This window comes from Rhinolophus ferrumequinum, chromosome 9 (assembly GCF_004115265.2).
Source record: "Rhinolophus ferrumequinum isolate MPI-CBG mRhiFer1 chromosome 9, mRhiFer1_v1.p, whole genome shotgun sequence".
Lineage (NCBI taxonomy): Eukaryota > Metazoa > Chordata > Mammalia > Chiroptera > Rhinolophidae > Rhinolophus > Rhinolophus ferrumequinum.
Window position 1 is genome coordinate 24834368 of NC_046292.1, and position 288358 is coordinate 25122725.

Sequence of the window (288358 nt, forward strand, 5' to 3'; positions counted from 1 at the left end):
GTGTTATCCATTGTCTTTGGCCTCCATTCCTGATGTCATCCATACCTTGTATAATTGCTCCCTTGTATGCAATATATCTTTTTCTCTGGCTGCTTTTAAAATGTAACCTTTATCTTTAATTTTCAGTAGTTTGACTAGGTGTGGATATATATGTATATCCTGCTTGGGATTTGCAGGATTGCAATATATTTCTTGGATCTGTACATTTTGTCTTTCACCTATTTTAGAAAACTCTCAACTATTATCTTCTCAAATACTTTTTGGTTGATTTTCTCTGTCTGGGACCCCAATTAACATATGCTAAGGCATATAATATTTTCTTGGTTCTTGAACATTCTATTCCATATTTCTCACACTTTTTTCCCTCTTTGTATTTTAATTTGGATAATTTATACTGACCTGTCTTCAAGCAGCTGATTCTTTCCTCTGCTGTGTTCAGTCTGCTGCTAAGCCCATTGAAAAACATAAGGATACTTATGTTTTTTTTCATTTCTAGCTTAAAAATTATTACTTCCATTTTGTTCTTTTTTATAGTTCCCACCTCTCTGCTGAAATTCCCCATCTGTTCATGCATTTTATCCACCTTTTCCACTAGAACTTTTACATATTTGTCATAGCTATTTTACAGTTTAATCATTTCATTTTTTTATTTTTTTAAGAGTTTAGTCATTTTAAATCTGAGCTATCACTTAATATCTTTAATAAGATGTCTAGAGCTATCATTGCTTCTAGCACTATTTCTACACTTGTGTCTCATAATTTATTTTTTTTAATTTTTGGGGGGGAATATTGGGGAACCGTGTGTTTTTCCAGGACCCATCAGCTCCAGGTCAAGTCATTTTTTTCAATCTAGTTGTGGAGGGTACAGCTCACTGGCCCATGTGAGAATCGAACCGGTGACCTTGGTGTTATGAGCACTGCGCTCTAACCACTGAGCCAACCAGCCGCCCCACTCATAATTTTTTTTTAATTATTTTTTTAATTTATTGGGGTGACAATTGTTAGTAAAATTACATAGATTTCAGGTGTACAATTCTGTATCACATCAAACCCACTCATAATTTTTAATTAAGTTTTTGTGTAAGGGAATTGTAGAAACCAACATAAATAGAAAAGGGCAATCTCCCTTTCGTCAGGTCACTAATGTGGGGGAAATTAGTTGGTCTTCCTTGTAGTTGAGCTGAGTCTGAGCTTTGTTGCTGCTCTAGTTAGATTCAGTTCATTACTGGTTTCAAAAGTTTTAAGGGCGTATCAGGATTTTCCCTTCAGCAGGACTCTGAACACCAACAATATTCCATTAAACTCTTTATGCTTTAAGCCAGTTCCCAAATTTCTGAACTGATCTCTTTCTACTTTACAGTTTGCCTGCTGGATTGGGAGTTACTGGAGATTTAGTCTCATGCCTGATTTCTTATGACTTGGGAGATCTTTCTCCAAGTCATAAGGTTGAAAGCATAATGGCTGTGGTATCCTCAGTTAAGGCCTGCAATGTCCCTGCTCACCTCTTTTTTTTTTTAATGGGTAAATCCCTAAATAGATTTAGAAAATACTTTTTTATATATCCCAAATAAGAAAAAAGGACATTGTAATTGAATTTCACTGGGAGCCCACAAACTGCCCAGGAAAATAACGGAAATGATCAGAATGACCCTTTTCGTTGGAACTGCAACCCAGACCAAGTGCTTAAGTACCCCGAGACTCTGTTGTAAGGTTGCAGACATCCACCCCACCACTGACCCCAATTATAGAGAAGCAATAACCACTTCAGGGTCCAGGACTATTCAGATGGTTGAAAAATCCTATTTTTAAACAGAAGGCTAAAAATTATTGAGGCTCCCACCAAGATATTGTCTGGATGTAAAATATAATAAGAAACAAATGGCATGGAAAGACTTTGATTGATTTCCAGATTTTGGTATCCAAAAATTTTTATCTAATGAGTTAAAGAAAGTAAAATACGATCTAGCCCTAAGAAGGGAGGCAGTATAGCATCTGGGCTCTGGAGTTAGAATGCCTAGATTCAATTCCGTTCATCTTAGCCTTGTATGTAACTCCTTTGTGCTTTAGTTTCTTTAGTGGTAAATTGGAGGTAATGGTAGTACCTACCTCGTATGGTTGCTGAGGATTATATAGTTAATATATAATTATTTATATTATAAGTTAATATAGAATGGTACTGGCTCATAACAAATGTTATAAAAATGTTTTCAATCATTACTAGCATCAACTTTGGCAGATTCAGAAATACCAGGATGTGTGGACAGTGATATAAATTAAAATTTGTGGCCCAAATCACCCTACCCACTCCATATGCTTTAAGCCATACTCTCAGCTAAAATTTCCAAATATTTTTCCCATATAACTTAGAGATTCCTTTTCATAATTTCATAAATTCCATTCATCCTTTCAGGACTTAATACAGTTATGTGTATATCATCCTATGTGGATATCACGAACATATAGGACTTGACAACAGGAGTCAACCTGAGTTGGCTCCTTGGCAAGCGAGGTGGCTGTAAGATGGATGGATGAACCAGGCAGAAACTCTTCTGGCCCACTTCTAGCCTCTGGGAAAAAGAAAACAAGAGATACTGTGGAAGACCAGAAGCACCATGTACTCGAAGTAATATGGCTTCTTAAGGGAAAATCTCACATCTCTCCTGAAATTATGGTCCCAGAACCTAGAAAATTGCTATTCATTTGATGGTCTCAAAATACTGTTGTTGAAAAGGAAACATGGGAATGTAAATGCATACGAGGTCTGACAATTAAGTTCGCGAAATTGTTGTGTTGCAGAATCCAAGACCTCAAAGAACCCAAGCGGCACTCAGAGAGTTAGGAGAGGCAGCTTTATTACGCCGGCAGGCTCAGCGGGATCCTTCCCAAAAGACTGAACCCCTCGCAAGGTTTTGAGCAGGTTTTTATGGGTTGGGGACTTCCTTGAATCGGGGAAGGGGTAGGTGTCCTCTGGAGATTGGCTCAAGGTGTGGCTTGGAGGGGGTTATGCGGAAGTGGGCTGGGGCTTAGGCTGGGGACTTCTCTCTCCCCGCTGGGGCCATTTTAGCTCAGTTCCACGTGGCAGGGAACCATTTTAAGGTCAGTTTCCCCATCAGTTGCAACAATGTTGCTAATCTTTTTTTGATACTGGAGGGATTATTCATTATGAATTTGTACCAACGGGACAGTTAACCAAGTTTATTATTTGGAAATGCTGAAAAGGCTGCATGAAAAAGTTAGACGACCTGAACTTTTCGCCAATTTATGGCTCTTGCATCATGACAAGGTACCAGCTCACATGGCACTGAGGGAGTTTTTAGCCAGAAAACAAATAACTGTATTGGAACACCCTCCGTACTCACCTGATCTGGTCCCAATGACTTCTTTCTTTACCTGAAGATAAAGGAAATATTGAAAGGAAGACATTTTGATGACATTCAGGACATCAAGGGTAACACAATGACAGCTCTGATGGCCATTCCAGAAAAAGAGTTCCAAAATTGCTTTGAAGGGTGGGCTAGGCACTGGCGTCAGTGCATAGCTTCCCAAGGGGAGTACTTCAAAGGTGACTGTAGTGATATTCAGCAATGAGGTAGGTAGCACTTTTTCTAGGATGAGTTGGTGAACTTAATTGTCTGACCTCATATGTTGATCTCTTCTCCTTCTTGGAGCCCCACAAAAATGAAAGGAAATGAATAAACCCAGAAGGATAAAGAGCGTAGGAGACATCAGAGCATGAAAAGATGGGAAGCTAAGTGAAAAAATTAGCAGGGCTGAGAAAGCTGCATACCAAGTGTCTGCAGAGGTAGTGCTAATGAGAAGCGAGCCATTTCCTGCCACAGAGTTCCAGCTAAGCTCAAGTTCTAGAGAACCCAGAAACCCAGGAAGAAAGACCCACGGAGGAGAACAGGTTGAAGACAAGAGGACTGGATGAAAGTCTCTATAAGGATCCATTAGCCTTCAAGTCCCCTCTACAATGCTGCATCTGTCAGATGATTACTCCTCCCTGGCAGGAGTCTGGAGGTTTAGTCTGTGGAGCAATAGAACCAGAGAGGCGCCTTACTAGCAAAAGAGATTCATTGGAAGTCTACCTACTGAACAAAAAGAAAACACACTTCTCTATCCACTCTCACCCCGTCCCCACTGTCTCCTTCTTGGTAGGTAGGTTATTCCCTCCCTAGGCATGAAAATGGGGAATTTTTCTCTGGAGAAACTGAACATCCTCAGAAAAATAACCTAAAGAGGTAGCTTCTGTTATGAAAGCCACCAAATGACAAACTCCACACGTAGATCCAGAATTCAAATCAACCTTTTAATACCTGACTCTTCAATGTAAATGGACAAAAAAAGGATTACTGGACATTTGATGAAAGCCTTCAAAATAAATAAAGGAGACTAAAACAAACAAAAAAAAGGGACTAATGTACTTGCCTCCCTTAGTTTCTGGGATTCCACACACTCTTATTTTTCTCCTACATTATTGCCCAGTCCTTCTCAATTTTCTTTGCTGGATCGTCCTCTTTCCTTGACCTTTAAATGTGACAGGGTCCAAGACCCTACCAACCCCAGAACCTCTTTTCTAATTCATCTATACTCACTCCTTTAGTGATCTCATCCAGCCTCATGACTTTAAATATTATCTATATGCTCTTGACTCCCAAATGTGTATCTCTAGATCAATCTTGCCCCAACTCCAGACTGTATATCTCTATGCCTACTCAACCTCTCCATTTCGTGAACCTAATAGGCACCCCAAAACCAATACGTTCAAAATGTACTACTGATCTTCCCTCCCCCAAGAATCTGTACCAGAGTCTTCCCCATCTTAATGAATGTCAATTTATGAGTAAATCAATATTAATAAATGTCTTTCCAGTTGCTCAAGCTGAAATACACATTGTGTATTACATTGGGTTTCCCCAAAAGCAGACTCTGAGATAAGGATTCAAGTACAAATAGTTTATTTTAGAGAAGCAGGGGCCACTAATAGGAGAGTGAGGAAGTGATATATGAAAGAGAAGACAGCTAATAAAGATGTGTTGTTCTTATAATGCTAAGCGAAATAAGTCAGATAGAAAAAGCAGAGAACCGTATGATTTCACAGATATGTGGTATATAAACCAAAAACAACAAAAGAACAAGACAAACAAATGAGAAACAAAAACTCATAGACACAGACAATAGTTTGGTGGTTACCAGAGGGTAAGGGGGGTGGGGGGTGGGAGATGAGAGTAAAGGGGATCAAATATATGGTGATGGAAGGAGAACTGACTCTGGGTGGTGAACACACACTGTGATTTATAGATGATGTAATACAGAATTGTACACCTGAAATGTATGTAACTTTACTAACAATTGTCACCCCAATAAACTTTAAAAAACAAAGATGTGTTGTTAAGCCAGCTACCACTGATTGACTGGAACTTATCTTGTGGGAAACCGTGTAATACATGTGTCAGAATTATCCCACCTGAGGGACAAGGGAGCTGGGATATTTATACACCAACTCCTGAAACTCACCATTTGAAGGCTTCCCCTATGTGGGGTTAATTTCCCAGCACTTCCAGTTTAAGGTAGGAATTATTAGAGTGGTTTTCCTTTTGAACATCTCAGAAAGACCTCAGGCACAGAGATGCGGCATCTGGGGTACAACAGCACTAAACCTTTGGAATTATCCTTACCGTCCCTTCTTTTTTTATACCCCTATTCAGTCCATCAGCAAATTCTGTCTTCAAAACATACCCGAGTCCGCAGCTACCACCGTAATCCAGGCCACCATCAACACTGAGCTGGATCATTGTATTAGCTTGCTTCCTGTCCTCCCTCTTTCCACCTTTACTCCCTGTATTAGTTTCCTAGGGCAATTCTAACAAAATTCCCCAAGCATTGTGGCTTAAAACAACAGAAATTTATTGTCTCATAGTTCTTGAGGCTAGAAGTCCAAAATCAAGGTGTTGGCAGGGCTATGCTCCCTCTGAAACCTGTAGGGAAATCCATCATTGCCTTTTCCTAGTTTCAGGTGGTTTGTGGTCCATCTTTGGTGTTCCTTGGCTTGTACGTGCATCACTTCAATCCTCCATCCTTACATGGTGTTTTCCCTGTGTCTCTTCACAGTCTTTCCTCTGTCCATGTCTGTATGTGTCCAAATTTCCCCTTTTCATAAGCACGTCAGTCGTATTGGATTAGGGCTCATCCGAATGACCTCATCTTAACTTGATTAAATCTGCAAATACCCTGTTCCCAAATAAAGTCACCATCTGAGGTATGGGGGGTTAGGATTTCAACATATTTTTTTGGGGGGGCACAATTCAATCCATAACACTCTCACCCCCCATAGTCTATTATCAGTCTTTTTTTTTTTTTTTTAAGATTTTATTGGGGAAGGGGAACAGGACTTTATTGGGGAACAGTGTGTACTTCCAGGACTTTTTTTTTTTTTCTCCTCAAGTCAAGTTGTTGTCCTTTCGGTCTTAGTTGTGGAGGGCACAGCTCAGCTCCAGGTCCAGTTGCCATTGTTAGTTGGTTGTTAGTTGCAAGGTGCACAGCCCACCATCCTTTGCAGGACTCGAGGAGTTGAACCGGTATCCTTGTGGTTGAGAGCCCACTGGCCCATGTGGGAATTGAACTGGCAGCCTTTGGAGTTAGGAGCACGGAGCTCCAACCACCTGAGCCACCGGGCCAGCCCCTATTATGAGTCTTTTAAAACTCAAAGTTATATTCAGCTCAGAACCCTTCAATGATTTTCTAACTTATTCAGAGTAAAAGCCTCCATTCCTAAAATGGTCTACAAAGCTCTAATCATCAGCATTCCCAACACTTCCTCTGTAATTTCATCTCTTACCACTCACCTTGTTCAGTTTCAGCCCACTGTCCTTACTGTTTCTTGCATCCTATGGTAAACTATCCTCCAACAGAAGACTAAGTGAAAATCTGAATACTGAATGGTGATATCCTCTGCCTCCTTCCCTCACTCAGTTCTTAGAATACTAGTAACCAAGTTTACATCTCCCCGTTTGGAGATTCGAAGATCTTCCCTAGGGAAACTGAACAGGTCAAGAGAAAATCCTACCAACTCAAACCCACAATGAGTTACCACCTCATACCTGTTAGAATGGCTATCATCAAAAAGACAAGAGAAAAAAAAAAAGAAAAAAAAGGGGGCTGGCCCAGTGGCTCAGGCAGTTAGAGCTCCATGCTCCTAACTCCGAAGGCTGCCGGTAGGCTCTCAACCACAGTAGGCTCTCAACCACAAGGTTGCCAGTTCAATTCCTCGACTCCCACAAGGGATGGTGGGCTGCGCCCCCTGCAACTAGCAACGGCAATTGGACCTGGAGCTGAGCTGCGCCCTCCACAACTAAGACTGAAAGGACAACTTGAAGCTGAACGGCACCCTCCATAACTAAGATTGAAAGGACGACAACTTCACTTGGAAAAAAGTCCTGGAAGTACACACTGTTCCCCAATAAAGTCCTGTTCCCCTTCCCAATAAAATCTTTAAAAAAAGAAAAAAAGACAAGAGATAGTAAGCAAGGATGTAGAGAAAAAGGAACGTTTGTACACTGCTGGTGGGAATCTAAATTGGTACAACCACTATGGAAAGCAGGATGGAATTTCCTCAAAAAATTAAAAACTGAACCAACATATGATCCAGCAATTCCCCTTCGGGGTATTTATCCAAAGAAAATGAAAACACTAATTTGAAAAGATATTTTTCCCAACAACATTTGTTATAGCCTTTATTTCCCCCTCTAATTTAAAATGCTCTCTTTTTCATGTACTAAATTCTGACAGACAAATAGAGAGACAGAGACAGAGAGAGAATCTGGTCTTGGACCCTCTATTTTTTTTTTTTAATGTTCATTTATTCTTGGGTTAATAATAATATTCTATTTGAATAAATATAGCTTCATAGCACATTTTGATATCTGATAGAGTAAGTCCTTCCTCCTACTTGGTCAGTATTCTTGGCTCTTCTCACATTCTTTTGGTCAACCTGCCAAATTTCATTTTAAAAAATAGGTTAATTTGAGTAGAAATGACGTCTTTAAAATAAATGGTCTCCCATATGTCTTTATGTATTTGGCTCTTCTTTTATATCTTAGAGTAAAATTTCACAATTTTATTCATATGGGATTTTCATGTTCCTTGCTAAGTTTATTTCTTGTTTTTTTAATAGATTTTGCAACAATTGTGAATTGATTCTTTCCCATGACATATTCTAATAAGTTATCACTGGTGTATAGGAAAGCTATTGATTTCTATATGGTAATTTTATATATAATAAATTTATTAACTGCCTTATTCTAATAATTTTTCAGTTGGTTCACTTAGATTTTCTAGGCAGTATCTTTCATCTCCAGATAATGCTTTGCATTGTGTCTTTTTTCCAATATTTATATATCATCTCTTTTTCTCGTCTCTCAGCAATAAATATTCCAATGTGATATTGGCTAGTAGAGATGATAACTGGTATGCTTTTCTTGTTCTTTATTTTTTAATGGGCTTTGCAGTTTGCCACTTGTAGTGTAACAAGTAATTTGTTGGATAGACTCTCAATTATCAGAAGCATGAATGTATTATCTAAACATTGTTTACATAGAGTTGCTTCATTCAGAAGACAGCAAGACATCATGGAAGAGATATTCTGCAGCTGTCCTCCTTTGGTCCTGAAGAAATGTCCTGACCAGGGACCAACATGTTAACAGTTTATATAAGGTGAATTTCATGGAGACTAAGGAGCTACCCAGATATTTTCTAAGTAACTCTTTATACCCCTGCTTGCATGGGTAGCACAGCTTATACATGTTACAGTAACGTGTTCAATGTAACAGGATACATCTGTATTGAATATAAAGTATTTAACTTAATAGAATACATCTGTATGTAACATTTACATACTTGTTTAGATCTGGTTGATTGCCTTTATGGGAATCATAGAATGGGTATCCCCTTATAGGGAACTTCCACTACAAGCACAATGTTTGCCTTTCGTTCCTAGAAGATGCTTTTTATCATATAATGGAAAGATGATGATGATGATGATAACAGAAGTTATTAGATGTTTAATATGTGCAAGTTATTGTTAAAAGTACTTTATATATAACTCGTTTAGTTATATGCATTCAATCATTTATAAAATTCTATTCCCAGCTTACTAACAATTGTGTTTGTATGTGTGTTAACAAGAGTGAATGTCGGATTTTACTGAATGCTTTCTCAGCATCTATTGAGATAATTGTATGATTTTTCTCCTTTATTCTGCTACTTGAGTTAATGATATGAATGTGTCTCCTACTGTTGAATTAGAACCTCAGGGAATCTTCTAATCCATCAGTGTCATCAATTTTCACTAATTATCTCACCCTCCTTATGTTCTCATTTTCTTCTTTCCCAGTCTAGATTCCATAGTATATCATCGTAATTACCATACTATAAATATTTTTAATTCTCTTGTCACTTTCTCTTCATTATACTCACAAAATTCCAAGTCCTCCCAAACCCAGTTAACTGAGTAACCCATGTCTGCACATGAACAGCTGGACATGGCTGGAGAGAATTAAAAAAACTGTGCTGTCTTAACTGAAATTTTTGATCACAGACCTTAAATGAGTACTCAGTACTACCCAGCAATCCTGTTATTCTCCCCCAGTAGTTTTGTTTTCCCATTGTCCAATATGACCTTTTATTCTCCCTTCAAACCTCCAACATACTCCTCCTCGCACTTCATTTTCATATGACCTCAATTTATAATTCATCAGAAAAACAGAGACATTCAGATTCATCTTCCACCCACCTAACCTGTTCTGATCTGCATCAGGACACATATTCTCTGCTTTTTCACCTAGGTCCGCACTCTATCCTACATCTTTTTGCCTCCTCAAGGATCAAATTCCTTCTCTCTGCTGCATCATCAATTTCTCCTTCTCTACTGGATCATTTCCATCACCAAACACACATCCCTTAGTATCTCTCATCTTAAAACACACACACACACACACACACACACACACACACACACAACCCTCCCTTAACACCACCGTATCTGTATTCAGTTACCATTCCACTTACTCCTACTCATAGCAAAACTTATGAAATGTTATCATCTGTGCTTTTTCCGCTTCTTAACCTTCCATCATCTCAGCATGCTCCAATCAGCCTTTTAACCTCTTCGTTGCACTGAAACTGCTCTTGTCAAAGCTATCATTGACCTCCAGTTTGCTAAATTCACTTTTCTGTCCTCATCTTATTTGACCTCTAGGAAGCTTTCAACATGGTTAGCCACTTCCTTCTTGAAATACTTTCTTTTCTTAGCTTCAGTAATTTACCACTCTCCTGGTTTTCTTCCATCCCATTAGCTGACACTTCTCAGTCTCCTTTTCTGGCTTCTTGTCAATCCAACTTCCAATTGTTGGAGTGACTCAGGACTCCACTCTTTATCTTTTTGTCTTCTTACTCCTTTGGTGCTCTCATCTACTTCCAGTGGTTTTGAACTCCTGATGGGTGACAAACACTGTCTCCTTGACCAAACTTTAGACAGGCTCATCTGAGCCCTCTTTGGACTAAGCTTCATCCTTGGGCCCTGTCATTGGCCTGTCCAGTAAGTTTCAGCAAGAATCCTACTAAGTCATTTCAGTAAGACTCTTCCTACCCTCGATATCTGATCAAGTCCCTGATCTCCCATCCTTGTTGTCTAAGGCCTTTATCAAGAATCTTGTTTTGTCAATTTTGCAAGAATCCCCCTACTCTTGATGTTTCTTTCTAGTAACTTTCCATTAATTGACACCCTCACTCTTCTCATTGGTTATAAATCCGCAGCTTTCTTTGCTATATTCAGAGTTTAGCTCAGGCTCTCTCCCCAGTTGCAATATTCTTGAATAAAATCTTTCCTGACATCTTTAACAAATGTTCAGTGAATAACACTCTTTAACTTGGCTTCCACGTTTATATGTCCAGCCCAGACAAATATATATAGGTATACACACACACACACACACACACACACACACAATGTTTCCCCAAAAATAAGACCTAGCTGGACCATCAGCTCTAATGCGTCTTTTGGAGCAAAAATTAATATAAGACCCAGTATTATATTATATAAGACCCGGTCTTATAGTAAAATAAGACCGGGTCTTATATTAATTTTTGCTCCAAAAAACACATTAGAGCTGATGGTCCAGCTAGGTCTTATTTTCAGGGAAACACAATATAGATAGATAGATAGATAGATAGATAGATAGATAGATAGATAGATAGATAGATAGATAGATACTATTGTCTCTTTGACAGCTGTTCTCAGATAGCTAATAGGCATTTCAAACTAAATAGATCCAAAATAGAACTTTTGATCTTCCCCTTTCACTTCAGTAGAATATCTTCCTCTACCAGACAGGCTGTCTAGAAGAGAAGGTAGGCACTGAAAAGTCTCCAAATCTTCTAGCTTTCGTTTTTCAGGCTTCTTTCTCTCCTTCTGAGCTTCTTAACCATAGCAACTGTGGTGGTTTTAAAGTATGGCAATAAATTCTTTGACGTCCCTTTCATCAAGAAGTAGGGTTTACATCCCCTCCCCTTGAATGTGGGTGGGTTTGTGACTGCTTTGAGAAGTAGAAAATGGTGGAAGTAATACTATATGACATCTGAGACTAGGTCATAAAAGCCCATGCAGTTTCCACTTTGCTGGCTGGAACACTTTCTGGGAGCTCTGTTCAGCTATGTATGAAGTTTGATTACCCTGAGGCCGCGATGCTGGAGAAGCCATGTGTAGCTGCTTCAGTTAACTGTCCCAGCCTACAAGTACAAAGGTCCTATGCTATGTGCTAAATATTAGGGATGCAGAAATAAATGAGGCAGAAGCACTGTCTTCAAGATTTCCCACTAGCTTCAACTTCAAGATAAGAATCGAATTGTCTTCTCCCCCCAACACACATGGCTTTGGTATCAAAGGAGACTTCTCTTACTCCTAGTATTCCTTTTCCTCCTCATGTTCCTCATTAGCCTCTTCCTCTATCTTTTGCATCTCTATTGGTTCTGCTTTCTCTTTATTGCCTTCCTTTTCCTCCTTCTCTTTACAAACTTTAAGTCTTATTTTTCACTCATTTATACTTGCAAGAGGGAGATTAAAAATTGGGCAAGAAAAGGAAAAGAAACTTATCTGTTGCTGTTATAGTTATCTATTGCTGGGTATCAAATCACCCCAAAAATTAGTGGCATAAAGAAACAACCATTTTATAACAAGTGTTAGTAAGAATGTAGAGAAAAGAGAACCCTGTGCACTGTTGGTGGGAATGTAAATTGGTACAGCCGCTATGGATCGCAGCATAGAGGTTCCTAAAAAGATTAAAAACAGAAATATCATATGATCCAGCAATTCCATTTCTGAGTAGTTAGCCAAAGAAAATGAAAACCCTAACTCAAAAAGTTATATGCATCCCCCATATTCATTGCATCATTACTTATAATAGTCAAGACATGGAAGCAACCTGTATGTCCATCAATGGATGAATGGATAAAGAAAATAAGATTTATATATTACATTTTATACACACACACACACACACACTCAACACACTCACACAATGGAATATTATTCAGCTCATAAAAGAAGAAAATCTTGCCATTAGTGAGAACATGGATGGATGGATTGACCTTGAGGACATTATGCTAAACAAAATAAGACAGACAGAGAAAGACAAATATCCTATGATCTCACTTATATGTGGAATTTAAACAAACAAAGTCATAGATACAAAGAACAGATTGGTATTTGCCGGAGGTGTGGGGTCAGGGTGGGGGTGAAATGAATGAATGAAGTCAAAAGTTACAAAGTTCCAGTTCTAAAATAAATAAATCCTGGGGATGTAATGTACAGCATGGTGACTATAGCTAATAGTACTATATTGTATATTTGAATGTTGGTAAGAGAGTAGATCTTAAAAGTTCTCATCACAAGAAAAAACATTTGTAACTATGTGATAATGGATGTTAACTAGACTTATTGCAGTGACCATTTCACAATATATCCAAATATTAAATCATTATGTTGTACACATGAAACTGATACAGTATATGTCAATTATACCTCAATTTAAAAAAGAAACAACTATTTTATTATGCTTATGGATTCTGTGGGTCAGGAATTCAGAAAAATAATAGTGGAAATGGTTTATCTCTGCTCTGGAGCCTCAGCTAGCAAAACTCAAGTAGATGGGGGGATTCAAATGGCTGGTGGCTGGAATCATCTGGAAGCTTTTTTACTCATGTGTCTGGCACTTCAGCAGGAATAGTAGGAATGCTTGTCTTAGCTGGGACAGTCAACTGGAGCACCAATGGACATGTGGCCTCTCCAACATGGTGGCCTCAGAGTAGTCAAACTCCTTACATGGCAGTTCCAGGCTCCCAAAGAGAGGGCTCCAGCAAGCGAGGTAAAAACTGCATGACCTTCTGTGACCTAGTGGTGGGAGTCACATGACATCAATTCTGCAGTTTTCTGTTGGTCACAAACCTACTCATATTCAAAGGGAGAGGACGTAGACCTCACCTCTTAATGGGTGAAATGTCAAAGAATTTTTGGCCCTGTTTTAAAACCACCAAAAGTTCTCAGCTCAGATGTCACTGTATCAGAGAGGCTATCCCTTTCCACTTTTTCTAAAATTGCCTCCCATAAGTAGTATATCTCATACTGTTTATTTATTCTACAACTCTCATCATAATTTGTAATTATCTTAATGTTTTGTTTTGCTTTATTTCTCTTTATTGTTAGTTTTACTTCAAGACTGTGACCTCCATGAGGACGGGAACTCTGCTTCTCTGGCTCACACCTGTATTCCCATTACCTAGCATAGGGTCTGGCATATGGTAGATACTCAATAAATAGTTGCTGAAAAAAATCAAATAACACAGGTCAATAAATATTTTCACATAACCTAATAGACTTTAAAAAACCACAAAAGTCATCTGACCTTACCTTTTCATCATCTCAAACATGCTTCAACACCTCCAGAGCCTGGAGCTCACTATTTCTCAGGAACCCTTTCTTCTTTGGATCACTCTGGGTATCAGAAAAGTCTTTTTAAAATTAGTTGTTTTCCCCAACCTGCAGATAACAGAGGCTTGTTCAGGGCTGGGGAAGAAGTCAAAGGGTTGGGCATTTTTCTGAGCCCTTTCTAAGTTCCGGACACTGTGTTAGGTGCTTTTCATTCATTATCTGCTTTGATTCTCTCAATAATTCTATGAAGCAATTAGTGCCATCTCCATTTTACCAATGAAGAAGCTGAGGTTCAGACAGGTGATATGACAACGTCACATGGCCTATAGAATTGAAATTTACAATATAGAATTGGAATTCGAGTCCAGGTTTATTTCATTCCCTAATTCACTTCCTTTATTTTGTCTTGAAGAAGAGAGAGAAAAATCAATTGTCTTGATTAAAAAGTGTAGTAGAAATAAAGGCTGAGAGTAAAAGCAGACATACTAATCGATTTGGTTGTCAAACGTTCATGCAATGCCTTCCTTGCTAACTATGCCATCTCACTAACAGAGATGGCAAAATCAGATACAGTTGCCAAGTCTCTCTATCCCTAACACCTAGACCATGAATATGTAGAAAGCTGCCTGCAAAATACAAAAGAGACCACTTGTATTCAACATTGTACTGGAGGTTCTAGCAAGGGCAATTAAGCAAGGATATAAAAGATAACGTATCCATATTGGGAAAGAAAATCTCTATTTACAGATAACAGAATCTTACATATAGAAAACACTAAAAAATCCACACACACACACACACACACACACACACACACACACAACTAAACTGCTAGAGGTAACAAATTCAGTAAGATTGTAGATACAAAATTAATATTAAAAATCAGTTTTATTGAACGATCCAAAAATGAAATTAAGAAAAACAATTCCGTTTACAATAGCACCAAGAAGAATAAAATACTTAAGAATAAATTTAACGAATGAAGTGTAAGATTTGTACTCTAAAAACTATGAAACATTGTTGAAAGAAATTAAAGAAGACCAAACTAGATAGAAAGATATCCTGTGTTCATGGATTAGAATACTTAATACTCGTATTGTTAAGATGGTGATACTCCCCAAATTGATCTACAGATTCAATGCAATCCCTATCATAATTCCAAAGGCCCTTTTTTGTGCAGAAATAGACAAACTGATCCTAAAATTCATATGCAAATGCAAGGGACCCAGAATAGCCAAAACAATCTTGAAAAAGAAGAACAAAGTTGGAGGACTTAACACTTCCTGATTTGAAAACTTACTACAAAGCTATAGTAATCAAGACAGTGTGATACTAGCATAAAAATAGACATAAGATTGACAGAATAGAATTGAAAGTTCAGAAATAAACCTTTATATTTACAGTCGACTGATTTTTGATAAGGGTGATAGACCATTTTTTTTGGGGGGTGGTGTTAAGAATAGTCTTCAACAAATAGTGCATGGACAACTGGATATCCATATGCAAAATAATGAATTTGAACCTCTACCTCACATCATATACAAAAGTTAACTCAAAACAGATCAAAAACCTAAATGTAAGAGCCAAAACTATAAAACTCTTAGAAGACAACATAGGAATAAATCTTTATGACCTTGGATTAGGTTTCATAAACATGTTAACAAAAAAGCACAAGTAATCGAAGAAAAATTGGATTCCTAAATTAGAATTTATTTGTGCTTCAAAAGACACCATAAAGAATGTGAAATAACATTCCACAATGTGGGTGAAAAAATTTTAAAATCATATATTTCATAAGGCTTTTAATATCTACAATGTGTAAAGGACTCCTACAACTCAATAATAAAAAAGATAAATTACCCAATTTTAAAAAGGGCAGAGGATTTGAATCAACATTTCTCCAAAGATATACAAATGGCCAATAGGCACATAAATAAATGCTCCATATCATTACTCCTTAAGGAAATACAAACCAAATTCATAATAAGATACCCATTATACACATGAGGATAGCTATAATGTTTTTTTTTTACTCTGAAAATAACAAGTGTTGGCAAACATGTGGAGAAATTAGAACCCTTATATATTGCTGATGGGAATATAAAATAATGCAGCCACTGTGGAAAACAGTTTCTCAAAAAGTTAAACAGAATTAACATATAACACTGAATATCTACTCCTAGGTATAAACCCAAAAGAATTGAAAACTGATGTCCACAAAAGAACTTGAACATGAATGTTCAAAGCAGCAGAATTACAGCCAAAACGTGGTAACAACCCAATGTCCATCATCTGACGAATGGATAAACAATATATGATGTATACATACAATAGAATATTATTCAGCCATAAAAAAGGAATGAAATACTGCTACCTGCTACAACATGGATGAACCTTGAAATCATTATGCTAAGTGAAAGAAACTAGAGACAAAAGGCCATATATTGTGTGATTCCATGTATCTGAGATGTTCAGAACAGGCAAGTCCAGATGCAGAAAGTAAATTAGTGGTTACCAGGGGCTGGGGGGAGGAAGGAATGGAGAATGACTACTAACAGGTACAGGGTTTCTATTTGGAGAGATGAAAAGGTTCTGGAATTAGATAGTAGTGATTATTGCACAACCTTATGAATACACTAAAAACCACTGAATTTTATATTTTAAAAGGGTGAATTTTATCGTATGTGAATTATTTCTCAATTAAAAAATGCAAAATGGCAAGGCTGCCAATGGAGTACGAGCAGACGGGCAGAAATTCCATCTGGATGCCAAGTGACTGAGTTCCTGTCCCCAATGAAAGTCCCGGTCCTCCTCAGCCAGAAGGGGCTCCACTTCAGTTCCCACCTAAGATTCTTGTTTCAATAATGGGTTCCCCAGCTAAACAAGAGTGGAAGCCCCTGGCCCAATTGATCAACTGTAAAGAAGCTCTTTCTCGACTTCTAAGTTCCAGACTTGTGGAAAGTTAGTATGAGGAGAAGCTGAGGAGTCAAACACCGGCAGAGACCAGCAGCCCAGACAAGCATTTTAGTGTCAAAAGCAGCGTGCGGGGCTGGAGCCCTGCCTTCTGGCAGTGTCCACTAGCAAGGCTCTCTCTGGCTCCCTCTGGTCTCAGGAGAGCATTGGCATGTTGGAAAAGTTCAGTTCCATTCATAAACCTTGATGGAGCATGTTCTGGCTCTCACCCCTAGAAAGAGGAGCCAAGTCACTGCCCCCAGGTGGCTCAGGAACAGGATGTGTAAACATGCTCAGTCACTGACAGCTCTGCTCCCTCTCTTGTACTGAGCTAAGATCTTGAGCTCACTGTCCCCCCAAGGGACAGCGTGGCAGCAGCAGGGGAGCAGCTTTTAGCTGTGGAAAAGGAGGGAAGAGAATTAGTCACTATTGGGCACTTCCTCTGTGCCAGAGACAAAGGAACTTGCATATATATGATTTAACTTCCTCCTCACAACATCCTTGAGCAGTATGTGAAGCGACTTGTCCCAGGTGCTTAGAACTAGTATGTTGTGGAACTGGGATTTGAACCCAGGACCACCTAATTTGAAAGTCTGTGCTCTGGAGAAGCTGGAAGTTCACCTAGCCTGGATTGTTTCACTTCCACTGGACCATTTCTAGCTCCCACTGTTTGTACAACTTGCTCATGCATTCACTTATTCATTCCATAAGTTTCCCTGATTGGCATTTGGTGTCAGATAATATGGTAGGCAGTAGAGACACAAACCTGACTACCTGAACAAGGCATAGCCCTGTCCTCAAGGGTTTATAATGTCATGGGAGCCAGGCCTGGACTGAGATATAAGACTAGGAGCTGAGTTAATTATACCACCAAGAGAGGCCCTGTGGTGGTTTGGCCAGATGGCAAGTGGTTTTAATATGACACTGAGAACTCAAGGTTTGGTGCAATCGGGGCAAATATATTGCCAATTCTCTACCCTCCCTCACCCTGTCCTGTAGATGTGTGAGGTGTGGAACAATGAGTAGCCACCATCAGAGAGAGCTGAGGGGGAAGTGGTATTCTGGGGCACAGCTTCTCAGCCACAGCCGGAAGTAGAGGGAGGGCTTGCTGAACAGACTGAGGTTCAGGGGAGTTTATTGACAATAGAACTTTAGTTTGGGAGGGCTCAGTCAGAAGGGTCTTCAGGAAGAGGACAGTGGTTCCTGAGTGGGAGTGAGTTTTCGAATGAGAATGTAGGTGATCAGAGTGGTCAAGAACAACAGGAGTGAGAGACGGAGGGACTGAGTCATTGCAGTCTGACGGAAACTATGGAGTAAATACATTTTCTACTCAGGTTTCCGAAGCTATTTTCAGTACAGGAAACAAGCTATGGTCTCTGCTTAGGGTACCAAATAGAATACGGGGAAACTTTGTTAGGAAGTGAGAGTGGAAAAGTCAACCTCAAACCAGGCTGGGAGCTACCAGCACTGTTTAAATTGTTGGAAGACTTAGCCTGGAGTGGAGAAGAAGGGAGGTGGATGCAAGGTTTAACTCAGAACTTGATCTCTGGTTGGTTTTTCTTATCCTCTTAGCTATAAACCGGTTTGCTCATTTAGTGAATACTTCCTCCCTTTCAAACTGTCAGGCCCCTAATATTGTTTCCAGTTAATACCTGGTTTAACAGAGAAGTGGCATGGTGCTATGGAAAGGAGTCGGAGGATGGTATCAGTAGACTAGAATCTAGTCACTCAATTAAAAGTCCCAATTCATAGCCAGGCAGGGATGGACTCAGCAGGATTAGAATGCAGGATTTAGAATGCCAATTTTTCCATGCATCACTGCCGTGTTATATAAGGCAGAGCCTGACTTCCTTAGCTTCCTCAAGCTTTGGTTTCCTCATCTGTACAGATACTTTCCTTAATGATATCTACCTTATAGGTGGCTATGAAGATTACATGACACGTGACATCTATTATACAGTGTCTGGCCATGGTGTGCCCCTCACATTATCATTACATACAAAGTCATGTCGCTCTATGGCTGCACGTTGTGGGTGCTCAAATCAGTATCTCACTACACAGCCCATTCATATGGGCTGAATTGTGTCCCCCTCAAAATCCGTATGTTGAAACCCTAACCCCCAGTAGCGTAGAATGTGACTATATTGGGAGGTAAGGTCTTTAAAGAGATACGTTAAAACAAAGTTTGGAAGGTAGGACCTAATCCATTATGACTGGTGCCATTCATTATAAGAAGAAGAAATGTGGACACAGACGTGTACAGAGGGAAACACATGTGAAAACACAGGGAGAAGGTGGTCATCTACAAAGAAAGAACTCAGAAGGAACCAATCCTTGATCTTGGATGTCTCCAGAACTGTGAGAAAATAAATTTTCCTTGTACTGGCAGCACTAGCAAATACAACACATACATATACATTGTACCTTTTTAACTGGTGGGCCGAGAGCTCCCTCATTCTGCTGACTAGCAACTGCGTCTTGGCCTGTACTCGTCTGTTCTCCAACTCAAAGTCCCAACTAAAAGCTCCAAGGATGCTAGGCTGACCATGATGCCAAGGACGCTGCCCCCTTAGCTCTTGGTTGCTAAAGTGAAGTCACCCGAGACAGCAAGACTTTTTTCTTTTGAAGTGACTGGTGACTTGCTGACCAGAGTTGCTTGTCATAGGACAAGCCAGAGAACGCATCATTCATTCATCATGGCCCGTTCCCAAGGTGCTTTCTGGCTGCATGTGGAGGGAAGGGCAACTGGGTATGCGGTGCTGGATGAAGAAATGAAGGAAAAGTGCTGTGGTGACTGTGATGTTCTCTGTCCCAGGACAGTGGAGAAAGAGGAGACTGACAGAATAGAAAGAAGTGGTCTGGGGTGGGAGGAAGGAGGACAGGTACCTGATGTGAATCTCAGGACACTTTCCACCGACAAGTGGAGACTGTGCCTGCATTTCAGCGGGGTCTGGAATCCCGATCTTTGGCGCTGCACTGTGTGTCAGGCTCTGGGAGGATTGCAATAGCCCCCCAAAAGCCGTATGTCCGGGATGGCCGCCCTGGGCAGACAGGGCACTGTGGGCGGGCGCGCGCACACCCGACACGTCCTCGGGGCACTGCCCCCTCCGGGCGCGCGCCCGACCAGCCCCACCCCTGCCCCTTGCCCCTCGCAGGGCTCGGTAGACCCGGCGCCCGGGGCCGCGCACGCCCCCTCCGCGATCCGGTACCCCGAGCCGCGCGCGCCCTGCGCCCCGTCCCCGCCCGCCGGGAGCGCGCGCTAGCTCCCGCTCCCGCTGGCAGCGGCGGCGGCGGGGATTGTTTTTGTTGTCGCTGAGGCCGGAAGAGCCGCGGGAGTCGGGTCCCTGTCCGCGGGCCGGGCGCCGCCGCCGCCCCCTGCCCAGCGCCCGCGTCTCCGCGGCGCTCCTCCCCGCCCAGCGCCAAGATTCCGGAGATCAAGCGTTACGCGGCGGCGGCGGCGGCGGCGGCGGCGGGGCCCGGAGCGGGAGGCGCCGGGGACCGGGGCGAGGCGGCCCCCGCCGCCGCCATGGAGGCGCTGGGACCCGGTGAGGAGCGCGCTCGGGCCGGGGTCGGAATCGGGCCCCGGGACGGGTGGGTGGGCAGGCGGGACCGTCGCTCCTCGTCGCCCCCATCGGCTCGCACATAACCCGGGTTCCGGCCGTCAGGCCCGGGGGAAGGAACCCGTGTCCCATTGCACAAGGCGGAGGGAGCTGACCCGGGGGCGGGGACCGCGCCCCAGCCTGGAGAGAAGAGCCAGATCTCAAGGTCTAAGAGAGGGAGGCCGAGGAAGGTGGCCGCGTCCTCAGGTAGAGGGGAGACCGGACCCAACCTCACAGAGGTGTTCTGTGCTCCAGGGTTGAGGCGAGGCCAGTTTGGGCCTCAGAAGGGACTATCTGTGCCAGGTGCGCTGTAGAGGCTTGGCCTGGACCAGACAGGGAACGTCCCCCACCTACTACCAGGGGTATTCTTGATTTGGGGCCTCAGCCCTAGTTTTTAAATTTATTTTTTATTTTTGCACTGGGAGACGGTCCAGGGCCCTCAGATAAGGAAGGAGAACTTCCCCCAAACACTTCTGATGAACCCCGAAGATCAAGGGGCAAAGTACCCACCTTTTCTGGAAGGCCCTGAAGTCTCGGGGAATATGGTCCTTTTCTTCTGTCAGTCTGTGTGACAGTCCTAGAGTTGTCTGGGCTAGCGCCGTAGTGACAGGCGAGTTAGCAGCCAGCCAGCCAGCCGTCGCTAGCACAGGCTTTAATGCCCTAAGTTCTCTTCTAATTGGGTTATGAGTGGTTCTCCAGGATCAAATGAAGGAGAAAGTGCTTTGGAAAGTGTAATTGCCCATCTTTGTGAATCACCTCTGGTTATCTCCCCAACTCTGCCCAAACCAGAGAAACCATTCCAGGTTGTAACAAGTGCCCTGCTGATTGGAGCCTGGTGCTCCCACCTCCAACCCCAACAGGTTTGTAATGCCTAGCTAAGTAGGGCAGGGTTTATGGGCTGTGGTAGAATTAACTTTACTATCAAATCTTATCTACGTAGGGAACCTCGTGGTAGAGCATTGCATTTTCTTTAGTGCATAGAAAATTCACTTTACCATTTGAGTTTGGAAACTTTGCAGGTTTGTTTACTTACAACTTGTTCACCTCACTGAGTGATTAAATCCCACCTTAATTTGCTGCTTAAACTATTTTTTTAAAGGCCCTCATAATCAAATTTCATATGCCTTTTAAAAATAAATTGGTTTTGTCACACTACTATGATTTGATAAACCTCAGTGTGAGTATTATGCTGGGTTACTTCAGCTATGGCCCCTGGCTAAAGGGATGATCAAGTCTTTAGGAATGTAACAGACTTCTATTCAAATCCAATCTAGCAATTTAATAGTTGTATAACCTTGGGCAAATTACTTAATTCCTTTGAACTTTCATTTCCTCATCTATAAAATGAAGGTAATAATCATTATGTGCTGCAAGATTGTTGTGAGAATGAAATGCGATGATGTATGTGTGTATGTGAGTTTTATTGTAGAGACTAATACATTATAGATACTCAACAAATGTTTCTTCCCTCCCTCCCCTGTTCATAACTCATAATTGAAGCAACTGTTGCATTTATGAGCTCGTATTGAAAGAGACTATATAACTGTGTGTACAAACTGAATTTCATGGAAAAGATCAACTTGGTAGCGTTAGAAATGTCCCAAGGACTCTTTTTGGTTTGATTTTAGCTTTTGCAGATTTGAGGACTTATCAGTTCACCCAGGACCGTGGAAAATTAATTTTCACCACATTTATAAGATGCTAATGCATAAAACAAAATGTCACATAGATGTTTTCTGTTGACTGCAATATTTTCTTGTCTGCTCTCTAACAAACTGCTTTTTTGGTGTCACAGTACCTTGGAAACCCAATTAATAACAAGAAGCTGCTTGCCAACCGTAGAATCAGAGCAAAGGGAGTTGGTAGTCTTGTGGGATATTTCACACAGGTTGTTTTAGAACCTAGAGAAGCTTTCCTGCTTCTTTGTTAAAGCGCACCGATCTAGTACTTTGTGCCCTCCTCACTTGAACAATCATTGAAACATTCTTAGTCTTGCTCTGCTCTCCCTTACCTCATTTTGATTTCTGACAATAATATATTGGAATTATATTTAATTAGAATACCATCTATTTTGGTTATGTTGGCAATAACTTATTTTTACCGTGCTTTACAGTTTGAAAAGTGCTTTCATAGCTCATCTGATCTTCTGTGAAGTAAGCAAGGCAGGTATTATCCCCATTTTACAGATGAGTAAAGGGGTGCAGAAAGCTTGAGTGATTTCATTAAGGTCTTGAGGCTGTATGGTAAAATGAGGATGAGTCTGGGTCCTCTGACTTATAGTCTAATGCCCTCCTTTTCATTTACGGCTAACTTCTTCCAATCTATGTTGAGTCATACTTTTCTGACTGGAAGGTATAAATTTCTGACTTTGTCACCAAGTTTTGGAGATTCCCCCAATATAAAGCCCAGGGATCTTTGAGCACTATAACATTTATGCAAATGCAATCATAGTAGCTAACTAACATCTATTGAGCACTTACTATCACGAGGCACTGTGTTAAGCCTTTTATATACATTATGTCATGGGATCCTCACAATAGCCTTAAGAAATAGATGCTATTATTACCATATACCCCCATTTTATAGATAAGAAAACTGAGGCACAGAGAGGCTAAGGAACTGGCCCTAGGTCATTCAGTTAGGAAATGGTAAACCAGGATTAAAACCCAGGCAGTATGGCTCCAGAGCTTAAGCCACTGTGCTTTATTTCTTTGTAAGAAGTTTACTAAACTCAAAGAAACCAGCTTTTGGGATGGAAAATTTTAGAACTTAGTTTTCTAAATAAATCTTCTAAACGTATTAAAAGAAAATCACTTTCTGACTTTTCTTTCTTGCCAAGGAAAAGAAACACGCTTTTTGCTTTTCTCTATTACTTACCCCTTTTCTTTCATTTCCTCTGCCTCTGTCCCTTTGGCATCAACTACTGTGTTTCCCCGAAAATAAGACCTAGCCGGACTATCAGCTCTAATGCGTCTTTTGGAGCAAAAATTAATTTAAGACCCGGTCTTATAGTAAAGTAAGACCGGGTCTTATATTACTGTAAGACCCGATCTTATTTTACTATTAATTTAAGAGCCGGTCTTATATTATAGTAAAATAAGACCGGGTCTTATATTAATTTTTGCTCCAAAGGATGCATTAGAGCTGATGGTCCAGCTAGGTCTTATTTTCGGGGAAACGATACTAGATACCATAAGATTGTGAAGTATATTGGGGGAGAAAAAGCACTAGACTGGGAGTTAGGAGACTCCTGGACTCTAGTCACAATTTAAAATCAAAGTCATATGTCCATGGGTAGGTCATTTGATCTGCATTTCTGTTTCCAAATTTCTATCATCAAGCTGGATTTCTTCCAACTTTATAATACAATGATTGCTTAAGTGTATGTTGGAATATGCAGGGCTGACTTATCTGTATAATTTGATTCAGTGTGCCTATCACCGCTGATATTATTTATTGTTTACCTCTTCCCTTGTTTGTAAATGTCTTACCATACCCAGAGTAGATCCTCTTGTACACCAGAAGTAGAACTCAATTCTAAGCAATAATATTTTTAGTACAAAGTATGTGCTTTTGCTTTAATGAAAAATAATTGTCAATTCTTGGGTTCTAGGACTGGGTTTCTGTTTAGTTTTTATTTGAAACTACTACAAGGATTTTTGATAGTGTTCAACATTTATTGAATTTCTACAATGTGCTAGTCATTGAATTAGGTCTTGAGTAGATAACAATAAACTGGAATGGAGGAGACAGAGTAATTTAACAAGTTGTTTTTACATACTTGTACTAAGAGGGTCTTGGGAACACAGATAATGCATCCTTCAGTTTGGGAGATTCTGAAAAGGCTTTCCAAAGAGGTCACACCTGACCTGAGTTTTGAAGGAGAGTAGAATTTAGGGGAAGAATGAACAATGAATTTAATACGTGAAAAGATTTTCAGTACTTTAAGAATTAGTATATGGTGATCTGTCAACACAAATTTCATTAAACTGTTTGCTTTGATTTTCCTAAGTGGTGCTGGACCAGAACAGCTTCTTGCTTCAAAGTTTTCTCTCCTTTGTGAATTGTCTGTTCTTGGCAAAATGCCATTGCTATAAAAGTACCTGTTGTAATTTTCCATTGTAATCACAGCCCACTTTACCTATTTGTAACAGAAAAGACGTTTATTTTTTAGGCCAGTGTCCACTTGACATTATCATCAAAAAAGTAAAGTTTTAAAGTTTTTAAAAATATTTCCCAGACGGTGTTTCCCCAAATCCTTATCTGCTGAATATTGATAGATGTATGAGTTGAGAGAGAGAGAGAGAGAGAAAGAGAGAGAGAGAGAGAGAGAGAGAGAGACAGAGAGACAGAGAGACAGAGAGACAGAGAGACATCTGGGGAAAAGAAAGTTGGGTAAATGTCCTGTGCATTGTAGAGTGTTTAGCTATATCCCCGACCAAAAATGTCTCCAGACATTTGCCAAATGTTTTTCAGGGGACAAAAATCTGGTTCCCAGGTTGAGAATCACTGGCCTAGATTGTAAGTCCTTGGAGGCAGAGTCTCTGTCTTTTCCCTGCATCCACAATATAGGTGAGAAATATGTAAATGAAAAAAATGTTTGTTGAATGAACAAACTAGACCTTATGATCAGGAAACATCAGATTGTCCAGATTCTAAAAATATCAGGTTATAAACAAGAAAGCTTAGCATTATTCCTATTGTTTCATTATCTAAATTATTATAGCAAGTCAATTGATAAATATAGCTGCTGTTTAATCTCCAGTCTGTACAAACTATTATAATGCAGGCTGACTTGTGGAAAATTAATGGATCATCTCCAGCCTGAACATGGTGATGGCCCCTAGAGTCTAGAGATGGTTTTATTTAAAAATGCATATAATTTTGTAAGCTTAGCTATAGATTTACTGACACTCATAAAAGGTTTTCTACACTAGCCTACATCTGAGAGTAGTGCATCATACGATCTAATTTTGATGTTCCCCGTATTGGAAATAATACCAACATGGTAAAATATCAGAAATCTAGAGCACCTTAAGTCAAAAGACCCCCCCCCAAACTCTTTATATCAGAGTATGTTTAGTGAATAATAAGATTTCAGTAACTGTAGCTATTGTCATCGTCATTATGAAGGGAATAGTTGTCTTTCATGACCACATAGCACATCTAACATCTTTCAATCTCTTCAGGACCTCCAACCAGCCTGTTTCAGCCGCCTCGTCGTCCTGGGCTTGGAACTGTTGGAAAACCAATTCGACTATTAGCCAATCATTTTCAAGTTCAGATTCCTAAAATAGATGTGTATCACTATGATGTGGATATTAAACCAGAAAAACGGCCTCGTAGAGTCAACAGGTAAGGATTAAAAAGAGTAGACTTCTATATATTTAAATGCATACAATTTACTCATTATGTATTATACTCCAAATTCTTTCAATGTAGGCTTTGTTTTTTTCTAAGATGATCAGTTTCTTGATAGCAGGTTTGCTGTCTCATACTTGGTTATCCTCCACAGATTCTAGCAGAGTGCTGGATACATCGTTGTTCAATCAGCAATTGAAGGAAGAAGAAAGGTCACTCTTTCATTGTCCAAGGGTAGCAGAAATTTATATTTTACATTAGTGTCTATGGGAACTAGAACTATCTGGAAATTCGAATTTTGTTATTAAGTGTTGGTATTGGACATGAGAAAAATATAAGTGTAAAGACAGAAGAATCATCTTGAAGTAATGAAAAAAAGTAAGCTGAGAGAGAAGCTGTGTTTAATTCTAGCATTATCCAAGAGGCGTCTAGAAAAGATGATTTAAGCATTGTGGTCTCTGTATGAAAGGAATTTACTAAGTGTGAAGACCACCCTGTAGCAGCTATTATTACAGTGTGTTGAGAACACCCACTTTCCTTTTCTCTGTTTCCACACTGTTATATTCAAGCAGCCTTTGATATTAAGATTCTTGCTCTTCTAATAAGATGCTCTTGCTACCACTGATGTGGGTAAGACATAGCACCTGACTTTTCATTGACTCTAGCATTCCAAAATCTCACAGGGCCTGCATATAGTGGGATCTGGTGAATATGCAAGAACACTTCAGTAAAGCTATGCATGCTTGATTGACAGAAAGGTTTTCATTCTAAAAAGAAGGAAACTACATTGGTAATCTTTATGGAGTGAGGATATTTTACAACATTCTCTTCTTTACACTGCTTGGGAGCACCTTGGAACAAAACAAGAAAGAATGCAGAATAATAAACTGCCAGCATTAATCAAAGGAATTGACTTATTCCTTTTTTTTTTTTTAACCTTTGTTTTTCACTTATTCCTTTTAGCTTTATTGATGCTCAGATTTCTGAATTTCTGCCCACTCTCTTTTCCAAAACCAGTATACTTGAATAAGGATGTGTATTTGATAACAAACTTATCATCGTTCAGTTGTGAACATGCCACACTTAGATACCTAAGAGAGGTTATTCTTATAAGACTACGTTTATCATAGGAGAGGAATTTGAGAGGATGTTTGAGAGGCTGTCATAAATTTTAGGCTCTTTTATTCTTCTTTTTGTTATCATCTGTTTACTTGTTGCTACCTTTCCGTAGTTAACTATTTTTTTAATTACTTGAATCAATTGTCTCTTTAACTCTTAACTTTTTCCAAGGACTTTTAGATGAATTTAGATGATTAACGTATCATGATAGTTTGCTTGCTGTTCACTGTTTCTTAAAGCTAACTTCCACTATCTCCATTACTGTTAAGGGAGGTTGTAGATACAATGGTGCGGCACTTCAAGATGCAAATATTTGGTGATCGGCAGCCTGGCTATGATGGCAAAAGAAACATGTACACAGCACATCCACTGCCAATTGGACGGGATAGGGTAAGTGTTAACAGCAAGAAATATTTATTGGAGCTAAGTCACTTAGTACTAATTACATAGGACAAAAATATTTCTTTTTCTAATAATAATTCAATTCTTAGTTGTTTCTCACAGTGATGATAGACTTGTTTTTCAGTCCATATTCTCTTTTCCCTTAGTTAATCAATAATTGAAGAGGAGATGAGCATTAGAATTTAGTTTATGTCATCTTTACATATATTCCTCATTTCTCACATTAAGTGCTACCTGAATCTGAACAATAAAGTTTTTATAAATTATAGAATATTGTATTAATATAACACCCACTTATGAAAATATTCTCACCACAATAACTTTTTTTTTATTATTTTTTTTAAATTTTTGTTGGGGAGTATTGGGGAACAGCGTGTTTTTCAAGGACCATCAGTCGTTGTCCTTCAACAGGGGGTGCAGCCCACCATCCCATGTGGGAATTGAACCGGCAACCTTGTTGTTGAGAGCTCGCACTCTAACCAACTAAGCCATCTGGCCGCCCCTCCAGAAGCTGAGCGGCAGCTCATTGTCTTCAATCTAGTTGTGGAGGGCGCAGCTCACTGGCCCATGTGGGAATCGAACTAGCAATTCGGTTGTTCAAAGTTCGCACTCTAACCACCTGAGCCATTGGCCACCCAGTAACTTTTTAAAACATTTATTTTTAAAATTACAAAAGCAATATGTAAATATATACTCATTATAAACTTATCGAGACAATCTAGAAATGCTGTGGCTTCCCGCCTCTCCACCTGTCTGCACCCCTCAATCCCATTTTCCTTTTCAGAGGAAACTACTCTAATAGTTTGGTATGTATCCTTTCAGGTATTTTTATGTGCGTTAGTTATTTGTGCATTTGTTATATACATTCTTATTTGTTTACACATTGTTCTACGATATATTTTTTTCATTTAACAATATGTCTGGGAGATCTTTCCCATTTCTGGACATTTAAATCTATCTTATTTTGTTTAATTCAAACTTTTTTATTGTGGTAAAGTATACATAACATAAAATTTACTATTTGAACCATTTTTAAGTGCACAGTTCAGTGGCATTAAGTATATTCACATTGTTGTGCAGTAGTGACCACTATCCATCTCTAAGACTTTTTCATCATCCCAAACTGAAACTTTGTACTCATTAAACAATAACTCCCTATTTCCTCCTCCCCACAGTCCTTAATAACCACTATTCTACTTTCTGTCTCTATGTATTTGACTATTCTAGGTACTTCATTTACAATAATTGTCATTTTGTGTCTGGCTTATTTCATTTAGCATAATGTTTTCAAGGTTCATCCATGTTATAACATCTACCTTATTTTTAAACTATTGCATAATACTTGATATTAAATTATTCCCCTATCAATGGACATGTAGGTTGTTTCTGATGTTTGGCAATTACAGAAAGTGTTAAATGTCTTTATGCATATACTATATTGAATATTCCTGGGATCTTTCTCTCAGCCTTTGTAAATATGTATGTATATCTATTTTTCCTTAGGTTGATATGGAAGTGACCCTTCCAGGTGAGGGTAAAGACCAAACCTTTAAGGTGTCTGTTCAGTGGGTGTCAGTTGTGAGCCTTCAGTTGCTTTTAGAAGCTTTAGCTGGGCACTTGAATGAAGTCCCAGATGACTCAGTACAAGCACTTGATGTTATCACAAGACACCTACCCTCCATGAGGTTAGTACCTTAGTTTGAATTCTTTGCCACAGATGTCAGACTTTTTTTGATAGTTTGTATTGGAGCCATTGAAAGGTTTCCACATAAGTCATAGTTCAAACTTGGTTTCAATTTGCAAAGTCGAGAGTGAAATGAAAGACTGTTCAAGTTGTTATTGTGAAACATGCAAATTCTTATTTCTTCAGGTACACTCCGGTGGGCCGTTCCTTTTTCTCACCTCCTGAAGGTTACTACCACCCTCTGGGAGGGGGCAGGGAGGTTTGGTTTGGCTTTCATCAGTCTGTGAGACCTGCTATGTGGAATATGATGCTCAATATTGATGGTAGGATGGAACTCTCTTTGGCTGGTTTTCTTGGTCCTTTCCCTTTCCCTGAAGCTAAGTATCCTTCTTCTCTGTTTGTTAGTATCTGCAACGGCTTTCTACCGGGCTCAGCCTATCATTGAGTTCATGTGTGAGGTTTTAGACATTCAGAACATCAATGAACAGACCAAACCTCTAACAGACTCCCAACGTGTCAAGTTTACCAAAGAAATCAGAGGTAGGTGTTAGCATTATTTAGTCTTGGAGAGGCAGTTCAGCATAGTGCAAGGAGCATGGTCTTGGATTCAGACTCACCTGGGCTTCCATCCCATCCCAGCCAGTTCTATCAGTGGGACCTGGGGCAAGTTACTTAACCACTGTGAGCCTTAGTTTATTCCTCACTAAGGTAAAGATAATAATCCATATCTTGGAAGGTTGTTGTGAGAATTAAATACAATAAGATGTGTAAAGCTTCTAGCACAGTACCTGGCACATATCAGGCGCTTAGTAAGTCTTACCCTTACTCACTTAAAAACTTCCGTTTTAACAAAATAAATAGTTTCTTTATTTTCCTTATGGAATTTATTTTCTTCTTTGCTTGTTATTTGCTATCTTCTCTCACTAGAATATAAGCTTCATTAGGGCTGTCTCCAGACCCAAGGATAAGTACCAGAAAATAATTGATGCTTACTAGATATTGAATGAAGTAATAAATTAAAGTGGTTGCAAATCTTAAGTCATCTGGGTTCTAATATTTTCTGCTTAGCTAAGGCTTTTTGCCTGTACATGATGAAATTGTTTCCATATCTTTGCAACTTTTGTCTTGTACAATGTCATGTCTTTCTGATTACATTCAAATCTGCTTTTGTCACTGTGATTTCTATCAATCCTGATGTTTTAACTTTTTTTTTTTAACTGCAGGTCTCAAAGTTGAGGTGACCCACTGTGGACAGATGAAACGAAAATATCGAGTTTGTAATGTGACTAGACGGCCAGCCAGTCATCAAACGTATGTTAACTATATCTAAAATGATACCATTATATTTCTGGTAACAGAGGAAGCTACTATAATCATTTGAAAAATTGGTATCTCATATTGTGATTTGCAAAATCACTGACATCTTCACATTTAAGCACCAAAGCTTTAAAGAAATGTTTAAAATTTTTTGATAGGTATTTGTAAAACATATTTCCTGCTTTTAATTCATTTCACCTCTTAAAGTATGCGAAACATAGATCAACTTTTATATAATGATGCAGAGTCATCATTTTAAGGACCATTTATCAATACTGTTGTAATTCTCAAAGCATGACCCAAAGGGTCTATTGACGCCTGAAAGTCATATAAGGCTGTCATGGGAAGATATATATTGCTTTGTGTTTTGTGTGGGTTTTTTTCCCTCCTTTTGTAGCTGTCACTTCTTCCGTCAGTGTGTATGGCAGCTTCCCGCAATACACTCGTTTCCCTTCCTCAATCTTATTTTTCTAATCATTTAACTTCTAATCCACTGTTAAACTACGCCTAATGAGAAAATATATATTAAAGTGCTTTTTAAATTAACATATATGTAAGTTTTATTCTTATAATCTAGATCATTAAATTCATGTCTGACATAAACATATTGTCTCTTCTAAGTAAACAGCATGAACTTAAACATATAAACTTTACATCATTTTGGTTACTCAGAAGCCTTTTAAAAGTTTTAAATTTTTTTGCTTATATTCTAATCTGACTTTGTCTTAGATCCGTGGTTCTCAATTTTTAAACTTTAGTGTACATCAAAACCATCTGGAGGGTTTTATTCTAGAGAGCTGAAGTTTTGGGGAGACCTCTGGATAAATGTGGTCTATTAATTCAGTCTGATTTGAATAAATTCTTCAGTATGAATTCATGTGTACATTACATAAATTTCTTGAGCATTATAAAGTGACATTCCATGTATTCTTCATATTATATCATTGACTTTCTTCTTCAGGGAAAAAAAAGTGTTACCAAAACCTTATGACATCACTGTTGAGAATTTTGGCATTTGTTTCAAGAGGAACTGTGTCTTTTTCATTATTGTATTACTTTATATACCCTATAAGAATACTTATAGACCTATATAATTTTTGCATGAAGATTAAAAGCACATACATTGTGCTCGCTGCATTGTTACTTTGTGGGTCTGTCACAGTTAAGAAAGCAAGATTAAAGTTAATAGTGCCAAATATTGGAGATCATTTGCCCACTGGAAGAGCCAAATAAAGAGTCTCTTAAATCATGCTCCCCAGTTTACACCAAATATCCTTGCATAGTCTCAGTTTCATGTAGTTGGTCTTGTTGCCTCTAAATCTGACCTCTAGTGAGTCTGTGTATATTTTGATTCTGTAGCTTCTTCTTGTTTTAAGTTCTTTTTAAACTTTAACTAAAAATTTTCTCATTCTATCTTAAAAAAAAACATGGAAAATTCCAACAGAATCACTGTTACGAATGAATACTCAAATGACTTAAATGAAAATGTTCACATAAAGATTGACCTTTGTTTTTTAAGTGACTGATCTTGGTAGAAAATGATGTAGACTTTTGTTTGTTTGCTTGTTTAAGAAAAAAAGAACTTGACATTTCTAAAAAGACATTGTCTCCTATAGTTTTCCTTTACAGCTGGAAAATGGTCAAGCTATGGAATGCACTGTAGCTCAGTATTTTAAGCAAAAGTATAGTCTGCAGCTGAAATACCCCCATCTTCCCTGTCTCCAAGTGGGGCAAGAACAGAAGCATACATACTTGCCACTTGAGGTAAGCTAAACTAAATTTTCTTTTGCCAGTCTGCCAATTCTTAAATGAGTTTTTTTTTAAAAAGAGTCATATTCTAAGCTAGTGGTAGAATTTAGTATTAATTTCTGAAACATTTTAGGCAGAGAACTATGTAACGGAATTTTTTCCTTCTTTCTTTTTCTTTTTCTTTTTTTTCTTTTTTGAAACGAAAGATGTAAGATACAGTTTGGGAAAGGTTTAAGATATAGAAACTCGTTGCACCAATTAATTTCTCTTTGCCTCTTGGTAGGTGTGTAATATAGTGGCAGGACAGCGATGTATCAAGAAGCTCACGGACAATCAGACTTCCACGATGATCAAAGCCACAGCAAGATCTGCTCCTGACAGACAGGAAGAAATCAGTAGACTGGTCAGTAAGGCACAGTCTTTAAGATAAAGCTAGCTTTAAAATGAAAAAAAAAAAAAAAAAAAAGCGTAGAAAACTCCTGATGGGACACAGTTACTCTTTGGTTTTTATATGCAGGCCTTCCTGTTCTTTAGGTGAAGAGTAACAGCATGGTGGGTGGACCTGACCCATACCTTAAAGAATTTGGTATTGTCGTCCACAATGAAATGACCGAGCTCACAGGCAGGGTACTTCCAGCACCGATGCTGCAATATGGAGGCCGGGTAAGCTTTATATGTTATTCAGCAAATTTCTTCCAACAACCAGTCCAAAAGGGAGTCATGGAGGGGTTTTCTACAACACCACCATGAATTCACCCATAGTTTTGATCATGATTGCTCTTTATCTGTTGGCTGATACCAAAGAGAGTCCTGTTTACCCCCTCATCAACCTTCAAATGGCCTTAGATTGTAATGTTTTTTCTCTTTTCTTTTGTTTCTTTTTTCTTTTTCTTTTTTTTTTTTTTAAAGAATAAAACGGTAGCCACACCCAACCAGGGTGTCTGGGACATGCGAGGAAAGCAGTTTTATGCTGGCATCGAAATTAAAGTTTGGGCAGTTGCTTGTTTTGCACCTCAGAAACAATGTAGGGAAGATTTACTAAAGTGAGTATCTTCATATTTTTCAGCTTAGTAATATCCCTTCCAGATATGAAAATACTGTGTTTTGTGAATGTGCTGTGTATTGGTACTAAATCCCTGACTCCTATTGTGATACCATCTGGTTCTAGGAACAAGACCTTGTATCATAGCAAATTGCCAATTTGGGAATTACGTTAAGACTCTGACTCAGCTTCTATTTAGAGCAGAAATTTGTGACTAACGAGGTTGAAGGAGTGCCGATTGGCAAATTCTTGGGTCTTTAGTGAAGCTTCTTTTGGTATTAATTGTATCTTTTCAGTGACGATAAAAACTAGTTCATATTTAATCATTATAATTTACTACTAGCAAGCATGTTTTTCAGCAGGATCACTGACTAAGGTCATTGGTTCATTATCTTACAGATGCATATATAAAGGAAGTTAGTGAGAAGGGTGGACAAATCAAGGCAGGAAAAGGGAACTGGGATGAAAGAAAGTAATCCTACAAAATTTGACAAACACAAAAGAAGCTATTCTGAAAGCTTTATCCATAGATTAAAGTAACTTCAATCTCAATTTCATAATGAATTTTGCTTTTTTGAAGTGATGATTTCTTTTGACATTGTGTGGAATCAAATCTGTTATCAGTTTGAGATCCTAAATGCACTGATTGTGTGACCACATATATCTGTGTTCTCAGTGGAACACAAGCCTATAAGCATACCCAGCTATTCTCATACCGGGCTTACCAAAGTACTCATTACCTGAAATTTTGACTTTGCTTTTCTTCAGTCCAGATTTACTTACTTGAATGTCTAAAAATATCTTTGGACAGAAATGCTGTTCTGGTCTCTGGGGCCCAGCTAAGACATAATTATTTAAAAATTCAAAATGATAATCTGATAGTTTAATAACACAGATTCTTCTGCATTATAATTGCAGCGATACATCTGCCAGTCTAGTTTTGGCAACCAGTTAAAAGATTTTTTTTTTAATTTGTTTGTATCTAATGTGGGCTAAGAATTTGCAGAACTGAAAGAAGTATCATAAAGGGAAATAAATGCTAAGAATATACTCTGAAATGAAACCACTGTGCCACTGGTTCTATTTTAACAGGAGTTTCACTGACCAGCTCCGTAAAATCTCTAAGGATGCAGGAATGCCCATCCAGGGTCAGCCATGTTTCTGCAAGTATGCACAAGGTGCAGACAGCGTGGAGCCCATGTTTAAACATCTGAAAATGACATATGTGGGCCTACAGCTAATAGTGGTTATCTTGCCCGGGAAGACACCAGTATATGGTACGGACCCCTTTAATGTTGAATGAGGGATGATATCACTAGTAGGTGTAACAGTCAGGATATATTAGATTATGCTGCAGTCACAACCCCAAACTGTCAGGGTCTCCAAGCAGCAACGGTTTGTTTTTCGCTCCTGCTATGTGTCCTCTGAGGGCAGACTGCAGCCTCTGTGCCATGTCACCATATCATTTTCATTCTGGGACCCAGTTTGGCAGAGCAGTTGCCTTTTGGAATGTTACTGGTCCCATGGAAGAGAGAACAGAGAGCTCTGGATGGTTCTTCACATCTACAACTTCTTGGCCACAGTCAGCTGTATGACCTACCCAACCTGGGTGGGAGAAGTGGGAATGGGGCCAGGGACATACAGTGCAATTCAAGCATAGTCCCCAAAAGAGGGAGAACTAGAACGTTAGTTGAAAGCAGTAGGGATATAAGAATGAGGAAGAGACAGGAGCCTACCACTTTCAGAAAAGGAGCTGTTTAGTCTGTATCTACTATAAGAACGATACAAAGTTGTTTTGGCTAGCATCCAAGGAATGGGTTTGGGAATACAGACCAGCTATTTAAACTTCATAAAGTATCTACAGCCCTCTCTATGTTTGCTTCTTTTGTTACCTTCTGTTTATTTTGAATGTTTAGAGAAAAAAAAGGGAAGAAAAAAACTTAAAATTCAAAGGGTTGCTGTGTGTACTGAGAGGGAGAAGCTGGGGAAGTTGATTCCTTTGCCAGGCCAGTCCTGTGTAAAAATGAACCTCAAGCAACTGAGTGGTGGCAGGCAGCAGGTGGAATAAAGAAAGCGAGCTAGCTTCAAGGCCTGCAGGAGGGAAGGAAAGGGGTGGGAGAGGGCCTATCCACACTGGAAAAACAAAATTGCCTTGGGGGTGTAGCAGGTAAAAGGACCGCTCATGAAAAACATCTAGCACAGTATACAGTATACAGCAGACACTCTGTAAATGTCAACGTGTGGATTATTTCCCTCTACTTTTGGTAATTAGGAGACTATTTACACATTTTTTAAACTTATTATTATTAACTTATTTTTTGTAGCGGAGGTGAAACGCGTTGGAGATACCCTCTTGGGTATGGCCACACAATGCGTCCAGGTAAAAAATGTAGTGAAGACCTCACCCCAAACCCTTTCCAACCTTTGCCTGAAGATAAATGCAAAGCTTGGAGGAATTAACAATGTGCTTGTACCTCATCAAAGGTAAGATTCTGAACTCTGCTTTTCCCACTTTTTTATTAAGATCTAACTTATGTAATTTACAGTACAGCACACAACCTTCAAATATGCATTTCAATTGTTTTTTTCTTATATATGTATACACTCATGTAACCAGCACTCAGTTTAAGCTACAGAATATTTCCAGCACCTCATCAGGCTACCTTGTAATCCCTCCCAATAGATAGCCCCCAAAGGTAACCACTGTTCTGATATCTATCACCATAGATAAGTTTTGCCTGTTTTTGAGCTTCATGTAAAGGGAACCATACAGTATGTGCTATTTTGTGTTTACCTTCTTTTGTTCAATATTACATTTCTGAGATTCATCCATGCTGTTGTAATTAAGTCATAGTTTATTCTTTTCCATTGTGTATTATTTCATTATATGAATATACCACAAACTTTTAATCTAGTCTACTATTGAAGGACATTCTGGTACATTCATTATATAATTCTTCCACATTTTTGTTGGAGTTAAGTAGTCTTTCTCTTGTGTGTATATATCCAGAAGTGGAATTGGTGAGTTACAGAGAATACATATATTTAGCATTGATAAATGCTGTCAAATAGTTTTGCAAAGTGGTTGTACCAATCTACATTGCCACTGAGAGTTCTAGCTGCTCCATATTCTCACCAACACTTGGTAGTATCAGTCCTTTTCATTTTAGCCATTTTGGAGGTAATAGTATCTCATTGTGGTTTTAAGTTGCATTCCCCTGATGACAATCATTTTGAGCACATTTTCATATGCTTGTTGGCTATTTGGACATATCCTTTTGTCATAGGCCTGTTCAGTCCTTTGCCCATTTCTTAGATTGGGTTGTCAGTCTTTTCATTAATTTGTAGTTTCCTTACCTATTGAGATATATCTGACTTGTTAACTCTAAAATGGTTTTACACCAATGTGATTTGAAAAGTTAAATATAGGTCTGTGTTATTAGTCATTGCTATACTTAAGAAGAAGGTGAAATTGAGTGCCTTACTACTGGATGATCATATCACAATTCTCATTTTTGGTCTTTTTAAAAAAATTTTTTACTAGTTTCAGGTGTACAAAACAAGATAATAGTTAGACATTTACACTTCTCACAAAGTGATAACCCCCCCTAATCTACTACCTTTCTGACATTGTATATAGCTATTATAATACCGTTGACTATATTCCCCATGCTGTACTTTACATCCCGTGTATGTAAAAAAAAAAAAATTATGTATATATATTTACTTATAATTATATATATTTACTTGTAATTAATATATATATATATACATTATATATATTATAATATATTTGTAATAAATATATTTACTTGTAATTAATTTGACATTCAATATTATTCTACTTCAGCTTCAGGTGTATAGCGCAGTGGTCAGGCATCTACACAGTCTATGAAGTGATCTCCCTGATAAATCCAATACCCATCTGGCACCCTACGTAGTCTTTACAATATGATTAATTATATTTCTCATTTCGTCTTGAATGAAATTTCTAGGTAATTAAATCTTTCCTGAAACATTGGTAGATGAGGTATACAGGCCATAGGAGAAGTTAAAACCTAAAATCTGAAACCATTTAATTTTACCCCAGACATTTGAGACATTATAGTCTAGTGGTTTAGAGTGCTCACTTTGGTGTCAGACTTCCTGGGTTTGATTCCAGCTTTACCACTTCCTAACTGGTAAATCTCATTTTTTAAATCTGAAAATTGAGATAATGACTGTACCACCCTCATAGAATTGTTGTGAGGACTAAATGAGTTAATACATATAAAGTACTTAGCATAGTGGCTGTTACACTGTATATGTAAGCCATTATTATGTTATGTGTATGTATGTTAGGTATATACGTTCACTGTTATACTGCTGTCTGCCAGGACCATGTTATATGATGATATTTATAGAGAAATACAACATAGCCTCTGCCCTCATGGGGATACCTATTCTTTCGTATCTATTGCATCTTTAGTACCTATTACGTGAGATTTTCAGATTTGAAATGCCTCCTAGATTATACTTTAAGAATCAATATTCAATCCCAAGTCCTACTTTTAAGAATTTCCCCGAGAGGGTTGCATATTTTTCTCTTTGATTCCTTAGAGAAATCAGGGCCAAATAAATTAATTTATTCTTTCAAAAAATATTTATTGAGGGCCAACTGTGAGCTAGGCAGTGTTCTAGGCACTAGGAATATAGTAGTGAATAAGACAGAACAAAACAAAATTCCTGTCCTTGTGGAGCTTACATTCTTTGTGTGTGTGTGTGTGTGTGTGTGTGTGTGTGTGTGTGTACACAATAAATAAATAAGTAAAATATGTGGTGTAAATGATACGTGGTATGGATAAAAATAAAATAGGGAAGGAGATAGATTTGATTCTCTTTTCCTAAGTCTCACATCTTAAAAAGAATTGGGGTTTTTAATCCCAGTTTCATGTACATTCTGTAATTCTGTATTTATTGCAGGAAATCCCAGGATCCCAAGAAAGCCTGCTCTGGGAAAGTTTTCCCTTTACACATAGAGATTTTGTTAAATTTGGATTGGGTCCTCTTTTTTATTCTTCCCTTCCTACTATTACAGAAGAATCATGTTGACTTCTGCAGTCAATTCAGATTCATTGATTGGGTGGCACAGATACTCAGTGGGTCTTAGAGTTCTCCCCTGGTGGGCACAAGTTGTTATTCTCTCTTTAAGATTATATCTGAGATTGTATCTGGGGAGCTTACTAAACCCAGACACTTTCACCTACGTATCTGAATGGCGATGTCTCCTTAAATCTGAGCAGGCCATCGGTGTTCCAGCAGCCTGTCATCTTCCTGGGAGCAGATGTCACACACCCCCCCGCAGGGGACGGAAAGAAGCCTTCCATTGCTGCTGTCGTTGGCAGCATGGACGGACACCCCAGCCGGTATTGTGCCACTGTTAGGGTGCAGACCTCCCGCCAGGAGATCTCCCAGGAGCTCCTCTATAGTCAGGAGGTAATCCAGGACCTTACTAACATGGTTCGAGAGCTGCTGATCCAGTTCTACAAATCCACACGCTTCAAGCCCACGCGCATCATCTATTACCGTGGAGGGGTATCCGAGGGACAAATGAAACAGGTACTCTCATTATCCTGTAGTTGCCCTTTGGGGCTTCTGGGTGTCGACAGAACCTGCTTCCATTTGCCACTCTGGGTAAATCGGGTCTGAGTGATACCAGGTGAGTTCTCAATTAAATGTCGTTCCATTTTTAACTCCTAGGTAGCTTGGCCAGAACTAATAGCAATTCGAAAGGCATGTATTAGCTTGGAAGAAGATTACAGGCCAGGAATAACCTACATTGTGGTACAGAAAAGACATCACACACGACTCTTCTGTGCAGATAAAACAGAAAGGGTAAGAAAACAGAGGATAAACTTCATTATCTGGTGCAAGTAAATGTGGTTTGGAGTGGGCATCCATACAATTTTGTTTTCTTAAAAACACAAGTACCTGATAATAATGTAATAAATGTACTAAGTAAAGTTGATGTTAGATGACCAATTCTGAATGATACAGATTTCAAGACTGAATATTTCTCTTCTTTCTAGAGTTTGTAGAGGGGAGGTCAGAAACATGCCAGGCCCACCAGAGTGTCACCGGCAGCCTTCATAGGGCAGGTTTATCTATTGGGACTGTATTGCCATTTGCTGCTTTTTGCTGCCAGTACCTGAGTCATGGTTCTAGGGTATAAAGAAGAATTTCTCTTCTAAATAATTTTATATCCATGCAGGGGATTCTTAGGTACAAACTTGGGACAGTTATGATGTCACACTTACTAATCGTGTTACTTAACTTCCCCCAGCCGTAATGTCCTCAACTATAAAATGTATTAAGAACAATACCTCACAGAATGGTTTAAGAATTAAATTAATAAATAAATGTTTATTTAATGTTTAATGTTAATTTGGGATAAAATCCCCAGCACTTGATAAAAGGCATTTTGTGTAATCTATTTATAATCTGATACTTATGTGTAAACTAGGTAAATACATGATACTGGATGATTTTGCTTCTATGATATTTTTGATGACATTACTTCATCTTTTCCAGGTCCTCCCTGATCCACCTTCAGGGAGACCAGTTCTCTCTGTTGCCTAATCATGTAATCTTGTGGGTGACTCCCATCATTTTCTAGTACGCCCGTCCTTCGTTTTAGTCTCTAATCCAAGGCTGAGCTGTTTCTTTTTGTTTTCTGAATCACTAGAGAACTAAGGTTTTCTCCTTAGGCTCCAGGCCCACCAATCAGATCAGATTCAAAGTACTGTCTTCTAAATTGCCCAAACCCTGACTCAGTAGTACTTCTTAGACTCTGCTAATACAAATTCTCCAAACTCTTGCCCGAGTTCTGGGTACAGAGCGTCTTGCCACCCCCTCCTTAACTGTACTGTCACCGTTCCATCCCTCTGTCAGCTTGCTGTCCATGTAGCCTTGGGACCTGGATTATCTTGCTGAAACCCCAGGTTATCTCATGGTTTTGTTCTTTACCATCCAGTGTCGCTCCTAACCTTTCAAGATTGGCAGTTTCAGTCCTTGGTCTGCTTTGCACCCGACGCTTACCAACATCTTCAATTCTCTGAACGTGCCTCTTGCCAAACTCCAACTCTGAACCAGTCCACTTGCCCATTTCCTTTGCTTCCACTCTTAGGCTGGTAGAGATTGCTGAGGAGAAAAGTCATTGGTTAATAATGAACCATACATTGGTACCTCGGTTTTCAAATGTGAACATTTCAGTTTACGAACGCCGTACATTTTATGAATCTATGGTATCATTAGATAGTAAAATTCGTGCTAATTTGCAGTTTTAGGGGTTGATTTTAAAGGTCCGGGGCGGATTAATCCATTTTTCATTACTTTCTATGGGGAAACCGTGCCTCAGTTTTCGAACGTTTCAGAACTTGAACGGTCTTCCAGAACGGATTACGTTAAAAAACTGAGGTACCACTGTATTTCAAATCCATGATAGCAAATCTCAACCAGAACTTTGAGGCTACAATTTTTTAAAACTTTATTTTATTCTCCATAGCATCTGTTCCAAACCTTTATACTCTTTTTAACTCCCCAACCCTATCCATGGTGCTTTCATTGCCAGTAATTTGCATTGCCAACAATAGAACAATCTTCTATTTCCCCCAGAAAACAAAATCTAGAAGACATGAATTTTCTTGCTTGGCTTCCCCTCCTTTACTTTCAAATTTAGTTAAATCTTATCTTCTGCCTCATATCTCAGAGGCTAATCTCTCCACTTATGCTTTCTCTGTTCCCCCACCTATGCTTTTGTTCCTAATCCTTTTCTGCCTCATTTCATTAATCATCCATGATTTTCTAAAATTTCAGCCTTTCCCATTCTGTTGCTTCCTTCGCTCACCCTCTAAAATTTCTCAACTCTGCCTTAGTCCCCCAAATAAACTTCCCTTCCTTCTGCTTCTAACTCAGCCTACCTGCCACCTTATGTTTCTTTCCTTTCATTACCAAACTTTTAGGAAGAAAATGACTGGACTTTCTTTCCATACCATCTCACTTCAATTCTCTGTAGCCTGACTGTGATTTCAATGACTCCCCTACAGTTGCTCCCTTAATGACTTGTTCATTTCAAATCCAGCGATATCTTGTCAGGTTCCCACACTGACCGACCTCTTTGCAGCTGCGAAGATAATGGCCTTTTTTGACCTTAGCAATGTGACAGGCCAGGTTCACTACCCACCTCTGTAATCAAGCTTTCTTTGACTCCTCTTCCTCCTCTGTCCATTAAACATGATGTTTCCTGGCATTTTATACATTGCCCTCTTCTTTCCTCAATTTCAATTCTCTTTAGTCACACCCACTTCCCTGGATTCACTTATTTGCTTATATATTCCTCAGTCTGTATTTCCAGCCCTAGACTTCCCTGTGTAGCTCCGGACTTGTACTTCCAATCACCTACCAGACACATTTACTTAGATGCTCTGTAGACATTGTATCAGTCAAGGTAGGCTAGGCTGTGCTGTGGTAACAAAAAACTCCAAAGTCTTAGCGCTCACAAAGATTTATTTCTTGTTCACATTGTAACTTTGCAGCAGCTGTGACCCTGCAGTCCTCCCTTTAGAACCTAGGCTGACAGAGAAGCATCTATCTGGAACATTGCCAGCCATTGTAGCAGAGGGGAAAAAAGATACAGACTAGCCAAATGCTGGCTCTTAAAGCTCCTGCCCAGAAGTAACACATTTCAGGCTACATTGTATCTGCCAAAGCAAGTTACAAGGCCACTTCTGAGTTAATGGGATAGGGAAGTACTATCCTCCTCCAGGGAGGGGCACAGGAATATTTGGCACCAGTGATACAATCTACCACAGGCATTTCAAGCAAAACACGTCTAAACCTTCTACTTATTGTTTTATCCTCATCCAAAACCTATCCCTCCCCCAATTTTCCTTTTTTTCTGTTACTTGGCATCAGTGTATATAAAGTCAGCCAAGCTAGAAACTTCAGAATTGTCTTTAAATTCTTCTCCTTTCCTGTCACCTTCACCCCCACCCCCAATAACCAGTTGGTCGCATTGTCCTCTGTTCTGCTCTGAAATCTCTCATCTTAGTTCTTCTTCTTTGTGTGCTCTCTCTGCCCTAGGCAGAAGTTTTCTGTATTGCAGGAGACTCCTAGCGGTCTCCCTGTCTTCATTCCTCCTTCACAAATGCATCCTCTGCTTGCTGTCAGACTAGGTTTTTAAGGTACAGATCTTACCCTGCCACTTCACTGCTCAGAAATCTTCATGTATTTCCACTGGCTATCAAATGCTTTCCTGTGTTGTCCCAATGTAGCCAAAACATAACATTGTAGTTTCATATTTCACCATACCCTCATGTACCTTCCATTTCCCATATACATTGCGCATTTTTATCCCTGGAATGACCATGTCCATCGCACCATTTTTTTTTCCATTTTTTTTTTTTTAAATAAGGTATAAATACAGTAAGATTCATCCTTTTTAGTGTACTGTTCTATAGATTTTGACAAATGCATATAGTTGTGTTACCACTACCTCAATAAAGATAAAGAATGATTCTATCACACACACAAATTTTCTCATGCCCTTTCATAATCAATCCTTTCCCCCACTTACAGTCTCTGCCAACCACTGACAGATATTCTGCCCCTATAGTTTTATTTTTTTTCAGAATGTCATATGCACGGATTCCCATAGATTTTGAGTCTGGCTTCTTTTACTTCACATAATGCATTTGGGATTCACCCAAGTTTTTGTGGGTATCAGTAGTTTGTTCCTTTTTATTGCTGAGTAGTATTTCATGATATGGATGAACCACAGTTTGTTTATCCATTCCTGTCTTGAGGGGATATTTGGAGAGTTTCCATTTTCATCCCATTCCCCCTTTTAGCTGCTACTTATCCTGTAACAATACATGGCTCAACTATTTCCTCCCACCAGCGTTTCCCAGTGCCTCTCATGATGCCTTTATCATATTGCATTGCAGTTCATTGTAGGGCAGGAATTCATGTTCATTAATTTTCTCTGTGCCTCTGTCCTCCCCAGCATCTGCTACAGAGCCTTGTACATGGGTGCACAACCAGTAATTGTTGAGTTAAACTTGCCTGGATCCTCTTTTCCCCAGGGCATCATCTCTTTAGGCTCTCATCTATAGATGCCAAGACATTTTTAAAAAAGAGATTCTATGGTCAAATAAGTGTGTGAAATGCTGTGTACTCCATCACTCTCTTAAAGATTATACCTTACTAAATAAAGGTTCTGAGAAGTCATCTAATGGAAAAGCCTTCTAAACTTTGGTTTAACTCAGTATTTCGCAAATTTGACCATAAAACACCAAAATACATCCTGCAGAACCAATATTCCTAAAGAACACACTTTGGGAAACAGTGCTAGAACTGTTATAACTCAGATACATTTCCTCTTGTCCAGCTAGGTACCCAAGTTCACCTATGAATTGGATGGAATGAGACTTTACTATACTCATAGATACTCTTATATGCACTGGTGTATGACCTTCAGCTGAAGGTAACAACAGGTAGAATGGAACCAAATAAACTCCCATCAAATTTGTGCCTATATTCTAAATAAACTTCCTCATATGAAACCCCTCCATACAGCAGAAGAGGATGAAAACTGACCAAATAGCAAGATTTAACTCCCTTCCTTGTAAATGCATTTCTGAAGTTCCCCTCTCTGCTTTCCCAGAAGTTTGATTTAGCATTTTGGCCATAGTAGAACTTTAGAATTTTGAAAGTGTAAGAGATCACACCTAATTTTATAGCTAATTAGATTGAGGCCCAAAGATATTATGTTATGCTTCGTTCAAGATACGTAATTGCAAGGCTAGACCTAGATCTGAAACTCTGGAGTCCTAATTCCCATTTCAGTGCATTCTTCCTGCTAATGCATGTGCTGGTGACTTCTTTTATTGATTCCCACAAAAAAAAAAAATGTTAGTTTTGTTAAACCTGGTGAACCAATTCAAAGATTTTTTCATCTTTTACTGAAAGTTGTGAATTAAAAAAAAAAAATTCCAGCGGCCAGTTGGGTCAGTTGGTTAGAGTGCGGTGTTCGTAACACCGAGGTCACCAGTTTGATCCCCACATGGGCCACTGTGAGCTGCGCTCTCCATAACTACATTCAAAACAATGACTTAGAGCTGATGGGTCCTGGAAAAACACTGTTCCCCAATAAAATTTAAAAAAAAATTCCAAGTAGGAATACAACTGATTTTTCTCAGTAAGCATATCCATCTTAAATGTCTTTTTCCCCCCTCTGTGAACATACCAATGTGTCATCTGTAAATAAATGACAATAATGCAGCCCAAAGACACAAGTAAAATAATTCCCCTAGAGGAGGGTTTCCAGGTGGGAATTCCCAACCGTTCTCAGGAATTTCTTTCACTTTCCCATTCCCGAATCCCGAGAAAAGTTGGTCGGGAAATCAGGAAAATCGGCTCCTTGAACCCAGTAATACCCACAATGGGAAATAAACGTATTACTCACAATGTATCTCTTAGACATTTTTCCTATTTCGTCACTAGGGTTTCCCAGCAGGAATTCCCACCCACTGTCAGGAAATTTTTTCGCTTTTCCACTCCCGAATCCCAAGAAAAGTTGGTCGGGAAATCGGGGAAATTGGTTCCTTGAACCCAGATGGTTGGTAGTATGCCGTCACTTTGTGGAAACGATTCCTTGTGGAGAACAGAAAACAGTTTATAACTCAGGATTCAGGAATGGGAAAGCAAAAAAACATTCCTGAGAACAGGCGGGAATTCCTACCTGGAAATCCTATCCTAGAGAAACCATGGAGTGTATTTGTTTGTGAAAATATTTAAAGATGTCATGGTTGGACTAAGGGAAAGACACAGAAAATTCAATCTTGAGTTAAATTGGTTTGTGAGAGCAGCCTGCTAACTTGTTACCGATTAACATATAAAAGAAAAAAATGGCCTGAGACCAGTTTGGCACTTTGATGACTAATTACAATTTTTTTTTTTTTTTTTTTTTTTTTTGTAGGTGGGTAAAAGTGGCAATGTACCAGCAGGCACTACAGTGGATAGCACCATCACACATCCATCTGAGTTTGACTTTTACCTTTGTAGTCATGCAGGAATTCAGGTAATTTGGAAGCTGGTCTAGATCTTTGACTCGATAGGGAGACATTTGCAAATTCAGCAACTAGCTTGAGTAGACTTGTTATTAAACACTGTGCATAACTTTGTCAATGCTTGTACCCTGGAACTGTTATCTTTTGGTCTAGATATCAGCTTGTAGGTGTGCTAGGCAGGAATACTCTGAGTGTAAGGAGTATGTTTCAGTTCTTCTCTCAGGAAGCCAACCCATGTCAGAAATATATTAATCATAAAACTCTCTCTCCAGGGAACCAGCCGCCCTTCCCATTACCAGGTCTTGTGGGATGATAACTGCTTCACTGCAGATGAGCTCCAGCTACTGACTTACCAGCTCTGTCACACCTATGTGAGGTGCACACGCTCAGTCTCTATTCCAGCCCCTGCATATTATGCCCGGCTTGTGGCATTCAGAGCACGGTATCATCTAGTGGATAAAGATCATGACAGGCAAGTTTCTCGGGCACAATAAAATCTCTTTACGTTAGCAGCATGTTAAAAAGTAAATGAGCTGCTTGCTATAGAAAACGTTTTGGAGGAGCTACTCTTCCTTTTAAGGTTTAAATGGCAAGCAGCAAATAAAAGTGCATGTGCCTTTGAAAGCTTATAATGGGACATTTGGTCCAAGGAGTGCTGAGGCCTGTTCCTACATGTAAGGTGTGTCTAAAGTCTGCCCAAGGAAAGGAGTCTCACTGGGAGTTGCCTGTGGTTTTCCCATAGAGCCCAAAGCATTTCAGTTCTGCTGGGGTCCTGAGTAGCCTCAGAAGGCAGCCAGCACAGTAGCCTGACTCCCGTCAGAGCAGCCACTGGCCTGCAGATTCCACTTCATGCAGGGAAAGTCCTGAGCACTTCACTTTGCTTTCAGCACAACCTGGAAGGATGCACTAGAGTGAACCTGGGTATGTGTGTGGGAGAGGAGGGGTACCAGACCATTCTCACCCCCAAAGAGGGACCTCAAGAGAATTAGACATTGTGACCTGTTACTGAGCTACTGTTAAATAGCTAAACAAGCTCTCTGCAGTAATTTTCTTTTCCAAATGACCATCTGTGAAGTGTAGCAATTTCTGGGCTCTTCCCCAAGTCTGAATTCAACGCTAAATAGTAGACATTCCACTGCAAGTCTATTTCTGTAAGGGTTCAAAATACGCTATTATGGAAAATGCCCAGCTGTGACTTGGTACCTTTCATTTTGTAGTATACGTTAATTCATTCAATGCCTTTATTAGGTATTGACTATATTCCCAGTATTGTGCTAAGTACTAAAAATGCTAAGAGGTGGAATACGTGTTTCGTGGGATTTTATGTTTCACTCTGGGAGATAATACAGGTAAACATAGAACTAACAATTAGCCCAAAGCAATATAGGTGAACGTGCAATGGGACATCAGAGGAAAGGCTTTTAGAGAAGATTTCATAGCTGGCTGGGTAGGATTTGGATCTACAAAGAAGAGGAAAGGATTTTCCAGTCAGAGGGAACAAAGGACACAAAGAAGAGAAAGAAAGTGACATGTTTAGACAATAGAAAGTTTTCTTTGGCTGGAGTACATGAACGGGAACCAGCAGGCATGAAGCTGGAAAATTGTGTTAGAGCAAGTTTGTCTTTGTAAAAGGTAAAAACTATTCCTGGGATAAAATAGACAGTACTTAACAGTTAACTGGGTGTGAGTGGGTGAGAGGAGTCAGAAGAGGGATGGTGATTTGCAGTTTACCAAGACCTTGATAGCCCATGGCACCCTTAAAAGGTATGTTCAGAAGTTGTTATTGTTATCCTCAATAACAAAAGACTCAAGTTCAGAGGAGTTGTTACTTGTTCAAGGTCATATAGCTGGTGAGGGAAAGACAAGAGGAAACTGGTGGCATAATAACGTTTGCTGAGTTTCTATTACAGTCCTGCACTGTGCTTCATTCATTCATTCATTCAACAAATGGTTGTTGGAGCTATACTATGTGCCAAGCACTAGAGATTCAGTGTGAGTAAGATAGACAAAGTTGCTGCTTTCTTGGAGTTTATGTCCCAGTGGGGAAATAAATAATTACCCAATTAATAATTCTAATTATGTTTCTTTCACATGAAAGAAAAGTAGAGGGTTCTGTGAAAGTATGTTCCAGGTATCTTTAACCTGAACTTTGGAGTCAGGGAAGATTTCTTTGGGGGAAATGGCATTTGACCGAAGCCTAAAGGAGAAGAAGTAGGCAGTAACCAGACATAACAACCAATGGCGGTCCTTACCAAGGCATCATTAAGGATGTGGGTTTTTACAAACATTCTTTAATTATTACAACAGCCCACTAAGTATGTTGTGTTGCATTTCTCAGTTAAGCACACTGATGTTTAGAGAGACATTACGAATTAGTCAAGGAACCACAGCTTGAACCTAAGATCTGGAATCCAGTACTATTCATGCTATTTGGAACATATGAAGTTTGAAGCAGTCTTCTGTTACACCCAGGTTTTGGTTTTGTTTGTTTGTTTGTTTTTTGTTTGTTTGTTTTTTTGCTTTATTCTCTTTGCAGTGCGGAAGGCAGTCATGTGTCAGGACAAAGCAACGGCCGAGATCCTCAGGCCTTGGCTAAAGCCGTGCAGATCCACCATGATACCCAGCACACGATGTATTTTGCCTGAGAGTCTCAGAAGAACTCAACCAATTTGGCACCCCATGCAGCCTCCAAATGTTTCAAATGCCTCCTGCCTCTAGAGAGAGCCAAGTTGACTTCAGGTGGTCTTCTACCAGCAGCTCGGAATAGTTGCACTGAATATATACTTCGCAGCACTGTCTGATGCATCAACAAAATTGAGCCATTTTTTTTTAAAGTAATAGATACTCATAGATTGTCTTTTCTGATGCACTGGACTGAATTTTTACCTCAACGTGCAAAGGCTGATCAGCCTGAACTTTCTAAAGGACTTTACAAGAAAGGTTTCTATGGAATATTTTGCTAGCTGTGGTGTTCACCGCATCCCTCTAGTTTATAAGAGAAGATTATTCCTTTTTTTCTGTATTCATCACGTGGGATGTATGCATAAGTGGGAGAGAAAAACCAAACAGTCTACTTCAGTTCAGCCTAACTATTTCATTGTGTGGGTCCATAGACTTTTTAATGGAGATTTCTGACTTCGCCACTGTAAATGCCTTTAATGAGCATTGATTTTGGAAAGTTTTACAGAGTTTTATTAGTTTTACTACTTTATCTTATTGATCTCTACGGACTTGTGCTAGTGCAAGTACAGGCTGCCAAGCAATTGCACTATATTTGGCTCCACATTCAAACAGGCAGTTCTCTTATTTGGTTGACTTTTGTGAATGTGTAACACAAGCAGATGTAATGCATTATCACAGTGACAGATAACACTGCCGTGGTAAAAGTACTCCTGTTTCCCCCTCTTTGAAAAAAAAAAAATTAACTGTTAGTATTTTTCAAAGTTTTCAAAAGTGCCCATTTTATGCTGCTGTGTGGTTTGTTAGACCTAAATGATTTTTAAACTTTTCTCATAGAAAGTTAACTTTGGCAATAAACATTTTTTAAGGTCCCCTCCTCTTCCTCCCCCTGACAATGTAGTTTTCTAGATGAGATTTCGGTATCATTTTATCAGCTATTTCTTATAGACCATAATCTGGCAATTTCTGAAACAGTCAGAAAAGACATATATTCCCATGCCTTTTTAGAGAATTATTTTTTATCTGTTTTATAATCACAGTTGGTGTCCTGTCACTTTGTTTTAAAATAAGCTAGAACCAGGATGCTCCCTTACTGGATTGGCTTTGCCAATCCTTAAGGTACATTGAGTGATGCTGCAACTTGCAAAAATGTACCAGCATTTAAAACTTTTTTTTCCCTGGGAATCAAGGTTACTTACACAATTACTTGCAGTGTGAATTTTGTGCTTCTCTTTCAACCTGAAATGTACCTGGTGAGGTTTCCTTCCTTTTATTAAACTAAAACTGCATAGAAAGATTGATTTTTCATAATAGATTCTGGATTCTATTCACAGGGAGACTGAGTTCCTTTCTTGCCCAAACAAAGGAAGTTGATCTAAAGCAAGCATCAGTTAAAATGTAGGGGGAAATGTATTTTGTATTTAGAGTAGATAAGACTTTGTGAATGGACAACAGTTACATAGAGTCTTGGTAGTTCCAGCCAGTGTTGCCCAGCCCAAATTTCACTGACTTACAATTTTCTATCCTGGAACCTCAGGAGTAAGAGCTGGAAAAGGGGATAAAAGGTGCAGAGCCACAGTCCACATGCATGAGGAAGGTGCTGGGTGAGGAGATGATCAGTGTGGTAAACCAATTACACCACCTCTGTCTGGAAACACTGTCTGGATCTGATGGGGAAGGGTGTTTGCTTGAACTCATTAGCCGGTCCAAATCTTTTAAACTAGCCTTCTCAAAATCCCAGCAATATAAAGCCCTGTTTTTCTTGTCTTTTAAACAAGCTTGTAAATACACTGAAGTTTACATTTCCATGTGCTGTTGATCAGCAGCAGCACCAGTCTTTGCTGAGACTGGTCTCGGAGAGTTTTATAATGTATATCAAGCCCCTTAGCTCATTAAAATGAGTGCAGATGTCCTTATTCTCTACATACAGTGGGACGAAAGCAAGCTCTGTAATTGAGGCACAACATAGTGAAGAGATGGCAGATGTTAATTTCTTAAAATTTTCCTTTTTTGCAAATACCTCACTTGGATACTACAAATCAGGACATGTTGGTGAGGGGCTGGCTGCTGCTTTTATTCACACTTGTTCAGGGAGAGCACAGAAAATACCCTTCAGCATGGCTACCCTGGACCCAAGAGGAGGAGAAACAAGATTTTATAGGAGGACTCACTGGAGTCCAGGATGTGAAGAACTCTTGGTGGCTGGCTGGCTGGCTGGCTGGCTGGCCAGCGGGCACCACAGCTGTACTTGAGTGCCTCGGGCTTGCTTGTTAATAATGCACAGAAGAAGGTCACTTCTCACCATCTCCTGGCATGAATGGAGCGGGGAGCAAGGCGGAGTGCCTGGAAGCCCTGATTCACTTGCCTGCAGTTGGGCTATATGCTCGACCTCGAACCGTACAATTTGTACATCCTCAGTCCTAGTACACTGGGGCAAATCAGTGTGGTGGTGGAGGAAAAGCCGGGAGGCCTATTTTTATAGGAAAACAGTACCTTTAAGGGTGCAACGCTGCCGTTTTGGACAAGAGGAAAGGAATACGGAAGAACTAGGATTATTGGAAAAAACTTGCCGAGGGGTGAATCTTCAAGAGGTAATCACTGCAGAATCAGAGTTGCAGCAATACTATTGCAAGCAAGTCTGAATGCCTAGTTTTAATTGGGCTTGACACTTTGAACCCATAACCCTCTGGACTGACTGAATCGTTATGCATGTGTCAATCAATGGGAGGTGTGCATTCTCTAGAAGTAGGTTTAGGATGCTTGGTTTTTTTAAATGCAGCCTGTTTAGGCAGTGTCATGTAGTGTGAAAGATTTCAATGTAGCAATGCTAAAGAGTAACAAATTGGGGACAAGAAGCGGGGGCATTAAGAGAGTGGTGAAGATCTGACTGTTGAACCAGTTATGTTTTGTTGTTAGCTATTGAACCCTGGGCGATTTGTAAAGAGAAGTAGCCGGCTTAACGCAGCCAGCAGTTAAGGCACAACATATTCATTCTTACTGTAAATTCTATTTGCTGCTTCCAGAGGTGGTGATTTACAAGCAGACATTCTATATGGTCTGTATTTTAGGATCTGGTGCCCAGCCTATATCAGAGCTTATCTACCTGGCTCAGCTACCTACCCTTCCTGTGGGAAAAGGGAATCACAAGGCTCACCCTCTCCACTCTGCCCCAGCGACCCTTAGTGGATGTGCTGTCAGATTTTCTTGCTCAATAGCAAGATGGTAACTCTGCTTTCATTTTAAGAAAGTGGAGGCTGAGGGCATTGTATCAATATGACTTCAACTCCAAGGATTTTTCCTTATAAAATTAAAGGGAAGATCTTGTTACTGATTAACCATTTTCTTATCCCTTGCTATTGACATATTCATACTCTTTCTATGTCTAGTGGATGAAAATGTTTGCATTTTTCATTTGACTGATGGTGTAATTTTTGTTTCTATATTGTTAAACCTGTAACGTTTTAAAATGCATTTGATTAAATTTGGACTGGATGTATGTCTCTAGCAATACGAGGTACTTTCTAAACTATTACGGGAGGGGTGGTATCCTCATGTTGAGATAAGATGATGGTTGTTTAAATTTTGCGATTTTTTTTTTTTTTTGGCCTGCAGGGATATTTTGTGTTCATGTGTCCAAAAAAGAATAAATTGGCATTCTTGTGCCAAAAGTTGTTTTTATTGTCAATTGTCTAATAAATATGGTGTCTACTGCAATAGCAACACTCTTGGTTGCTTTTTAAAAACAATTTCATCAATTTAAGAAATTTAAGAAAGAAGAACAGTGGGAAAATGCTGTGTTTTTACTTCCTATGTCTCCCCATTTTTAGAAATTGTTATTTGGGAATTTTAGAAGAGCTTCTCACATTTCACATATGAAAACTTTTACAAGATTCATCAGGGTTCTGGGTACAGCTTTTAATGGGAAGATCTATTTAAGTGATGTTTTGAGAAAAATCTGTGGTCTCCGAAGGGCAGTATGGCCACATACTTTATAAGACTGACTTCTCTAGAAGAGGTACTAACTAAATTCACCCATCCTAGGGCTATCCAATTTCATGTGTTTTAAAAAATTCTCACCAGCAAAGCCCTTTTGTTAACTTATGGCAAGATAATGCAGGGATTTGCAATATGGCCCTTATCCTCAGGGAATTTATAGTTCACCAGGGGAGCAAATCCTGTGTATAACTAGCTTTACTACAGATAATTATTTCCATCAGCACAGTATCCCCCTCTCCATATTTATCTGTTATCAAACATCATGAACCCAGTATAGGCCAAGCTCCGCCTAGGTGCTGGGAACATGGAAGGGTAAATGCTTCAAAGAGTTCATTCTAACATGGCACAGGGTGGGGAGGAAGAGGCAATGAGATTAATATTACCTAAGTGCCTCGTATATGCTAATCACTTTAGATTGACATTTTTTAAAAAATTGGGGGATATTGGGGAACAGTGTGTTTCTCCAGGGCCCATCAGCTCCAAGTCATTGTCCTTCAATCTAGTTGTGGAGGGCGCAGCTCAGCTCCAAGTCCAGTTGCTGTTTTCGATCTTAGTTGCAGGGGGCACAGCCCACCATCCCATGCGGGAATTGAACCAGCAACCCTGTTGTTAAGAGCTCATGCTCTAACAAACTGAGCCGTCTGGCTGCCCCTCTGGAAGCTCAGTGGCAGCTCGTTGTCTTCAATCTAGTTATGGAGGGTGCAGCTCACTGGTCCATGTGGGAATCGAACCAGCAACCCTGTTGTTCAGAGCTTGCACTCTAACCAACTGAGCCATCCGGGGGCCCCTATATTGACATCTTTAATCCCAGAAACAGTCCTTTGAGGGTGATAGTGGTATCCCCATTTTAAAGATGAGGAGTCCGCTTCAAAAAGGTTAAAGAACACTTAGTTACTGAGTGGCAAAACTAGAATTTGAATCCACACCTAACTTAATTATATCTGCATTGAACATGAAATTATAGGAACTTAGAAAGGGAAACAATGACTTTTGCCATGGGGAGTCAGGAAAGACTTAACAGTGATGGTGAATTTTAGGATAGATCATGGAGCATTAACAGGAGTTTACCAGGCGGAGAAGGGGATTCTAGGCACACTGTTCTCTTGCAGTAGATCATGGTAGCCATGATTTTCAGCTGCCCAAATGCTTTCTTTCCCGTACTCCTTCTTTGGGTGATAGAATTCCTTTCTTATGGGAACCCCATTATTTTATGTGTTTCAGTGAGTCCAGATAGCCTTCCCCCTACTTCATTCCCCATTATCTGTGTCCATCCTTGGATCAGTCTCTGGGGGATGTGGCACACCAGGCAGAATGGCTCACGTGCCTACTTCTAGGGGTGAGAGTGACAGCAAGTAGAGAAGTCAGACTGATCAGTACCATGACAAGGTGTGTGCCTCATTTTTTGTTCCATCTCTTGGCTCTGATTTCCTCTATATTGACTTTATTCTCCAGAAGCAGGTGGCCAATCTTTAAGGAGAAGAGGGACAAGCAGCAACTGTATTACAAATTGTTTGTACATCAGATGGAGAAACTAGCAACTGTATTACAAATTGTACATGTTGAACAAACATTTTTGGAGCTCCTATTTGTGTTTGGAAATATAAAGATGAAAGGCACAAGTTCTGGCTGTTGAAAGGTTCACTTGTAAACTTGGGGGCCACACATGTAACAAGGTGGTTTTGAGGGTTAAGTGTTATGAGAAATGTATACATGGACTACTTAGAGACATTCCTAACCCAGGCTCTGGAATCAAGGCAGGTTTCTTAGAGGAAGTGATGACTCAAAGAGCTGTCTCACCAAGAATAAATAAGAGTTTTATGAATGAACAAGGTAAAAGAAGGTACTCCGGGAATTCTCATTAGGCGGAAAGGCACAGAGGGGGAGAAAACAACCCAAAACATGATTTGTTTGGATGAATTACAAATAATATCAGTTCTCTTAGATGATAAGGGGTGAGGGAGGAAGTGGAGTTGATGAGGTTGGACTACAGAGGCAAGCACAAGACAGAACTTGAATGGTATTCTAAGGAATTCTGAGTTTATCCCGTAGTTGCAGGGGAATAGCAGAGTCCAATTTGTGTTAGTTATGCTGGCAGTCGTGCAATGGGTAGGTGGAAGCTGAAGTTCTGCTGAAGCGAAGTTAAGAGTTTTATTACAATAGCCCAAATGAAAGATGATGAGGCTTGAACTTGGGCAGGGATGGTACAGTTGGAGAGAAGGAGCAAACACAAGAGATATTCAGAGAGTAGAAAAGGTAGAACTTGGTGAAAGTGGATATAGAGAGTGAGGGAAATGAAATAGACTCATTAGGAGGACGCCCAGATTTCTGGCTTGGGTAGCCTGGGTAGGTGATAGTGCCACTGAAAGACTAAACACAGGAAAAGCAGATTTGTGATTTGTGAGGAGGAGGAATGTGGTAAGTTCAGTTTTGAACAAACTGGATTTGAGGGTGGTGCCTGTGGACTGGCAAAAGAGATTGGAAGCCATCACCATATAGGTGGTGATTAAAACCATATGTGTGCCCAGCCATTGTGAATAATATTGCTATGAACATGAATGTGCAAGTATCTCTTTGAAACCCTGTTTTCAATTCTGGCTATATACCCAGAAGTGGAATTGCTAGATCACATGGTAATCCTGTGTTTAACTTTTTGAGGAACCACTATACTGTTTTCCGTAACAGCTTTGCCATTTTACATTCCCATCAGTAGTGCACAAGGATTCCAATTTCTCAACATCCTTACTGAAGACACTTGTTATTTTCTGGTTTCTTGATAATAGCAATCCTCTCATTGTGGTTTTGACTTGTATTTTCCTAATGAGTAGTGATGTTGAGAATCTTTTGATGTATTTATTGTCCTTTTGTATATTTTCTTTGGAGAATGATCTAGTCTAGTCCTTTGCTCATATTTGAATTGGGTCCTTTAATTTTTGAGGACAATTTTTTTTTTTTTTAAGATTTTATTGGGGAAGGGGAACAGGACTTTATTGGGGAACAGTGTGTACTTCCAGGACTTTTTTCCAAGTCAAGTTGTTGTCCTTTCAGTCTTAGTTGTGGAGGGCGCAGCTCAGCTCCAGGTCTAGTTGCAGGGGGCACAGCCCACCATCCCTTGCGGGAGTCGAGGAATTGAACTGGCAATCTTGTGGTTTAGAGCCCACTGGCCCACGTGGGAATCGAACCGGCAGCCTTCGGAGTTAGGAGCATGGAGCTCCAACCGCCTGAGCCACCGGGCCGGCCCAGGACAATTTTGATAGGTAATATAGTTTGGTGAGTTTTATCTTTCAGCTGTGAAGATGTTATTCGCTTGTCTTTTAGCTTCCATTGTTCTGTTGGGAATTCAGCTATCAGCTCCTCTGAAGAAGAGATAGTTAATTTTATGTGTCAACTTGATTGGATAGATAGCTGGTAAAACATTATTTCTGGGTGTGTATTGAGGGTGTTTCTGGAAGAGATTAGCATTTGAATCTGAGTAGACTGAGTAAAGAGATCTGCCCTTACCAATGTGGGCAGGCATCATCCAATCCATTGAAGACCCAAATGGAGGGGGAAAAAAAAGATGAAGGAAGCGTAAATTTCCTCTTTCTTCTTGAGCCAAGACATCCTTTGGACCTCAGAGCTCCTGATTCTCAGGCCTTCAGACTCCAGGATTTACCGCCAGTGGCCTCCTGGTTCTCAGGTATTTGGATTCAGACTGGCTCTCTGGCTTACAGATGGCAGAATGTATGACTTTTTGGCTTCCATAACTGCATGAGCTCAATCCTATAATAAATTTCCTATTCTATCTCTTTCCCTTTCTATATATCCCATTGGTTCTGTTTCTGTGGAGAACCCTTTACAAATATGGAAGTTAACTGCCCTTTTTCCTTGGACTGCTTTTAGTATCTTCTCTTTATTTTTGATTTTCAACACTTTTACTATAAGTGGCATCTTTGTATTTATCCCACTTAGGACTTTTTCTGATTCATCTTTGTGAAACCAGCACCCAGTGTCTGGCATGTAGCAGCTGCTCTTTATTGTGTGTTAAACAAATGAAATCCATAATCTCCCAAAGATATTTAAAGAAGCAATGCCTAAATTCCCCTCCACCCTGAACTTTGCTCTCCCAGTGATCTTGTTCTGTATTCCGGTCTCTGTGATCTCTTTCCTTGACCCTGTTCCTGGCCCCTGGACTTGGTTAGAATTTGGACTTGGTTTCTCTCATGTTTAATCCTGCTTTCTCCAACTGCTTTCACTTGGCTGCCCTCAGAGTCTCAGTGTCCCATGTAACACTAATGCCCCATCCCCCGCTGTGTATGTGTGTGTGTGGGGGGCAAGTCAGATGTTAGAAATAATAGTTTTAAAATCCTTATCCAAAAAGATATGAAACACAATAGCAATTCATTTTACATATTACCTTTCAATGAACACACATTTTTATATAGTTGTAATCTTAATGTATATAGGACTTTGTGTTCTATTATTTCATTAACTATTATGTAATAAACAGTTATCCTTTTTCAAGACTGAAGTCATTTTGTGATCATAATTCATTTGGCAAGCATTTATAGAATATCTACTGCTTGTTTGGTATTGTGTTAGGCATTAAGGCTACAAACATAAATAAAGTATGGTTTTTCTTCATGCTTTTGAGACTCACATGTTTAGAGGAAAGAGCAGGAGAAAGAGAAAGACTATAGTGACAAAGGAGAGCAGCTAAGTGTTGCCACACGCACCACAGGAAGTGCAAGCAGGGACACATGGGAGAGAATGTCAGGAAGTTGTCACGAAAGCTGGAAGCCTTCAGCTGAGTTTTGAAATATGAGTAGGTTTCACCAGTCAGAAGGAAACGTTGATGTTTTAAGGAGTTAATAAATCATACCCTCTTCCCCACATCAGTTCAGAACTAACTGAAAAATAGACATTGATGTTAGACAGTTGAATGAAGAATAAGATGTCAGCTTTATTGCTGACAAGACTTAGATGAGTGGACTTGCTTAGAAGGCAATGGGAGTGTTTACATTCTTCTTTATTTAACGTGCTTTCCTTCCTAGTGACAGTATGCATGGGACAACCTTGGTTTTCCACACAGGGAGCCTACTTTTCTGAGTTTACTGATTAAGCACTTTTGAATGAAATTAAAAAATTAAAAAATCCCATTTAAATACCATCAACAATATAAAATGCTAGGGATAAATTTGAAAAAAAGATGTGCAAGATATGTACATTGAAAACTAGAAACTGGGGTGGTTGGTTTGCTCCATGGTTAGAGTGCTGTGCTCATAACAGCAAGGTCACCGGTTCGATTCCGACTTGGGCCAGTGAACTGTGCTCTTCACATCTAGATTGAAAACAGCTTAACATGGAGCTAATGGGTCCTGGAAAAACACACTGTTCCACAATATTCCCCCATTAAGCAACAACAACAAACGAGAAACCATTGCTGATAGAAATCAAAGAAGATCGACATAAATGTAGAGATGCACTATGATCATGGATCAGAAAACTCAACAGTGTTAAGGTGTTATTTGTATCCAGAGTGATCTATAGATCTAACACAATCCCAATCAAAACTCCATCAGGCTTTCTTTGGTAGAAATTTACAGCTGATTCTAAAATTTATATGGAAATGCAAAGGACATAGAATAGCCAAAAGCAACTTTGAAAAGAAAAACATAGTTGGAGAACTTACACTACCTATGTAGGATAAATTCTAAGATGGCCTCATGACACCACCTCCTGGTGTTCATGCCTTTGTATAAACCCCTCCCCTTGAGTGTGGACAGAATCTGTGACTTCTTTCTAACCAATGAAATATGGCAAAGGTGATTTTTATGATTACATTAAGTTGTATAAGAGTGTCTTGGTAGCTGACTCACTCTGAAGTCCTTCTCTCTGTCTCCCTTTGTCACTCTCCTCTTTGGTCATGTTGGGGATGCCCAGGTGGCAAAGAATTGTAAAGGGCCTCTAGGACCTAAGGGTTGCTTCTAGCTCTAGCTGCCAGCCAACAAAAAAACAGAAGCTATTCGTTATACAGCTGCAGTGAACTGAATGCTGCTAACAAACACAAGAGCTGGAAATTGGATTATTTCCTAGTCAAGCCTCCAGATGAGAACTCAGCCTTGGCCTATGCTTTGATTACAGCCTGTGAAATGCTATACAGAAGATCTAGCTAAGCAATGCCCAGACTCTTGACCCACACAGACTGTGAGGTAATAAATGTGTGTTGTTTTAAGCCTCCACATTTGTGGAATTTGTTACATAGCAATAAAAAACTACGACACTATGTGATCTTAAAGCTTATTATAAAGCCACAATAATCAAGACATTGTGGTATTGGCATAGACAGATAGATATATGGAACAGAATACAGAGTTCAGAAATAGACCCATATGTATATGGCGAATTGACTTTCAACACAAGTGCTAAGGCAACTTAATGAGGGGCAATCTTTTCAACAATTGAATTGCATTGTTCCAAAAAACACAAAAACCTTGACTTTTACTTCTCACCATATACAAAAAAAATAGCTCAAAATGCATCATAGACCTAAATGTAAAAACTGAAGCTATAAAAGTTTTGGAAGAAAATCTTAGTGACCTTGAGTTTGGCAAAGTTTTTTAAAACTTAACACAAACGTCATCTACTATAAAAGAAACAATATCAATAAATTGGATTTCATGAAAATTAAAAATTTTTGCTCTTCAGAAGACACTGCAATGAAAATGAAGAGGCAAGCCATAACCTGAAAGAAAATATTTGCAAAACATATCCGATAAAAGACTTGTATTGAGACTATATGAAGAATTCTTACAATTAAATAAGACAAGCCAATTTAAAAATGGTTAAAACATTTGAACAGCTACTTCACCTAAGAAAATATACAAATGGCAAAAAAGTACTTGAAAACATGCTGAACATAATTTGCCATTTGGAAAGTGTAAATTGAAACCACAATGAGATACCATCACACTCCCACTGGAAGACTAAAATTAAAAAGACAAGGATACCAAGTGTTCGGGAGGATGTGGAGCAACTGGAATTCTCATACACTTCTGGTGAGAATATAAAATTATGCAAGCACAGTTTGGCTGCTTCTTAAAAATTCTTTAAGTTCTTCTTTAAAAGTTATGCACCAACCATAAGACCCGGCCATTCCGCTGCTGAGTGTTTACCCAAGCAAATGTCTGAAAGACCTGAAGACAAATGCTCAGAGCAGTTTTATTTGTAATGGCCTCAAGCTGAAAACAACCCACGTGCCCATCCATCCACATTTGAGTGAATAAACAAATGGTCACACATCCACGTAATGGAATGCTATCCAACATGAAAAAGCAATGAACTATTGATATACACGACATGAGTGAATTTCAGAATAATTTTGGTGAGTGAAGGAAGCAGCCAAAAAAATAATTTATTCTGGTTATATAAAATTCTAAAAACTGGAGACATAGAGCAGATCAGTGGTTGCCGGGGGTCAGGCAAAGGGACAATAGGCAGGAGTACAAAGGGGCAGGAGGAAACTTTTGATGGTGATGGATATATTCATTATCTTGACGGTGGTGATGACTTCACGAGAGTATATTTAGGTCAAAACTCAGCAGATTGCACACGTTAAATATGTGCAGTTTACTGAATGTCAATTAAACCTCAATTGAATTGCAGGGTTGCGGGGTGCGGTGGGAAGCACGAATGCAAGCTTTCTGCGGGCCTGAGGATCTGAAATTAGGGTGGAGGGAGGAGCTAGGTCACACATGCGCGGTCTTCCCTCCACACTCACCAATCAGATCCCTGTTGAGCGGCCTAGAGTAGCTGCGGGTGGTAGGAAGACCTGAGAGGGCGCGGCGGTGAGAGGGAGGCCGAGGAAGCAGGCGAGTCCGGGCTGCGCGAGGCTCTCTTAGAATTCAGTGGCCATTTATCCTGAAGGTACAAGGGAGAGACTGGAGGATTCTACAGTCAGGCAAGTAATTTGATCCAGTGTTCAGTTTGAAACAGTATTTTGAAGCTGTGTGGAAAATGAGCTCGAGAGGATGGGGAACGACCCGTCGGGAGGCTTGGTAATTTTTTTTTTCTTATCTGTCTCCCCAGTCAGAACTCTGGAGGGAAAGGACTGTTTGGTACTTACCACTAAAGTGTCCCTTCCCTGCGAGCACTCTTGCCCCAAGGCTGCTTGGTCAGTACATTTTTGTTGAAGGGATCGAGTGATCTCAGGTCCCACAGTTTGTAAGACCAGGATTCAAATCTAGGGCATTTTGACTCCAAACCTTGAGGACTTTCGTTGAAAGCATAATGAAAATCTAAAAAAGTATTTGGTATTCATTTTCGGATTCATCGGTCTAACCGATGCGATGAGTTCGCCAGCCCTAAAGTGCCTGCCATACATAATGCAGGATTTCCAAGGGTGTAGGGAGGGATTTGTGTATTTTCAAAATTACACAAGGTTGGTTCAATAAATATTAAGCACCTGTTCTTTTTCAGGCACTGCGTTTGGTGCTGGGTGTATCTGTAAGGAGGGTGGACGTTGTCCCTGCCCTCACACAAAACAGACAAAAGAATAAATAACAGAAAAAACGTGCTACGGGCTCTGACAGGAAGCTCTAAAATCTCTTTTTTTCCCCCCTGAAAACTTGAAATTTTACCACGATGTGCTTTTCCATGAGTTTTTTGTTTTTCTCTCAGTGTACTGAGCACAGAATGGTCCCTTTCTGGGAACTCAAGTCCTTTAGTTCTGAAAAAGTTTTTTGTATTAGATCTTTGATAATTTCTTCTCCATTTTTTTCTCCTCTCTTCTGAATTGGGTCTTCTGTTGTTCAGATGTGGGACCTAATGAATGGCTCCTCTAATTTTCTTTGTTTTTCCTTCTATTTTTCATCTCTGTTTTTTTGTTCTACGTTTTGAGATAATTTTCTCAGTTGTATCTTTCATGTGTGCATTAAAAATTTTTGCTATTTTAATATTTTCCTTTAGTTTAAATTGTTCTAATCTCTCCTTTAATGAATGCAGTATCTTCTGTTATTTTTCTGAGAATATAAAATGCAATTATGTGGAGGAAGTTTTCTTGTGTTCCTTTTGCATGGTCTCTATTACCTTTGAGTTGTGTTTACTGTTTTGTTCTCTGACTTTCATGTTAGGGGATTTCCTCAAGTAATAATATTAGCTAACATTTATTGAGCACTTTGCAATGTTATGGGCAAAGTTCTAAACTCTTTCAAATACTAATTTATTTAATCCTCGTAACAACTAATGAAGTAGGTGCTTCTACCTTTAATTTATAAAAACTGACAGGAAGGAAATGAGAGCTTGAGTAGTTTAACAGAAGTCATACAATTCGCAAGTGGTGGAGCCCAGGCAGTCCAGGGCATGTGGTCTTAACCAATATCCTACACCACTTCATATAAGAGTGAAACCTGGTGAATTACCCACATACCTGTTTCCTCCACTAGCCCCACAAAAACAATAATAAATGGAATTTTTAAAAAAGTAAAAACCCATAAGAATATAGAGCAAAGGAGAAGAGAAAACAGGAACACATTTTTGGAAGTAAGAAATTTTGGGGGCTGGTGGTAATTGATTTTGTACATCCCAGAAAGCTAAATCCTAAAGTGATGTGAGAAAAAGCCAAAGGAAACCCATTTTTCCTGCAGTCTACTTTCTGTCTCTCCAGCTCTTTCTCACACACAAACACAGACACAGACACACACGGGTTAGGAATTGGAGGCACCAAGAACCTCTGGGGATGAAAGTGGGGCTGAAAACAGGAAGATAGGTTGAAAGAATGGTAAACATCTGTTAGACTCCCAGTTTCTCTCCAACTTCACAACGTCAGATGAGTGCACATCTCTGCTATGTCCAACCTGGTAGAAAATTGAAAGTTTATTTTCTGGACAGGATAAAACAGTCTTAGTCTGGGAGATGCTAAGTATGATTGAGGTAAGGAGTACTGCACAGAAAACAGGCAGTAAGTGAATGTTTACACACTAAGTTAAGGCATTATTGTAAGCACTTTATATGTATTTAAAAAGTTAATTCTCCCAACAGCCATATAGAGGTGGGTATTTCTGTTTTCTCTGATTTACAGATGAGAAAACTGAGGCACAGTGAGACTAAATTAGTTGCCTAAAATCACATAAATAGTTATGAAAGAATATTTATAGCATATGTATAGTATAAAGAATACTCTGTAACAAACATCTATCACCCACCATTCAGTTTACCAGAGAGAGAGAGAGAGAGAGAGAGAGAGAGAGAGAGAGAGAGAGAGAGAGAGAGAGAGAGAATATTACTTTTACCTTTTTACCTTTACCTTTTGAGGTATTCTGTGTGTTCCTTCAAAATCCAGTCCCATTCTTGCTCCTCTCAGATGTAATTCCCATCTTGAAACACAGGTTTACAGTTCCCCTACTTTTCTATATTGTTCAACACATATATTTGTATTCTTAAATCATATAATTTACTTTTGCATATTTTAAAATTTTTTGTAGTTAGAGGCATACTATCTACATTCTTCTGCAAAACTTGTTTTGTCACTCAGTATGTGTTTACAAATATCAGAATATAAATATATGTATATATATACATATATATCACAATTTATTCTATTATGGATGGAGTTAGTGTTGTTTTGAACATTTTGCTATTACAAATAGTGCTACTAAAGACATTCTTATGCATATCTCCTCTTGGCAAAAGCAGAAGTTTCTCTGGACCAAAATTGCTGGGATAGGATATGTACATTTTCAACTTTACAAAATTGTGTGTTGATTGTACCAATTTACACTTTCACCAAACAGTATCTAAGAGTTCTCATTATTCTACATTCTTAATTTTCACTCAATTTAGTGGGAGAAATTGATGTCTCATTGTGATCTTGCTTTGCATTTTCCTAATAAGTAGGGAGATTGAACTTTTTTTTATATGGTTTTTCATTCTTCATGTATCCTCTTCTGTGTAATAGCTGTTCATGATTTTTGCCTTTAAAAAAAAATATCTGTTTTTCTTAACTGATTTGTAGGTGTTCTTAATAAATATTGGATACTTGTAATTGGACGGTTATATGTATTGTAAATATTTGTTTTTGCCTTGTCCATTTTCTTTTGATGAACTTAAGTTCTTAATCTTAATCTAATTGAATTCGTGATCTTTTTTTTTTAATGCTTAGTATGTTTTTGGTTAGTATGTTATGCTTGAGAAATTCTTCCCCATCTCAAGTTGCTTATATTTTTTCCTACATGTTTTTTAAGACTTGCCTTTCACAGGAGTTGATTTTTGTGTATGGGGCGAGGTAGGACTTCAGTTTAATATTTTTTCCATATAGTTTATCAGTTGTCCCAGTTCCATTATTGATGAGTTTGTCCTTTGCCTAATGGTCTCCAATGCCACCTTTGTCATACTAGTATTGTTTCCATACATGCATGGGTCTGTTTCCAGAGTCTCTGTTCTGTTTTACTAGCCAATTTATCTAACCCTAAGCCCATACCTCACTGTCTTAATTACCATAGTTGTGTAATAAAACTCAGTATCTGGTAGGACAAATTCCTCCACCTTATTAGTTTTCTTTATAAGTATCTTTGTTATTCTTTGGGCCTCTGTTCATTTATATACATTTTTTTTCATTTACATACATTTTAAAATAAGCTTATCAAGTTATATACACACAAACCTAAGGGAACTTTTATTGTGATTGCACTTAATCCGTAGATGAATATGAGAATACAGTAATTAAACTTCTCTAGGAGCAGAGTTTTCTTTCCATTTATTTAGGTCTTTTAAAATGTTTTTCATAAAATTTTAGTAATTTTTTCTATGTAGGTCTTGCACAGCTTTTGTTCAGATTTATTCCTCGGTGCCTTCTTATTTCTGTTGTTATTGTAAATAATCCTTTTAATGCAATGGATTTTTAAGAACCAAATCTCATAATTATCAGTCTTGCTAAACTCTCTTATTTAATGTATAATAATTTGTCTATAGATTTTTTTGGGTTCGCTGGCTGGACCTCCAGTACAATGCTGAAAGAAGTAGGGCCTGTTTGTCTTGTTCCCGATTTTAAAGAGAATGCTGCTGATGTTCTACTATTAAGAACAAAGTTTGGGGGCTGGCCCAGTTGCTCAGGCGGTTGGAGCTTCGTGCTCCTAACTCCTAAGGCTGCCGGTTCAATTCCCACATGGGCCAGTGGGCTCTCAACCACAAAGTTGCAAGTTCGATTCCTTGAGCTCCCCAAGGGATGGTGGGCAGCACCCCCTGCAACTAAGATTGAACATGGCACCTTGAGCTGAGCTGTCGCTGAGCTCCCGGATGGCTCAGTTGGTTGGAGCGCGTCCTCTCAACCTCAAGGTTGCGGGTTCGACTCCCACAAGGGATGGTGGGCTGTGCCCCCTGCAACTAGTAGGGGCAACTGAACCTGGAGCTGAGCTGCGCCCTCCACAACTAAGACTGAAAGGACAACAACTTGAAGCTGAACGGCACCCTCTACAACTAAGATTGAAGGGACAACTGCTTGACTTGGAAAAAAGTCCTGGAGTTACACACTGTTCCCCAATGAAGTCCTGTTAAAAAAAAAAGAAGAAATTTTGTATTTTGTAATTGCTATATTTGGATGATGGATATATAATGGGTACATGGGAGTTCATTATGCCATTCACTCTAATTTTGTGTGTATTTGAACATTTTCACAATATAATATTAATTTAAACAGGGTTTGCTACTGGGTTTTGGTAGATACCTTTTAACAATTTAAGAAGATACCTTTCAACAATTTAAGAACAATTTCTTAGTTTGCTGAGAGGTGTGTTTTGTTTGTTTGTTTGTTTTTAAATCATGAATAGGTATTGAATTTTATTAAGTGATTTTTTTCCCCCTGCATCTACAAGCTGGTCATATTGCTTTTCTCCTTTAACCTTACATTTACAGATTTTTCTAATGTTAAACCATCTTGCATTCTCAGAACAAGTACAATTTGGTCATGAGATATATGTTTAATATTTTTAATGCATCACTAGATTTGGTTTCCTATTATTTTGTTTAGGATTTCTACATCCTTGTTCATGAGTGAGGTGAGTCTCTAATATTCCTTTCTTGTACAGTCCTTGTTGGTTTTGGTATCAAGATTATACCGACGTGGGGAATATTCCATCTTCTCTTCTCTGGAACAGTTTGTATAAAATTGAAATGATCTGTTATTCCTTGAATGTTTGGCAGAACTCACCTGTAAAACCATTTGGTATCTTTTCCTTTGTGGTAAGATTTTTTAACTACTGACTCAAATTCTTTCATCATTCTAGTGGCATTTAGCCAAAGGTTTGAAAATTCTATTTCTATTATTTTATATTCTATTTCTGTTCATTTAATAGCTTTTGTGAAGTTTTACTGTGTGTGCTTACCAAAATTTAAAGTAAATTAATACCTTTATCCTTGTCCTAAACAGTACAGTGACCTTTAGAACACTTAACTCTGATCACCCTACCTCCCACCTTACATGCTGATGACCAGTATTTTAGTTCTGACCTGTTAGATAGCTCCATCTTTCTTGACCACTGATATAGTCACCATCTCCAATTATTCTCTTATTCTGTCTTAAACAGCAACCTATTCTTTTCCTTCAAAGTACTTATGTTGAGGATGGCCAGTTACTCAGCTGGTTAGAGCGTGGAGCTAATAACACCAAGGTTGCTGTTTCAGCCCCTGAATGGGCCACTGTGAGCTGTGCCCTCCTTAAAAAAAAAGAGGAAGATTTCTTTCAAGGTACTTATATTGAAATATGTACAGAGGGTGCCAAAAAATGTATATACATTTTAAGAAAGGAAAAAACCGTATTGTAATAAACAATGAATGACACTAGCATTCATTTGATTAATGCCATCTTTTGAGCGAATGTCATACTATACATTGCTACTGTAATTCAATTTAACTTTGAAAAGTAGTATATAGATAACATCTCTTAAAATGTGTACATTTTTTTGGCTCCCCCAGTATGTATGTATAGATATAGATATAGATACAGATATAGATATAGATTTTTTTTTTTACTTGTTTATTGTCTGTGTCACTGTAATCTTCATGAGGGCAAGGAATATACATGTCTGCTTTGTTCACTAACTGGTAGGCATTTACTAAGTTTTTGTTGAATGAATGAATATATATTTGTATTTTGGAAAGATCACCCTGAATGCAATTAGAGAATGGATTTAGGAGGCTGTTGCACTTATCCAAGCAAGAGTTGTGGTGACCTGGACTTGAAATAATGGCAGTAAGGGTACAGAAACGGAGAGAGGATTGAAAGATATTGGGAGGTAGAATTCACAAGATTTTATTACCTTTATTATGTTCATTTCAATATGAGGTCATGAGTTAAGTAGTGTTTTTTAAGGGTTTTGTCTTAGCTCTAGTCTCTCTTCATGCAACACACCCTTTTTGAGAGTTCTCATCGATGCCCATGGCTTCAATTACTATCTGTATATTTTTAATTCTCAAATATGGATCATTAAATGAGATGTCTTTTCTGGGTTCCACACCATATATTCAACCATGTAAGAGACAACAATACTAGGATATATCTTGCAGGCTCCCCAAGCTCAATCTGTCAAAAAACACACTCATTATCTTTCTTGCCAAACCTTCTCCTTCTCTAGTGTTTTCAGTCTTGGGATGTGGCACCACCAACTTCCTACTTGCTCAATCCAGAAACCTATTAGCAGGTGGCTCTTGGAGCCCAACCTAATAAGGGAGAGGGCTATAAGTATCTGCCCTTTGAAGGGTGGGACTAATTTCCTATCCTCTTCATTTTCTATTTTTATTTACTTCTTTTAAAAGATTGAAGGAAAGTGAAGCCATGAGAATGATTGAGATGATGTAGAAAGAAAACAAGGACGTGTCCCAGGAGCAGAGGACCATGGGAATCGTCAGCTATTCAGCACCTGAAAGTGCTAAGTGCTGTGTTTGTCCTTTGCTATTTATTCATTAATTTAATCTTCCCACAACTCTATGACATTTTTACAGATGAGGAAATTACAATTCATAATGGTACTATGGCTTGTTCAAGGTTACACATTCACAAGTGGTAGAGCTGAGATTTGGCCCAGATTTGTCTGACTCCAAGTGTTTCAGTATGTAACTGGGTGGAAGTGAAACAGCAGAAACATCATTATGGCTGTTGACAAATATTGCTAAACTGCTTCCCAAAGGATCATACTGATACAAAATGCCAATGTACAGTTCCATCATAATATCTTGATCATTGAGTGTGTAATAGTTTTTAAATTAATGGGTATAGAATTATTATTTTGTATTGACTTTCTTAAGAATGAATAATAATTGTGTAGTCCTACTTGTGAAGACTTTTTTCCCCTTGGCCTATTGATATACTGAGGCATCTTTATTGTAAATATTTTCCCATTGAACCCCATTATGGATTAACGGAGGTGAAAGATGATAATAGGAGTTAATTCTGGGTTGAAAGTTGAGTTGTTAGTTTACATTCTCTAAGGAGTCAAGATAAGACCCCACAGGTTAACTACTATTTTTGGGGTCAATTTGGTATAGTAGGTTTACATCTACTTTTCTTTCAAAGAGAATGCCTTTCCTGGCTATATCTGACCCTAAACTTCAATATCCTAGAGTTCTGTTCCTAGACTTGGATGTTCCTAAGACTCTCCAACCCACTAAGGAGCCTGTTCAAAAGGCTCTCCTGTTCTGCAGGCCACGTTTAGGGTTTTGGGGTCTCCATGTGTGCTATAGAAGACCCAGGGAAATAGGCTTGATCTGGGTCAGTTGAGTTCTAGCCTGGGTGAAACTACACTGTGAATCTGCCTTGGGTGTCAGAACCAGGGACAGCTCCTCCTATCCCTCCCCCTGCTGCCCCTGCCCTGGTTTGGGCTGGGGAGAGAGTGGGCAGATTTGGACATGATGTACTGCTCTATCCTCTTCTCACTGTTGCTTGCTTTCTTCTTTATGCTAGAATATCACTACTGATAGTTCCTGGCATATGTGCTGTTTCTTACCTTCATGTTCTTTGCTGATGCTGTTTAGTATGCCTTTCTACCATCCTTTGCCTGGCTAATTCCTGCTCATCCTACCAGGCCTGTTTAAGAAGGTGTCTCTTCTAGGAAACCTACCCTGATTATCCCAGACTGGGTTACACATACGAATACCTCCTTTTAGTTCCCATGGCACCCATGCTTGCCTCTGTCATTATACTCAAAATTGCCCTGAAATGATCATCTGTACTGTCCAATAGCCACTAGCCACGTGTATTAAGCACTTGAAATGTGGCCAGTCTGAATTGAGATGTGCTATGAGTGTAAAATACACACTAGATTTCAAAGACTGTATTAAAAAAAAATGTAAAATAATAAATTTTTATATTGATGACATGTTGAAATGGTAATAGTTTGGTGTTAAGTAAAACATTATTAAAATTAATTTCATCTGTTTCCTTTTTACTTTTTATAATGTGGCTGCTAGAAAATCTAAAATTACATGTGTATCTCACATGATATTTCTATTGGGTAACACTGATTTATGTTTATCTCTTCTTAGGGGTAGAGACTGGCTCTGCCATCTTTGTTTTTGTATTTCTGGAAAAAAATACGTAGGGGTGGGTGGGAATATCTGATACTAGTCCTCAGAACTTGGAGCTGGAGTAGCAAGCGTCCAACAGACATTATATTATTTGGTTTTTCCATCTAGGAACTTGGCCTCTCTCTCTACTTAATTCAGCCTTTTTTGTATGTCATCTTATTGATTCTTACAGATTTTTCTCACACATCACAAACATCTTATGAAGTTTTTTTCTAAGTATTTTGAATTGGATATTTTATCTTTACAGTTTATAATTAGTTAATACTGGTACCATCAGAATGCTACAGATTATTGCTTATTTTCTTGAATCTTTCCACTTACTTAGTATTACTAATTTTAATAAGACTGTATACTTTCTTATTATATAATTGTATCAACTACAATAGAGATATTTTCTTACATACTTAAATTTACTTCTCTCTCTCTCTCTCTCTCTCTCTCTCTCTCTCTCTCTCTGGCTCTCTCTTCTGGCTAGAATGTCCAAACTGGTATTAAAATAATATTAGTAGTGAAGAGTGACCTCATTTATTACTGTTTTTAAAGGGAGAGTACTGCTTCTTCATTAGCTAAGAATAGATATTCTATCATCATGGTAAGTATGAGTGATTTTAATTATTTTAAGACTGGATATTAAAATGTATCAAATATTTTTATCTATGATAATTGTTTATTTTTGATTAATCACATATATTGTATATTATATTAAGATTTTTTAATTTTTGAACCATCCCTGAATTACCCTTGTGTTGATATGCTATTCTTTTAATAATAATGTCATATAGTGTTGTGGTTAAGAATGTTGATACTGAAGCCATCGAGCCTGGATTCAAGTTCTGCCTCTGCTAGTTGCAAGCTGTGTTATCTTGATCTTGGGCAAGTTACTTATCCTCTCTGTGTCTCTATCGCTTTTTTTTTTTTAATGTCTGATCTTATTTATTTGTTAGTCTTAGGAAATCTCATTTTTGACTGAATTGCAGGTTCTGCTAACTCTTTTGGGCCCCAGGTGATGTGGCACAGTCATATCTATGTCTTCATTTATTATTATTATCATAATTTTAATTAATCTGTTATAGAATTCTATATGCTAACATTTGACTTGTGATGTTTGCATCCACATTCCTGAGAATTCTTTTTATAATATCATCATCTGATAAGAGATGAGGATCTTTATCTGCTATTCTGAACAAATTAGGAAAATTCCCCTTTTCCCCATGTTCTAAAACCATTCAAATAACGTGGAACAGGATTAACTCTTTCAAGAATGTTTGGAAATATTAAACAGTGAAACTCCTGAGCCTGGTGTTCTTTGGTTATTTTTGATAACTTTCTCAGCGTCTTCCTTAATTGTTGCTCAACTCTTGCTTTTGAGTCCTTGCTTTGCATTTTTTAAAGTAAAAATATATATGTAATTTAAATTAAATCTCTGTGATGAGTTTTAAAATTTAGGAGTGATAAATATGTTCAATGTCTCAATTGTGGTGATGTTTCATAAGTTGATACATATGGTAGAATTAATTACATTGTACACTATATAAGTGCAGTTTATTGTGTCAATTATACTTCAATTTAAAAAAGTGATTTAAAAATGTCTACCAATTTCACAAGTCTTTACAAAGTACTAGCTGACATTTATTAATTCCATTGTTCATGATTTCTGATTTTTAAAATTATCTTCTGAAATACATTAAAAGATGTATTTTGTTATAGATAGAAAGAGGTGGTGCATGCAAGAGCTGTTGGTGATTCATTTCCTGATAGTAGGGTATACATTTTGTTTTATGTCTATTATACCACCTTGATTTTATTGTTCCCAGGCTGTTTTTTAAATATTAAGGAAAGGAAAATATAGATTGAGATGCAGATTTTTCTTCAGGCCATACTTGTTGTTTTGGGACCAGGAAACTCTGGGTATAGAGAAGGTATAAAAGTGGAAGGACCTGGGCTCTGGCCCACTCAGCAGATGCCCTAGGGTGTGAGTTAGCTATGGACTGAGATGCAAGAATGGAACTGGAAACAGAGGCAACCAATAGCTTTCTGGAAGAAAAGCTATCAACAGTTACTGGAAGAATTTCTCAGCATAAAACAGCAAAATGCTATCTGGATTTCCCTTATATTCTACCACTTTGCCTAGCCAAGAGTAAAATCCCTGATGATGGAGACACTGCAGAGAGACCCGGAGAGCCCAGGGCCCGGCTTGACTCTGCTAGCCACTTTGGACCTGGGTCAGAATAGTGACCAACGGCTTTCCACAAAGTTGAGTGTGAGGCTTGGTATTTAGAACAGGGGATTCAAACTCTCATGGAATGCTGAGCTTCCAGCTTAGTTATACCAAGGTAAAGGTCTTGGCTATTTCTGGGGATGTTTTGATGCCATCTATTTGATTCAAATCAATCCAGATTTACTGATCATTCTAGGCACAGCTTGTGCCAGCCACTAAAGGGTGACAGAAATGCATCTGATGTGGTCCCTGTTGTTAAAGAACTTAGACTATAGTGCAAGAAGCAGCCAATAATTACTGTGTTTCCCCGAAAATACGACCTAGCCGGACAATCAGCTCTAATGCGTCTTTTGGAGCAAAAATTAATGTAAGACCCTGTCTTATTTTACTAGAATATAAGAACGGGTATAATATAATATAATATAATATAATATAATATAATATAATATAAATATACCAGGTATAATATAATATAATACCGGTCTTATATTAATTGTTGCTCCAAAAGATGCATTAGAGCTGATTGTCTGGCTAGGTCTTATTTTCAGGGAAACATGGTACAGTATGATAGCAGCTGACACTTTGCCTGCATTCTTCTATGCACTGTTCTGAGGTCTTTATATGTATTAACAACAGCCCAATGAGGTGGAAGGAAATGAGGGAGAAGGAAACTGAGACACAGATAAGTTATTTTCCTAGTGTTACACAGCTTGTGAATGGTAGCACCTGGATTGAAACCCAAACAGTTTGGCTCAAGAGTCTTTGTTTTTAACTTTATCCTGTACAGCAGTGGTTCTCAAAGTGTGGTACCCAGATTGGCAGCTTCAGCCTCACCTGGAAACTTATTAGAAATGCACGTTCTTGGGTCCCACCCAAGACCTACTGAATCACAAGCTCTGGAACTGGGGCTCTGCAATCAGTGTTGTAACAGGTTCTCCAGGTTATTCTAATGCCTGCTGTTTGAGAACCTCTGTTAGAGAGAAGCAAGGCATACTATGATGAGTGTCAGAAATTAATCTCTCTATGGGTAGGGACTGGGTGTGTGAGATCTGTCTCTTAAGTTCCTTGCCCTCAGCGCAGCATCTAGTGTAAAGTAGGCATAAAAAAATACATATGGATGAATACATATGAATAAATATAAGGGAAAGTGATGTTTGAACTGGGTTTCTTACCAAGTATCAACTGCAGCAGACCGAATGGGAGGACTCTTCCCAGAACCTGTGAGACTAGCGAGGAAGTGGTGTGATACTTTTGGCAAGGTGTAATAAGGGTCTGTACTATCACAAGGAACCATCAGAATGGCAGGGGATCATGTAAGAGTAGTTTAGGAGGTAAACATGTCAGGACTTGGTGAAAAGCTGAATAGGGGGAAGAAGCAAGGGAGAGAAACTTCATTTCTGGGATGAAGGTGCCATTTGCAGAGACAAGAAGCATAGGACAAGCATGTTTGTGGGGTAAAGATAAAGAGTTTGGTTTTGGACTCTAAATTTGAAGTACTGGTAGGATATCCAGGTGGAGCTGTCCAGCAGACACTTGGAAATATGAGTCTGAGACTTGGCTGGAAATAGAGATTTGGAAGGATAGTTGAGCCGTAAGAATGGGTGAGACCTTCAAGGGGAAAGTGGAGAGTGGAATGAGAAGAGAGCTGGGTTTGAAACCATGGGGAACACTGTTATTTAGGGGGGCAAAAGCAAAAGGGGGCTCTTGATTAAGACCGAAAAGGAGGTAAGCAATAATAGGAAATCTCAGAAAATACTGAAGCCAAGTAGAGGGCTCAAAAAAGAAGGAGAGACACAGTGTCAGATGTTGCAGAGAAATAAGAATTGAAAATTATCCTTTGAATTTTGACACAAAAAGTCTTTTAAGTGAAGTGGCGAGGACACGCAGATTGAGTTCAGGCGTGAGCTGTAGATGAGAAAGTGGAGACCGGTGCTTGCCAGGTCCCACAGACAGAACTCTGTAGCTGCAGTCAAGTTGAAACTGTGACATCGTCCAGGGTAGTAAGCAGGTCTCTTTCATTATCTGTGGTCTCTGTGCCCAGCACTCGGCCTGGAAATGAGGATGGCATCAGTGAATTCAGTGACTAGGGACGGAAAAAGGCTTCAGGGAGGCAGTAGCTTTGCAGCCAAGGGGTGAAGGATGAAAGAAATGGGGAGGCGAGGTGGTAGGCAGAGCCGCGGGGTGATGGGTTGCACGGAGAATGTGAAGCGGGCCTTGGAATGAAGTAGGGTTCCTGTAATGTGCGCGTGGCTCTGTGCAAAGCGGGGAGGCTCTGTGTAGGCTGGGAGGGAGCTGTTTGGGTGAAAGACAGGGCCGGAGGCTGCTGCGGGGGGTGTCCCCCCGCCCTGCGCCACTTACGCCACTGCGCGGTTCCGCTGCGCCTCTACCCAAGCCCTCCGGCCGGGCTGCATGGCGACGGGTGACCGCCAGGGGCCGCTGCCTCGGTCCCGGGTGCCCCCGCCCCTCTCCATTGGCCTTTGTTGCCGTCGGAGCGCCCCGCTTGACTCGTTCCCGTCCGCCCCCTGGGCCTGGCGGTCGCGCCTGCGCACTGGCAGCTGGCCGGGCGCTCGCAGGGGGAGCTGCTGCAGGCTCCGCGGCGGCGGCGGCAACGGAGGCTGTGGGGGTGGCGGCGCGAGCGGCCGGGCTTCGGGGGGGAGCCGAGCCCGGCCCGGGAGCCCGAGCAGCTAGAGTGCAGGGTACCTAGGCCCCTCACGCTGGACTCCACAGTCTCCCGGCCGCCTGACCTCCGCACGGGTATATGGGATGGAAGCGGGACCCTCGGGAGCAGGTAAGGGCCCCCGGGAAGGGGGGACGGTGCGTGCTCCAAAGGACCAAGGGACTCCCGCGTGCAGAGCAGTAAATCCGAGTCAGGGAAGGTTTCTTGAGTGAGGAGAGGGGCTCTTGTGGGATGGGGGGCCCAGTTTGAAGGGGGCTGTGTGCAGTTCCGGGGGAAACCTGGTGAAGGGAGCCCTGAGATCGGGGCCGTTTATCAAAGGAGGCACTATGCACTCCTGGAGGTGGGAAGTAATCTGGGAGAAGGGCCTGAACGCACGTAAGGACTCCCGGAGGTCCCTGGAGGCCTAGGGAGAGGCCCGGCAGGTGGCACGGGGCGGGCTCCAGGTGTCCAGGAGAGGAGGGGGTCGACACAGATGGGCCCAGAACTGCCGCATGCCGGGGGCGGGGGCTCAGCCGGTCTGGGCTGGGTTAGTGTCTCTTGGGAGAAGGCGCCAGAGCTGGACTGTGAGCTCCGCCCCAGCCGGGCCTGACGCGGGGGCGAGGGTCAGGGGGCGGTGGGTGGGGATCCAGCCCTGGGATTCCACCCGGTGAGTCCGGGGAGCTGGAGCAGAGGCGCTGGAGCATGCGCGGAGGTGGCAGCTGGAAGGGGCAGCCCTATGTGGTGGGGGCGTGGCTGCCCGAATCTCCCCAACTCCCCACCCCGCGCGATTTGGCTTGGAAATAAGAGCGCGCCGATGGGGGTGCATTCTCTCTAAGGTTATGCTGGCAGAGCGCAAATGGAAATGGTCCCCTTCCTCATCTTGGGGCTTCTTAACCCTTGGCAAAACCCTCAGTCACAATTTGCCAAGAATGAGTTGAGGGAAACTGCCAAAGTGCCTTATTCTGCCACTGGGACAAGGAAAGACAAGGCAGTGTTCTTGGGGCGGGGCCTCCCTAAAGATAGGCCTTAGGAAAGGTATTGATTACTGAGGGACCAAGGCCAGGCAGGCCCTGGTTTACCTGGAAGAGGTTGTCTGCCTGGTCTAATAGCGAGTAGAGATGGGATCATTTAATCAAAGGATAATGACCTTTCCATTGAAATATCTCCTGAGGTGACAGCCTAATCTCATTCTATACCTTAACACTTTTATTGCTCCTATCTCCCACTGGATATCTTTTTCCTCTCTCTAATCCCCAGAAACTGTCAGGGCCATGTCATTTGACCTAAGATTGCCAAGCTAGCCCTTTGTCATCTATCAGTTGTTTGGGGGAGGAGGGGTTTATAACCTTCACCCTGGTGAGTTCAGGTGATGATAGCCTTACTTTCTCCTTGTTCATGGGCAATCAGGAGAAAAGGAGATAAAAACAGGAGAAACTGAGGCTGGACTGCCCCACGAAGACTGGAGTCTCCAGAATGGGCTGTGGGATGGTGGCACCACCTGTGTCCTGTCCTTTGATGGGAGGAGCATTCTGGACCTGGGACTCCTTTAGGTCGTATCTCACCAGCTCCTACCATTTGATCTGGGGGTGGGAGTAGGGTTTCCTTTGGGGACTTGAATTTCATTTCTGGTGGAAGAATCTTTGTCTTTTATACCAGATCTAATCCCCTCAAGGCACTAGCTCCTACCAACTCATTCAAGTCATCCATTCAGAGATCTGTAAGTACTTTCCTCCAAGAGAAAACAACCTTGGAAAGGCTGTATAGGTCTTAAGGTGGAGTGCAGGGAGCAACAGACTTCAGAAAACTACTTCCTCCTTCCCTCAGGCCCCTTTCTCCATTCCAGGAACTCTCCTGGTTTTCTAGGCTGGAGACTTTGCAACAACCTGTGGACTAGAGTAGGAGTAGGTCACAGGTCCAGATAGATTGCTGGGAGTTGACACCCATGCCAGACTGCTAATGATTTTATTCTGATGAATTCCTAATGGGCTCTGGAGTGATGAAAAAACTGTTTCTTCCAATAAATAAGCTTCTAGGGAAGGGACTAGAGCTTGGTATCTGGAGTTGGCTGTAGCCTCGTGGGGCAGGCTTTGCTTCATCAAATGATGTAACTGAAATTCATTTTGGAAGCTATCAATAGAGGTACCCACATAAGTGCGTCCTTCTTAGGCCCAGACTAGTCTCTTGGAAGTTGGAGGACACAATACACAAAACTAAGGTATTGTTGCTGGCTTCACTGGGCCTAAGTCCAAGTGTGCCTTCTGTGCTCAGGTGTGTTCCAAACACATACTAGACTGGTAGCTCCCTGAAGGTACAGGTAGTGTCTAATTTATCTGTGAAACCAGCACATGTGTAGGTCCTGACACAAAGTACATGTTTATTAACTGAACTGAGTCCAGTCCAGAGTGACATAAATGGTTAAGCACGTATGTGAATATTTAATAATTTGCGTATACTTATGTGTGGACAAATTCTTTTTGGAGAGATTGGCCTCTTAGTCTTTGCTTACTGACAGCTAACCTAGCCTTGAGTTTGTCTTTTGAATAGGCTGTCTGGCTCCTTGGGAGTTTTGTGGGCCTCAGAAACTGCAGGGAAAGAATCCCTGAGCCAGGCATTTCAGCTCTGTTACTTTTCCTTCTCAGGGCTGGTTGGGATGGGGGAGGGGGAGTGTCCTTTTCACGGCCCCTCCCTCCTTGCTTTTGTCTGTAAGGAAGGGCCCCGCCCCTTTCCCCCAAGGCCCAAGCTTTGTCCTCTGTGCTGGGGCCCTCATCTGCATCACAAAGTGGCCGTCTGTCCCTGTCTGGGTCTGAAGGGAAGTGTCTCCCTTTCTCAGACTAAAAGCTGGGGGCTGGGGCACTTTCTACAGCTGTAAGGCTTGCGGAGGGATGGAATTGGAGAGAGCTTCCCCCTTCCTCCTGCCTTCCCTAGTTTTGGGATGAGGAAGCATGGGGGCTCTCTTGTTTTCCCAAAGCCTCCTTGGAGTGGAGGATTCCTAAGGCTGTCTGGTCTGTAGTCCTGTTTCTGGGAAGAGAAGGCTTTGAGGCTACAGTGTCTGTCCCTTCCCCCATCAGTACAACCCAGCCCCCAGCACTAGGGGATGTCTTTCTCCCAAGGCTCCAAGCGATTATTCAGCCTAGGAGGCTAAGGAGGTGAATGGAATGTAAGAACTTGGGGAGGGGAAGGGTGTCTTTCACCAGCTATATCACCAGGGTGCATTTTTGTTCTGTGCTGGGTTTGTAATAGTTTCTGAGCAGTTTGCAGGTGTTCGTTTGTTTTTATTTTCTTTGTGGTTTGTGTATGGATCTGTTTGTTCATTCCTTTAATATTTGTATATTGAACACACCTCCTGTGTGCCAGACACTGAAGATTCAATAATGACCAAGGCAGATAGTTCCTGTTTTTGAAGAACACACAGTCTAGGGTGGTGAGGGGTATATGTATAAAGGTAAACTGTCTAGGTCTAAGTGAGTGTTTGGATGTGTATGACAGGAACGTATCACACTGTGTGTGCGTCTATGGCTTGTATGTAATTTCTGCCCAGCTCTTTTTGGGGTAGGTGGCCAGGTGACAGTAGTTAAGCCTTCGCTTCCCTGTATAGCTGAGTCCTGAAGGCCTTTTCCCCCCAGGCTGGGCCTGTATTTCCCAGTGTGCAGAGTGGGGCTGGGCTTGACAGGTGCAGGAGACAGCAGCTTAGCTCTGGGAAGCGTGCCCCTCCCGTGAATGGTTCTGACCTCTTCCTGACCCCCCAGTTGAGGATATGCCCCATCCCCCCAGCCTGGCAGACTGAAAGCAGAGCTCTGGTGATGGGAGAGGTTCGGGGCTGATTCATGTATCTCTCCTCCCACCTGAGCTGGTCCTCTACTGGCAAGGACAATGGTAGCTCTGGACAAAGGCTTCTCTTAGGCAGTTTCCCTTTTCCCTCCCTTTCCCTTCAAGCTGGAAAATAAAACTAGGGGCAGCAATCTGGATGGTGGCAAGAAAGGAGAACATAGTGGGAGCTGGCATTGCTCTAGCCCTTTCCCACGGGTCCCCTCTGTCTTGAAACTGATCCCTTTTGCTGCTGTCTGGGCCCTCTGTGTGGAAGGAGCTGTGTGCCTTGGAGAGAATCTTGTATTCTCCTTCCCAGAGTCAGTATCTCGCCCTTCACTAACATTCTAATGGCTGTCTCTTCTTCCCAAGTCCTCTAGTCTAGCCTCCTCTTGCTTCAGTCTCCTAGTGTATTCAGCCTGTCTTCATTCCCTAGTGTTTCCTTCTTTTGAACTTTTCCTTCATTGTCTCCCCCGTTTCAGCCTTGCTTCTTGCCCAAGCTCCCAGCTCTAACCTATCTTGCCCCAGCCCCTAACTCCAGCCTTTCCTCGTTCCCTGATTCCCAGTTCAACCATTTTCCTGCTGTGACCTCCAGTTTTGGTTTCTTCGCCAGCTCCCTGTTTCATTCAGCCTCTGTCCTTAGTTTCCAAACTTGATCCTTTTAGCCTTTTCTCATTTTCTCTCTCTCTAATCTCAGCCATTCAGTTACTTTAATCCTCCCTCCCCCGCCCCAGCTGGCCTTTGGATCCTCCTCGTGCCTACATTGCAGAGGAGCGTTAAGATGATGCTGTTTTGTGTTCAGGGTGGTGATGAATGAAGTGAGCATCTGGCTGGCAGAGAATGGGGCATTCTTGGTCTGCTAGATACCTGGTGGAGGTATGTGTCTTCATCTAGTAGAAGGAAGGCTTTTGTTACTGGAAACCAAAGTTAGCCCCTTTACTTAATACGTAATAGGAATTTATTACATAGTCACTCAATAAATTTAAATTTAAGATAGACAACAAGGATAATTTTTCTAATTGGAGAGAGGTTTTTCATTTTTGTTTTTTTTTTTTAAATGAGCCTGTATGAGCCAGTGGGAGCCCTCAGCTGGGTAGGGTAGTCAGGAAAGAGGCTTTCCTCGTGCTCTCCTGCTTCTGTTCTAGGAAGCCTTGTACCTTCTCTGACCTGATTGTGAGGAGATTGCCAGACTCTACCCTCACCAGCCTCTTTGTCTTGTAGCTGCGGGCGCATACCTGCCCCCTCTGCAGCAGGTGTTCCAGGCACCTCGAAGGCCTGGCATTGGCACAGTGGGGAAACCAATCAAGCTCCTGGCCAATTACTTTGAGGTGGACATCCCTAAGATTGACGTTTACCACTACGAGGTGGATATCAAGCCGGATAAATGTCCTCGCAGAGTCAACCGGTAAGTGATGCACGTCTAAGACACCAAGTCCAGGAGTCTTCACTGTTCTGAGTCTCAGAACCTTGAAAGAGGATCCAGAGAGGTAAAGGCAAAACTAATAGAGGGTGGTATTACCAAATTCAAGAAGGTTTTTTGAGGAGGAGATTCCAAATAAGGTAAATGCTGAAAAATATCATTGGATATTTTTGATATATTGGAGATAGCTGGTGCCTTTTGTCAAAACAGTTTTAGTAGAGTAGTTGGGCTAGTAATCTAATTATAGTGAGTTAAGGAATACGTGGAAGGTAATATGGTCTGGACAGTGAGAGCAGATAGCTCTATCTGGATAACTTAACAGTGAAACATGGGGAAAGAGGGAATATTAATATGTTGGCTAGAGAGGATTATAGGGGTCAAGTACAATGCCTAGCACATTTCAAGTATTTGTTGAAATGAATGAATGAAAAGTTTTTAAGAATGAGACATGGATATGTTTATAAACTCAGGAGAAGGAGCTAGTGAAGAAGAGGTTAAAGGTATGTGACAGAGGCGGGAGGAATGAGTGGGATGTCCTTGCTGAGACAGGAAGACTTTACAGGATACGAAGTTGGAGGGATTAGCCTTAGAGAGAAGCAGCAATATTTGTTCTTAAAATTTATTTTATTATTTGAAAACTATATGTGCCCAATGTAAAAAATTAAACATATTACAAAAAGAGTAGCAAAGAAAAATGTCTTCTGTTACCCTGATTTCTACTCCCCTAGTTCCTTTCCTTAGAGGCATATATTGTTACCATTGAGTATGATTGTTACCATTCTTGAGTATGATTGTTACCATTCTTGAGTATGATAGTTACCATTCTTGAGTATGATTGTTACCATTCTTGAGTACACTTCCAGATAGTTTTCTCTGCTTATGCAAGCATATGTGTATATAGAGCATTTTTTTCAATCCACAGAATATGGAATCCTAGATTCTTTGTTTTGTACTTTGTTTTTTCCCCACTGAACAATTTATTATATTTTGGAAAATCATACATATCAGTACATACATATCCACCTCATTCTTTTGCATAGCTCCATTGAATGTGATGTTATTATAATTTATTTAATGAATCTATTGAGGAACATTTAGGTTGAGGCTAAACTTTTGCTACAAAAATGAAACTTTTGAATGTTATTAAATATAGATACATTTTTGCAATCAAATATGAGTGTATCTGTGGGATAAACTCCTAGGAGTGGATTTGCTGGCACAATACATTTAAAAATTTTGAGATAGTGCCAGGTTTTTAAGGTAAGTTGTACCAGTTTATACTCCCACTAGCAAGGTATCAGAGTGCTTCTTCCCCATATCTGTACCAATTCAGTATATTGTATTTTTTGATATTTGGTATTTTGATACATAAAAAGTTATGTTTGAATTTACTTTTTTAAAAATTTCCCATGTTTTACTGTGGAATTTTAATTCATGTGAAAAATATCACACTTAAGCTGACTCAGGATGTGGTTTGGTTTTTTATTGAGGTAATATTGGTTAATAATAACATTATACAAATTTCAGGTATACAACATTATAATTCAGTGTCTATATACTCTATTGTGTGCTCACCACCAAAAGCCTAGTTTCCATCCATCATCATATATTTAACCCCCTTTACCCATTTCACCCCCCTTCTCTCTGGTAACCACCAGTCTGTTTTCTGTATCTGTAAGTTTTGTTTGGTTTTGTTTTTTAACTTTTTTTTTTACATTCCAAATATGAGTGAAATCATACGGTTTTTGTCCTTTTCCTTCTGATTTATTTCACTTAGCATAATACTATTGAGATCCCTTCATGCTGTTGCAGATGGCAGTATTTTATCTATTTTTAATGGCTGAATAGTATTCCATTGTATATACCAGTGGTGCCAAAAAACATGAACACTTTGGTCAGTGTTGCTCAAGCAGTAGTCCACTGTAATCAGAAGTGTCTGACGCTGATGGTAACCACTTTAAGCACCTCTTGTAATTGCAGAAGTCAAATGTGACTTGTATTCATCTTTTGTTATCAGTATATATATAGAGTTTTACCATTTTAATAGTTTTTTCCTTTCTTAAAATGTATATACCTTTTTTCGTCACCCTCTGTATGTGTGTACACACACACACACACACACACACACACACACACACACACAGCATCTTCTTTATCCATTCATCTGTCAGTGGACACTTAGGTTGTTTCCATATCTTGGCTATCGTGAAATAATGCTGCAATGAACATACGGGTACATATATCTTTTTGAATTAGTGTTTTCATATTCTTCAGATAAATACCCAGAAGAGGAATTGCTGCATCATATATGGAAGTTCCATTTTTTTTTTTTTTTTTTTGAGGAAACTCCATACTGTTTTCCATAATTGCTATACCAGTTTACAATCATACCAACAGTGTATGAAGATTCCCTTTTCTCTACGTCCTTGCCAGACTTATATTTCTTGTCTTTTTGATAATGGCCATTTTAACAGGTGTGAGGTGATATCTCATGATTTCGATTTGCATTTCCCTAATAATTAGTGGTGGTTAACACCATTTCATGTGCCTGTTGACCATCTGTATGTCTTCCTTTGAAAAATGTCTATTCAGATCCTCTGTCCATTTTTCAATTGGGTGGTTTTTTTGTTGTTGTTGTTTTGTTTTTTTGAGTTGTATGAGTATTTTATATATTTTGGACATTGACCCCTTATTGGGAATAATCATTTGCAAATATCTTCTCCCATTCAGTTGGTTGCCATTTTATTTTGTTGATGGCTGTGTAGAAGCTTATTAGTTTGATGTAGTCCTATTTGTTTATTTTTGTTTTGTTTCCTTTGCTTTGGAGTCAAATTCACAAAAACACCACTTAGACCAATGTCCAGAAGCTTAGTACTTATGTCTTATTCTATGTGTTTTATTGTTTCAGGTCTTCTATTCAAGTCTTTAATCTGTTTTGAGTTAATTTTTGTGTACAGTGTTAGTTTTCTAGTTTCATTCTTTTGCATATGGCTGTCCAGTTTTCCTAACACCACTTACTGAAGAGACTTTCCTTTCTCCATTGTATATTCTTGGCTCATTTGTTGTAAATTAGTTGTTCATATATTTGTGGGTTTATTTCTGGACTCTTCAATTCTGTTACATTGATCTGTTTGTTGTTGTTTTTGTATTTTGGTCTAATTTTAAATTGTGTTTCTCTAATGAGTGAAGTTGAACATATTTTTCAGATGTTTAAAAATCATATGGAAGGACATTTCAAGTGTGAAAGGAAAGAAAGAGGAAAAGGGACATGCATATATAAATATGGTTGTCTGGGAACTTGAGAGTGGCCTTACTTACAGTAGTCTACTCTCTTTTCCGAGTTATAGAATTGCTTTTTGATAGGAGATAGTAATGGGTTCTGGAGTTAGAAGGTAGTGGAGAAGGTTTGACATAGTCTACGAGGAAAGGAAGTGATCAGGGACATGAAAAAGATTATTGGGCAGCACTGAAATCTAATTGGGAAGGACAGAAAGTGAAATCCAGAAAGAGATGACGGTGGAGAGAAATGAAGGGGTGGAACTTAGGGCTTCAGAGAGATGGAAGAGATGAGGTTCTTCATCCACAGTTTATTCCTATTCCAGTTTAGATCTCTTCCCCATCTACATATTTGCTATCAGCTTGGGAATTAGAACAGCCTCAATTTTGTTCCTGATTCTGGAGAGACCCTAAGATGAAGCCCTTCTCTCTCTCTCCTCAGCCTCGCTCTCTGCTCAGAAGGCACTCACACCGACTCTTAAAAGTCCTTTAGAGCCTTGGTGATCTGAGGACCAGCATGTTAGAAATGTAGAATTTTAGGCTTTGCTCTAGACCTCCTGAGTCAGAATCTGAAGTTTAATAAGATCTCCAGGTGATTCATATGAATGTTGAAGTTTGAGAAGAATAGCCGTAGAGTAGCTAAGATTAGAGTAGTTGCTAGGAGAGAATGTAGTAGACAGGACATTGGCTGGACCTTGAATTACTTCCAAAAGCTTGAAGTGGTAGTGTCTCAGCTTCCACAGGCCGCTTCTATCCCCCACAGGGAAGTGGTGGAATACATGGTCCAGCATTTCAAGCCTCAGATCTTTGGCGATCGCAAGCCCGTGTATGATGGAAAGAAGAACATTTACACTGTCACAGCACTGCCCATTGGCAATGAACGGGTAAGGCTGGGAATCAGGCTCGACCTGTGTCAGGGGTCTAGGTGGGACAGAGCTCATGTAAGGTTGTTTGGAGACTGGCATTCCAGAGAGCCCTTTCATCTTTTGTGCTCAGAAAGTGTGTTTTAGGGTGGGGCGGGGTAGGTGCTGATGTTTATTTAGCCTGCTGTATGTCTGTACCTGTTCCAGACAGGTTGAGATTAGATATAAAATAGACCTAGACCTAAAGGACTTTCTGGTAAGTGTGGTTGAGAGGGACAGAAGCACTGAGCCGAGATGGCTGGGGATGAAGGGGCCACATTTACTCTGAAGTCTTCATTGCGAGCCCCGTCAGCTGAAGCAGATTCTTAGCAGATCCTTGGGGCAGGGTGCAGTTTGGGCAGGGCAGAGAATGTTGGACTGTGGGAAAGCATTGGCACTCCTTCCCCCCATCTCTCTACTGAAGGTTGACTTTGAGGTGACAATCCCTGGAGAAGGGAAGGATCGAATATTCAAGGTCTCCATCAAGTGGCTAGCCATTGTGAGCTGGCGCATGCTACATGAAGCTCTGGTCAGTGGCCAGATCCCTGTTCCCCTGGAGTCTGTGCAAGCCCTGGATGTGGCCATGAGGCACCTGGCATCCATGAGGTACTGGGTATAGTTAGTATCTGGGCTACTAGTGGTGTCAGAACTGCTATTGGGGGGAGGAAGGGAATGAGCACATATGAAAGTCCTACAGTATGCCTTTCAAACAAAATATTCTTTGATGCCCTACCATACACCAAGCAAGTGTGTATATACAGTTAAATGGTTTAAAGCATTGGCCCTGTCCCTTTTAGATATCTCTGGGCCTCACTGCATCTGTCCCTGCAGGGCAGAGAAAGGGTAGAGACTTGCACAAGGTCAGTCACACCACTAGGAAAGGATCAGAGCTGGAATTAAAGCCCTGGTGTCCTGCCTTCCAGGCCAGGGCTCCTCCGTGCCCAGGACGCCTCACAGGGTGGGGGCCTGTGCCCGAGGGACCAGTTCTCTGCCTGTCCCTGCCAGGTACACCCCCGTGGGCCGCTCCTTCTTCTCACCGCCTGAGGGCTACTACCACCCGCTGGGGGGTGGGCGCGAGGTCTGGTTCGGCTTTCACCAGTCTGTGCGCCCTGCCATGTGGAAGATGATGCTCAACATTGATGGTGAGTGGGGAGAGCGATGGAGCCAGGGGCACCCTGAGTCCAGTGACCACACTCCCAGCCTTCTCCCTCCCAGCTCTGCGACCATACTCCTAGTCTACTCCCTGTAGCCCTGGGACCCCCTCCCCATCCCAATACCCTATAAGGAAGAGGGTGTAAAGAGCAGTGCCTCCACTTATTCGGGAAGACAGAGCCTGAGCTGAGCTGTCCCTACCCTGTCTGTCCCCGCAGTCTCAGCCACGGCCTTCTACAAGGCGCAGCCGGTGATTGAGTTCATGTGTGAGGTGCTGGACATCAGGAACATAGACGAGCAGCCCAAGCCCCTCACGGACTCCCAACGTGTGCGCTTCACGAAGGAGATCAAGGGTGAGGACCCAACTAGGCAGGGAAGGGAAACAGCATTACTTTCTCTTTAGCCCTAAAAGGAAATCCCCCTGGGATATGTTCAGGGGAGAGGCCAAGCCTGGGAACCTGAGCCACCTATTCCAACCCTGACAAACAGTGTGTGTATCCCAGGCCTGAAGGTGGAGGTGACCCACTGTGGACAGATGAAGAGGAAATATCGCGTGTGTAATGTTACCCGCCGTCCTGCCAGCCATCAGACGTAAGTTGACAGGGTTGCTGAGCCATCCATTGGTGGAGAAGGGTTAATATTTTAACACACTCCCTTCACTCCCTGGCTTCCACCCCCCACCCACTTACCCTGAGAATAAGCCTTGGACTGGCCCGGTTTTCAAAGATAAGCCGTGGGAATTTGGCACCCCTCCCCCAATCTTCTCTGCTCCACTGATATTCTCCCTACTATTTTTACCTTCCTGGGCTCCACCTTTCCTTCATCGGCCTTTACTACAGATCAGGCGTCTTCCCCTGACTCCTGTCTCCGTTTTGTAAATGTTAGAATCTCTTTCGACTTATTCTTCCTCCTGAAAAAGAAAGCTGGGTTCCCGGGCTAGTCCTTGGGGAAGCTGTCAGTGATTTCATCCGCTTTCTTGACCTCATACTGTACTGGACTGTGAGTGTCTACTGTTGTCAGGCTTCATGCTCAACACCAGAGATACAGATGAGTCAGGTATGGTCCTGACGGTTGTGGAACTTGCCTCTCCAATCTTTGGCTTCTCTTTTGGAGCCCTGTATTGCCTGCTTTCCCAAGAGTAGCAGTACTCAAGAGGCTGGATAGGATGAAGCCAAGTCTGGGTCTTCCCATGGTTGTAGATCCAGAGAGATGGGATTGAATACTGGGCTCATATACCTCCTTCCCTTCCCCCAAACAGGTTTCCCTTGCAGCTGGAGAGTGGACAGACTGTGGAGTGCACAGTGGCACAGTATTTCAAGCAGAAATATAACCTTCAGCTCAAGTATCCCCACCTGCCATGCCTGCAAGTTGGCCAGGAACAAAAGCATACCTACCTGCCCCTAGAGGTAAGGCTGCCAAGTGATGGCTGGGCTGGGGAACAAGCATTGTACCTATTCACTGATCATCAGAGGTCTGTTCTTCCATTTGTAGCCTCTCATCTTCATTTTGAAGTTTGGAAAATTGACATTCGGAGAGGTATGAGGTCATTTTGTGAAATGTAGGCCTCATTCTTACCTGCTAAATTCTTTTCTATTTCCCATCCTGCTCATGTTCTTTCAGGACTGCCAGGCAAAGTCGAAAACTATATTTACTGCATTTAATAAGTAATTAGTTCGTTCAGAACGGAGATTTCAGGTACTCACATTCATGTCCTCTTAATTTCTCTGTTCTCTGGAGCTGGGGATCCTAAATGACCTAGAGATACAAGTGTACCTCATTTTAGAGAAAATGGAGATGAATGTTGACTCCTATTTCCCTAATGATCAATGTGTTCTTTGTGAAAAAAATTTAGCCCTAAGAGTTGTCATATTTTTATGCTTCAGTAGACCTTTGAAATTCAAGTCCTTTGAAATTAAAGAAAGAATAGTAATGCTTCTTAAGTTATAGAATGCAAATATAGGACCATTGGGCTGTGTTTGGTTTGGCATACACTATCCAAAGTGTCTAATGAGAAACTACTGCTGACTGCTTCATTGTCTAGTTTATTGCTACTCAAAGTGTGGTGGGTGGACCAGCACTATAGGCATTACCCAGGAGCTTGTTTGAAATGCAGAATCTCAGGTCCCACCCAGATCTGCTAAATCAGAATCTGTCTTTTAACAGAATCCAAAGAGGATTCATATGAATATTGAGGTTGGAGAATCACTAGCCTAGATTTTTGTCTTACTTTGTTTCAGCAGCAGGAGTCAGATAGCTGGGATCAAAGCTCAAGCCTTCGGTGAACTTCTGGGGTTTCAGAACTAACCAGAGGGAGTTAGGCTGAAGGGAGGAGAGATCCCCAAACCCAAGAACTGACTCAGTTAAGAGGTGCTGATGCACAGAAAGTGTGATGAAGACAATATTTTCTCCGAGGTGTAAACGGAAGTCTTTAGGGACGATCCCAACTAAGTAGATAGGCTTTAGGTCATATCTACTGCCAGCTGAGATTTGTTAGCAAGTTATTATAACATTACTTCTGTTTGCACAACAGTTTCCGAGGGGGAATAATTTATATAATGACTTATGTTTTGATTTTTACTGTCGTTTGTTTATTTAACAAATGTTTAGTGAGCTCCGACTATGTGTCATATATATATATATATATATGTATATATATATATATATATATATACTCTTTTAGGTGCCGGGAATGTAGAGATTAACACGACTAGTTCCCCGCTGTCATGGAGCTTACATTCTAGAAGGGGGAGATAGACAATAAATTGATAAATAAGATAGTTTCAGATGGTGGTAAGTGGTATAAGAATAATAAAACAGGTTAAGGGGATAGAAGTAAGGGTGGAGGGGGTTGGAGAGCCACTTTAATTACTGTGGTCAGGGCAGGCCTCTTTTAGGAGACATTTGAGCTGAGTCCCAATTTAAGAAATAGAACCAAGCTTGTAACAACCTGGAGGACGAGCCTTCCAGGCAGGAGGTAAATAACAAGTACAAAGGCTCTAATGCAGCAGGAAACTTGGGTCTTTTTGAGAGATAGACAGAGGCCACAGTGGCTGGTATGTAGTGGATGACGGGAAAAGTAATAGATGATTTTGGAGAGAGGTTCAGGGTCAAATCTTGTAGCCTGGTGGGATTTTTTTCGTTTTGTTTTGTTTTTAAGAATAGATTAATCAAGATATAATTCACATACCATAAAGTTCACTCTTAAAATGTCCAATTCACTGGTTTTTTTAGTATATTCACAGAATTGTGCAACTGTCATCACTATCTGATACTAAAACATTTTCATCACCCTCAGAAGAAAGCTCATATCCTTTAGAAGTCACTTACTATTCCTTCCACTGTACACACACACACACACACACACACACACACACACACAGCCCCTACTAATCACTAGTCTGTTTCTGTTTCTGTGGATTTGTCTGTTCTGGATATTTCATATAAATGGAATTATATGTGGCCTTTTTTGACTGGCCTACTTCACTGAGCATGATGTCTTCAAGGTTCATCTATGTTGCAGCCTATGTCAGAATTTCCTTCCTTTTTAAGGCCGAATAATATAGTTGTATGTATATACTACATTTTGTTTATCCGTTCCTTCATTGACAGATACTTGGATTGCTTGTACCTTTTAGCTATTGTGAATAATGCCGCTATGAATATGGGTGTACAAATATTTGTTCTGGTCCCTGCTTTCACTTCTTTTGAGTACATGCCCAGAAGTAGAATTGCTGGATCATATGGTAATTCTGTGTTTAATTTTTTGAGGAATCACCATACTGTTTTCCACAGTGGCCGTGCCATTTTACATTCCCACCAGCAGTGCACTGCACAATGGTTCCAATTTCTCCACATCCCTGCTTCAGCCCTTTTCTTAGTATTGATTCTGTAGCTGAAATCTGTAGAGAGTGCTACAGCTTTAAGGTACCTTTAAGAGAGCAACGTTACAGATTTTAATTCTGGATTTTCATTAGTGAACTGATCGATTTGTATGTTGTTTGGGATACAGAGTTGAAGGGCAGATAGATGACATTGTCCTGGTTTTCCCTACCATTGTTCCGCATGAACTCTGGAAATTAGGGACAGTTCCAGTACTTACATAGTGTTGGACCTATGAGAGCAAGTTCCATGTTTCATTTCTTCTAAATCCTCACAACCACCTCATGAGAGTTAGTGTTTTTTCCGCATGACTGAAAATAAGCCATCTCAGAGTGGTTAAGAGACGTACGCCTGCCCCAGGTAACATCACCTAGAAATGACAAAGCTGGGCTTCAAACTCAAGTCTTCTAAACCTACTGGCTCTCTCTACTCTGCCAAAAAGCTTCCTGTTCACGGCATCTCGAATATAGCAGATTGGGGATTGAAAGTCTTGTATATCTCTGGAAAGTCTATTCTGATCTCCATTGTGTTCTGTTGGGCCCCAAACAGAGGAACCAAGTGGCAGGATGTTTTTCATACCAACAGAGGAAACTGTCAGTCAACAAACAGTGATTTCTATAGTCCAGGGGCTCAGTAATCATTTGTAGACTGGGGCTCAAGAGTTAAGAGCCTTCCCTGGTTCTTTTGGTGGGTTGCAGGATGGTGAAATAGACTTCCTGTCACCATTGGAGAGCTGCCTACTACCTTAGGAATCCAGTTTGTATGTATTGAGCTTTTTAGTATTTAAAAGAGCTCTGCACTGGGTCCTGTGGTAAAAATAATTTAACCTGCAATTTATTGAGTATTTACTGTGTTCCAGAACTGTACTCGGCCCTTTAAATGCTTTATTTTATTTAGTTTCCAAACAATGCAATGAGATTATTACTGTTGTCTTCATTTAACACATGGGACCTGAGCCGAGCCCAGATCTGGCTCTGGATCACAAGCTCTTAATCCCAAAGTAGCTGTATTGCATTTTGTTTTGCACACGGGTATTTTCTAACTTAGCCTGTGGGCCCAAGAGGTTTTGCAGACCCCTTCCCAGGGCAGACAGCCAAGGTCTGTTCCCTTACTGTGGGGCTCTGAATATAGGGTAGACGGCATGCAAGCCAGAGTTCCCCACCGTTCTTGTTTCCTCAGGTCTGTAACATTGTGGCTGGGCAGCGCTGCATTAAGAAGCTGACGGACAACCAGACTTCCACCATGATAAAGGCCACAGCGCGGTCGGCCCCAGACCGACAGGAGGAGATCAGCCGCCTGGTCAGTGAGGCTGCAGAGAAACAAACGTATGCTCAGTTGCTCAGTCACTGGGGCCGCTGGTTGCAAGATGCTTTCCTGCCTTGGCAGGACCCTCAGGAGAACACAAGTCTAGATTTGTTTCCTGGGATTCCATAGGATTGCTCTTGCTTCTTGACCCTGTACCTACTTTGCTTTCTTTTTCTTTTTCCCCTTTTGTATTACTTCCCTACGTGATCCACTCCCACTTATGTCATCTTCCACTTTCCCTCCTGTTTTAGGGCTACTCTTGCCAGTCTCAGCTGCCCAGGGCATTCTACTTGGGACCCAGAAGGTGAGCAGTATTGCCAAGCTGCTGCTCTCCTGAGATCCCCTTCTTTTGTCTTGCAGATGAAGAATGCCAGCTATAACCTAGATCCCTACATCCAGGAATTTGGGATCAAAGTGAAAGATGACATGACGGAGGTGACGGGACGAGTGCTGCCGGCGCCCATCTTGCAATATGGCGGCCGGGTGAGCAGGGTCAGGGCCAGACAACATCTCTGGGGCCTTTTGGGGGGTGATTGGGTTGTATAGCCAGGGGCTTTTGCTCCCCTACCCACCTGACTCTACTGAGGCTCACCTGGGCGCCCCCTCTGCCTATCCCCAGAATCGGGCCATTGCCACACCCAATCAGGGTGTCTGGGACATGCGGGGGAAACAGTTCTACAATGGGATTGAGATCAAAGTCTGGGCCATCGCCTGCTTCGCACCCCAAAAACAGTGTCGAGAAGAGGTGCTCAAGTAAGGAGGGCTGGGTTTATGGGTGGAAGGGTGGGAAGGACCCTAGAGTTGCTTGCATTCTCCTACCCCCAAGGGGCCAAGATTTGACCTGTAGTGTGTTATTTCTGATTCTTGGTTCTGCCTTCTTGAACTGTCTAGCACAAACTTCTGCTTGTTCTTTTCTGCCAATCTGGGGTCAGGAGCCCTATTTGTTCAGAGATGATGATTTCAGGGCATGAATCCTCTCATGGAGGCCCGAGTTATTTTTTTGTTAAAATTATTAACATTGGTAATAAATAGTAGTCGTGGTGACTATAATGTTTATGCCAACATTGTACCTAATTTTATGTCTTATTTCATCTTCACAGTAAGTAGGTGGTGGTATTTCCATTTTCAGGAGACTGAGGCTCAAAGAGGTTAAGTAACTTGTACAAAGTTTGCGTATCAAGAAAGTGTCAGAGTTGGGGTCATATCGGACGGAGGCTTCAAAGCTTATATTCCTAACTGGAGACAGAAAAGAGCAGTTTATTCAGTTGGTCCTCTGAGCTGTTCTCTTCTGTGCACAGAATTTGTTCAGTCAGCTCCGAGGGACCTGAATTAGGTGAACATGAGTTTAAAGGCCTCTGTGGCTGAGGGGCTGGGAGCAGACAACAGTGAAAAAAGTGATACAGTCAAGTGGTTTATAGGAACAGGTTAGCGGAATAATCGTCTTGAAGGAGTGAATGAGTAAGTGGAAGTCACTGACTCTTCCCCACAGTACTTTTTTTTTTAAACAGCTTTATTGAGATATGTTTCAAATACCGCAAAATTCACCCATTTAAAGTGTACAGTTTGGTAGTTTCTGCAGTCTTTTGCTGTGGTGGTTTCTTTTCTCTGGATCTTGGGTGGGGTCAGTGCACTGCGAGGCTGCATGAGTGGCGCTGAGATGCACTCCCTGGTGGGGTCAGCTGGCCTTGGGGTGTTCATAAGAATTAGTTAACAGCAGGCCCTGTTGAAGGTGGGGACTTTGGCTGCCCTGTCCCACCTTCTCCCCTCACAGGTACCCAACTACTACCATCCCAATTGTAGTTTCTTTTAAATGGGTTCCTCTTGTCCCCTTTCTTTGGTTCTTGGTATTTTAGCCCCATTTAAGCCAGGCTTCTAGCCTTGGCCAAGCATTGGAGAGCCTGTCCTCAGCAATATTGGAAAGGCTCCCAGCTCTCTGCCTTTATGCCTTTGTGTTACCTTGTTGGTAGCTCTGTTCTCTATGTGCTTCTCTCTTGTTCCCATGTCCCATTTTTTTGAGAAACAATTCATTGTTTTGGATATTTTGCGGGTAGAGAAACTGCTGAACCTAGAATCTGAGTTGGAAGGAGTCAATCCATCAGACATCTCCTTCTTCCAGTGATTCCCAAATGTAGGGGGTAAGAATGTAACTTGTATGCCTGGGTCAGTAGTACCCAGTGGGATGTGTGGCTCTGGGATAAAAATAAAGATTTGGGAGTCTTCAGCCATAGCAGCAGATGAGATTGTCCTGGGAGAATGTGCACAGTGAACACAGGCTGAATATAAAACTCAGAAAAGCTGGAAAGGAAATAGAGTTTCTAAGTGTGTATGAGGGGATGGGATTCTGAACACAGGAAAAGGTATCCTATCCTAAGATAGAGGGGCCGGAGACAAAGGTGGCTGTGGAGGTGGAGGGAATGGATGCGGGAGTACTAGGGTCAACCCTCAGAATTTTTCTTTTGTTTAAAGAGGCCCCAATACTTCAGCTATGTCACTTAGGGTAGGCTCTTAAGATCTTCCCCGTCTTAGACTTCTCTCAACACTTTGTGGCCCCCAACGCTGGACACAGTATCCCAACTGAGCTGGTAGATAGAAGATTGGGAATACCAGTTTCCTTTAAGTAGAGACCCACTATCAATGGAATCTAGTAACACACCGGTTTTTTAGTAGCTACATTGCAGTTGTACGTAAGGCAGAGAAATGGAAAAAAATACTGTTTGTAGTCCATCAAAGAGCTGGGCTCTTATTTACAACTGCTCGGTTATATTTCCTTATTCTACAGATTTATTTTGAAAATAAATCTGTAGAATAATATGGCAAATATCCATGTGTCGATCATCCAGACTTTTGTCATATTGTATTTCTCTAAAGTAAATAAAATATAACAGATAAACTTGACATTTCCTTTATGTCTTCCCTCCTAACCCTATTCCTCCCTTCTGACACATGAATTATTATGTCCTTCCTATTCAATTATACATTTTATATACCTCTGCATAAAAATGACTTTAAATTTTATGTAACAGTGTTATACAGTATTTTGCTAGCTTGTGTTTTTAACTAAATATGTGAAAAAATAACTATTTTCCCACTACAAAGGTTTTTCAATGTATCATTGATATTTATATGCTATATAATAGCATCCTGTAAACAATTTGCTTTTTTCTCTTTGTACATTATTGTTTTTAATCTAAATGCAGGATTTTCACAAATTAAATTTCCTGTTGTTCATTTTAGTCTGTCATTATATTTATGTAGCTTAATTTTTTTAATCTGTTGCATGTGTGTACCCTCTCTCCCAACTTTGTCTTCCTTTCCCAGGGTGAAGCCCTAAAGCCAAAGGAAAGAAGCTTGTTTAATTATTTGCTCTTAAGCTTCAAAGAACCAGTAGGAAGGAGCTCATTTTTATTGAGCACGTCCTGTGTTCCAATCACTGTTGGAACCTTATTTATGGTCATTTGAGCAAGGAGGCCCTCCACTTGGTCTTCTGCCTATTGCTATGGACTTGTAACAGAATCCGTTGCTTGAGTGGGACATAGTGGGGACCCTGAGAATTCCCACAGGTCTCTTCTCTGGGCTCCCTCAGCTCTCTGCTTGTGCCAGTCAACACTTAGCAAGCTCTGTCTTGTCCTACTCGACTATACATGTTTTTTACACTAGCTGTGATCATGTCTCATCCACCTTAGACTCTCTCAGTGACTGTCATAGTGCTTAGGCACCTATGGTGGAGGCATTCAGTCAGAGGTATTAAAGTGGGACTTACTGCCTCCTGTCATGACCATACTTGTGCTGCAGGAACTTCACAGACCAGCTGCGGAAGATTTCCAAGGATGCAGGGATGCCCATCCAGGGCCAGCCTTGCTTCTGCAAGTACGCGCAGGGGGCAGACAGCGTGGAGCCCATGTTCCGGCATCTCAAGAACACCTACTCTGGGCTGCAGCTCATTATCGTCATCCTGCCAGGGAAGACGCCAGTGTATGGTACAGTTCTCTTGGGACAGTGGTCACGATGATGGGATTTTTCTCAGGGAGCTTCCTGGAGGCTCCTGGGGAGACTCAGTGTGGATTCTTAGCTCTAGCCAGAGCCGTCCCTTACTATCAGTGCCCCTCTTCTAGGAGAAATGTCAGCCTTAGGAGCCATCAAGTCATCCCAGGTCCTATTTACCTGCTCACACTCCCTTCCAGTAACATTTACTGTGGTCCTCTGTGCTGGTCTTCATGCCAGGCTACACTGGGCCAGGTACAGGGATGGGTTAGTCCAGATTCCTGTTCTTAGGAGAGTGTTGTCTATCAGGACACCCAAGGAGAGTATGTGGTGTTTCTTTTCTGTTAGTGTTCCATTGCCTGAGAATGATTTGGACCTTTTGGGAAGTTTTTATTTTCTCCCTCTCTTTTCCTCTTTTAAGAATGGGAATGACTGACTATATACATCTCTGGCTCAGTGCTTTTCACTTACTCTGTTTTCCCTCTCCACCTATTACGCTTCAAAGGAAAAGGTGTCCCTCTTCTTACCTTGCTTAACCTGTGTGTGCTCTTGTCCCCATCCCATCTTACTACCTTGGGGACTTTATGTACCCTGTAACCCTCAAACTTCTTCAGATTCCCTGTCCTAGAGTGCATTACGACTCTCATGCCATCTCCTTTAGCTTTTGTCTTCCTATTTTCTTGTTTTGCTTCATACTTTTTGAATGAGTTGTATACATTCCCTACACCCACTTCCTCACCAGCCACTTACTCCTTTGCCTCTATCATCTACCTTACTTCTGCCTTTCACCTAAACCTCCTCTGTAGAGGGTCACCGGCTACCTTTCTCAGTTCTCCTCATCGCTTGACTAATTAATATTTTCTCCTGTCTCCCCTTACTTATTTTCATCATTACCAGGAATGCCTGGTATTGTCCAGATTTCTGTATGGTATAGTCCTCTTGGGACAGTGGTAACAAGGATAGGACTCTTCTCAGGGTAGCTCCTCTGCCCTCTCTTTCTGTCTTTACATTTTAGTGAGGTTCTCATCCATTTCAGTTACTTCAGTCACCACCTATTATTATCATATGTTATAATGGATTACTAAAATCTTGATCCAGCCTTTGACCTCTCTGCCGCTCGCGTCTGGCTCTTTGATCTCTCTCCTTTCTTTCATCAAGAGTTTGTTGATGACCTACTATGTGAGAAACACTGCTCGATCCTGAATACATTGGTGAAAAAAGCACAGCGCTCTCTGCCCTTATAAAGTGTTCTGGTGGACCATCTCTTTAGTAGCTTGTCTTCTTTGTGTACCAGTGAGCCCTTTTATTGACTTCTCTTTTCTGTGGCATCACAGTTGTTTCTGGGTACCTTTATCCAGACTGGGGCAGTCTGTCTTTTCTTTGTTTCACCTCCAGTGTACTTTTTTTTACAGTCTTAAGATAGATTCCTTGTTCTCCACCCACATTTCTCAACTTAATTCTAATATTGCTTCTTACATCTTTGTTGAATATGTTACTGGATGAGATTTTGTAACAGTACTCCCCCAAAAAACCTTCATTGGTCCCCATTCACAATATAAAAGGTTTTCAGGCCCCTGATCTTGGTTTAACCTTTTCAGCTTTATCTTGTACTTTTCCCTTTCTGGTATGCCACACATCCCAGGAAGATCACTTGTTCTGAAATTAGATAGAACTGGATTTTAATCTGGCTATGCCAGTTTACTGGCTTAGGCTAATTACCTAACCTTTCTCAGCCTCATGAATTATTTATATAAAAAACAGCATCTAACAACGATGCCTGGCACATAGTAGATACCCTAAATGCTCATTCCTTGTCTGTGCTTCCCACTCTCTGGTTTTGCTCACATATTTACCTTTGTCTAGAATATCTAAGTACTCTACTTGTTATCCTATACCTTGCCCTTAAAATTCTCTCCATCCTTCAAGTCCCAGTTTAAATGCACTTATTCCTTGAAGCTTTCTCTAGTCATTTCACCTGGAGGATGAACTCGTCTCTTTCTGGATTCTTCTAGAAATTTTATCAGGTTGCTGATCAATTACTACCTTGCTTGATATTACTTTGAACAGAGAGTAGATCTGATTCTGCTCTTCAACCTTCTTCCCTCTACATATGTACACCTAAGGTAGAGCCTTCCACGGACATGACACTCAATAATTATGGATGGAAGTTGGTTGACCTCCAATCCATGTCTCTCTTGGGCCTTACATTGATGGCCCTTGGTTGGAAAATAAGGATGCTTTTTAGGAGACCTGCCTTGAGTAATCACCAGAGTTTCTGGTTCCCCCCCATTAAACAGAAGATCCAATGTTTGGCTTGTCTGGGGAGTACATAGTGCAGCATCCTTGGGGAAGGCAATGCTTGCTCAGAATTTTCTCTTCCCTGGGCTCAGTAATGTTATACCTCTCTACAGTCTTACACCTTAATTAGGACCTTAGGTTTTTACCAGTTAAATGCTATTCCTTGATTATACCAATAGGACAGTGGGGCCATCTGCCTAGGAATTAAACCTGCAGGTAAGAGAGCAATCAGATTTTTCTAAAGACCTTTCACCCTCCCTCCTGAGAGGCCAAAAGAATGGAATTCTCTCTGTGACTTTCAAAGCAAGTCCAGTTGCACTATGGTTGCCCTGAAAGTGTAGAAGGACAGTGTGACATTTGCCCAGTTCTGATCTGGTACTGTCCTGCATCCTGCCCTTCCTTAGTATTTTTAACTCCTTTCCCTCCACTAAATTGATACTAATATATATGTATACATACATATAATACATACATACATGTATGTTTATACATACATATAATACATACATATAAACATACATATATGTATGTTTATACATACATATAATATATATGTAATATATATATTACTAATATATATATATATTTAATATAAACTCTTTATTTTTGAAGTATAACGTACATTTAGAAATCTTATGTATTCAGTTCAGTGAATTTTCACCAAGTGTCACAGCAGTATAACCAGTACCCAGTTCTGGCCCAGGACATTATCATAACCCCAGGCTCCCAATTGCTAACAACTCCCCATCAGTGGGAACCATTATTATTCTGACTTCTAATACCATACATTAGTTTTGCCTATCTTTGAACTTTATATAGGTGGAATCTCATATAACGTACTTTTTTTGTGTCTGGCTTCTTTCACTCAACATTATGTCTGTGAGATTCATCCATGTTTGTGTAGTTGTAGCCTATGTTATAGCTTTCCATCCTATGAATATAACAGTTTACATGTACTTACCCATTCATTATACTGTTAATGGACGTGTTTGGGTTTCCAGTTTTTACTATTATGAATAAATGCTTCAGTGAACATTCTTGTACATGTCCTTTGAATATGTATACCCATTTCTATTGGGTGTGTATCTAGGAGGGATTTTAAAATATGTACAAATTTACACTTCCATCAGCAGTGTATGAGAATTCTAGATACTTTATATCTTTACCAAACTTGGTATAATCTCTTTCATTTTAGCCATTCTTATGGATATTTAGTGCTATTGCATTGTGCTTTTAATTTGATTTTTTTTTTTTTTAAGATTTTATTGGGGAAGGGGAACAGGACTTTATTGGGGGAACAGTGTGTACTTCCAGGACTTTTTTCCAAGTCAAGTTGTTGTCCTTTCAATCTTAGTTGTGGAGGATGCCGTTCAGCTTCAAGTTGTTGTCCTTTCAGTCTTAGCTGGAGGGCGCAGCTCAGCTCCAGGTCCAGTTGCCATTGCTGGTTGTAGGGGGCGCAGCCCACCATCCCTTGTGGGAGTTGAACCGGCAACCTTGTGGTTGAAAGCCTGCGCTCCAACCAACTGAGCCATCCGGGAGCTCAGCGGCAGCTCAATCTTAGTTGAGGGGGCAGAGCCCACCATCCCTTGCAGGACTCGAGGAGTTGAACCGGCAATCTTGTGGTTGAGAGCCCACTGGTCCATGTGGGAATCAAACCGGCAGCCTTCGGAGTTAGGAGCATGGAGCTCTAACCGTCTGAGCCACCGGGCCGGCCCTTAATTTGACTTTTTTGATTGATAAAGTTAAGTATCTCTTTATATGTCTATTGGCTATTTCACTAGCCTTTTTTGTAAAGTACCTGCTCAAGTCTTTTCCCTTTTTTATTGACTTATAGGTATTCTATATAATTCCTTTATCAAATATACATGTGTATTACATATCTCTGCTCTGTGGCTTGCCTTTTTACTTTCTTAAATGGGTCTTTTTGTTTAACAGGAATTTTTAAATTTTAATGTAGTCCAATTTATCAATATTTTTCCTTTATGGCTAGTAGTACTTTATGTGTCCTGTTTAAGAATTCCCAAGGTCATGAAGATACTAGTCTATGTTTTCTTTTTTTTTCCTTCAATTTTTGTAAGAGTTTATTTGAGCCAAACTGATGACATATGCCAGGGAGCAAGATCTCAAATGCCCCCCGTCCATGTTTTCTTTAAAAAATTTTTTTTTTTTTGCCTCATTACCTATAAGCTTTTTTTTTTTTTTTTTTTTTTAATTTATTGGGGTAACAATTGTTAGTAAAGTTACATAGATTTCAGGTGTACAATTCTGTATTACATCATCTATAAATCCCATTGTGTGTTCACCACCCGGAGTCAGTTCTCCTTCCATCACCATATATTTGATCCCCTAAATTTTTTGTTTTTAACCTTTCACCTTTAGAACTGGTCTATTTCTGCCGGATGCTTTCTCTGTCCCCTGGCAGTAGTTCCTCTGCTGGTGCAAAGCCTGGACTCTCACCTGCTGCCCATACCTAGACTCAGCAAATGTACCCAGAGTAAAAGGAGCTGCTGAGATTAGCTCATCTCTGAGATTGTTTCCCTCTCTGGAGTTTTAGCCCCTCCAGTTCTCTAAGGAGCTCTCTGCTGCCTTCAAAAAGGTGATTTCTGTATTTTATCTGGCTTTTCTGAATGTTCTTTGTAGAAGCACTGGCTTACTACTAACTACTCCATTTCTCTTTGAAATGGAAAGGATCCCTTTAGCTTTTTAAAATATAATCAAGTCTCCCATTGAAAACATACCAAACCCTTCATTGGTCCTGCATCTCCTACTTGGTACTTTGTATCACCAAAAGAATTTTTACTTCTATACATTAATTTTTTGCCTTGATTTCACTAAATTGAAAGGGCGTTTCTGATCCTCATTTTACCTGATCTCTTAACATTTGACTTTGTTGAATACTTGGTTCTGCTTCAAACTCTCACTGTTTCCTTGATATTCATGATACAAGTGTCTTGATCTTCCTCCTAGTTCTCTGGATTTTTCTCCTTTTCAGAAGTCTTTTGCAGCCTCATCTTCCTATTCTACAAATATTGGGAGTTCCTTGGGTTTTAGATTTAAGCTCTCTCCTCTTTTAACTCTGTTCTCTTCCTTGGTAATCCCATCAGGATCATGCCGTCACTTACCACCTGTTTCTAAATAATGCATAAATTTTGCATCTCTGTTTCAGACTACTCTTCAGTTTCTACTTGTACCCAGTTGCTTAGTTGATACCATCACTGGGATGACAAAAAAGCCCTTCAAACTCAAAAGGTCTCAAAAAGAATATATGATGTATCTATTCTATTACAAAAGCTAAAATCACAGATATTATCCATAAAAAGTTTTTCTTCTTACTCACATGTTTGTAGTCTCTGTGTCTCTTAAATACCTCTTGAATCTATGTCTCTCCATTTCAAAAACTGCCTTCTTAATATAAGCTACCCTCATTTCTTCCCTAGGTCAGCCTAATGACCACATTCTTTCTCACACCATGGTTTCTTTGCTCTCCTTTGTAGTTACTTTTGCCTTTTAGTTTCTCAAACATACAATGCTATCTCCTATCAGAGTGCATTTTGCATGCTGTGCCTTCTGCCTGGGATGCTGTCTCCCAAACTACCCCCGTCTGCTAAGTCCTTTTTTCCCTTTAGATTTCAGTTCATTCAGTACTTTCTCACTTCTTTTCTGGCTGGTTTATCCCCCACTATCATATACTCTCATAGCTCTGTGAAGTTTTCCGTTGCAGCATTTATCATTGTACTTTTTGTGATTTTTAAAATTAGTCACTCGATAATAAGCAATATAAAAGTAGGGACTCTGTGTTTCTGGTCACCACCGTGGTCCCTAGCACCACATAGACTGCCTGGCATCTCGTAGGCATTCAGTGAGTATTTGTGATGCCCTAATTAGTTCTCTCCCTGCTCATAGCTGAGGTGAAACGTGTTGGAGATACACTCTTAGGAATGGCTACACAGTGTGTGCAAGTGAAGAACGTGGTCAAGACCTCGCCTCAGACTCTGTCCAACCTCTGCCTGAAGATCAATGTCAAACTTGGTGGCATTAACAACATCCTAGTCCCACACCAGCGGTATGAACTCTATTGCCCACTTTCCCTTGTCACACAAGGTGCCGTTTGGGGGATTGCTGAAAAGATAAGACCCTGGCCAGACAGAGTAAATCAGACACAAGGGAGAGGACCAAAATGGGTGCTAGGTGGTGCCAAGAAGAGAAGACCCAACTCTCCACCATTGTCTTCTTTTCCTTGTTCAGCTCTGCAGTCTTTCAACAGCCAGTGATATTCCTGGGAGCAGATGTTACACACCCCCCAGCAGGCGATGGGAAAAAACCTTCTATCACCGCAGTGAGTGATACTGTCCAGCTTCTTTGTAAGGTTCTCCTTTAGCTCTGAGTTCCCAAGACTACTCATGATTTCCTTCCCTTAGCTCTGCCACTTGACCCTTCATAAGCTCTCCTTTCAGCTAATCATCCCCATTAACAGTCTGTTGGTATCTTCATAAAACTATATGGTGTTTTTTGTTGTTGTTTTTCAGTGAGAGTGTAGGCTCTGGACAGAGACTTGTCGCAGTTTCCATCACTCCTGCTCCGTGTTTGAGTTTCTCTCTCTCTCCCCATGCTCACTTTTGGGATATGGTAGTGACCATATCTCTTCTCTGAAATCCTCTTCCCCCTCCCTACTCCCAGCCACCTAGTAGATTAGTTGTCTCTCTAATTCCTGAGTTCTCTGCTCCCTGTCCCCTAGGGGCTTCTGAATTGCTAGAGGAATCAGGTCTTCCTTCCCACTTCTCTTTCCTCAACCCTCACGTTTCTCTAGGCAGACTGGGCTTACCTCAGTAACTGCAGGGAAGACCTATATTATGCTTATCCCTATTTTCCTTGTGGTCATCCTTCCTAGGCTCTGGCCACTGTCCCTTTTGAATCTGATGTTACTCCTACCACCTGGAAGAACACTCTTCACCATGGGTTCTGGGTAGGTTAGCACTTGAATGAGAAAAAGGACACACCTGTGGTTGGATGACTTTACTCTGTAAGCTAGTAGTGCCAAACCACATGCACCTCTGCAAGGGAGAGGGAAATCTCACTTACCAAGTCACTATTGTGGGCTTGGCCCTGTGCAAGGTGCTTTATATGTACTGTAACAGCACTGCAAGCAGGTGGTATTCTTATTCCTATCTCCATTTGCGAGGAGGAAAAAGAAGATCCGATGGATTAAGTAACTTCTGCATGTGTGATAGAACAGAGATTGAAACCAGGGTTCATGGAATCCAAAACCCTACTCATTTCGATAGTGTAGTTTTCTTGCTGAGAAGCCTTTCCCCAAACCTACAACCTGACTGTGTTAGGAGGGTGGAGTTTCTGGGGCCTGATCCTGTTCCTTTGATTATCAGGTGGTAGGCAGTATGGATGCCCACCCCAGCCGTTACTGTGCTACCGTGCGGGTGCAGCGACCTCGGCAGGAGATCATTGAAGACTTATCCTACATGGTGCGTGAGCTGCTCATCCAGTTCTACAAGTCCACCCGCTTCAAGCCGACGCGCATCATCTTCTACCGAGATGGGGTTCCTGAAGGCCAGCTCCCCCAGGTAAGGCCCACAGTAGGCGGGAAAGAACCTTTATATTAAGGGTCTAATGGGTAGCAGAGAGTACTGCAATCTTTTCTAAGTTATTGGCACTTGGAGGTGCTACTTGGGAACTTCGCTAAATGGAATACACTTGGGAGCAGAGATCACAATGGCGAAATGGTGTGTACAAGCATCCATAGACCTTGCTTCTTGGAACAGAAGACCCTCGGTGCTTGTTTAATAGTTGGCTCATGTCGAAGAATGATTCTTTAGACCAGTGGTTCTCAAACTTGAGCATGTATCCAGGTCATGGGGAGGGCTTGTTAAAACAGTCTGGAGGGGCTCTACCCTTAGAAGTGCTGATTCAGTGAGTCTAGGATAGGGCCCTAGAATTTGTAGTTCTGACAAGTTCCCAGGTGATGCTGCTTGTCTGGAGGCCACGCTCTGAGACCCACTGCTGTTGATTTTCTTCACAATGTTCCTCCTATTCTTTCTGCCCGCCAAGCCTTCATATATATATTTTTTAATTAAGACTGCATATTCTGTTGTTTAGTATGCGGAACTGGTCTCCTTGACTACCATTTAATAACAATATAGCTACCATTTATTGGGTACCTTTTATGTGCCATCAATTGTGTTAGGCACATCATATGAGTTCTATTTAATGCTGACAGTAGCCCTATGAGACAATAATTATTCCATTTGACAGATGAGAAAACTGAGGCTTGGAATATTAAATGATTTCTTCAATGTCACCCAACTAGTAAGTGATGGAACCTGGATTCAGACAAGTTGTTCTGCCCAAAAGTCCATGCTGTTAACCATTATGCTGTTTCCTCCAAGGCATCCAGTGTTTCCTAAAATACTGGATAAATTTACTGTATCATTTCTCTGTTCAGAAGTGTCTATTAGCTTCATATACCCTTGGGTTAAAATTCAAACTGCTTAGCAAAGCCATCAGCAGTTATTAAGCCCCTACTAGGTTTTCTATGGTTTTATTTAATTACCTGTTTAGTCTTCACAGCAGCTTTGTGAAGGCTAGTCTTATTAGTAACTTTAGTAGTTATGGAGAAAATGGGAATTATAGGGTTTAAGTAATTTGCGCAAGGGAATCCAGCTAGATAAAACTTGGGTTTAACCCTAGTTCTAATTGAGTCCAAATTCTATCCACTTCTACTATCCTGTTTTGACCCCCCTATATCTGATAAATCCAAGGCCACAAGACAACCATTGCCTATGGTTATTTACCTGTGGTTTCTTCTTCAGCTGTTCCCATTTTCTTATAATCCTGCTTTTTTGTAGGACTTAATTCATCTACTCTCTCTGCACTCATCCCTGAACTATGTGCCTACTCTTGTCTCATGGTTCCAACCTTGTTTGCTCTTGAAGCTCACAAGGGAACACCCATTTTCCTCCTGATCCTGTAGTTGACCTTATTTTGGCCATTGTGATTTTAGTGATTTCTCTGTGAACTTTGGTTCTATCTTCATTTGGGATCTCTTTATGCACAGGAACCAGGTGAGTGCTCTCTGCTGAGGCCAATTCTCTGCTGATGGCCAAGGTTTCATAGGAACACATCAGGTGAACTACATATAAGGCTGATTTTGGCAGGAAGAGCCCATCAGCTCTAATGGTTGGGTGTCAGCTTATAAAGGGAAACTTAGCAAAAACTCAGTGTCAACATCAGAAAGATGTGTGAACTCAAGAGGAGCTGTATGTCTCTTTGTCTCTCTCCTCACCCTGTGCCTAGATCCTCCACTATGAGCTGCTGGCTATTCGTGATGCCTGCATCAAACTGGAAAAGGACTACCAACCTGGGATCACTTATATTGTGGTGCAAAAACGCCATCACACCCGCCTTTTCTGTGCTGACAAGAATGAGCGAGTGAGTGAGGGATTGCAGAAGCCGCCCATACCCTCATGCTGTCTCCCTTCTCTTACTATGAAAGAAGCCCTTGAGATACTATCTGAGGATTTAGTCCTCTTTGGCCTCTTCATCCTCTCTGGCCCCTTTCTTCCCCCAGCTCTTGTGGTCCTGCCTCTACCCCACTCCATTCCTTTGTTCTCCCCTTCTCCCCTCCTTCCCTTATACTTCCTCTCCCTCCTCCTAGCTCCCTTGCCTATAGACCCCATATATAGACCAGCTCCCAGAGAAGGGAAAGGGAACTACCATTTATTGAACTTCTACTATGTGCCAGACGCCTTTACAGGCGTCTTCCTCACAGCAGTCCTGTGAGGTAGGTACTGTCATCATCTCCAGTTTAAGCTCAGAAAGGTTAAATGACTTGCTAAGATCATACAGCTAATAAACAGTGAAACCAGCACTTAAACACAGGTCTGTGTGACTTTAGAAGTCCATTATTTCAAGACCCAATACCCTCCGGAACAGCAACTTCTGCTTTACTCTTGGGATTCTGGTGGAGTCAGAGTAGAACTGAGTCGGGGCCCTAGGTAGGGCCAGGCAGGTTTTGGGATCTTGGTTGTCTTTGTCTCTATACAGATTGGGAAGAGTGGTAACATCCCAGCTGGGACCACTGTGGACACCAACATCACCCACCCATTTGAGTTTGACTTCTATCTGTGCAGCCACGCAGGCATCCAGGTAGCTGGGCTATGTCCTGGGGTTTCCAATGGGCCAAAAATTAGTTGACTTTTACCACTGCCTCTACAATGTTTCAGTCATCAAGTGGCATTCAAATCAGGATTATTGTCTCAGTAGCCCTCAGTGTACTTGAACAGAAGTGTACTTTGAACATCTTAGGCAGGTTGCCCATAAGAAGGGTGCTTTGTGATATAGGTGACTTTGTGTTTGCCTGTTCATGGGTGGGTCTTCCAACTTAGCCATACTCTTAACAGTAATCCTGTTCCTTATCGTCAGCCATCCCCTCTGCCCAACCTGGGGCCCCTCACCTTCCTATCTTCCCAGGGTACCAGCCGACCATCCCATTACTATGTCCTTTGGGATGACAACCGTTTCACAGCGGATGAGCTCCAGATCTTGACTTACCAGCTATGCCACACTTATGTACGATGCACACGCTCCGTCTCTATCCCAGCACCTGCCTACTATGCCCGCCTGGTGGCTTTTCGGGCACGATACCACCTAGTGGACAAGGAACATGACAGGTGAGGCCTGAGATCAGGCTGGCTTCCTTTTTGCTTCAGTCTCTGGTACAGACCCAACTTTCCTTGAGTAGAAGGAAATGGGTATTGTTCAATGGTGTCCCTGGGTTCATCTGCCCAAATCTGGGTTGTTGTTTTTTTTCCCTTTAAGTTTCCCTTTAAGTTGGTGTGGGACTTGGCACCCTGGGGATGGGGGAAGGGATTAGCAGCAGCTCAGTTCACCAGGAAGGACTTCTTTCATTTTTCCTTTTCAGTGGAGAGGGGAGCCACATATCGGGGCAGAGCAATGGGCGGGACCCCCAGGCCCTGGCCAAAGCCGTGCAGGTTCACCAGGATACTCTGCGCACCATGTACTTCGCTTGAAGGCAGAACGCTGTTACCTCATTGGATAGAAGAAAGTTTTCCAAGCCCCAAGAGCTGTGCCGCCCAAATCCAGAGGAATCAGGGAGGAGGGAGGTGGGGTAGGAAGGAGCACAGAAGGCCTTGTTTCCTTCTACAGAGGGGGCAGAGGGGTGGGGAACAGGGCCAGTAAGCCAGACCACCAGCCAAGAAATCTCTGATATCCACCTCATGCCCCCCACCCCTCACCCCATCTTGTCACATGGCCCTGACTCCACTGGACCAAGAGGGGCAGCACTGGTGCCCACCATACACACAGGTGTCTCACGTGACTCAGTGCTAAAGACTCATGCCTGACAGCTTGGTAAGGTCGGCTCTGCAGCCCTTCGGACAAAAGCTGGTAGGTTTGGGTTTGATACTTTAGATGGGAAAGTGAGGGGCTTGAGAAAGTGGGTGGGAGGAGGGAAGGATTTTTTAGGAGCCTTAATCAGAAAAGGTCTAGATTTGTTTAAGAAGAAAAACGAAACCAGACCCAGATCAATATTTTAGGATACAAGATGTTTTATTGGGTTGAGAATCCAGTTTGTAGGAAGATTTTTAATCTCATGGTTTTGGTTGCTCCTCCTCCCCCGCTGTTACCCCTCCCCCTCCTTCCCCTTATTGCTCTCTCTCCACCTTTTCTACCCTACCTTTCACCTCCTCCCTGACAGACATCCAGCCCCTAATAAGACTTAAGGCACTATGGCACTTAGCCCTGAAGTGACACGACCCTGTCTTCCTTCCACCCGCTGGTGGGTAACCAGTGCCTTCCCTGTAACGGTAATGCTGCAGAACTGCAACCTTTTGTACCTTTCTTTGGGGGGATGGGGGTGGGGGGGAGAGGAGGTAGGTGGGGAAGAAATACCCCTAACCCAACAAGCCTCCAACCAGAGCGCCAGCTATTTTGCATTTGAAGGAATTTACTTCCATATTCATTGAGCTTTTAAAAAGATTACAACCTCAAGATGGTTAAAATCCATTGACATTTGCACTTTCAGACCTGACAAGTCTCGGAGCTGCTGAGATGACTGGCCCCTTGGCCTTTCCACTTATGCCTCCTTTCCTCCCAATACCCTCCACCTTCCCACCTGCCTGAGTCTGGAGTTACTTTCATAGCTTTTCTCACTCTTGGCTTCTTTTTTCCCTTGATGGTCAAGTCTCTTATGTTTCAATATTTCTTAACTGGGGTGTCTTATAACAAACGATCCTTAGGTCTAAAATAAGGAAAAAGCAAAAACTAAATGTTATTTTTATATCATAACTTGAGTCTATTGCCAAAATCTGGAAATCCCTCCCATGCGCAATGAGTTTACATCCCAGAAACATTGAGCCATTAGAAGGAACTATGTACCTGACTTGTTCTTTGGCCTAGGTAAGGGGTGGTTATCTCCCCAAGGTGGGGCTCAGGCTCCATCCTTCCTCTGTGCAGAAAATACCTTTTTCTTGCTACAGGCTCCCTCTGCACTGCCCTGCATTCTTTCCTGCAAGTGCATCTTCCCTTCCTCTGGACTGTCCTCTGACACTTTGGCTCATCCCAGATTCCAGCGTGTCCTGTGAACAGGCTGGGTGATTTTGCTGCTCCCTATTGCTTCTGTTTACACAAATGAATTTTTCCTGGTTTCCCACTAGGGCATGTGAGTGGGTGGCATGGGTGTGTGTGTGTGTGTGTGTGTGTGTGTGTGTGTGTGTCTCCCCCTGGATAGAGATGGGATTTGGCTGTCTTATAGAACTGGTAAAGTAGGGGGTTCTCACTTGGTACCTGCAGGCCTTGAGGCAAGGCCCCCTCTTTCCTTGACTGTTCATATTTTCCTTTCCCACTGCTTGGGCTGAGAACTTGGAGCTTCACTGTGGAAATGCCTCTTTGTGAGGAGCCTGGGCTTGGGTTTGCCCCGATCTGGTGATGAAACCATGACACTTTAGACCTAGCTCAGGCTTGGAAGCCAGCTGGAGGAAGGCCGGTTTGAATCCAGGCCTGTGCAGTTAGAGCTACCATTTCCCCTCCCCAGCAGCCCTTGTACAGATCCAGATTTGCTATGCAAAACAGTCTCTCCCAGGTTCTGTTCTGGTTGGCTACTTTGTTCAGCGACTTCACAAAACGTAGCACAAACATTGACTATGGAGGAAGGCATCAGGACTGTTGAGTAACTCCTCCTTTACTTCTTTCCTACTGGCTACAGCATGGGGTGCCCATGGGCACAGCCCAGCTGAAGAACAGAATGGAGGGCCCTGGGAGGAGGCAGCTCACTGGAGAGCCTACATTCCTTACACAAGTGCCTAAAGAGAGTGATGCCAACACTCCGTCTGCCCTGTCCATCACCTTCATAATACTGTCTACTTCGTGTGCAGCCACCCTTAGGGGAGGGGAGCTCTCTTGGGACAATGGGCTCTGCATGTTCTCTTCTTGGGTGCATTTTGGGGCTGGGATCAGGGCTCTATTCCTGGAAGGGTCCAGTCATTCACCAGCATTTGCAAATATTCATAGGGAGCTGGTGGTAGCCACCTACTCTCGACAGCAAGTTTGTGTTCTCCCCTTTTTCTCTTTGCCTCACTCTCTCCAGTTGGGTTTAGAGCTGGGGCTTGAAATGCATTTTTGAGCCCTTTGGCACTGCACATGCCATTCAAGAAATAAAAGCAAGAGAAGCAGCTTGAGCAACGGCAAAAAAAAATGACTTCTTTCTTGCTCTGATTTTTTTCGTTTTTATTCTTTGAGACTTGAAAAATACCCTGACCTTGAGGATTATTCTTGTTTGAAAGATGGTGCTGCAGGTTGGGAGCTGGTGTTGGCAACAAGCTTTGGCTTTCTTGGATTTGGTTTACGTGGTGCTTCTCACTTAAGCTCTGAGGAAGCTCTGGGATGACCCCAGCCTCATTCTCTTACACAGGCCTCTTGCTCCCTTTGTTCCACTCTCTTGCCTTGCTTTTCCTCTTCTGTCTTTCCCTGGATTCTTTTTTTGTTTTTGTTTTTTTCCTATTCACTCAGCTTGCTTGCTGATCTGCCTGCCTATCTGCCTATGTGATGATGAATTTTTTGCATGGCTACAATTATCCTACTGTTAGCTGGCAAAGTCAGGCCTCGCTCCTTGGCTGCAGAAGACCAAGAGTCTGTTCCCCAAGCCCAGTGATGTCCTCTCTGGGCAGGGCTGCCCTGAAGCTTATACAAGGGCAGAGCAGCAGGCCTACCCAAATGGCAGGAAATCAGGGGGCTTCTGGCAACTTCCACACCTGTCCACTCCTTGGAGTTGGTTTCTCTCATTGTGTTTTACTAGATCTGGTTCCATTTCTCTCTACCTGGGTCTTCTGTTTTCAGAGGATCTGTTAGGATTTAGGTACTTGAGTATCCAGGGTTGGAGGGTTAGGGGATGGACATGGGAGAAGAAGAGAGTGATGGGCAGAGAATGGAGAGAATTTGGATCAGAGGTGGGAAAGGAGAGCACTGCTCATTTTTCCAGTCCAGCCTGACCCATTGTGGGTTGAGGTGCTACGCTGGCCTCTGGGGATAAGCCTGGGGCTCTTGTTGCTGGACATTTAGCCTTAGAACAGAATAATGCTGAAGAAGGCACCTAATGTGTGAAACCTCTGCCAAGCTCCTGGTTCCCACTTCCTAGCTAGCTCCTCTTTGGCGAAGCAACAGTGTTCTTGGAGTTTCCTTTTTCTTGTCCAGAATTCTGTAAATGAGACTAGCACTCAAGATGGGCAGCGTCAAGGGGACACTGACTTCTTGACTGGCCCAAGGAATATCTGCAAGGCTGATAGGACCGTGTTTTAGACCTGGTGTCATGGGTAACAAAGAAGGATAGAAGCTTCTTCTCCTTCAGGGGAAAAGTCATCTCAAACTCGCCAAAGTGCAGTTTTGGAAACGACAAGGGAAGCTATTTTTATTTATATTTACTGGGCCTCAGTCAATCCAGGATGGTAGCTGGGATGCCTTCCTTCTTAAAGTCTGATCATGGCAGGGATTTGCAGGACACTCTTTTCTGTTTGGCCTTCTAAGCGGATTAGGGAGAGGGGATGCTCTGATTTTCTCTTTTCCCCCCATTTATTAGGACTTGCTTTCTCCCTGAGCAGGGAGGGAGACGCTAGGTTGGTGCTGTCCTCTTACTCTACTCCTACTGACTTAGAACCTCTGGCTGCTGTTTGGGAGCCCAAGAAAGGAAGTGGAGAGAATGACTCAAAAAGAAATCAATCAGGTGGGGAAGGCAGATTTTCTTCTTTAAAAAGGAAAATGAACTCTCCAAGGATTGTGCAAGTAAAGACAATGTGTCGAATGCACCACGCCCCCTGGTGTAGTAGCAATAAGGGAAAATGAAATGACTTTCCTATGCGCACAGTCCAACCTGATTGGTGTGTGATATTGGCACTTAGCAGCCATCTGGTGGGCATGTGTGACTACTCTGGGTATTACTTTAGTTTTTTAAACTTTTTCTCCCTGTCAAGTCCAGCATGGATAAGGAAATGTCCCTGGAGCCCCTCAGCTGTGTTCTTGTTTGCATTTGTTTCCCTTTGAGACTTGTGTTTGTGTCCTGCTTTGAGCTGTACCTTGTCCAGTCTATTGTAAAATTATCCCAGCAGCTGTAATGTACAGTTCCTTCTAAAGTAACAGCAGCAGCACAATTCTGTTTTATAAAGACAACGGTGGCTTCTATTTCTAAAGTGCGGTCTCTCTCTCTCTCTCTCTGTCTCTTGTCTCTCTGTCTCTCTCTTTTCCTATTAGCAAAGCAAACTGTTAGATTAATTATATCTCTGATGAACTTTAGGTTAGAATATTAGATTGCTACAAGAGCAGAACCATCACTTCTAAAGGAGGAAAGTGGATCAGACAAATTCCAGAGTGTTGAAACTGCGGATTGTGTGTAATCATACTTGACAGGGCCTCCATTTATTCTTCCACAAACACGCGAAGTATTGTGTCCAGCAGTGTTGTAGAGGGAAAGGCAGACACAATTCAAAAATGAGGAAAAACTGTCTCTCTCCTTAAGGTGCTTAAAGTTTGGTGCAGGGGTATGAGTAGCCAAATGGTCCCTTGGTACAGGAGAAAGATAACGAGGGACTGGAAGAAGGCTATAAGGCAATGAAGTTAGAGAAAAAAGGGCAGACTTGAGAAACACTCAGGAGATAGAACTGATAAGACTGAATGGATGATGGAAGGGGAAGAGAGGAGTAGGGGCTGATGCCCAGGTTTCTGCTGGAGCAAGTGAGTATATTGGGACATTCCTTTAACCAAGATGGGGAGGGGGGAGACTGTAGAAGGAAGTTGGTGAATTTTGTGAAGAAAGACAATTAGCCTTGCTTGTATAGACTGAGTTTTGAGGTTCCCATGGGGCAATGAGGTTAAGGTTTCCAGTAAACACTTATGTTTTGGTGCTCAGGGAAGACTACAAAACTGCAATTATAGATAATGGGATTCATATTCATATAGATGATAGTTAAAGCCATAGAAGTGAACAAGATGGTTTAGAAAAGAGTAGAGTGAGAGAAACATTGTGTACAACTAGGAAACAATTTAAGGGTGGAGGAGAGGAAGCAGAACCTAAAATGAATGTCAAGTCACTAGTAGATATCTTGTATATTTTTGACTGATTTAATGAGGTGGAAGAAAAATCCATAGCGTGGAATAGGATCCCAGAAGGTGTGATTAACACCACGAACTGCAGCAGTGAGGGAGGGGTATATTTTCCTACTCCGTTTATCATTCTCCACCCCATCTTCTCTTGGATTTTATAACTTTATGGTCATTCTCCAGTATTTCTTGAAAATGAGCGTTGGAAAACCTAATTTGAATAAGGCTAAGACTAGGACTTCCAAGTTGTTCACCACAACCGCCACCACCACCTCCAGCTTCCTCCTGTCCTCAGGAGATACTTGTAAAAGAATAAAATAAACAAACCTATTTTTGTTCCTAACCAGTGTCATAGATGGTGTTCCAGTGCACTCGATAGCACTTAGCAGCTTGCTCTCTTTATTTTCGTGTCTTGTTTCCCCCCTGAGCCTGTGAGCTCCTGGGAACAGAAACTACATCCTATCCATTTTTGCCATCTTAGGTCCCATAGCATGTATTTGTGAATATAATTGAAATGAGCTAGAAATCTGTAGTTCATGCATACAGGGGGTTGGGGGCGGGGAATCAAAAGGTGATATTGAGTGCATAGGATGGACTCAGCATTTCTGAATCTTCAGGTAAGCAGAATCTTAACCATATTACCATCATTTCTCACTTTCACCCCAACTTGGAAGTTCTATGGCTTTTGTACCTTAAGCTGATGGTACAGTTGTCAAGCATGTAAGTTGTGGCATTCCTCCCTGCTAGTGCTAGCGTTGTTGTTCTATGGGAAGATTGCTCAGAGGAGGATTCTGGCACAGGGCCCAGTGAGAAATTTTCAGTGGCAGCTATTATGTACATAAGTGGGCCCTAACATTCCCCTGGAGGCCAAGTGTTGTGACTCTTCAAATTGCAGAGCTAACCTGTGGCTACCACCTGACAAATTCCCTTGGGAGCAAGCCAGCCAGACTGCATGCTCCTTTTTAGAAGTGAGGGTGAGTGGGCTTGGTTGTACTTTAAATGCAAATTGGAACATGGGGGAGATTTTTCCCAATTGAAATAAGACTTAAAATAAATTTATGACCCTTAGTAAAGCAGAAGTAGTTAGCAGAGCAAGGAGGAGGATGATCATTACGGCCCTTTTTTTCTTTTGCCATACATTTCAATTTTATTAATGATTGATGTTAAAAAAGGTTTCACGATTTGCCTGTTGGTTGCTGCTCAAGAGAAAAAGATGATGGGAGCCCAAGGCCTGATTTGTCTGGTCCTGGAGCCTAAGGTATTAAGTTAAGGGTTGTCCTAGCACCCTGGATATCCCTTTGCAGTATTGGTGGGGCAGCCTTCCCTCTGCCCTGTCATTCAGCAACATGTATTGTAGCACGTTTTTATCTAGCAAGTGGCTTGGAGCAGAGTGAGAGTGGGTATTTGTTGGATATCTCTTGGCTTAGCAGACCCCGAATCTCGTGGCAGTTAGGGTTTGAGGGCTAAAGGAAAGGGTTACAGTACAAAGAGAAGACTATTTTCAAGTTCTGAGTCTGGGCAATTTCCAGACTGTTGCATGTACTGTTTGAATGGCAAGTCGCATTGAATTGTCGCAAATAGCTCTCCCTGTTTCTAGCTTTCAAGACATTTATTCCTCTGGCTATCAGCTGAGGAAACCTGGCAAGCTTAGAAATGCAGAGCATGAGAGAGGCACTCCTGTAAAGCAGCTATGTCAAGGAGTAGCTGGAAAAGTGGACTTGCTGGGGACAAGGTACATTTTAGAAGTTCTTCACTTGAGCACCATGACTATCTTCCCCAGGATGCCATATCGAGGTTTTTTAGGCCAGCGTGGCTTGCCCTGCAGGAACACATTGTCCTCTGCTCTGGACTGCAGCAGCTTCACCACTATCTTCTTGGCGGTGTCCTTTTGGGACAGAAATCTGAGGGACCTTTCTAAGGAGCCCTCCATCCCTCGTCCCCACCTATTGAAGGCAAGTAACTTTCTTAAAGGAGGCAGTAGGAGATCCCAGCCAGTTTTTTTGAAAAAGCTTATGGATTGTTAATGGAAGTGAACTGAAAAAGGAGGCTTGGGAACTTTGAAGTATTTGGCTAGGTGTTTTGTACAGTATCTGTTTATCTTATTTAATTGCATCAGCACAGCATTCATGTGGAGTGATTTATCAATTACCTTCAGTTGCATATAACAAAACTCCCATTAAGTTGGCTTAAATAAGGAAACTAGTACATGACAAGATGTCCGGATTTAATATGGCCCCAAGGTTGATTAATTCAGTGGCTCAATGATAAAACCAACAAACCAGGTTCTTGCAGTCTTTTTGTTCTGCTATCCTCTATGTTGGTTTACCCTCATGCTAGTTCACCTAAGGGTCCCAGATGGCTTCCATAATTCCAGGAAGGAAATGCGGACAAAACAGTGTCTTGCAGAAGAGGGACTAAGTTTTTCCAATGTTTCATGTAAAGTAAGAAAATCCTTGGAAGCCCCAGCTGATCTGGCATAATGTCTCATTTGCTAGAACTGGGTCATCTTCCCACTCCTGTCATTGGCAAAGCAAATAAGATCATCCATCATGAGTGGCTTAATTAGGAGTTACCTCTAACTTGTGTGGCTTAGAAAGAAAGGCAAATCATGTCTGTTAGACAAGAAAGAAGGGCTGTTGGGTAGGTATCCAGCAGTGTCTGCTCTACTCAAGTCCTCTGGTTTTTACAGAGGAGGAATATGAGGCTCAGAGTGACTTTCCTAGGATCACAGATAGTAGCAGAGGGCCTGCAGTCTCAGCTCTGAGTGTCCCTAAAGCCAGTATGTTTTATACTGTGTCCTGCTGCAGTACAAAGTACAGCAGACCCTTGAACAACACAGGTTTGAACTTTGTAGGTCCACTTATGTGCGGATTTTTTTCAATACATATACAGTCGGCCCTGTGTATCCCCCCAGGTTTTACGTCCGTGGATCCAACCAGCTGTGGACCAAAAACAGTATTTTCAGTCCCTGGTTCAGAGTCCATGGATGTGGAAAGCACACTACATGTTCTACACCATTTTATATAAGGGACTTGCGCATCCTTGGATTTTGGTGTCCACAGGGTCCTGGAGCCAATCACTCCAGGTCCTGAAGGATATCTCTAGTTAAGTTTTTGAGGAGCTAAAAGTCATACATAGGTTCTCAACTCCCTGGGAGTCAGCACCCCTAACCTCCGTGTTGTTCAGGGGTCAACTCTAGCTTTCTGCTGTTTAAAAACTGGTCTAGGAGAAGAGATTTGAACCCAAGTGTCAAGTCCACTACAGCTCATGGGAGAGGAGAGGATTCTCTCCAGTTGTTCTCATCCAGAAATGATGTGTGTAGCACAGAAAGCCTAGGGATGCACCTTTCAGCAAGCATTGATTTCCTTTCCCCTGAGATTTCTCTATTTTGTAGTTCTCCCTTCTGAGAGCAACCAGTGCCACGTCAGATGAGGGCAGAGTTTTAGCCTGCTTCCTGAGCCCCATTCTTGAAGCCCACTCATTTATTCATGCATCCCACAAGTATTTACAGAATGTCGATATGTGCCAGGCACTGGCACTGTTGTAGGCACGGGCTATGACAGTTAACAAGATGCACAATGGCACTGTTCTATGCCCTTAAGAACAGACTCCTTTGGGAATGAGGGTATTCAAAACTAGTGTGTGCACGTGGTCAGGGGAAAGCCTCATACAACTTTGCTTTTGGCAGAATCATTCAAACGTTTTTTGCCTTCCCACTTCCTGATACTATAATTCATGAACCTTTCACTTGGGCCTGTTCTGAAGAGGTGGGGGTCCCTGGATAGCAGAAGTAGGTGGGAAGGCATCATTGACATTTATTAAACTGGATCTAATTAGAAAGTCCAAATCCTGCTTCATCAATGTCAGCAAAGAAGACAGTGGCCCACCTCCAGGGTTCATCACCGTCAACATGTTTATTCTGGGAGATGCCGAAGAAGCCTGCAGTCACTTGAGGAACCAGTTCTAGAATTGGGGGTTGAAGGTGTGCTAGACCTTTGCACAACAGTTGGTATTTACCCTGTCAGATGCTGCTATAGATTTGGATTTGTCTAGTCAAGGATTGAAAATAACTTTGAAGATACAGTGTTTCATCTGGTGACATTTAATTTGATATTTTAAAATTGGGGAGGGCATTTTCAGTAAATGGGTTATGGATGGGAAGGAAAAAGAGAGAAAGAAGTGGTATCAGATGTGGGTTTGAATCCCACCCATTTATGAAGTGTTTACAGTATGTGTATCTAGTAAGTGCTTTAAAATGGTAAATACAGTAAATACTTTTTTATTCACTAACATTTAGGGAGGGTTTTCTGTGCTTTATGCACATTCCCTAATCTCACAACTACTATAAGGTACATATTCTCTCCAGTTTTCAGAAGAGGAACCTGAAGCCAGGAGGCTCAAGTGATTGATCCAAAGTCCCAGTGATTGAAGGGGGGGGAAGGGGATGATTTAAGATAGGATACTTTCTCTCCTTTTCCTCTTTGTCCCAGCTTTTAAAAAAAGAATGTACTTTGATTTTTTAAAGTCTAAACAACATTACTACTGATGGTTAGGAACATAGGGAAAAGTCATGAATCATTCAGCCTGAGTAAAATAGTATCACCTTTCATTAAAGGAAACAAATATTAAGGACCTACTATTTGCCAGTTAATGTGCTTGTCCTAGTAACCTAATCTTACATACTATTGGTAGAGGGGGCACACAATAAACTAGTAAAAACAAATTACAGATTAGAACAGGATTATTAAGGAAATACTGTAATAGAAAAACGGGTGCCCTCCCATAGCCGAAAAAGCCTAAGTCTTAAATTGAGGTGTAAAAAGGAGGGGCGGGGTGGAGAGAAAGAAGAGGGTTCCTTGCCGAGGGAACTGAAAGCTGAGAGACTCCCAATAGCAAAAAGAAGCGCTTTGCCCGTTGGGGGAGTTAGACCAGCATAGCTGTAGCATAGTGAAGTCTTGCTTGAAGAGAAAAGCTGGGCCCCCGTCACACAGTGCGTTTGGGCCCTGGAGAGGAGTTTGGGTCTTAGTGTGACGAGACACTATTAAAGAGTTTTAAACATGGAAATTATTCGATCTGATGTTTGTGTAATGTCCTGGTTCTTAATCTTCTCCCAAGCTAAATTGTACATTTTACCCCCCAAATCGTCGTCAAAGAAACCCTGCGGACTTGGAGTGATCCACTGTAGTGGTTACTTGACCAACTAGTTGAGGAGGAGGCGCGTGGGGTCGCCCCAACTGGGCGTGGAGGGAGAGGCTCGGGAAGGAGGGTGGCCCTGCACCTTGACCAGCCTCGCTCCAGGTAGCTCCTCCCCAGGTAAGCGACACCGCCCTCCGCGACGTCGCAGGCAGGCAGGGCTCCGCACCAGGGTGGCCCGAGGAGCCCAGCCCCGCCGGGTCGTCTCCAGCCGGCACAGCCCAGCGGAGGCTCCGCCCCGCCCCGCTGCGCGTGCCCCAAGCTCCGCCCACGCTAGTCGCCCTCTCCCCACACCTCCCCTGCGTCCCCCGCGCCGGCCGCGTCCGCACCGACGTCGCGCCCGCACGGCTTGGGACGGAGAGGCGAGGCTTGGACGTCCGGCGAGCCGGGGCAGCGGAACTGACGCCAGCGGGCTTCCGGGGACGGCCCCGGGGGAGGTCGGCCGCGGCGCCGCAGTCGTGGAGGGGCAGCCCGAGCGTCAGCGGCCGCGGGCGACGCAAGTTCCGCACCGCGCTCCCCTCTCCTCGCCTCACGCTTCTCCTTCCTCTCGCCTAGTGGCGTGCTGCCTCCCGACGGCGGCTCTTCCTGACGAGAGCTTTCGGAGCGCGCTCGCTGAGAGGAAGCGGTCGCCACCCCGCCTCGGGGCCGAGTGAGAGTGCCTGTCGCGCCGCGTCGCCCCCTTCGCCGCCTCCTTGCCCCCCAGTGGCGGGCGCCCTTCTCGCTGGAAGCACTCCCCCCAGCTCCATGAATGGAAATCGGCTCCGCAGGTGAGTGTGTCCCATGCTGGCCCGGTCGGTGGGGGTGTCCCCAGAGCATCGTCGCTCCCTCAGCCTCGGCCCCGTCGCGCGAGGTGAGCGCCGTCCGGGCGGCTCCCCCTCGCCGACCCCCGCTCGGCCCCTCCTCCGCCTTCCCGCAGCCCCGCCGCAGTTCCCGGGAGCCACTGAATTGGCGACCCGGCGGGGAGGGGACACTGCTGAGAGGATTGAAGTTTGGGGTTCTCTAGTCGATAGTGCTCTTCTTTTCCTGGGGTCTAGAAGGGTTTGCCATCGCTTTTGTTATTCCGGTTGGAGGTGTAACGGTGTGCGTGTCCTTTTAACTGGGTTGTGTGTCCCGTAGAGGCGCTGGGCAGGTAGCTCTCTCCCTTTCTTACCTCTGAAGGTAGTTGTGAAGATAACTGTGAGATAACAGATGAGGATTAAGTTTGAAATAGGTTTTAGTGCAACGTCAAATGCAAGATGACATTTCTCCCATCCCCGAGTTCTCTTCTGATGTTTGTAGCAGCGTGTTATGTAGTTCCTGAGGATCTTGGAAATGTCATATCAGCCTGGATCTCTGCTTATGTGAGGAGGTGGATCTTAAAATTGCTGACAGTATATTCTTTCATTCTCTATTCCCTAGAGGTTCGGTTGTCATATTCCTGGAAATTTGGAATGAAGAAAACTTTCTCTCCTTGTAAAAGGGTAGCCTTGAGAAAAAAATCGCAACTTGGACAGTACTTATTTGAAAGGAAAAAGAGCACTATGGTTCTAAAGTAATTAATTGAGGGACATAAAGTAGATGTTACATAACGGCTTGTTTTCCAAAGGAGCATTCATACTTGGTGTGTTAAATTTGAAAGTATGTTTCATCCAGTCACAGATTTATAAATTAATTTTCAAAATATTGGTGGTGGTGGTGGGCGTATTGTGACTAATGGTATCCCAAGTCCCTGAATTTCACATCATAGTTTGCTAGTTTGGGAGATATCTGAATATGAGATAAGAAAAACTTATGTAAAAGAAACCAGTGACATAATGATAAAGAATTTGTTAATTAGGTTAAGGAGTATAATTTTCAAGTAGATGCAGAAGCACTCAAATTATAGAGGTTGCGACAGGGTGAGAGGTTTATTACAAGTTTTATTATATGGAATTTTTAACTTTCTACTATACTCTTTACGGAATGTGATGATTTGGGGTTATAGGTGATTTTTATATAACTGTCCTGTTGTCAAGCCTGGAAAACAAAACATGAAAGTTAAACACTTTATTAATCATTCTAAAACTTTTAAAGATATGTCAAAAAAAAATTTTGAAGCTTTTTTTCCTTTGTCTTCTTTGGTTTTTTTACATGAAATTATGCCCAAATATATAGACATCTTAGAAAATTCTTCCGAAGTCAAACCACCTAACCAACTGATCCAGCTAGCCAAGTATGATTCAGTAAACGCTCCTGTGAATTCTTGAGCTAAGAATTGGACATCTTGAAATGCAGTTTATTATTCAGTGTAGTTTATACATAAGTGACTCTAATCTAATAAGGAAGATAAAGTACAATTTAGCTCAAGTTTGTCATCATTAAAAACAAAGTTTTCGTTTTTCCTGAAACTTATATGCAATTGTTAAATTACACATGAAATTGAAAGCATTGTTGGGAAAAATGTGCAACTAAGTTTTAAATAAAGAATTTGACAAGTACATACTCTGGTTTAAAAATTTTAGATGTAAATGTTCTCTACTAGGCTATTAAGTCAGTGTTGGATCTTGGCTCTCCAATTCTGTTCCAAGTTTTTCTTTTGTGTGGAGATTCTTAGAAATCATCTTATGACAGGATATTTTAAAATCTAGTCCTTAGGTGGATACATAGAAAACTTAAATTTATTTATATTAGAGGACTTTGAATACAAATACTGTAGTTTCTTGGTGAATCATCCCTCACTAAAAGTTATTTATCTGTTCTTCCCTTTTGCATGAAATATTTTAAGTGATTTTTAAGGGTGTCCTGTTCAATCTACTGATCTAGTGCTGTGTGAACTTTGATTTAACCCAAAAAGCTGCCACAATTGGTTTGTAAATAATAACAGTGTAGCATCTGTGCTTATGACTCCTTAGAGGAACTTCTGCTGAAACCCTATTTTTTATGGTTTAATTACAGCTGGGCTAAAAGTATATGTTATGTTTTAGTTCCAAATAGAGCGGGAATAGAGGAAGCAGAAATGTTCATTGAGATATCACTTCTCCAGAGTAGCTATTTTTTAGGACCTTAACTATTCTAGTCTGTATTTTTAGGTAAAGTCAGACTACTGTTTAGGGCAGACAGAATTGTACCTACCTTCCAATGGAAGAAAAACATTTACCTTACATTACTGTGCAAATAGATTTGACAGGTTTGGTAGTTGTCTTATACAATGTTGCAAAAGTGAATAGACTATGTTTCTGTCTTAGTTATACTTTGTGTTTGGATACTCTGCATTCTTGAACAATAAATATCAAGAAAAGTCATTTGAGAACAAGTTCCAAAAGAACAAAAATTTCATGTATGGAAGCTAGATTTAAATGAGGTAGAAAAAAGTGGGTTCAAAATACTAAAACAAATATAAGGCCATTAGGTTCTCAGTTGAATACTTAAACAATCTTTAATCACTTTGGAGAATGTTTTTATGATATAAATTTTTTCACTTGCATTTTTTTTGTCTTGGAAAAAAAAGTCAAACTGCTGCTCTGTCTGGAGGGCATTAATTTTGAACATGGAAAATGTTTTTCTACTTGGTTGTCACTTAAATTTTAGCTTGTGCTGCTTTGGAGTGGCCATTACATTATTTCCCCTAGTATTTGCTGCTTTTGCCTGGCAGTGGGACTTATAAAAATGTGCAAAATTATTTTGATTTTTGTTTTAGAATTTAATCTCTCTGACAGTGATGGAATACCCTGAGGGAAAATGAAAAAGGAAGCAAGAAATAACTTGTTTCTTCTAAACAGACTTAAAAGGAAAAAAAGAACATACATGTAACCCTCAAATATAATTCAGTTAACACCATGAAGACTTTTAAAAATTATCCATGATTCCATCACGCTGATATGACCACTTTTAAAATCTTTAAACCAAATTCCAAACTAATAAATCTATTACTTTAAAAAAATTTAAGAAATTAAGTAATTTAGGGGTTAGAATGAATGAAATGATTTCTAAATACTACTTCCTTTTGCTGTTTTGGAGAATTTTATGTATAAGTTGGTATTTTAGAATTAATTTCTGTTCATTTTTATTTTCCATTGTATTTGTTTGATTCTATAAGCCTACCCTGATGGTATATGCAAAGAGGCCTGGGGCCCTGTGAAGGGAACATTTCCTGGAAGAGTTCTCTGTTGTATATGGAAAAATCCTAGCTCAGAGTAGAATTCTTGCCAAATTGTCCTAAATTGTTAGATTTTAGTCAAATACTATATTGCCTTATATCACAACTCTCTTTTATCATATTAGTTTCCATTGTCTTAAAATACTTGAAGGTCTACCTAAAAGATGAATTAAATAAATATTTTGTTAACCTAGTGAAACATTTTCTCTTATAGTGCCTAAAACTAGGATCTAAATAACTTACAAGTTTTTTTTTCTTTTTTCTCTTTTTAATGGGTAAGAGGGGGAAAGGCAAGTGATAGTTCTGTTTCATGAAGGTAGAACTACAAAGATAATTTAAGAATAGTATCTTTTCCAAACCTGCTTAGTCTCAGTTTGTTGGGATGAACAGCATTCACCAGACATTCCTACTTCTAATTCAGTTGTCTAGGATACTTAATAGACTTCATTCTTGGCTCATTAACAAAACAGATGTGAGAAAGAATATTGTGTGGTTTTTTTCAACCATAAGGGTTGTGCTGTTAGGATACATGAACAGCCTTTCTGTATTTGGAGTTTCTGTAGTTTTTCTGTCATTATCTATTAAAATTAACAACTTTCTTTGGCTACTCATTGCTTTAAAAAAAACAGCTTGAGATTTAGCAAAACCTTGTCACACAATAATGCTTTCTCATCTTAAAGGTAGACTTTTTTGGTTTGGTTACAATAAAAATTATGTGCATTAGTCTGGAATGTCAGTTTAATGAAATAATCTGGCAGAATTCTTCGTTTTAAATATCCAGGTTTTTTCCTCCATTGTTTCTAAATTGTCCAGTTCTTGAAAAATCAGAAGATAGCTATAGCATATAGACAGGGATATTTTGATATTTTTCATTTGTGGAAGAATTTTGCAAGAAAATGTTCTCAATTGTAGGCTTACATAATACTATTTTTGAGTCATTACTAGTACTTGATATTTTAAGTGACTTCTAAGTCTAACTTCATTAGTATACTCTGAATTTTAAAAAAATTGAAAGAATAGCGTTTATATATTAGCAGCAAAGTCCCTTTTTTCTTTTAAAGAAACTTCTGGCTTCTAAAATAGAACTTGATAAATATACGTATATTTAACATAAAAGTGGCATTACTCTAAAATTACTAAAAATGTTTCTAAAATTTTTGCTTGGGCTCTCAGAGTTTTTCAGAAGCTACCCAGCAAATAATTAAAACTATTAGTTACAAAATAAATCTCAGGGCTTTTCCATAGTGCAGGGGCTACTTGGATAGTGTCCCCTCTTATTTTCAAGGGGGAAAATGCTTTTTAAAAAATTGTTCCCCATACTGCCATCTGAGAAATTTAACCCTCAACAGTCTGAATGTTCTATAAGTGATTATTTAGCTGTAGTGATATGGTAAGTGTAATATAATAATAAGTACATTCTGTTTGTACAGTTTCATTGAATGAATAAATAAAAATATTAGGTGGGGGTTACTAAAATCTCATGTTGATATTTACTAGTTAGCCTTGTAGGTTTAACTAGTAAACAGAGGCATTTTATCATCTCAAATTTTGAGGTCAACCACTATATATTTATTTTTCCAAAATAAAAATAGTATTTTTTCTGATTAAAAAAATGCATGTTTATAATTTTTAAAAAGCAAACAATATAGGAAAGTCTATAATAGAAAGTAAAAATAATATGATCCCATCCTCTCAATAAAACCATTGTTAATTTTTTCTTGTATATCTTCCTAGACAACCATCCATCTGTCCATCCATCCATCATACTGCTTTTTCTACTCAGTAATGGACATTTTTTCCATATTAATAGTTATATCTATGTAGCCACATAATAATTTTTACCTAGTGTATAGCATTTAATTTTATATATTATTTAATCAATCTCATTGATGGTAGTAGATTTTTTTCCTTTTTTTAAATTATTATTATGAATAAAACTTTGGTAAGTATCCTAGTATATATGTCTTTGTATAGTGGTCCAGTGATTGTTTTAGTGTAAATGGATAATTTGGTAATAGGCTGTAGTAACGGTATAGTTGATTTTTATTTATTCACTGCTTATGTTTCATCAGTTATATTTGCTTTAGGCTGTTATTTAGCTTTAATTCAACAACTAGTACATGTCAGGTTGTTAAGTCAGTGAACAACATATACATACATATGCTTTTGAAAACGTATGATTTTCGGTTTGAAGTTTAATATGGTTAGTTGATATTAGCCAGTACTTACTATAGCTACTGAAAGAAAAGTTTGAGGTGGAGAAAAATTCCAGATAGTGCTTTGCATTTTTCTGTAATTACATTTTCAACTCTAGTGGGCAATATATGTATTTATTAAATAAGTAAAATATGCATCACTGGAAGTATAATTTGTTGTATTGTCAGAATTGTTTCTTTCATTAATTTATATTAAAATATTTTTAGATACTTAAATTTGATTATTATTTTATAGTTAATAACGGTGGAGTTCTGGTACATTGCTTATTTATGAAACAATTTTATTTTTTACCAGTTTGTATAAAAAGCACCAGGTAAAATAATGATAATGTAGAAAAAAGTTGGCTCTGTGATATAATGTAAAAAGCATGGGTTTTAGAAACAAATCGTGGCTTTCAAGTTAACTGACTTGGTAATGATGTGTATCATTATAGGTTCATCAATTATAACAAATTTACCACTGGTGTAGGGATGTTGATGAGGGGGGAGGCTGTCCTTATGTGGGGGCAGAAGGCATATATGGGCAATCTCTATCTTCTGCTCAATTTTGATGTGTACTTAAAACTGCCCTACAAAAAAGTCTATTTAAAAAAATTAACTGTGACTTTGGGCAGTCACATTTAATCTTCCTTAACCTTAATTTATTTTTTTTTTTAAGATTTTATTGGGGAAGAGGAACAGAACTTTATTGGGGAACAGTGTGTACTTCCAGGACTTTTTTCCAAGTCAAGTTGTTGTCCTTTCAGTCTTAGTTGTGGAGTGCGCGGCTCAGCTCCAGGTCCAGTTGCCTTTGTTAGTTGCAGGGGACGCAGCCCACCATCCCTTGGGGGACTCGAGGAATTAAACTGGCAATCTTGTGGTTGAGAGGACGCGCTCCAACCAACTGAGCCATCTGGGAGCTCAGGGGCAGCTCAGCTCAAGGTGCCGTGTTCAATCTTAGTTGCAGGGGACACAGCCCATCATCCCTTGCGGGACTTGAGGAGTTGAACCAGCAACCTTGTGATTGAGAGCCCACTGGCCCATGTGGGAATCGAACTGGCAGCCTTCGGAGTTAGGAGCACGGAGCTCCAACCGCCTGAGCCACCCGGCTGGCCCAACCTTAATTTTTTTATCTGTAAAAAGAGATTAAGTATGCAAAGGAAATGGCAGTTCCTCTCTTCCTATTTTTTAAGACTTTAGTATAGAGAATTGAGGATGTATATAAATAAGCAGATTGTATAATACATTCCCATGCATCTATCACCCAAACCCAACAATCATTAACCCATGTCCAGTTGCATCCCTTCTACTTTCCCCTCCCTTGTATTTTTTTGAAGCATATTCTGGACATATTACTATTTCATTCATAAATATCTATTAAGTATATCTATAAAAATTATGGATTTTTAAAATAAGCCACAGTACCATTATCACAGCAAAATAATACTACTTTATATCAAATACCAGTGTTCAGATATCTACTTGTCTCAGATATTATATGGTTTCTTTTTAACAATTTGCTTTATTTTATTTATTTTTCCTTTTTGAGTCAGTATCCAAATAAGTTCCACACATTGTGATTGACTGATACATCTTTTAATCTGTAAGTTTTCCATTCTTTCCTCCCCAAAGTTTATGGATTGTTTATCCTTTTAAAGTTTTTCACAGTCTGGATTTTGCTGATTCCATCTTTGTGGTGTAATTTAATATATTCCTGTGAATTTACTGTAAACTGCTAGGACCTAAAGACTAGATTAGATTCAGGGCATTCTTTTTGAACTTAGTCCAGTCAGGTTTTTGTCCCCACTACTTCACTGATATTGCTCTTGCAAAACCCAGTGGTCATTTCCCAGATGTTCATTTTATTTGACTTTTCAACTTCATTTGATTAAGTTGCTTTCTTCTTGCAACACATTCCACTTGGCTTCATGGGTATCACTCTTCTCCAGGTGAGCCTCCAACTTTATTGGCTATCACTTTTCCTCTTCCTTTGCTGTTTCCTCTTTATCTTTCTGGTCTCTAAATATTGAGAATATCCCAGGGCTTAGTATTCTTCTGTATCCTACTAGTGATTTCCTCTAGTCCAGTGGTTTCAGATGCAACTAAAATGTTGAGGACACTCACATTTACATCTCCAGCCTGGACCGGTCCCTTGAACTCCACACCCATCTAACTGCCTACTAGACACCTACTTGGATAGACACCTCAAACTTAAAATATCCTGAAAATCCTCTTGATTTCTTCTCTAAACTTGCTCCTATCACTGAGTTTTTCCTGTCTCAGTAAATGACACTTCCATTCTTTCAATTGCTTAGACCAAAATACTTTGAGAGTTATTTTCTCTCACCCCCTACACTTAATTTATTAGCAATTCTCATCAGGTCTACCTTTTAAATATTTTCCATATCAACATCATTCCTCTAGCTGCTACCACCCCTGCCCTAGCCAACATTATCCTTTGCCTGGACAGTTAACCTACTAACTGGTCTCCCTGCTTTGACCTTTACATATAATTTTTTGTATAGCAACCGAGGTGATCGTTTTAAAAAAATTTTAAGTCAGATCATAATGCTTCTTGACTCAGAACCTTTTGTTGGTTTCTCATGTCTCAGAATAAAATCCAAAAACTTCATCATGGTTTACAAATTTTAATCTGATCTCCCATTCTCTCTCTGACATCATCTCTTACCATTCTCTTGTTCACTCTGCTCCAGGCTCTCTTGCTAGTCATCAAACACTAAGCAAGCATCTGCTTTTTCTTTTATATTTTGATTTTTCCTCTGCCTGGAATGCTCTTCCAGATAGCTACATTACTTGACCTCTCACTTCCTTTTGTTTCTGCCTACTTATTACTCTTTCAAAGAGGCCTTCTTTGACAAACCTATGTAAATGGCCAACTACCTACTTTGTTCCTAACCCGCACCACCCCCCAACACATACACAAATACATTCTATCCCCTTAACCTATTTTATTTTTTCTTCATAACACTTCTTACTACCTGATTGGCAAAAAAGAAATACAATATAATCTGCCTACAACTCCTTCCATAAAACCTTCATGAGGACCAGGTCTTTGTTTATTATTATTAAAACTGCTGTTCACCTGAACTGAGCCTGAGAAATGCTTGGTACTTAGAGACAGTTTGTAAATATTTCTTCAGTCTGTAAATATTCTTCCCCTTCCCCTCCCCCTCCCACAGACTAAACTAGTAGGAGGGATGATGATTTATTTGCCTTTCCGGGCCTTGATTTTCCTCGAGTAAAACTCCAGTTCCTGCCCACTAGCACATAGCCATCTGCTTGGCCACAGTGGCCTGGTCTTGAAATGATGCATGGACGAAGTCTGCCCTGGAACTGCTCCTCTAGAAGACTGCTGATTTTAGCATTCTTTTTCCTTTCATCATATTTCTTCTGAATTTTTTTTGACCTTTTTTTTGTTTAAAACCTCTTCCTCTTCAGCAGTCAGCTTTGCCCCCTTCTTGAGACCCAGGGGCAGTGCCTAGTGGGGCTCGTACCACTGTCGGTTTGGTGTGCTGTCAACGAGCACAATGCAGTGCAGACCAGTTCGTTGTTGGATGCATTGTAGACCACATCAGTAATCCTTGTTTTGCACATACAACACTCGGAACCCCAGCAGAAGTTCCCCACATCCAGCCTCAATGCACGGTAGTCGTGGCCTCCATGCACATGGACTGTGTGTATGTGGCAGGGGCCAATCTTAGTGTTGGCAGCTCATATTTTCGCTTCTTGTAGTAGAGCTTTCTCTTGACCCCAGTCTTGTGACGCTTGTGCCAGTCGTCCCAAGAGATGCCCATGGCTCAGTGCCAGTTGGAAAGAGAATGTAAATATTTCTTGAACAAAATAATGAGCCAGTGGATAATTACTTAATGGGTGATAGACTTTCAGCAAATGTTAGTTTGTGTACTGATGTATAATGTACTGATTAAAAAATGCAGGCACTGAAATCAGACTGTAAATTCTAGTTTTACCACTTTCTAACTATGAACAGGTTTTTTAATCTCCCTGGGCTTCAGTTTCCTCAGTATAATTTAGTGCTTGCCTCAAAAGTTGTGTTGTAAGAAATCACCTAGTGTATGTCAAATATTTAATACTTAATACAAGTTAGCTATTGTTATTGATATGACTTTTCTTAAATATTAGGATGGGATATCCCCCAATATATTAGGTATTACTTAAGCAAAGTAATTGTGACTTATTAATCTACCGTGTTTCCCCGAAAATAAGCCCCAGTTAAGATCGTCAGCCAGATAGACACATTTAGTACGTTATGACGATGTCCCACAAGATGTATTTGAATAAATGTAGATTGTTGTACATGAAAAGATAAGACATCCCCTGAAAATACACCTTAATGAGTCTTTTGGAGCAAAAATTAATACAAGACCCAGTCTTATTTTCGGGGAAACATGGTATGTATCTATAAAACCTTGAACATAATAATTGTTCAATAAATAGAAATGAACTTTTTATGTTTTTGATTTTTTTTTTAATTTTATTGGGGAAGGGGAACAGGACTTTATTGGGGAACAGTGTGTACCTCCAGGACTTTTTTCCAAGTTAAGTTGTTGTCTTTTCAATCTTAGCCGTGGAGCGTGCTGTTCAGCTTCACGTTGTCATCCTTTCAGTCTTAGTTGTGGAGGGCGCAGCTCAGCTCCAGGTCCAGTTACTGTTGTTAGTTGCAGGGCGCGCAGCCCACCATCCCTTGTGGTACTCGAGGAGTTGAACCGGCAACCTTGTGGTTGAGAGCCCACTGGCCCATGTGGGAATCTAGTGGCAGCCTTCAGAGTTAGAAACCCGGAGCTCCAACCTCCTGAGCCACCGGGCTGGCCTATGTTTTTGATTTTTTAAAAATTGTTTATTGGAGCAATGAGTTTCATAAGAGAATGGGGGATACAGAACAATAAAATATTTTTAAGCCAATCTTGTTAGTAATCACATATAAGTAAAACAGCAGAAAATTATTTTTAACACATAAAAAGCTTTTGAATATTCTAATGCCTAATGCTAGAGAGGGTAAGGGAGAGAAATCTCATGAATAGTAATATGTTCACTTGCCAGTTTAGCAGCAAATATCAAGAATCAGAAACATGTTCCTGTTCCTACCCTTTGATCGAGTATGTCTACTTCTGAAAGTGATCTGAAGGGAAAAATTCTGTATGCCAGTTTCCTTCTCTACCTCCTCCAAATAAAACAGTAGGTGCTTGATGCAGGGAAGTGCACTTAGCATATTGTGTGACATGTTGTAGATGCTTATTGATATTTGTTGGAGAGCTACTATTTTTTTTATGACTTATATACCAGGCACCTCTAGAATGTATCAGTAGTTTTATCTCATTTTTAAAATAAGGCAACTGAAGTACCTACATTAAAGGCCATATGTGAAAAGCCCACAGCTAACAACATACTCAACTAAGATCAGGAACAAGACAAGGATGCCCACTTTCACTGCTTTTATTCAACATGGTACTGAAAGTTCTAGCCAGAACAATTAGGCAAAAAAAAAAAAAAAAGGCATCCAAATTGGAAAAGAAGTAAAATTGTCTTTATTTGCAGATGACATATTATATAGAAAACCCTAAAGACTTTACCAAAAAGCTGCTAGAACTAATGAATGAATTCATTAAAGTTGCAGGATACAAAGTTAATACACAAAAATCTGTTGCATTTCTATACACTAACAACAAACTGTCAGAAAGAGAAATTTTTAAAAAGTCCCATTTACAATAGCATCAAAACCAAAATACTTAGGAATAAATTTAACCAAGGAGATGAAAGATCTATACATTGGAATCTATAAGACATTGATAAAAAAAATTAAAGAAGACACAAATAAATGAAAAGGTATTTCATGCTCATAGGTTGGAAGAATTAATATTGTTAAAATGTCCATACTACCCAAAGTGATCTACAGATTCTGTGCAATCCATATAAAAATTCCATTGGCATTTTCCATAAAAATAGAAAAACAAAATCTTAATATTTAAAAATTTATATGGAACTACAAAAGACCCCAAATAGTCAAAGCAGTCTGAAGAAAGAAGACCAAAGCTGGAGGCATCATACTTCCTGATTCCAACCAAATCACAAAACTGTTATCAAAACAATATTGTATTGGCATAAAAATAGATCAATTTGAGCCCAGAAATAAACCCATGCATATATAGTCAATTAATTTTCAACAAAGGAGCCAAGAATATACGCTGGAGAAAGAACAGTCTCTTTATTAAACTGTATTGGGAAAACAGGATAGCTATATGCAAAAGAATAAAACTAGGCTCCTATCTTACACCATACACAAAAATTAACTCAAAATGGTTTGAAAACTTGAGCATAAGACCTGTGACCATAAAACATCTAGAAGAAAACTTAGGGAGTAAGCTCCTTTACATTGGTCTTGGCTTTGATTTTTTGGTTTTGACAGCAAAAGCAAAAATAAATAGTGGGATTACATCAAACTAAAAGGCATCTGCTCAGCAAAGGAAGCCATCAACAAAATGAAAAGGCAACCTATAGAATGGGAGAAAATATTTGCAAACCACATATTCGTAAGAGGTTAATATCCAAAATATATAAATAACTCATGCAACTCAGAAAAAAAAACCCACCTGATTTAAAAATGGGCAAAGGAACTGAATAGACATTTTTCCAAAGAAGACATACCATATTTCCCTGAAAAGAAAACCTAACCAGAAAACAAGCCCTAGCGTTTTTCAGGATGCTCGTAATATAAGCCCTACCCCAAAAATAAGCCCTAGTTAAGATTGTCAGCTGGACGGACGCATTTAGTACATCCATTGCAACACACAACAGAAGTATTGAATTATAAAATAATAACATAATTAAATATGAATAAATAACATTGACATTAATACTTGCAATAAATGATAATATAAATTATAATTAAATGTTTGTAAATACCCAAGCGATTGCCTTTGAATGAGATGTAAACGCCTATGTAAACAGATGAACTCGAGACTTATTGCCGAATGACCAATCGGAGTACAGACACAATGCATGAATAACATGCGCACTTGATAACGAATGGATGTGGTTGTGTCTAATATGAATCTTCATAATTCAATATGTCATGTATTGTAATGGACGTACTTAATGCACTCGTGTGAAATAAAGAAACGTTTTCTGAATTTTGGTGCCTGCAATTTTTCGTCGCTTTTGTGTGGACTGTCATTCTTAACTGTCATCATTTTTGTTGCCACTCCTGTCTCGTAAGTCTTCAGTTAACACTTGATTTAATGGTAGATTTAAAGGGAATAATATTTTGACCCCCCAGACAAGATGAGTGCAAAAAGAAAAGCTATTCCATCGAGTAAAAGAAAGGAATCATGGGGGACTCCCGGGGCAAGAATCTTACGGCTTTCTGCAAAGAGAAGAAGTTGGATCTCCGAATGGTGTGAAAATGGTGAGCAGAGTACAGTAATCTCAGTCAACAGGTGGACGAGGGAAATGCTAAGAAGCGCAAGTGTGGATCTAGTTGGCAACCATTATTTCCTCAGCTGGAAGCATCATCTGTGAATGGATTGATGACAGGAGATCAAAGGCTTTGGTTGTGCGCAGGAATGATATTCAAGCATTTGCTCTTGAAAAGGCACCACAGTTAGAAATATCCCCAGAAGAATTCAAACCATCACAACACTGGCTGGATGGCTTCCTTCAGTGATGTGAACTGTCTCTAAGATCGACAACACTGTTCAAGCTGGAAGATACTGAAGTTATTAAATGTGAACTTGCATTCAAGTCCTTTGTTGATGTCATCGACTTTTCTAAATACCAACTCTCAACATGATTGCTATGGATGAAACTGCAGTGTTTATGGGCCAAGGATCGCAAACGACAATTAATCAGAGGGGTGCCTCATCAATCTACATTCACTCCACTGGTTACGAAAGTGCACGTGTTACCTGTGTTTTGGCAATTCGCCTGAATGGAAAGAAAGCCCCACTTCTAATCATCACTAAGGGCAAGAAAGATAAGGTTGAACATGTTTCAGGCATTTATGTTCTTGAAACCGAAAGAGTCTGGTGCACACCAGCAGTTACAAGGAGGTGGGTCGATTTAATGTTGCCACTTGTTTTGCGAGGTGGCCAAAGAGGTCTGCTAGTCTGGGATTCAGCCAGCACTCACCATGCTAAACACATGAAGGATTTCTTGCAAAGAGAAGAATAGATCAAATAATGATTTCCGCAGGAATGACTGCCTATCTCCAGACTCTTGATATTGCAATAAACAAGCCATTCAAGGACCATTTGCGCATGGAAATCAATGACTACGTTGAAAATAGAATGGAGAGAAATCAGCGTGGAAACTCTGTGAAGTCTAGCCTGCAAGAGGTTGTGACTTGGGTGAAGAATTCATGGGATAAAATCACTGACAGCTGAACTACTCAGCTAATTTCCAAAAATGTAACTAAAACACATTAAAATATATATATATATCTCAATGTGAGTATGTTAGGATTAAAATACTTAAGAATATCCTTCTTGATCTCCAGATAGTAACATGATCGATTACATACAATTGCTTTGTGAGCAGTACATGACTAAATACATGACCCTTTTTTAAATTTTATTAAATTCCTCTTTTTTTTTAATTGACATATACTAGTTGGCAGATGTACAACATAATAATTTGATATTTGTAAATATTTAAAAACAATCACCACAATAAGTCTAGTTAACATCTATCACAATACATAATTACAAAAATTTTTTCTCTTGCGATGACAACTTTTAAGATCTATCTTAGCAACTTTCAATACAATTTTATTAACTGTAGTCACTATGCTGCACATTACACTCTCATGACTTATTTAGAACTGGAATTTTGTGCCTTTTGACCCCTTCCACATACAGGTGAGATCCAGTAGTATTTGACTTTCTTTGTCTGACTTATTTCACATCATGCCCTCAGGATTCATCCATGTTAGCACAAATGACAAGATTTCTTTATTTTTTGTGGCTGAATGATACTCCATTGTGTATATAAAGCACATTTTCTTTATCCTTTCATCCATGGGTAGACATTTAGGTTGTTCCCATATCTTGGGTATTGTAAATAATGCTGCAGTGAACATGGGTGTACATATCTTTTCAAGTTAGTGTTTTCATTTTCTTCAGATAAATACCCAGAAGTAGAATTACTGGATCATATAGTACTTATATTTTTAATTTTTGAGAAACCTCCATACTGTTTTCTATAGTTGATATGCACCAGTTTACATTCCTACCAAGAATGCACAAGGATTCCCTTTTTCTCCATATCCTCACCAACACTTGTTATTTCTTGTCTTGTGAGTAATAGCCATCATAACAGGTGTGAGGTAATATCTCATTGTGGTTTTGATTTGCATTTCCCTGATGATAAGTGATATTGAGCACCTTTTCATGTACCTGTTGGCCATCTGCATGTCTTCTTTGGAAAAATGTCTATTCAGATCCTCTGACCGTTTTTAAATCAATTGGTTTTTTTCTATTGAATTGTATGAGTTCTTTATATATTTTGAATATTATCCCCTTATTAGATATGTGTTTTACAAATATTTTCTCTCAGGCTGTGGCTCATAATTTCATTCTCTTTTTACAGAACAAAAGTTTTTAATTTTAATGAAAACTTACTTTTTTTTTTTCACTTCATGGATTATACTTTTGGTGACCTGAGAAGTCATCACCAACCCCACGGTTACCTAAGTTTTCGACTATGTTGTATTATAGGAGTTTCATAGTTTTGTGTTTCACATTAGCTCTTTCAGCCAATTTGAGTTAATTTTTGAAAAAGGTATAAGGTCTGTCTAGATTATTTTTCTTTTTAATGTGGCTATCCACTTGTTTAGTACCATTTGTTGAAAAGACTATCCTTTTTCCATTGAATTGCCTTTGCTCCTTTGTCAAAGATCAGTTGACTGTATTTGCATCAATTTTGGAGCTATATGTTCTGTTCCCTTGATCTATTTGTCTATTCTTTGACCAATACTGCAACCTTGATTATTGTAGCCTTATAGTAAGTAAGTCTTGAATTATAGACCAGTAATGAACAATTAGAATTTGAAATTAAACGCACGATACCATTTGCATTAGGACATATACATAAAGAAATACTTAGGTATAAATCTAGCAAAATATGTACAAGATTTATATGAGGAAAATCACAAAACTCTGATCAAACAAATCAAGGAAAATCTAAATAGAGATATTCTGTGTACATGGATAGAAAGACTCAGTACGGCAAAGATGTCAGTTCTTCCCAACTAGATTTATATATTTAGCACAATCCCAATCAACATCTCAGCAAGTGATTTTGTGGACATCAACAGACTGATTCTAAAGTTTATATGGAAAGGCAAAATACCCAGAATAACAACACACTATTGAAGGAGAATAAAGTGGGAGGACGGACAGTACCTGACTTATTAAAACTATAGTAATCAAAACAATGTTTTGTTGGCAAAAGACAAATATATCAGTGGAACAAAATAGAGACCCCAACAGGGTGGGTTCCAATCCCAGTTCTGCTACTTACTAGCTATGAAATTTTAGGCAAGTCATTTCAGTTTCCCTCATCTATAAAATCATTATAGGGTTTGTATGAAGATTAAATGAGATAATGCATATAAGGCATTTAGCACATCGCTTGAGACATGCTAAGAGCTTGATATATTTTAGCTATTGTACATTTTCTAAATTGATCCTGACAAGACAAGATTCATAAAAAAAGAAGCAGATCAAGTATTATTCCCATTTTATAAATCAGGAAATAGAGTTTCAGGGCTATTAATATTTGACAAAGGTCAAGTGGTTAAATAAATGGCAGAGCCAGAACTGCACGTATGACCTAGTCTAGAGTTAGTCAGTAATACGTGTCAATCTAGGATGGCAGAAAAGATGATGCCCTCAGAAGAGATTTTACAAATACATGAAAACAATTTAAAAATAAATGATTTAGGCAGCACGTTAATGTACTTTTGTCCACAGTGAAAAAAAATTGTTGTTAACCCAGCTTTTAATTCCTGATACAAACTCATCTTGGTCATGATGCATTTTCCTTTTGATATATTTCCATATTTAATTTGTTAACATTTTGTTTAGGATTTTTGCATGTGTGTTCATGAATTATATTGTCCTGTGATTTTTCTTTTTCATAGTGTTATTACCAGGTTTTTGTATCAGGGTTTTTCTGGCATCATAAGTTGTATTGGGGTATGTTTACTCTTTATCCTATTCTCTAGAAGAATTTGTAGAAGATTGGTATTATTTTTTTCCTTAAATAGTTGGTATAATTCTCTTGTGAAGCTATCTAGAATCTTTTGGTGTGTGTGGAAATACTTTTACTCGTGGATTTAATTTTTTCAAATAGTTACAGGACTTTCCAGATATTTTAAATGTAAGTTCAGGTAACAGTTATTAATTTATCAACTGAATTTATTATTTGAACTTTGTTTAACAAAGCTACAACATTTTGAGTTTTAAAACTTAATGCTAGTATCAGTTAGGTTTTTTTTTAACTGTGATAAAATACACATTAGGTTAAATTTACCATCTTAGCAATTTTTAAGTGTACAGTTTAGTTGTATTTAAGTATGTTCACATTGTTGTGCAACCAATTTCCAGAACTCTTTTCGTCATGCAAAACTGAAACTATAGCCTGTAAGCAACAATTACCCATTCTGCCTTTCCTCCAGCCCCTAGCAACCACTCTTCCACTTTGGCTCTAGGAATTTGACTACTCTAAATCAATAAGTGGAATAATATAGTGTCTTTTTGTGGCTGGCTTATTTTACATAGCATAACATCCACAGGTTCATCTATGTTGTTGCATGTGTCAGAATTTCCTTCCTTTTTAAGGCTAATATTCCATAGTATATATATACCACATTTTCTTTATCCATTCATCCATCAGTGGACATTTAGGTCGCTTCCACCTTTTGGCTATTGTGACTAATGCTGCCATGAGCATAGGTATACAGTCATCTCTTCAACACCCTGTTTTCAATGCTTTGGGGTATATAACCAGAAGTGGAATTGCTAGATCATATGGTAATTCTATTTTTAATATTTGGAAGAACCACCATTTTGTTTTCCAAAGTGGCTGTACCATTTTACATTTCTACCAACAAAGGACTTTTCAAATTTTATATATTTTTGTGTATCATTAAGCTGTATTAATCTGTTTCATCAAACTTTCAAATTTATTGACCCAGTGTTTATGATGTCTTGAGTACCTGTAATTAAATCATTTCCTCCCCCACTTATTGGTTACATAAGCCTTTTTTCTCCTGTTTTAAAAATCAATGTTGCCTGGAGTTTATAGATTTTGTTTATTTTTTCAAGTAATTGATTTTTTGCGTTTTGTGCTTTATTGATCCTTTTTATTGAATGTTGTTTTTATTTTGTTCATTTGCTCTTATAATTATAATCTTATATAAATATATCCTTATCATCTACTGTCTTTGTTTACTTTGCTGTTAATCTCACACTCTTCAGGTCTGATTTGTGTTTGCTCATGCTCACCTGGGTTTATGTGATTGCTCTCCCTTCTTCCTAACCCTTGCAAAAACAATTTTCCAGAAGTAGCCAGGGTTTTGTTTGTTTGTATGTATGTTTTTTTCTTTTTTCTTTTTGTATGTTTATTTTAATAAGGAGAATAAATTGGGATGAAAGAAGTTGAAGTGTTAGAAATTGGCTCCAACGCCATGATCAGCTGTACTTAAAATTCTAAGGTACTCTGACTGACAAGATTATCAAATGTAGTTTGTAACAGTGTTACTCTTTTTTTCCCCTCCCTGGCAGGACCCGTTGGGGCCCAGCCCCTGCTCATGGTGCCCAGAAGACCTGGCTATGGCTCCATGGGCAAACCCATTAAATTGTTGGCTAACTGTTTTCAAGTTGAAATCCCAAAGATTGATGTCTACCTCTATGAGGTAGATATTAAACCAGACAAGTGTCCTAGGAGAGTGAACAGGTAAGAATCATGAAATCATGGAGATCTTTTGCTGTTAGTATTTGTCTTTGCCATAGTAATTATTTATCTTGTGTATCCAAATAACAATCATAATGTCTAACAGTTTGACCAACAACACGTGGTAATTTGTTTTGAAGTTGATTGTACATCAGAGGTGTGATGGTAGGTAAAATCTCCAAATAGCCTTGAAATTTTTCCATTATAACATAAGCTTATATGTTTTCTCTGTGATAATAGAAAAGGTCCAAGTCATTTTTATATGCTTTTGAAATCAGGCTGAGCATCTTTTCCCTTGCTGTTAGGTAATATATCTATTTTCTTTTTCTCCCCACCCCACCGCACCCCCACCTTATTTACCTCTTTTGTAATGTTCCCCTTAAGATGATGGTGGTAGTAGCAGTGGTGGCTGGAGATGCTGGTTGTCATGGTTTCGTGCTTTCTGTTCTCCTGATCCTCAACTCCTTACTGTTCCTTACTCTTATATAGGAACAAGTACATATGGTATATGAAGATTTATCAGTCTGCTTTCAGTAAGCTGCTTCTCTCACCTCCCCTAAATACTCTGTGTATGTATGGTTGTGATTTAGGTAATACAGGGACTATGAAAGGAAATTATGATGTGGTGTACACCATGAAGGAGGTTTAAAAAAAATGACTTACGTACAAAACATTAAGAAAACAATGATATTTAACTTAACATTTTGGTCTGTAGTATCAAATACCCCAGACTTTTCTGATTCAATGAGAATTATTAAGAGCCTTCATTTAAGACATAGATGAGTACACCTGGAACTTATACAATGTAAACCAATGTTACCTCAATTAGAAAAAAAAAGACATAGATGGTTCTTGCTGTCAAGAAATTTGTAATTTACTGGAGGAGAAAAGCCTCAAGATATATGAAGTGAATGAGCACTAAGAGACTTTGTGATAACGTAAAAAAAAATCATATGAGTGTTATAATTAACTTGTAATGCACAGTTCTTTCTGAGGTCAGGAAGTGTGTCATGGAGTATTACAAGTAGAATCTAAGAGATCAGCTAATCTGATACCTTTTTTTATGTTTAAAATCCAGAAAGGTTAAGAGGCTTACTCAAGAGCGCGCATTTCTAGTATTGCTAACGTGAGACCAGAACCCCAGAATCCTGACTTGATAGTCATTAAGAAATATTTGTAAAGCAAGAAGAAAAGGAATTGAGTTAATCTAAAACAATTGGTATAATTGTGGATAGTTGTAGTAAAGAGAACACCTTTTTTTAAAAAAATTAAAGTTTATTGGGGTGATAATGGTTAGTAAAGTTAAATAGGTTTTAAGTATACAATTCTGTAATACATCATCTATATATCACATTGTGTAAGAGAACATTTTCTAATGATGAGGCATCACTATTGATGCATGAATGGATAAAGAAGATGTGAGATATATATAGAGATATAGATATAGATACCCACACACACGCACATACATACATACAGATATACACATGATGGAATACTATCCTGCCATGAAAAAGAGTAAAATCTTGCCATTTGTGACAACTTGGATGGACCATGAGGGCGTTTTGTTAAGTAAAATAAGTCAGACAAAGAAAGACTTATATGGAATCTAAAAAACAAAATGATAGATATAGCATAGATATACCATAGCACAGTGATTGCTGGGGGATGGTGCTGGGGGTGGAGAAATGAGTGAAGGGGGTCAAGAGGGAGAAACTTCCAATTATAAAATAAATAAGTCATGGGATGTAAAGTACAGCATGCTGTATAGTCAATAATATTATAGTGTATACTTGAAAGTTTCCAAGAGAATAAATCCTAAAAGTTCTCATCACGAGAAGGAAAAGAAAAAGCAAGTATAACTTTGTATGGTAACAGATGGTAACTAGACTTACTGGGTGGTCATTTCACCGTGTATACAAATACTAAATCATTATGTTGTACACCTGCAGCTAATATATTAAATGTCAGTTATACCTCAATTTAAAAAAAATGAAGCAGCAGTAACAGGTACAACAATTGAGAAGAACCAGGTATAGTGAGCCTAAGCTACCATCATCTATGAATAGACGTCTCCTAAACTTGCTGTAGACTCCACCCCTTTCCCAAGTCAGACTGACACCTGAATATCCATCCCTCAAGTGCTTCAAACACAAATCAAAATATCTTATTCTTGCAGTCTCCATCCCCATATCCTGCTCATACTTTTTCTCTACCTACACTCCAAACTAGGCCTTCCATTTCCTTTTCCTCCTATTGGTTATTAAATCCTAGTACTTCTATTAGAGAAATTGTTCCCGAATCTGGCCTGTCCATCTACCCATCCATACTGCTATTGGCTTTAGACCCTTCCTTGTCTAGATTATTGTAATGATCTTATTGGTCTCCCGTCTGTCTGTCTGTCTCTCTCCCTCTCTCTTTCTCTCTCCCTCCCTCCCGCCCTCTCTCTCTCTCTTCCTCCCTCTCTCTCTCTCTCTCTCTCTCTCTCTCTCTCTCTCTCTCTCTCTCTCTCTCTCTCTCGCTCGTTTTCCGTCTCCCCCTCCCCCATCCCGTCCTCCTTCCCTCTCTTTCTCCCTCTCCCTCCCCCCCATTCTAGTTAATTATCTACATTTTGGCATATTTCATTCTTCTGCGACTTTGTAGTACTTAGTGTATACCTCTTTTATAGTATTTTTAGTGCATTGGGATTATTTGTTGCTACCCTTCCTCCCAGTATAACCTTTTCATGAAAAGGAATATTCTTTATCATCATATTTATAGCCTCATCTTAGCTCAATGATTGGCATATAATAAATACTCAGTAGAGTGAATGAAATGCTTATACAAGTAAAATGGGATGAGTGTGACAGTGGGGGACAGGAAAAAAATGGACATTATATTAGGTTGGTGCAAAAGAAATTGTGCTTTTTGCGATTATTTTTACCTTTTAAACCTCAGTTACTTTTGCACCAATCTAACAGAGGGCTTTGTAGGCCTAGATACAGATTTTTAGTGCCCTACCCTTCTCTCCTGGGATCTGTAGGCTAGTCTTAGTGTTAGTCTCCTTCCTTTCTCAGGTCTGTCTTTCTGCTTGCCATCATCCACTAATAGGGACCTAACTCTCTCATGCTGCACTCTCAAGCTCCCTTTTTCTTGTTTCTCAAAACTAGGGTGTTACTGTATAAATTTGAATGAAGGATAATCCTGACCCTTTTGGTAGATGTTTACATTTTTAAAAAGGTGTTTATTAATCTAAGTAAATGTCTTAACTGATAGAATGTCTAAGGTGGATATTTCTGAGCTGAATTCCTTACTACTGTGTCTCCACCTTGCCTTGCCTAAAAGAATCACCCCTAATTTTAGCACTCTGTGATGGAGAATTGTTGTAGGTTATTTATTGAATAGGAGAATTATATGATGAAAATGATAGAACAAAATCGCTTGAGGGCAAAATGGATTGGAATTGAGGGCATGATGGGAGATGGAGACTTGGGGCTAGAGGGATGTCTATTGAGGTGTTTTTTTTTAGTATTTTAGATGAGTTATGAGGGATCGGGGCAGTGACACTAATGTTAAGTAAAAAAAAAATTGTTTATTAGATTTGCTCTTTCCCCTACCTAACTTTTTTTGGTAGGGGTAAGGGGATAATTGTGTATTACATGTGTGTATATGAAGCTGTATAGCATAGAGTTTCACATGTAGATGTTCAACATGTTGATAAAGTCGAGAAGGAAAACATGTAATAAATTAGTGTGGTATGTTCTGATTTTAACTTATGATTCCCTTAACACCCCTAATTATATGTCATCCTTAGGTTGCTTTGTCTTGTTATATTATTTAACAAAAAAAGTAAAGGATCTGTAATTTAGATGGTTCCAAATGGATATTTTTTATCATGTACCTTTTATTTGAGTTTTGATAAGTACTATAGGACTTTGTTGGGACTTTAAAAATGGCGTAAATCAGCTTTATTCTTTGTTAATAATATTGACTTGGTTATATATCAACATCTGCAAAACTTATTCCCTTTATTTTCTTCAAAAGAGTAGTTTTTGTCTTCACTTTTTGCAATATTACTACATTACTAGTCAGTTAAAATTGTTGGCAGGCTTCTGAAATTAGTTTAGTTCCTACACTTAAAACAACTGGAATTCTAGAAGTTAGAAAGAACTAGGTAGAACTTTACAATTCCTTTTCAGTATTAACTGAACAATTATGGGCTAATATGCAGGAGTACATAAATCAACACATATGAAGTTTCTCTTGTTTATGTGCCACATGCTCAAATATTTGTCACGATGGCATTAATCATTATAGCAGAATGATGTGTTGTAGCCAAACAAGTTTCCACTTTAGTCAGAGGAGTTTTCTTGAACAAAATATCCAGGAAATGCTTGTGAATCATTTTGTGAGTCAACTTCTCTACTTTAGACTTTCTGTCTGTTAGTGCTTCTTTTCCTATTCCCACCCTTTTGGGCGGGGGTGGGATGTGTGTGTGTGTGTGTGTGTTCCTATTTAATGATCATTTGGTAGAAGATCATGTTTGTTAAGCAGATTTCAAATGTTTCTAGTTTTTTTAAAACAAGTGAATGGCCTCAATATCTAAAAATCAAATATTTTTAGAAATATGACCTAGAGTATAAATTCTGTAACAAGATTTTATGGTAGTTTGTCCAGCTACTAAATATATATGGGGATAAACCTTGAGTAGACTATTATGTAGTTACTCAAAATCATTGAGTAATGAAATAGTTGGCGAAAATTGTGTATACAACATATTTGTAACTAACATCTATTTTAGGCATGGATAAAGATTTGAAGGGATTTTTTTTGGTTCAATTTTCTTTTATAAATTAAACATTATCTTGTAGTCATTGTGCTTTTGTAATTACTGTTACTGTTAATTATGATTAATGACATAGTGCCAAATATTTGTGCATATTGCATATGAATGTAATATAATTCTGAATGTAATGATTGAATTTTAGAAGGAAAAAAAATCTGTATTGATACCATTTTGGCTTTTAAATGGAAGTCTCACTAGAATGAAAGAATTCCTTTTCTGCTATTATTAGGAATATCATTGGCATAGTGTTATAATTGGATAGTATGCTAAGAGAGGGATATACTTTTTTAAAATAACAACTTTAGTGATATAAAATTCACACACTACACAGTTCACTCATTTAAAGTGTACAGTTCAGTGGTATTTAGTATGTTCACAGAGATGGTGTACAACGATCACCGCTATCTAATTTTAGAATATTTCATCCTCCCAAAAAGAAATCCCATACTCTATTAGCAGTCATTACCCATTGCCTCCCTCCCTGCAGCGCCTGCCAAACATTAATCTACTCTCTGCCTCTGTAGATCTGCCTTTTCTGGACATTTCATGTAAATGAAATCATACAATATGTGGCCTTTTGTGTGACCGACCTCTTTCACTTCACATAATGTTTTCAAAGTTCATCCATGTTGTAACGATTTTGATTGAAGTGTGTGTCAGTACTTCATTCTTTTTTATTACTGAATAATATTACATTGTATGGATATTTTGTTTACCAATTTATCAGCTGATGTACATGTGAGTTGCTTGTACTTGGGGCTATTATGAATAATGCTGCTATGAACATTTGTGTCCAGGATTTTGTGTGGACATGTGTTTTCATTTCTCTTGGGTGTATACCTAGGAGTGGACTCGTGGTAACTCTATGTTTACTCTTCTGAGGAACTGCCAGAGTCTTTTCCAAAGTGGCTGCATCAGTTTACACTCCCACTAGCAGTGTTTAGTGATTCCAGTTGCTCCACATCCTCACTAACGTTTGTTTGTCTTACTTATTCTAGCCATCTTAGTGGGTGTTCAGTAGTATCTCATTGTTATTTTGATTTGCATTTCCCTAATGGCTGATGATGTCGAGCATCTTTTCATGTACTTGTTGGCCATTTGTGTTTTTGGAGAAATGTCTTTTCAGATCCTTTGCCCATTTTTTTGGATCGTTTGCCTTTTCGTTGAGTTGTAGGAGTTATAGTTAAAAGTCCCTTATCAGATATATAATGATCTGCAAAAATTTTCTCCCTTCCTACATATTGCCTTTTCACTTTCTTGATGGCGTCCTTTGAAGCACAAGCATTTTTAATTTTTATGAAGTCCAGTTAATTTTTTCTTTTGCCAGTTCTTTCGGTGTCATATCTAGAGAGGGCTATACTTCTGATTAAAATGACTTAGAGGATATACCCCAGAAAACACTGCTGGTGAAAATAATCAGTATAGTTCTGTGTATTTAGCTATGTTGGGGAATCTGTACTGTATAAAATATCAGTTAATATAATACTATGTCAGTTTATTTTCCTTGTTAGTTAATCACTTGGAAGATAGGAAAGCTAACAGTTGGTGATTATTTCGAATCTCAAAATTCTTTTAAAGTAGCACCTAAATAAATTACTCAGTAGAAATTAGTCTTTTGGCTAATATTACAATATATTTGAAATTCAAAGGTATTTTTATAAATAAATATATGTCTAAACATCAGGGACTAGTGGATAGGGTTTATTCCTAACACCTATCCATTTGTGTAGATTTAAATTGTAGTAACAGCTATATAGTATTCCATTGATATAGTATTCCATTGTATGAATGTGCCTTGATTTGTTTACTTTTAGTCTACTCCAATTTTTTTTCCTTTTTTCCTGAGTTAAATCAATTTAAAACAATTACTTCAATTTACCATATGGTTATACCAAGATAGGATGCTGTTGGTACTAGACTTAAAGATATATGTACCCTAAACAAAAAAAGGTATATGTTCCCTGACTGGAATTATAATTCTAAATCCTGCAATAACTTAAAGATTATTTTTGCATCTTCCCTATGTTTTCATTAACTAATTTATTATGCCCCTGTTTTATGTCAGGCACTGTGCTACGTTCTGGAGATAACAGGATGAGACATGATCCCTTCTAAGGATTTCTTAGTCTATATGGAGTGACAAGTTCTGTGAAATATACATTATGTGCTGTAATAAAAAAGGAATGATTCCTGCTTTGGGTTAGGGAGGGAATATGGGATACATGACATGGTATCTGAGCTGAATAGTTACCCAGTGGGCCAAGGGAAAAAATAATCCATATAGAGAGAATATGAGCAAAAGTATGATATGTTTATGTAGCAGAAGTAGGCCAGTATAAATAGGGCAGCTAGAGTCTGAAAGTTAGCCAGGAGGTGCATTATGAAGGACGTTAAATCCGTGCTAAAACTTGTGAATTCAGAAACAGTAGAGAACCATTGGAGGCTTTTGAGCAAATGAGGAACATCTATATTTAAAAGCATAACGAATGGCAGTGTGGAGAACATTTGGAAGGCTGTTGCAGTAGTATCGATCGGTGATCTTTAAACTTTTGATCATGCAGCCTCATTAGTTCAAATATGTTTAACCTTGCATTTAATAATTAGCTAAATAAATACATACACACGTTAAAATTTTTTTAATTTATAGGCATATACTACTGTTCTAACATATTGCATGACTATAGAAAAATTAGAGGCGGGAAACAATATTTTGAAATAAACTTAGAATATATTTAATAATGGAAAATTTCAGATTAATGTACCAAAAACCTGACTGAATATGTGCTACACACTTGAATTAAGTTCCAACATGCTGAAAATGAGTGAATGAGTTAGAATTCACGTTAACTCTTAATGGGAGCAACTCCCATTATTCTATGTGGTGTACCATATGTTACACCTGACCGTCTGATGGACTAAGTGAGGGTACCACCAGTATCAATATATATTCATGAATATTAGTAAATCTTAATTTCTAATTGTTAGATGAAAATTAAATATAAATTAACTTTTTTTCACATACCCCAACATATCCTCTAGCACCTCTGGTACCTACTTTTCTAGATTGGAAGTGGAATACTTAACTAACAGCAGTGGTGAAGAGGACTTAGATGATTTAGAAAATGAATAATTTAGGGTATAGGGAAAGGGAAGAGATAAGAATGGCTTTATAGTTTCTAGCTTGTTATAATGGTGATGGCTTTAACAGAAATACAGATGGTGAAAGGACCAACTTTTTTATTTTCTGGTTTGGATATTTATTTAGATGTTGAAATGTGTAAGAAGCATCAAAATGGACTTCAATAGGTTATTGGAAATAAGTGCCTAAAGCTCAGGAAATAAGGCAAGATGGAGATGGAGACTGAGATGCATCAGCTTAGTTAAAAGCTAGGGAAAGTGAGTAGAGCAAGATAAGAAGACTACGAATAGATCTCTGGGGGGTACTTTTGTTTCAGGTTTGCCAGAGAAGACACTTAGAGATTGGAAAGGTAGGAGAACCTGGGCAAAGTAGAAAGTGTTTTAGAGCAGGTAAGGCGAGGATCTTAATATTCAAGGACGGATCACAGTGCCAAATGCTAAAAGAAGCCAGGAGAGTGAAGGCTGAAAAGAGACCATGCCTTTGAAGAAGTCAGCGGTGGCCTGAGGGAGAAGTGTTCCAGTTGAGAGTTGTTACTATAAGCCAATTGAGTTAAAAATTTATTTGTCAACCTAAAGTAATCTGTCAGTTATTTGTGAATACCAGTAATGTTTACTCCACTAGATTAGCTAGTGTGGTTGTATAAAATTATGAAAGAATACACACCCGTATGAAATGACTATGAAGATAGTTTATAGTAAAATGCTCTGGTGTACTACAGATTTTATATTATAAAGTTATTAAAACTTTGATCTAAAGTATAACCCCTTCTGTACTCTGTATCTTTTAAATTTTATCTTGATGCACAAATATTCATTGGCTACCTTCTGTGCTAAAGTACTACAGAGTTGTGAAGATAAATTAGAGGTTGGAAGGATACAAGGACAGACTGCCAGTTGTTTTAGTTGTGTTTTATAAACCTGTGTGTGATTTTAATGTCTTATTATACCTTAGCAATCTTCTTTCTGTCTGTATAGTGACAGATTGATTTATTGTAGCTGTGAATACTAAAAGTGAACAGTCACTTTTGGGGAGAAATATTATTTCATGTCTTCTCCTGGAGACTAGAATAATATTTCCCATTCTACCTTTTGGGAGCAGAGAATTAAGAGGTACCTAAAAATGAGATGAAGATGGGACTCCATGAGCTTCTAGTAACAACGGAAAAATAATTTCTTCTCCTCTTCTTAGATTAAAATTTCTCTCTCCTACCATTTTTCTTCTGTATGAATCAGGTGGTAAAATGGAACTTACTAAAAAAAAATTTTAAAAAAAATGGAACTTACTGAAACCAATATTAAATTTTACTTTACAGTCTGTGCACCAGAGCATGATGGAGTCAAAAGACTTGGTACCAGAATGTAGGAAATGGTGGTTGAGGTAAGAGTGGGAATGTAGGCTGTAGCCCTTTGTAAGACCTAACATACTCGGGGTAGGTTCCATTTTTGTAGTTATTGCCAGATAGTCTTAAGGATTTTTAAGTTCTACCTTGAAGTTCTACAAAAATGCATGTTATACAATTCTTCCTTCCTCAGACTAAGGTTATTAGTAAAAGGAAGCCACTAAAGATTGGTTAGAAGTTCTTATCCTTATTTGCTCGGATTTTCTTTCCCAAATTGCTGTCCTAAGTATTATTTTAGAAGTTATAATATTTTGTGTATTTTGGTTATTGTAGTTTTACTTTTTATTGTAAGCTGAGAAGCTGGCTTAACAATATACACATAAATATTGTGCTAAAATTTCTACATTTGAACAAAATATCAAAGTATTCCTTTTGCCCATTGTTATAATAAAAGACTAGTGCTCCACAACTATAGTAATAGAGAAAATTCAGTTCATGGTTTCTGTTAATTGTGAAAATTCATTCTTTGTGTTAATTTGCTATATTTGATGCTAATGTAATGTATACATTTGTTGTTTGGAAGACTTCAGTTCTTCAATGTAATTTTTGAGATAGTTATGCTAAATTTTTATATATCATGCATATTTGCTTTTTTCCCCCAAAGTTCTTTCCCATTTGGGGAATATCCCATTTGGTCTCTGTAATAGCCATGAGACTCTTATCCCATTTTGATAAAGGAACCAAAGTCAGAGAGACAAATAACTTTCATAACAACTTAGTGGCAGAGTGGGACTAAAAACATGTCTGTCTACTTATTTGTTCTCTAGTACCTATGTTACTATATATTTTAAAGGTTTCTCAAATTGGCTTTTCCCAGTTCAAGCTTTTTTTGTAATTCAGTGAGCAACTTTGCTGCTATAGATGACTAGATGACTAGATAAATTACTGTTTGAGAGTTTTTGCTCTAGTTCCATATGCCTACCTGATGAACATGCTGATAAACAACCCTTTGCCACAGTATCTTTTGAGATAAAAAATGAAAACTGAAGTGCCTGGATTTGTCAGTTTGTTAACTTCTTACTGAAGTTTCATTAAAACTCTAAATATATATCAATCACAACATATTAGTGAGAGGTTAAAGTGAAGAGATATAATAAATAATGGTCCTCATAAAAGCTGATTCCCTTTGAAGCATAGGTTTTAGCAGTTATGAACTCAAAGTAGTTTAAGTTCAAATCAGTAATTATTTCATAAAGGAGTTTCAGTATCTGATGCCATGATAAAATCTGCAGTTTCATTATTTGGTATTCTCTTAAATAAATTTTACTGTTAAAGGGATTGCAATGATTACTTATTTCAGTTGTTATCTTCCCTGATATAACTGCTCTTTGAACTCAAGCACTTTATAAGATATTATAATTCACTTGTGAATAATTCTGGAGGTTAGAAAATGTTGGAAATTTTTGTTCCAAAATGTAGCTCCTTATATTTTTTCAACTATTTATCCTAGTTCTATTCTCCCATATTAGACAGATTTCCTACTCAGTTTTTCACATGACAGTCCATCAGAAAAGCCAAAGACTTGTATAATTTCCTTTGAGTCTTTTCTATTCCAGACTAAAAGTCCTTTGCTTTATTTTTATTCATGCATGAGTTTCTATCAGGATTACCTTCTTCTGGTTGTTTTATTTTTTAGGGTCTTAAATTTTTCCAAATTGAACAGAGTACTCCCAAATGTGAAATGACCTGTGTAATATATGATGGGATGGTTACCTGCCTTATCTGGGGTACTTAAATATATGCAACCCGAGTTCTTTAATTTTGAGGAAGCTACATCACACTAGTAGCTCATTCTGGACTTGTAGTCACCTAAAGCCCCTTTCCACAAGAGCAGTAGGTAAGTTCAGATCCTCTAATTTGTTTTTATTGCAGTTGAACTTTTCAAACTTAAGTGTTTAGATTTTACAATTGCCCTTATTGTGTTTCATCTTCATTAAGTTCATTGTTGTAGTTTGTCAGTAGCTTTTAACACTCGAATCTGTTTTTAGCATACTGATTATGTCTCCCAAGTATGTATCATTTGAGGGTTTCTTCACAAACAGATTTTTTTTATTATTTATATATGTAAGGCACAAGATATGTTTGTTTTCCTTATGGTATAGTTTCTTGGAGGGGCGGGGAGAGGACTTTAGGAGTTTATTCTGAGTAAAAGTTTCCCTGAATGTCCAAATTAGCTTAGAAAAAGAAAAGGAACTTGCCCTGCTCCACATTACAACATAATAAAACACTCGAGTAATCATGAAAAGATGATACTGGTTCAAAGAACAGACAAATACGTCACTGGGGCAATGTAGAGAACCCAGAGCAAGCCAGGTGCATTTATATGTGAGAACTTAATAAGATAAAAATGGCATTATAAATTGATTGGTTAAGTATGTAGACTGTTTAGTAGGTGGTATGGGAAAACTGGCTCACTATATGGAGAAAAAAATAAAATGGAGTCCTTACATAACAGTGTTTATAATGGACCCCAAATGAATTAAAGACCAAAATAATGTAGCTAAAACTATAAAGTTAATAAAACATGATACATCTTTGTGACTTAATTTTAGGAAAGTATTTATTAAAACCTCAAAAGCATGAAACTATATAAGGTGAAAAAATGATTAATTTGATAATACAACATTGAGGATTTCAGTTCAACAAATACATGGACATTCTTAACAAGAAGATAACATTTTGGGGGACTGTATTTGCAATAACTAAGCCTGTTGATGAATTAATATCTAGAATATCAAAGAAACTCTTTCAGTTCAACGAGAAGACTGGGACCGCAATAGGAAAATGAGCAAAGGAAGCAAATAGGGAATTCACAAAAGAAGAAACAGACACATGAAGGGATGCTCAAATTCATTATAATAAGAAAAACCTAAATTAAAAGAAGCTTTTACTTTTATCCACTAGGTTAGCAAAAATTAGAAAGCAAAACTGGATAATGCTAAATCTTGCCTGGGATGTAGGGAAATGGGAACCTCCAAGAGTATAGATTAGTACAGCCATTCTGGAGAGTAATTTGACAGTTCTTCATCATTAAGTTGATAAAATTCACTTGGACGTAACAGTTCTGTTCCTGGGTATATAACCTGCGATTAATTCTCACACAGGCTCATAAGGCGACATAGAAGGAGATATTATATTACATTGTAGCATTGTTTTTGGTGGCTGGCGGTTAGATACTCTTGAGTTCTGTATTGCTGGGGGAGTGGATAGAGAACATGTAGAGTACTTTGCCTCAATCGGAAACAATGGAGTAAGCGTCAGCAACAGGAATTGATTTTAAAACCTAGTGCAGAGGTTAAAAGTAGGACATACAAACAGAAGGATGTTCATCTAAAACAGTAGAAGAAATAACTTCTTGAAAAGGGGAGCGGGATAAGAAATGAATGTGGAAGGAAAGAAATCATTAGTTAGAAAGAGGGGTCATACAGATGACTGATGATACTGTGCCATGAACTGAGGCGTATATTAACTTAACCTTTTGTACCTGGGGAATAAAAGTGGGGTTTGGGGATTCATTTGTCAGCAGTATATATAAGTTGGGTTGGAGAAAAAAAAATTAAAGGCATAAGAAACAAGAAACTTTTTAAAAAATAATTCAGGTACTAGGACATGAGGTTTTAATTTAGGATGCTGTTAATTGGGAATTGGAAAGTAAAGGACTGATGTAAGAAATACTGCAGAGAGGTGGAGTCAGCAACTAAGTGGATGAAGAGGTGAGCCAGGTTTTGAATCTGGATAAATACCGTGTTTCCCCGAAAATAAGACCTAGCCAATAAGACAAAATACGACAGTCAGCTCTAATGCGCCTTTTGAAGCAAAAATTAATATAAGACCCATGTAATATAATATAGTATAATATAATATAATATAATATAATACAATATAGTCTGGGTCTTATATTAATTTTTGCTCCAAAAGATGCATTAGAGCTGATTGTCCAGCTAGGTCTTATTTTCGGGGAAACATGGTAGGAAGATGGAGGGACCAATAATTAAAAAGTAGTAGTAAACAGGAGGATAAACATATTTGACATGTAGGAAATAATGTTGAATTCAGCTTTAGGTACATTCCATTGGAGGTTCTAGCAGTTTATTGAAGTATATTATCCACTATTAGAACATTGATACGAAATCTCCTGGGTGCTAGGCACCAAAGCAGAACATTTTTTATTCCTAAGATGTTTTGGCCCTGCTATTTTAATCTCCTCCACCATTTTATTTTATTTTATTTTTTTTATCGGGGAAGGAAGACAGGACTTTTTATTGGGGAACAGTGTGTTTTTCCCAGGACCAATCAGTTCCATCCAAGTCAAATTGTTGTCTTTTCACTCTTAGTTGTGGAGGGCGCAGCTCAGCTCCAAGTCCAGTGTTGTTGGTTGCAGGGGGCACAGCCCACCATCCCTTGAGGGAGTTGAACCTGCAACCTTGTGGTTGAGAGCCCACGCTCCAACCAACTGAGCCATCGGGCCATCCGGGAGCTCAGCGGCAGCTCAGCTGCAGCTCGTTGTCTTCATTCTATTTGCGGAAGGCCAAGGGTGCAGCTCGTTGGCCCATGTGGGAATCGAACCGGCAGCCCCATTGCCCAGAGCTCGCTCTCTAACCAACTGAGCTGCCGGTCTGCCCCTCCTCCACCATTTTAATCCTTAGAGTGGTTTGCCAGGATTTGGTTAGCTTAAAACCACACCAGTTTACTGTTAAGTAAAAAGGAACAAAATAGTCAGAACATCTTGACAAATTAAATCTGTAAAATTTCAGCTGTGACACTGGAATTGGTGGTAATGGCCACAAAAAAAACCTTTAAATGACAGAAAAATCTTTGAAATTTGTTTTGTACCTAAAAAATGATTGGTGAATCAAATCTTTGTTGTAAATTTTACTCTAGAAAAGACTTGATCTTGATTTAAATAGTTTCAGCAAAGTAAAATTGAAAAGAGGGGAATATGAAACTATTTTGTTCCAGAAAATATTTTTTTCTCAACTTTCCTTCCCATCTATCCACTGGACTAGGCTAGAATTGAATCTTTTTTTATTCTTTTAAATGTTTTATGAATTATACCAGTACTGTGTAAGTATACTTCCATCATAATATATTTAGATTGTATAAACAAGATAAAAAAATCATTCTCCACTTCTCTTTCCAAAGGCAACCACTGTGTCTATTTGATACCTAGTCTTCTAGATATCTTTCCATTCTTTTACAAATAATGTGTGTACAAAAATAAATATAGATTTGTGAATATTTGGTCCTATTCTCTCTATAGTGTGTACTTTTTAAAAATGCATATATGTCTTGAATATCTTTCCACGTAAGTATATAGGATAAAAATGTTTGCTGGGTAAAAATGGAGGTTTCAAAATATCCTTACTGGCTAGATACTAAATATTGTTGTACGGTTGGTGGCGGAGGGTGAAGGGATAGGGATGGTACAAGGTATAGGTGTGTTTATTGCTCTCAAGAATCTCACAGTCTAGTAGAAGTGAAGTATATAATAATTATAATACAGCGTAATAAGTGTTCTAATAGATATGTCCTAAGTGCTATTTGAGCACAGAGGAAAGAGCATCAAACTCTTTGATAAAGAGAGGAGAATGTGTCAGGTAGTGAAACATCTTAGAGATGGTGAAAGAGATTTTGGATCATTTTCTAAGGATGATATTTTGCGGGTCAACTGTGATCCAAAATGATTAAGTAATTAACTGAATTCATTCTTCTCTTTCGTGAAATTCCTTTCATCCCTTTCTGGAATCCTAAGCCATGGTCCTGAAAGCAAACATTTATCATGTCTTTTAGAATTTTGACAGCTTTAAATAGTGTGAGAAGTTACTTTAAATTTTTTAAATTTCATCATGCAGAGGAATATGTGAATGTATTTTTTGCCTTTTATAGGGAGGTGGTTGACTCAATGGTTCAGCATTTTAAAGTAAATATATTTGGGGACTGTAGACCAGTGTATGATGGAAAAAGAAGCCTTTACACAGCCAATCCACTTCCTGTGGCAACTACTGGGGTAAGATATGCGTTCCTTTATTGGAAAGCTACACTATTGCAATGTCTCCTTTCAAATGCATTTATTATCATTTTATTTTATTACAGTCCATATACATATCAATGTGTATCATTTATCTGTTTTAACTTTTTATTTTGAAATAATTTCAGACTTACAGAATAAGTTGTAAGAATCATGTAGAAAAATCATGTGTACCGTTTACCCAGACTCACCAGTGTTCTTAACATTTGCCACACTTGTTCTATTCTATTCCTTTCTCTCTATCTATAGCTACAGCTATAAGTATACACACACTTATTTTTTCCTGAATCATTCAAGATTAGGTTGCATACATTATGCCCTTTAATGTGTATTTCCTAAGAACAAAGATAAATACCATAGTACAGTTATCAATTTCACTAAATTTCACATTGACGTGATACCTTTGTCTAATCAATAACCTGTATTCTAATTTTGTCATTCCAATGATGTCCTTCAGCATTTTTTTTTCCCTTTAGTACAGAATCTAGTCCAGGTTCATGTTTATATTTAGACATCTTGTCTTTCTAGTCGTCTTTATGCTGGATCAATTCTCCAGCCTTTTCTTCTTTCTTTCATGTCATTAACATGGTTGAAGATTGAAGGCAAGTTATTTTTGGAATGAAATGTCCCTCAGACTGAGTTTGTCTGGTGCTTCCTCTTGAATAAATTCTGATTAGGCATTTTTGGCAGAAATATTGCATAAGTGTTCTTTCCTTATCAGTGCATCACATCAGGAGGCGCATAATATGTGTTTGTTCCCTTAATGGTAATGTTAACGTGGATCACTTGGTTAAGTTGGTATCTGCCAGGTTTCTCCTATCCAGTGTTGTTGTTTTTTAACTCTTTGCTTTTGTGGGGAGATACTTTTTTTAAAAATTGTGGTAAAACACATGTAACATAAAATTTACCATCTGAACCATTTTTAAGGTACAGTGCAGTGGCATTAAGTACATTCACAACTATCACCAGCATTCATCTCCATAACTCTTTTCAGTTTACAAAACATTAAACACTAACTCCCCATTCTCCTCTCCCCTCAGCCTCTGGCAACCACCATTCAACTTTCTGATACCTCATAAAAGTGGAATTATATGGTATTTGTCCTTTTGTGTCTGGCTTATTTCACTTAGCATAAAGTCTTTAAAGTTCATCTATGTTGCTACATGTGGAGGGGTTTTCCTTCCTTTTTAAGGCTAAATATTTCATTGTATGTGTGCGTATATATTTTGTTGTTTATCCATTCATCTGTTGATGGACACCTTTTGACTACTGCAAATATTGCTGCTATAAACATGGGTGTACAAATATCTGTTCTAGTCCCTGCTTTCAGTTCTATTGTGTATAAACCCAGAAGTGGAGTTGCTAGATCATATAAATGGTAATTCTATTTTTAATGTCTTGAGAAACCACCACACTTTTTTCTACAGCAACTGTACCATGTTATATTCCCAACCAGTGCACAAGGGTTCCAAATTCACCACACCCTTGCCAATACTTGTCATTTTCTATTTTTTTGGTAGTAGCCATCCTAATGGGTCTGAGGTGATATTTCATTGTGGTTTTGACTTGCATTTCCCTAATGATTAGTGGTGTTAAGCATCTTTTCATGTGATTATGGGCCATTCGTATATCTTCTTTGAAGAAATGTGTATTCACGTCCTTTGCCTATTTTTTTAATTGTGTTGTTTGGTTTCTTCTTGTTGAGTTTTAGGAATTCTTTGTATATTTTTATCAGATACATAATTTGCAAATATTTTCTCACATTCCATAGGTTGTCTTTTCACTTTGTTGATTTTGTCCTTTGATAGACAGAAGTTTTTTAATTTTGATAAGGATTATACTTTTAAGGATCCTGTTTCTCATTAGACTTTTTAATAATTGATGATTCTTGCTTGGAAGGATTAGTACTATGATAGTAATAGTAATTTTCTAATTCTGTCATTCCTACATTTATTAGTTGGTATTCTACAGTAAGGGAGAACATTTTCTTTATCCTTGGATATTTTCTTTATCCAAGGATATTTATTTATCCTTGTTTATTTGATTGCCCAAATTGTCCCATATTTGGCCAGTGGGAGCCCATTTAAGCTGGTTTGTGTGTCCTTTTGACATGATACACATCTTTTTTTTTTTCTTTGAGTACTTTCTTATTTTGTGGCACAAACAGACTCATCTTATTTTTACTCTACAGCAGTCCTGCAACTGGCCATTTCTCAAAGGAGTACTGGCTTCTTTTAGTTGGGGAATGCAATTTAGAAACCAAAATCTGGGTACTGGGTGTGCTCTTTGCTACTGGGGTATATATGCTTCTAAGCCCTTTCAGTGGACAGAGGTAGGAAATAGAAATATATAAATATGTAAATAAACAAAACAGACAAACAATAAAAAATAAATATTACATGTCATACAGTAAACGTAATATATGTATCCTGCAAGTACCACTTATTGTATACAATATACAGTATGTATATTGGAAATCATGAGTTCACACTGATTCTTCCAGTTTCAGTCTACCCATGGGATTCCTTCTTTACTCCCTACATTGTATATTTGTATCTTCTTTCTTCTTTAAACCCCTGGCTTACCAAAACATCACCACTTTTACTCATTTGTTCCATCTTACAAAACATAAAATAGTTTCTGAATTACTACACCATATCACTACAGAAAACAAACCTACTAATAAGAATCTAGGGTTTTATTTTGTATGCAGTTCTTTCCCACTCCACACCCCCAACTGAGAATATAGTCAGTATGCTGTATTCAAGAGTTACTTGCATTAGGTTTTCTTTTTCTTTTTTTTCTTCTTTCAGTGTGGTTATGTCGTTCATTTGAAATGCATTTGATTTCATACGATTTTGTTTATATTCAGTTTTAGTTTTTTCCCTCCAGCTTTGTTGATTGTATTTTTAATTTTTTAGTATATGGAACTTTAACGTGTTTCCAAAAGTCAAAACTATACTGAAAAATACACTCAGAATTGTTAACCCCTCCTTTATTTCTTCCAGTTTGTTTCTTCCCATCCTTTGAAAGTAACCAATTTCTTTGTTTTTGGTTCATGCTTCCTGTGTTTCTTTTTGCATAAATATGCAGATATCTGAATATTTTCCTACTTTCCCCTTCTCTTTGACACAAAAGATGGCATACTATTTGTAATCTATACTTGGTTTGTGCCACTTAAAACTAGAGTTTGTAAATTATTCCATAGCCATTCCAAGAGATCTTCCTCATTCTTCTTTTATAGCTGCCTAAATGTTTGAGCATTTAGGCAGTTTCCAATATTTTGCAATGACAAATAATGCTGGCATAAATAACTGTCTTTTAAATTTTAGTCTGTTGACATTGAGATTGTTTTTTGTTTGTTTGCTTTTGGTATTTGCCTTGTTTTCTCTTAAATATTTTTATGTTAAACTTAAAAATAACTATTTATCTGTTTCAACTTTTACTGGATGACTCTTTTCCCATCAACAGGTAGATTTAGATGTTACTTTACCTGGGGAAGGTGGAAAAGATCGACCTTTCAAGGTGTCAATCAAATTTGTGTCTCGGGTGAGTTGGCACCTACTACATGAAGTACTGACAGGACGAACCTTGCCTGAGCCACTGGAATTAGACAAGCCAATCAGCACTAATCCTGTCCATGCTGTTGATGTGGTGCTACGACATCTGCCCTCCATGAAGTGGGTGCTTCTGGCTTTTTTCCTCTTTAGATTTTGAGAGTGAAGGCTTTCCTCCCAAGAGTTGTGCAGGCCTCTTTTTGTTTACCTTCATCAGATGCTGTATATTTTGATTATTTCAGTTGAAGAATATTATGCATACAAGTTCATTAACAGAAGTTAAGTTACAGAAAAGTCTCTGACTTATGCAAGCAAATGAACCTCATTAACTTAGCTACCCTAATGGATATTTTTTAGAAAAATGTCTAACCCTTTCTCTTAGGAGCTATTCATCTTGAATAACTGATATATTTTCACCTTGTTTTAAAACAAGTTAAATCACCTTGTTTTAAAAGTAATTTCATTGTTTATAAATTAGTATCAAATTGTGTTAAATTGCTGCTGTTTTAATCACACTGGCACCTCACATGTATATGTGTGTATTTATAATATATGTATATATAGGATGTGTTTATATATATATGTATATATAGGATTAGAGAAGATGGGTCTTTTAAAGAAAACTTATGTCTTGCAAACACATTTCTAGAAATAGTTTTTTGATCAATAATTATTCACTCTGGATTTTCTAAGGTTGGAACTGTTAACTTTTTTGAATCTATTTTTAAGAAAGTATTTTAAATAAAATTTATTCTTATTCAAACTAACATTAGTTTTAACAATAGAGAATTTCAGTGAAGGATGCTGACTTTTTATTTAGAATGGCTGCTTTTCGCTTTCACAAATTTAAAAAATTTTTAGTTTCATGTATTCATAATGATACATATCATTATGATAAGTTATGTGCTCTAGACTCACCTGTCTGCACATGTAAATACTTATATAGGAAAGAAAGGATTGAACATGCCATTTTAATTTTTGTAGATATACGCCTGTGGGGCGTTCCTTTTTCTCAGCTCCAGAAGGATATGACCACCCTCTGGGAGGGGGCAGGGAAGTATGGTTTGGATTCCATCAATCTGTTCGGCCTGCGATGTGGAAAATGATGCTTAATATTGATGGTAAGGGAACTAAAACCATATTCTGTATTGGATAATTGGTTTCTATATACCGTGTGTGTGTGTGTGAATTTTATGTATAATTATGTATACTGGTGTCTTAAAGTAATATTTGGACATATATTAAGACAAAATGGAAAAAAACTTTATATTACATTTCATTTAGAGAGCATTTACACAGAACTTGTCCTGGTTTGCTGCTAAACATGAAATGAGCACATGAAAGCAAATACAAAACCTTTGACGTGATCATCTGAGCAGTCTACTATTGTAACACACTTTTGTCCTTTTTACTCTTAAGTCAGTATTTCATTATGAAATACCTGTTATACAGCAAGGGAAGTCTGTTGTTCATGTTGACCCCTGGTGTTATGCGTACTGCTGATGCTTAATGTGGTGCTAATTGCATTCTCATTTTTAGGTGTCATAAATATTTTTGAGTAGAATAGTATGATAAACTGCCACCTATATAGTCATTATCCAAATTGTCCGGATTTTTCTATCTTTGCTTAAACTGTCTACATTTCTCTCTCTACTGTAGTCTTTTTAAATCAAATCCCAGCAAGCACGTTATTTTGTCCCTACTACTTCAGTATGCACCTCTAAAAATATGGATGTTTTCTTACATAGTCACAATGCCATTATCATAAATAAGAAAATTTAAAATAATCATTTATTTGTAGTCTATAATACCCTGTGTAATCACATTTCCCTGATTGTTTCAAATATGTCTTTTTATAGTTAGCTGGTTCTAATCAGGATCCAAACAAGATGCACAATTCACGTTTGGCTGTTGTGTCTTTTTTAAATGTAGTAATCCCATTTCCTTCCCTCGTTTTGTTTGTTTTTTCCTTTTTTTATGCCATTGACTTCTTGCAGAAACTCTGTCACTTGGCCTGTAGAATGTCCAAAAACTTGGATTTGTCTTTTGTTTCTTGTGGTGTCATTACCTTGTTCCTCTGTCCCCTGTATTTTCTGAAAATGTAAATTGGCCCTAGACTCTTGATTCAATTCTGGTTCAAAATACTTCGTAAGTGCTTCATATTGTATCATATTAGGAGGCACACAGTATCTAGTGGTCCCACTTTTAATGATACTAAGATTCATCTGTAGGTTCAGGGATCAATAGTCCTGATCTCTCCATTGCAAATTTCCCAATCAACCTTTCAATTACTAATATTCCATCCATTGATCATTGTTACCCAAACCATTTATTTCATGAGGGATTATCAACTGGTATTTTTTTTAATTCTCTTATTCTTTTTGCATTAGATAAAAGTCTTATGTGGAAAATCACAATGTCCTACTGATAATTCATTAATCTTTGATAGCTTTCTTGCTTTCTGGCACAGCAGGATGTTCCAGGCTCCTCGTATATTTCTTACCCTGTACCTGGAATCAGCCAATATCCATGGGTCTTTCCAGATCATTACATAGGATCCTCATTATTTTCTGCTGCATCTGCCATTGTGGAGATATGTCATTGAGGGGATATATTTCAAAAGTCTCCTTTAGATGTATACTAGGGCTGTTTTCAATTATTTGCCATTTCAGAACATCATTTCATATACAGAGGGTACCAAAAAAAATGTATACACATTTTAAGAAAGGAAGAAACTGTATTAAAATTATGCTGATGGTAACCACCTTGAGCACTTCTTGTAGTTGCAGAAGTCAAACGTGACTTGTATTCATCTGTTGTTATCAGTATATATTGAATATTACAATTTTAATAAAGCTTTTTTCCTTTCTTAAAATGTATATACATTTTTTTGGCACCCTCTGTGTATGTAAATGTCTCTTTAAGATAGATTCCAGGAGTGTGATTGATGTGTCAAGGACAAATGTATTTGTAATTTTGAATGTTATTGCCAGATTGCCCTCCACAGATGTTGTAAATGTTTTGCATCAGTGAATGAGGCTACCTGTTTCCTTATGCTATTGCCACTACAGGTGTCAAAGTAGATTTTTGTCAGTCGGATTTGCAAGAAATGGTTTCACTATGTATTTTTATTTTCCAATGACCCTCTTTTCACATCTGTAAGGGCCACCTTTCTGTTTTGTTAACTGTTTATTTATGTCCTTTGCCCTTTTTTTTCTGTTGGTTTGGTCTTCTCATTTACTGAGAGAGCTTTCTAAACTAAACAGATTAGCCCTTTGTCTTATGTGAATTACAGATAATATGAAGTTCTTATTTGTCTTCTATCCTTTAATATAGTCTTATTTTTGTTTTTTGCCTCGTAGAAATTTGTCTCTTTGTTGGTGTGTGTGTGTGTGTTTGTGTGTGTCTACACACATTTATATGAGTGGTCCGTAATTTCTTTTATGACTTTTAATATCTAATCAGGCTAGTCTCATTTTTCTTTTCAGGGTTTTCTAGGCCATTCCTATTTATTTTACCGTGTAAGCTTTAGAAACACCTTGTCTAGATCCAGTGGGTGTGGGAGGATGGGCTGTTATTTTTATTGCGATCTCATTATATTTATAAATTAAGTTAGGACAAATTGGCATCTTTAAGATATTGAGTCTTTCTGTCCAAGAAAGTACTATGCCATTCCATTTGTTCAAGATTACTTTTGTTTCCTTCAGGAATGTTTTAAAGTTTTCTTCACATAAAATTTGCACATTTCTTGTTATTCCTGGATATTTTCTCCCTTATTTTTGCTGTTAAATGGGTTTATAGATTCTAATTAGTTATATATATGAAGGCTTTTGATTTCTATGTACTAACTTTTTCTCTCTGTTTTATTGAATTCCATTATTGTTTATAGTAGTTTTTCAAGTGATTTTCTTGGAGTTTCTATGTTATAATCATTTCATCTACAGATAGTGATAAGTTTACCTCTTCCTTTGGATTTTTATAACTCTCATTATTTCTTATATGGTTATATTGCCTAATTAGCCAGGACAGTATTAAACATTAGTGATTAGTAGACATCCTCTTTTTATCCCTTACATTAGAAGGAATGCCTCTAGTGTTTCTGCATTAAGTATGATGCATACATATCCACATATGTATGTATATGTATAGATACGTCTGTAGACTCCTGTTTTACTAAGTACTTTTCATCAAGAATAGATGTTGAATTTTCTCAGATGTCTTTTTAGCATCTGTGAGCTGATGATGATGCTTCTCTTATTTTTAACAAATAAGAACCACATTTGTGTTTCTAGATTCTTTTAATGTAATGCTGGATTCTATTTCTTTATACTTTACCTTTTTAATTAAAATGCCGAAGTAAGATTGATCTGATCTGCAATCTTCTCTTTTTTGTAGTCTTTTTTAAATTTTAGTATTAATATTTTGTTTTATGAAGAATTTGGAAGTTTTCCATTTTCTAAAATGTACAACAGTTTTTTAATAGTATTGAAATTATCAGCTCTTTTAAGATTTGGTAGAATTCCCCTGTAAAATCTGTTGGCCGATGCGTTTTGTTTGGTAGTAGATCTTTTGAAACTTCTTCCATTTATTTTGTGAAAATCTGTCAGTTTAGGCCCTCTGGGTTCAGTTTTGGTAGTTTAGACCTTATTAGAAAATTATCTGTTTGATTTATTTGTATAGAGTTTTACAAATTAATTTCTTATTTTTTGAAATTTTGTCTGTTTCTGTGCTTTTCCCCATTTTTTATTTTGTATAGTTGTGCTTTGTCCTTTTTATTTTTGATTAGGAGAGGTTAGTAGTTTAATCAACTGATTCCCCACACACACACCAAAACAGCTTTTGAAAATATTTTTTTAGTTCTCTGGCTTTCTATTTTTTAACTCCGTAATTTCTGCTTTTAGCTTTACAAATGTTTTATCTATTTTTCTTCAGTTAATTTATTTTTTTCTAACTTTTTGAGTAACTCATTTACTTTCATTTTTTCTTATTGATTAAAGTATTTAAGACAATGAATTTTCTTATGATCACTGCTTTAGCTATATTCCAAAGCTTCTAATATGTAGTATCTTTATTATATTTTCTAGAAACCCCACAAATTTCATTTGTATTTCCTGTTACCCAAATGTTGTTTGAGATACTTTTTAAATTTTCAGATTGAAGATCTTTTATTTTCTCATTTTGTTATAAATTTCTCATTTTACTGTGTTAATCAGTGAATGCGGTTTGTATTTCTACTTTTAGAATTTGTTGAGGTATTTTTTTGTAGCTTAATATATAGTCAATTTGGGCAAAAGGTAAATAGCTATTTGAAAATAAGGTATATTCAATTGTGAGAGTAGAGTTAAATAAATATCCATTAGTCCTACCATTTTGATTATGTTGTTTAGATCATTTATTTCCTTATTTATTTTTGTTTACTTGTTCTCTCAAAGTGGGAGAAATAAATTTAAATTTCCTATTATTATTGTGTTTCTGTCTATTTCTCCTCTAATTTCTGTTTTCTTGATGTTGCTGCTACATTATTGGGAATATGTATCTATATCTGTTTTCTTCATTGTGAATTGTACCTTTTACAATGGTAAAGTGACTTTATCCTTTTTATACTTTTGGGCCAGAGTCTACATTGTCCAATAAAAGGATTACATGCCATGGTTTTATAAGCCTTATCCTATCCATTAATTTTTAATTTCTTTTAATGGTTTTGTTTTATTGGTCAATCTAAAGCTTTTTTTTTCTTCTGTTAATGGATCAGTTAAGCCAAATAGATAGGAAAGGCATACATGTTTGGTCCTAATTAAGTCAAATTATTTTGTTGTAATTTCCGATTATCTGTGTTATTTAAAATGAGTAGCCTGTTTCATCTTTTTTAAATGATAATTTCGATATTAGGAAGGTTTTTTCCTACTGGTTATCTTTATACTTGTAACTTCGTATGATACTCAACTTACTCTGTTTTTTAAAGCAATGTCTTTTGTTTTCCTTAATGAGTAACAATTATATTATCTGTATTCTCTTTTTACCACCCTCTCCTCTAGAAACTAGTTTTAGCCGTTATAGCATTATTTTATTGTTCTTTATAATTTTGCTTAAATTTTTACTACTTGACTTTCAACCTTGACTCCTATCTATTACTATAAATTGCAATCAGTGAGTTTATTCTACTTGGGTTTTCTACTCCTATCACTCACTTATTTGTACATATTATTATTCCTATATTGTTAGATTATGCAGCAATTAAATTCCATCTGTCATCTGTATGTCCATTTGTTTTCATCTTAAATCTACGATTAAATTTATTGGTGCTAACTACCAGTCCCTTTGCTGAAATTTTTCCTGTCATCTCTTGGTTGCATTTTGTCCTCATGTTGTTTCTTCAAGAAGGGCTCATATCATCCATAACTAGATTGAAGGACAACTATTTGGAGCCAGTGGGCCCTGGAGAACTGTCCCCCAACATTCCCCAATACATTTTTTTTTTTTTTAAAGGGCTCAGATGAATAAGACCTGAGTTTTTGCATATTGAAAACTATTTGTCTCTAGCCTTATTTCCTGAAGGACTGTTTGGCTAAACATAAAATTATTGACTCACAGTTTCTTGAGTATCTTACAGATATTTTTCCACTGTCTTTTGACAGTGAATTTTCCGTAGAGAAGTGTGATGTCAGTTTGATTTTCTTTTCCCTAGAAGGGACTTGCTTTTTTGTCTGATCTCGGAAAGTATTTCTCACAATTATTTTGCTAGATTTTTGTCTCAGTGCTGACTAATTTGGATCAGTTTTACTTAAAACATGGGATTTCCTTTGAAAATGTAGGTTCAATCTTTTATCTTTTTTTTCTATCATTTATTTTTAAAATTTTTCTATCCTGTTTGCTTCTTACTGTGACTTTTGTGGTATAATTTTTATCATGTGCTCACTTCATTTTTTGAATTTTAAAAAATATTTTTCTTCCGTTTCTTTCATGAGTTCTGCAATGCCTATTTCACCTTTTCCTGTTGACTGGCTGTCTCTTCCCTTAAATTTCTGCTCTGAGATCCTTCTTCATAGCTGCATTAAGAATATTTGAATTTATGTTAAAAAGTGGTGTTACAATTTTCATCTACTTTGTGATATTTTCTGTTGAGTTTTCTTTGTCAGGGATATTATGCTGTCTTTTTATATTTTCTTATTTTCTTATTTTTTTTACCATAAGAAAATATCTTTGTATGGATACTTATTACTTTTCTATTAATTCATATTTGAATGAGATGAGTTTTTCCAAATCACCTATTAGAACAGACTGGATTGGACGAGGGAGGTGTGACAGGATATGAAGAATAAGGTAGTTTTCCAGGTTTCTCTGCTCAAGACCTCTGTCCTCTGTTGTTCTGGTGGGTTCTTTTTTTAAAATACAGCCACATCTCCTTTGCTTCTCAGTAACATATGTGTTTAGGATGTGTGAACTACCAGCACTGAGTTCTATTCTTACTAGCTTCTGCTAATACAGCTCCTGCCTTTTCAAGTGCCTGCTCAAATGTTAACAATTAGAGAACTTGTGAGGGTTATACAGGAGTTCTTTGTATTATTCTTTTAGCTTTTCTGTAAATTTGAAATTACAGAAAAAAGTGCGTGCTTTGTTTTCAGAAGGGTAGTCCTAGCTGGGATCTGTCACTTCCAGACCACCCTCCCACTCACTCGCATGACATTTTCTGTATCTCTTTTCTCTGCTTCCTTTTGAGATTCCCCCACTCAATTTCAGTTCTAAACATTGCAGTTCCCACTTAGGATAGAATGAATCCTCTCTTTCTGGGAGTGAAAGTCTGCAGTCCTTCCACTAGGTACCTTTCATACTTTGTGTCCTTCTCTCTTGCATGGGTTCTACTAGTCCCATGTACTTTGAGCCATGTTTACTTATAATTTGGCATTTTTGGGTTTTATTGTCTTGTAGGTTCACTGAAGATGTAGGGTTTTTTCTTTCCTTTTTTTAACATTCCCTTTGTTGCTCTGTATTGAGTTCTAGAAGTGGGAAAATCTGGAAATAAATTGCTGCTGTTTTCCTACTGGAACTTAAAGTCCAGCTTTGGATATTATTAATAAATAATTTCTAATGTCATGTTCCCATTGGTGAAAGAAATCACAGAGAAAATTTTAAATATTTTGAGCTGAAGGGTAATGAAAATGTATATATCAGAACTGGTATGATTAACTGAAGCAATGCTTAGAGGGAGTTTAAAACCTTAAATGCCTACTATTAGAAAAGAAGAAAAGCACCAATGACCTACGCATTCATCTCAACAAGTTAGATAAATAACGAAATTAAGTGCAAAGAAAAATAGAAGGAAATAAGAGTTAAAAACAGAAATTAATGAAATAGTAAACAAATTTACCTCTATCCTGTAGGTAGGAAGACTTCAAAGGTTTTTGAGAAGGATAGTGACATGATCATATTTGTTTTCCAGAAAGAGACCTCTGGCAGCAGTGTGGAGAATAGATAGAGGAGAAAAAACTAATCTGAGAAGCCAGTTAGGAGGCTTTTTCAATCACTAGTTCAGGTAAGAGATGGTGATGGTCTAATGTGGGATGGAGAGGAAGGAACATATTACAAGGATTAAGTCAAAAAAATAGGTTTAAGAACCATGTCCAGATTAAAAACTTTGGGTATAGTTACTGGCACATGGAACTGATTGTAAATGAATAGACCAGAAGGTTTACTAGATTTTTGAAGGAATTATTTCTGGAAATAAACTACAAACCTGGTGTATTAGGTTCAATCAGAGAAGCAGAACCGGTAGGAAATAGAGAGAGAGAGAGAGAGAGATTTCGCTTACACAGTTATAGGGGCTAGCTAGGCAGGTCTGAAATCCTGAGGGCAGGCTGGAACTCATGGGCACTGGCTGAAGCTACTGTCCACAGATGGAATTTCTACTCTCTCTGCCTTGAAGAAGCCTCAGCCCTGCTTTTAAGGCCTTTCAGCTTGACTGAATGAGGCCCACCCATATCATCCAGGCTAATCTCATTTAGTTAAAGTCAACTGATTATGGACTTTAATTACATCTCTAATATACCTTCACAGCAACACCTAGATTAGTGTTTCATTGAATAACTGGCAACTAATAGCCTAGCCAAATTGACACATTAAAAAATAAATAAATACCTTGCCTACAAAGTTCTGTGATTATTCAATCTTTGAAACAGCCTTTATGTTCCTAAACCTCAGGCTCAGTAACTGTGCTGTGTTACAAACTAGTTTCCAAGAAGGCATACTTGCCTACATATATTTAGAATAATGACTCATGTCTAAAGCTTGAGGATTCTTTGAGATGTATGGGTAGAGACATCTAATATGTAGTTGGAAATTAAGGTAGGAGCTAGAAGTAAAAGTGTTGGGATTCTTCAGTATGTAAATCCATATTTGAACTGTAGAAATGGAAAAACTTCTTTAGGAATAGTATTTAGATTAAAAACATAAATGAGGAGGATAAAGCCATGGGGAATACTAGCATTTAAGGAACGAAGAAGGACAAGTGAGCAATTAATGGTTATCACAGGCAGTATGAGAGCCAAAAAGTGGTGTCAAGGAAGCTAAGGGAGGAAACTGGCTATTCATTGCCAGTAGATGATTTCACAATTAAGCAACGGGAGCTTTTCCAGTAAAATCAAGAGTAAGACCAGGATGTCAGTGCTATGATATTTAGTCACTATTGTGTTTGCTAACTTCTGTTCTTCTTACAGGTTTCAGTCTACATGTTACTTCCTTGAGAAGCAGTATTTGACACCCTTCACCCCCCCATCCAGCCATCCCCCAAGTCTGAGTTAGGTATTTCTCTTATGTATTCCCATAGCACAGTGTACTTCCCCTATACTAGCATGTGTCACCCTGAATTATAAATTTTATTGTTCTGTGTCTCCTATTAAAATAAAAGCTTCATGAAGCCAATCTTATTCACCAGTGTATTTGCCCTCCGTGTCTAACACAACTCTTGGTCATACTAAGCAAAGAATAAATCAATAAAACCAAGAACTTAGAGGAGGAGCATCCAAATGAGCCTGGAAAGTTAGAAAAATATTTGTAGAAGTAAGTAATATCTTAGCTGAGCTTTAACAAATACAATGAAATCAAGAATTTGGATTGAAAAGGGGGTACACAGGAATAGATTTCTGAGAGGTCTCTAAAATATAAAATTTTATTTAAAAAAACATAAGAGAAATACTAAATGAATGAAGTGTATTAGGCTTACTGAGAAGATTCAATTTGATAAAATGTGAGTTCTCCCAAAATTAATCTGTAAATGCAAATTGAAGTAAAATCCCAATAAGGTATATCATGAAACTTGATAAGTTAGTGTTAGGATTTATATGGAAAAATTAATAACCAAGAAAAACCAGTATAATTTTAAAAAAGAATAAAGAGGGAGGAATTGCCCTCCTTATTTAATAACAATTGAACCACAGTGCTTTTAAGTGCAGAGACAGACAGATTAACAAAGCAGAATACAGGGTCTGCCTAGAAATAAACCACATGTGTGTATATGGAATCTTTGTAAATGTCAAGATGGCATTTCAAATCACTGAGGAGTGAAATATTTAATTAATGGTGTTTATACGTTTGTTAACTGTATGAAAAAAACAATTACTCATCTCACATCATACCAAAAATTTATTTCTAGATGGATTATAATCCTAAATTTGAAAAGCAAAACTTTGTGAAATTCTCTCAGGAAAAAAAGAGAATACCTCTAACATTGAATAAAATAAAAACTACGTATATCATAAAAGAAAATACTGATAAACTTGGCTACATTTAAATGGAAAACTTACATATTATAAAAGACAAAATAAAGTTGAAAAGCTAGGAGAATATTTTCAGCACCTTTAACCAAGAACTTTACAAAATACAAGGACAGATCAATAGAAAAACAGTTCCCAAAAGAGGAAATCCAAATGGCCAATAAACACATGAAAATCAAATTCTCAAATGCATTAGTACTCAGGAAAATGCAAATGAAATCACACCCATCAGAATGGTAAAAATTAAAATGACTTATCAAATGTTGGTGAGGAAAATTAAAAGAAACTCTCATGCACTGTTAGTAGGAGTATGGTTTGATACAACTACTTTGGAGAACAGTTTTCAGTATCTAGAAAAGATGAATTAAAGATGAAATTGTGCATATCTTAAAACCTATAACATTCCACAGAGATACCTTGCATATGTGCCTGAAGTATTATTTGTAACAGCAGAAAACTGGAAACAGCCTAATTTCTATTAAAGCAGAATGAATAAACATTCTGAATGAGTACATAAATTGTTATATATTATTGTGATATACTGTATAACAGTTAAATGAATGAACCAGATCTACATATATCAACGTTGAAAACAATGTTGAGGGCAGAGCAATCAAAAGGATATGTTACTTATGTAAATTTAAAGCATAACAAAAGTATGTACTGGATACATACAAATGCAGTAAAATTATCAAAACCTAGATGGGACAAATACACACCAATTTCAAAATACTGGTTCTCTTTAAGTAGAAAGAAAGAAGAGGAATGGAATAGGTTGGTTGGGGTAAAGAACAGAGGTAAAACTAAAAGGCTGCAAATGTGAGAGATTTATTATAAAAATGTGAGAGTGTTTATTTGTGTGAACAAAGTATATAGATAACTTACGGTGTCATTGTGAAGCAAAGAAATCAGAAGATTGATAGTATTTTTTTTTAAAGATCTATGGTGTCTTAATGAAGTGAAAATAAAGTCTGAAATTTTAAATGGGTTTATTTTTTAATTGTCAGTAATATGCAATGCTGCTATGAAAAACGAGTGAAAATATTGCACTGACTACCTTACCTTCTTATATATCCTTTTTTCTTTCTGTGTGATATGATTTTGCAACCTTTGCACTTGGTATATTGCACTGAGTTCAAAACAGCCCTTCTTGAACTTGAAATCTACTGGAGAAGACTGATATTGAGTGATATAATGAAGTACTGCAAAGAAGTGCTTAGTGCAATGGGAGAATATAAGAGAGGGATCCATTCTAGTCCCAGAGGAACATTTCTCGGAGGAGATGACAGATAGGAGCTAGGTGAAATTGGTGGTGGAGATAATCATGGAAGAGTAATCTAAAAAAGAGAGCAATTTAATTCTAATTGTGTGACTTAATCTTGTCTTCAAAATGATTGTTTTCATGTTACTTAATATCCTACATCTCAACTATGTAATTGAACTTACTGAATTTTACCAATCTAAGACTCAAAAAAATTTTTATTCACATTGCATCATCTCTGAAATTGGGAGATGTCTTACACTTGGTTTGTCATAGTTTAATTGACATGTTTCTTTTTTAAAATACATAAAATATTGACATACCCTACCTTCATTGACATCTTAGATTCAATGAAATGCAGAATTTATTTTTAGTTTAGCCTACTTTTAGGACAAACTCATTTACAACTTGCATTTTACTGTATTGTAATTCATGCATTTTAACAACATCACAATGAATCTGGTGTTTATTAGTTGTTATCTCCCTTAAGATATTTTTATTTATCACTTAAATGTGCCAGGTAGAAGGCTAAGCGTTGTTCATGAGTTAGTTATGTCATATAAACTCTACCACAATTTTATGAGTTAGATGATACCCTAGCTGAAGTTTAGAGAGAAAATCTCTAACCTTTCTTTCTTTAAAGTTCACATAGTTTATCTTTTATATTTACCTTAAATAGCTTATGTGTGATGCAACCTATTAAACCTATATTTAAATATAACCATAGTTTATATTTAAGGCTCAGGGTCACATAGTTTATATTTAAATGATAGAAGTCAACTATTCTGACTCCAAAGCTTATGCCCTTAATATTCACAGCGTTTTACTGCATCCCTTAAGCAACATTTCTGGCAGACAAATCTCAGACCCTGGACGTCTAAGTTGAAAACGTTTTATTTTTATTTATTTTCTCATGCTTTTCAGTAAAAAGTAGCTTCCTAAAACACATTCACGATTTTGCTCCTAGAAGAAAATGGTCAGAAAATATAAATGGTTGTAAAATGTAGTAATTGTTATTTATTATACTTAACAGTCAAAAGTTCTTTGCAAGGAAAACAGATTTTTAGTAAGTTATTAATCACAATATTAGTGTTGCTTGTTTCATATGTTTATCTGGAGTGTTCAGGTATAAGATCTCTAAGATTAAGAAATAATTTGATTTTTATAATAATTTAAATTAGCCCTCTCAGAAGTATGTTAAAGCAGAACATTTCTTTAGGATAAAATTAGAGTCTGATTTCAAGCAGGCAGGGCAGGAACTTGATCAACACGAGGTCTAACGGGGCCAAGTAAAGATACCTGTTACCAGACTTACCCCATCTCTTCTCAGATTAGAACAAAAAGTGTAATGGCTGGAGGAATCTCAGTGACGGTCTTCATCCAATCTGTTTCTTGATTCACCCTGTTTCAGTCTAGTTGAGCATGCCCTTCATATTTGGTGCACAGCTGTCCTCTTGGGATCACACTTCACTATCTCCCTGGGGAATTTTGTCATTCTTCTAAATTTATCTCCTGTTTCCTATATCCCTTTTCTCCCCCCACCCCTTCTTTTAATGTTCAGAAATTTCATGAGAAAAGGGTACACACGAGGCAATTTGTTTTGATACCTTACACGTCAGAAAATGTATCAACAAACACGATTATAGTTTGTCTGGGTTTCTATATTGGAGATAATTTTCGTTCAGAAATTTGAAAGTAGTACTCCATATTTTAAATGGCTTTAGTGAGGTTTAATTTATATACTACAAAATTGACCCATTTTAAGTGTATATCCATTGTCTTTGTTTCACTTGTTTTGCTTTACTTTCTGGAAATTTTCCTCAACTTCATCTTCCAATCCTCCATTCACTTTTTCATTTCGGCTATTGTGTTTTTAATGTCTAATAATTCTCTTTTATGTTCTGATTGTCATTTTATTATAGCATACTATTCTTGTTTCATAGATGCAGTATCCTCTCTTAGCTCACTGAGAATAATTTTGGTGTTTCTTTTTCGTGCACATGCTTATGCTTCCTCCAAATTTATTTTTTGTTGTTGTTTTGATGTCTCACTTCCCTTTTAGAGGTTTTCCTCAAATAGGTAGTATCCTTGATTATGTACTCATGATTCATTGGGAGTATAAACACTGACTAGAAGCTGGGAATGCTTCAATAGGGCCTGTTGATCTTGAGCTTCATCTTTGGGTGATTTCAGTGGTCTGATATGGAGGAACTTAGAACATTAGAATCCTTATGTCTCGCTTCTTGACTGATCAAGTTACCCAAACATGAGTCTTCCAGACTTCTGTCTAACGGGTAACAGTCTGATTGCTTGCATTCTGGAAGCCAGGTTGGGGATTCTGGCTTGGGGAATGTCTGCATTCAGCATTTAATATTTATAGTCATTTAATCCCTTGTTTTTGCTACTGTCCTTTACCCTCAATTGTACTTGATATCCTCCCTCCAAAGAGCCTTTTACTTTTTCCAGAGAATAAACCTCCAGATTTATGCAGGGATGAGGAGGCAGTTCAGCAATGTGGAGCTAGACAAGATCTAGGGCTTTACCTGTTCTCAAAACAGCTTTTCTCTGTTCTTCTGCACCACCCCCATCTTTCTGTCACCAGTTTCAGAGGTACGTAGTACTGCCACTTCTTATGTCTTTTGAGGATTTTATAGTGTAAATGCAGTTGGTTCTTATCCTGCCCACCATAGCTGGCTTGGGATTTTATTTTCTTGGATCTGCTCTATCAGTTATAACTCGTTCACTTGCTTTTCATGTTCTAAAATACTGATGCATTTCCTGTTTTCTTCTTCTAGAGTTATGTCTTTTTTTCTTTTTTTTTTTTAAATTCCTTACAGTAGTTACAGTGGAGTTGGGGAAGGATGAAATGAGTTCTTTGTGGTTAATCTTCCATCTTAACCCAGGATCTGTTCTTACAAGACAGAGGCTTTGTCTGTTTCCTCTCTAAATTCCAACCCATAAAGGATTCCCTGATCTAGTAGGTACTTAATAAATGTTTAAATTGATGATTAAGTGTTATTTTTCACCTGTAAAATTCAAAATTGGTAACAAGTTTGTGCTGGAGACCTAGTTTCTTGCTATGTGGACCTCTTAATCTGGTTCAGTGTCTTCATAACGTCGTGCCTAACTTTCTCTGGAACAAGTCATCTAACAGAGCAGGGCAGAAGCTGTGATGACATAAAGTTACATGCTGCCATTTTTGTAATATCCTATTGGTTACACAGGTCAGTTCTATTCAGTGTAGAAGAGTCTTACACAAAGGTTCTAATCCCATGAGGCAAGATTCACTAGGGACCATCTTGGAGGCTGGCTATCACACAAAGTTTTGTCTTAAACTAGAAAATGAACACATTATATATATTCAAAGTAAGTAGAAGATAAGAAATAATAAAGATCAGAGCAAAAATTAATTAAAATAGAAAACAAACAGTACAGAAAATGAATGAAGCCAAAAGGTGGTTCTTTGTAAAATATTAATAAAATTAATAAACTCCTAGCAACACTAATGAAGAAAAATAGAAAATTACTAGTATCAGGAATGAAAGGGGCTGTTACTATAAAGATCCTTCAAAATTGAAAGATTAGTTAGAAAATGTTACAAAAAACTTTGTAACAATTTGATAAACACAACTTTATAAAATTTGACTCAAAGAGAAATCAGAATAACCTTGTATCTATTAAGGAAATTGAATTCATAATTCTAACAACAACAAAAAACCACCAGTCCCAAATGATTTCACTGGTGAATTTTATTTAACATTAAAAGAAAAAAATAATACCAATCTTTCACAAATTCTTTCAGAAGAAAACAGAAGAGGAGGAAAGGCTTTTCAACTCTGTTTTATGAGGCTAATATACCTCTGATACACCTGAGGGAAAAAACACTATAATCCTCTCAGCAGAAGAATCATTTGACACATTTTTACATTCTCATGATAAAAATGTACAACAAACCAGCAATAAAAGGAAACTTCTTCAACCTGATCAGAGCATCTACAAAAATATACAGGCATCATCATACTAAATGGTGAAAACATTGAATGCTTTTATCCCAAGATCAAGAACAAGGCAAGGACACTCGCTCTCACTACTTCTATTCGACATTGTGCTAGAGGTCCAAACCAGTGCGGTGAGGCAAGAAAAAGGCATAATATTGTAAAGGAAAAATAAAACTATCTCTGTTTGCAAAAGACATAATTGTCTATGTAAAAAAGTCCTAAGGAATCTACAAAAAAGAAAAAAAAACCTATTAGAATTAATAGATGAATTTAACAAGGTTACAAGATACAAGTTGCATATACAAAAATTAATGTTAGCAATATAACAGAAATACTAGCATCAACAGTTGGGAAAATGGAAAAGTATGTACCATTAATAACAATATGAAAAAATAGATTTAGGAATAGATTTAGAGAAAGGTGTGCAAAGCCTGTACACTGAAAACTACAAAGCATTCCTGAGAAAGATATAAACAGATACATTTTTGGACCAGAAGATTCAAATTGTTAAGATGTTCATTCTCCCCAAATTGATCTATAGACTCAAAAAAGTCTCATCAGGCTTTCTAAAAATATAAATTGACAAGCTGATTCTTAAAATTTGTATGAAAATGCAAAGAACCTAGAATAGCCAAAACAGTGTTAGAGGATTTATAGTACCTGATTTCAAGATATACTTTAAAACTATAGTAATCAGAACTGTGATACTGGGGTAAAGATGGACATATAAATCAAGTTATAGAATAGCTACAAATAGTACACTTGATCTTAGAACCAGAAGGCTGAGAAGCAATTAGAATAGCTACAAAAATAGACCCACTTGTGTGGTTGGTTGATATGCAACAGAGGGGCCAACATAATTCAATGAGGTCCTCTCTAGTGATTCTAGAACCGGGTATTTGTATGAAAAAAAAAATCAACATTAACCCTTATTTCACACCTTACTCAAAGCTTAATTCAAAGTTACCACAATCAAAATTATAAAAGCTAAAACAAATTGCTGAGAAAACGGGAAAAATGTTCGTATTTTTGGAGTAGGCAAAGGTTTCTTAATATATTGGAAACCTCATCTAAATGAAAATCCTGTCTTAAGAACACTGCTAAGATGGAAGGGCAAGCTACTGCTGGGAGACAACATTTGCAAAACACCTGAACAAAAGATTTGTGTCCAGAATATATGAAAAATACATAACTCAGATAATTTTAAAAAGTGGCCAAAAGCAGATGCTTCACAAAAGGTGATAAGTGAATGGCCAATAAACACTTGAGACGATGCTAATTATCATAGGTCACTGGAAAATGCCAATAAGAACCACAATAAGATACCACTTCACACCCAATAGATTGGCTAAATTAAAAATTTGACTGGTAATACTAAGTGTTTGCAAGGATGTGGAACAACTGGAAATGGTAGGAGTGTAAAATTGTACAATCACTTTGAAAAATATTTTGGCATATTCTTTTTTAAAGTTAAACATTCTCTTGTCATGTGACCCACCAGTTCAATTCCTAGGTCTTTCTCCAAGAGAAATGAAAAATAGGTTGATAAAAAGATTTGTGCATGTATGTATGTTCACATGTTCATAATAAGTAGAAACTGGAAAAACCTAAATGTCCCACAACAAGCGACTGGAGAAACAAACTGTGATCTATTCACACAATGAAATACTACCCAGCAATTAAAAAGAACTAACTACTGATTGATACAATGGAATGGATGAATCTCAGCTAAGATGTGCAAAAGAAGCCAGGCACACAAAATTGCATACACCGTATATATCCATTTATATGAAATTCTGGAACCAGTTAATCTATCATGAAAGGAATCAGATAAGTGGTTGTTTGGGAGGCAGATATGGGAGGGACTGATTACGTAGGGGCAGGAAAGTGCTTTCTGAGGTGATGGAAATGTTCTGTCTTAAATGGGAAGGTAATAGCATAGATGTATACATTTGTCAAAACTATTGAACTTTACACTTAAAATGCATTTTGTATGGAAAGTATACCTCAAATACAGATATCACTACACACCAGAAATTCTGAAATTGTTTTTTTTAATGAGATATCACTACATAGCCACCAGAATTTCTAAAATTCAAGTCTAACAATACTAACAGTTGGTGAGAATTTGGCACAATAGTGACTCTTACACACTGTTTATGAGGGTCAGTTGTTAAAACCACTTTGGAAGTGTTTGGCATCGTCTAGAAAAGTTAGAGATACACATCCATCATTACTCAACAATTCTCCCAGATGTAGCCTTTTTTACCAGAAAAATTTGTATGTATGTGTGCATTAAAAAAGACCACTAGGGTGCAGCCTGATAGCTCAGTTGGTTAGAGCGCGTTGCTCTTAGCAATGAGATTGCCTGTTCGATCCCCACATGGGCCACTGTGAGCTGCGCCCTCCACAATTAGATTGAAATAACTACTTTATTTGGAGCTGATGGGTCCTGTTAAATAAAAGTTTAATTAAAAAAGAAAAACCATCTATAAGAATGTTGATGATGTAATTCTAGTCACCAAAGGAAAGGACTGAAACAAGCAGCCACCAATATTAGAAGGGATAAATTGTGTATTTCTTTAACAGTATTAGGCAGAGCAGTGAAAATGAAGACACTAGTTACATTTAATATAGATGAGTTAGAACAGGAGTCTCAAAGATTACATACTTTATGTTTCCAGTTACGTAAAATTCAAAAACTAGGAAAACTAAACTGATGTTTAAGAATCTGTACTTATGTTGTAAATCTGTAAAGAAAAGGAAGTAATTACCATAAAAGCCAGGGTTTTGGTTACTTTTAGAGGAGAGAGGAAGTTACGGTTGGGTAGGGGCTTGGGCAGAGGTTTCTAGGATACTGGCAATATTTAGTTCTTGATTTGAATGCTGGTTATATAATATTCACTTGATAATTTGCTAAGTGGCACATTCATGTTTTAGACACTTTAGTAAATATCTGATACATTAAAAATAGAAAAAATAAACCAATCCTATATCAGTATCTGCTGAGTACTATGTTAATATTTTGCCTGGTGATAAAAGAGGAGATGCAAAGATGTTTAATATGGACTCTGAAATTCTCACAAATGATTATCCTAAAAAGGCATTGTGTAAAGAGTGGTCTTAATTTGTGTTCTTATACCTTCAGAGCCATGGAAGTAAACCTATAGGATTGAGGCAGATAACAGCCATACCATGTGCCCTCTCAGGAGGTAGTATATTATATGTACAACACCAGAGTATAATTGTGCTTATGTTTTGCCTGGATCCAACACTAATTACTACTTTGTTTTAATACTATTCATTTGAACCTATACTCATTTGGTACATGTAGTTCTAGTTATTAGGTTGGTACAAAAGTGCAGTTTAAAAGGTTAAAAATGATTGCAAAAACCGCAATTACTTGTGCACCAACCTAAGATTTTAAATATGGCAAACATTTATTATATTCTTTTTTCACATCTGTTATTTTAGCTATGTTCTAACAGAAATTTTTGGTTTTGACACAGTGAAGAGCAAGCTTCAGAATCCTGATCTCTTCACGTAACATTCTCCCTTATAACCTCTTCCCTTATAACCTATAACCAGGAGTTTACATTGACAAATGATTTTGTCTAAATTAAGATCTCAGTAGATCAGTGAGCAAAAGACATGAGAAGGCAATTCTTCAAAAATGAGAGGAATTCTGTTGAGTTCCTCTCATGTTCTAGGCACAAGTAGGTACCTTGCATTGAATCTCCGCCCTAATGTCTATGAATAGTAGGTATTCTAATTTTACAGATGAACAAATCGAAATTCAGAGAAATCATAAGTAGTAAGTGCTGGATCTAGGATTAAAATTTAAATCTATTTTATTTCCAAGCCTATCTTTTTTTACTCTAACACTGCTACCCATGAAAAGAAGAAAATAAACATAGTTTTAAAAAACAAACATGCAACAGTTAAAAAGTAACAAAAAAGGATACATTTCCAACAGCAACAAAAATTATTAATTTATTGAAAGATAGAGTTATAGAGTATGTTACAAAATCTTAACAATATTTTAATAAATTTAGAGATATGCTATGTTCATGAGTTGAAAGACTATCCCACTGGTATTCTAGATCTAGTCAATTTTGGTAATTCTTTTCCCGTGGTTGTATTTATACATGGCTAGATACTAACAATCTAACTAGTTGGTAATATCTCAGTTCCACTAACCTCTCAAGTAATATCTGTGCTTTATTTCTTGATTTTATTTATCTGATATCTAACACCTGCCCATTCACTTTATTTGTATGTATATACTACAAATTTATCCATTTGATTGATGGATAGTTAGGTTGCTTGCATTCTTTTTGCTATTAAAAACTGCTACAATAAACATTCTTCATGTCTCCTTTTGCAGATTTGGAATTTTTCTAGAGTATATATTCCAATATATTGAAATTGCTGATTTAAAAATTATGCACTTCAAATTTACCATATATTTCCATTGCTTTCCTAACTGTGTCAGTTTATATTCCTACAATCTATATGAGAGCTTTCATTCTTCCATTGGTTTATTAATAGTTTGTGTGTTACAGGTCTTGAAATTTTTTGCTCATCTTGACTGGTGTAAAATGATAGCTCAGTGTTGTTTTTATATATATATATTACCTTAATTACAAATAAGAAAATTAGGGGAAATTTTTTTTGACATTTAGATTTTCTCTTCTATAAAATGCCTGCTCATATCTTTTACCACTTTTATTGTTTTATCTTAATTTGTAGGAGCTCATTAAATATTTTAGATGCTAATCATTTGTTATACCTATTACACATATTCTCTACCAATTTATAGCCTGCTTGTTTTTTTAGCTTTGTTTGTGGTATATTTTTTCTTATAGTTTTAATGGTTTGTAATTTTGTATCTTGTTTAAGAAATTCTTACCTCCAAGATCACAATATTCTATAGGTTCCTCTAACCTTTGCTTTTCTTTTCATACTTAGTTCTTTAAATAGGAATTTGTTTTTCCTATGTGAGATAGGCTTTCAAGTCTACATGGCTGGTCTATGTGTCTGTCCCCACAGTCTTTTGACTTGAATGAGATTATAAGAAATCTTGATGAGTAGTAGGACAGACCTTATTCTTAAAAATTGTACTGGCTATTCATGTTTCATTGCTCTTTCATGTTAATTTCAGTATCAGCTTCTTAAGTTCCAGAGGTTGAGGAGGTTATAGCCTGTTGGTATTTTGATTGAAATTGTTTTGAATTTGGGGATAATTTACATGCATTGGGTATATTATTCCATTTATTTAGATTTTCTATAATATCTTTCAATAGTAAAGATACCTGTTACTTCTGTAGGTCTTATACATCTTTTGTTTGGATTTCATCCCAAGTGCCTTATGGTTTTTCTTGCGATTTTAAGTGGGGTTTTTTTTAATCACGTTTTAAGTTGGTTGCTAATATATAAGAATATAATTTCTTTTCCTACATTGATCTTAAATCTAGCAACCTTGCTGAACTCTCTTACTAATTCTATAATTTATGTATAGATTATTGGGTTTTCTGTGTAGGCAGTCATATTGTGGAGAATAATAATTTTGTTTCTTTCTAATCTCTTTACCTTTTATTTCTTTTAAATTACTATGGTAGCTAGGACTTCCTATTAACTGAAGTTGAATCCACCATAGATGTTTGGTAGAGAACTTCTATCAAATTAAGAAAGTTCCTTTCTAGTCCTGGTACAGTGAAAATAGAAGCTATGGGGGTGAATTTTATCTAATTTGGGGAAGGGGGAGCGGCATGATCTATGGAAATGACTGTATACTTATTTCCTGTTAACGCATTAATGTGGTATATTTTATTAGATTTTTAAAAATATTTGACATAAATATTAAAATTAGCTAATTTGTGAAAGTGGAAGGAATAAAATGCATATGTATGTAGGTTTATAAAATATTAAGGATTTAACTTAGTGGAGAAGCAGGTCTTAGCTGATTTCAACCCATCTTTTGTAAGAGCTTTTTTTCCAGTAAGTTTAATTGTCACCTCAGATGTCCACATTCCAATAAAGAAGATGATAAACACTAAAATGATGAGAAGCATAGTGGGATAAATAGTACGGGAAATAATGTTAAACAGGATAAATAATGTTTGTTTAGTGGTTTCAACTCTGTGGTGTAAAACACATTAATTGTGAATTCCTGTATTATAGTAATCCAGTGAAGAAAATTTACCTGTAGGCTTAAAGGAATGACAAAATCAGCATGTTACTTACCATATATTTATTTTCCTTTATCTATTTACTTTTTAAAAATTAGCCCAGAAACAACGTGTGCTTATTTGGTATGTATCCTGCCAGCCTTCTCTTAATGCACGACAACATTGTCACATGTTTAATGGAAGAATATAATGTATACATTTTAAAAACTATTATGGATTTGGACAATATACCCAGAATACTAATACAATCTTATCAGTCTCTCTTTTTTTAAATTAGAAATTGTGGAGGTGTTTCTAAAGTTTATTTGGATGGAAGTTTAGCAATGTGTATTGATTCCTCTTAAATCTTCAGAAGTGCTATAGAAGTACTCATGGATGTGTGTATGCTTGCACACCTGCATGTACACACACACAAGGATGTTCACTGGAATATTTTTTGTACTAGTAAAAAAAAACAAAACCAACATAACTGTCCATCGTTAAGGACATGAAGTACATCCATGCAATGAGATATTCTGCAGCTTTGAAAAAGAACGATATACAGAGGGTGCCAAAAAAATGTATACACATTTTAAGAAAGGAAAAAACTGTATTAAAAGTGTAATACTCAATGTATACTGATAACAAAAGATGAATACAAACCATGTATATACATTTTTTTGGCACCCCTGGTAATTCCGGTACATACAGATCTATCTTTAATATACATACTGAGAAAAAAAGAAATCAAAGCCCAGAATACTGTTTCTAATGTTTTACCATTTGTGTTCTTTTCATTAAGGGGGGAAGGGAGTATATATTTACTTATTATGCACCAATAGTGTGGAATAAAATGAAGTCATTGAAAACAATGTTATGACATGGAAAGATCTCTAAGATATATCGTTAATTTAAAAAATAATAAAATGTCATAGAACATTTATTATCTGATCTCATGTAAAAAAAGTTATATGTACATTTTATCTCTGTAAGTGCATAATAAAATAACAGGATATACACATAACATACATACATACATATATATATATATATATATATATATATATATATATATATATATATATATATATACATACATACCGGCAGTGGTTACCTGGATACTGGAGGAAGTCTTTACTCGGTATCATCTATATTATTTGAATTTTTTATGATGAGACCTCATTTGTATATTATTTCTGTAATAAAGGAGAAGGTCATATGTGCTCACTATAAAAATGAAGATTTAAAGATAAAATTAAAAGTAAAATAAAAAATATCCACAGTAGCCTCACCACCCACACATGTCCTGAGATAACTACATTGATGCCTTGATAAATATCCTTCCAGAAGTGAGGGATATTTTGTGGAGGACATATAATCCTACACCAAGGAGAGGGAGAGAAAGAGCACCACATAAAAAGTTAACACTTAGCAGACAGTGGGCATGCTTTTTAAGTATAACAATAACATAGCATGTAGCTTATTGTCTATTTGGGTTTTACTTTTCATGGTATCCCCCGTGTCTTTATAGCACATAATAACAGTCATAAGTATGTGATTAAGAAATGTGTCATGGTGATCTACTAACCATTAGTGAAGATCTTCTGGTTCTAAAACCCAAAATTAAGAAATCATACTGGTTGACTGTGAGAAAAATGCCAACTGTAGCTAGATAGCATTGGGCAGACACCCCTCACTGTTACTACCTATAGCTTGGATTAACACGAATAACATTTCATACCACTGTCTCTTCAGATCTGTACAAGACAGGGAAAATTCTCACTGGAATAGATTGGCAGTCTGAGGTGGCATAGAAATCTTTGTTTAAGAAATAATACATAAACTTGTCATCTGCTAAAGGGCTCAGGCCTTCTTTGTCCCCTTACAGGCCTTGTCTCACACCGCGAACACTTCTCTGTACATGTAGTAGAGAATGGAATGATTCAGTAATCGATGGTGAAAGAGAGAGATTATAAAATCTGTACTGTTTAGTTTTTCTGTTTTTGTGCCTATCTTTCAGTCAAGCAGAGGTCAAATTGAAATTGTTTAATTTTGGACATATTTTTATATGTATGTAAGTATACATACAGGATAATTTTAACTATAATTATTTCATTATAGAAGCTGAAATCAAGTTTCTGAATTTTTTTAAGGAAACATTAATTGGTACTATTTGTGTTTTTCTTCTTAGTTTCTGCCACTGCCTTCTACAAAGCACAACCAGTAATTCAGTTCATGTGTGAAGTTCTTGACATTCATAATATTGATGAGCAACCAAGACCTCTGACTGATTCGCATCGGGTAAAATTCACCAAAGAGATAAAAGGTGAATTAATTATCATTTGGAACAACTTAACTATAATATGCATGGGTATAACAAATTTTTATTGAAAAAATTTTTTGATTAAAATTTATTCATGTAACATTATCAGTAAAATATAGATCAATTATAAAATGTTACATTAAATTCATTACCATAACATTTTAGGTAGTATTTCAATGAAAGAAGTACCAAGTAATAGAATTAATATTGATACCAGTTAATTTTTTATTAATACTTTCCCTTACTCATTGAAGGTATAAGAGTATCTCACGAGAAAATGCTTCTATAATGCTGTTAAAAGTAGAAAGCTTATTTCAAAAACATTTGTTACTTCAGAACTGGATACATCCTGCTTGCTCCAGTAATCATTCATTCTTTGCTGTTTAATATCCAGGAAAGAGATAGTCATTGTAGTAAAATATTATAAGGAAAACCCTTCCTGCTTTGAAAATAAGCATTCGTTTATCTCAAGTAACTGAAGTGCCAGAATAAGAAAATGTTATGTATTACTTATTGCAACCATACCATTATCCTTTCATAATCTGTATTAACTGCACAGTTAGCATTGTTGGGAGGTAGTGCATTACCCACCATTAATATGTGATCATCTAAATGCTATGGTTTCCAGTGGAGTTGCTGCTTAGTTACCACCTCTGATGTCATGAAGTCACTTACATTATTTTACGGTAACTATGCAATCAACTCATATCACCACTTTATCACAGAAAATACAAGATGTACAGAACAAGGATTCACCTGCTGCCCGAAGAGCATGGACTCGATCTTAACTTCAACTGCTCAGGGGCCCAAAGAAATGACTGAAAAAATGACTAGAAAGCATTATAAAGTTGATGTTATAGTGAAGGTAAAGCCAAGTTTATAGGTTAAATATTTGATTTATTAAAGCCAATTTTTTTTTTTTTGGTGGGGTGGAGGGTTTGGGGAGGGACCTGGGCAGAGAATTATGTAGTCCATTTTTTAAAATTTCAACTTTTTGCTTACCCCTGGATTTGGGTCTAATCCTTAGGAACCTATGATCCTAGATATGAGGTAGAAAAATCTGCATTGGCTCTAATTGACTGATGATTTTTTCCTCTATTGAAAGTCAAGAAGGCTTTTTTATTAAACAGGGACCTTTAAGGTGGTACATCATGTATTCCTACCACAGTAACTCAAATCAAAGTTGTATTCTGTGCTATATATTTGGGTTTAATTTTTAGCTGACATGAGGAATTTTATGAAAACTGTTAAATAGTGATACAAAGTGTGCTATAATTAATAAATTTCCTTAGTGTACTCATTTGATTCCAGTTGAACATTTTTCGTAAATACTAGGGTGGTTTCTTTGTGCACTAATTCATCATAGTTAAAGAGCAGAAATATTGAGGGAAGTATATGGTAAAGTACTATTTGTATATAAGAGTACCAATTTATTTTTGATAAAAACTTATGTAGTAGGCTTATAGAACCTTACTAATAATTTTTTTTAATCCAAGGGGAAGACTTGAGAACAAATTGCTAAGTGGTGTAAGATAACAAAAATTTGTTTTAAATTTTCTATTGTGTTTCCCCCTAAACACAGTATTTTTATATCTTGTTTACTTCATATTGTTAGTATTTCTTTCTTATAAGGCCTTCCCTTGATAGTATTTTATTTTCTAGTCTCCTTTATAATAGAGGCATAGTAAATGCTCTAATTGATCTGAAATTTTAGTTTTCTAAAGAGAGTTACTAAAAACTATTTCTCACTGATTCAATTAGGGTTACTCAAGAAAAACCCATACCAATCTGATACAGACACTGTGTTCATTTAACATCTTAATTTATGCTGATATATCAAAAGAAAATATTACTATGAGTGAACTTTGTGTTTGGTTCTGTAGTTAGTAATTACATAGGAAAATAAGTTATACTGTAGCAGGATTTCTCAGCCTTGGTATTATTGCTATTTTGGGCTGGATAATTCTTTGTTGTGGTCGGAGGTGGGAAGTAGTACTGCCCTGTGTACGGTAGCATATTTAGCAGCATCCCTGGATCGAACCATCGCTAAATCTACCATTCACTAGATGCCAGTAGCACCCCTCAGTTGTGACAATCAAAAATGTCTCCAGGAATTACCAAATGTTCCCTGGAGGACAAAATCACCTCTGGTTAAGAAACACTGCACTATAGAGTCACAGATATGAGAGAGAAATAATACAAAAGTAGTAACTATAAATACTATCAGGGAACTAAAAGTTGTCCTCCCATCTACCCTTTTTAGATTTTCCTCCTTTGGACTGTAGTCCATAGAAGTAGAGTTGCTTATCTGTGAGTAGTAGCCACTGTATCTGTTTGTTAACCCCTCTCTAGGTAGTTCCAAGACTGTACTGGCCAATACAGTAGCCACTAGCCATATGTAGATATTGAAATTTAAACTAGTTAAAATTAAATTTTCAGTTTCTTAGTCACACTAGCCACATACTGTACTTAGTAACATATATTGGTAGTGATTACCATATTAGCACAGACACAGAACATTCCATCATCTCAGAAAACTCTCTTGGACAGCACTGCTTAAGAAAATTCATCCCAAAGAATTTTAGCCAATGATTTAAAAGTCCATTGCTTCACCTTCTAAAGCAGGCCTGGGATCCTCAAACCCCTAGAGTCCACAGATGGGCTACAGGGATCCAGGAACATACAAAATCATATGTTAAACTGTGTGTACATGCATTTTTCTGAGAGCTTATTGCTTTCATGAGATTCTCAAAGGGAGTCAGTGATTCCATAAAGAAGTAGGGATCACCTGATCTGGGAATTATTTCGGTTGCATTTGATTTCTAATAGTCAGTAGTAAAAGTACTGTATCATTATGTTATACTTCAGCAAAATTGTCACTCCACTTCTGTTAAATGGGCCTGGGAATTTTTTTTCTCCCCGCTTTAAAAATCTTTGAAGGATTTTCTTCTTGAGTTTTATGAAATTCTGATGTTCACTTAGTATGTGGTGACTGGGCTATTCAAATATCACATACTTTGAAGGCTATAGAATATCTTGAAAATTATTGCAACTCCTCTTTGATTCCTCCTTCCCTCTCCCAGCATACATACCTAAATTTATTATAAACAAGTTTTTTATTAATGGAGAACTTTGTCCCTTGATCCACAGGCTTTGCCAATTTTATGATACTATTTTTTAATGTATAGAACTTGAAAAGATAGTGAAAAGGTTTGGAGTTAGGTCTATGGTGATTGTAACCATTATTTGCAATGTTATATATGAAATACTTTGTTAATACCACATTGCCTGTATCACAGATTTTCTGTCTACTTAGAATTTGAGTTTATCGTAGTGAAGAGGCTTTATAAATATTTTACATATGACAGTTCTATAACCTCAGTTTTTCTTCTTGGGAACAGGTCTGAAGGTTGAAGTGACTCATTGTGGAACAATGAGACGAAAATACCGTGTTTGTAATGTAACAAGAAGGCCTGCCAGTCATCAAACGTAAGAAAAGCTGGTGTTTGTCAGCAGAGATGATGTGAGGCAGCTTGCTGTAGTTAGTGGATTGGGAGTTTTGCTGGCTTATAATGATATACGAGTTGTTAATGTATACTTTTCTTTTCCAGCTTTCCTTTGCAGTTAGAAAATGGCCAAACTGTGGAGAGAACAGTAGCACAGTATTTCAGAGAAAAGTATACTCTTCAGCTGAAGTACCCACACCTTCCCTGTCTGCAAGTGGGGCAGGAGCAGAAACATACATACCTGCCACTAGAAGTAATGTGTTTAAGCTGCTTGTTAATATCCTCTTATTCGTCATTCTGTTGGGGTCTTTTAACTGCATATTCTCACATTTATTTTGGAGATTTAACTCTTTTAAAATTTTATTTTACTCTATAAATTTTCAGTAATAAAATAATACGGAAAAAAAATTCATCCACAATCTTACCACTCTAAATGTTACCACTGTTAGTATTTTGATACACATCAGCCTTTTTATTCAGTGTACATTTTACCTAAGTGTAATCATACTATAAAGAAGTATTGTTTACTACTTTTTTACTTAATATGATATTAAAAAACAATTTAATGACATAGATTTTAAATTTTAATTTCACATGTAACTGGCACTAGAGTTTTAAAAAGATGTATGCATCTAGTACAAAACTTTTTTCTATTTGTAGGTCTGTAATATTGTGGCAGGGCAACGATGTATCAAGAAGCTAACGGACAATCAGACTTCCACTATGATCAAAGCAACAGCAAGATCTGCACCAGATAGACAAGAGGAAATTAGCAGATTGGTTAGTACTTAACCCTCGAAGTGGGAATTCAAAATATATTAGAGTGAACTACTAAAGAACCATGTCCTTATCCACTCATACCTTATTACCATTTCATAGACTATCAGAATTGAAAGGGATCACAGAAGTAAAGAGTAGCATTCTAGGGGTAAGCCTCAGTGGGGTCTATGAGAAAGGTTAGAGCCTTCTAATTTAATCCCAACTCTTTCATTAGATATAGACCAGATTCTCTCAGAACTGAAGTTTCAGTTTAGTGAACTGAAACTTTATTGCTTCCCACCTGAAAGAGGGGAAAAGGAAGAAAAGTCAATGAGTATCAATAGTGAGAGACTTACCACTCAGTAGGGTTGCTTCAGCCCCCAGTATCAGACTGGCCACTATAGGATAAATAAAGAAATAAAAGACAGCTCTAACCATGTAGGGTTTCTAAGCTATATCATTGTTTTAAATGGAGAGGAAAGAAGAGTTATATGACTTTTTAAAACTAGTGGGATCAAGCAAAATAAAAAATAAAAGGTACCTGGATCTTATCTTATGCTCATTAATATCATTTAAATTGCCAAAGTGAAGAGAAAAAAGTCTGGAAATATGAATATTACCTAAAACAACTTACCACTTTCAGAAGCAATTTTGAAAGTGGTTGGGAAAGGGTTACCAAACTGGCTTTCATTTTGTAAGCCATCACAGAAAAACAAAAGACCTTTTTTTCTTTATAGTTTTATAAGGAGTGAGTGAAAGTTATTACATGATATTTAATTGGGAAAATACAGGCTGGTTCTCATCATAGATTTTTCTCTGATCTACTATGACATGATTTTGAGAGCTTTAAGAGACTAGAACCTGTCACTCTCTATAACATCTCAGTAACTACTACTAATTTATTACAGCTTTTCTGTTCAGAGAGACAGTATTACATATACAGTGGTTTAAAGTCCAGGCCTTGGAATCTAACAGGGTTCAAAGTCTAGCTTCTCTACTTACTGTTACTATTCTGTATTATAATTATAGCACTTGGAAGGCTAGGGCAGTACTTGAGAGTAGGAACTCTGGAATCAGAACATAACACGGTTTCAGATTCTCTATCACTTGTTTAGCTATATGGTTTTTAGGCCAGTCATTTCACTTTACTAAGTTTTAGCTTTATCCTCTGTAAAATAAAGTTTATAAAAGACTTACTTTTGTAGTTACAAGGCTAGTGTGAAAATTAAACCCGGCACATTACACAGTAAGTCTTAGGAAATAGAAGTTGTTGTCATTCTTTGTAACCGTACTGCGAAGGTACACTAAAATACCAGAAATGATTCAATTGTAAATCAAGTAATTAGGGGGGAAAAAGCCTTAGGATTAAGAATATTTGCTATCAAGCTCTCCGTAAACTAAATTTTAACAGTATATGTCTGGATCCTCTTATTAGAGATTCTTCAGGTTTTTTTAGGTCAGGCATTTCTTTCTTTTGCACTCTCTAGACCACCCTCCCCAGAATATATTAGGTTTAATTATATAGAATTACCATTTTCATGAGTCAGAAATAATTGAAATTTCTTATTTAACCTAATATATTTAAATTTTCTAGAAATTACCAAGAGATTTACAGACTTCCTACAATCCATTCATGATCGGTGGTCCCCAGGTTAAGATTCTCTGCTTTATAGTTAGGGCACCATGAACTAGACCTATTGTCAAACATTATTGACAGTGAAGGAAAAAATATAGAGAATTCTAATAAGTAAAGCAGGGGATTTGGGGGAATTTTGAAAGTAACTTCAAACTTTCTGTTCATAGGTAAGAAGTGCGAATTATGAAACAGATCCGTTTGTTCAGGAGTTTCAATTTAAAGTTCGGGATGAAATGGCCCATGTAACCGGACGCGTACTTCCCGCACCTATGCTCCAGTATGGAGGACGGGTAAAACCTCTGACAGTTCTTTTAATTATAAACATGCGGTTCCTATGTGTGGAAAGAGGGGCATCCTAGCTAAGTCTGGAATTTAGAAAACGTTTGATTGTTCCAACAATATTTTTTTAGTTTCAAGGTGTCTTTGCTTGAGCTTGGTAGAATTTTGGTTTTTCTATGATAAAAATATAAGTATTGATTGAGAACAACCTATTCCATGTAGAAGATCAGATATAGATATATATCAGCTTACTGAAATAAACTGTGCGTTAAGTGTTTGTTCTTTTTTGCCATATTTGTCTTTCTCCTTTTTCTGTAGAATCGTACAGTAGCAACACCAAGCCATGGAGTGTGGGACATGCGAGGGAAGCAATTCCACACAGGAGTGGAAATCAAAATGTGGGCCATAGCTTGTTTTGCCACACAGAGGCAGTGCAGAGAAGAAATACTGAAGTAAGGCTTGTCATTAGTTTGGCTTTGGAACCTTTTTGTGTTCAAATTTTGTATTTCAATTTTAAATTGCTCAGCTAGTGTTCTAGCCAGACTTTCTTCAATATGAAGTATATTTAATCACTGAACTTTTAAAAATGTTTCTTCTCAATTTTCTGTTGAAGATTCCTGAATTTGTTAGTCATAATAAAGGCACCGATTCATTCTTCTAGGCATCCTAATAGACTAGCTTATGTGGGATATAGCAGGAGCATCACTGGCTTTTGATGGCAAATGGGTTAGGTTTAATTCCCAACTGTGCCACTTCCGAGCTTTATTCCTGTGGATAATTTATTTAATCTCATTATGTTTCAGTTTTCACCATTTTAAAATAGAAATAATAGTACCTTTTTACTGGGTGAAAATTAATAAGATCCTTATTTCTCAACTAAGTTCCTTGAAAGAGTGTTTTAACTCATTTCCACTACCTTCCTTTCCAAAATATGGCCTGTATCTCCACCACTTTCCCTCTTCCTCAGATTCTTTCCTTCAACATGTAAGTGCTCAACAATCTTCTGTTTAAATTTAAAATAAAAAACAAACAAAAATCTTCAATTTTCAATTCACCTAATTTATTCTCTGAGGCTTCCAGGTTCCTATTCTCTCTCCTTCCTTGAAATCTTAGTGCTCTGCTAAAACTGGTTTCTGGAAGATCTCTCCATTCTATTTATGCTGCTAATCAATTCTAATGGTCTCTTCTCAGCCATTATTTTTCTCAAAGTTGTGCAGCATTAGATGTAATTGACTACCTTCTTGACATTCTCTCCGTTTTTGCCTTCCTGGTTCTTTTTTATCATGTGGGCTTCTTTTCTTCTCTATCTCCTCCCCTTTGGGACTGCCAAGTCTGGGGTTTTGGCAGTCTGGAGGGCTTCCTCTGTCACTCTTGTTTGAGATGCTGTGCTATCATAAAAGAGTACTGGCTCCACTTGTGACTTCCCCACTGAAAAGCTTTTAGGCTTCTCTTTGACAAATAATAACATTAAAAATCAGTATGACATTTAAAAATCTTTCACCTGCCTCTTAAATCCTTTCTTCCTTTTCTCACATTCTGAACATAGGAAGCATAAGAAGTATTCCCAGTATCCCCTGGCATTTTTTCCATTTCCACTCATGTTGTGCCTTATTGAAAATGCCTTTTTCCTGTGTCTAGTCATCTAAATACTACCCAATCTTCTGTGATTTGTGATGCTGGAAATAGTCTCTTTTAACTCTAGATATAATAGTTTTTTAATATCCTCTCTATTTGCACTTGTCACTTTCTGTATAAAATAGAATTGTGTTATAATTCTGCAAATTTCTTATCTCCCCTCTAGAATCTAATTTTCTTAAGAAAATGATTGTCTTATTTAAATCTCTACTAATAGATCCTATACAGTATGCCCATAACGAATACTTCTTGAGTGATTTAGAGACCAATTTACCCAGAATTTGCCTTGCCTCCTTTTGTAAGAAATAAAGATATTTTTCTATTTAATTTTTTGTTCACTCCTTTTTATTAGCTCCAAATCTCTAAATGTATTAAGGTTCACTTAATATTTTTTTTCCTCCAAAGTTTTACACCCCCCCTCCCCCCCTACCCCCCCCACCCGCTTTCAAGGAAAATGTCACAAGGGCAGTTTACTATAACACTACAGTTATCTTACTTGACCTCCAGAGACTAAAGGAAAAACCTCCAATTGTTTTTCAAGTTTATTCTTTTCATTTGCCGTTTGTTATTCATGGCTTGATAGAAGTCTCATAATCATTGGGCTCATGGCTCTTGTTCAGGCTGACTGAAAATACTCACCTTTATACTTCTTGAATTAAACACTAATAAGAAAAAGGAAAAGGGAATTCTTATAAACTTTATCTCTGTTCTAAGGGAATCAGTGGTTTTGATCAAAGATAACTCAAATCCTTGACTTAGGACCTTATTTGTTTTAAAAACAAGTAAAGTGATTGTTAGACCTTGGTGTTATTACTCATTTATCCTAGGCTAAATGCAGAATTTTGTTCAAATATGAAATTTTTAGTCTTCTCTTTTTTTCACTGTGGATAAAGTACATTAAGTGCTGCCTGCTCCATTTGTTTTTTTTTGTGTTTTTTTTTTGTTTTGATTTTTTTATTGGGGAAGGGGAACAGGACTTCACCGGGGAACAGTGTGCACTTCCAGCCCTGTTTTCCAAGTCAAGTTGTCCTTTCAGTCTTAGTTGTGGAGGGCGCAGCTCAGCTCCAGGTCCAGTTGTCGTTGCTAGTTGCAGGGGGCGCAGCCCACTATCCCTTGAGGGAGTCGAGGAATCGAACTGGCAACCTTGTGGTTGAGAGTCCATGCTCCAACCAACTGAGCCATCCGGGAGGCAGCTCAGCTCAAGGTGCCGTGTTCAATCTTAGTTGCAGGGGGCGGAGCCCACCATCCCTTGCAGGACTTGAGGAATTGAACTGGCAACCTTGTGGTTGAGAGCCCACTGGCCCATGTGGGAATTGAACCGGCAGCCTTTGGAGTTAGGAGCATGGAGCTCTAACTGCCTGAGCCACCGGGCCGGCCCCTCCATTTGTTTTTAAATGTTGTTTTCATACGTTTTTTAAAAAAATTTTTCTGAGGACACAATCTTTCCTGCTATCCTAGTTTGAAATTATTGTGGTAAGAAATTCTGGACTAGGTCAGAGTTCTCACTCTGCCATTACCTAAACATTTGACCTTAGCCAAATACTTAATGTGCCTGAAACTGTTTTCTGATCTATAAAATGGAAATAATACCTGACCTACCACTTTCTTTTGAATCTTGTCATGATCAGATTAGAAAATATACAGTAGCTTAAATTTATCAAGCTCTTAACCATGTCTTGAGCAGTATGCTAAGTGCTTTTACATGTATTATCTCATTTAATCATCACACCATCCCTATACTAGAAGTAATCGTTTTACTAATGAGAGAAACTGAAAACTTTTGCCTAAAATTTCATACCTAGTAAGTAACAGAACTAGGGTTAGAATCTGTCATGCTAACTCTAGAGCTGAGCTCTTAACCAGCACACTCTTTTACTAACACCCTCAGTAAAGTACAAGATGCCACATAACTATTAGTAGTATTCGTTTGCGAAATAGATTACTGACCCACATTGCCCTTATCGTCAGTAGTCTGGTGACCTCTGCATGTAGCACATAAATCTTTGCTTCATTCTCCATTCCTTTCCCAAACTTTTCTTTACCACTGTAGATGCTGACCTTAGACAAAGGTTTTATTTTTAATGATTTCTCCTTCTAGGGGTTTCACGGATCAGCTGCGTAAGATTTCTAAAGATGCAGGAATGCCCATCCAGGGCCAGCCTTGCTTCTGCAAGTACGCACAGGGGGCAGACAGCGTGGAGCCCATGTTCCGGCATCTCAAGAACACCTACTCTGGGCTGCAGCTCATTATCGTCATCCTGCCAGGGAAGACGCCAGTGTATGGTAAGGACAGCTTAAAATCGCATTTTTCCTCAAGTACTTGATATTCCTTTTAGAATTATGCCAAAACATTCTAAAACTTTCAAACATTAAAATGTATTTTGTAGTTTACAGAATTTAAAACTGTGTATTGTTACTTTAAAAAGACAAATCAGTAAGGCAAACTAAATGATCCAAGAAGAGACCCTGTGAAAAGGATTTGGGTAAAGTAGGCATTACCAAACAATGGTTAAGGGTTTAATTATTATTAAAAATGTCATTGAGATAACTTGATTATCACTGTAATATAGTGGTTATGGCGTCAGGCTATGGTTCTGGAGTCAGACTATGCTACTTAATACCCAGGTACTGCCAGGTGAACTACCTGTGTGATCTGGCTGAATTACTTAAACCTTAGTTTCCTCCTGTGAAATTGAGATACTGTTAATACCTAATCCATACAAGGTAGTTGTGAGGATTAAATAAATTTACATACGTAGAAGACCTAGAATAGCACCTGTCATACAGTTAACACTCAGTAAATGTTAGCTAGTATTACAGTAAACAAATTAAAGTTTTGTGAGAAAAGTAAGTTAAATATAAATCATTAAATCATGGAAAAACATAGTGTAATTTTCAAACTACTAAATGGAGTATAATCAGTTAAGCTTAGAAATGATAGAAGAATTCACTGCATAAAAATTAAAATTTCTGTATGTCATAAATGTATAACTAAAATTAAAAGGAAAACAACAGAAAGGAGGCAATATTTGTAGCAAATGCAGACAATACTGGGCTAGTTTATTATTAGTTAAAATATTCATATAGACCTGTTACTGTGTTCAACAAAGGAAAAAATTCTTCTATTCGTTTAGATTAATAAGCAAAGAATATAAACTAAAATTTCTCAAGAAAAAGCAAAACAAATAAATATATGAGAAAATGTTGGTTTTCACGGGTAGTTCAAGTACAAATTAATAAAAGGAAAAATTTTATGCTACTATATTAACAAATATATTCAAATATTGTAATACCTAGTGCTTGTGAGTATGCAGTGAGTCTACCATTTTAATACATTGCTGATGGCAGTATAAATGATAATATCCTTCCCATCAAAAGTATAAAATTAAAAAAAATTTTTAAAAAGTATAAAAATGTTTTTTAGTCTGTGATTCAGTATTTCCATTCCAAAAATGTGTTCAAAGGAAAGAATTCACATTATAGAAAAATCTCTACGCACAAAATTTTTGTAGTGATATTTGTGATATTAAAAACTAAGAACTGGTTTTAAACAATAAGTAAATTATAGGATGTTGATGAAATATTATGCAATGATTAAAAATGAGGGTTATAAAATTCAAGTTAGTTTTAAATTTGCAGTAAAATACATAAGATTTCAAACTGAAATAATTTGTAAATTAGTAAAGAAAGAACAAACAACTGAAAAATAGACACAGGACATAAAAAACAAATTATCTTATAAAACATTTAAGATTCCTCCATGTCTTTTTGTGGCTTAATAAGTTTCTTTTTATTGCTGAATATTTCATTGTATGGATGTAGTATGGCCTGTTATTCATTTACCTATTAAAGGACATCTTGATTGCTTCTAGTTTTGGCAGTTATGAATAATGCTGCTATCAACATTCATGTGCAGATTTTTGTGTGACCATAAGTTTCCTATTCAATTGGGTAAAGAACTAGGAGCATAATTGCTTTATCAAATGGTAAGATTGCCAAATTGTCTTCCAAAGTGGCTGTACCATTTTATATTCTCACCAGCAATGAAAGACAGCTATTGCTCTGCATCCTCCCTAGCATTTGGTACTGTCACTTGTTTCTTTTTTTTTTAGCCATTCTTATAGGTGTGTGGTAGTATCTTGTTGTTTTCATTTGCAATTCCTTAATGACACATAACATTTTTCCAGGATGTCAAGTCATTGTTTTTCAATCTAGTTGTGAAGGGCACAGGCTCAGCTCCAAGTCAAGTCATTGCTTTCTATCCAGTTGTGAAGGGCACAGCTCACTGGTGCACGTGGGACTCGAACCGGCAACCTTAATGTTATGAGCACCGTGCTCTAACCACTGAGCCAACAGTCGCCCCCCCCCCCAGTTTTTTTTTCTTATGTTATCTTCTAGTAGTTTTAGTTTTGCTTTTTATATATAGATTATAACCCATTTTGAGTTAATTTTTGTGAAAGGTGTGAAATCTGTGTCTAGATTCATGGCTGTCTAGTTGTTCCAGCTGCATTTTGTTGGAAAGACTGCCTTTTTCCATTAAATTACCTTTGCTACTTTGTCAAAGATTGATTGACTATATTTATGTGAGTCTATTTTGGGGCTCTTTATCTTGTTCCATTGGTCTATATGTCTATTAATTTGCTAACACCACACTGTCTTGATTAATGTAGGTAGCTTTATAGTAAGTCTTGACGTCAGGTAGTGTCAGTTCCCTGACTTTTTTCTTCACTATTGTGTTAGCTATTCTGGGTCTTTTGTCTCCCTTATAAACTTTAGACTTAGTTTGTCAGTATCCATGAAATAAATTACTCAGATTTTTATTGGGATCACATTGAATCTATAGATCAACCTGGGAAGAACTGACATCTTAACAACATTAAGTCTTCCTATACTTGGACATGGACTATCTCCGTTTAGAGCTTCTTTGATTTCTTTTACAGAGTTTTAAAGTTTTCCTCATATAGATCCTTGATACACTTTGTTAGATTTATACCTAATTATTAATAAATCTTTTTTTTCTTTTATTGTTCATGTAAATGGTATTGTAAATTTAAATGGTTCATGTAAATTTAAATGGTTAAATGGTTAAATGGTTAAATGGTTAAATGGTTCATGTAAATTTAAATAATTTTAAATTATTTTTAATTTATAATTCCAGTTGTTTATTTTGGTATTTAGGAAAGCAGTTTGACTTTTGTATATTTACTTTGTATCCTGAAACCTTGTTATAATCACCTGTTGGTTCCAGGAGACTTTTGGTCAATTCTTTGGGATTTTCTACATAGACAATCATGTCCTCTGTGAACAAAAATAGTTTTCTTTCTTTCTTCCTAATCTATATACTTTTATATCTTTTTCCTTGTATTAGCAAGGACTTTCAATATGATGTTGAATAGGAGTGATAAAAGGAGACATCCTTGAATTGTTCCTGATCTTAGGGGAAAGAAGCTAGTTTCTCAGCAGTAAGCATGATGTTAGCTATAGGTTTTCTGTAGTTGTTTTTTACGAAGTTGAAGAAGTCCCCCTCTAATCCTAGTTTGCTGAGAGTTTTTATTGTGAATGCCTGAATTTGCCACGTGTTTTTTCTGTATCTATTGATATGATCATATGATTTTTCTTCTTTAGTCTCTTACTGTGATTGATTACATTAAGTGATTTTCAAATGTTGAAACCCAACCTTGCATACTTGGGATATACTCAATCCCACTTGATCATGATGTATAATTCTTATATATTGTTGTATTCAATTTGCTAATTTTTTTGATGATTTTTGTATTTATGCTCATGAGAAATATTGATCTGTAATTTTGCTTTCTTGTAATATCTTTATTTGGTTTTGGTATTAGTGTAATGTTGGTCTCATAGAATAAGTTAGGGAGTATTCCCTCTGCTTCTGTTTTCTAAGAGATTATAGAGAAGTGGTATCATTTTTTCCTTAAATGTTTGGTAGAATTCACCAGTGAAATCATCTGAGCCTGATATTTTTTTTTGAAAGGTTATTAATTATTGATTCAATTTATTTAATAGGTAACAGGCCTATTCAGATTATCTATTTCTGCTGTGTGAGTTTGATAGTGTCATTCAAGGAATTGGTCCACTTTTTATAAGTTACCAAATTTGTGGACCTAGAGTTGTTCATAATATTCTTTTATTATCTTTTAAATGTCCATGGGACCAAAAGTGATGACTCCTTTTTCATTTCTGATGTTAATAATTTGTATCTTTTTTTTTTTTTTTTTTTTTGGTTTGGCTAGAGTTTTATCAAATTCATTGATCTATTCAAAGAAGTAGGTTTTTGGTTTGTTGATTTTCTCTATTGATTTCTTATTTTCAATTTAACTGATTTCTGCTCTAATTATTAACATTTTCTTTCCTTCTGCTTGTTTTAGATCTATAGTGTTCTGTTTCTATTTTCCTAAGGTGGAAACATAGGTTATTGATTTTAGATCTTTCTTCTTTTCTAATATATGCATGCAAGGCTATAAATTTACCTTTAAGCACTGCTTTCACTGCATCCCACAAATTTTGATTAGTTATATTTCATTTTCATTTTGATCAAAATATTTTTAAATTTCTCAAGACTTCTTTAATCCATGTGTTACATAGAATTATGTCATTTAATATACAAGTATTTTGGGATTTCCCAGTCATCTTTCCATTATTGATTTCTAGTTTAATTCTATGGTGATCTAAAACTATATTATGTATGATTTCTATTCTTTTAAATTTATTAAGATATTTTTTTGGACCAGAATGTGGTCTATTGTGCTGAACGTTCCATGCGAACTTGAGAAGAATGTATTCTGCTGTTTTTGGATGAAGTATTCTATAAATGTCTCTTATATTCAGTAGATTGATGGTGGTGTTCAAATTAATTCTATCCTTACTGATCTTCTACCTGCTGGATCTGTCAATTACCAAGAAAAGTGTGTTGAAATCTCTACTATAATAGTGGATTTGTCTATTTCTCCTTGAAGTTTTATCAATTTTTGCTTCACTTATTTTGGCGTTCTTTTGTTAGGTGCATATATGTTCAAGATTGTTCTATCTTCTTGGAGAAGTGATCTTTTTATCATTATGTAATGCTCCTCTTTATCCCTGGTAATTTTCCTACTTCTGAAGTTTGCTTTGTGTGAAACTACTATAGCTACTCCAGTTTTCTTTTATTTGATATTAGCATAGTATATGTATCTTCCTGTATCGCTTTATTTTTAATCTGTGTCCTTATATTTAAACTTGGTTTCTTGTAGGCAACCTGTAGTTGGTTCTTATTTTTTTTAATCTTTTTTCTCTTTTTCTGCCTTTTCTAGTTTTAATTGAGCATTTTATGTTATTCCATTTTCTCTCCTCTCAGCATACTTACTCTTAAAAAATTTTTAGGTGTTGCCCTATAGTTTGCATTATATATTTACAACTAATCTAAGTTTTCTGTCAAATAATTCTATACCATTTCACAGGTAGTGTATGTACCTTATAACAAAGTATTCCTAATTCCGCTCTCCTGTTCCTTATAGCATTGCTTTCACTCATTTCACTTAGTCATAAGCTATAGCCACCCAATACATTGTTGCTGTTATTATTTTAAACATTTATCTAGTCAATTAAGAATAAGAAAGCAATAATTTGTTTTACCTTTGCTTATTCTTCTCTAATCTTTCTTTCTATACATAGATCTGAATTTCTGACCTATATTAACTTTCCTTTTTTCTGAAAAACTTCTTTTATCACATCTTGAAAGGCAAGTCTACTGTCAACAAATTCCCTTAGTTTTTATTTGTCTGAGAAAGTATTTCTCTTCCACTTAAAAAAAAAATCATTTAATTGTTTAATGTTTACTTATAAATCAAATTACCACTCACATATTTTGAAGTGTTAAATCATTCTGGAATTCTTATTTTTAAAAACAGCCACTTTATAACCTTCATCCCATTTGTTTTTCTCATAGAAAAGCTCTGTCATCATTTGACACTTTTTTAATTTAAGTTTTATTTCCTGAGTGCTGCTAACTGTATTTCAGCTTCTCCTGTAGTCTTGCCTTCTTTTGTCTGAGAGCTGGGATCTCTACATTTGTAAAGGTGATGGCTTCTTAAGTCAGTCATTTGGTGTCAAATTTTGATTATAGTTTTCATTCTTTCTGATGTACTATTTTCATGGGAGTAGTCCAGGGTTAATTGTTTTTTTAACAAGTTTTTGTATGTATGTGTGGTAAAATATATATAACAAACTTTACCATTTAAACTATTTTAACTACACAGTTCAGTGGCTTTAAGTGTATTCACATCGTCGTGAATTACCACTTATCCATTATCTGTTTCCATCATCAGGGTCCATTTCCAGAACTTTTTCATGTTCCCAAACAGAAACTCTGTCCCCCTTAAACAATAATTCCTCTTCCCACCAAGCCCTGGTAGCCTCTATTCTACTTTCTGTTTCTATGAGCTTACCTATTCTAGGTAACTCATATAAGTACAGTCGTACAATATTTGTCCTTTTGTTTTGAGCTTATTTCACTTAGCATAATATCATCACGTTTTCTCTATGTTGTAGCATGTATCAGAATTTTATTCCCTTTTTTTGTGGTAAAATATATATAACATAAAATTTACCGTTTTAACAAGTACACAGTTCAGTGGCATTAAGTACATTCACACTGTTGTACAACCATCACCAGTATCCATCTCCAGAACTTTTTCATCATGCCTAACTGAAACTGTGTACCTGTTAAACAATAACTCCCCATTCCTCCCTCATCTTAGGCAACCACCATTCTACTTTCTGTCTCTATGAATTTGACTATTCTAGGTACTTTATATAAATGAATCGTACAACATTTGTCTTTTTGTGACTGGTTTATTTCATTTAACATAATGTCCTCAAGGTTTATCAATGTTTTAGTGTGTGTCAGAATGTTTTTCTTTGTAAAAGCTGAATAATATTCCCTTGCATATGTATACCACATTGTGTTTATCTATTCATCAATGGACACTTGGATCACTTCCACCTTTGGGCTATTGTGAATATTGGGCCATTGTGAATATGGGTATCCAGCTGTTTGTTCCAGTTCTTCCTTTCACTTCTTTTGGATATATTCCTGGAAGTAAAATGCTGGATCATATGATAACTCTGTATTTAATTTTTTTAGCAATAGCCATATTGTTTTTCACAGCAGCTGCATCATTTTACATTCCTGCCAGCAGTGCACAAGTGTTCTAATTTCTCCACATTCTCACCACACTTGTTATTTTCTCTCTATATATTTTTATAATAACCATTCTAATGGCTGTGAAGTGGTATGTCATGGTTTTTCTTTGCATTTCCTTAATGATTTGTGATGTGGAACCTCTTTTCATGTGCTTATTGGCCATTTGTATATCTTCTTCAGAAAAATGCCTATTCAAGTCCTTTGGCCACTTTTTAATTGGATTATTTGTTTTGTTCTGTTGAGTTACAGGAGTTACTGTTTAATTGTTTCTGGCTTCATCAACTTCTGCTTCTAACAAACTGACCTTGGCTGTGATTCTCTGCATTCACCTGTTTTGGGGTGACAGTTTGTTCTGTGAACTCAGTTCTCTGATAGATCTAAGAGAAATCATTGATTTTCAGTTTGTTCAGCTTTTGTCTTGTGAGGATGGGAGTGACGACTTGCAAGCCTTTTACATGTTGCCATAGCCAATGTCTTTCTAAAATATAAATCTGAGTTTTATCTCTTTTCCTATCACCCCCACTTTAGTAGTTTTTCATTATGCAATTGATAAAATTGATATTTAAGCTGATCTTCGAAGAATTTGCATGTTCAAATCCATGACTTCCTACCTCTTCGGGATTCATCTCACTCTATGCTTTTTTCCCCACAGGACCTCTTTGTTCATCCTCTTCCTTCTACCTGTAATGCTTCTCATATCCCACTTTCCACCCTCCACCAAGCAAATGTGCATCCTTGTGAATTTTAATTCAGGCATCCCTTCCTTGGGGAAGCTTTGCCTGACCTTGACAAAGTCTAATTCTCTCACTTTGATTGTCTCAAAGCATCTTGTGCCTCTGCTTTATGTTGCTTTCACAGTTGTGATGTTAAATTTGAGAGGTTATTTAATTAAAGCCTATTTTTCTGGCTACAGTATAAGCTCTGTGAGGGCAGGAACAATGTCTGTGTTGACTCACAATTGCATATCCAGAGCCTTGCACAGTACTAGCATATGTTAGGTGCACATTAAATATTTGTTGAATGAATGAATAAAGCTTTAAGGAGGGCAACTTGTCGTTACCTATAAAATTGTTAAATACATAATACCTTTGACCTCTCAATTCTACTTGTAGAAATTTATCCTAAGGCTATAGTTACACAACCAAGCGAAAATAAATATACAAGGATATTATTCACAGCGTCATTTGAAATAATGAAAACCAGAGCAAGCTAAAAATATATCAATAAATGACTAGTTAGATACCTTATGGCATTTAAAAACAGAGTAACTGCTGTTGTTCTAAATAATAAGGGCACCTATATATTGAGATTCAAAACATACTATATTATTAAGTGAAAATGACAAGTTGCAAAATAAAATGTATAGTATGTTCTCAATTTTGATTTTAAAATGTTTTCCATGTGTTTTATATATAAGTTATTACACTGAACTCTTTATGATAGTTATAATGGCAGAGACGGAGAAAGGAACAGGGAACTTTTATTCTTTACACTGTAGTACCTCTGTATTTTTAAATTAAAGGTTTGAAATAGGATTGAAAGCTGTAAGTATACCAGGATTATAACTGCATTAAAATAAAACTACTGGAAGACAGAGTATAATAAAATGCTAACAAGGGATTATGTATGATATTTTTCTCCTTATGGTTTTTAAGTTATTATATTATACTATTTTTATGATGATAAAAATATACTTTCGTATACAAAGAAGAAAACAACTGGAAAAATTATCACTGAATACTTAAGCTAACCTTCAAAGCAGTATGCTTTAATCTTTAACAGCACTGTTTTAGTATTGGTGTAATTTTTGGTATCCTGTAATGTAATGATGTATTTCAAGGGAAGAAACACAGTAGCTTAATTTTCAGTAAAGTTTGAACTTTTTTCTAACTAGAGGTATTTGCATTTGTTCCATAGCGGAAGTGAAACGTGTAGGAGATACACTTTTGGGTATGGCTACACAGTGTGTTCAAGTCAAGAACGTAATAAAAACATCCCCTCAAACTCTCTCAAACTTGTGCCTAAAGATAAATGTTAAACTCGGAGGGATCAATAATATTCTTGTACCTCATCAAAGGTAAGATAAGCTAATCACTTAATAAAATGTTCATTTTTCATACCTTAATTTTTCTATGTATTGCCATATCTAAGATCTGTTTAAGGAACAGCTTTGGTGATGCCTGCCATGGAAGGTAAATAGACATTTTGGCAAAAAATTAAAAGTTTGGGATGAGATTAAGAGATTCCCCTGTAAAAAAAAATCCCCTCCCACCTCCATTTTCATTTAGTAGACAAAATATCTCTTGTCTAGCTAGAAAGTAGTGAGAGCTTATTTCTCACTGGAGAGCCCAGCTTGAAGAATGTTTTCCGTTATTCAATAGTCATCTTCAACCTGATATCATGAGGCTTCTCACCTAGAGAGTGAGGGAAGAAAGGAGGTGGGGGGGATTAGAGAGGTGCATGTCAATTCAGGAAATCAGTTAAGTAAGCTATATCAACACTGCTGCAGTCAGTGGGACAATAGATGTTACTGTTGGGTCACCATTGTATCTAAAAGTTCTGAGGAGGTATGAAACGTAATGACCTGTAAAGATGTGCTGGCTAGGAAAGGGTTTTACTGGGAGAATTGAGCAACATGTACCTTTTAATAGTTGAAGAACTAGGGCTTTAAAAAGTTAAATATCTTGGGGTGGCCAGTTAATTCAGTTGGTTGGAGTGTGGTGCTAATAACACCAAGGTTGCCGGTTCGATCCCCACATGGGGCACTGTGAGCTGCACCCTCCTTAAAAAAAAAAAAAAAGTTAAATATCTTGACCAGTATGCACCACAAATAAGCATTACAATAAGGATGGACCTATGTGTGTTTGACACTAAAGCTCTTTTTTCCCTGTTTTCCGTGTTGCTCTATTTCCTATCCCTATGAAATATGAGATGAGATTCATAAGTGAGATGAATATAGAATTTTATCAATAAGCCCAAGAACTAAGAAATAATCATTTGAATCTTAAAGGATATAGTTTTAGAAAAAAATTAACTGCTAGCTACTTTATGACAAATATATGTTACTCAAATTTATACTTTTGGTCAGGGGAGGGGAAGTAGTAGACTTTCATAATCCTTTTCAATGTAAAGTTTAATGATTCTTTGTCTCCTTGAGAGATTACATAAACTTAAAATATAAGTAAGTGAAAGAAAGATTGATACAAATTAGTGGATTAATATGAGGAAGTTTAGCATTTTTTGTTTGTTAATGAAGAACGCTAGCAGCAATTGTCCTTTGCAACCACCATCACCACTACTTAAGGCAGAAACTGCTCTGAATAAGACATTAATTAGACATATGCATTGTGACAGCTTTTACTTCACTGACCAGGGATTCATGAATTAAGAGAACAAAGCTGTCAGTATCTCAGGCCTTCGAAACTGTCTATATAGGACCTCCTCTGTGCTCTGTCAGCATCTGGCAGTTGTGTTGCAGTATTATGAAACAGATAAATGGATAATGAAAAAAATGAATTATCTAACTCTTAAAAAATGTGTTTAAGACCTTCTGTGTTCCAGCAACCAGTGATCTTTTTGGGAGCAGATGTCACTCACCCACCAGCTGGTGATGGGAAGAAGCCTTCTATTGCTGCTGTGAGTGTCATTAGGCAGGTTTATCTTATCTAAAGTTTAGGCGAGGATCAATATTTTGGTTTCAGCTTTTTGAATTTTAAGGATATTTTATTTGAAACCAACTTTTATAAATATATATAGAGAGAGCCAACTTTCAAATGTTCTTTGTGTTTTTGAAAAGAATGATTCTGCTCTGGTTTGGGGACTACAAGTTCCATATATGTCTATTAAATCAAATTTATTATATTACTCAAATATTCTGTTTCCAACTTAATATTGTCTGTTTGACCTATCCATGATTGTATATTTTCAGTTACTTCTTGTAATTCAAAGTTTGTTTATATATTTCAATAGTGTCTTTGATACAGAAAGATGCATTACATATAAGCTTGGTGGATTGCATTTTTTTTAATTTACTTTTTTTAATATTAGTTTCAGGTGTACAAAACAACATAATGATTAGACATTTACACCCCTCACAAGGTGATAACCCCTCCCCCCAAGTCTACTACTCCTCTAACACCATATATAGCGGTTGCAATACCATTGACTATATTCCCTATGCTGTACTTTACATCCCATGACCATATATATATATATATATGTAATTATAGTTGACACTCAGTATTATTCTACTTCAGATTCAGGTATACAGCACAGTGGGCAGGCATCTGCACAATCTATGAAATGATTCCTCTGATAAGTCCAGTACCCATGTGGCACCCTACATAATCTTTACAACATTATTGATTATGGATTGCATTTTTTTCAATATAAAATATCTTCCACCTTTGTCCAATTTAATACTTTGTACCTGAATTCTTTGTTTTACTACTGCCACTCCCACTTCAATATCTGCCTATTATATCTTTGCCCACCTCTATATCTGTAACTTTTCTGTCACTTATTTTAAGTATATTTCTTATAAATTACAGAAAGCCAGATAATGTTTTACCCAACTTGAAAATTGCTTGATTTTAACAGCTGCCAACGTTTTGAAAATGTCAACATACTTTAGGCATTCTTGATAAATTTCAGAAATTAAACTAAGATTTTTAATATATTTTTTCTATCCATTATAATAATCTTTACATAAATTGTAAGTTTTCACAATCTGATAAGTCTTATTTATCCTTGAAAATGATAGTAATGGTACAATTTTCATGTATGATTCCAAAACTTTTTTCATTAGTGAAGAAAATTGACTTTTATCTATTAACAAATTATATTGCTTTGTATTCTTAGTTATTCATGAAGTGTTTACATTTCAAGTGTCCTGGAGGTACTATTGAGCCATCTCTGATAGTCATAAAAATGTTCTTATAGAAGATAAAATGATTTAGAAAAAAAAAAGAAAGAAATTCAGAAAACTTACTTTGGATTTGCTAGTTTGGGATCATTTTTCCAAGAAAGTTTAAGCATATCTGAATTCTTTAAGACTTGTGGGTAGTCATTATCCTTTCCTACTAATCTATTTAAACCAAATACGGTGTACGCTGTATCCACTTTTATCATTATCAAAGGCCTTGTAAATAGATTTTATTAATTGATTATTTTTGCTATATGACTTCTGTTTCCAATAACTTAGACTAGTGTGAGAAACAAATATGAGTCATAAATGCCACATATAATGTATAATAAATATTACGTTAACAGTGATAAAATTTAAGTTTAGATTGTCAAAAACTGGTTTCTTTCGAGAAATTCAGGGAGTTGAAGTGTAGCATAGCGGGTTGTGAGACTAGTAAGCTTTTGAGAGTCTTATAATTTATGCCATCAGAATGGGTATGGATTTATTTTTTAGTAGTGCGATACCAAGCAAGGGAAAGATGGTCAGAGTTCTTTTTTTACATATAGAAGATAAAGAAAAAGCAGATACAACCCCATGTGTATAATAAGTAGACAAGTTCTAGTTCATTTTGTAAAAACTCTTGATTATTTTCTAGTCAGACTAAGACAAAAGAGAAAGATAAGAATTTTCCATATTTTGGTTTCAAATAAATAAGGCATTTAAATTACTAACAGGAAGTTAGATACTTTTGAAGTACTATATGTATGTATATATTTATAATTGAGGTATAATTGATATATAACATTAGTTTCAGGTGTAAACATAATAATTCAATATTTGTATATATTGAGAACTGATCACTACAATAAGTCTAGTTAACATCTGTCACCATACATAGTTACAAATTTTTTTTCTTTTGATAAGAACTTTTAAGATTCACTGTCTTAGCAACTTCCAAATATGCAATACAGTATTATTAACTGTAGTCACCATGCTGTACATTACATCCCCAGGACTTATTTATATAATAACTGAAAGTTTGTGTGTACCTTTTGACCCCCCTTCACCAATTTCACCCACCACCGCCTCTGGCAACCACCAATCTGTTCTCTGTATCTGTGCATATGAGCTCAGTTGTTTTTGTTTTGTTCTGTTTTTTTAGATTCCACATATAAGGGAGATCATATGGTATTTGTCTTTTGTGATATAAGTCAGATGGAGAAAAATACCATATGATCTCCCTTATATGTGGAATCTAAAAAAAACTTAGCAAAAGAAAACAAAAACTCATAGATACAGAGAACCAATACAGAGGGGTAGGTGACTGGGGAAAAGAAAATGGGTATGGGGATCAACTGTATGGTTATGTACGGTAACTTGACTTATAATGGTGACCACTATGTAGCGTATACAAATATCGAATTAAAATGTTTTGCACTGAAATATATGTAATGTTGTATACCACTTTTACCACAATAAAAAAAAATATTTCATTTTTTTTTTTAAATAGCTGAATAATCCTCCACTGTATATGTATATATGCCATACTTTCTTTATCCATTCATCCATTGAGGGACAGTTAGGTTGTTTCCATGTTTTGGCTACTGTAAATAATGCTGCAATGAACATGGGGGTGTAAAGTTCCATTTTTTGAAGCATGACTTTGGTATAAATACTACCCAGGAAGAAAAAGAAGCTGAAGGCAGAGTGACCAGCTGGTTCTCAGCCTAGGCTCTGATCAGAATGATGTGTAGACATTTTTTAAATATTTGGATGCCAGAGATCATGCCTCCGTAGGTCTATAAGTGACTATAGTCAAAGTGAATCTTTAAGTTCATGCTTTAAAGTTCCCTCTGCTTCAAACACATAGCAATATTAAAAAGATACAGAAAGAGAAAATTAAGATAGCTACTCTCAAAACCAAGATTAATTTCTCTAAAGACCAGATACAAAACACAAATACAACACAGTAAGACTTGACGATGGATTCAAGCCTTCTGGTCTAGGACATTACAGTAAGAGAGGAAAAATTCTTTTAAAATTTATGAAGTTTAACAGTGCTAAGATGATGCCAAAATCTTAAGTATGGCTCCGGGTAGAGAAATCAAGGGTTTCAGTGGGTCCTCTTTTTTTGCTTATCTCCTTTCGCTTATTCTCTTTATGTACATCTTTTTGTCTCTGTTCTTTCTTACTATTTGGGCCTACCAGAACACCTATAAATTAGAATCTAATTGTTAAATGTAAAGTGCAGCCTACTTATAGGAAAATAGTTTTTGACCCTGTATTAGGTCTTTTATTCTGTTCTTCACTGGGAATTACTACACTCAAAGTGCTCGATGGTAAGTAGTCAGGTTTTAGTAAAATACAAATTTAAATGAAATCCACGTACCTTTTTCAAATTTTTTTATTGTGATAAATTCATATTCATGTAGTTTTGATTATCTTAATTTCTGTTTCCTTTACTTTTCCAACTTAGGTTGTAGGTAGTATGGATGCCCACCCAAGCAGATACTGTGCCACAGTAAGAGTTCAGAGACCCCGACAGGAGATCATCCAGGACTTGGCCTCCATGGTCCGAGAACTTCTCATTCAATTTTATAAGTCAACTCGGTTCAAACCTACTCGTATCATCTTTTATCGGGATGGTGTTTCAGAGGGACAGTTTAGGCAGGTTGGTTGCCTGGGATCTCATCGTACTGTGGTTAAATCACATATTGTGTTTATAACATGGTGTCTAGTTCAGAAATTAGAAGGCTTAATGAAGTTTCAAGTTCCTAAAGTCAAACTAGACACTTCCTTAGATTTTTCCTTTTAAAATGTTTACGATGAATGTGAAGTTGACTGCTGAGACCATGCTCTGATAATAGTTAAGATGGAAGAGAGAGGTATAAAGAATAGAGAAGCTGGAATAGAGAGCTGTAAAGTGATGAGATTAAGAAATACCAAGACTAAATAATTATCTTACTTTGAAGTATGTGTAATAGAACAACTGACTATATCAAATCTTTCTATTTCATCTTCTCTAGGTATTATATTATGAACTACTAGCAATTCGAGAAGCCTGCATCAGTTTGGAGAAAGACTATCAACCTGGAATAACCTACATTGTGGTTCAGAAGAGACATCACACTCGATTATTTTGTGCTGATAGGACAGAAAGGGTAATCTAACATCTGTTATAATACTATTATAAGCCAAGCTTATCTAACATAGTTCACAGACCACTTAACAAAGGCTTTCTGCCAACAGCAGGGTTTCTAATACATAGTAGCAGATTTCAACAAAGCAGATTATGAGTATAACAGCCTCAAGATAGGTTAATGGTTACTTTTTAACTAACTTCTAGTATAACAATCCAAATGTTCAAAATCCTATTAATGTTTTTTGTTGTTGCAAAGAAACTCATAGTTTCAAAATTGTTCTTTCTATTCATATTTTTCTTCAATGTTCAGAAGAAAAAGTCTATTCTTTTTTTAAATATTGTGTAAAAATTCGTTTTCTTAAAAGCTAGTGACTTTCTAGAGTGATTAGTGGAAATTAATGCAAGCTAAGTTTTAAACAATGCTTCCTTTAAAATTCACATAATTATTTTTTATACTTTATAATGTGCATGTGTACTTTTATAATTAGGAAAGCGAAATAGGTATGAATACATAGGGAAATACATCTTTTTGTCTGTGTGCAACATAGGCAAGGGGCAGTCGAGCTATCATTTCCAGTGCCCTGCCTCTCATCCTGCAAACCTTGGAGCAGAGAAATCTGAGGATTTCAAGTGTCAGTGTCCCCTTTGGAAGGGAGTTCAATAGAGAAGACTGAGAGACACAGGAGTGTCTCTTGTCCTTGGTGTATATTTGGTCTTTGGTTACACTCACTGTGTAACTTAGGGCGAGTAACTTAACATCTCTGTGCCTTTTTCTTTCTCAGCAAGGTTAGGATAACACTAATATTTACTGTATTTGTGTGGTTGAGAGGATTAAATAAATTAAAATACGTAATGCACTTAGAACTATGCTTGGCATATACTCAGTACTCAATAAAGGTTAGCTCGTTACAGTGTGGTGGTGATTGATAGTGATAATAGTAAGGAAAAAGAAATAATAGTAGGCATCGTTCTGGGTATTTTTTATTAATTGAACTCATTTGATCTTCACAAACAACACTCTGAGGTACTTACTATTATTATCCCCCATTTTCCACAGAAGGAAACTGGGGCACATGGAGGTTAAATAACCTCCCATGGTTGCACAGCTAATAATTGATAGAGCTAGGACTTAGATCAGGCAGGCCGGCTCAGCGTGGCCTTCATCACCGTCCTCTATCCCCTGTCTGATAGCAGCAGTGATAGTTTTATTGTGGCTTCCAGGTTGTTAAAGGCCTTTGACCCTAAATTACTAGGTACATTTCAGTACCTAGAAAACCAAAGATTCCTTCAAAAGTAGGATGAGGAAAACCTAAGGTAGATTTAATGATTACTGGCGTCTGCTGTTTAGTCATGCCAGTTTTCCATTCGTTTGCTTCTCTTTCCGCTTTGTTCTAAATATTACTACTAATAATAGATTAGAGACTGTTACAAACGAGGAAACAGAAGCGCAGACAGGTAAAATACCCTAGATCACACAATTAGACGCTGTGATATGAACCCAGGCACTCTGCTTCCTCTCTACCTGGAGTATAACTTTTTATATGTATTAATTAGATTTGTTTGTTCCAAATAGGCATCATTTATTAGAGTACGAACTGTTTTCTTTGTTTTGTGCTTGGTGAAAGCTGGCTGCTTGGTCTATACAGCTATAATTCATGCCCGATAGCAGTCCCTCGTGTGGCAGAAATAATGTCTGAGCCAGGAAAATAGTTTCTGATTTGCTCACCTTGTAAACCTAGAGTTATAGTCAATGATTTTAAATGTGTTAGGGATCAGGAGGTGGAGGTAAGTATATAGCTGTGTCTTAAGGTGTTTTATTAGGAGTCTTTCATTATTTTGAACCATTTCAGTCACATACCTACCCAGAGAAAATCATGGTGTCTGTTTCCTTATAAGATGTTGAAACTGCTGGTGTGAAATAAAAAGAATAGGGCCTTTGCAGTCAATTCCATATTTGACTCCTAGTTCTGCCCTTTACTGTATGCTAGTGGGCAAATTATTTTATATTCCTGAACCTCGGTTTTCCCCAAACAAATCAGAATAATACCTAACTTGCAGAATTATCAGGGTTAGAAACACTGTTAATGTAAAGTACCTGACACTACTTTATTGTGTCTTTACAAATGGTGACTATTGTTGATGTTCTTCACATTCTTTCTAAAAATATATTGTTCTCTAAGGAAAATGCTAATTTTCATAAATTACACAAGCCAGAGTACCTGCTGTACCACAAATTAGAGCACCTAAAGTAACTTGGGGGGAAAAAACAAAAAAGGTTTTAAGTCTTCCACCCATATTGGGATCAACGACCAGTTAAGCATCAGTAGAAACTAAGAACTCTTTGTGGTTTATTATTTTCCCTTTCGGTGACATTTAAGAATAGGAACCAGGACTAGAATAAGGTCTGCTCTTAATGCCTGCTTAAGTAATATTTCAAGCTGCATGTAGTGAATCATGGGATCAGCCTATATATTTATACATTTTTAAAAGTGCTTTCCGACACATTATTTATATTTGTCTTGTTTGTTTAAACTTTAACCAAACAAATCCAGGTCGGAAGAAGTGGCAATATCCCAGCTGGAACAACAGTTGATACAGACATTACACACCCCTATGAGTTTGATTTTTACCTCTGTAGCCACGCTGGAATACAGGTAAGCCTTAATTCAGGAACGTCCATTGACATGTATATTTTTTTTAAATCTCAAAAAAAGGAGAAAGAAAGACCTCTCTCTGCACTCCAAATTGTTTCCACATGAAATTAGATGACACTTTCAGTAAATAGACTTCTTACCTTTCTTACCTTGAGAGAGGCTATGAAAATACCAGAATATAAGTAGTGTAATAAAATAAATTTCCCTAAATTGGGTCCTTAACCTAAAACTTCAAAAAACTTTAAAATATCCCCAATTGTTCCTTTGACATATGTTTCTTTTTGATAATAACACTTCATGGAAAACTTTGACATTTACTGGCAGATATTGAGCATGTGAAACAGTTTAATTGTAGAATTACAGCTTTAAGTTTCAGTTACATAATTTCAAGTCTATTCTTACTCTTTTCTGAAAATCTTTTTATTAATTTGTTAGCTAATATATTTATTATATTATAAGCTTTAATTGAGTGTGTCTCAAACTTTCCAGCAGCAGGAGAGAGTGAATCCATATTCCTAGGAGGACTGAGAGAATGGAACCCAAAACTGTTTTAGGCTACTTGCCCTTGAATAGAATAGAAATTTTAGGAAGATGTACCTTACTGTAGAACTGCATCTTAAAGCTTCATATATATACATCTCACATACACTAAACCCAGTTTCACTCTTACAGCTTAAAATTATTGTCCCACTCATTTATCTGTGTTCTATATCTACTTCTTTTGACCATCAATGTTACATTTCATGGAGGGTAGTCAGCAAAACAAAGTTAAAAGGACCTTCTGAGATAAAATCTGTCTCATTAAAGTATATATTTTAAACCTAGTGTTTCTTTCCTTGTATTTATTCCAAGGAATACTACTGTGACTTTTTAATAAATATTGCAGAGGAGTGAAAGAGATTCTCTGTTCAAATAAATTTTGGAAATGCTGGTTAAACGGATTTTTTTTTTTTACTCGAAGTTTTGGATATGCAAATGGTCATTTTGCATCTTAAAGACAGGAATGTTTCCCCGATGTAGTTAACCAAAACCTTTGTCTTTATAGCCCAATTTCTGATGGTCTTATTTATATATTATCTGTCTCATCTGTGGAATGTGTGTCTCATTCATTACTATGTACCTGGCACCTGATACAGGATATGGCATATAGTGAGTGTTCAGTCAATACTGAATGTATGTGAATGTGTGATATCTGATGTATGCATTATAAACATATAATTTGGGGGAGGTAGATACGGTAATAATTTGAATTTTATCCCCCAAATCTTGCACAGTGTCTGAGAAATGATACTCAAATATTTGTTAAAGTACCAGTTAATCTTTCTCCTTTGCCACTGCCGTTTCCTTAGTTCCTACCCTCATCTCATACCTGAACTAATAAAACAGCCTCCTAACTGCTCCCTTTGCTTTCAGTTTCTTCCTATTTCTAATCCATCCTTCATATTATTGCTGATGTTACTTTTATAAAACCCCAATCTCATGGCATCTAAAAAAATCTCCTGTTTAAAAAAAAAAAGAAGAAACCTGCCACCTATAGGTGAAAATCCAAATTCCTAAGCATGTCCGTCAGTCTGATTCCAAACTTCCTTTTCAACTTCATCTTTTTCCCCTCATGTACCATATTCTGTTCATACTAGCCTATTATCTATTCCCCAAGTACACCATGAAATGTTATGCCCCTGTGCTTTTATTAAGGTGGTTCATTCTCTCTACTATCTCCCAAAAGGCCAAATCTCACTCATTTCCCATTTGGTAAAGAACCAAGGCTTACCCCACAATTACTTCGTTTGGTATTTTCACATGGGACCAAGTGCCACTAGTATTATAGCCATTTATTTGTTGTTTTATAATTGTAGACGCTCTGTCTCCTCTACTCCTCTACAAACTGTGTTTTCCAAAAGACAGGAAACCTTTGACTTTGTTTTTCTTTAACTCCACAGTACCTAACACAGTACTAATACATAGGAGCTCAAGTAAATGTTCTGGTGTTTTTATTATGGTAAAATATACGTAACATACAACTTAGCATTTTAACCATTTTTAAGTTTACTGTTCCATCGCATTAAGTATATTCATATTCTTACGCAGCCATACCACCATTTATCTTCAGAACTTTTTCATGTTCCCTGACACTCTGTACCCATTAAACACTAACTCCATTCCCCCTTCCCCCAGCCCCTGACAACCACCATTCTACTTTCTGTCTCTATGAATCTGACTACCCCAGGTGCCTTATGTAAGTGAATCAGATATTTGTTCTTTTGTAACTGGTTTATTTCATTTAGCATGTCATCAAGGTTTATCCATCACATGGTATGTATCAAAAACATTTCTTCCTTTTTAAGGCTGAGTAATATTCCGTAGTATTACATATCACATATTGTTTATCCATTCATCCATCAGTGGATATTTGGGTTGCTTCCACCTTTTGGCTATTGTGAATAATGCTGCTTTGAACATAGGTGTGCAAATATCTGTTCGAGTCCTTGCTTACACTTCTTTTGGATATATGCCCAGAATCAACTAAATGTTTTTTTAATCAATTGTTAAATTAGAATATGTTTTACTAATGTACAAAGCTGGCTTTTTATATAACTTAGTCTGTGCTGAACATTTATTGAAAAGTTTAGAAATCAGCAGAATGTGTCTTTGCCTTGTCTATAGGGTACCAGCCGTCCTTCACACTATCATGTTTTATGGGATGATAACTGTTTCAACGCAGATGAACTTCAGCTGCTAACTTACCAGCTCTGCCACACTTATGTGCGCTGTACACGATCTGTTTCTATACCTGCACCAGCGTATTATGCTCACCTGGTGGCATTCAGAGCCAGATATCATCTCGTAGACAAAGAACATGACAGGTAATATAAAAGCATAACAAATACAGACTCTCACCCAAATCTAAGTATGGCCTAGATGTTAGGATTTTCTTGGGAAATTTGTTTAAGTGTTTCCATGTCAGTATGTGCCTCTCTGTTTGCCATAAGTACTGCCATTTAAAAGTAAAGTTCTACAAGCTATTAGAGGAGTCAGTGATCCATATGAAAAGCAATGATAGAACTAAGTGCCCAAGATAAGGGTTCCCATTATAATATGCAATCTAGGCTTATTAGTAATAGAATGATATCATGATTTAGTTGCTTTACCAAATTAACTCAAGGGAGAGATTATTGATAATAAAAGTGATTTTTCTGACAAAATTATAGGATATCTGGGATTTGCTTTTAAATAATCCTAGGCGGTGAGAGAAGTTAAATTGGCCTTGAGTTAATTATTGAAGCTGGGTTATAGACATGTAGGAATTCATTATACCAGCCTCTACTTTTTAAAATATTCTTATAGTTTTCTACAGCAAATAATATTTTCCAGAATTATTACATCAGAATATAGTTTGTTTTGTGTTCATTGCCAATTCTTTTACAGTGCTGAAGGAAGTCACGTTTCAGGACAGAGCAATGGGCGAGATCCACAAGCTCTTGCCAAGGCTGTACAGATTCACCAAGATACCTTACGCACAATGTACTTTGCTTAAAACGTCCAAGGATGTTCTCGGAGAGGAAGAACTGAAAGATGAATCAACATACAACATATGTTTCCAGTGGAGTCAGTTAGGTGGGGATGCCTGCAGCCATACAGAAACCAACACTGTGGGGACCAGGGTCTGATTTTTATGTTGATACTAGGAAGATTGTTTACTTCATGAAGAAACAGCACCATTATGCAATATGAAACCAGCCAACTGCTTTTTTGTGCAATCTCCTGTAGGAAGTGTCGCCATTGTTTTGTTTTCACTTTCTCGTAGTCTAACCCTTTTAATGCCTTTACCTCAAGTTGCTTGGCAGCACAACTATCTTTGCAAAAAAAAAAAAAAAAAGGAAAGGAAAGGTAAATGATGGTTTTAAAAAAAACATGCCTACATGAATAATCAATGATTGTTCACAATTACGTGTGCAAAAAAATTAATGTGCATTCGTGTATTCTTGTAAAAGGTATCTGTGTATATTTTAAATATATACATGTATACTTCATATGCATATATATCTGGATCTACACTGATAATAGATATATATGTTCTTTGTGTATGTTTTATAGTTCATTCCATTGGGGAACTTCCTTTCCCTTTTATTATCCTCCCACCACCACTTTTATTTCTGTCTCTACCTCCCTTGCCTTTATCGCCTATATTTTTTTCCCTAATCCTACCAGTGACATTCAAATGTTCATGTATCTGGTTCATTTGAATATGAAGCATGACAAACCAGACTTTCATTTTGCACACCCACTCCTGTCTCTTGTCTCATGTACCATTCTGAGTCCTCAATTCTTGATATTGCTTACTTAAGAAACAAAGTTATTTTATATATATGTGTTTGTGTGTTTGTGTGTATGCATACACACACACACACACATATGTGTGTATGTGTTTTTGTGAGAGTTTGTGTCTGCCCCCTCCAGCTCTGAACTTACATTTGCCATTTGTGCAATGTGTACATAAGCAGTAGCAACCTAAACTATTCTTTTTCTTTAGTGAGTTTGTTAAAGCTGCTATAAATATAAAACCTGTCAGAAGTTTAACTTTTTCTCTCTATAAGTGATATGTATTCAAAAGCCTTCTGTTTCTATGGGTTATACATGGAAATCCCTTAAAGCTTTTATAAAGGGTAAATATTTTAAATGATTGGAACCCTGTAGGGTTGAGGCCTCTGAAATTGGGTAGACAGAGAGAAGGGGTTATTGAGGTTTTTTTAATTTTTTTTTTTTGCTAGGTTACTTGCTGCCTCTCATACCTTAATGTGATTTTCATATATATATTTTTATATATATGTATGTGTGTATATATAAACATATATGTATGTGTTTTGAAGTATAGCTTCCTTTTCTATTTATTAGGATAGTGCTTTAATAATTATAGAACTGTATTGGCAACATCGTTTATGGAAATATAATCGTGTTTATTTGAAGAACTGACAACTTGTTTTTGCTGTCTTTTAGTGCAATAAGCAGTTTTAAAGGAAAGCTGTGTCTGTTTGACGTCTTTACCACAGATAGTGGGAGAAACAGGCACCTCCATAATTTTAAAAGAGCAAAGTAACACCGCCTTAATTTGAGAAGGAAAGTTTTGTAATTTTCAAATCTAAAGCATGTCTTTAAAAATCATAATGAAAATGAAGGAAGTTAATATCCTAAATGAGTCTGACTATGAATATTAAAAATAAAGTTGAACTTTGATTTAAGAAATGACCATGAATAGATTAAAATTTAGAAGATATTTAAATTCTTTGAAAATAAATCATGTTTATTGAGAAATCATACTGGTTAGGTACCCATTTTCATTAACTAAAATGAATTAGGAAAATGTGATATATTTTTTTTAATTTTTGCTAATTTATCACCAGTGACTTTCCTTTTAAAATTAGGGTTATGGTGACAAAGACAGTTAGGACTTTGAACATTTTAAATGAGTTAAATCACTGAAATGTGGGTAAAAGTTTTGGAAAACTTTTTTTTTATTGATTTCACTTTATGGTATTAAAAAGTACTATGAAGCTGTCAAAACCAAGTTCACCAGTAACATTGGATTCAGGGGAGCTTTGCACTTTTTAACTCATGAAAATGCATTTTAAATTTTTTTTTGCACTGGTTCATAGTATAAATATTACAGATTGTTTCCAGTGGGCATTGTTAACCTTTCAGAATTCCATCTGCTCATGAAAATGAATGGATTAGCTCTATAGTTCCTCTCTTACCTGTAATCCACTCTTATTGCCAATTTACTGTATTTTGAGCCTAAAACCTGAGCCCATGTCCTCCAACAGGTATGAAATCTTTTGTCCCTCTGCCAGAAAACTAAGAAAGTACTGTATTTTGTATGTTTATTATATTGAAGTGTCTGAAATGCAATTTACAACACTGTCTCAAAGTTCTTTACATGAGATAATATTTATATAGTATGTACATTTTTTCTCCCAACCCTCCCTCCTCCTCCAAAAAATTTCTGTACCATATATATATATATATGTATATATATATGTTTTTGTTTTTTTACGTTGAAACTTCACTGAATATAGTAGTCAGGAACATGAACAAGAGAAGAAAACGGTGTGTCCTAGATGGTAAAAACTTGATTGCTGTATGCTTGTTCAATATGAGTAAAACATCTTCCTTTATCTGTGGGGGTTGCAGTTTCATGTGGGAAACTTTAGGACCCAGGGAAGAGCTGTAGATACACTTTCCCTGTTTACTGCTTTACCTAATTTTCAGTTACTTATTTTCACCTGCGCTAGAATGAAGCCCATAATTTAAATCTATTTGGAAGGACTTTTACAGAGGAGAAAGAAAAAAATTTTCATATAAAGCTTTACCTTTGAAGTGAGTTCTTTTTTAGGGTTTCTTTCTTACAATTTCAACATTACTCGTTTAAGGTTGATTGATTTAGAAGAATATGTATAGTATATTTCTATTTTGCTTACTAACAAGTTGGTATATCAAACTTACTTTTAAGAAATCTGTGCTTAGAATTTTAAGATAAAAGACTAAGAGGCAAATACTTTTTGAAATTGGTTTTCATTATTGTACTTCTTGCATAGAATTCCTGATCTTTTATTTATCTATTTTTTTTTAAAGTTGTTTTGAATTCAATGGCCACGAAACTCAAAATGACCTTTCTGTTCCTGCCCTTGCTCACTAACTAGATCATGAATGCTAAATTTGGTCTGCTGTTTTCTGTGATTTATAAGAATGGCTTTAAAATGTCAGTCCCAGCAAATGATATAATTGATTTTCATGTGAAGAAGAGTTGGGAGTTTAATGTATATTTTGGATAGCAAATATGTCCATGTGAAGTGCTGATAGGTGTTATTATATTACAGTATCAAGTTACTGGCATTGAGGACCACACATTTATAACACTGTAGCTGCTATATTTATTTAAGTAGACTCTGATAATTACTGCACTAAACAATGAGGAAATGAGCACCAGTCAAGGCTAGTGTTAGACACCCCCCCCTTTTTTTTCCCCTAAATAAGATTAAGAACATGAAATACTAAAGTAACAAAGGGTGCTGCCATTTTAGTTTCAATTTAATATCAGGATACTCTTTCTTTTGTTTCAGACATGTGGGTTTTTACTTTAGCAGTTTTGAAAAAGGGTACCTCAACCTCCTCAGTACTGGTTTTTGGCGTATTTTCACAGAAGTAAAGATGCCCTTTATTTTTTTCTTAATATGTTACCTTTTAACAAGTTTCTCATAAAAAGTATTCTTCTATGGAAATCTCCCTGTTTGTAACCTATTAATTTATTTCTATTCCTAGAAGAGAATCTAGAAGGGATTCTAGTAGGAATGGTCTGGATGTTTTGGAAGGTACTTGGTTAAGATTCATCTCTAAATTCTAGCATAGGGACTCCCAACCTTCTAAAGATCTATACCAGTTTTCCAAACTAGATTCTCTAATGACCTACCACTGCCTGATGTTTACTTGTATATTTATACTAAAACGGATTTTAGTATGACAGACCTCATGACAAACTCAGTCATGACAGACTTAAGGTATGTCTCGAGGAATAAAAGCTGAGTTGCCATTCAGTAAAGTGGCTGGCAAAGGATCTCAGTGTTTAAGGAAACGGTGAACACTCAGAGAGTGCCAGTAGTAGATCTGAAGTAGTTAGGTGGACTATAGAACAGGAATTAGAAATCATTATTTAAGGAATTTGGTGGACGTTTTCAGAGGCTAATTTGAATTTGCCAAGGGTGTTTGTTAATGTTTATGAAATTGATGAAGCTAGCCACTTGGATTTAGCTAGAGTAGTTTGTAGTCTTGCTTTTTCAGACTTGATAGTAATGTTTTGCTAAGAAGCTTAACTGACAATTCTGCATAATTTTTATTCAGTGTCATAAAACCTGAGTTAAATATTTGCTTCACTCATCATCTTAGATATTCTCCTACTGAATACTTTTAAAGATAGTTTGCCCCTAACACTAACTTGCTACTTAAATTACCTTTTATGAATTATCAGTCAAGCTTCATAGACCTAGCAGCTTTATTTTGGATTTTTTATCCCTATGAAGTTTTAATCCTTTTCATTCTTTTTGAAAATTCATGGACATCTTAAAGCTTCAGTAATACTAGTTGGGAGATTTTATATCAAGTGAGACCTTCCTGAGTGGCAGTATAACCCTGACTCTAGAGTCTGTCTTTATTTTCCTATTTCCCTACCATTGGATTATGTAAAGGACTTTTGTGATTCCGTAGGAGTGCAAAAATAAGCCAAGAAGAATGGGTAAAATCAGTACTACATAAATGTGAGAGTTTTCTCCAAAAAAATCTTATTTTTTAAAATTCCTGCTTATACTAAGAACATTCTTGATCAGTGGCAATGTTAGAACTGATGCTGTGATTAGTGAAACCTAAGCTGACTCCTAGGAGGAAAATAAATCAGTCTCTTTCTCTTTTTCTCCTTCTCTCTCCATATATATGTGTAAAGTCTCACAAAGGGAAACAATAGTTTTTACTTTTTCCTACTTTTAAAAATGGTACATTTCAGTCTATAGTTTTCCATGTCAGTCAAAATAATTTCTTTTAACTAAGATATAATGGTCAAGGTTTGTGTATTATCTACTGCTAGATTTTATTTTTGAATTTTATTTTTCTTTACTCATCAAAGATAGTACCCTAGATTTTTTTATTGTTAATTAAGTCTCAAGAATCTTTTGCTCTAAAAGAAAGTAAAAGGGAACTTTAACTTAAGTGGAAATTAAAGGTTCTGGTTTGAATTAAAGATAGAAAGATAATAAATTTGATATAGAGGGTTGAGATTTTCCATTGAGAAGGAAACCTGTTGAAGTATTATCAGGTAACAAACTGTGACAAAATTGAGATCCTGTTACATCAGACATCCAGCCATTGGCCTCCTTTCCTTTTTGAAATCAGTAACCAAAATCTAATGTTAGGGTCTCAGTAAAGCAGGATGTTCTTCAGGGTAGATGCTGAATTAAGTTTTTTTTAATCATTTTTTTAAAGCAAGGTGGTTCTTAGAAAGTGCCTTTTCAGAAGATGGTGCTGTAGATTTTTATTTTTCAAATAGCACGAGGCTAAAAATTTTAAAGATGAATTATTTTAGAACTCCAAGAGTGTGACAGTTTCATATAAATAATGTTGATTTGTTGTCTTGAAGTTGGTCCAAGGGAATGAAGTAAAGCTTTTTTCAGTAAAGTATCTAGGTAAATGCTCACCAAATGTATTTTGTAAGTTTGAAAACAAAATTTTTAATGCTTTCAGTTCTCAGCTGTGTTGAAGGTAATCTATAAGACACATAAAACAGCAAATCTGCTTAACTTTTTAACAAGAATGGGGTAAAGTAGCAAGTGCCCAAATGGAAAGGTAACTTGCCAGAAAGTCAGAGGCTACTTTTCCTTTTTCTCCCCACTCATCCCCTGCAAAGATTGACCCTTTTGTAAATATCTATTGGCAACCTTTTCTAAATAATATTTATTAAAGAAGACTGCTTATAAAGGGAGAGCCAAGTCATCATGGCAATCAGTTTTAAAAGAAAAAGTAAAATGATTATGTCTCTATCTTTGGGGAAGTTTTCTTTTTTAGGAAACAAGAAATATTTTAAATGATTCTTTTTTCTAGCATGGGGCAACTATGAAAAACGATGACAGTACATCTAAAAGGATATGATCAGTTCATTAGAGATAGAACATGCAAAATTGGGCTTTGGAGGAAATAAGCAAATAGAAGGATAATAGTCGTTCCTCTTTCATACTTATTAGAAATTTCATAATCTACCAGAAGGCCATTTTCCCCCAGACTAGGAAGCAGTAAATGATCACCTAACTAGTTCTTGCTTGTGAATTTGGTGAGCATTCCTCCAGAAAAGAATAGACAAAAAACACCACACCTCAGTAACCTTGTTATGCTGCATTATGTAATAATGATAGTAAAATTATATTGATTGTTTGGAGTGTACTGTGTCTTTTTGCAAATATACATGCACATTAAACTTTTTCATTTTTTGTAATGTCTTAATAGCAATTACGAGTTTATTTTTTTAATAATTAATTTTTGTATTGTGATGTTTATATTTATTGGCAATTTGTGTGCAACTTTTGTATTTTGCTTAGATGTTGGTTTTAAGGTATTTTATTTTTTATAGATATTTCTAGTTTTTCCTCTTTCTTTGTAATATTAGCAAAGATTAAGATGGAATATTAATATACCAACCAAACTACTAATTCTTTAAAGTCTAGGGTTTGGATTTTTACCAATAAACCATTAACACTATTTTCTAACTTAGAATATTTAATGTTGTTTATATGGTGGGCATTAAAGACAGTCTTTAGACAGATTTCTAAATGTGGAAGGGGGCGGGGGGTGGGAATTTTTTGTAAGTTAGATATCTTTCCCTTAAGAGATTGGATTAATTTTACCTGATCAGCAGTTTTGGGGCAACTTGTCAGTAAATGATTATTACATTTCTTTTTTTAACTTCAGCTACATTGAAACTACTTAAATGGTCACATCATCCAGCATTAGGATTATGATACCATTTTCATAAGCCTGGAAAACAAATAGCAAATGATCCAGAAGTCATTGATATTTGACTTTGAAATGGGATCCCCCCCCATAATTATATAAGATTGTCTATCCTGGTCATTTCCCTAGCAGGCTTTAAAGTTGATTCAACCCTAAGCATCAGTGAAGAAACATAGTTTAAGTGTCTATGTAGAGCCAGGGATAAAGACTGATTAATTTAGTATTTCAGTTCATTAAAAATTTAACAAAGTAATAATTTATGAAAGTTAATTAATTGAAAGGCAGTAAAAAGTATTATTATAGAACATTAATTTCAAGCATATATGGTCACTCCATTTTCCTAGTGAATAGATCAAGTTTATTTATATTGGCAACTAACTTTTTATAAAGGTACATGAAAAAAAGTGAATTCTCTTAAGCAGATATAGTATTTCCATTGTATTTTTACACTGTGAATTTGGTTGGTAAGCCATTTTTTCTGTAAGAGATTAAAATGTAAACTTTATCCTATCCTCTGAGTTTTAAATTCTATATTATCGGGGCTCAGTGTATGACATTTTGCTGTGCTATATTCTTCTACTGAAGGGGGTAAATGAGAAAGTCTCAAGTAATTATAATTGGGAAATTTTTATTTTTATATTATGTGAAATTTTACATTTAAAGTGAATCAGCATGAGATTTCACATAGACATTAGCCATATCGTTTCGTTTTGCATTTTTGGCAGTTACAGTAGTTTTATGTTTTGTAATATACTATTCTGAGCTACTTCCTTCGCCCCCACATCAAGTAGTAATTGAAGATTATATTACTCCGATTATTGCAATTTGTTGCTACTAAATAAAAACTAAATTTGTTTCAAGTAGTCAGATATATTTTTGTTGTAAGTATATGCCCCCCTCTTAACGATATTTACTGTGCTTACAACTTTAATAATTTTATTCATTATGTTTCAACATTTTTCTAGGTTGACAGGCATATAATTCGTGTAGACCAATATTTTTAAGGCAGCCTCGAGTGGAAATAGTCCTTTTTTTTTCTTTTTTTTTTTTTTTTCCTTCTGAAAGCTCATAGGAACCTGACACATAGAGCTTATTTTGCTCTTTTAACTGGTTGGCTCCATAAATCAAGGCACCTGGCATCAGTACTAAATTACTACAGCAGAGTACTTGGTGACTTGTTCATATTTATAGTCACTTGCCTCTTCTATAAGAAAGAAATATTTGTGCATTAAGTAATAAATCACTCCAAAAAGGAACTGTCATGAACAGTCTTACATGAGTAAAAAAACAGATGGGAGTGTCATCAGTCATTAGAACTTTGCTTTTTTTTGTTTTATTATTTCCAAAAAATTGACTGTATGTACATCTATAATTTTATGTTTGAAGTTGAAGAAGTTGCGCCAGAGGCTAGAGAGGGAGGTGACTCTGGTATTTAATGCCTAAGTCTTTCCATCTTTATTTACTTCATGCCATTAGTTGGAAGGACAAACAAACAGAAATCCCTTAATCTGACCCTTTAGTAATATTTTTAGAACCAAAGAAGGAAGCAGTCTTTCTACAAAGATGTTGCAGATATGACTCTGTATTATAAGAACCTATGAAAGCAGATGGTCTTCGTAAAGCAATGGACGCATGGGATTGCGAGAGCATGTAGTGAGGGGGAAAATGAGGGAGAGCATTCTTTGCTGGCATCCTTGGACAGAAACCTGACAGTTATTTAATATTTGTCCAGTCCTCACAAACCACATTGTAACAGAGAGACTGTTGCTACTTGAACCTACAGAAAAGACCTAAGAAGAGTGCCTCTACCTAAATGTATTTCATGTTGCCATCTCAGATGTGATGCTGCATCTATTCCCATTAAATTCTAAGAGTCTTGGAAGTTGCTCCTGATTTATAATAAAGAAATTAAATGAAGTGCTTATCCTTCAATGGGAGCCATGGCCTTGCCACCATCATGGCTTCTCTTGTTTATCCCTTTACACAGACTGCACCAAGCAGGGCCTTTCCACACAAGCTAGTCTTTCCTGTAATGAAAATGTTTTTGATGAAGGATTTAGGAAAAACACTGGTAGGTTGTAATGAAGGGGAAATTTTGCCTAACACAGACAGTCCAGCCAGGTTAATGGGTTCAGTTTGGTCCCAGGGAGTCTAACAAGAGGAAGCTTTGGTTTTAGTACAGTGGACTTGGCTCTCCAATGGTGATTAACTGCACATATCTCCGCACAGTATTGGTGATGAATCTGCAAACGCACATGTGCTCTTGTTCTAATTCAAAAACTGGGAACAGCAAGCACTAACTGGAATTTTCTCATGGTTTGTCCCTGTAAGATTCTTTAGAAGTTTTGCAGGAGCTTTCTCATTTCCTAGCCCAGGGAACAACCCCTTTCTCCTGTTTTAAAAAACAAAGAAAAAAGGGATTGAGAGGTAGTTTATATAGAATTCTACTATGAGTAAACAATAGAGTCTTTAAAATACTTGGAGGAAGGAGGATCACATGCCACAAGTTACAGCTGGATTGAGAGACTATGTGAGCACTTTTTTCCATATTTGGGTTATAAAGTTTTTCATTTAGACAGACCCTTCTTTTATTTATTTGAGTGCCATCCTGTTTTGTAATGTAATCATTTATGAATCATGCAGTTCTTCTTACCCTCATTCTCTCTCTCTCTCTCTCTCTCTCTCTCTCTCTCTCTCTCTCTGTTAAAAATAAATAGGGAGGCATAAAACAAACAAGATAGAACGAGAGTCACTAGAAATTATCTTTAGTTTCAATGAGAAGAGTAAAAGTGTTAATGCCACAGGTATGATCTTTAGCCATAGAAATTTTTGCTAGCTAGAGAGTGATGATGTGGACAGAATATATATCTGAAATACAATGTTATAGCAAAGTGATAAAATACTTCTTGAAAGTAATATTTCAACCTTCTCAACTCTTAAGGAAAAGTCACACAGCTTCTGGTTTTAATGAATCAGACTGATTTAAACTTTAAAAGGTTTGTGACTTTTATTCTGACACATCTTCTTAAATATATGAAAATTATATTGAATGAACACTTAGACTATTCTTTCCTCTTAATTTGCATATTGATTTATCCAGAATTTAGTTAAATAGATATATCTCTCACATATCTCTCTTGGTGTGTTTAAAATTCCATATTAAAAAAATACTTTATAACTCATTTCCAAGTCAAGCCTAAGCTATAAAGGAGAAGGCATAGTGTTTTCAAATGCAGGAACTTTCAGAAGATCACAACTGGAAAAATACTGTTGAGAATTTGATGCTTTTGGAAAATTTAGAAAGGGCTCAAAAACACAAGCCAGCGACTTGGAGTTTAGTCAGAGCTCTATCACTAATTTGCCCAGTGTCTTTAGGCAGTTTCCTTAATCTCTCTGTGCCTAGCTTCTCCTTGTAAAAGAGTAGTAATAATACCTGCCCTCACCTACCTCACAAAGTTGCTGTAAGAATAGGATAATGTTTGTGACAGTGCTTGAGTTCTCCAAAAGAAAAGCTTTCAGAAGTTCAAGGTAATATAATCTCGTATGAAGGGTTCATTTAGTTTGCCTCTATGAAAGTGTCTTTTTAATTACCACAGATCATTTTATCAAACCGGTATAAGAGAAACTTAGACCTTATTATGGTATGGTGTTCACTTATAAACGTATCCTGTTCTGTTTTCTCCCCTGCCAGATACCCAGTGCACAAGCTGAATTTTTCTTTATAATAATCCTTGCGTAACTTCAAAAACCAAACTCCTTTTAGTGGTGCTATGGCAGCTGCGATTGTATTTTGAGGTAGATAAATGTGGTGAAACCATTAGATAATCAGAAATTAACGTTGCCTTTTGCCTTCAGGAGTTTTTGCTACGTGTTGGCATCAGAGGCTGTTTTACAACCAGAGAGTTATCCCTTTGTTTCTTAGCAGATTTTTGGTACCTTGTTTTGGAGTAGGGGGTTAGGTTCTCAGAAGGAAAGTGTGCTTATTTCACTTATCACTTTGCAGAGTTGAACCTTGCTTTCCAATCACCATGTACCTGTAAAAGTTAAAATATAGTAAAAGGTGTTTTTTTCTTCATTTTAATTCAATCTGAGGTGGTAAGTGCATCTGCAGGTGGTATCAGACAACCCGTTGGTGTCTGACCCAGTTATCCTTATGGATCCTGGGCAGAACCTTACATTTCCATAGGCTTCCCCATTTCACCTGGGGGCAGGGGTCGGGGATCATGTTTGTAGGAATAACAAAGGGCACATCACCACAGGTCATGTAAGCAATTCCTTGTTGCAACAGACAAGTTTTGGGGTTTGTTTATGTTTAAGAAAAAAGAATGCATTTTAGGTACACAGGGTATGAATACCTTCAACATTTCTTTTTTATCTCTATAGATGCTGACCTCCCCTTGTTGCAGGCAATTGGGCTTTTCTAACTCCTCACTAACATAGGTGGTATCTGTCTTAGTTTTATAGAATAATGAGAATTGCAAGTACTGGAAGTAAAAAGTTGGGGAGATTCATGCTTGGAAAATAAAAAACCCACCTTGCTGAGTGAGACGGCTAAGAACATTGATATATCAGGAATACTTTTAAACAGTTTTTGCTGTGATTTGTAGCTTTAATGTCTCTCTTCAGTTATAGTCCCATAAAAGTATTATTGTATCTTGTGAATAAAGATCATTCTTGTGGACTAGTATATGGATGCATTCATAGGCTGTGGGAAGCAGTGGTATGTGTGTATGTGTGCGTGTGTGTGTAAACTATGTTTATAACACTGTGTATTACATAAGTTTATATAGAAAAACTAATATGTTTCTTTAGTGTTTGGGGGACTAAAATTGTGATATAACCATTCCAGTGTAATCTGACCACTCACTCTAGAGAACACTTATGTTACACACAAATGCACACCCCTAAAGCATTGTTAACTGCTCCCACTTTAGATAATTGCTGCTTTTTTAAAAATCCTAAGTAACGGAGGAGGAAATAGCACTCTTCTTAAAGGGGCTTTTCTGAAAAGTAAAATGTAAATATAGAACATGTGGGGAGGGTGGGTCCACCTGCAGATGTCCTGCAGATGGACAAATAGCCTTTTAAATTTTACTTTTTAACCATCTTGACCGTGTGTGCCTATTTGTATTGCAGATGTGAACTATTTTTGGGGGTCGATATCAGTATGTTTTGAAACTGAATTATTACATAAAATCAGAGTAACTTCTTTTCCATCCTTCTTTTCCACACTAACTATTCTTGCCAAATATTTCTACTGATACCAAGTGTCAGCATGGTACAATGATGGGACGCTCAAACCTCTCTCCTCATCTTCCCTATCCTGTCTGACAGCTGGCCTGGACTTCTATTTTTGTTGGCTTTTCCTAAGTAAGAGCAATTGACTGTAGTAATTTGAAGACTGCAGAAGTGCAAATTGTCTGTCTATAAGCCTTCCTTTGTTAATGTTTGGTTACACAGTAACATCATTTAAAACAGTGGGGTGAGTCTGAGTTTGTAATATGCTATAGGACTAGATAAGATACTGAATGATACTAAACTTGACTGGCACATTTTATTAAGAGGAAATTGGAACTTTATATGGTGGGGTGGGAGCAATATCTGTAATCACTAAAATCAGAAACACCTAATGCTGAATCCTATCACTGTGTACTTGGGGGCCAGGCTTTGGATTTGATTGTCATTTTAATTCCTGAAGACTGTAATTATGATGAGCAGAAGGCAAATAAAGTTGTTTAAACAAAAGTACATTTTTTAGTATCTAAAGTTTGGGAGTAAATTTTCTTCTTTCAATTAATTTATCTTCCCCAAAAAATTACTACAAAAAGATTTAGGCTTGAGATTGAGAAACTTGAAGAAGCCACTTTTTAAGCAGTTCAGTCACTTACAATATTTTGTTAAAGAAATTGTCATAATTCTTTCTGAGCCAAACTGTCACTGCAATGTCCTGTGACAGAACCACCCCTCTTTTCTCTGCCATCCTGCATAGTGGAAGGGTTCTATGTTGTATTTGTTTTTAATCCTTGATTTTAAAAAAAAAGTAATGGTTTTAATGTTGCTTAGCTTCAGTTTAAAGTGTAACTTTCACTAATAACTGCAATAAAAAGAAAAGCTTTGCTCCAAACTTCCTGTTGTGTGGTCATCATTACAACTCTTTAGGTAAAGGGAGCCAGTGTGATACAGTGGAAAGAATTCCGGCTTTCAGAGTAATGAAATCCTGCACTCAAACCTGGATTGCATGACACTGGATACGTTTCTTGGTGCTTCTAAATCTCAGTTCCATCTGCTATAAGAAAATTGTAGGGGCTCTTGGGACATTAAATGAGATAATATATGAATGTACCTAGTCGTGCATGTGGATGGAGGTCAGCTTTTAAAGTTCTCCCACTCCATTTTCCCTGAAGTGAAGGACTTTGCGTGGAGTGGGAAGAGAGGGAGGCAAGAAGTTGGGCCTACAAACTCTGCCAGGCAGTGAAAGAATTTAAGAACAATTAGGAAAAAAAGAAACTGGGGACTCTTCACAGGCCCAGAAGTGGATACACAGCCTGGGTATAATAAGCAAGAAAACACTGGACTAAAATTGTGGGAACCAGCTCTCAACTGTCACAACTATACCTTTCAGTGTATCATTTCATTTTATAATTGAAATTATTAGACTAAAATCAGAGGTCTCGAGTTGGCAGCCCTGTGAATAATTTTTGGTGTTTAAAATACTTCTATTAATTGCTAACATTTTAAAACTCAGGAGATCTCACATAAAAACCCAGATTTCGTCTTCCCTCAGAAAATGAAGAGACTCGGCAACTTCACGGTGTTCCTTCCTTCACAGCTGCCAGGCTGCCCTCAGGGAAAGCTCAACAGTGGTTGGCTCCCCAATTTGTATGAGGCAGACTGTCTCCACAACCCAGCCTGCACATTTTTCCTGTGCCATCACGACTCAAGGTTCCCCCGTGGGAGGTAAGGCCCCCAACCAATGCAGGAATGCCTTTGAAGACGTGCTTCTTACCTGGGGGTAATTCACTACTTTGAAGCAGCCCAGCCTAAATATTAAAAACTTATTCCTTCATAATTTCCACTTACCCTGTTTATGTTCTCCAGAAATCAGAGAAGTCAGTCTAATCTCTTCTTGCTATTATGTATTCCCTACCCATGTCTTCTCCCAGCTACTTGTCCCCAGACTCTACAACTCTAACAATATTCTGTGTTCTTAAAAGATCTTGTTACTTACGCTAAAGAAGCACTGGTTAGCTTACTAACATGCTGGTGGGTTGTTGTATTTTTTTAATTATATGTGTCAGTTGATATGTTTCACAAATTGAAGAGAATCACTACACCAGTATAGAAAAAAAAATTTTAAATCAATAATTATACCCAAATCCGTACAGTTAAATGGGGGAAATACGTATAACTGTGATGCTAAGGCCGTGCTCTGAAAAACCAGAGGCTGCAGCGTCAGTCTAAGTGTAGTGCCAGAAAGCACCATGGTTATTTAGGGAGACTGCAATCAGCCTATTCCTTTGATTGATTAATAAGATGTGCTAGCCTGGGCAGAATAAATGGCCAGTTATATCGAGCTCAACCACTTGAAACTGTCTTCACAGATAAGGCTACTTAGAGCACTACACTTAAGCAGAAATGAGGTGATAGACTAAGGTAAAATTCCAAGGTGGGTTGTTTTTTGTTTTCTGTTTGTTTTTGGAGAGTGACCATACATCTTGAACCATCAGTTTTCATGGTTTCCATGTTTCAGTTGTCTTATCATTTGACAAATTCCTCTTGGCTGCTAAGACTTGCATACCTTGCAGATGCTTTTAGGAAATTAATTAAGTTAATCTGTCAGCGCCAGTAAAGGATGTGATCACTTTTTCAATATTTGATAAAATGTGTTTATCATAACAGTGCCTGAAATCTTTATGGTTTTATCTATAGAAGAAAGATGATTGTTTTTCTATGTTCTGTCACTTTTGTAACTTCTACAATTTCCATAGTCTATAAAGATTTCTGCATTGCCTTTATAAAGCAGGCAATTGAAATATTTTCCTTTAAGAATAATGCTTGGGTTCAAATTTTATTTATAATTATAAGCAAAACAGACACCTACATGACTTAACGTAGGATTATGAAGCCTAATATGATGTCTGATTCTCAGCTAAACAAAATGTTAATAGACTCTTGCTAAGTGATTTTAGAAATAGTCCATTCAAAAGTACTTGAAACTGCTAAATGTACAAAATTGTCTTTCTTTAATGTATCTTGCTAAATGGAATTTGTACACTGTGTTAAAAAACTAAAACCAAAAACTGAACGTAAAAATAGTTTTGAGGGCCGGCCCGGTGGCTCAGGCGGATAGAGCTCCATGCTCCTAACTCCGAAGGCTGCCAGTTCAATTCCCACACGGGCCAGTGGGCTCTCAACCACAAAGTTGCCAGTTCAACTCCTTGAGTCCGCAAGGGATGGTGGGCAGCGCCCCCTGCAACTAAGATTGAACACGGCACCTTGAGCTGAGCTGCCGCTGAGCTCCCAGATGGCTCAGTTGGTTGGAGCACAGGCTCTTAACCACAAGGTTGCCGGTTCGATTCCTCAACTCCCACAAGGGATGGTGGGCTACACCCCCTGCAACTAACAACGACAACTGGACCTGGAGCTGAGCTGCGCCCTCCACAACTAAGACTGAAAGGACAACAACTTGAAGCTGAACGGCACCTTCCACAACTAAGATTGAAAGGACAACAACTTGACTTGGAAAAAAGGCCTGGAAGTACACACTGTTCCCCAATAAAGTCCTGTTCCCCTTCCCCAATAAAATCTTTAAAAAAAAAACAACAAAACAGTTTTGATGCTGCACCAGACAGGATTTCAGTTACCACCATCATTAAGATGGTTTTCACTTGTATTTTATACAAATGTAAAATTAAGATTGTTTAACCATCATATATATACATATACATGTATATGTGTGTGTGTGTTTAATTTTTCTAATTTACTTTTGTACTTTTATAAAGGTTTTAGATTGTAAAACTTTACCATCTTTAGTATCCCTTTGTATAGTATTTTTGTAAAATATTAAGAGGTGATATCTAAACCTTTAAGGAAAAAGTATTACTACTGTCTACATTAAGCCCCTTTCTATATTAATTTGAAAATCTACACAAAAGTATAACACTTTACTTTGCAGCAAACCTTTTCCATTCATTTTTAACTGAGAGACGTTTCTTACGCAAGAAGAGTGGGCTTTGAAGATAAGGGGAAATCAAGCGGGGGTGAGGGGGAATGGTTTCTACACATCTGCAGCTGTGTAACTGATGCAGCAGTTATTTCTCTCTGACTAATGTGTTATGCAAAACAACTCAGACTTACCTAAGTCTCAACGTTGAGGATCTCAACCTGAATTTATTTGGCCTGAGACAAGTGCAAGACCAGCAGAAAAGAGACCTGGAGAAAAGCTCAGAGTGGGGCAATTTGCTCTGGAGTGATGTACAAACAAATAAAAATGTCTAAATTAAAGTCAGAGGGGTCAACTGTTCCCACCCATTCCACGTTTTTAAAAAATGTAATTTACTCTGGAGAAATTAAACCCAGCTCCCTTGGCAAACAACTCTTATAAAACCCCAAGACCTTCCACTGTACGTTGGAGGAGGGTTACTTGACTGTAAATAGCCAAAGCCAGTCCCAATTGAAACCAGGAATCTTTTAACGTGACACTAAGTATTTGTTGCTTGAAAAACATTTTCACAATCACAGTTCTCACATTTCTAAAATAGCAATTTCCAGAGGGAAGGCCAAAATTTGATTTAATAGTAAACTACAACTTAAATTGTTGTTGTCACTTGCCAAGCATGTTAGTAAGCTGTTTAGGACTTAACTTTGATTATTTATATATAAAGAAGAGAAAGGGGGAAAAAGTCTTCAAATTTGTACTTTGTTTTTCCACTGAAGAGACAAGAAAGGCTGAAGTAGAACAACTTTGAAGATGTTCAGTTTTGCATTTCTGCATATTGGAAATAATTTGATATTTTAATATACTCCTAAACAGAAAAGGGTGGATAAAATTATCATCCTCTGAAATGTCTTTATATCCATTTTTCTCTTAGATTTAAATTAAATAGAAAACCTCAAATCAACACCAAAATAGGAGCTGCTATATTGTTAGAAATTGGCCACTTAAAAATAAGGAAAGTTAACTTCTGAAATCAACCCAGATAAAAGGTAGTTAACAATTGTGGAGAAATTAAGTCCCATATTCGGTTAGTTTATAATCTACAATGATCAAGAAGCATATTTCAGTGGGAAAGACTTGGGAGTACTGTATTTGCTGCTAGGCTTTGGCAGTGCAGCCTAAAGAAAGCTACTTAGGCTTTGACGGACAACACACAAAGTAGGTTGTGGAAATACACACCTCCAGGAAAGGTCATACAGTGATCTTCAGTAGCTAACTGAGGGGGACACCTTATCAAGATACTATTTTTCATAGTAAAATAAGATCAGCTGATCAAGTTTTAACTAAAGTAATTTTAAACATTGTTCTAATTTGATAAAAGTTGTACTGACAATTTTAATCACTGGAATTTGTGAAATTAGGGAATCTATGACACTTACTGGGAGGAGAAAATTGAAAAGAGAAGATACATAACAGTAGGACCACAGATTGTGAGAGACAATAGCTTATTACGAAGGCACCTCATGTCTTGGCTAAATCTCAATCACTTAAAAAACAAGTTATGAGTTCACATTTTCGGTTTCACATTTTTAAAAATGTCTTGCTTCACTGTCTATATCTTTAGTATCTTCTTGAATCCATGAGAATGCTGAATGGATGTTCAGGTTCTTTAAATCTGAAGAGGGAGAGCAGCCAACTGAAGAATATTACAAATAGACACTACTAGTCCTGCACATGGTCTTTCTTTTCATACTCTCCTTGCGAGAGGTAGCAGCTTGGTGTAAAAGTGCCATTCCCAGGGTACTGCTCATATTAAACAGAGAAATGATGTTTATTTCTGTTACAAACAGAGAAACTCACTCCATGCGTAAAATGTATCTGTAAGCATTCCTTTGAGCATATGGGGTTCTTTTTATAGGAGTCTACATTTGACCAGATGTCGTCAAAGACAGAGCTAAAACTGCCCACAAATTTTTGTTCAAAGTAAATTTCCTACTTCATTTCAATAAATACACAAATCCACCAATGAGAGCCAAAAATATCCCCAACTTGAGGGATCGCAATAATTTGTAGCTGTCTGATTCTGATGTTGACCTTCCTTCTCTCAGTTCTCAGCTACCCATTTGGCCATTTGCTCAGCTATGAGACCCCTTTCTTCCAAATGATAAATGTCATCTGGTCTAAATTTCCTTTTACCAGAAAAGTGGAGGAAATGTGAAACTGACATCCATTGGAGTGTTTGAAAGGCCTCAGGGCTTCCATCATAATCCACCATAGCAAAAAAATACCTTGCTGGGGAATGCATTGGAGCACTGCCTGATATTTGTCAGTATTTGAAATTCTTCTGTAACACGTCTGCATATTACACATGATCTAAACTTCTGGTCAGCAGTTAACATCACAATTATAGAGTAGTTTCTTGTTGTTTCTAGTACAAAATAGAACATGGCATCACTTTTTCTTATCACAGTTTTTCTTGGTCTGACCTTTCCTGCTAATATCTTCTTCCCTTGCCAAGAAGTGTGGAACTGGCATGAGTCATGAACACCATGGCCACCACCAGAGTCGGAGATATATGCCAAAGTCACCACCATTCTGCTATATTTGTTTATTTCTTCCTGTTATAAAAAATGTTTCAAAACATATAAGCCAAAGTTTGATCATTTCTTCCAGCAATTAATTTGCCCAAGACCTTTTTTTTTCTGTCTTCTTTAATCCTAGTAAAAGAGTTATGTCACAAATTCCCATGCATGTCTGGTTTATGAGCCATATATTAGAGTTTAGAAAAGATTCTGAGAGAAAAATAGTCTGTGGTCAAGGACGTTTGGGAAATGTTCTAGCCTCAGTCTTTCTGCAGAGCTCCAGACTTACATTTCTAATTGCCTGCTGGACAAGCACCTGGATCCACAAAAAAGCACCTCAAGCTTCTCAAAAGCCAACTTCATCCTCCCCTTGCCTACCAAGCCCTTGGTTGTCTGCCTCTCTTCCCTCTTGGAAGGCTAACACCACGCCACCAATCACTGAGGTTTTAAAACTGAGGAGTCTTGGACTCTCTTTCCTTCATCCATCAAACCTGAACTTGGCCTTTGAGGCAGACTGCCTGCGTTTATACCCAGGCTCTCTCAATTAGTTATGTGACGCTGGGCACGTTCTTCACTTCTCTGTGCCCCAGTTTTCCTGCCTGTAAGACGAACATGGGAATAGCACCCATCTCCCGAGGCCGTTCTACACAGCTCTCATAAGACCAAGCCGACGTGTTAGAAATTAACATCACCGCCTTCCTGTGGGTTTCCGGCATTACCACTAGAGGCAGTGTGGAGTCGTAACAGGGAGAAGGGACCCGGGGATCAGACAGGAGTTTCCATCCCTGCCTTTTAGCAGAGCTAGTCTCCTTAGATACCTGTGAAAATGGAGATAATGCTTACCTCACGTACGGTTAGGAACATTAAATGTTAACATTTCCCAAGGCCTAGAACAGTACTGGCACAGTTGAGGTTTGTTTTTTGTTTTTTTTCCTTCTCTTTTTTTAAAGAAATGGTTGGATTTTGAGCATTGCTTCCAACAGCCCAGTTACCTCTCCCAGGGGTGGGAAATAGATGGACCCCAGCACCTCCTCCTCCAACAGGGTGAGGAGGGAGAGAGTGTGACGACCAGATGGGAAGGCGGACCAGCGCCCACCTCCCCTGTGCCAACCCATATCCCGCTTCCAGTTGTCGGACGGGCACACCAACAGCATTGTCCACTAACGCTGAACAGCAGCGAGATGCATCACATCTCCAAATATGATTATCATTCTTTATATGCCGTCGAGCAGATGGATGAAATTGTTAGAAAAGACAGGACTAAAGGAATGCGTGTAAATAATGTCAAATATATTTACATTTCTGGAAGTATACGTGCTAGGGCGATTACCTTTTCTACGTACTGTACCTATGTTACATCTTGTCGATGCCTAACTTCTATCAAAATAAAAATGTTTAACTTGCAAATGAAGTGAACATGATATCCTGATGCCCTCCTCCTCGCGCCCCCTCCTGCAGCGGCAGCCCAGCAGCCGCCTCTTTCCGACCCCAAAGGCCTCTCGGCCCAGCCGCCCCCGCCCCGCGGTTGCCAAGCTAAACAAGAAGGCGGTGGTTACCCGCGCGCGGACAGGCGGGTGCCTAGCAACCAGAGCGCTTAACAGAGGAGCTGGCGAGCGGAGGTGGAAGTCCGAGCCCGGAAGGAGGTGAGAAGCTGAAGCGAGAGGGCTCTGGGGGCTCACACCCAGGGCCGAGCTCCCTTCCTCTCTTCCTCCTCCTCCTTTCTCTGCGCCAGGGCAGGGGTATTAACTTAAACCAAAAACGATTATCCTGGGGAGGGGAGAGATGGGGTTTGGCTAGGAAATAGATGGATCCCAGCACCTCCTCCTCCGACAGGGTGAGGAGGGAGGGAGGGTGACGACCAAATGGGAAGGAGGACCAGCGCCCAACACCCCTGTGCTAACCCGTATCCCCTGCAAAAAACTAACCTGTACTCTCTGGATGGAGCACCGGGCCATTCTCTTAGACACCCCCGCCACACACACACACACACACACACACACACACACACACACGTCCTGGCCAAAGCTGAGGAGAAGAAAAAGAAAGCTGCACAGATTTGGTTGCTGGAAGTAAGAGTAGAAACTGGATTAAGAGCTATTTTTCCTGCTAAGCCCTACCCCACCAGCCCCACTAAGCACTTGGCACCACACACACACACACACACACACACACACACACACACACACACACTGCTCCAGGACCTGCAGAGTCCAGGAGTTTGTGTCTGTGGATGGATGCATGGGAAGAAACTTAGTTAATGCCTCACACAAAGTTAAGTAAAACAGGAAGAGACTTGGAGGAAAATGGACAGGAGCAGGTCTTTTGGAGGGCACTTTTGATCTAGGAGAGGGTCTCCTGCAGCCTTGTTCTTTCTCTCCAGGAGAGGTGGGTGTCTTGGAACAGGCCTAGGGGCCCCTGAACCATGGCCACACTGAGCGTCAAGCCCAGTCAACGCTTCCAGTTGTCAGACTGGCACACCAACAGCTACCTGTTGTCCACCAACGCTGAACAGCAGCGAGATGCATCACATCAGATCCGCCAGGAGACCCGGGTTCTCCGCAATGAGACCAACAACCAGGTTGGGAGCCGGAGCCCAGGTGGGTAGGCAAAGGGATAGTCCCCAACCCCCAACCCCCTCTTTATCTGGCTCTGTCTCTTCCAGACCATTTGGGATGAACATGACAATAGGACTCGACTGGCAGAGAGGGTTGATACTGTCAACCGATGGAAGGAGATGCTGGACAAGTGTCTGACAGATTTAGATGCCGAGATCGACGCCCTGTCACAGGCAGGGAGCTAGGGCAGGGTGCCAGGAGACCCTGCTGCAAGGACCTCCCCTCCCTCCCCACTTTGAGGTCGGGGAACCCTTGATGGGGTATTTGGTGACATGTCCATCTGTCACTTACTGGCACCTCTGCTGCAGTGGGAGTGAGGGCTGCTTTTCAGTGAGTGGCCCACGAGCCTCCTGTGCCCTCTTTTCTAGATGAAAGAGTCAGCAGAGCAAAACCTGCAGGCCAAGAACCTGCCTCTGGATGTGGCAATGGAGTGCCTGACCCTGCGGGACAGTCGGCGTGACGTTGATGTGGTGAGAGACGGTGTGGAGGACGAGCTGCACAAAGAGGTGGAGGTCATCGATGCCACCAGGAAAGCCTTGCAACAAAAGATTAGCCAGGCCTTCGAGAAGCTCTGGTAAGGGAGAGACGTGTCATTCGTAGGTTCACATGCTCTTGAAGGCTGTGCCTTAACTGTGGGACATACGTACTGTGGATGACGAGCAGCTGGCTGTCCGGCTGCCTTCTGCCCCTGTGGTGCCTGTGACAAAAACTAGCACTTTTTCCACCACCTAGACATGGCCTCAGAATACTTCTCATGACCCTGCCATAGGCAGCCATTGTCAATTGGCTGGAAGCACGAGAGCTGACACCCATTGGCCACCACCCTGACTGAGTACCCTATTGTGAGTGTGTCTGTGTGAGCCTTCATGAGGGTAGCTAATACGTGTGTCCCTGTGGTTGTGTGTAAGCATGTGTCTTAATGTTGTCTGTGAAGAGCTCATCCAGCTCTGCTGGTCTTTGTCTCAGCTGCAGCGTGCTCCATCGCCGCTCCGGCCCCCCACCCCTCAGTGTCTCTGCAGTACAGTGAGGGGTGTGTCCCTGGGCCTTAGAGGGATGGATCCTGAGAGGGTCTGTTCCTTCCCCAGCCTCCTGCAGGAAGTCCGACAGCAGCTCAACTCTGATCATCGGGGCAAAATGGAGGCATTGGACATTGACAGAGGCTGCCTCTCTCTCAACATCAAGTCCCCAAATATCTCTCTGAAGATTAATCCCACACGTGTCCCCGATGGGTAAGAAGTGTTCCAGTCTCTCCTTCCCCCACCCTGGCATAGGCCACACTGTTATAACCCCAGTATTTCCTGCCACCTGCAGCTCCTCCACACTTCAGCAGTGGGATGACTTCAGTCAGTTCAACAAGAACAGGGCAGAGGCTGAGATGAAAGAAGCCATAGAGCTGCGGGAGGCCATCGCCCTCACTATTGCCGAGGTGACTGACCACTTGCCCAACCCCGCTCCTCTACAGCTAATGGATGGCCCAAGTACGCACTCAAGCCCTCATCTTTTGTTCCCTGTTGGCCATGTGGCATCGCCTCCCCTCACTTGAGCGACATCTTCAGATGGCCCTGAGCTTATACCCTCTCTTGCTCTGCCTACTTCTTGTTCTTCAGACCAACAATGAACTTGAGGCCCAGAGGGTTGCAACAGAATTTGCCTTCAGGAAGCGGCTGCGGGAGATGGAGAAAGTATACAGTGAGCTCCAGTGGCAAGAGAAGAATGTGAGCCTTCTCCATTTTGTCCCCTGGGTCTTGGACTTCCTGCTGTGGGATGAGGAGCCTGAGGCCAGGTCAGGAAGCCCTGAGAGGGGTCAGCCTATGGAGACCACTCTGTCTCCTGCAGACATTAGAGGAGATCGCTGAGCTACAGCAGGATATCCGACACCTGGAGGAGGATTTGCGCAGAAAGTTCCTGAATCTGAAGCTATGCCATACCCGGCTCGAGTCCAGAACCTACCGACCCAATGTAGAGCTCTGCCGGGACCAGGTGCGAGGGTACCCCAGTGGGCCGCTGCCCTCTGCTAAGATCTCCTCAGGATCACTAACTCTCCATCCAGCACACCTATCTGGTGGAGAAGGGGTGCTGAAGGAGGACGAAAGGATTTAATGGCTGACCTGGAACTCCCAACCGTCCCCTCTGCCTCCAGGCACAGTATGGCCTCACTGACGAGGTTCACCAGTTAGAGGCAACCATCGCTGCCCTGAAGCAGAAGCTGGCACAAGCACAGTAGGTGTGGGGAGTGGGCAGGAGGGGCAGGGAGACACCCCCCATCCATGGGGCCTCATTCGAGGTGGTGGGTTGTTAATGCCCCTTCCCAGGGACGCTCTGGACGCCCTGTACAAGCACCTGGCCCGGCTGCAGGCTGACATCACCTGCAAGGCCAACTCCATGCTGTTGGACACCAAGTGCATGGACACCCGTCGGAAGCTGACTGTGCCCGCTGAGAAGTTTGTGCCTGCGGTGGACACCTTCACCCGCACCACAAACCGCACCCTGAGTCCACTCAAAAGCTGCCAGCTAGATCTGGCCTAGCCTTGGGGGCTGAGGAGGGAGGGGAAGGTTAGGTGGGAAATGGAAGAGGAAGTGGGGTTGAAGAGAATGAATCTAATAAACGTCGTATTTCTCAGTCCAGAAGTTTCTCTGCTATTCCTGCATGTAGCCAGCAGGAAGTGAAAAGGCTCTTGGCGCTCCTGTGTATGGAGGAGCAAAGACGGGGACCGTCATCCCCCCAAGCTCCATGTTCCAAATCCGAGTCCTGCGCCCTCCTCTGGCAACCCCTCTCTGAGCTAGGCCAGCAGCCACTGGGCTCTAGCGGCATGACCTCTAACCAGCTCTGCCCCAGGTGCACCCTTGCCTGCTCTCTTGATGCCTAGGGAAAGCCCAAAGTAGAATAAGGTCACAGTGGGAGGTTTCGGGGGTGTGGGCCTGGGCCTGAATCCAAGAGCTGCGTCTGCCAAGGGAGAGTTGGGGTGCCGGGCCACAGAGTGAGGCTTTATAAAGACAGGCCCCTGCGGGCAGTGGCCTGAAGGGCAGGGCTGCCATGGTCCGATGGTCCTCTCGGGGACCCTTTAGTGGTGACACCGTTTACAAGTGGGGAAATGAGAGCTAAAAGCAGAGGCCGGGCCGAATCCTACCAGCGTTACGAGACCGACCGCCCTGGTCCCACGCACGCGGAGCCGCGCCTCCCGGCCGCTGGCTGGCGCTGTGGACAGAGGTCGGCGCTGGAGCTCCGAGCCGCGGGGCGGCGCTGTGGGGCTGGGGTGCTGTGGGCGAAGCGGCGCCCTGGGGCTCCGCCGGCCGCACCGGAAGTGGCGACGGGTCCGCGCGGATGGCGGCGGTGGTGGCCATGACGGCGGCTGGCTGCGCAGGGGCTGGAGCGGCCCGCTCCCTCTCTCGCTTCCGAGGCTGCCTGGCTGGCGCGCTGCTCGGGGACTGCGTGGGCGCCATGTACGAGGCGCACGACACCGTCAACCTGACGTCAGTCCTGCGTCACGTCCAGAGCCTGGAGCCGGACCCCGGCTCTCCGGGGAGCGAGCGGTCAGGTGGGCAGGGCCAGGCGCAGGTGGGGACACGGGGCGGGGGTCGCCCGCTAGGGACGCGGCCTCCGGGGAGCGCGGTGGGGAGAGGCGTGTGTTCGGCGACCAGGCTGCCTAGGGCGGCGGGGTGCGGATCTGATGGCCCGCTGGCAGCTCGGGCTCAGCGCGTCTCTCCGCAGCATTTCCCAGCTCGGACCATGGCAACACCGTTCTCCCACCGTACAAGCCAGAAACTTGGGCGTCATCCTCCTAAATTGCGCCTAGTCCCTAGTGTATACATTCTAGTGTGTACATCGTACCGATTTTACCTGTCTCACCCTTCCTCTGGAATCAGTCCACCACCAGTCCATTCTGCGCACAGCAGGGAGTGCTCTTCTCAAAACAGTTCGAATCGCGGCCTCCCCCGCATGGAACTCTGTAGTGATTTTCCATTAGCCTTAGGCTAGAGCCCGATTCCTTAACTTGTCCTTCCTGGCCTGCGTCTCCAGTTTCATCCCACACCACCCGTGACCTTGCTTTCTGCTCTTCACTTCCCCGCACACGGGGCTTCCTCTAGCCCAGGTCTATGCCCGTGCTGTCCCTTGCCTATTAAAACTCTCCCCTCTGCTTCTCCCTACCCTTGTGCATTCAGCTCCTCACCCAGATAGCTCAGTATCAGGTCTGAGGTCCAGCAGAGAATGATTCTTCTAGGAGCGCATGTAGTATAGTAAGGAAAAGGGGCCCTACTCAGAACCCTGGGGCAGGACAAGGAGCTCGAGAAGGAAACGATTTGATAGGAGAAGCAGGGATCCTGGGTATCAACAAAACAGAGAAATTTTCAAGGTGAAGACACTGGTCACTGGTGCGCTACAGAGAGGGTACGAATAGGAAAGTCTGGATTTAAAAATGTATTTTCAGTAGAAGCTTGAAGCGTAGAAGTTAGATTTCAGTGGGTTTAGAAGGAAATGGAAAATGAGGAAATAAAGTATGGTTTGGTATGAAGGGAAGGAGAGAGAGGAATTATGATGGAGGTAAAGACAAGATAAAGGCCAGGGATCAGTTTCATTTTGGTTTGATGTTAAGATGAGGGAAAACCATATTTTAGGTTGAGAGGTGTTTGGGGACCCTTTGGATGCAAGTGGCAGAAAACCCAACTGACAATGGCCTGAGCAAAAGGAGAACATACTGGCTGAAAAGTCCAGAAGTAAGTCTGGCTTTACGCGGGACTGAATCCAGGGGCTCAAGCCCCCTACCTTCTCAAGACCCAGCTCCTCTCCTTGTTCAGACCTGCGTTCTTCTCAGTGGGCTTCACTCACGGTGGCTTCCCATGGGGTGGCCCCCACAGCTCCCGGCTCAGCAGCTTCAGCAGAAGAAGAGTTTCTCTTTGCAGTAGGCCCCACAGAAGTCGCAAATTGAGTCTCATTGACCTGGTAGCATTAGCTCCATGCCCTAATCACATGGACTGAGAATGGGAAAGAAATGGTTCCTTGGGGAAAAAACGGTGTAGGGACCAAACAAAGGGAGAATGGGTGCTGCTCCACCAAATAAAGGTTGAGGATACAGGAGAGGGGATAAGGGAAGAACAAGGTCTTGGGGGAACTGGGCTGGGGGTGGACGAGAAGAGAAACCCCTCCCTCTAGGGGAGACTGGAGAGTATACCTCTAGATACTTCCTAGTAAAGTAGGTGGTGGGGACCTCCTAAAAGTGAAAGGGGAGGAGAAAATGGGGTTGGGGCTTGGGGTACACGGAGAACGGGTGGCATAGCAGGTGTCAGGAATGGGAAAGGGGGCTCACTAGGGAGTGTGTTATGTTCTCTGTAATTGACTCTTCCTTCAAATAAAACCAAGCCCTTGTCCCTAGCCCGTTTATGGCCTGTTTGAGAAGTCACCACATAACCAGTGGTGCCGTGTTAGAAGTGCCAGAGCAGTACTCCCGGCCACCCAGAGGAAGGAGATGGAGCGGAGGGAGGGAGGGGAGCAGCCCCAGCTGCGAAGGACTTGACCCAGGCTCCAAGACTGATCCTGGGGGCATGTAGGGGAGCGGTGGGGTATAAGGTAGGTGAGGAGGGAAGGGTTTTGAATGTCAGGACAGTGAATTTGGACCTCACCCTGAAGGCAACTTAGGAAGAATTTTCTGGCTGCACGTATCGGCTGGGTTGGAGGGTAGGGAATGTGCAGGAGGTTTGAGAGGCCCAAAGCAGGTCATAAGACTAGAGCTACAGTGATGGCAGCCAGAAGCGGGTGGAAGGTTTTCCTTCATAATTAACGGGACATGGTCACTGACTCAAAACAAAGAATTGCTGAAAATCCCAAGGCCTGGAGCCCAGGAAACTGGATGGGAGTAAGAGGCTGGCTTAAGACGTTCAAGAAGTGATAAAGAAAAGGAAAGAGCGGGAGGCCAAAGCTGCCCCCTCGAGCCCTGCAGCTCTCCCCACTCCCTGCCTCCCCCGCCCTATCCCTGCAGAAGTGTTGTACTACACAGACGACACAGCCATGGCCAGGGCTCTGGTGCAGTCCCTGCTGTCCAAGGAGGCCTACGACGAGGTGGACATGGCTCACAGGTGAGGGGGGATGGGCCTGGGGTGAGGCGAACCAGGTGGGCAGAGCTATTATGCCCCTTGAGCAGAGCAGTGATGTCCGTGCATGCTGGGACTCTCACCCTCAGCAGGTCTGTTTTAGGTCCACTGCAGCCTCCCAAGATCGAAATGGCAGCACCGCTGATACAGGTTTCATAGGTCCCCAGGGCTTCCTCTTTTCCCAAAACAGCCAGATTTCTTCTCTACCGAACCTCACAGTCATCTTTGAAACCCTCATCCTGTCTCCCTTCTGTTCCCTAGATTTGCTCAGGAGTACATGAAAGAACCTGACAGGGGTTACGGTGCTGGAGTAGTCACTGTATTCAAGAAGCTGCTGAGCCCCAAGTGCCGTGACGTCTACGAGCCTGCCCGGGCCCAGTTTAATGGGAAAGGCTCCTACGGCAACGGGGGTGCCATGCGGGTAGCTGGCATCTCCCTAGCCTATAGCAGCATCCAGGATGTGCAGAAGGTAGTTTGGGCAGGCTGGCTTCTGGGCTGTCCCTTCCCTCCCGCCTCTTCTCTGGGTTGTGTGACAGCAGGTCTTAGCCTCCACTGCCTTTGCCCTAGTTTGCCCGGCTCTCGGCCCAGCTGACACACGCCTCCTCCTTGGGTTACAACGGTGCCATCTTGCAAGCCCTGGCTGTGCACCTGGCTTTGCAGGGGGAGTCAACCAGTGAGCACTTCCTCAAACAGCTCCTGGGCCACATGGAAGAGCTGGAGAGTGATGCCCAGTCTGTCTTGGATGCCAGGGAGTGAGTATGGGATGCAGGCGGCTGCAGGTGTTTCTAAGTGTGCATGTGTATGGGGTGGGATCCTCTGGCACTGCCACAAGCTGAGACCTCCCTTTAATTGCAGACCCTGGGTAGGGGTGGGAAGAGCCCCTTTGCCTTGGCCGTGCTTCAAGGCTCTCAGCGTCCCAGAGAACGAAAGAAGCAGCACACACCCAGCCTTCTCCCACTTCTTGTCAGGACACGTAGGCCTGGGTGTCAGCCTGGCCACACCCCCGCCTAACCCTCCCACATGACCCTCCCTCTCCCTGGCATCTCCACCCAGCTGGCTCCATTCTCCCTGAAATCTCACCCCTGACCCACAGGTTGGGCATGGAGGAGCGTCCGTACTCCAGCCGACTGAAGAAGATTGGAGATCTTCTAGAGCAGGATTCGGTGACCAGAGAGGAGGTGGTGTCCAAGCTAGGTGAGTAGTCCCCCCCACTTGTCATCCTTCGGGTTCAGGCTTGGGCTCAGGGATGGGAGGGGGGCATGGAGTCCCACGTGCCATCACATGTTTGCCCAGGGCTGCTATGACAGCAGAGCCAGCTCTGTAGGGTCCTTGGCAGGTTGTGAATGAGCACAGCCCCTTCTTGCTGTCGGGCCACGGCACCTTCAGCTTTACAGATAAATGTCTCCAGAAATGGCAGCTGGCCACCAGTTCTTAAGCTAATGTTGACAACTGATGTTTATTTATATAACAATGGAATTTTTCAGTCTCCCAGCCAATACGTGGGAGAGCCAGGATTTGAATCCAGGCAGTCTAACCTAGAGCCTGTGATCTTAATCAACCTGAAGCTGAGAGTATTGACTTGTGGCCAGTGGCAGGAAGCTTGGGGACGTGCCGGGGTAGGGTCAAGTTCCCATAATCTGGAGTCCCCACAGGGAATGGCATTGCTGCCTTTGAATCTGTGCCCACCGCCATCTACTGCTTCCTGCGCTGCATGGAGCCCGACCCTGAGATTCCGTCTACATTCAATAGCCTCCAAAGGACTCTCATCTATTCCATCTCGCTTGGTGGGGACACAGATACCATTGCCACCATGGCTGGGGCCATTGCTGGTGCCTACTATGGGATGGAACAGGTGCCAGAGAGCTGGCAGCAAAGCTGTGAGGGCTATGAGGAAACAGACGTCCTGGCCCAGAGCCTGCACCGGGTCTTCCAGAAGAGTCTGTGAGGGCCACAGCTGCTAGGCTCCACCATGTCCAACGGGACCACCTATAGCTCAGGTTGAAAACCCTGAGCTTTCTCGGGCGTGGCTCCCTGCCTCAGCCTTCCTGCAGCATGGACAGAATGCAGCGCTGGGGCTGGGGTCTCTTCGGGGAGGTCATTGGACCAGTGAGTGAGGCTCTTGTGCTGGCTTTCCAGCTTGCTGCAGAGCCTCAGGCATACCTAGCTCCTCCGTCAGACGTGAGGGACCAGGGCAAGCTGTTCTGGATGGTTACTTGTGGCATTTTCCTTTATTCACTAGGACGTGGGATTGGGGAGGTGGAAATAATCTGCAGTAGCATCATTTCTCCTCATTGGGATTTAGCCCGGTTGCCAGAAAGCCTGTCTTTGACTAGGCAGGGCCCCCGAGCAACAGGTTTCTATGGATGGAGGAGACAGGTACTTGAATCTAGCTAATCTAGATACACACCTGGCCCTTGGCTGTGAGGGGCTTGTTAACGGCTTCCTTTGGAAGTCACACAGCAATAAAGAGTCTTCAGTAAATCCCACCAGTTTCCTGTGTTTTTCCTCTGCCCTGAATGGATTCTTCCCCCTTGACTTGTGCCTAGTGCTTTTCTGTGTCGTGCAGTCCTAGGAACTAGGATCCCAAGGTGATGATGAGCTGCTGGGCTGTCAAGGCAAACTCCTCCAGTTCTTTCAGCCAGCTGCATTGTTCATCCAGGAAGGGCAGAGCCGGCATGGTTTGGTACTTTTTCCTGTCTACCACTCAGAGTGGCCCAGGCAGGAGGCAGGAACAAGCCAGATTTTCCTGCTCTCAGGGCCTGACTTCATAGGTTGCTCCCCAGGGGGCCCAGGCCCAGCTAGGCCAGAAGTGAGAACCCTATAGGAGGATGCAGAGGGCACCTTCTGTCACTGGGCTCCCGGCCTTTGGATGGGGAGGCACATCATCACCCTGCGTGCCATGGCAGACCGAAGGCTGTGCCTCATTCTGCATCTTGGGCCCCAGTCAAAGGCTTCGGCCTGCTCGGAAGTTCTGAACACCATCCATTTCAAAGAAAGGGAACTTGAAAGGGAGGAGACATCTGTCAAATATCAGGGATATTCTCTGAGCATCCTTCTAGCCCCAGTTGAGAGAAAAGCACCCCCAGCTCAACAGCTAGCCTGAGGCTTCAGGAGCGCTGGCAGTTACGCTTTCAGCCAGGATGGGGTTCTGCCAGGCTGGGGCAAACCACAGGATTTTGCAGAGCATGGATTGGTCTCAGGTGTATCGTCCTGATCCCCAGAGCCAGGAACAGATCCCTAGCTGCTGAGCATGGCAAGCTGTGGGGCAGGTGCTTTCTGCCTGGGACAGCTCCGTGGGCCCTGCCTTCAGCGTTGGGCCTGGCACTAGCCCTGCCCACAGGAGCAAAGATTCATGATTTCATTCATAATTTGTATCAGATGTTGAAACTTGGCCCTTGGGATCCTGAGCCAGCTGTCATGCTCCACCACCCCTGAGAGCTTGCAGGAACGTTCCAGGGAAGTTCGATCCGTCCCCCTCAGCTCCAGCCACTGCCTTACTTTGCTTTCTTAAAATGCCTCTTGGCATTTACCTGGTGCAGAGCTTCAGCAGCTCAGAAGCACTGAGCGTTTCTGATGGAGTGGTGACAGAGCCCATGGCTGAGCAGCTGGGGAGGGACACGTGCACCCTGAGGGCGCAGAGCGAGAGCCCCAGCAAGCTCCCTGGGTCCCCTGTGAAAGCCAACGGATGGCGAGCCCTCTGCATCAACGCCAACCTCAGCCCGGTGCTGTTTTACACAACAGGTTTTATTGAAGCTGTCAGTACAGTCAACGCTGTTGTTTTTCTTTTCAAAAAGAAGTCCAGTTTTCTTTGATTCCCAAGTGCATTTTTCCCGAATCTTCTGTGACACAGGGCACGTAACAGGTATGTAGAGAACTAAGCTTCTTATACCAGGTTAGAGATGAAATTACTAATGGAAAACATTTAAACCTTAATCTTTAAAAAAAAAAAAAAATGAATCGGAATATAAAAATGCACAAGGTAATGTAGTTTTCATTGTTAAAACCTGACATCATTTATCAAAGCTAGTCAGTTAAGTGGACACTTGGAACTAAAATCCCATAAACATTTCAGAAGCACCAACCACCCCTCCCAAAGGCTTCAGGAGTGACATTTAGCAGAAGCTCAGTTCTGTGAAATAGCTTTTTTTTTTGCCTCCCCCATACCCTCCTTGGTCTCCTGGGTTCCCATTGGGAGCTGATGAATTTCTGCCCATTAGAATCCCTCCCCAACAGGTCAGACGGTGGTGGCTTTGACCCAGGAAGGAGGCTAAGCAAAGAGCCCACCAAGTATGGTTTGAGACTCCTTCGCTGTCTTGGTTGTTGGGAGTAGGAAATCCACCGTGAACCCCAGCCTAGACCTGTTCTACAGTGTCACTTGGGCAGATTTGAGTTTTTATTTCTCCTTTTGAAAGTTAACGTGAGCAGTCAAACGGTCTGCTTTGTTGGGAGAAGTTGGTGGGGAGGAGGACTGATGAGGGGCCTGAGGGAACTGCAGCTTAGCGAGTCAGAAGTCAGCATCACCCTCCATTTTCAACATGGACGTTCTGGCAGGGCCAGAACTGGAGCAGCGCAACCAGGTCACGTTGACTGACCCAGGCTCACACTTGGTCCAGGGAGGCGGGCTGGCTTGGGGAGGGCCGAAGGAGAGGCCCCACCCCTGGAGAGTGGCTATTCTTGCATGGGCAAGAGTGTCCATCCCCGCCCCCAGCATTAATTTCAGCTTTATCCATTCAGCTTGAACCAGGGGCTGAGAGGATGGGAGGAGGACCCTGCCTGTTTTCCTGCAGGGGAGCTCTGGGGAAAATTGCAGAAACATCCAGAGCCAACTCATTCCAAAGGGGCCTGTTGGCACCCTTTTTCCCAGAGCCTTAGCCTCCTGGGCCCTAATCCTGCTTAGAACAGGAAATTGGAACCAGAGTTGGGAGGAAAGGAAGCCCCGTCCCCCGCCCCCCTCCCCAGATTAACCCCTCTAGTAGATACACATACCCACCATATGTTTCTTATTAAGGAAAAGCAGGCAGAGCATTCATCCCCGAGCTTGTGTGCACCTTGTTCTGAGGGCCAATGAGACGCTCTGCCTTGGGCATACTTGAATTGGGGGAGGCAAGGATCCCTTACAATTTTGTAGGAGAAAATCAGCCCTCCCCACAGGTGAAAGGAGAGAAAGGGAGAAATACTCCTGTTCACTGGTAATCGACCCTGTCTCGTGCGTTCCTGGGCGGCTGCCCTCATGCTAAACAGAGTCAGAGCTGGTTGGGGGCAGCCTGGGAGACGAAGATGCATGTGAAGACCTGCCATCCTGCCCCCGCTCCAAGCCCCTATCCCTCACAAACCACCGTTCCCCATGGCTGTGGCTGGAACCATGAAGAGGGGTTGGCCCTTCCCTGGAGCTTGCAGAAGGGGCCATACACCTGTACCCGCCATGGACAGGCCTGATGCCACAGCATCGCCCCTGGGGCTGCTGTCCTGGCAGGGTGTCCACACTGGCCACCTCAATGGTCCCCCTCCTCTCCCTTTCCCCCGGAGGGAAATAAACTCTTCAGGGGACCCACCATCATATGCTGGCGGTCCCAAGGGAGCTGGAAAAGCCCCAGTCAAGAACGGAAGGAAGCTATGCCCCATTCCTTGAGCAGGTGCCATCTGGGAGCCAGGAGAAAGGGCAGGGCTTGGGAATATGTTCCCCCAGGGGGATGGATGGGTGTGCTCAGTCCCCTTTCAGCTCTGACTCATGGAGAAACAGCGTCTTTCACCACCCAGCAGAGCCCAGGATTCACAAGAGGGCAGGGGTCTCCGACAGCTGGGCCTAGTGTCCTGGGGCCCTGCCTGCAGGCCAGGCAGGGCAGGAATGGGGGCACAACCCCAATGCCGCACAGACACTTGGGGGAGAGGAACTTAAGCCAGCCTCTTCCGGAAACAACCTCAGCCTGCATGGAGGGAGAAACCAAGTCAGTCTCCTCGGGCCACGGCCAAGACCATGGCCGCTTCTGTTCAGCCTTTGGTTTTTTCTTTAAATGCAGGTTCTTCATAACTGAGAAGGTCTCTCTACCACTAAAGAGGAGGAGGCCAGGGCAGAAAGGCCCCGCGGGTTATGTAGGGCAGAGCAAGAACCCTGAAAAGGAGGAGTGGATGTACTCAGTGGAGTAGAGGCCGTTGGCCTGGTCCGAGGGCATCTGCACCCAGACCTGGTCATTGGGCCGCAGTTGGAGCACGGCCCCACCAGACGCCTGGTCCAGGTAGCCCTTCTTGTACTCATCGTAGGTGTAGGTGGCTGGCACGTTGTTCTTATACAGGGCCACCCACACATTGGTGCCCTTGACATGCACGTGGTAAGCAAAGTAGTATACCCCACCCACAGGGCAGGTGAAGATGCCGGTGGCAGGGTTGTAGCCGCTGTGGCCATTGTAGAGAGTCCGGTCAAATTTCACAGGCATGCCCGAGGCGGGGAATGGCGAGGTGAGCACGGCGGTGAAGGCGGGGGTGGCATGAGCTGATAGCTCGCCCAGCCCGAACTGCGGCTTGCCACCCTTGCCCAGTATAGCACCCTCCACGCCACCATTGGGCAGGTGCAGGCCAGCGATGCCAGTCTCATCGAAGGCCCCGGGGGCACCAGGGGGGCCAGGAGGCCCCGGAGGTCCAGGAGGGCCGGTGAGTCCTGGGGAACCGGGGACTCCAGGCGGCCCTGTAGGCCCAGCCACACCAGGTTCCCCCACTTTCCCCTCTCCAGGGGGCCCTGGCAGACCTGGTTCACCCTTCAGGCCTGGCAAACCCTGAGGCCCGATAGGGCCAGCTGGGCCCTGCAGTCCAGGGATTCCTGAGGGCCCCCTCAGGCCAGGCTGCCCAGGGAGCCCCAAGTCACCCTTCTGTCCCAGGGCTCCTGCCACCCCTGGTCCCCCAGGGCGGCCCGTGAAACCCTGCTCACCCTTGGGCCCAGCCGGTCCAGGGGGTCCATGGGCCCCTGGAAGCCCCCTCTCTCCTGGGAGCCCAGGTTTCCCAGCCAGGCCACTAGGCCCCTGGTCACCTCGAATGCCAGGCACTCCTGGGGGTCCCCCAGGCCCTACCTCCCCCTTAGGCCCAGGAGACCCACGTCTTCCAGGGAGCCCTGCAGACCCTGGAAGTCCAGGGGGGCCCCCAAGGCCCTGTGGGCCCTGCTCCCCTGGCTCCCCATCTTCACCTGGTTCGCCTCTGTCCCCCAAGAGCCCTGGGATCCCAGCTGGGCCCCTGTCCCCCTTGGGGCCTGGAAGTCCTGGCATCCCATAGCCAGTGGGGCCTATGAGGCCAGGGGGGCCCCGGGCCCCCGGTTCCCCTTTGGCCCCTGCTGGGCCCTGTAGTCCTGGCACCCCTGCGGACCCTGGGATACCCACACCATCCACCCCAGGGGGCCCTTTTGGGCCCAATGCCCCCGGTTCCCCCCTGGGTCCTGGCACCCCGGGAGGCCCAGATTCACCCTTATCTCCAGGGGCCCCAGGAAGCCCATCCAAACCTGGTTTCCCCAAACCAGCTGGACCAGGGAGGCCAGGGGGTCCCGGGGCACCTCCCTGCCCTGGGGCCCCAGGCAGCCCTGGCTGGCCCACCCCATTATCCCCCTTGAGGCCTCGATCACCCGGGGGGCCAGGCACCCCCTGAGGCCCTGGCTCCCCCCCAAATCCTGGGGGCCCTGGCACCCCCTGCGGGCCTGGTTTCCCAGGGACAGCAATGCCTGAGGGCCCAGGGAGGCCAGGGGGCCCTGGAGGGCCCCGGAGGCCCTGGTCCCCTCGTATCCCTGGCTCCCCACGAAGCCCCGGCTGCCCTGGTGGTCCAGCCTTGCCCGGGAGCCCTGGGGGACCAGCCTTGCCCATCCGGGAGAAGCCAGGGGGGCCGGCAGGGCCAGGCTGCCCATGTAGCCCTGGCTTTCCAGTGCCTGGTTTTCCTGGGAAGCCAGGAGGGCCAGGGGGCCCCCGCGGTCCAGGTTTCCCAGGGGGTCCGGGCTCTCCTTTCAGATCCATCGGCAGCAGTGGTAGAGGCATTTCTGAAAGAAAGAGAAAGAGAAGGGACAGTTACGGCACGGACAGTGGGCAAAAAGGACACATCTACCCATTCCCCACACCAGCACGGAGTGCATGGCAAGAAGATAAGGCTCTGTATCTGTTCATGAAAACTACGCCCCGCTATTCCCCTCCCGGCTCTCGTGGAAGATGGAGTTCAAAATGGTCCAGTGGCCATCTTGGGGGCTTCAGGATGTCCTCACCCACGGCTCCTAGCATTCAACCTAGCCAAGGCTGGGCCATGCCCAAGAGCTTGGGGTGCCTCTCATTCCTGCAAGACCTCAGGTAGAATGGCCGCCAGGTGGCGCCAGCAGCCCTCCGTAGAGCCAGAACAGACCGCCCCACAATTTCCCCTCAGACCTTCCTAGCCGTCCCCTGCCCCACTAAAGGCCTCCGCTGCCAGCCAGCTGTACCCTCTTCCGGACCCCCGGGGGTGGCAGGCTCTGGACCAGCATCAGGAAGAAAGCGGAGATGGGAAGATCTTTGGTGGTGATTGAAGGCCTGTGACCTGGGGGCCTCAGAGGAGCTGGTGGAGGTCGGAAAGGAGGGAGGTGGGGCTCAGGAGGCGTCCGAGGCGCTGGGGGCAGGGGGTGCTCACCCAGGTACTGGCCCTTGCCCTCACGGAAGGGCGGCCCCACGGGTCCTTTGTGCATGGGCTGCACGTACTTCACCGGCGCGTAGCCGGCTGCCCCGCCGGCCCCGCCGCAGGTGGCCGCCCGCGGCCCGCACCCCAGCAGCAGCAGCAGCAACAGCAGCAGCAGAAGAGGCGGCACAGACAGGGGCGTCAGAGCCCCCCGCATGGCGTCCGCGGGCGTGCTGCAGGGAGGAACCAAGAGGGGCTTTCAAGCCAGCCCCTGGGTCCAGGGACTCACAAAAAGATCAGAAGTTAGATATGATTCACAAGCAATTCCCAAAGCCTCCGAGTCGCAGAAGTTACTTCCTAAACCTCTCGCAACCCTGCCCGTGGCTCTCCATCCCCAGTGCTGTCTCTTGGCCCCCTCGCCTGAACAACTGGTTCCCACAGACCAGTCACTCTGTAGCCAGACACCCTCCCAGAGCCCTTGGCAGCCCCTGCTCAACACCCTTTGATGATAACACCCACTACTATTTGCTGGGCTGGCGCTCTGCCAGGCACTGGGCTAAGCCCCCTAGAGACAGGAACTCACCGATTCCCCCAGCACCTTAACAAGGTTTTACTCTTGTTATCCCATTTTCCAGATGACAAAATTAAAGCCAAGGTCTCTTGGAAGCAGAACTGGGATGTGCCTTAGATCTGTCTGACTTTACATTATGTTGGTGCCCTTCTGGGGCTCCCCTCTGCTTTCAGGATGAAGTCCATGGGCCTAGCATGGCGTCCAAACCTTTCCCCCCGCCCCCAAGATGGGAATTTTAATTTTTACTGATGAGCCATCATTTCCGACTGAACACATAAGACAGTACAAATTAACAATAACACATTCTAACATTTAAACTGTAAACTTGCAGAATCACCTGGATCAATATACAAAGCTTCAGTTTCTGGGAAAATAATGTTTTATTTCAACAGTATTCTTCTCATAAGCAAAACAGCTCCTGAAAATAGGGGGTTTATGAATAAAATTTTATAAAGCTTCCTGTGTGCAAAAGAAATTGACTCTACCACATCAACTACACCCAACTAAAACTCCAAAACATAAAGGCTGAAAGGACCCGAATAGAACCACGTCCTAATGAAGTTCCCAAAGATCTACAAACGGAACAATGGAACTACTCTCTACCACTGAGTCAGTACACTGGGGGGATGAGTGGGAGATGATGGCCTCATAGCAACACAGGATGGACTTATTCTTAAATAGGTAGCAGCACATATATCCATGCCATCCCTCTGACAGAGAGCCATACCAATGTATAAGCGTCCTTTAAGTGAGAAACTCAAAAATCACCTAGGAAATATCTGTTTTCCTGAGTTACAATAATTGAAATGAAAATGACAATATTTTACGGGAATGATGCAATGTGGCTCTCTTTCCATGAGACACGAAAAAAACTCATTGGCTAGAAAGTTTTGAAATAAACCTACTCTCACTGATAGATACTTAATTTAAAAAGTATACTTACAACTTAGTTTCCTGAATAAAATAGGATATCAAGGCATTTTAAACTGTGCCTGTATCTCCAGCCCTATCACCTACCATGCCTTTCTCTGCCTCTCCCCTCCCCCAGACCTCTGCCCCAGTATTGCAGAACCCCTTATGGCTCCCATATACCAGGCAGCCTCACACCTCTGGGCCTTTACACCTGCTGGTTCTCTGCCTGCAATGTTTTTCCCCTCTTCTACTCACCCTTCAAGGCCCAGGGAAGCTGTCCTCCCTTCCTCCGTAAAGTTAACCCCTCCTAGCCCTGTCACAGCATTTAGCTCAGCTGTAAGAACAAGACCTGGGTAGGGAGAAGCACAGGCTCTAGATTGGGCCAGCCAGTCTGAGTCCTCCACTCACCAGCTGGGGAAGCGTGGGCAAGAGGTTTCTACTCTGTGAATCTGTTTCCTTATCTATGAAATGGGATAACATGTCCACACAAAATAGTGTACGTGAATGTTCACAGCAGCATTATTCATAACAGCCATAAAGTAGAAATAACACAGATGTGCGTCAACTGACGAATGGGAAGTGTGGTACATCCATACGATGGAATATTATGCGGCAATGAAAAGAAATCAAGTACTGGTAAATGCTACACTACAGGTGAATCTTTAAAACATTATTCATGTGGGGCAGCTAGTTGGCTCAGTTGGTTGGAGTGTGAGCTCTGAACAACAGGGTTGCCGGTTCGATTCCCACATGGACCAGTGAGCTGCGCCCTCCACAGCTAGACTGAAGACAAGGAGCTGCTCAGGCCCTCCACAGCTAGACTGAAGACAAGGAGCTGCCGCTGAGCTTCTGGAGGGGTGGAGCGCAAGCTCTCAACAACAAGGTTGCCGGTTCAAAAACAGCGGCTGGACTTGGAGCTGAGCTGCACCCTCCACAACTAGATTGAAGGACAACAACTTGGAGCCAATGGGCCCTGGAGAAACACACTGTTCCTCAATGTTCCCCCCCAAAAAAAATTTTTAAATTCAATTAAGAAAACAAAAGAACATTATTCATGTAAGTGAAGAAGCCAGTCACAAAATCATGTTATATGATTCCATTAATATGAATTGTCCAGAAGAGGACACTTCATAAAGAGACAGAAAGTAGATTAGTGTTTGCCTAGGGCTGGGGGGCGGGGGCAATGGAGAGTGACTGCTACAAGGAACAGGGTTTCAATTAGGGGTGATGACAAATATTCTAAAATTGATTGTGATCATTGCACAACTCTATCAATACATTTCATAAAAACATTGAATTGTACAATTTAAATGGGCCAATTATATAATATGTAAACCATATCTCAATAAAGATTTTTTTTTCAAATATATGGTGATGAAAAGAGAACTGACTCTGGGTGGTGAACACACAATGTGATATATAGATGATATATCACAGAATTGTACACCTGAACTCTATGTAAATTTACTAACAATTGTCAGTCACCCCAATAAACTTTAATTAAAAAAATAAATAAATAAAATAAAGTAATACATGCCCGCCCCCAAAAGAAACCTTTTTTCCTTTCTTTTTTTTAAACTGGGCTAACAACGTGCTTCTCGGGGCTGCTGTGATGATTCGAGTTATTGTGTCTGCCTCACAGCGGGCACCTATCAATATTTTAATGGGGGACTATTTGGCATTTTCTACAACCAAGTCCCACTTCCCCTCAGATTTCTGCTCTGGGCTCCCCTCACCCCACCCACAGGTCTCTCGACACCTGTGCCTGGCCTCCAGACGGGTTTGGGGGAGGGTTGTGCGCACAGGGGAAGCATATGGGGAGCAGAGCCCTCTCCGGTGCTGGGCTGAATCTGGAGCTGCAGTTCGATGGTCCCCTAAACTCAGTATCACGCAGTTTGGCGAGAATGGATGCAGGGCTCTGGAGCAGGTCGGTGAAGCTGCCAACCCAGCTCTGGCGTTCAAATCCCAACTCTGCCATCAACTTGTTCTATAGCCTTGGGCAGGTCACTCAACCTCCCTGAGCCTCAGCCTAATAGTAATGCCTACCACTTACGGGGTTCCCCCTGTGCCAGGCACAAACTCAGGGCCTAGCAGGCTTCGTTTCACAGAACCCTCTCAATGACCCCGCCGAGGCTCATGCATTTATTCCCCTCATTTTACAGACGTTGAAATGGAAGCTTAGACTGAAGGCTCTTGCCCAGGACACATGACCGGGAAGTGTGAAAGCTGAGGCCTCATCCAGAGCCTGCCCTCAGCACAGGCCCCTGCTCTCAATGTCACATGATTGATGCCGAGCCTCACGAGGCTGCACCTGACAGGCCTGGTCCGCGGGTCCTGCTGAAGGAGGCTCTGGCCAGGCACTGCCCGAGCATTTCACGTCCTATCCTCATTCAGCCCTGGGAAGTATGTTAGCTCAATTTTAGAGACGAGGAAACCAGGGTGCGATCAGAACCTAAACCCAGGCAGCCTGACCCTTGAGCCCGAGCCCCTAACCACCATGCCATCCCACCTCCCTGGGCAGGACAAGGGCCCCCCTGCACTGATCACCTGAGCTGGGGGGCCGTGTTCACACATGCATATGGCCACAGTGTTCCGCCTGGTGCCTGGCAGGGTGCAGGGGAGCAGGTGGAGGGGATAGAGGGTGCAGCAGGAAGCACGGGGAGGGGAGAGCCATTCTGGACTGACTGGCCAGATGCCAAGGCCATGGCATCACCACAGGAGGACTGAGGACAAACCTGGCTCTGGGGACCTAAGTCAAGGCCTCCCTTGGGCTGGGGGGTACAGGAGGGGAAAGGCAGCCTTGGGCTTAGCTGGAAACACAGGCAGGCAGGATGCCAACGGAAGAGCCCCAGGTCTAGTTAGGAGCTAGGGCAGGGTCCCCCAGCGAGCTCCCCAGCTTTCATTCCTCCTCAGTAATGCAGGTCTCCCTGCCCCACACCCGGTGGTTCCCTGAACTTGCCGCATCCCAGCACCTCCTGCACCGTGTTCCCTCCTCTGAGGTGGGACAGGTCGGCTGCTGGACCCCAGAGCAGGTGCTTCCCCTGGAGTGAGGACTGTCTGCGGGAGAATGACAGCTCACACGTGCTGAGCACACAGACCGCCCATCAGGAACCACCCAGGTGCTTTATGTTCAATGATTTAATTCCCACCAGGTCCCCAGGAGAGAGGAGCTGTTGTGATTCCTCCTGTTCAAGAGGAAGGAGCCTGAGGCTCGGAGTACAGTGATGTGCCTGCCCACTGGCTGGAGCGGGAGCCAGAATTTGAACAGAAGGCTGTTAGGAACCTGAGCTCTTAACCACTGTGACATCCTGCCGTGGGGAGTGGGAGTGGGGGGGAGGAGAGAACAGCCAGAGAGCAAAAGCCAGACTGAGAGGGAGAAGCAAACCGAGAAAGAGTCTCACAGCTCCAAGCCGCCTGTGGGTTTGAGGGGGGAAAGATTACTCCAGCTTTTAGAGGTGAGGCTGGCATGTGCTGGACTGGTGGAGGCGGGGCGTGGGGGTGGAAGCGAGAGCATGGCCGACAGAAGGGGTGTTCTGAGCCTGTTCCAGGGACTGCAAAGACAAATGATGCCCTAGAATGGTACAACGCAGCAGCCCAGGGGGGACACACTGCTCCCCAAACCCAGTCACTATCAGAGTCAAGGGTGCCTGGGCCCCTCTGAGTCCCCCTGCCTCCTTCTCACTGTCACTCTCCCCCCCACACACCCCCAGGCTCCCTGAGGCTCTCTGTCCTCTGCTCATTCGGTTCCCTCAACTGCATCCCCACTGCCTACCTCTTACTTATTCCTGGGCTTGGGGAAGCCTACTGGATGCCTCCTGGGCTCCACTGACGCTTGCACGTCCCCATCTCAGCTCTCATTTCTCTTTTTGGCTCTTCTACTCTCTCTACCCGCCACATTCCCCCCACTCCGTGCCCAGCACAGGACTTGGCTGGCAAACAGTAATGCTCAATAAATGTTTGATGAGCTCAATTCACCGTCAAATGTAAAGATCATGCCAATAACTCACTCAGTCCTTTCCTCAGACTTAGAACAGACACATGTCACTCCACCATGAAAGCCTCTTCCCCGGGCCAAAGGGGAAGAGGTGGGGACATTCACATGGCCTCAATCAAAGAATTTCAGCTAAGAACTAACTGCCTGCCCAGGAAACAGAGGTACAAAGGGAAGGAGGATTCATTCCCTTACTCCTTGTTCTCCCCAAGGTCCGGGGAGGACTCTAAGGCTCAAGCCCAGCTCTGCTGTGTGACCTTGGGCGAGGCATCACCCTCTCTGGGTGACCTCTTAGGAAGGAAGGCAGGAGCCAGGGCAGCTGGGAAGGGGCTGGGTTGGCAGGGGCACAAGGTGGGGTGCACAAGGAGACGCTGATTCAGGGGATTGAGCGGTGGCGGCAGCAGGGTGGACGCGGTGTTTGGACAGCTGCAAGTCCTTAACGGGGATTTCCCCCCTTTTCAACAAATCCCCGTAAAACAGCATTTTGTCCAAGTCAGCGTTTTGTGGCAGCCTGGGCCTCTTCCCAGGGCAGCAAAAGAGGCTGGCTGGGAGTAGGTAGTGCTCTGGGGGTCTTTCAGACCAAAGAAGGGTGGGGGGGATGGGCCCCAGCAGAAAGAAGTGGCATGATTGCAGACCCCCCCATCAAGGCTTTGGGGGCATCAGCTAACAGTGACCCCTCCCCACCAGTCACCTCTCAAAGGGTCCTGTCCCAGGGGTGACCAGCAGAGGGGGCCCAGGTGATCCTGTGGAATTTAAGACCTGCCCACTCCCCGTCCCATTTCCCAGATGAGCTATCAGAGGTCCAGATAAAAAGGGGGGCCGGAAGGAGGGGGCACCCAATGGACCCTGCAGGGGTGTGGGTGGTGTGGCCCTGGCAGCCCCCCTCCAGGGTGGGTAGATGGATCCCGGCCTTGCGCAGTCTCCTTCGGCTCCAAGCCCCCCACCCCAGACGGGTGGCGGTAGCTGAGGGAGCGGTGGGGAGTGCTCAGGCAGCCCCGGGGCCTGGCCAAACCACAGGTATGTTATGAGACGCTTCCTGTTGTGGAGACATTTCTGCGGGATCGGCTGCCCCGCTGCTCCCCGGGTGCCTCCTGTCTCCCCGCTCTCCCAGCCTCACTCTCTACTCTCTCCCTTGGTCTCTGGCTCTGACTCATTTCTCTCTCTGTCTCTGTTTCTCTCTCTCCAGCCTTGTCTCTGTCATCTCAACAGGTGAGCAGCATTTCTTGCTCAAGCTCTCCCTATGATGAGACTAGCTGGGATCCCCTTAAGGCCCCCCTAGGTCCCAGCAGCACCTGGACTCCCATTCCTGCACCGCTACTTACCAGCTGGGTGATCTTGGGCAAATGAATTAACCTCTCTGAACCTCAGTGTCCTCATCTGTGAAAGGATTACCTGAGATGCTCTGAGCCATCAGCTCCCTGGGGTGTGCTTCCCTGCTTTGCCACCCTGATGGCCTGGAAGTTGTCCCCTCTGGCCAACCTCAATTCTTCCTGCTGCAAAGTAACATCTCCAGCCCTTAAAAAACTCAGGTGACTTGCTGCCAAAGGCCAGGACCTCATGAAAGTTTCCTAAAGTCAATTTTCTGGCCTCCTAGGCCTTTCTACTGATTGCTCTTGAGATGAAACTGACCAGGGGGTCCCACAGCCTGCTCAGAACTAGGATGGAGCTTGGAGGGGAGCAGAGGAGCTGCCCTCCTTACCACTGGGCATGACGCCCACCCCCAGCTGCCCAGCCCGGCAGCTCCAGATTCTCCAGGGTTCCTGAGCCTCTACCCCCCACCTCTCTCCCAGCTTGTGGAAACTGGGGAGCCCTCTCCTGTCCTCCTTTCCTGAGTTTCAGATGAAGGGGGTCTCCTACTCAAGCCCAGACTTCCTCAGGGGCATCTCACTGTGTGTGGATGCCTCCCCCACCCACCCAGTCTCCAGCCCGGCCATCCCATGTCCACACAGGCCCAAGCCCACTTCCAGCCAGCCTTCTCTCTCCAGCCCTTCTCAGCCAAGCCTCCCCCAACTCGCTGTTTACTCCCCACCCTCTCGTTGCCTTCTCTCTAGCACTAGTTCGCACTGTGACCCTGCTCTCTTCCTTCCTAGAAAGGCTCCTCCTCCGATTCCTCTCTGCTCCCTTCTTCTGCCCACTCTGCAGACCCAGACTTGCCCCAAGTCACTGGCTCAGGCCTCATCGCTTCTTTCTGGATGTTTCTCCTGCAGTTTTCCGCGCTCACTGTCCCATCACCCCATCCCATCCCCAAGGACTCCCACATCTGTCTCCAGCTACAACCTCTCTCCTGAGCCCCAAACTCTTGTGTTCAATTATGAGCTGGGCATTTTCTCTTCGCTTGCCCTCATATACCTCCACTCAAAGTGCTGTCATTACCTTCTCCCCCATTGCTTGCTTTTCCCCAGGCCAGAAATCTGGACATCACTTCTGACCCTTCCTCCCTTACAGGGCAGTAAAGAATTTCTCTCGTCTATGTAATGCCTTAGCACAATTTGAAAAGGCAACCCCCCCCTTACAGCTAACTCAGGCCCTACTCACTGCCTTTCCTGGGTGCCATTGTACAGTAGCCAACCTGCACAACTGTACATGACAGCCCCGTTCCTTTACCCTCAAACCCCCAATCCAATCGTGTGGACTCAGACTCCTCTACTTTTCTCACTTCTGTTCCTTCCCCATGGTCTTTGCCTTAATATAGACCTTGTACTCGCCCAACACAGAACCCAGAGCCTGACACATCCCAGCCACTCAGTAAAGGTTTGTTAAATTAAATTGCTAAATCCTCGCCTGGATTATCATAATAGCCTCTCTCCCATCCCTCACTCTCAGCTTCTCTGTTATCCTCAATACCTGCTATAAATACTGCAATAGCGCTTCTCAAACTTCACTGTACATCAGGTAGTGTTTTAAAATGCAGGTTCTTAAGCCTCTGCAGGGATCCTGATTCAGTAGGTGTGGTGTAGGGCCCAACATCTGCGTCTTTAACAAGCCCCCAGATGACGCGCTGCCTGTCTGTGGCCCACACTGTGGCACAGCTCTGCCCATGACCTTCCCCTCCTCTGGATTCTCCAGTGGCTCCCTCGTACCAATATGATAAACTCCCTGTTATTCTCATGTGGTTTCCTGGAGGAGGATGCATACCTTAGACTCGGCAGAATGCGAACCAATTAAGATGGATGGGCAGAGAGGCTGGAGAGATCGATGGTGAGCCCCACAAAGCCCTGAGATCATGACTGGGGGTGGCACACTGTCTAAATTATGTACGGGGGAGGCTGGAGATCAGCTCCTTGTGGGAGCCACGTGGTTGTGTGCCACGCCCATCCGTGTCCCTTCCTTTGTGTCTGTGCCACTAAATCCAGGTCCTCACCTGCTTGTGTATCTCAGGCATCTCTTGGTGTGTCTCTCCTCCTGTCTCTGTGTCACTGTCCCACGTGTCTGTGTGTCTCTCTGACCCTATTTACCTTTCTCTGTCCTCTCCTATATCCTGTACCAAGATCTCTGTCTGAGTTCCAAATTCTGTAAATCTCTAGCTGTTGGTCACTTGATAGAACCCTCCAGAAGATCAGCCTTCAGGCCCTTGACACTCATGCTAACTTCAGGTCTGTGTCTGACCCCACTGAACAATCCCTGCGCAGCCCCACAAGGTCTGCGTGGGGTCTTGTGGGGTCCAGTGCCCTTGAGCTGAGTTCTCTGTCCTACAGGATCAATATGAGACTCTGACTCCCTCACTGAAATGGGCAGGTGTGACGATTGCTCCAAAGCCAAAGAGCCGCCTGGAATCTGGGAGTTGGAGGGTGAGGGGGTGGCAGGCTGGAGCATGGCTGCCTGGGGGCCGCCTCATCATCCAAGCAGATGGCAAGACCATCGTGCTGACCCTGACCATCATGCTGCCCCTACCCCACCAGACTCCAGCTCCACCAAGAGTCTCCATGCCCTCACCCTTGCAGGTTAGGCTCCCAGATCCTGCAGGACCTCAATTTGGGAAGCAGCACTGGAAGGAGGCTTGAAGGACAGGTCAGAGTTCAACGGGCCCTGAGGGGCAGGTGATGGTGGAATATACCAAACTGAGAGCAGAGCAAACATCAGGGCAAGGAAGATGTGGGTTAGGGTGCTTCTGGAGGGGTGTTCAAGAGGCAGAGAACCTATGGGTTTGGAACTTGAGAGAGAGACATAGGCTGGAGATAAAGGTAGAGCTGCACTGAGAGGGTTGCTGCAGCCTGGATGAGGGCCATGGACTCATCCTTGGAGAAAACACCCTCATTTAGGGGGTAAGAGGAGCCCACTGCACCCCTGAGCCCCAGAACCTGATATCCAGACTCCCCAAACTTCTCAATGTTTCCCTGTACCCACCTGCCTGCCTCCACCTGCATAATCTCCTCTGCCTGACTGCTCTTTCTAGCTCTCTCCTCCAAGCCAACATGTTATTCCTCATTGAAGACCCAGCTCAAATGCCTCCTCTTCCATGCAGCCTTCCCAGTCTCCCTCAGGCAGAACACCTCTTCCTCCTAGGCAACTCTCACCCCACTCATCCCTGACTGGGGCTTGGCACACAGTAGGTGCTCAATACAGTCTGCAGCCCAAGTTGTTCCCGCTCCAGGCCTCTGACCACCCATCTCCCACCTCCAGCCAAGCCCGCAGGGTGGCCTCTCATAGAACCCCTTTTTCTTTGTGGCTCTTCCAGAGTCCTGGGCTCTGGGCTGGAGGGAGCTGGGGCTGAACCTCCTCTCCGCAGGCAACTGGATCCACCTCCCAGGCCCCCAGGCCCTGCCCATCTTTGAGACTAGACACCCCATTACTCCACTGGGGAGGAGCATGTTGGGACAACTAAGTGTCCAGGGAGGCAGGAATAGCCAGGCCAGGGGCAGACGACCCAGATGAGGTCCAGCAGTGGGCAGCACCCAGGATCACAATGTATCCTCAGGCACGTGCCAGGAGACTGGCCCTTGCCCACCTGGGGTTCAGGCCTCAGCTGGTGCCATCATTCTCACTTCCCAGCAAAGGCCTTGAGCTTCTGACCAGGACTGGACATTGAAGGGTCCCCCCGGACTCAGGCACCCCCAGGCCTCAGGCCAGGCCAGGCGGGGCCTCTTCGCTGCCAATCCCTCGCCTTCTGGTTCACATTTGCAGCCTTTTCCAGAGCGCCACCCGCCGCCCGCTGCCTCCCCACGCCTGCCAAGATTCCTGGGCCTTCGTGGCTTCCCCGCGTGGTGGCGGCAGCAGCAGGCGGCAGGAGGGGCTGGGCTGGGCAGGGAAGGGGCCCGGCAGGAGCACAGCCAGGCCACTGCACCAGGGCAGGCCAAGCAAACATGAACCCACGCCAAGGAGCCAGGGCGAAATAGTTCACAAATGAGAAAAAGCTGCTTCCGAGTTGGGCCGGGATTTTAAAGCACAGGCCGCAGGGATCTGAGGTCACCTGCAAGAGGGGCTGCCTGCTGGACATCCTGGACCTGGGAGGGCCTTCCGCTGCAGCAGGGAGGAGCAAGGTTAGATAGCAGCCAGCAATGGGCTCATCCAGCTCGGGACGTCAAAGAACCATGCCCCCAGATCTAGCTTACCTTTTAAGTGAGTGGGGCCTCTGAAGGTCCCAGCAGAGGCAAAGCCTGAGAATGAAAGAGAGAAACAATAAGGAAGACACCAGGAGCCCGGGAAGCCTCCTTCCCTAACTTCCAGCCACCCCAGCGCCTGCACAGGCTTCTTACCAAGAGCTCCTGCTGGAACACTGGCCTTTACCTCAGCCTCTCTTCTCAGGAAGCCACGATGTGACTCCCTTCATTCATTGCTTGCACACTTAGGCATGTCCACAGGGTGCCTGGCCCTGAGTTCATGGAGTTCCTCCTGTTCTAGGGCCCAGGCTGAGGAAGCCCGTCTGTGTGCCACGGTACATACTAGAGAAGTCTCCACTATATATCAGGCCCTGGGCTGGAGTGGCCCCCACTATGGCTAGAGTTCCTGCCTGGGGAAGCTCCTACTGTGTGGGGGACCCTAGGCTGGGCCTTGGGACACAAAAGTGGTCCAGCCCCATGCCCTGCCCTGCCCTGAATTAGCTGGAGGCATCAAACAAGTAGCCACCAAACAATTGGCAAAAATCTCTGGGCTGTGGGAACACAGAGAAGGGAGCATTGCCTCCCCTTTGAGTTTCCCCAGAAGGCTGCATGTAGGAAGGGACCCTGGAGCTGGATCCTGAAGGGTGAATGGGAGTCTGAAAGGCAGACAAAGTTAAGAAAAGAAATTTCTAGCAGTAGGAAGCTGTTTGGCAAATTCAGGGAAGATCCAGAAGTGCTGTGGGGTTGAGAGGACAAGCAGGAGCTGAGAAAGCTGGGCAACCTAGTAAGGAGCCTTGAATGCCGGCCATGCTTACGTTTCTCTGGAAGGCAATGGGGAGCCACGGAAGGTTGTTGAGTGGGGAGGTGATGTGGTCAGAGCCCTGAATGACAAGGTCACCATTTCTGCCTCAATCAACCATGATGCCAGGCTGTCGTAAGCCCTAGGCCAAGTCACAGGGGAACTGGGGCTGTAGTCCAGGTCCAGGCGTGACTCTTGGGTCGATGGGGAGGGGACGTCCAGCCAGCCCACCTGGCAGGGAGGCCTACTGGCCGCGTCACTCTCTCCCCCAGCTGCTTGCTCGCCTCTGCCCACTCCCATGGAAACTCTGACATCCCAGCCCTGTCTTTCACTGAACAAGCAGCCAGATGCCGAAGCCAGCGGCTCCTAGGCCTTCTTTCCAACTCAGCCGAGCCCTGCCTCCATCCCCCGACTCTGAACACCATGACCCCAGGGGTGGGACATGCGGCTGCTCTCTGAGGGGCCAGCCTGGCTGATGGAGCCTGGGTAGGCGATGCCCAACTCAACCCCAGCCTCTCTGAGCCCAGCCCCCACCCCCACCACAAGGCTTGGGGCGGGGAAGTGAGTTCTGTTGGATCTGAGTTTTGAAGGATGAACATGGATTTAACTGGGTGGTGATGGGGAGAGGCACTCAGTCCAGGCAATAGCATGTGTGAGGGTATGGAGGTGTGAAGGCCAGGGAGGGACATAAAAAATAAACGAACAAAGGAACTAACTAAACATAACATTTATTGTGCATCTACTAGATGCCACACATTGTTCCGAGCTCTTCGCATGGATTATCTCATTTAATCCTCACAATAATCCAGTAAAGTAGGTACTTTGTCTTCCCTTTTTACAGATGGGAAACCAAGGGATTGAGAGGTTAAGTAACTGGCCCAAGGAAACACAGCTCATGAGTGGTGGAGCCTGCTTTTGAACTTAGGCTGTAGGCTCCAAAGCTTGGGCTCTTAACGTCTCCACCATACAGGTGATCTGAGATGAGAAGGGCTGGTCAGCTGGAGAAATGCCTTGAATATCAGGATGAGAGACCCAGGCCCAGCCTAAAGTTGGCTCTCTATCCCCGCCACCCGTTAGCCCTTAATAATAATGGTCTCTAAATCCCAAGTACATTTTATGCACCAGACATAGCACTAGGTGCACACTGGGCATTATTTGACCAAACTCTCCCATAACCATGTACGGCAGGAATTGCTGTCCTATTTTTCTGACGGGGAGCACTGAGGCCCAGAGAGGTGATGTCCATTCTCCAAGGTCACAGGGCTAGGAGCACAGGGGCCAGATCCGAACTTTGGAGATTTCCCAGCCCGCCAAAATGGCCAAACCCCGTACCCTTGGGCTTCCTGGAGACCCAGCTACAGGTCCTTCTCCCTACTTCTCCTCCACCCCGACCTGTGCTGCCACAACCCAGATGGCAACATGGACCGGCAAAGCCTGGACAGAGAGTGGGCAGCTCCTATCAGGGGCCTCAAGGGCCCACTCCAGTTGACCAAATCTCCCTCGCTCCTACAAAATAGGAAGCTGGGGCTGGTGGGTGTGCCAGGGCAGTGCCTGAGTCAAATTCAATGGGACTCTGTTCTTAACCTCCACCCCAGCTGCCTTTCCTAATCTCCTCCTGGAGCCCCTCCCCTGGCGACATCTCCTCCTTGCACAGAGCCTGCCGCAGGCTAAATCCCAGGCCAGATGTGGGTGGGACTGTATGTACCCCCCACCCCCCATCAGCTTCTAACAGCTGCAGGGCTCCGAAGGAGGCTGGCCCGCACCCTAGGCCACTTCCTCATCCCAACTTCCCAAACTGAGGTGCTGATGACCATGAGGCAAATAGTCAGCCTCTCCCAGAGATGGGCTCACGGAAAAAGTCCCCACTTTCTGAGTCCCTACCACGAACAGACCCTGGGCTGAGTCTTGCTTAAAAAAATCAGGATGGATTAAAAGCCCAGCTTCATGTATTCTATTCACATGACCTCACTCGTCTGTGCCTCAGCTTCTTCGTCAGTAAAATGGGAACAAGTCCTACTTCATAAAGCATTTGTGAGGATTAAACAAGTTAATTTCATGTAGCAGACTTTAAGCAGTGCTTGGCATAGAGGAACATTTAATAAATGTTCACTACTATTATATTATTAGAATCATCATTACCATGACAACCCCCTAAAAGCCCTGTGATGTTAGATTATAAAACCTATTTTACAAGTGAAGAAACTGAGGCTCAGAGAGAAGTCCCTTGCCCAAGTTCACCCAGCTAGCCAGCCAGTGGTGGACAGCCCCAGAGTTTAGGTCAAAGCTGTGAGTCCAGAGATGATGACAGCCTCACAGCTCCCAGGAGCTGAGGCAAAGTGTGTCTGGGGGTGGGAATGGGGGTCCTCCACACCCCCTCAGCCCCTCCTGCCTGACCCTCAGGGGCTCTCTCACCCAAGCCCTTGCTGCTGCTGCAGGAGGGGACTGCATTCCTGGCTAAGCAGCTGGATTTGCTGTGCTCTAGGAACTATGAAAAGAATGTTTGCCACGAGCTGAGCCATGGTCGCCTGTCAGAGGGAGCATGTCCTGGAGGGCCCACGCAGAGCTGCATGGCGGCCAGCAGCCACCACAGTGGGAGGGAAGGAAGCAAAGCAGAAAACTTCTGGATAGTGAGGGCTGTGGATGTTGGATGGGGCGTAGATACCAAAGAGTCGGCCTCCTGGGACCTTTCAGGAGAGGAGAAATGACCCCTCCACTTCACAGTCTACCTTGCTCTAAGGAGAGCCAGGGCATTACTGGCCCATCTTACAGATGGGATTATAGAGAACCACAGGAGAACTCACCTGAGGTCACACAGCAGCCAATGGCAGAATTGAGACAAGAGACCAGGACCCCTTCCTCCCAGAGGCTGCCCTCCCTCAGAGGGCCACAGTGAATTCTTAGACACTAGAAAACACCATCCTCACTGTTCTGGGCTCTCTCTGGGCCTGGCCTTCTCATGCCTGCTATTCCGCCATGTTCCTCACCCCCCAAAAGCACTTTGTGCTATGAAAATGCCTGGCACACTGTGCATGCTCAACACTTCAGTATCTATTCCTTTCCCCCATCAAACCAAGCCCTGGAGAGGGCAGTGGCCCATGGATCAGTGGGAAGCACATGAGCTGTGCCTGCTCGCAGACCCGGGAATGAATCCTGGCTTGGCACTCAGCAAGGTGACACTTGACCTCTCAGAGCCTCCACTTCCCTCTCTTAAATGGGCCCCTAATCCCTGCCTTACAGCACTGTTGCACAGATTAAATGAGATGTGCTAACATAGGGCCTGGCATAAAATAGGACAGGATGCCCAATAAACTCTTATTGTTCCCCTCCCCCAAGGGGACAGAAAGAATTGAAATTAGAGAACTTCAGGTGACAAGGTTCCCTCCACCCCAGGTCCCTGATGGGGCCCTACTCAGGGGAGCAGCCTATGGGAGGAAGGGACCTGAGCCCAGGGTCATGGCCTCGGGTCTCAATCCTGCCCCTGGCTACTGAGTGACCTCAGGCAAGTCCCTTTCTGAGTCTCCATAGCCCACCCACACCAGCATGGCTCCCCCACTAACCCTCTGCCACCCCCTTCTTCTGCCCACTAAGAGCCAGGAACTAGCCTAGCCCAGGTTGCATGGGGATAGTCACCTCCCAACTCAAAGCTTCCCAAGAATCTGAATGGAAGCAGGGCCAGGTCCTCCCCAGTCCCTTTCTAGAATCTAATCAGAGAGGTGTAACAGACACCGATCAGAAGTCAGAATGAAAGTTCCAGGCATCCTGGGACCACTTCTCACTTCTCTGCAGGCAAAGACAACCCTGGAGACAAGTATTAGCATTCCCATTTGATAGATGGGGAAGCTGAGTCACAGAGATGGGAAATCCCTACCAGGGTTACATGCAAAGTAACCCAGGCCTGACTCCCAAGGCCAGCTCTTTCCTTCACCGCATGCACTGCTTTCGCCCATGAGCTGCTGTCCACACCCCACCATCCTGTAAATGCCCACAAAACAGAGGGGGTCTGGGATTCCCTACCTGGGAGTGACCTCCCTGGCTGGTGTCTGGGCACTCATATGTAACATGTAGCCTCATATATCCACTTGGGCTTCTGTACATACCCCAGGCCCCCCAGACACTACCTCCCAACTCACGGCCACACTCAACCCCCAGACCCATGCCATCTCAGCACACCGGACCCCAGGGCCCAAACCCGTATCTCCCTTTCACCTGCCTCTTCTAGGGACAGGCCACAGACACCCAGTGCAAAGCTCCTGGCCTGCCCTCTCCTCACCCACCCAACAAATCAGTCACTGAGGCCTGTCAAATCTCTCCTCTTACTCTTCTCCATCTATTTCTTCCTCTCATCCCCATGGCAACCACTTACCTCAGCTCCCAGCACCTTTCTCCTCAAACTCTGCCAGCCTCCTCAGTCATCTCCTTGCCTATAAGATCCCCCTTTGTCCTTGACCCCCCAGAAAAACCAGAGTGATGGCCACAATGCACCACTCTGCAGCTCATACCCTTTCTCTGGACAAGGCCCTTGGAAATCTGACCTCAAAGTAGTTGTCAGTCCCTCCCACTCACTCCCCCACTGCGTGAGCCAACAACTACTCACTGTCCCCTGAGAGAACTCTGCAGCTTCCCACCTCCACACCTTTGCACGTGCTATTCCCTCTGACTGGAATGATCCTCCCCGTCACCCTTTCTACCATCTGCACCTGTCAAAGTTCTCGTTTCTCCTTGAAAGCCCAGCCAGATGCTGCCTCCCTGACTGCCCCTCCCTCACACCCTTTGGCCTGCATGGTGTACCTCTTCAGGCACCCTGACACACAGCTGCACCCCATGTGAGAGGTCGCTGTGTCTCTCTGGTTCTTCCACCCCAACTCTGCAAGTGCCTCGGGCCAGAAATGGGACCAGTTCATCTGAGGCCCACTTTTCTACAAGGGAAGCTCCATGCCTGCCACTGGGGGGCTGGAGTGGGGGCAGCAGGGCAGACCCCTGGTCTGGCTCAGGCCCGGGGCAGGGGTGGTAGCGGAAGGTCCTCGGGCTGACAGCCCTGTTTGGTATCTTTCCCCTCTCTCCTGCTAGCAGACACATTCCCTTCCATTTTTTCTTTCCCCTTCATCTGAGCCAAAGAGTGGAAACATTCATTTTCACTGTGATGGACAAAGTGAAACTGGAGAGAGAGGCCCTGGTGAGTGTGTCTGAGTGTGAGTATGAGTGTGAGTGTTGTCCTGTCTGAAATGTCTGGCTGGGCCATATGGGGCCTGTCATGTGTGTATAGGAGTTCGGATGTGTGCGCGTGTGTGCATATGCCCTGTCATTGTTTCAGCATCTGTGGTGGTGTGTGTTTCAGTAGAACATGTTCACGTGTGTGAATGTGTGTGACTGTCAGTGGGAGGGAGTGTAGCTGTGTGAGTATGCCTGTGGTGTGTCCTCATTAGCGTGTGGGGGTGATTATGTGTCCAAGGGTCTATGGGTGTTCACCAGCCCAGCAGGAGGCCACTGGGGGTATCTATGCCCTGACAGGACCCTCCAACTCCCCACGGTGCCTCCTCAGACCCTCACTTCCTCCCCTGGGCTCTAAAATGGGCTCCCTGAGGGACCCCGTCTGCTCAGAGCAGTGAGGGTCAGTCCCCAGAAAGGGACCCCAGGCTGCCTGCCCCTCCCCATCTCAATCCCACAGCCCCCAGACCTTCCAAATGCTCACGGCAGCTCCTGGGAAGCTACCTTCGCTAAGGGCACTCAGAGGGCCACCAGACAAGCCATAGGCCTTAGCAAGAGGCACTAAGGCAGGCAGGAGGAAGGATGTGTGGGTGGCCAAGGTCCCCTGAGGGAGGTCAGTGGCATTTCTGTGTCAGGAACCTAGCACGTTCTCACACACATTGAGGGTCTCACACACTTACTGACACACACATTAAGAACATACTGGCAGCTCTCGCTGTCACCCTCACCCCCACAAGTGCACACACTGATGGGCTTACACACAGCAACACACATACACACACAAGCAAACTCAGAGGGCCTGCCTTTAACGGGCTCGCAATTCCTGGGCTCCTCCGGCTGAACAGTGTTTCTCTGCCCCCGGTACTCCTGGGGTTACTGTGTCTCCAGCCCCAAGGCAGATACACTGAGGAAGCTGTTTTGGGGCCCTCAGCCCCCAGTCCCTGTGGGCCAGGCAACAGCCCCCTTACCCCTGCAAGTCTCAGTCCTGAGCTGGGGGGAGGTGCTGAGCCTCTGGCTGGGACATTCCACAGAACCTCAGTCTCCAGTTTGGGGGTGCTGCCAGGACACCTAGAATAGGAGGGATGTGGGGGCAGAAGCAGAAAAACGGAGAAACTGGAAGGTGGCCAGCAAACCAGCCTTGGCAGAGAGAGGGAGGGGAGGGAGGGAGCTGAAGGGCTTCCCTGCCTGGGGCTAGAGGGGTCTCTAAGTCCCCCCACTCCCTCCTCTCTCCTCCATCACCCTGCCAAGGAAGCTTTGTCATTCCCATTTCACAGGTGGGAAGGGACACTCCAGGAGGCAAAGTGACATCCTCAGGGAGTCCACGGGGGACTGTCTGATGATGGAGCCCCTATTTTGGGAGAGGGAGGGAGGAGGGGACTTGATTTAGGCTTCTGCCTGGGCAGCTCTGGCGGGTGTTGGGGGTGATGAGGGGCAGGGAACGGGATGGAGTACCCCATCCTACTGCGGACCCCTGGCCGGGCTCCCCTTCCCTGCCCCACCCCGAGTCGGAGGAGGCCCTGGCCCAGCTGTCCAGGACAGTTTTAGGGGATGCCTGGGCCGGGTCCTGCCCTCAGAGTACCCCACAAGACCCTGCAGCCGCGCCAGTCTCTCCGCCTTTACCTGCAGGCCGGCCGCCGGGCTCCGCTCCCAGCCCTCGAGGGCCGCCCGGGGCGCGCGGGCTCCGCGGAGGGGGCTTCGGCGGCTCGGGGACTTCGTCGGGGTCCGCGCCTGCGGGTCTCTGCGTCGCTCTGCCGGCCGCCCTCGCGGTTGCCGGAGTGGGCGGGCGGGGGGTGGCAGGGGCGGCGGGAGGGGCGCGGCGGGGCGGGGCCTCCACCCTCCTCTTTCCACAGCCACGGCCAAAGCCCGCTCCCCGCCCGGCCCGCGCGCGCCCAGCCCGGCCTGGACGTCGGCCTCCCTCCCCAGGAACCACTCTGAGACACCCCCACAACCTCACACATCCCAGACTGGGGCATCTCGTCCCCCAGTCACCCTCATGCCCCCTGTGCCCGCAAGGCCCCTGCCCTCAAGGGCTACCGTCTATGGGGACGCAGCCCCGGCCGCTGAGAAGGAGGGCATCGGGTTTTCATTGTTTCATTGCGGGGAAAGGGCAGCACAGGGGTTGTGGCCCATAAATGAGTAGACCCGGAAGGCTTCCTGCAAATGGTGACCTAGGCTAAGGGAGAAGGACTTACAGGGGAAGAGTGAGCAGGGGTGGTTGTGATCTGCACATTGGGGTTGAGGGAGGTGAGCCTGTGTGCTCAGAGGCAGGCAGATGCTGTGAGATCCTGCAGGCCATGCTGAAGCTCCTTACACTTCACCTTCAGGGAAATGGGAGCCACAGAAGACTCTGGAGCAGCACACTGATGTGATCAGAGCTTTCAAAAGAGCTCCCTGACTTCTATGTAGAGGAAAGTAGAGGCAGGGACGCGGGTGAGGAAAGAGCTGGAATGATCCTGACTGGTCCACTAAGGTGGACAGGGGGGATTAGAGAGAAAGGTCAAGTGTGAAGGGAGCTAAGGAGGTGGACTAGACAGGATTTGGATGTGGGGGTGAGGGGCCTAGAAAGAGGGAGGTATCGAGGACAGCACCCAGTTTCTGGTTAGGCAATGCGGAAGTGGTGGTCCAGGAGAAGGAGGCTGGTCATATGCATTTAGTTGGACGTGCCAGTGGGACTTCCATGTATGCTCAAGGGAGGTGAGACTTCAGGGCTAGAAATTAGGAGTCCATGGTGTACAGGTGATGACTGATGCCACAGGGGTGATACCCGGGGAAGCAGTGCAGGGAGAAGAGGAAGCCCAGGCCAAGACATGGGAAATATCAACATCCAAAGGGCATGCGGAGGAAGAGGGTCAGCAACGGAGACAAAGAGCAGCTGGGGAGTGGGGGAAACCAGGAGAGCAGTGACTCCGAAGGCAAAGGCAGAGTGTTTCTAGAAGGCCAGGGAGGCCTCCAGGGTCAGGTGTCACAGAAGAGTGTCCTTTGGGACTGGTAATTAGGGGTTGGTGGTTGAGGTGGGAGGCAGAGAAAGGGGCAGAAGCCAGGCTGCAGGGACCGAAGAAGCAGCCACAGGGGCTGACACAAGGCAGCGAGTGCAGTGGGGGAGCCTAGAGGAACTGAGGCCAGGAGAAGGGTAGTTGAGTGTGTGTGTGTGTGTGTGTGTGTGTGTGTGTGTGTGTTCTAAATGGGAAAGAGCCAAGCCCTCAACAGGTCCAGAAAAGGAGCAGGGAAGGCCCAAGGCTGCCTGTCTCTGGGTCTGGGCCTACCTCATCGCCCCTTCCCCCTTCTCCCGCCTGCCCTCCGAGGGCCTCCCACTTTGCTGTCCCCCTGCCAAGGTACACACCAGCCCCGCCACGCCACTCCTCAGTGGGGCCTCTCACCCTCGCCCACCTCGAGAGCCTGGGCCCACTCCCATCCTACCACTCAGATTGGGCGGATTACGCGGGGTCTTTGCGTCTGGCCTCCTGGCCGGGGCCAGCCCGAGGAACTACAAGGCAACCAGGCTGAGGCACTGCCTGAGGAAGGGGAGAGGACCTGGTTGACAGGTACCAAAGAGGACACTGGCTGGGGTGGAGAGCAGGGGCCTTCCCCCAGAGCTGGTGTCAAAACCAGGCCCTTGATGGGGATCAGATGGGGGCTGAGTGTTCAGGGAGAGGGCGGGAGCTAAGCAGCAGGGGCTGAAGGTTGACAGCATGGACTCTGGAGTTAGACTGCCTGAGCTCAAGACCAATCGCCACCATTCACCAGCTATATGCCCTTGAGTAAGTTACCTAACCTCTGGCGCCTCAGTTTCTTCATCTGAAAAGCTCTCATAGGCTCGATGTAAGGATTACAATCCATGAATCCACATAGAACATTTAGTTCTGCATGTGAGTTATTCTTAGGGAGGGGAGGGGACTTAGTGAAGGGAAGCTGTGAAGCCAGCAGGCAAGTGGGAGGGAGCTCCCATGGACTCCGCACACAGACACTCACACATACGCAGCCAGCCCCCCACAGGCTCACCCCTGATTCTCCTGACTTGTTCCATAAACTTTCCTGAGGCCCTCTGGCCTGCTCCTGTGTGGTACACAACCTCCCTTGCCCCTCTCTTATTTTCCCCCTGCCGAGTACCCTGCAGAGATGGAGGGCTCCAGCTTCTTCTCCTTTCAACCAGCCGTGGGAGGCATGTCCTGTTGTCCTGTGACCTCAGTGTTCACTGGACCCTCTACGTGGGCCTCAGCTGCCCATCCTCCGACAGAGGCTGAGACAGCCATGCCATGACCCTGACACAGCTGCCTCCTTGTGCACCAGCTCTTGCACAGCAAACCTCAAAGCAGAAAATGAGTGTCCTGGAACCAGAAGTCTATAGACTCTCCCACAAAGCTTGCTTCTGGGCTAGGCCAGGCCACACTCCCAGCCAGGCTCGCTATCCCACCTACCAGGGGCTTCCACCTTTGGTGTCTGGTGGTGTCTGGACTTCAGTAGGTCAGCTTTGTCTGGGTGGCCTTGGACAAGTTGTTGTGTGTCTCTGGGCTTCAGTTCCCTTGGCCACAAGAATCAGACTGGCCAGAGAGGATTCAAGGACTATTCTAGGCCTGAGCAGGGGTGTCAAATGGGGTAGGTGGTTAAACTGAACCAGATGAGGCATGTAACCTGCTTAGCACAGCCCCTGGCTGAGCTGGTGCTGGCACCCGCCTGGTAGTTCAGAGCATGAGCTGCGGAGTCAAGCAGACCTGAGTTTGGATCCCAGTTCTGCCTGTGACTGTGGGCAAGTGACCTCATTTCTCCAAACCTCAAATTCCTCCTCTTTAAATGGAGAATAATAATAGTCCTTAATAACAACAGTTAACCCGCACAGGGCTCTTACTCAGGCACTAGTCTGAGCCCTTTACATAGATTAACTCGTTGAACACAACACCCCTCTGAAATTGGTATAATTATTGTCCCCACTTTGTGGATGGGAAAACTGAGACATAGACAGGTTAACTGACTCGCCCATGTGTCACATAGCTAGGAAGTGGGTGAGCGTGGAATCGACTTCAAGCAGGCTGGCTCCCTAGTCTTCCCTTTTCCCATCATGCTATAGGGCCTCTTAGAAGAGATAGTGAATAGAAAGGGCTTACCACAAGCCTGGCACATACTAGTAATGACTCCGTGTTAGTAATTGTTATCTGTTACCATAATTTTCCCATTCCTTCTCAATTTCTATCTTGATTTGCTAATAAGAATACTCTCTGGGCTCCGGCCACTCCAGGTTGGAGCCTGAGGAGGGCCTGAATGCAATCTTCCTCTTGCCACCCCTTCCACCTCTCTGGCAAGCTGAGGGGAGGGAAGGATATTTGCACAGATATGTGGCCCAGGGTGTACAAATAGCCTGGGGTGGGGATTGGTGCTGGTAAATTCCTACTCCAGCAGGGCCTTGGTGATTCTGCACCCTCCATCCGTACCCTTGACTTCCCATTTCTGCTAGAGGACAGAACTCCCGGTCCTACAATTCCTGTGAAGTCCTTCTCTCTGTCAAGCCCCCCTTCCTTCTTTTTAGTTGCTAGTGGCCTTGCCTACAGGGCTAGGGAAATGAGGATCTCTCCTGCAGCCCCCACCGTTCTCTTCAGTTCTACCCTAGGGGACCCCTCAGCCCCATCCTTGAAAATCCCAGTAATGCAGTGGAAATTAAAGTTACCTTAAATATTCTAATCTTATAACAATTTTGCTTCAATCAACATCTAAATGTGACCACATGTGCCCAGACCACCCAGCGGCCTGGTTGGTGGTTTGTGGGCTCGTACTGAACTCCCTGGGGGAGAGGTCTGTAGGTCACTGGGTCCCTCCCTCTGCTTTCTCCTGGGCTGCCCACTCTGAGCAATCCTTCCCCTTCCTCACCTTCCCTCAGGCAGCCCAGGAAGCACGGAAGGACATGGGTGGAATCTCCTTATACTCTGTCCTGAACAGCTGGGCTGGGGGCTGGTGCTGCTCCACAGGCAAGAGGAGACCAGGGCTGGCTTCACCAGCATGCAGCCTGGGTAGTCATATAGAACTCCCTACTCATCAGGGCTTGCTTCCATGCTCTGCTGGAAATTCATAATAATGCTTGAAATTCATAATAATTTTTTTTCATAATTTTTGAACAAGGGGCTCTACATTTTCATTATGTCCTGAGCCCCATAAATTATGTAGCGGGTCCTGCTAGAGGCCCACACTGCCCACATACTCCTCTCTCTCTGGGCCCTCCTCACTCCATTCTCACACTCAGTCAATAAAAATTTATTGAGCACCTACTTTGTGCTGAAAAGTAGCGCTAGATGCTTGGGGATACAGTGATGAACAACACAGACACGGCCCTGATTTCACAAAAATACCATCTGTATCCACTCAGACACTCACCTATCCACATGTTTTACCAGACAGTGCCCCTAAGAACAATCATGTTCATTGGAAGTGCCAATTAGGGAACACGCAGCCTACGCCAGGAAATTTCCATACTTCATCTTATTTCTTCCTCAAAACAGTCATCGAGGTAGGCATTATTATCCCCATTTTCCAGATGAAAAAACTAAGGCTCAGAGTTCAAATCCTTGTCCAGTGCCACATAACCAATAAGTACCAGAGCCAGGACTTGCCCTTCTCTCTCATTTTCAGCCTCTCTTCTCCTCCCCCCACCACACACACGTTGTAGTCAGTTATTTCCCCATGGACTGAAACTCCCAATATCTCCATGTCCCCTGCTCCCAGCCCGGGGCTATATTCGTATTAAATGAAAGAATTCACATAGAGACACACTCCCCAAGAAACACAAGGAAAGACACCCACACCGAAACACGAAACTATCCATAGGTAACACATACTGGGTAGGAGCCTGGTGTCCAATGCTGGACTGTTTGGGTTCAAGTCCTGAATCTACCTATGTATTAGCTGTGTAGCTCAGTTTTCTTATCTGCAGAATGGGAATAGTGATAGGATTGTTGTAAATGCTAGATGAGAAATACATGTGAAGTGCTTAGACGAGCATTGGCACATACCGTGTTTCCCCGAAAATAAGACCTAACCGGAAAATAAGCCCTAGCATGATTTTTCAGGATGACATCCCCTGAAATATAAGCCCTGAAGCGTCTTTTGGACCAAAGATTAATATACAACCTGGGCTTATTTTCGAGGAAACACGGTAGTCACTCTTCAATAAATATGAGCTGTTGCTATGAATGACATCTGTCTGCGCTCACACACACACACTGTCATAACTATCACACCATTTTCCCAAGCTCTCCTCTAGCCTAGCTCAGTCCCCGATGCCCTCATGGCTGACAGTCGAGGCACCCAGACCAAGGAGGGAAGAGCGGCTGCTTCTCTCGGGATCCTCCAGGGCTATCCCTGTGAGGACCCACATGTGTGGTGATCAAGTGGGTGCTGCTCCTGACCAGCTCTGGGTCCATCACAGAAGGCTTCCTGGAGGACGCCTCTGACCGAGCCGGTTAAGTGAGACGGGCTTAGGCAGGAGGGTGCTGTCGTGTGCCTTGGCTCCCTCCATTGTTCCTCACAACACCCACCCCCCAACCTCTGCTGCAGCGCCCTCTCTCCACCCCCTTCCCCACAGTAGAAACTTTCCTCTCCTCCTGCCAGAAGCGTAAATTGCCCCCAGGAATGCGCGCATCCCACAGCGCCCCTGGCAGTGTCCAGCAGCCGTCCTGGGGTCAGGCCTGGCCCTACATCAAAGGCTGGGGATTGGTAACAGCGAGGCTCCTCGCCTGCTGCCACCCCCCAATTCCCCCCCCCCCCCCCAGACACACACACAGGCCCTCTGGCTTCCAGGGAACAGCACATGGTAGCACTTAAGCTCTGGGAGAAGGAAGGGGAGGATGCTTTCCTGCACAACCACCCCCAACCATCCACAATGAACTACTTGTTGGGAGACTATTTTAATTTCACTTAATGCAATTTCTGCTCCTGGGCCTCTGTTGCCACCTCCTTCTCAGACCTAGATGCCCAGTACACATATAAGGAGGTCAATCCACCAGGGAAAGACTTCACCTGAATATGAAAATGTCACTGGTGGGAGTCTAGAGCAAGAAGAATATGGCTCTTACTTACATCAGGGGAACGGAGCTGGTGCTCTGGTCTCCACTCAGGAGGCAGGGGGGGTTGGTTAGGGGAGGGCTCAGAGCTAGCTTGTACAACTCAGGCAACCAGCAGGAGGGTTCCGGGTGTGTATGGTGGCCACAGACTTCTTAGCCAATGTGCTCTTTCCAATGCCCTGGGTCGGCAGGCCCTTAGCCTGGCAGCCATATAAGCTTTACTTCAGGTCCCATAGGCCTGGTCCCATGACGCCAGGTCCCATGACGGGAGGAAGGGGCATTTCCTGGTTCTGACCAGCTTCTGAGATTTGCTCCATCAGGTGCATCTTCCAGCAAATTCTGGAAACCAGGGGTTCAATGGTCACTCTCAGGACAATACAGTGGTAATCTGGAGACCCCTGGTGGCCATAGTCTGCAGAGCAAAGCCTTTCCTTATAGAGCCAAGCCCAAAGGCCACCAGCCTGGACCCCTCCAGCTCCAGAAGTCCTGGATCAGGCTCTCTGGTCAGTCCCTCCCAGACAGCCAGGCACACTGGCACCATCTTGCTCGGGGGGCGTGCCAGGACATCAAGGAGAATGGGGAAGGGCCTAGCCTGGGGTGGGGGTGGGGTCCCAGCCGCACAGTCAGAGGAGGCAGAGGGACGTGTATTCTCCGTAATTAACTACGAGGTGGGAGGACAGCAGTTAGGTTGCTGGGACTTGTATGTTTGGCTCATTAGGGAAAGATGATGAAGTGATGTTCCGAACAGCTCCAGCCCTTTCCTTTCCCTCAGCCCCTGGGTGCACGTCATACAGTCGTGGGGCTGTAACGGGGAAAAGTCACTAAGGGGGCTTTGTTTCCACAGCTTGCCGAGCCTGTAATGTTGCACAAGATTAACTCTGGGAAAGGAAATATCCAAAACCTCACGCCATATAAACGGCTGCTGGAAAGTAGGCTGTGGTACTGGGAGGGGAGGAAGGGCGAGGGCCCCCCTGGAGAAGGGAAAGGGTGGTGGAGCTCACTTTTCTTGGCAGGGTCCCGACACCACACAACTCTTTCCACATCTGGGCCCCAGCATTCATTCCTTTAATCTCTCCTTCATTCACTCAACTCTAGTGCAATTGGACCCAGCCTTATACTGGGTGCTAAGAATACAGTTGACAAAATGGGGTGCCTGCCCTGAAGCCCAAATTATACTTGGAGGGGGAGGTAGAGGCTCAAGGAAGATCCCAGAGGGAGCATGAGCCTCCCTATACTTGGAGACACAAAAATGACCTTTGCTCCTTCTCAGTGGAGGCAGGTCACGTGCAAACTGCCTCTTACTGGTGTCCCAGAAGCCTGGTCCTAACCTATACAACCAAGACACACTTCAAGCACAATGCATATACAACCGCTCCTCAGTTCAGGCCTATTAACCTTGGGGAAGGCCTAGGGGCCCCATTCCCCACTCTCCCGACCTGTGTCTGGACCTCAAGGCCCTAGGCTGTCCCCAAGAACAGTGCCAACTAAGGCCTGACAACCTCTGCTCCCCCTCATCCCGCTTTAAAACTACCCCAACGCTAGGAGAGGGAGCCACAGGCCTGCTCTCTTCCTCTCCACAGTTCTAATCAGGCATCATCAAGAACGCGGGCTTTGGAGTTTGGCTGGGGCTCTTGAACCCTAGCTTCTCCACTTATTAGCCATATGACCATGGATGGGCAACTTGTGGCCTTCCCTCCAAAAATGGAATTATTGTGAATTAGATAATGCATACAAAATGCTCTGTACAGTATCTGACACATGGTAAGCGCTGGATAAATGGTTCATGGTCTTTCTAAGCCAAATCCCCCAACTCGGTGGCCAAGAGGCCAGCATAGTCCATCTTACGTATGTCTGGGATAATGGTCTGTTTCTAGAGCTTACTACAGAGAGTAGACCCGAAAATGACTCAGAAGGGGCCTCATTTGCTCCCAGGTTTCCCAGGCCCTGTGGTCTGTGGGGAGAAGCCATTCCTAGACCAGGTAAAATCAAGGCAGAGCCCAAGAACTGAGCTGGTCTCTGCACCCCACTGTAACAAAATCCCCAGGGCTAAGCAGAAAGAAAACAGGACAGGATTGGGATTTCACTCAAGAATGTGTCTTTATTGAAGAATTTGTAAGAAAAAAGGATGAAGCCTCTGTAAAAAGAGGAGATGTTGCCTCCAAACAGCAGGGAGGAAGAGAAACCTGGGTGGCTTCCCAGAAGTCAGTGTTTCCAGCACAACAGGCTCCCCTTTCCTGGCAAGCACTAGAGTGTGTCACACTACAGCTAACAATTCTTACCCACCCCTCCCCACCTCTCCTCCCCGTCCCATAACCCTGGGCCCCCTACAGCCATTTGCCAGTGGTTTTCTGAAGGTCCAGGGATAGGTGTGCTAGGCTTGCCTCTTAATGGGGTCAGAGTGGGTTTCGCTTTGGAAAATTCAAACAGGAATGTACAATGGTGGAGCTCTTTCTAGTCCAACCAAGGATGGCTACGTCCAGCAGCTCTGACGGAAAAGGGAGCATAAGATTCCCCTCCTGAATGTGCACACTTGTGGGGCAAATGGACTACATCACAGTCTGCTCGTTACTAGCATGGAGAATGGAAACAAGGTTAGAAGAATATATAACATCCGAGTTACAGAGTCACTGAGCTCCAGAGGGCAGAGGGAGCACTGGGGCTTCCTGATTCCAACGAGTGCTCCTGCTGGCTCCCCTGAGGTCCTGGGGTCCGTCATTCCTCTCCAGCTGGGAGATTGTCCTCAATCCGCCTGATGAATCTCATCCGGATTTCTGTCACTCCGTCTCCTTTCAGGGTGTCTTGGACAAACTTGGCCTCCACAGCCATCTGGACCTGGGGAACAGTGGGAAAATGAATGAGTAGCTACCTAGCCGTGGTCTCTGGGGAACCATTAGGAATAGGGTTATAAATGGCTCAGCCACAGCAGCCAAAAATGGGGGCTGGTTTCCCACAGGACAAGATAACCAAATCCAGGGTTCCCCGATAGAAGGCAGTGGTCCTGACCCCTAAGGAGAGACTTAGCAAATAACACCCCCGAATGAGACTGTCACCAAATAAGCCAACCTGGGAATGGACGTTCTGGGCTTTGGGGGCTGACAGCACCTTCTCCCAGCCTAGGAGGGAGGGTCGCCACCACGTAGAGATGACAGGCTTGGATCCTACGCTCAGCAGCACCGCTATCTCAGGCAGCAAAAGTACTGGGTGAGCCAAAGGCCTTTCTTCTCTCTCTCTCCTCCCTTCAAACACTTAGGAAGCCCCTACTACACTTCAGGCGTCCCAGAAGGTAAAGAGCTGCACTCACCATCTCCAAGGCTCCCCGCAACACCCCACACAAGAGATTGGAATAAATAAGGGACGAGTGGTTATCAGGAAGTTCCACAAAGTCCACCAAGGGGTTGTTTTCCAATATGAGGGAGAATTCGTCGCCAGCTGGGCTCCAATTGGTGATGCCTGGAGTGATGCCCAGGTACATTTTGAACGCCACCTGCCGGGGACACACAACAGCACAATGGGAACAGGAGTAGACGCTGTACAATAGGGAAGGTGATGGGCTGGCACAGGGCTATTAAGCGGCTCGGGAACAAAACCGGGGCCTCTGCAAGATGTTGCCTTGAGGTATCCACAGGACACAAGTCCACAGCCCTCTCGTTCAGGGCTTCATAAAGGAGTCAACAACTTACGGTCCACCTGCTCTTCTCAGCAGGAGAGAGCGCTGATCTGAGTGGGGTGGCTGCCCCAAACAAGCATCTCAGCACAGACAGCCCCCAGCCCTCTTCCCTGTCCTGCCTGTGCTGTCTGACCCTTCCTTCTTGAAAGCAAATACAGGTCACTGGAGCAGAAGTGCTCTGAAGACACCCTTCCCTCTGTCCACCCTCCTAATTCCAAACCCTCACAAAACTCTCCACTGTCAACCCTCTCTAGCATTTGGGCATGGACAACATGCTCTACCATAGAAAGAATCAACCTTTACAGTAACTGACACCACAAAGCTCTCGGTGTTTTATCATGTATTAATCCTATATTATGTAACACTAATATTAATAGCAAACATTTACTACATGTAGTAAACATTTACTACAAACACACTATGTTAAGTGCATTCATTTTACCTGAACGCTCATGTTCATTTGTTCATTTACTCCTTACAACACCCTGTGTGATAGCTCTTATTTTCTTTATTTTAAAGGTAAGGGAACTGGTAATTAAAGAGGTTAAAAGGAACTTACTTAAGAACTGGTAAGCACTGGAGCCAGAACTGGAAGCCAGGTTTGTCTGTATTAAGCCCTACGCTATTCTGCTACCTCGTCACAGTTGAGGAGATCTGGCTTTGATTTCAGCGGGACTTCAATCTACAGGGATGATCCCAACCACTCCTCCCTTCTCCATAGTCTGTGCTCTTCTCAAACCACCAGGAAGGCTTCTTTGGCCCAAACAGCTGCCTCACTCGTCCTTTGGAATGCTAGGGGCCCTTCTAAGGGAGACAGACCGAGTGGTAAGCAGCGCCTCCCAATAATCCTTCCGCATGGCCCGCTGGCCCATAATGACCTTGGCGATAACATCCGCAGTTTCCCGAAAGTCGTGGCACCTGCCGACATTTGACCGTGCCAAGAAATCTTCAATCAGTCGGACTCCGATGTTATAGCCCCTGGGAAGCAAATGAGAGAACAGACGATACTATGGGGTCTGAATGTCTGACGTCTAAACATAAGGCTGTCGGTGGTAAAACAAAAATTGGGATAATTCCAGAACATCCCAATAAATGAGCTCAGTGGAAACTAAAATGTTGGTTACAAAAGGGCGGACCCTGTTCTGGGCTCTAAAGAACCATGTAGATTCAATGTGCTAGGGAACCCCCCCCATTCTTGTCGCTCCCACAGAGCAGCTCACTCACATTTTGTCCAGCTGTTTATTCACATCTTCATCATTTTCATAGTCCTTGCAAAGCTGAGTGACTAGAGCCCCATAGGTCAGGGTGAAGAGCTCAGAGCTCTAAAAGAGATTCAAAAGGCAGTTAGGACCAAGTCGTACGAGAGAAAGGTTGGTGAGAGTCTGGACTGGCCTCAATGCAACTGTCAAGATTCAAAGGAAAGTAACCTGTGTCTGGTTGGAGAGAACATCATCCCCTATGGAGTGACCGAGTAATTTAGCTTCCCAGGGTCAATGTGGCAGGGCTGCAGCCAGACCCACTACAAAACGGACGTAAAGACACCTCATGCACTGAGCAGTCACTCTTCCAACACACTAACGTGGGCTTCTGCCAACCCAGACTCCACCACGGCTGCCAAGCCTAAGCTCAAGTCACCAGAATCTGGTGTTGGAGCAATAACTGTTCACTAGATACTGTGAAAGACAGACCAAAGCAGACATCGACAAATTACCCTCTATGGGCTAGCAGGTGTGACCACTGGCTTCCCCACACCTTACAATGTCCGGAGTGTCTTGGCCGAGAGTTAAACTGCACTGCTAAGGCCACACCCAGGTCCTCGGGGAGGGAAGGACATCCTAGACAAAGTCCACTGTGTGTGGATGATAACCCTTCTCCTAAGTCAGCAGCGTGGGAAAACACGACGCTCCTCTTGACACACAGCTCAAATGTTTCCAGGAAAGGGGTAACTGTGAAAGCAATATAATCTTTTGTGTATCTGAAACACAATACTGACCTGCACTGGTTTCTATTACAACCACAGTTAAAATCACAGAAACTCTTTCTGAAGGAAAGTATCCTGTCATCTTCCTACCAAGACACAGAAAGATGAGGAAGGTGAAAGGAATGGCAAAAACCAAGACTACAGAATGAAAGCAGCAGGTCAGGGGGAGGGCATTACCAGAGTTAAACAACGTGAGAAACATGTTAACTAACGGGGCCTCTGCACTGAGTCACACAGATGTGAGGCTGAAAATCCACACTGTCACTCAATAACTCCCTTCAATGGTGGCTTGGAAAACTTGGAGCCAAGCACCTTTTTGTCTTTATGTCTTCTGGGGAAGAACGTCCACGTAATGTTAAGGCCCGGGCTCTGAGGACTCAATGAGGACTCCAGCCCCACGGCCTGGAGGTGAGGCCACTGCAAGAATAGGAATGTGAATATCTTTTGCTTACGTACTGTATTCTATTTTTCATCATCTCATTTTCCACCCCACAATAACTCTGTAAAGCAGAAAGGGCAGGAGTTAATCTCATTTTAGAGATGAGGAGACTGAGACTCGGAATAGTTAAGAGAATCTGCCCAAGGATAAACAGCTACTACCTGACAAAAGTAATTCTGGGGGACAAAAACCAAGAGTTTCTAAGCCAATGTTCATTCTCCCCGCTGTTCCCCACAACTACAATAAACTCCCCCAAAACAAAACAAAACAACTCAGCTGGCAAGTCAAAGAGAATCAGTTTCAGAATCAAGAAGCTCTTTGAACTCAACTAACAGTCAGATCAGGGAGCGACCAAGAGACCACTGACAAGTATGGCAGGTAAGGAGAAGCTATGAAGAGAGGGAATGACTTTTTCTAGTCAAGTTAAGGGTTTGGCACTAACATGACTTGGGCAAGAATGGATGGAGACAATCCAGCAGTAACCAGTCCATAGAATTGGTATCACTGCATTAAGTCAGGAGAGCTTTCCTTCCATTATTAATGAGCCTATGGAGAGTCACTCCAAGAGCCTCAGCCCACTGTGCCAAGTAACACTCACTTCATGATGTTATCAAGTCCCTTACACATGCAGCAGCCCCCAATGTACTGATAAGAGAAATCAAGATCCCAGACAGATGTGCCCGTGATCACAGCATCAATATGCCTCGAACCTGGGAACGGGATCCAGCCTGGGCTCTCCACACCCTCTCTAATTTGCAAGTCTGTCTCCATCTTCAACTACGAACGAAGCCTATTTGGAACAGTGTGCAACATAAATATATAACTTAAAGGTCTTCATATTTTAGAAATAGAAATGGGGCTATATATAGAAAAAGCATCATTCATTCAATGTTTACTATATACCAGCCACTATCTAATAGGAAGGAGACAGATAATACACCGAATTGATAAATTATACGGTTTGCCAGAGAAGTGGGATTCAAGAACCAAAAGCTATACAGACACACGAAGGCTAATATCTTTACTAACACAGATGCTTGCTAGCTGACGTTTACTAAGTGTCAACTGTGTTCTTAGCTGCAGTGTCACACTGCTAGCTTTACATGCATTACCTCAATTAACCCTCAGAACGACCCTATGATATAGATACTATTATTATCTTCTTAGATTTATTTATTTATTTATTTATTGGGAAGGGGGAACAGGATTTTATTGGGGAACAGTGTGCACTTCCAGGACTTTTTTCCAAGTCAAGTTGTTGTCCTTTCAATCTTAGTTGTGGAGGGTGCCGTTCAGCTTCAAGTTGTTGTCCTTTCAGTCTTAGTTGTGGAGGGCGCTGCTCAGCTCCAGGTCCAGTTACTATTGTTAGTTGCAGGGGGCGCAGCCCACCATCCCTTGCAGGAGTCGAACCGGCAACCTTGTGATTGAGAGGACGCGCTCCAACCAACTGAGCCATCCGGGAGCTCAGCGGCAGCTCAGCTCAAGGTGCAGTGTTCAATCTTAGTCGCAGGGGCGCAGCCCACCATCCCTTGCGGGACTCAAGGAATTGAACTGGCAAACTTGTGGTTGAGAGCCCACAAGGCCCATGTGGGAATCGAACCGGCAGCCCTCAGACTTAGGAGCACGGAGCTCTAACCGCCTGAGCCACCGGGCCAGCCCCTAGATTTATTTTTTAAAGTTGGTGAAACTGATGCTTAGGACAATGAAGAAACTTGCCCAAGGTCACACAGCACATAAGTAGTGAAGTCAGGACTCAATCCCAGATAGTGCTGTACGCCCGTGGTGAGTACTTTCCGGACTCTCTCATCGACTGTGTGCTTAGGGACTAGGACTTCATCTCTGCATTTCCCACAACACCTAGCACAGAGCTTTGCATCCAGTTGGGACTCAAGAAAAGTTTGCTAGACAAATGGGCTGTTTCCATTTGCACAGACTAAAAGCGGAGATCTAGTTACTTGGGTACATTAACCTGTAAGTCTTGGAAGGCTTAAGTGGGAACACAGCAATGAGAAGACTGCTGACTGCAGAAGACTGATTTGATTGGGAAGAGGGCTGCTAGCGGTGGGGACACCCCAAGCAGAGAGGAGAGAAGCAGGAGGAAATCAGGTGGCTACAAAGAGGATCACGTGACAAGCCCCAAGCAGGTACCAGTAGGAACCGAATGAGAAGATGCACCCAACCTTCATGTCGTTCACTCAATAAATACAGATTGCTCGGTGCCAGGCATCATTCTAGGTGTTGAGCTAGAGCAGTGAACAAAACAAATCCCTGCTCTCACAGTTTACATCCTCATGGGGGGAGACTGAAAATAAACAACATACAATTTATAATGCAGTATTTCAAATGAAATAGTGCTATGAAGAAAAACAGAGTAAAGGATCGAGAACTGATCACATGAGCAGGGAAGGCCTCTCTGAGGAGGTGATAGTGGAGTGACTGCATGAAGTGATGAGTAGCTAGCAGGTGACTGCCTGACGGAAGGGAGTTCCCAGCAGCAGACAACAGTAGTTGGAAAAGCTCTGAGGCAGGAGTGTGCTGTTGCCCCTCCATAATTCCCTCACTTCTCCAAAGCTGAGTGAACGCTGGAGTTGGGGGTGGACACCGTAGTTTCCTGCTCAAGTCGTACTAAAGATTTCCATATTGATTTCAGCTAAAAAAAATGTACAGAACAAGAGCAAGATATGAAAACTAAGCAAGAAGACCTCTCATATCTGCTCATCTATCAAGAAAAGGAGCAGGAAATATTTACTATGCCTTACGCATTTTACATTGTAATCTCATTTAATCCTACGGAGGCATTATTGTCCCCGTGTTATGGATAAGGAAACTGAGGATCAATTGACAAAGACAGAATTCTAAGCAATGTCCATGCTTTCTCCCCTACATGACAATTTCCTAGCAATATACACATATTCATTTAAACCCTTGGTATTTCCTCCAAAAGAGGAATTCTTAAACTGTGATCCAGGAAGTATCTTCAGGGGGCCCACAAATCCCCCCAAAATTTAAGTAAATGTCTATGTATATGTTTTTCTGTTTAATATTTCTGGAGAGAAGATCCATAGGTGTCATCAGCTTCTCAAAAAAGGGATGGAAAGAGAAAAAGTTAAGTACTACTCAGGCGTAATAGGTCCTTCTATGGCACATTTCTGGTGGCTGTTCCTAGTGTAAGATGCAAAGTTGTGAGAGAAGGTTAATCATCCCCTCTAGAGCTGAGTGTCCATGAAAGACCACAGATCTGCCCAGCATGCAAACTATTGTTTTTAAATCAGAAAACAAAAACAGACAGCATAGGCAATTCTGGAGGAAGTAAAAATATGTCAAAGAAAAGGAACACGTGCCAAGAAGTCCCCTTAGTTTGGAGAAAAATGTCATCTACCTTATTTTCCAAGCCCAGACCTCATCCGCAGCCAAACTTCATGGGACTATATGGTGTCCCACTATTTCCAGGACAAGTGAGCCTCCCTCTACCAGAGGGGCACCACTTAGTGCCCAGACTCGCCCACCTCTTACTCTACCGAATAGAAAGTTTCCTCCTGGCAAGACCAGTATCTGGGCATCTTACAACGCCAAAGCAAGTGTGAGAGGCAGTACGGCCCAGCAGTCTGAAGCATTAGCTTTGGAGTTAGAGAGACGTGGGTTCAAATCCTAACTCATCCTAGCTGTAAATTTGGGCAAGTTATGTAACCTGAGCTGTAAAAGAGCGATATTATCCATCTGAGAGGATTACTTGGAGGATTAAATGAGATAATGTACGGAAAGTGGTTGGCCCAGTGCCTAACACACCGTAAGAGAGCAACAGGAGGTACGGTAGTTACTGCTATTCCCCTCGTCGTTGTTAGCCTAACACACAGCTGCACTCCGGCCGTGGAGGTAGGTCCCTGGGCTACTCCATCCCCTCCACCGGCTTCAGGCCCGGGACGCCCCTGAGTGACTCTCCCTTCTTCACCCATCAAGCAGTCTCCTTCTCCTTCCTTTAGCGGAATCACCACCCTCGCAGAGCTCATAAGAGGGCCCTTTCCCAAATGTGCCCCGCGCGGGGCCCCTTCCCCAGAACGCCTACATTCCGCCCCGCCCGCGAGGTCACGCGCTCCGATTTACCATTTTCTTGCTCTCGGTGCCTCGGTTCGTTTGCCTCGACATGGTGCCAGCCGCCCTACCTCGCCTCGCCACAGACCCACTCGGCGACCCCTTCTGATACCGCCGGCTCAGTCGCAGACCCTCAGCCTTCGGAACTGACCGGCACCGACTCACCACGCTTGCGCGGCCTGCCGCGGGGCACCACGGGACTCGTGGTCTGGCGGACAAAGGTAACTCCCGCCCAATAAACGTCGGACTACAACACCCAACAGCCCCACTGGCAGCGCCACCCCTTAGCGCAGTTGAACTACAACTCCCAGAGAGCTCCGCGCGCGGCGGACTTGTAGAGCCTGTCTTCCCCTAGGCTGCATTTTGACCGCTGGGTGGCGCCCGCAGCTTGCGGTAATCCTGTATCATCCACACACCCCGAGTCTCCTCCCTCCCAGCCCCCACTCAGATATGCTCCGCAAATTCCTCTCTCGCCAGAGTTGGTTTCGGAAAGTCCCTCTTTTGAACTAGCTTGTTATGTTGTTGCTGCAATTCAAAGCTAGAAGCTCCCAGGATGTCCCAAAAAACTACGTAGATCTGGCTTTCATTACAAAAATATTTAATGACCACCTACTATGGGCCAAGCATTTCGCTAATGGCTTTCTCTTCAAACTACCATCTGTCCCCAAACCCCAAACGCAGCCAGGACCTGCATCCTACCACTTGTGACTTCGTGGTGGAATATCCAGTGTGTTAGATAAAGTTTGGGTCACTTTCTCCCCACTCCCTCAGATAAAGTTCAGGTCATTTACTCCCCACTCCCTCTTCTACAACTACATTGCCTGGCTTCCAGAAGAGAAAGATCCCCAGCGTTGGCCTTGGCCGCAGACAGTCCTGGGTTTTAATCCTAGTTTTGCCATTTTAGGCTAGTTGCTTAATCTCAGTTGTTGTGAAGACTGGTGAGCCGTGTATGAAGAGCACTTGGGCAAAGTAAATATGTATTCCCTGTCTTCCAGCCACTCTGAAAACAGCCGGACAAACAAGCCCCAGAAACACCAGGAGAATGTGCTGGCCACACCCTCACCCATCACCAAGGAAAAAATCCTACAATCCCTGACTAGAGCTCTTTGGTTAAAATGCCCGCCAACCTTCCCTGGCCGGCCAATTCTGAAAGGCAGGGCTATAAGTCACTGAGCACCCTTCCCTCACTTAGGCCTGGTAGCCTGACTCTGCAGCAGCTGCATTCTAGCCCCTAGCCTTCACCATGACAACCAGCCTGCCTAGACATGAGCCAGCCAGGCTGGGGAAGACTGGGGGGCCCAGGCTGCTCAGTGCCTAAGATTCCCCTGGTCTCTCCCTCAGGGTGCAGGACAAATCATTATTATACCCTTCTCCCTGTGGCACAGACATTCTGGGGCCTCCCTAGAGGCAGTGCCCCTTGATTCTCCCTCCTGTGTCAGTGCCCCCAGGAAAGGGAATTAAGGGCTGAGGGTTCTGGGAAGGAACATGGGTGGTGGGGGTGCAGGAAAGCAGGGGTCAGCTAGCCCCCAGAGGCCAGCATAGCCAGAGAAGAGCCTCCTGCATTCCCAGGAGAGAGGACAGCTGAGGTGAAAGCTGCAGTTGGCTGGCCTGTCTGTCCGTCTGGGCTCCTCCCTGCTGGCTGCCTTGGCTGCCTTGGCTGCCCACAGAAACCTGAGTCACAGTCACGGCCTGCCGCCTGGCCTGACCCCACCCAGCCTGCTGTCAGGCAGGGAGATTCTGGAGAGACTGGAGGTGGAGCCTCTCCTTGCCTGTCTTCCAACCTCTGAGATTCTCTCTCTCTCTCTGCCAGTGATTCCTCCTCTTGGTGTCTTTTTCTTTGGGACTTCTCCTCCTCAAAGCATCATCAGTCCTAACTTAAGGGTTGGGGGAGGGGGTGTCCATCTTAGGCTGATCTATAGAGTCTCCTCCTGGCGCAGATGGGAATTTAAAAGCTCCTTAGACAGCTGCTCCAAGGGCGCTCAGTACAGCTCCCATCACCCCCAAATCCCAATTCCTCTCCCAACTAGGACACTTAGGAACACTAGGCACCCCCTCCCTACCCTTATCTCCTCTCCCTAGAAAAGAACATTGCCAGGACAGCTTCCCTTCCCTAGCAGGGGCTTTAGACAAGGACCGCTTCCTAAGAACCCAATGGGTGGAACCTATTTAGTCCTGGATCTGAGTTCCTCCCCCTCCAATCGCTCTCTGTTCTTCTGCTCCCCAAGAGCTAGAGGGAGGGAGGCCTGATTGCAGCTGGTGTCGCCAAAGCCCTTGAGGATATTTCCTAACCCAGGTCCCAGGGAGTGGAACCTGGAAGCTACTGCTCCCCAGGAAAGCAGTCTGAGTTAGAGACCCCTTCGTTCTGTAGTGCCTTGGGGTAGGGGTAGGAGCAAGACTCTAGTGTCAGTTAGTCTCTGCTGCCCCCACCACGAGGCCCCTCCCACTTCCTACTTTGTGGGTGTGGAAGCAGCCTCCAGGGTTTTGGTCCTGAATCATATCTCTGTGTCAATCTCCCAGTGATTTCCTTCAGCCCTCCATGAGGTTCATCCTGGACCCTGCCTCACCAAACCTAGGAGGTAATAAACGCTCTTATACCTGCCCTCCCCCTAAAAGGATCAGGAAGGGGACATATTTCTGATCCCCATTCAGTGCCCTCCCCCGACCTAGCCTGTGACGCGACTAACGGCTCATTCATGTCTGTTTCCGTCAAGGGGGAGGAGACTGCTCTGGGTGGTAGGTGAAGGCACTGGGGAGGCCACCGAGTTCCCTGCCTCTTACCTAAGAGGTCAGGGCATCCTGTTGGAGCTTCAGCCCTGCATGTTGCAAGTGCCCCACTTATTCCTTCTTTGGAATGTTTAATATTTTGGGGGGAGGGAGTATGTGAGATCCCCAGGCACTGTCACTCAGCCCCAAACTCAGAAAGAGATGCCCATTCTAAACCCTCTCAGTGGCCAAAGCCTGGGATCTGCCAGGGATCCTGGTCAGTTAGGGGGAGAGTAGAGAGAAGCCCACTCCATCTGTCACCTGTCACTATGGCAATCACAGGACACTGGTTCTCTCCAGGACCCATCCTCCCAGGACTGGCTGTGGGCCCATCAGCACACAGGAAGTCTTCTGAAGCTGGTGAGAGGAGAACTGTGAAGTTGTCTAACTCCCAGATGTCCCCACTGTTAGCATCGAGTAAACGGGTGCAGGTGCCTCCACCCTCAATCTAGGGAAGGATTCCCCAACCTTGGCACCATTGATATTTTGGACCTGATGATTTTTTGTTCTAGGGGCAGTCATGTGCATTGCAGGATGTTAAACAGCATCCCATCGGCTGTAAGCATTGGATGCCAGTCATACCCCCAGTTGTGACAACCAAAAGTGCCTCTAAACATTGCTAAATGTCCCTTGGGGGGCAAAATCGCCTCTGGTTTTGAACCACTGTCAGAAGCTAATACCACACATTGTCTCTTTGCAATGAGCTCCTCAAAGTCAAGCCCAGCTCATTAGACACAACAGAGGCTATGCAGTTCTAACGCGCTGCTCACGCTTCCCCTTCTGAGGAGCCTTCAGCAGCCCCCGCATGACCTACATCATGAGGTCAATTGTGTTCCAACCCATCCCTGGCCTAGCTTTTCATTTTCAGCTACTATTTCCCCTTCCACTATTCTTAGGCTCTAGCCAATGAGGGTATCTCACTACTCCCACCTATATGTCTGTGTCCCTGCAGTCACCTCAAGATCTGGGGTGGGGGATGGGGGTGGGGGTGGAGGAAGAACCATCCCAGAGGGCTCTCCCCTTGTTGGATTCTGTTCATGAATTCTCCTGTGTCTACTCACTGCCTGGCTCAGGGCGGGCCTGTTCAGCTCTGGAAGATGCAGGCGCTGAGTGAGGCCTCTGACCTCACAAAGGACAATCCCGAACCTCATCATCCACGTGGTCCCTCTCTCTCCCTCTGCAGATGGGATGACTGACAACAAAAATGGGGATCTGTTTCTCATCCTAATCTGCTTTTACCTTTGAAGCCCCATCGTCATCATCATGCCTATTTATTAAGCATTCCCTATATGCCAGGCTCTATGCTAAGGACACTGGTTCTTACCATAATTATCATATTTATCCTTTACAATGACTCCAAGATACCTCATGGTACCATTATTTTCCTGACTATAGGTGAGCAAACTGGGTTTCAGAAAAGTTAAGACTCTAGCTTAAGGTAACCTGCTCCACTTGCAAACCTTCTATCATCCTCTCCTGATTTGGGGCTGGAGGGGGAACGATTCCTTCCCCAAGCCCTCCTCAGAGGGTTCAGGCCCCCAACTACTCACTCCTCCCAGGACAGGCTGCTCTTAGGTTGCCTGAGACCCAGACCCCTTTGTTCCCCACACTCCTTGAAATGGCTGCTCTCTGGAGCTGCTCAAGGAAGGAGAAGCTAGTGGGAAAGGGAGGCAGGAGTACAGCATCTCACTGGCCTCATCACTGGACAATGGAGAATTGGAGAACTGACCTTCTGGAGGTCAGGACAAAGGGCAGGGCTGGGGTGGACAGGCCCAGCTGCACATCCTCCTTCCTCCTGTCAATCCCTGCAGCAGCACCATTGATCCACCTTCCCAGCAAGCTCCCTGCTCTCTGCCCAGGCTGCGCCTGCCTTGGCTGTAGGCCCCACCTCAGCTGGCACTAACAGGGGACTGGGGGATCCACTCTAGGGGCCTGGGAAGCGGGGCTATTTGGGGGAGGGGTGTCAGAAGGGGCTCAGCCCCTTCTTCAATAGGCCACAAGGGGAGAAAATCCTTCCGAGGAGACTGAAGGGGTCCTCTGATGGGGGCGGGAAGGTTCAGGGCCAGGACCACCCAGTTTGGAGCCAGGAGGGACCCAACAGATTAGAGACCTGCGTAAAGCAGCGGGGCAGGCCTGTAATTACCCCAGAAGAGCAGAGAAGACACCAACCATAGGATACTGGAGGAAGGGCTGCAGCGAGGCTCCCGGGCCTCTCCCAATCCCAACCATGACCAGAGGAGAAAAAGCCTAGCCCTTTTAGGGGTCTCCTTGTGACCCTCCTTCAGGTTTACCGACGTTCTCCGGACGGATTTTATTTGAGGTGGGTTTGGGAAGCAACTTAGACTTGAAGCTGCTGCCAAGGTCTCAGAGCCGGAGCTCCCAGGCTCCAGGGTGGGATGGGGGCTCCCAGCCCCGCTCCCCCTACTGCCCCCAGTCCTAGCGGCGGGTGAGTCACCAGAGCGCTCCCTACATAGCCCTCTCGCGCGGCGGCGCGTACCAACGCGCGGCCGCAGGGGGACGCAGCTCGACGGCGGGGGTCCTCCTAGAGCGGTGGTCGTCCCTCAGCGGCCACCGCAGGACAGGAGTCCGGAGGCTCGAGGCCCAGGCTCCAGGGCGGGGGCGGGACGGGCGGGTCAGGCGCGCAGTGGCTGGGTCCCGGACGCTGCGGGGGTGGCCCTCCCTGCGTCCCACTTGGTACGCGCCAGCAGAGAGGCCAGGCCCAGCCCGGGCGGTACAATAGGGTTGGGCCGCGGCCGGGTCTGGGCCGGCGCCGGGAAGGGAGGAGGATCGCGGCCGGAGCCGACAGACCCTGGGCGGCCGGCAGACTCTGAGACTCGCAGGCCACCAGCCGAAACATCCTCTATCTTCCGCGGAGCTTCCCGGCCTCCGAGTCGTTGTCCGCTGGGCCGGGCCGGGCGTGATGCGCCGCGGGACCCCTGGCCTGGCCGCTGGCCGCCGCCGCCGCCGCCACTGAGACCCCAAGGTCCCCCTGTGACGCCGCAGCCATGGAGAGCGGCCCACATGCCGAGCCGGGTGCTGGAGCACCCCCAGGTATGCCGGGAGCCATGCAGAGGCGAGATGGGAGGAGGTCAAGGGGTCTCCAGGAGGCCGAGGATAAAGCTGGGACACTGGGCGGGGACCCTCCCCCGCCGTGCCCTCTGACCACTTGAAGTTTAAAAATAAAGGCTGCGGCGGCGGCGGCAGCTCTGGGCCACCGACGCATCTTCTGACAGCTGCCCCTTCCCCCAATTTGGGCGCCGGGGTGCACTGGGCGGCGGGATCCGCGGGGATCTGGAGTTGTCGGGTGACCCTTCCGCCCCCGCCTCGTGCCACCTCGACTTCCCCGCCCCCATCTCCCTTCCTATTCACCCAGGCCCTGAAGATCCTCTTCTACTGAGCCAGGGAGTCTGTCCTCCTTCCTATCCCCGGTGGCCACGTGTGACCCCAGCCTGAATGTATGTGTTGGGGGTACAGATTCTTAGGCCTGGAGCCCTGCATACCGAAGTCTAGGCCCTAGTACCCTCCACGCCCAGGCCGGGGCTCAGACCTCGCCCCCACTCCATCCCTCCAGCTGCCGCGCAAAGGGCCTGTTGCTGCTGTGGGCCGGCTAAGAGGGGAGGGGAGGGGAGGAGAGGGGGAGGTCTCTTGCCGCCGCTGCCAAGTAACCCGGCGGATAAAGGCAAGGGGGAGGGGGAGGCGGCATTGTTTGGGGCGAGGGCGGGAGCTGGGGAGTGGGCCGCTTCCCCCGCAGCCAGGCCTACTCCGGAGCCCACCCAGCCCGATTTGGGGAGGAAGGGGACAGAAGTAAATCTGCTTACCCCGCCCGCCCTCCTTTTCAGGCTCTCTGGGCCTGAGTCTTCCCCTGGAGAATGAAGTGAAGGCTCAAGGCCGGCACTCCGGGGACCTGCCACATCATTCCTCAGCTTGAGGCTTTGGATGCCTACCCCCTTACACACACACACACACACACACACACACACACACACACACACACACTCATATTCTCCCCCCCCCCCCCCTTCTCCCCACCAACCACCAGCGCCCAGGACTTCTGCAAATCCTATTCGGATCTGGGAGCAGCTGATGAGGGGGTGGGGACAGATTTCTGGTTGGGCCTGGTGTCGGAGGGAGGGATTTCTTTTTTTTTTTCTTCTTGGAAGGGGAGGGAAGAAGGTGATAACTGAGGACCCAAGTTCTTTTCCCACTGACTCAGGGGGGAGGTGGCCCCATCCCCACACCTCCATAGAGTCCTACAGCCTAATCCCTGTCACCTCCCTGGCCCCTGGGGCGTGGACCCAGGATGATACAGTGTCTGTGGGTGTGGAGAGCCCAGGACAAGGTGGGGCCACTTGGCTGTGGGTGGGCTCCTCCCCATGCCAGTGTGGGTGCTTCGAGGGGACGGTGTGGGTGTGGGAGTTGGAGGACGCAGAGGGGAAGCTATTAGACTGGTGTGGTTTGGGAGGTTTGTAGGCTGTGCTGGAACAAGGGCACATGGGTCTGTCTTGGCTCTGCTGAACCTGAGGGAGGCCCAGACTGAGTCCATTCCATCTAGTTATAGGCCCTTTGTACCTGAGGGTCACTGGTGTGTACAGGACCTGCATGGAGGTGGTGACTGGGCCATAGATGATGGCCTTAGAGGCTCGCTGCTTTATAATTAGGGCACTTGAGTGGGATGTCCGGACTGAGTATGAGGCATGGGTGGGATGCTTGGCTGTACTGGGGAGCCTGTATATAGAATTCTTGTTGGGAAGACTGTTCTATACACAGGGATTTAGATGGAGTTACATGAGAACCTGGATCATAATGGTCCCTGGTCCTTATATAGAAATCGAAGGTGACAGAGGTCCCCTCCGAGCCAAAGGCTTCCTAGGAATAAAGGTCCTGGCCACTGTATGTGCCCTGTGAGAATTTGAGGCATAGCTCTGAGACTGAGTCCGCATGACATGATCCCTGTCCTCTTTGCAATCCTTTTGCACACTGAGCATTAACAAAAGGTAGCATGGAGTAGAAGACAAGTGTGGCACTTGCCTTTGGGTCAGAAAACCAGGATGGAAATCTCAGTAA

General features: G+C 41.2%; 8 protein-coding genes and 1 pseudogene across 33 annotated transcripts in view; 6 read left to right on the forward strand and 3 right to left on the reverse strand.

Annotated features, from left to right (window-relative positions):
* The first annotated feature begins 20262 nt into the window (after positions 1–20262).
* AGO4 (argonaute RISC component 4) lies at positions 20263–49782 on the forward strand. Of its 4 annotated transcripts, none has more exons than XM_033114177.1 (18): positions 20263–20478; positions 25722–25887; positions 27282–27402; positions 28918–29099; positions 29285–29421; positions 29504–29638; positions 30322–30409; positions 32032–32179; positions 32448–32567; positions 32699–32827; positions 33074–33207; positions 34299–34483; positions 35531–35690; positions 38489–38804; positions 38946–39080; positions 45223–45324; positions 45586–45785; positions 47850–49782. In XM_033114177.1, the coding sequence occupies exons 1-18, from the start codon at positions 20460–20462 to the stop codon at positions 47956–47958; spliced, it is 2586 nt and encodes an 861-aa protein (XP_032970068.1). In that variant the 5' UTR covers positions 20263–20459; the 3' UTR covers positions 47959–49782. The 4 variants fall into 4 exon arrangements, with proteins under 4 accessions (XP_032970068.1, XP_032970069.1, XP_032970070.1 ...); XM_033114179.1 differs by lacking the exon at positions 20263–20478 and adding an exon at positions 26048–26127 and having other exon boundaries at positions 25775–25887; XM_033114178.1 differs by lacking the exon at positions 20263–20478 and having other exon boundaries at positions 25763–25887; positions 27277–27402.
* Positions 49783–73301: 23519 nt separating this feature from the next.
* Positions 73302–109133, forward strand: AGO1 (argonaute RISC component 1). 2 transcript variants are annotated; one of them, XM_033113201.1, is made up of 19 exons: positions 73302–73542; positions 78436–78619; positions 82674–82794; positions 83237–83418; positions 83818–83954; positions 84183–84317; positions 84468–84555; positions 85223–85370; positions 89023–89142; positions 89509–89631; positions 89768–89901; positions 92941–93125; positions 99331–99490; positions 99673–99763; positions 100809–101003; positions 102733–102867; positions 103483–103584; positions 103909–104108; positions 104360–109133. In XM_033113201.1, the coding sequence occupies exons 1-19, from the start codon at positions 73518–73520 to the stop codon at positions 104466–104468; spliced, it is 2574 nt and encodes an 857-aa protein (XP_032969092.1). In that variant the 5' UTR covers positions 73302–73517; the 3' UTR covers positions 104469–109133. The 2 variants fall into 2 exon arrangements, with proteins under 2 accessions (XP_032969092.1, XP_032969091.1); XM_033113200.1 differs by having other exon boundaries at positions 89509–89640; positions 104360–109125.
* A 6484-nt stretch (positions 109134–115617) lies between these two features.
* AGO3 (argonaute RISC catalytic component 3) lies at positions 115618–212738 on the forward strand. 7 transcript variants are annotated; one of them, XM_033114705.1, is made up of 20 exons: positions 134469–134535; positions 143809–143873; positions 145532–145732; positions 149782–149902; positions 153395–153603; positions 154465–154601; positions 177867–178001; positions 181400–181487; positions 181610–181757; positions 182165–182284; positions 184067–184189; positions 184497–184630; positions 187912–188096; positions 196933–197092; positions 198561–198651; positions 202398–202592; positions 202948–203082; positions 205616–205717; positions 208382–208581; positions 209144–212738. In XM_033114705.1, exons 4-20 carry the CDS (start codon positions 149798–149800, stop codon positions 209250–209252), a joined length of 2376 nt encoding a protein of 791 aa, XP_032970596.1. In that variant the 5' UTR covers positions 134469–134535; positions 143809–143873; positions 145532–145732; positions 149782–149797; the 3' UTR covers positions 209253–212738. The 7 variants fall into 7 exon arrangements, with proteins under 7 accessions (XP_032970595.1, XP_032970593.1, XP_032970594.1 ...); XM_033114702.1 differs by lacking the exons at positions 143809–143873; positions 145532–145732 and adding an exon at positions 115620–116000 and having other exon boundaries at positions 134364–134535; XM_033114703.1 differs by lacking the exon at positions 145532–145732 and having other exon boundaries at positions 134423–134535.
* Positions 124769–125357, reverse strand: LOC117027216 (40S ribosomal protein S8-like; annotated as a pseudogene).
* Positions 212739–229585: 16847 nt separating the features above from the next.
* On the forward strand, positions 229586–233216 carry TEKT2 (tektin 2). 5 transcript variants are annotated; one of them, XM_033114740.1, is made up of 10 exons: positions 229586–229638; positions 230376–230573; positions 230658–230783; positions 230979–231184; positions 231696–231839; positions 231922–232036; positions 232218–232325; positions 232447–232590; positions 232751–232830; positions 232923–233216. In XM_033114740.1, exons 2-10 carry the CDS (start codon positions 230418–230420, stop codon positions 233134–233136), a joined length of 1293 nt encoding a protein of 430 aa, XP_032970631.1. In that variant the 5' UTR covers positions 229586–229638; positions 230376–230417; the 3' UTR covers positions 233137–233216. The 5 variants fall into 5 exon arrangements, with proteins under 5 accessions (XP_032970631.1, XP_032970632.1, XP_032970633.1 ...); XM_033114741.1 differs by lacking the exon at positions 229586–229638 and adding an exon at positions 229642–229734; XM_033114742.1 differs by lacking the exon at positions 229586–229638 and adding an exon at positions 230014–230064.
* A 437-nt stretch (positions 233217–233653) lies between these two features.
* On the forward strand, positions 233654–239175 carry ADPRS (ADP-ribosylserine hydrolase). Of its 2 annotated transcripts, none has more exons than XM_033115175.1 (6): positions 233654–234146; positions 236583–236679; positions 236956–237163; positions 237355–237446; positions 237788–237888; positions 238347–239175. In XM_033115175.1, the coding sequence occupies exons 1-6, from the start codon at positions 233933–233935 to the stop codon at positions 238637–238639; spliced, it is 1005 nt and encodes a 334-aa protein (XP_032971066.1). In that variant the 5' UTR covers positions 233654–233932; the 3' UTR covers positions 238640–239175. The 2 variants fall into 2 exon arrangements, with proteins under 2 accessions (XP_032971066.1, XP_032971065.1); XM_033115174.1 differs by having other exon boundaries at positions 233681–234146; positions 237262–237446.
* A 1242-nt stretch (positions 239176–240417) lies between these two features.
* On the reverse strand, positions 240418–264081 carry COL8A2 (collagen type VIII alpha 2 chain). Of its 5 annotated transcripts, XM_033115845.1 has the most exons (5): positions 263934–264081; positions 263282–263381; positions 256322–256366; positions 245314–245531; positions 240418–244699 (listed from the first exon to the last, which is right to left on the reverse strand). In XM_033115845.1, the coding sequence occupies exons 4-5, from the start codon at positions 245513–245515 to the stop codon at positions 242781–242783; spliced, it is 2121 nt and encodes a 706-aa protein (XP_032971736.1). In that variant the 5' UTR covers positions 245516–245531; positions 256322–256366; positions 263282–263381; positions 263934–264081; the 3' UTR covers positions 240418–242780. The 5 variants fall into 5 exon arrangements, with proteins under 5 accessions (XP_032971736.1, XP_032971737.1, XP_032971738.1 ...); XM_033115846.1 differs by lacking the exon at positions 263282–263381; XM_033115847.1 differs by lacking the exon at positions 256322–256366.
* An 8344-nt stretch (positions 264082–272425) lies between these two features.
* On the reverse strand, positions 272426–280719 carry TRAPPC3 (trafficking protein particle complex subunit 3). Its single transcript, XM_033115509.1, has 5 exons — positions 280544–280719; positions 275247–275344; positions 274901–275000; positions 273657–273839; positions 272426–273187 (listed from the first exon to the last, which is right to left on the reverse strand). Exons 1-5 carry the CDS (start codon positions 280583–280585, stop codon positions 273068–273070), a joined length of 543 nt encoding a protein of 180 aa, XP_032971400.1. The 5' UTR covers positions 280586–280719; the 3' UTR covers positions 272426–273067.
* Positions 280720–285876: 5157 nt separating this feature from the next.
* MAP7D1 (MAP7 domain containing 1) overlaps positions 285877–288358 on the forward strand; it is a 22769-nt gene continuing 20287 nt past the window's right edge. For 3 of the 7 annotated variants that reach the window (XM_033114097.1, XM_033114098.1, XM_033114099.1), the window contains exon 1: positions 286008–286345. In XM_033114097.1, the coding sequence (XP_032969988.1) occupies positions 286300–286345 (46 nt within the window). In that variant the 5' untranslated portion in view covers positions 286008–286299. Of the gene's footprint in view, positions 286346–288358 lie in introns of all 7 variants that reach the window. The other 4 variants (XM_033114100.1, XM_033114096.1, XM_033114095.1 and 1 more) reach the window with 4 other exon arrangements.

Coding starts and splice junctions, on each gene's coding strand:
- COL8A2 (XM_033115846.1), bottom strand. CDS start 245,515: ATGCGGGGGGCTCTGACGCCCCTGTCTGTGCCGCCTCTTCTGCTGCTG. Junction 244,700..245,313: donor GGGCAAGGGCCAGTACCTGG/GTGAGCACCCCC, acceptor TCTTTCTTTCAG/AAATGCCTCTACCACTGCTG.
- AGO4 (XM_033114177.1), top strand. Junction 25,888..27,281: donor CGGCCTCGTAGAGTCAACAG/GTAAGGATTAAA, acceptor ATTACTGTTAAG/GGAGGTTGTAGATACAATGG. Junction 32,568..32,698: donor AGGAAGAAATCAGTAGACTG/GTCAGTAAGGCA, acceptor CCTGTTCTTTAG/GTGAAGAGTAACAGCATGGT.
- TRAPPC3 (XM_033115509.1), bottom strand. CDS start 280,585: ATGTCGAGGCAAACGAACCGAGGCACCGAGAGCAAGAAAATG. Junction 275,001..275,246: donor AATAAACAGCTGGACAAAAT/GTGAGTGAGCTG, acceptor TTTGCTTCCCAG/GGGCTATAACATCGGAGTCC. Junction 273,840..274,900: donor CTGCGGATGTTATCGCCAAG/GTCATTATGGGC, acceptor TGTCCCCGGCAG/GTGGCGTTCAAAATGTACCT.
- AGO1 (XM_033113200.1), top strand. CDS start 73,518: ATGGAAGCGGGACCCTCGGGAGCAG. Junction 85,371..89,022: donor ATACCTACCTGCCCCTAGAG/GTAAGGCTGCCA, acceptor TTGTTTCCTCAG/GTCTGTAACATTGTGGCTGG. Junction 89,641..89,767: donor ATGGCGGCCGGGTGAGCAGG/GTCAGGGCCAGA, acceptor GCCTATCCCCAG/AATCGGGCCATTGCCACACC.
- AGO3 (XM_033114702.1), top strand. Junction 153,604..154,464: donor CGACATCTGCCCTCCATGAA/GTGGGTGCTTCT, acceptor TAATTTTTGTAG/ATATACGCCTGTGGGGCGTT. Junction 208,582..209,143: donor GTAGACAAAGAACATGACAG/GTAATATAAAAG, acceptor ATTCTTTTACAG/TGCTGAAGGAAGTCACGTTT.
- TEKT2 (XM_033114740.1), top strand. CDS start 230,418: ATGGCCACACTGAGCGTCAAGCCCAGTCAACGCTTCCAGTTGTCAGAC. Junction 231,840..231,921: donor CCCACACGTGTCCCCGATGG/GTAAGAAGTGTT, acceptor TGCCACCTGCAG/CTCCTCCACACTTCAGCAGT. Junction 232,326..232,446: donor TCCAGTGGCAAGAGAAGAAT/GTGAGCCTTCTC, acceptor TGTCTCCTGCAG/ACATTAGAGGAGATCGCTGA.
- ADPRS (XM_033115174.1), top strand. CDS start 233,933: ATGGCGGCGGTGGTGGCCATGACGGCGGCTGGCTGCGCAGGGGCTGGA. Junction 234,147..236,582: donor TCCGGGGAGCGAGCGGTCAG/GTGGGCAGGGCC, acceptor CTATCCCTGCAG/AAGTGTTGTACTACACAGAC. Junction 237,447..237,787: donor TCTGTCTTGGATGCCAGGGA/GTGAGTATGGGA, acceptor CCTGACCCACAG/GTTGGGCATGGAGGAGCGTC.